General features: G+C 34.0%; 21 protein-coding genes and 3 long non-coding RNA genes across 78 annotated transcripts; 11 read left to right on the top strand and 13 right to left on the bottom strand.

Annotated features, from left to right (window-relative positions):
• Nucleotides 1-648: 648 nt before the first annotated feature.
• LOC111425316 (SERPINE1 mRNA-binding protein 1-like) lies at nt 649-7,357 on the bottom strand. Of its 6 annotated transcripts, none has more exons than XM_023059268.2 (8): nt 6,944-7,357; nt 4,137-4,269; nt 3,912-4,076; nt 3,673-3,759; nt 3,463-3,549; nt 3,210-3,405; nt 2,861-3,121; nt 649-2,805 (listed from the first exon to the last, which is right to left on the bottom strand). In XM_023059268.2, exons 1-8 carry the CDS (start codon nt 7,185-7,187, stop codon nt 2,713-2,715), a joined length of 1,266 nt encoding a protein of 421 aa, XP_022915036.1. In that variant the 5' UTR covers nt 7,188-7,357; the 3' UTR covers nt 649-2,712. The 6 variants fall into 6 exon arrangements, with proteins under 6 accessions (XP_022915036.1, XP_022915038.1, XP_022915037.1 ...); XM_023059270.2 differs by having other exon boundaries at nt 3,463-3,546; XM_023059269.2 differs by having other exon boundaries at nt 3,673-3,756.
• Nucleotides 7,358-7,693: 336 nt separating this feature from the next.
• On the bottom strand, nt 7,694-17,038 carry LOC111425315 (host cell factor 1-like). Of its 2 annotated transcripts, none has more exons than XM_023059267.2 (6): nt 16,622-17,038; nt 16,132-16,280; nt 12,764-14,051; nt 12,100-12,701; nt 11,050-12,031; nt 7,694-9,278 (listed from the first exon to the last, which is right to left on the bottom strand). In XM_023059267.2, the coding sequence occupies exons 1-6, from the start codon at nt 16,779-16,781 to the stop codon at nt 9,175-9,177; spliced, it is 3,285 nt and encodes a 1,094-aa protein (XP_022915035.1). In that variant the 5' UTR covers nt 16,782-17,038; the 3' UTR covers nt 7,694-9,174. The 2 variants fall into 2 exon arrangements, with proteins under 2 accessions (XP_022915035.1, XP_022915034.1); XM_023059266.2 differs by having other exon boundaries at nt 11,050-12,037; nt 16,622-17,037.
• A 2,934-nt stretch (nt 17,039-19,972) lies between these two features.
• On the bottom strand, nt 19,973-25,280 carry LOC111425321 (Exocyst complex component Sec6). The gene is made up of 6 exons (XM_023059279.2): nt 25,170-25,280; nt 24,140-25,116; nt 23,905-24,087; nt 23,555-23,718; nt 20,875-21,139; nt 19,973-20,821 (listed from the first exon to the last, which is right to left on the bottom strand). Exons 1-6 carry the CDS (start codon nt 25,183-25,185, stop codon nt 20,189-20,191), a joined length of 2,238 nt encoding a protein of 745 aa, XP_022915047.1. The 5' UTR covers nt 25,186-25,280; the 3' UTR covers nt 19,973-20,188.
• LOC139430982 (uncharacterized) lies at nt 25,021-25,329 on the top strand. The gene is made up of 2 exons (XR_011641330.1): nt 25,021-25,161; nt 25,214-25,329. It is a non-coding gene; the product is annotated as an uncharacterized lncRNA (long non-coding RNA).
• Nucleotides 25,330-27,784: 2,455 nt separating this feature from the next.
• LOC111425322 (cytidine/uridine monophosphate kinase Dak1) lies at nt 27,785-28,918 on the bottom strand. The gene is made up of 3 exons (XM_023059280.1): nt 28,828-28,918; nt 28,365-28,773; nt 27,785-28,244 (listed from the first exon to the last, which is right to left on the bottom strand). The coding sequence occupies exons 2-3, from the start codon at nt 28,764-28,766 to the stop codon at nt 28,020-28,022; spliced, it is 627 nt and encodes a 208-aa protein (XP_022915048.1). The 5' UTR covers nt 28,767-28,773; nt 28,828-28,918; the 3' UTR covers nt 27,785-28,019.
• Nucleotides 28,919-37,763: 8,845 nt separating this feature from the next.
• Nucleotides 37,764-40,357, top strand: LOC111425418 (transmembrane protein 63). Of its 2 annotated transcripts, none has more exons than XM_023059416.2 (2): nt 37,764-37,936; nt 37,999-40,357. In XM_023059416.2, the coding sequence occupies exon 2, from the start codon at nt 38,021-38,023 to the stop codon at nt 40,214-40,216; it is 2,196 nt and encodes a 731-aa protein (XP_022915184.1). In that variant the 5' UTR covers nt 37,764-37,936; nt 37,999-38,020; the 3' UTR covers nt 40,217-40,357. The 2 variants fall into 2 exon arrangements, with proteins under 2 accessions (XP_022915184.1, XP_022915183.1); XM_023059415.2 differs by having other exon boundaries at nt 37,765-37,936; nt 37,983-40,357.
• Nucleotides 40,358-43,090: 2,733 nt separating this feature from the next.
• Nucleotides 43,091-43,510, top strand: LOC139431013 (uncharacterized). Its single transcript, XM_071198575.1, has one exon. It carries the CDS (start codon nt 43,091-43,093, stop codon nt 43,508-43,510), a length of 420 nt encoding a protein of 139 aa, XP_071054676.1.
• A 1,325-nt stretch (nt 43,511-44,835) lies between these two features.
• On the top strand, nt 44,836-52,200 carry LOC111425228 (adenylyl cyclase-associated protein 1). Of its 4 annotated transcripts, none has more exons than XM_023059134.2 (6): nt 44,836-45,037; nt 46,698-46,794; nt 50,339-50,825; nt 50,939-51,514; nt 51,573-51,716; nt 51,771-52,200. In XM_023059134.2, exons 3-6 carry the CDS (start codon nt 50,364-50,366, stop codon nt 51,858-51,860), a joined length of 1,272 nt encoding a protein of 423 aa, XP_022914902.1. In that variant the 5' UTR covers nt 44,836-45,037; nt 46,698-46,794; nt 50,339-50,363; the 3' UTR covers nt 51,861-52,200. The 4 variants fall into 4 exon arrangements, with proteins under 4 accessions (XP_022914902.1, XP_071054487.1, XP_022914901.1 ...); XM_071198386.1 differs by having other exon boundaries at nt 44,854-44,905; XM_023059133.2 differs by lacking the exon at nt 44,836-45,037 and adding an exon at nt 45,106-45,744.
• Nucleotides 52,201-55,825: 3,625 nt separating this feature from the next.
• LOC111425242 (carnitine/acylcarnitine carrier protein colt, mitochondrial) lies at nt 55,826-67,729 on the bottom strand. The gene is made up of 4 exons (XM_023059157.2): nt 67,556-67,729; nt 67,015-67,444; nt 56,171-56,347; nt 55,826-56,115 (listed from the first exon to the last, which is right to left on the bottom strand). The coding sequence occupies exons 1-4, from the start codon at nt 67,646-67,648 to the stop codon at nt 55,925-55,927; spliced, it is 891 nt and encodes a 296-aa protein (XP_022914925.1). The 5' UTR covers nt 67,649-67,729; the 3' UTR covers nt 55,826-55,924.
• LOC111425240 (toll-like receptor 13) lies at nt 56,467-58,813 on the top strand. The gene is made up of 2 exons (XM_023059155.2): nt 56,467-56,577; nt 56,644-58,813. The coding sequence occupies exons 1-2, from the start codon at nt 56,530-56,532 to the stop codon at nt 58,753-58,755; spliced, it is 2,160 nt and encodes a 719-aa protein (XP_022914923.1). The 5' UTR covers nt 56,467-56,529; the 3' UTR covers nt 58,756-58,813.
• On the top strand, nt 61,923-64,049 carry LOC111425241 (uncharacterized). Its single transcript, XM_071199106.1, has 7 exons — nt 61,923-61,984; nt 62,070-62,148; nt 62,197-62,372; nt 62,419-63,321; nt 63,375-63,584; nt 63,634-63,817; nt 63,871-64,049. Exons 3-7 carry the CDS (start codon nt 62,325-62,327, stop codon nt 64,032-64,034), a joined length of 1,509 nt encoding a protein of 502 aa, XP_071055207.1. The 5' UTR covers nt 61,923-61,984; nt 62,070-62,148; nt 62,197-62,324; the 3' UTR covers nt 64,035-64,049.
• A 1,750-nt stretch (nt 67,730-69,479) lies between the features above and the next one.
• LOC111425325 (hyaluronan mediated motility receptor-like) lies at nt 69,480-70,394 on the bottom strand. Its single transcript, XM_023059284.2, has 4 exons — nt 70,277-70,394; nt 69,994-70,224; nt 69,789-69,938; nt 69,480-69,740 (listed from the first exon to the last, which is right to left on the bottom strand). The coding sequence occupies exons 1-4, from the start codon at nt 70,315-70,317 to the stop codon at nt 69,569-69,571; spliced, it is 594 nt and encodes a 197-aa protein (XP_022915052.1). The 5' UTR covers nt 70,318-70,394; the 3' UTR covers nt 69,480-69,568.
• A 215-nt stretch (nt 70,395-70,609) lies between these two features.
• Nucleotides 70,610-74,146, top strand: LOC111425202 (putative leucine-rich repeat-containing protein DDB_G0290503). Its single transcript, XM_023059070.2, has 4 exons — nt 70,610-73,329; nt 73,396-73,644; nt 73,696-73,845; nt 73,901-74,146. Exons 1-4 carry the CDS (start codon nt 70,763-70,765, stop codon nt 74,073-74,075), a joined length of 3,141 nt encoding a protein of 1,046 aa, XP_022914838.2. The 5' UTR covers nt 70,610-70,762; the 3' UTR covers nt 74,076-74,146.
• Nucleotides 74,147-74,197: 51 nt separating this feature from the next.
• LOC111425201 (Calcium-independent receptor for alpha-latrotoxin) lies at nt 74,198-139,131 on the bottom strand. 13 transcript variants are annotated; one of them, XM_023059057.2, is made up of 17 exons: nt 138,666-139,131; nt 119,526-119,603; nt 105,534-105,627; nt 86,400-86,453; nt 84,030-84,219; nt 83,177-83,280; nt 82,477-82,764; nt 81,764-82,423; nt 79,654-80,246; nt 79,434-79,599; nt 79,172-79,386; nt 79,011-79,114; nt 78,789-78,833; nt 77,640-77,808; nt 77,368-77,580; nt 76,333-76,617; nt 74,198-76,059 (listed from the first exon to the last, which is right to left on the bottom strand). In XM_023059057.2, the coding sequence occupies exons 2-17, from the start codon at nt 119,532-119,534 to the stop codon at nt 75,337-75,339; spliced, it is 3,912 nt and encodes a 1,303-aa protein (XP_022914825.1). In that variant the 5' UTR covers nt 119,535-119,603; nt 138,666-139,131; the 3' UTR covers nt 74,198-75,336. The 13 variants fall into 13 exon arrangements, with proteins under 13 accessions (XP_022914825.1, XP_022914824.1, XP_022914826.1 ...); XM_023059056.2 differs by lacking the exon at nt 83,177-83,280 and adding an exon at nt 82,979-83,085; XM_023059058.2 differs by lacking the exon at nt 83,177-83,280 and adding an exon at nt 82,979-83,085 and having other exon boundaries at nt 74,198-76,044.
• Nucleotides 139,132-139,647: 516 nt separating this feature from the next.
• On the top strand, nt 139,648-140,204 carry LOC139430932 (uncharacterized). The gene is made up of 2 exons (XR_011641290.1): nt 139,648-139,805; nt 139,864-140,204. It is a non-coding gene; the product is annotated as an uncharacterized lncRNA (long non-coding RNA).
• A 338-nt stretch (nt 140,205-140,542) lies between these two features.
• On the bottom strand, nt 140,543-142,614 carry LOC111425426 (M-phase inducer phosphatase-like). The gene is made up of 3 exons (XM_023059426.2): nt 142,450-142,614; nt 141,370-142,299; nt 140,543-141,305 (listed from the first exon to the last, which is right to left on the bottom strand). The coding sequence occupies exons 1-3, from the start codon at nt 142,497-142,499 to the stop codon at nt 141,041-141,043; spliced, it is 1,245 nt and encodes a 414-aa protein (XP_022915194.1). The 5' UTR covers nt 142,500-142,614; the 3' UTR covers nt 140,543-141,040.
• A 17,837-nt stretch (nt 142,615-160,451) lies between these two features.
• On the top strand, nt 160,452-163,454 carry LOC111425192 (alpha-1,6-mannosyl-glycoprotein 2-beta-N-acetylglucosaminyltransferase). 4 transcript variants are annotated; one of them, XM_071198378.1, is made up of 6 exons: nt 160,452-160,728; nt 161,171-161,546; nt 161,599-162,147; nt 162,231-162,332; nt 162,493-162,707; nt 162,757-163,454. In XM_071198378.1, exons 2-6 carry the CDS (start codon nt 161,196-161,198, stop codon nt 162,965-162,967), a joined length of 1,428 nt encoding a protein of 475 aa, XP_071054479.1. In that variant the 5' UTR covers nt 160,452-160,728; nt 161,171-161,195; the 3' UTR covers nt 162,968-163,454. The 4 variants fall into 4 exon arrangements, with proteins under 4 accessions (XP_071054479.1, XP_071054481.1, XP_071054480.1 ...); XM_071198379.1 differs by having other exon boundaries at nt 160,639-160,728; nt 161,166-161,546; XM_023059042.2 differs by having other exon boundaries at nt 160,652-160,728; nt 161,150-161,546.
• Nucleotides 163,455-164,228: 774 nt separating this feature from the next.
• On the bottom strand, nt 164,229-165,170 carry LOC111425193 (phosphatidylethanolamine-binding protein homolog F40A3.3-like). Of its 2 annotated transcripts, none has more exons than XM_023059045.2 (3): nt 165,066-165,170; nt 164,836-164,903; nt 164,229-164,776 (listed from the first exon to the last, which is right to left on the bottom strand). In XM_023059045.2, the coding sequence occupies exons 2-3, from the start codon at nt 164,893-164,895 to the stop codon at nt 164,300-164,302; spliced, it is 537 nt and encodes a 178-aa protein (XP_022914813.2). In that variant the 5' UTR covers nt 164,896-164,903; nt 165,066-165,170; the 3' UTR covers nt 164,229-164,299. The 2 variants fall into 2 exon arrangements, with proteins under 2 accessions (XP_022914813.2, XP_022914812.2); XM_023059044.2 differs by having other exon boundaries at nt 164,836-164,953; nt 165,066-165,155.
• A 2,533-nt stretch (nt 165,171-167,703) lies between these two features.
• On the bottom strand, nt 167,704-169,168 carry LOC111425650 (interferon-induced, double-stranded RNA-activated protein kinase-like). The gene is made up of 3 exons (XM_023059802.2): nt 169,084-169,168; nt 168,983-169,022; nt 167,704-168,931 (listed from the first exon to the last, which is right to left on the bottom strand). The coding sequence occupies exons 2-3, from the start codon at nt 168,983-168,985 to the stop codon at nt 167,939-167,941; spliced, it is 996 nt and encodes a 331-aa protein (XP_022915570.1). The 5' UTR covers nt 168,986-169,022; nt 169,084-169,168; the 3' UTR covers nt 167,704-167,938.
• A 118-nt stretch (nt 169,169-169,286) lies between these two features.
• On the top strand, nt 169,287-172,832 carry LOC111425651 (uncharacterized). 2 transcript variants are annotated; one of them, XR_002707716.2, is made up of 3 exons: nt 169,287-169,379; nt 169,447-169,695; nt 169,751-172,832. It is a non-coding gene; the product is annotated as an uncharacterized lncRNA (long non-coding RNA). The 2 variants fall into 2 exon arrangements; XR_002707715.2 differs by lacking the exon at nt 169,751-172,832 and having other exon boundaries at nt 169,447-169,714.
• On the bottom strand, nt 172,685-177,427 carry LOC111425231 (eukaryotic translation initiation factor 2-alpha kinase-like). Its single transcript, XM_023059137.2, has 4 exons — nt 177,201-177,427; nt 177,027-177,147; nt 175,198-175,526; nt 172,685-175,141 (listed from the first exon to the last, which is right to left on the bottom strand). Exons 1-4 carry the CDS (start codon nt 177,314-177,316, stop codon nt 173,260-173,262), a joined length of 2,448 nt encoding a protein of 815 aa, XP_022914905.2. The 5' UTR covers nt 177,317-177,427; the 3' UTR covers nt 172,685-173,259.
• A 1,428-nt stretch (nt 177,428-178,855) lies between these two features.
• Nucleotides 178,856-194,713, top strand: LOC111425664 (sodium voltage-gated channel paralytic). 25 transcript variants are annotated; one of them, XM_023059837.2, is made up of 23 exons: nt 178,856-179,304; nt 180,399-180,575; nt 181,149-181,181; nt 182,988-183,143; nt 183,212-183,417; nt 183,510-183,638; nt 184,742-184,833; nt 184,886-185,098; nt 185,151-185,353; nt 185,413-185,577; nt 185,628-185,879; nt 186,271-186,526; nt 186,582-186,911; nt 187,346-187,623; nt 187,686-187,859; nt 187,915-188,077; nt 188,146-188,333; nt 188,391-188,625; nt 189,319-189,510; nt 189,571-190,436; nt 190,493-190,933; nt 191,004-191,274; nt 191,325-194,713. In XM_023059837.2, the coding sequence occupies exons 2-23, from the start codon at nt 180,429-180,431 to the stop codon at nt 192,464-192,466; spliced, it is 6,132 nt and encodes a 2,043-aa protein (XP_022915605.1). In that variant the 5' UTR covers nt 178,856-179,304; nt 180,399-180,428; the 3' UTR covers nt 192,467-194,713. The 25 variants fall into 25 exon arrangements, with proteins under 25 accessions (XP_022915605.1, XP_071055213.1, XP_022915607.1 ...); XM_071199115.1 differs by having other exon boundaries at nt 178,857-179,304; nt 185,628-185,825; nt 186,289-186,526; nt 189,319-189,441; nt 189,511-190,436; XM_023059844.2 differs by having other exon boundaries at nt 178,857-179,304; nt 186,289-186,526; nt 188,391-188,595; nt 189,319-189,441; nt 189,511-190,436.
• Nucleotides 194,714-195,120: 407 nt separating this feature from the next.
• Nucleotides 195,121-199,121, bottom strand: LOC111425666 (solute carrier family 41 member 1-like). Of its 4 annotated transcripts, none has more exons than XM_023059854.2 (4): nt 198,797-199,121; nt 196,617-197,572; nt 195,709-195,914; nt 195,121-195,657 (listed from the first exon to the last, which is right to left on the bottom strand). In XM_023059854.2, the coding sequence occupies exons 2-4, from the start codon at nt 197,534-197,536 to the stop codon at nt 195,326-195,328; spliced, it is 1,458 nt and encodes a 485-aa protein (XP_022915622.2). In that variant the 5' UTR covers nt 197,537-197,572; nt 198,797-199,121; the 3' UTR covers nt 195,121-195,325. The 4 variants fall into 4 exon arrangements, with proteins under 4 accessions (XP_022915622.2, XP_022915620.2, XP_022915621.2 ...); XM_023059852.2 differs by lacking the exon at nt 198,797-199,121 and adding an exon at nt 198,563-198,788; XM_023059853.2 differs by lacking the exon at nt 198,797-199,121 and adding an exon at nt 198,006-198,353.
• An 8,497-nt stretch (nt 199,122-207,618) lies between these two features.
• Nucleotides 207,619-215,751, bottom strand: LOC111425635 (uncharacterized). The gene is made up of 2 exons (XM_023059782.2): nt 215,682-215,751; nt 207,619-212,672 (listed from the first exon to the last, which is right to left on the bottom strand). Exon 2 carries the CDS (start codon nt 212,622-212,624, stop codon nt 209,580-209,582), a length of 3,045 nt encoding a protein of 1,014 aa, XP_022915550.2. The 5' UTR covers nt 212,625-212,672; nt 215,682-215,751; the 3' UTR covers nt 207,619-209,579.
• Nucleotides 215,752-217,136: the final 1,385 nt, after the last annotated feature.

The following is a 217,136-nucleotide window of genomic DNA, read 5'->3' as shown; positions in this document are numbered from 1 at the left end:
AATAATCTCTCCATTTTCTCACAAAAAAATTTGTTAATCTAACCTCATTTTCCAAAAATGTTAACATTTATTTATTTTTTTCAATTATATATAAGAAAAGGGGTTCTTGAAGTATTTGTCAGAATTAGGGTATTAAAAATTATTTTGGAAACACGAAAATGCTAATAATTAATTTTATGGAAAATGTTTCTAATAAAAACATTTTTAAGCTATTTTAAACGCGGTTTTAACCCATTTTGTGTTGCGCTGCCTCTTTGGAACCAATATTTAGATATAAAAATCTGAATTATTAATAGATGGCGCTTATCTCATTTGAAGCTGCTGTTATTAGGGTGATCTATATTGAAGGGGCTAATAATGATATATAAGATAAGCTTTGAATCAAAATAATAATAAACTCTTTGAAGATTTATTGTAGTCCATCAAAGTGTAAAACTACGATTTCACCTACTTTTCAGATTTTCGTATTTTTCTCGATATCTATGCATCTGAGAGCAAAAGTGTAAAAGAGCAATATTATTAAGAATAAAATTTGCTACAACTTTTATACAAAAACTTTTTTTATAATACGATTTTAACTATACTATATTTTACAAATTATTGGGTTTGGGGTTAAGATATAAATAAAAACTAATTCAAAAAAGAAAATTATTGTTTCTTCTCTTTATTCCACATAAAATACATAACTGGATGTTAATGATAAAAACTTCATACGCAGAAATGAATTGACTCTCCCCTCGTAAAAACGCGAAATACATCCGTTTTTTATTTATTTATTTATTTACTGACAGTATCAAATATTTCAATTATTTTTTTTGCCTCATTTATCACTGTATGTAGTATGTATACGAACGCACACCAACTTAGGCACAATAAATCTTTTTTAAAATTACAATTACCGTATTTTTCTTTTATAATTTTTATTATAAAATTTTTTTTAAATGAGACGCCTAAAAAGGTACTCTAAGTTGGAAAAGGAAATCAAAAACGAAGCGAAAAACAAAAAGAAATAATGGCATCAGCAGTGAGCTTCTTCCCTATTTGCAAGGGAAATAAATCAAGAACCTATTTATGTATTATGCCATTTATTATAAACGTTAATATTATCGTTATAAATTAATTATTAAAGAGGTTAGGAAGGGTGGAGGGTTTGCGAAAAACAAAAAAATTAATGTCATGATGAAAATTCTAAAAAACCATTAATTATATAGTGACGCGATGCGATACTGCAACTTTTTTTGAAGGAGAGAAAAACAAAAAATAATAAACGAAGTGTTTTAACAGGTAATTCGATCAAAAAAAAAATTAATAAAATAATAGTCGGCACGTTATAGCAACACTCAACATTATTTGGCAATAAAAGGGTATCTATTCTAAAACTTATATCCTATGATGTGTTATACAAAAACACAATTCATTGTTTCTGGAAGTAAACCAAAAAATGTAATGAATAAAAACATCAAAAAAATTCCATTTTTTAAATTAATTCTTTTTAATTAATAATTTTTGCTAAAGCTTTAAAAGTAAGCACCTACCAATGATACTCGTTTTCGGACAAAGCATTCATCGCGCTTCAACCAAAGAAGAAAAAAATAAAATTAAGAGACAAGGATATCGAGCACACAAGATATCACCACGACAAAATAATATTAATACATTAAAAATCGATTATAGTCACGATTACAAGTTGTTATAAACGATTTTTAACATATAAAAGGTTAGATTAAGGTAATCCTTTTTACCGATGATATCGAAAAACGCATAAAATTACGAGTTCTTTATGTACATCTATGTTGGAACGCCAGTGTCAATGAATTAAAATATTAAAATTAATATCAGCCCACAAATAAATTTTCATAGTAGGCTATGATCTATATAGTTTATATTTATTTGACTTGTTATCACTAACAGAGATGTTTATGCTAAACTGGCTAATAATTTTAAGTATGGCACAAAATCATATGCCAATTTAAATTTATTGATCTAAAAAAAATTCTGTTAACTACTTTCTCTGTCACACCTTGTACTATAAATGATATCAAGTACCATGGTATATGTTGCTAACTTATTAATATATTCACAGCCTACTCAAAATGAAAATATATTTGAAGGCGTAATAAAATATTTATGTTATCGATTCAATTAATATTTGATAATTTGAAAAATAAATTGGTGAACAATTACAAAAAATTGAATCAAGCGTAAGAAAATAACATTCTTTTCTCTTTTTTTTTTTGTTTTTTTTTTCGATATAATATTCCCGATAAAAATTTTGATAGTGTTGGTGCCAATAAGTTACCCATATGGTACGAATCTACGTTATGAAATTTTATTATTATTTCTTTTTTATATTCACTCAAAAATGAAACAGTATAAAAACTTATGTAAAAACATAGATTATACCAAGTGAGCATTTTATTTAAAATGTAGTAACAACGCAGTAGTAACACTGACTAGCAACCGAGACCCTCGTCGGGCGACACGCTACAAAATAATTCTCAAAAAACACTATTAATCCTAAGTAACAAATTTTATAGTTTTTTTCAATTTTTTTCCTTGGCTAGTTCAATTTTCCCTTTCCTTTCATATTTTTTATTATTTTTTAAGAGGATTTTTTTGTACCAATTTGACATATTAAACCGGAGAATTTAAGTGAGACCTGAAGTTTTCTGCATCCGTCCGCGCCCCATTTTTTTTTCTTTTTTCTTTTTATTAACCCAGGGATGGGAAGTCACGCTCGTCATCCACCTTAGGCGCACCACGGTTATCAATCCTATCTTCTCCACCAACACCACCACCAGCCTGCTATTAATAAATATCATATAAAAAAATTATTTTTATTTTTTGTTCAATTTCTTACTTGTTCTTCATTTCCCCGGAAACGATCACCACCGCTGCCGCCGCCGCCGCCACGTCCAGTTCCAGTTCCTCCAGTTCCCGTTGGTCTTTCACGTCCTTCCCGATTATTGCGTCCACCCCTTCCACCACCGCGTCCACCACGTCCACGTCCCAATCCCGCTCTCCTGCTATCATTAAAATGTATATTGATGTCCAGTACATGTTTTTGACGTCCAACACGTTGGGGATATTCACTTGCATCATATTCTTCATCCTCAGATTCCTATTTAATTAAACATAATTATTTAGATGTCGTCATTTTTAAAGTATGGTACAGTTGATTAAGGGAAAATATAGTTAAACAGTTTTACCTCTTCTTCTTCCTTTTTCTTGCTCAATTCGTACATTTTCTTCCATTGACTTGGGTCCTCTCCTTCGCCAGCTTTACGTATATTATATTGCGGTCTCAATCGTCCAGCCTTTTGGGTCGCTTTCCATTCGTCCAAAGTGAGCTCTTTCGCTTCCTCTTCCACGGGCGTCGGTGGTTCTCGTTCCTGTTCGGGTTCCCTAATAAAAATTATTTTCCTTACAGAATCCAAAAAATGAATGGGAAAATTTTTTTACTTAATCTCGGTCGGGGGTTCAGTCGTTTCCGGTTTATTTTCTCCTCCAGTAGTCCACGTTTCCTCATTCGTTTTATCTGCTTCACTACTATTTCAAAATGATTAAGGGGTTAATTAAAAAAATTTATACGAGGTGATTCACTTTAACTCTTAATTACCACCCCATATTAAGTGCTTAATAATATATTAAAATAAATTCAAAAAAACTTACTCAATGACATCTTTATGGGAGCCCCAATTATGAGCGCCTGCGCCATCGCGTTTGTCAACGGGCTTGACTCCTCTGTAACCATGCCTGCTTTCAGTATTTTTGTGTTTAAAGAGATAAACAACCGAAAATTAATTAAACAGACAACCACCACGGGGATAGAGAGTTAGAGCGCAATTAAATAAAAACTTGAACAAACCAAAAAAATAAAAAATAAAACGAATCGAAAGCCAATCTCTTACGTTTTGTCCGATCCGCTTTGCCTATCAAAGTCCCTTTTCCCACGTCGGTCATCGAAATTGCGTCTTGGTCCTCCACGTCCTCCTCCTCCTCCACCCATTTTGTTCGCCAAAGGCCTGCCTCGGCGATTTTCAAAATTGTCCCCGTCCCTTCGTGGTCGTTCATCCCTTATTAAAAAAACAATAAAACAAAATAAAAAAATTATTATTAAAAACCATTTTTTTTACTTATTATCCGGTCCATTGTAAGGTCTATCTTCGCGATTCCGCCTGTTATTCCTTTCCTCTCGGTTTTCGTTGTTGAATTTATTGTAGGGGCGTTCTGGTTTGTTATCGTTTGACCTTGGAATGGGTTTACCTTCTAAAATAAAAATTTATATTTTCAATAAAACATTTTTTTTCATTTTTTTGCCAAGAACAAATAAAAACTTAAACAAACATAATGAAGAATTTAAAGCAATCACCAGAATTAAAGAAATATTTAATCGAACGATAAAGATAAAAATGTTTAAGCACTTTTTTTGTTTAAAATAAGCAAAGTACGAAAATATTGCCCCATTGTGTTCGTTTGTAATTCGTGAAAATGAGTCACGAAATTCCAGTGAAATCAATTTAACGCGTTCGATATTAAATCCAGCAGTTTTTTTTATAGTTATTTTGAAATAACCCGAAAATATTTAATATATTCCGCCAGTTTTCGACATAATGGTAGCCTATTAAACCGCGATTTTCTGCGAAACTAAATGGAATATACAAAAAATAAAATATGTCCCTTATTAAGAACACATCAAGCACCACCTGTCCAAAATTTAAATTTTTTTCGTCAAGTAATTTTTGAGAAAAAAAATCATAAAGGGGACAAAAATTAAAAATTTTTATCGCGATAAGAAAATTTTCAAAATCACATATTTTATGTAGAAATATTCGGTGATTACAACAAATGGTTAAGAAGATATTCATGCAAACATCGAAAGACTTGATTTAATCTTAATGAGGATTTTATTAAACTTTATTACGTTATGATGTACTGCTAAACATAGTTTTGCAGGTCTTATAGAAATCTGAAGCAGCCTTTAACTTGATAAATGATTTGATTCACATTTAATGAGCAAATTAAGAGATGTAATACTATCTTAATGCTGACTTGACTCTGTGCAGACTTGATGTAGAGTCAATTGAAACAAATTGACATATCGCAGAACAATATACCTCCTTATCTGGAAGCAAAATGAATCAATTTTTCATTTCAAAACACCTGGAATTCCGAGTTCTTAACAATATCGCTCTTTTTCACGTTTGTTCTCAGATGCATAAATAACGAAAAAAATACAAAAATATGAAACTTTGCTGAATTCGTAGTTTTAGAAGTTGTTAATGGTATCACTCGGGATTCGGAGCGTGAAACCAAGTCTACCCTGCTTGAAGTTTATGGAAGAAACAACTCGGCCGACTTCGAAGACATCGGCAGCCCTAAGTATTGCTCATGATACTTGGGGCGGCCGACGTCTTCGAAGTCGGCCGAGATTATTTCTTCCATAAAGTTATTAATGGGATCACCCAGTATTTAAAGCGTGAAACCAAGTCTACCCTACTTGAAGTTTATGGAAGAAACAACTCGGCCGACTTCGAAGACGTCGGCCGCCCTAAGTATTGCTCATGCTTCATGATACTTGGGGCGGCCGACGTCTTCGAAGTCGGAGGAGATTATTTCTTCCATAAAGTTATTAATGGGATCACCCAGTATTTAAAGCGTGAAACCAAGTCTACCCTGCTTGAAGTTTATGGAAGAAACAATTCGGCCGACTTCGAAGACGTCGGCCGCCCTAAGTATTGCTCATGGTACTTGGGGCGGCCGACGTCTTCGAAGTCGGCCGAGATTATTTCTTCCATAAAGTTATTAATGGGATCACCCAGTATTTAAAGCGTGAAACCAAGTCTACCCTACTTGAAGTTTATGGAAGAAACAACTCGGCCGACTTCGAAGACGTCGGCCGCCCTAAGTATTGCACATGATACTTGGGTTGGGTTGGGTTTCATGATACTTGGGGCGGCCGACGTCTTCGAAGTCGGCCGAGATTAATTCTTATATCACGAAAAAACTTGGGGCGGCCGACGTTTTCGAAGTAGGCCAAGATTATTTCTTCTATAAAGTTGTTAATGGACCACTCAGGATTCAGAACATGAAACCAAGTCTACCCTGGTTGAAGTTTATGGAAGAATTAAGTATTCAGTATTCTTCATGATACTTGGGGCGGGAGATTATTTCTATTTTTTCTTATCCACCAGGGTAGACTTGGGTTCATGTTCAAATTGGGTTGGATCAAGATATCTGCTTTTACTACTAAAATCAAACACACTGTATAGGCTCTTCATTAATAAAGGGTTAAACTTATAAAAATAACAATATTAATAATCATTTTAACTTTCCCAAAAAAGTCGAATTTATCAATTCATTCTTAATAAATGAGTCATTAATAAATTTCTAATCTAAGCTCCAAAAGTAGCAATACCAAATCATTGTTGAAATTAGTTGTGAAAAGTCATTGCATAAAAATGTTTAATAAAGGTTACAAAAAAAGTTAAATTCCAAGAATGAAGTAATTAATAATTTTTTATTCAACTTGATGTTAGATATCATAAATCAAACAAGAAATTTTTGTTGCAAACAAATATTTTTTTAAATCTTAAATAGGATTATTAAGAAAATTGATAAAATTGAGGACTCATAACTTTTAATGAGTTTTTTCATTTAAAAATTTACAATATAGATATAGAGATATGACAAGGTTAGTTTTCCCAAAAAAGGTTAAGTTATAGTTTTAACAAAAAGATATCTAAACAAATCGATTTGAGTAAGCCGGGAAACTTAAATATAAAATCTAGTTTCATCGACGTAAAATAAGATTGATGGAGTATTTACTTGGTAAATAAGTAAAAAAGTGTGGTATAGAAATCACATGTGCCTGAACATGGCCGTCTCAATCGGTTTCAATGAAGGTAGATATATAAATATAAATTAAAGTATATATACTCACCTTCGCGCTTGTTATCTTGTATTTTATGATTTGGTGGATCTTTAACGACCTTCTTCTGGGGCAGTGCGGTCTTGCCTTTAGCCGGGGCTTCGGTCTTAACCTTGTTTTCCTTCTCGGCAACCTTCGTCTTCTTTTTCAGCTCTTTCTCTTGCTCCTTCAATTTAATCGTTTCCAACGGGTCCGATTCGTCATCGAGGAAAAGCGCGTAACGGTTCTCCACACCGATGCCGTAGGAGTTCTCCATCGCTCCGAAACTGAGCTCGCCTCTTCTCAACTTTGCGATGTTGGAAGATTAAAAATTTTCGGCTTCGTTCAAGCCCTCTGTTTTCACGCAATCATTCAGCACAATATGGCCGGCTTTGGGTTATTGGATGCACGAGGAAATCAGCACATGCGCAACGATACAAGAACCTTACTGCGCATGACAAACAAACGATTATAACTATAAAATGCCGGTTATAATTAAGAGGAATATTATGTTAGTTACGCAATTTTTCTTATAACAATCAAATTTAGAAATATATGTAAAATTTATTCTTTTATCTTGATTATTATTGGTTTAAGTCAGATTTTTTTTTTGAGGTTATGATCCGTTTTGAGGTTATTACGCAAGTTACTACTTTGCCGACTTATATTACGTAATACCAACTTTAAGGAAGGAAATGTATCAATGGGGGATAAATTAAAATGATTTGATTAGAAGATTTTGTTATTTATTTCTAATTAAAAGTATAAACAATAAAATAAAACTTTTCTGTTACAATTTTATTTAGATTATGTAATATTTCGAAAAAACGTTTGAACGAATAGTAGAAAAAACATCTTCGGTTGTCAGTTAATTAAGACTTAAGGTCCAATTCGATAGCTTCTCATTACCACTATTTCAAAAAAAAATAATAATAATTACAATATTTACTTATTTACGGTTACATCGTAGTTACATTTGATTCACATTTATAAAGGAAAAAAAGAACGTTTTGCCAAAAAGAAAAAAGAAGAAATTACATTAAGTTACAGTTTATATCGCACATCGAAAACAACCATGACCAAATATTTTTCTAGTACACTTGTATTCCGGATTTGCTGCTGTTTCTTTTTTATTTTTATTTTTCTTTTTAAGGAATACGTGAAGGTAGTAAGCATTATTTTAAAATTAAAATTTACGATATTGCAAATCAACTTGTTTTTTCTAATATATCTATGTAAAAAAACAAAAGTACATACAATGGTCACACTAAATCTACAACATTATCTTGAAAATTTGATGAACATGTTGTTAATAAATAAATATATAATCTTGTAAAAACAAATTTTATGAAAGTATAATAAATCATAATTCTTTCTTTCAGTTTTTTTTTTTACTAAATTCTTTTAACAATACATATTTATACGGTAAGTGTACTGAATTTAATTACATACACGGCCGAAACTAATATAGGTGCAAAAATGGGAGTCATTAAAAAATTCATTCAGTTTTTTATCGTATCCTGATTAAGCACGTCTTCGCGCACCTCCTCAGTAAATACTTGATAGTTTTTTTCATTTTCTTATAATTTTTTTTGTACTAATTCTATTTATTTAACAATTTCTTAAGCACCTAAACTGAAACGTTAATCATCGTAGACGCGAGCGAAACAAAATTAATTGAATAAGTGTCAAAAAAGAAAAGCAACTCATATTACAAAATAGGGAAATATTACATAACACATTCATACCTTATCCAAACTTACATAACGTTCTAAAAGATACATGTAAAGCTATCATACTTTACAAAATAAAATATATATATTTTTTCGTTCTTTTTCTGGATGAAATTCTAAATTGTTAGTTTTTTGTAAAATACAGAAGTCAATGAAGATGTACAAAAAAGTAATTAATACATTTAAATAGTTATCAATATAAAAGAAAAAAACAGCTGTTCAAATTTTTTAACACCAAGTAATAATAGGCATAGTTAATAAATAAAGTTTCAAAAAAGTGAGAACAAGTTAACAATAGGGAAAACCCCTAAATTTTCCATTCTAACTAGTTTTTTCTTTTTTTTTTTCAAAATCTTTTATAATAGCTACGAAAAAAATCGCAATATCTTGTAGAAAATTATTTCTCGTTATTTTTTTTCCTACCCTTTTCTCTTTCTTTCTCTCTCAGCGTCATTCTTTAACGTTTTCTTCCCATTTTTTTCCTCTAAATTTACAACAACCACACTACTAACGCACTCTCATAACATATATCTATATATCCGTAATCATTTGTTTCTTTACAGCTGTCCCTTTGCTTCCGGTTGCGACGTGTTTCGATGATATTAATAATGATGGGTATGTCGGGCATTTACAATCTGTAAATCAATACAAATTTTTTTTATACAACTCAATTTAAATTTACAATAAAAATTTTTGTATAGTAATATAGAATTGAATTTTTTTAGAGGTTTCATAACGGTGTGTCCTTTTCCGATTTTTAGTATTTTGATTATAACAAGAAAACTTCAAGAAAAATAAAATAATACAAAAATGACTTTTAACTGATAACTTGTAAATGTTGTACTCGATTATCAAGATCTATATGTGATATACACAAAGTGTTAATTAAGTATCTTTTTAATAATATTTAATAATAATTTAATTTCCCTGTGAACAGTATAGTACTGAAATTCAAGATTATTTTAATAATTATTGTTTGTATCAAAATATTTTTCAAATAAAACTTGTTAAGAATTAAAAAAGGAACAACTTTTATTGGCACCATTTTTTAAGATCATCAATTTTTTAATTTCCCTCTGAACAGTATAGATATTGAATTCAAGGTTATCTTCCTAAATATTATTTGTATCAAAATATTTTTCAAATAAAACTTGTTAAGAATTAAAAAGAAACAACCTTTGTTGGAAAAATTTTTCAAAATTATCAATTTTTTAATATCCCTGTGAACAGTATAGAGATGGAATTCAGGATTATTTTCCTAAATATTATTTGTATCAAAATATTTTTCAAATAAAACTTGTTAAGAATTAAAAAAGGAACAACTTTTATTGGCACCATTTTTTAAGATCATCAATTTTTTAATTTCCCTCTGAACAGTATAGAAACTAAATTCAAGATTATCTTCCTAAGTATTGTTTGTATCAAAATATTTTTTAAACAAAACTTGTTAAGAATTAAACAAGGAACAACTTTCATTAGCATCATTTTTTAAAATCATCAACATTTTAATTTCCCTGTGAATAGTATAGAAATCAAATTCAAAATTATCTTCCTAATTATTGTTTGTATCAAAATATTTTTCAAATAAAACTTGTTAAGAATTAAGTAAGGAACAACTTTCATTAGCACCATTTTTTAAAATTATCAATTTTTTAATTTCCCTGTTAACAGTATTGAAATTTAATTCAAGATTATTTTCTTAATTATTGTTTGTATCAAAATATTTTTCAAATAAAACTTGTTAAATATTAAGTAAGGAACAACTTTCATTGGCACCATTTTTTAAAATTATTAATTTTTTAATTTCCCTGTGAACAGTATTGAAATTTAATTCAAGATTATTTTCCTAATTATTGTTTGTATCAAAATATTTTTTAAATAAAACTTGTTAAAAATTAAACAAGGAACAACTTTTGTATGCATCATTTTTTAAAATTATCAATTTTTTAATTTCCCTGTGAACAGTATAGAGATGGAATTCAAGATTATTTTCCTAAATATTATTTGTATCAAAATATTTTTCAAATAAAACTTGTTAAGAATTAAAAAAGGAACAACTTTTTTTAGCACCATTTTTTAAAATTGTCAATTTTTTAATTTCCCTGTGAACAGTACAGATATTGAATTCAAGATTATTCTATACTTCGTTCTATACTTAATGAACACCTTGTATATCTATATGTCACATTATAGCATTTGATTTGCCATAGCTTCTTCAACCCAATAGTTTAAAATTAAAATATAAAACGCTAATTATATATTTTGACCATTTTTCGCTTTTTTTATTACACAAACTTACCTAATTTTCATAAAATCTCGGCAAATTTCAACAATTTTCGAGATTTTCAACAATTTTTATTAAAAAATTAACATAAAAACCTGAAAAAATTTATATTTTTTCCTTACCTTTTGTCCACCTAACTTGTACAGCAGGTCCATAACCATAAATATGTTGAATAAGATATTGAAATCTGAGCACATTTTCGTCGAGAATCGATGTATTTCGAACAGTACAATAGGTATTGAAAAAGTCTTCAGTAAAAATTGAAGAAATTTCGTCAAAATAGCTGTTAAAATAAGCAGCTAAAGGAAAAAGCTCCAAGTTAACGAAAGATATAGAGAAAGTAGGTCGTGTCGTCAGCGAATATTCATTGAAGGCAACAAAATCGTCGTTTTTGTTGGTTTTCATTAAAATTCTTTGCTCACCACGATCCACAAAATCTGCATCTATCTTCACATCTTTGTGTACTTTTTTATGTACAATTCGTCCCGTCTTCTCAGTCTTATAGTCTAATGGTTTTTTTGACATTTGGCCAGTGGCCTCATTGGAGGTAATAGTTGTTTCATTAACTCCTCTGAGGCCACCTCTATATAAAAAATAATTTGATCCTTTTAAACTGCACCCTCCTCTTAAACCAGGCTTAATATAACGCGGTGTTCCCCCAAATAAACCTACTGCTGTCGCTGTTGCTCCAACGACATCGCTATCCATCGCAATATCGGATTGACTTTTATCAGACTCCTCCAAAGACACATCAAGCGATTTATCATCTTCAGCTTGTGACGAGTCTAAAGATGATAAATCTTTGTCTGGTTCCGGATCAATCAAACCAGCTTCAGCCGCTAAAGCAGCCAAAGCTGCATCTGTTGTTGCTGGTCCATCAAATGATGTTGAAGCCAATGTTGCGGATGGTTGTTGAACGGGTTTTTGTTTTGGACGAGAAACCACCATTAATTTTGGCTGTTGGTCGTTTCCTGTATTTACATTTGCTGTTAATGCTGATGATGCTGGAATACGTAAAATTTTTCCTTGTGGTGGTTGAACATATAATGCTTTATTTCCAGTTCCTGATACTTGTACCGTTACAGGTTTTCCACCAATCATTACCTGTTTCTATTCAAAAAACAATAAGTTAATTAATAAAAATATATAAATTAAATAACAATGAAAATTACCGTAACTGTTTTTTGTGTACCAACAACACCCATTGGCATAATAATGGGTTTTCCACCAATTTTAACATTTTGTAAATTTGTAACAGTACCTCCTTTAGTAATTGGTTGAACATTAACCGTGGAAGTTTTTGTTTGGGCAACGTTAACAGCTTGCGCATTGGTGACCGTTTGAATGTTTCTTATGGCGGCATTTGAACTTACAACGATGACTTGTTGGTTGCCTATGGTAGGTATTTGACCGGTGGCGCCTTTTGAAAGTACTATTTGATTTCCTGGTTTGTTCACTTTGATCATATTTGATGGAATTGTTTTAACGGCGGTTAAAACTTTATTGGTGTTGGGTTGTACTAATTTAACGATGGTATTATTTCCGGTTGTCGTTTGTAATACAGTGTTTGGTAGCGCTTTAGAACCTTTTGGCAAAGCGGCGACGGTCATTCCCGTGCTGGTTTTAACCAGCGTGACTATTTGCGGTTGGACGCCACCTTTTTGAAGTAACCCAGTTCCTTTTTGAAGGATTACTTGTTTACCTGCTGTTTGTTGTGGTGTTGCTTGACGAATTATTGTTCCACCTGCTTGTTGAATTTTAACACCTGGTGAAGCTATAACAACATAAAAATTAGATTAGAAAATAATGAGATACTAAATAATAATAATAACTTGCCGATTTTAATTTGTCCTGGTCCAGCAGCGACGGTTATTTTTTGTGTGGCAGCGGCGGCTGCTGCCAAAGCTTGAATACCAGACATGCTACTCTGTGCGGTTTTAACCTGTGCAGTTCCATCAGCGGCCGCTGTGGCTACTGGTAATATAACGGAAGCGTTTGTGGTGACCGCTGCTTTTGTGGCAGCTTGTCTTGCCACTCTCGATAAGATATCTAACGACGCTACTTTTGGCGAAGCAACAGCAGCTGCTGCTGGCTGTACGTTGGTAATGTGTGTTTTTGCAACGTTGGCGGTGGTTTGGGTTCGTTGAGCTGTTAATATTGGTCTTGTGGCGGTTTGTACGCCTTGCTTGGCAGAAGCGGTTACGAGCGGTTTTGGAGCTGGTGGCATAAGTGGTTTTGGATTGGGCGGTACCATCGGTTGCGGTGGTAAATCATACTTTTGTATTTGCAAAATGTATACTTGCGTTTGTGGCGCGCCGGTCCAGTTTACCTCTAATGAACTAGTTGCGGCTTTTAATAAAGCAACTTTTCCGGGAGCGGGCGGTTTATCAACTTCTAAATACCACAAATCTTTGCAACAAACTTGATTGTTCCATGTTTTTCGATACCCGTCTCTTCCCGACCAAACGTAAAGACGATTATTAATGCCAACAGCGCAATGCCCAGCTCTCGCGCACGGAAGGTTTACATCAAAAGTACCAATTAAGAGATCATCCCAGTTCATCGTTTCCAGGTTAAGGCAAGCCATGGTACCGGTGCATTTCCATTCTTTCTCATTTTGCGGCGTTTTGGTGTCCTCTGTAGTAACTGGGACCCAACCACCAAACACAAACATTCTGTTTCCAATTAGCGTGGATGTGTGCAGCGATCTAGGTAGAGGGGTATGCCCCGAAACGGTCGGTTTACTCCAAGTGAGCGTATCCGCGTTCAAAAACCATAAATCCCCCAAACGATAACCGCTCATTCCACCGTAAATAACCAAGAAAGATCGAGATCGTTCCTTATCGATGTACGAGACACCGGTGTGCGACTCCCTAGGTGGAGGCGCTGGACCAACCGTCGGGGGCACTTCCCATTGTACAGGATTTGTACGAATATCCAACGCGTATAAATCATTTAAATAACGGGGTATATTATTTTTTGGGTCTTCGCTTTCGTTTGCTAATCCCCCAAACAAGTACACTTTATCATTTACAAGGGTAAAACTGTGACCAAGTCGAGCACACGGTGCTGTACCGAGTTTTGGTGGACGTGGTTTTAATTTTTTCCATTCCCACCTGGAAGCCTATAGCAATTTTATTTTAAGTTATTTTTATAAAATTACAGTAAAACCACGACATATAGCGAGTCTCAACAGAATATACAAGGTGTTTCACTTAAAATTTCCAGGTCAAGTATCTTTGGAATGAGTTGAGATATTGTAGTTTTGTAAGAGAACATGCAAATTTCTGTTACATGTCATCGAATTCAAAAAATAAATAAATTTTTGCCAGGAGAGAATCTCTTAGCTGAATTTTCAGTTTTGGCAACTTTCTCAATAACGTGAAATCAATGTAAATAAGAAAAGTTCATTGTGAACTATTTTTATGGGCGGCCGACGTCTTCGAAGTCGGCCGAGATATTTCTTCCATAAACTATGAGCAGAGTAGGCTTGGTTTCACGCTCAGAATCCGGAGTGATACCATCAGTAACGTAAAACTACGAATTCACCACATTTTTGTATTTTGCTCGATATTTACGCATCTGAGAGCAAAAATGAAAGAGAGTAATATTGTTGAGAATAAAATTTGCTACAACTTTTATTCCAAAAGTTTTTTTATAACATGCTCCGATTCCTGAGTATTGTTCATGATATAAGAAATAATCTCGGCCGACTTCGAAGACGTCGGCCGCCCCGAGCATCATAAACAATATTTGTGGGCGGCCGACGTCTTCGAAGTCGGCCGAGATATTTCTTCCATAAACTATGAGCAGGATAGGCTTGGTTTCACGCTCAGAATCTGGAGTGATACCATTAATAACGTAAAACTACGAATTAACCACATTTTTGTATTTTGCTCGATATTTACGCATCTGAGAGCAAAAATGAAAGAGAGCAATATTGTTGAGAATAAAATTTGCTACAACTTTCGTTCTAAAAGTTTTTTTATAACATGCTCTAATTCCTGAATATTGTTCATGATATAAGAAATAATCTCGGCCGACTTCGAAGACGTCGGCCGCCCATAAAAATAGTTCACAATGCTCGGGGCGGCCGACTTCGAAGACGTCGGCCGCCCCGAGCATCGTGAACTATTTTTATGGGCGGCCGACGTCTTCGAAGTCGGCCGAGATATTTCTTCCATAAACTATGAGCAGAGTAGGCTTGGTTTCACGCTCAGAATCCGGAGTGATACCATTAATAACGTAAAACTACGAATTCACCACATTTTTGTATTTTGCTCGATATTTATGCATTTGAGAGCAAAAATGAAAGAGAGTGATATTGTTGAGAATAAAATTTGCTACAACTTTTATTCCAAAAGTTTTTTTATAACATGCTCCGATTCCCGAATATTGTGCATGATATAAGAAATAATCTCGGCCGACTTCGAAGACGTCGGCCGCCCCGAGCATCGTGAACTATTTTTATGGGCGGCCGACGTCTTCGAAGTCGGCCGAGATATTTCTTCCATAAACTATGAGCAGGGTAGGCTTGGTTTCACGCTCAGATTCCGGAGTGATACCATTAATAACGTAAAACTACGAATTAACCACATTTTTGTATTTTGCTCGATATTTACGCATCTGAGAGCAAAAATGAAAGAGAGGAATATTGTTGAGAATAAAATTTGCTACAACTTTCGTTCTAAAAGTTTTTTTGTTATATGCTCTGATTCCAAAGTGTTACCATTAAGAACTTGTAGAATTTAGTAAATTTTGATATTTTCTTGATATTTATGCATCTGAGAGCAAACGTGAAAGAGAGTAATATTGTTGAGAATAAAATTTGCTACAACTTTCTTAATAACATGAAATCATGTAAATAAGGAAAGTTGTACAGTTTTTGCTCTGTCACAAGCACCTAATAAAAAGTTTATGTGAACTAAAATATCTCAACCCATTCCAGAGATAATAGGTCTGGGAATTTTAAGTGAAACACCCTGTATATACTGCAATTAGAATAAGACTAGAACTACCATTGTTGATTTATACATAGTGTAGATAAGTCAGGGAATACCCCAAGTTTATCTATAAACATGGAATAGAACAAGTTGGGGAATAACCCAAGTTGGATTATATCTATATAGATATATTTTGTCTCATTATATGGAGGTTTTACTGTATTTAGACAGTATTTTGGAACAAAAATAAATTATATTTACCTGTAGTTCATAAAGTTCACTGCTATATTTTCCATACTCAACCATTCCACCAAAGATTAATAAACGTGTGCCGTCGACGACAAATCCGTAAGCTGCACATCCAGGGGGTATATCCCCCTTCATAATCGGAACGAACCATTGATTAGTAGCTGAGAAAAGAAATAAAAATAATAAATTTTTTTTTAATGAAATTGATACTTGGTTTAGTGATTTGAATTGAATAAGAAGAATATATGTTTATATTTAAAATTGTGTTGGTTTAATAGTTTGTATGTGCCGCCATCTTTACACGCGCATAAAATAAACGTTGGTGTAAAAAGTAGTTTTTGGTTAAATGATGAATAGAAAGGCGAATTTAAATGGAAAAGACTTAATGATTTTGTGTAGGAGGAATGTTGGAATTTTGGGGTCGCTATAATCCTTTACAGATAAAAAGTATAAATAATAACATACACGCGCCATATTTAATGGCCGCGATTCACATCAATACCTGTGTTGTAAACGTGAAGTTCTTCGACTATGCCCTCATTACCGCCCCCGAAAACTACCATAAGATCTTTGATAGCAACGGCGCGATGTCCATGTCGAGGTCTCGGCTGCGGACCGGACGGGTCATTCACTGATTTCCACCGTAGTAGCTTACCCGCCATTATGTGATCACATTGCACTCAAAAACTCGGGACGCCAATAGAATCGCATCAATTTGAACTCTGATTTAACCTAACCTCGCTCGCCCTACCTCGACATAGCAACCGCGTCCGCGTCCTTCCACACGCACAAGGGACAATAATACGAAAGCTCACGAAAGCTAAGCCGGCAGCGCGTCTGGCGACCGACGAACAGGTTATTTCAAACAAAAATGCCCGCTTCGAAAATTAATAATTGTAAACGCTACTGCACGGCGCTGCCAAATACTTCGTTTCAATATGGCCGACAGAAACAAAATGGTTTCGAGTGACATCTCTATTTCAACTTCTCAACTAATCCACGACTACCCACTACCCATGCAACAAACATGAATTTCGATAATCATGCAATTTTTTCACTTAATCAGATTTATAGTATGTAATGTAGATGTCTCCTAATTAGAGCAACTCCAGATCGCTGTATTTATAGTCTTCTAGAACTTTTACTCCTATATTTACTAACATTGTTATACATGTGCTCTCCCAAATTTCAAGAGTTTGTACATGAGACCTTTAATAATAAGTCTTTTTATCCTTTTCAAAGAATAGTTAGCATTCCGATCCATTACAAGTGCGGTTTAATGACGTTCTGCAGACTCGCTCCATCCTGTCTGGTGATATCTACAATCTGTCCTGCAGTTGGAACCACGTATCTTGATGGACGTTCAACCTCACAGTATCCAACAACACGTTTAATACTTGTTGTAGAAAGATCAAGTAGATCGGATCGAAGTCGGCCGAAATTATTTCTTCCATAAATTTCAAGCAGGGTAGAGTTGGTTTCACGCTTCGAATCCCGAGTGATACCATTAATAACTTTATGGAAGAAATAATCTCGGCCGACTTCGAAGACGTCGGCCGCATTAAGTATTGTTCATGACACTTGGGGCGGCCGACGTCTTCAAAGTCTGTATAGTCATGTGATTTTTCCATTTTTCCATAACTCCGATTCCTGAGTATTTTTCACGACTACCCACTACCCATGCAACAAACATGAATTTCGATAATCATGCAATTTTTTCACTTAATCAGATTTATAGTATGTAATGTAGATGTCTCATAATTAGAGCAACTCCAGATCGCTGTATTTATAGTCTTCTAGAACTTTTACTCCTATATTTACTAACATTGTTATACATGTGCTCTCCCAAACTTCAAGAGTTTGTACATGAGACCTTTAATAATAAGTCTTTTTATCCTTTTCAAAGAATAGTTAGCATTCCGATCCATTACAAGTGCGGTTTAATGACGTTCTGCAGACTCGCTCCATCCTGTCTGGTGATATCTACAATCTGTCCTGCAGTTGAAACCACGTATCTTGATGGACGTTCAACCTCACAGTATCCAACAACACGTTTAATACTTGGTGTAGAAAGATCAAGTAGATCGGATCGAAGTCGGCCGAGATTATTTCTTTCATAAATTTCAAGCAGGGGAGACTTGGTTTCACGCTTCGAATCCCGAGTGATACCATTAATAACTTTATGGAAGAAATAATCTCGGCCGACTTCGAAGACGTCGGCCGCATTAAGTATTGTTCATGACACTTGGGGCGGCCGACGTCTTCAAAGTCGGTATAGTCATGTGATTTTTCCATTTTTCCATAACTCCGATTCCTGGGTATTTTTCACGACTACCCACTACCCATGCAACAAACATGAATTTCGATAATCATGCAATTTTTTCACTTAATCAGATTTATAGTATGTAATATAGATGTCTCCTAATTAGAGCAACTCCAGATCGCTGTATTTATAGTCTTCTAGAACTTTTACTCCTATATTTACTAACATTGTTATACATGTGCTCTCCCAAACTTCAAGAGTTTGTACATGAGACCTTTAATAATAAGTCTTTTTATCCTTTTCAAAGAATAGTTAGCATTCCGATCCATTACAAGTGCGGTTTAATGAAGTTCTGCAGACTCGCTCCATCCTGTCTGGTGATATCTACAATCTGTCCTGCAGTTGAAACCACGTATCTTGATGGACGTTCAACCTCACAGTATCCAACAACACGTTTAATACTTGTTGTAGAAAGATCAAGTAGATCGGATCGAAGTCGGCCGAGATTATTTCTTCCATAAATTTCAAGCAGGGTAGACGCTTCGAATCCCGAGTGATACCATTAATAACTTTATGGAAGAAATAATCTCGACCGAGTTCGAAGACGTCGGCCGCATTAAGTATTGTTCATGACACTTGGGCCGACGTCTTCAAAGTCTGTATAGTCATGTGATTTTTCCATTTTTCCATAACTCCGATTCCTGAGTATTGTTCATGATATAAGAAATAATCTCCCGCCCCAAGTATCATACACAATACTTATGGGCGGCCGACGTCTTCGAAGTCGGCCGAGATATTTCTTGTATAAACTATAAACAGGGTAGGTTTGGTTTCATCCGCGGAATCCGCAGATATATAGTTTTTTCATAACATGCTCCGATTCCTGAGTTTTGTTCATGATATAAGAAATAATCTCGGCCGACTTCGAAGACGTCGGCCGCCCCGAGCATCACGAAGAATATTTATGGGCGGCCGACGTCTTCGAAGTCGGCCGAGATATTTCTTCCATAAACTATGAGCAGGGTAGGCTTGATTTCACGCTCAGAATCAGGAGTGATACTATTAACAACGTAAAACTACGATTTCAGCATATTTTTGTATTTTACTCGATATTTATGCACCTGAGAGCAAAAGTGAAAGAGACCAATATTGTAGAGAATAAAATTTGCCACAACTTTTGTTCTAAAATTTTTTTTATAACATGTTGCGATTCTTGAGTATTGTTCATAATATAAGAAATAATCTCGGCCGACTTCGAAGACGTCGGCCGCCCCGAGCAAAACGAAGAATATTATTGGGCGGACGACGTCTTCGAAGTCAGCTGAGATATTTCTTCCATAAACTATGAGCAGGGTAGGCTTGGTTTCATGCTCAGAGTCCGGAGTGATACCATTAACAACAAACTCTTCATATGACCCCAAAAGAAAAAATTCAATGAAGTCAAATCAGTATATCGACCGTCCCAAGTATCACGAACAATATTTAAGGCGGCCGACATCTTCGAAGTCGGCCGAGATTATTTCTTCCATAAACTTGAAACCTAAAACATAAGGAAGGCAGATTTGGGAGAAAATATAATGTTATTATAACTAATTATATATTCCTAAATTTTATTTGATTACATATGAAAACAATAATAAATATTTTTACAAAGATTAAACATAGTTATGTATGCGTTACTATATATTACACGTAATTTAGATACAATAAAGCTTTAAAACACATTACACCCAAGTATTATTTTATAATATAATTAATATTAAATTATTTCCTTTTAGTTGACTTATTTTGATGATTAGCTATGTGTTATAAATTCAATTTGCCCAACAATGTGGTAAATTTCAAGTCATCAAAAACGTTTTTTCCATCGCCAATTTTCGGTTTTGCTGATTTCATTGCAAAAACAACTTTCTCCTTTAAATCAGATTTTGGTAAATCACCGCGTAAAAACAATAACCTCAATAAATGATCTTCGGTTATGTTGGGATATTTCTCAACAATGTTGTGCAAATCGAACGAAATCATATCGTCCTGCGCTTTTAACACTTCCGTTAACGTGGTAATCGTTTCCAAGTTCTCATCTTCATCGCGGATCTGATGCGCGATAGCGTCGAAAACGCGTTTAAATTGATCGAGTTCTTTTACAATTTGTGCGGCGGCTTTTTGGCATTCATCAAATGTTTTGAACGCCATCTTTTTCGATAACATAGCCGTTATGTAACGTTTTGCAACTGACATTTTTGCCTCGGATATGACTTCTTCTAAGTTTGTTTCTAAGAGGCGATTATAATCTTGGAAGTAATCGTCGAATGTGGCGCAAATTGTGTCTACTGGGATGTTGTTTCCGATCCATCTCGGCGTGAATAGGTCATCGAAATGTTTTGAAACGTCCATAAATACTTCGTCTAAGAGATATTTTGATGATTCTTTGCGTAATTCCTTTTATTAAAAGATGTGTTATGAAAAATTATTTTTTGTTAATTAATACTTACGTCAAAATAAACTGGGAATGTTTTGATTGCACTTATTTGTTGGTTGTGATTTGGTTTCCAATAAAATTTTTTTAATTGTTCCCCAATATCGATGATTTCTTTGCAATTATTTACGATGGTTATCATGTGATACGTGAAATGCATTACTTGGTTTCTATCTTCAAGGAGTTTATTTCTGTATTCGATGATGGCCTCTTTGTATTGTTCGCCGTATTTTAAAACTTGTTCTATGCTCACAATGAAAGCTTTGTTTGTTATATCTTGACTGAAAAATTAAATTAAATAAATTTGAAAAATTAGAAATTTAGCAAATTTTCGTATTTTTGTACTTTTCTTGATATTCATGCATTTCAGAGCAAAAATGAAAGAGAGCAATGTTGTTGAGAATAAAATTTGCAACAACTTTTGTTCTAAAAGTTTTTTTGTTATATGCTCTGATTCCAAAGTGCTACCATTAAGAACTTGTAGAACCACGAATTTTGCAAATTTTGATATTTTCGTACTTTTCTCAATATTTATGCATCTGAGAGCAAAAATGAAAGAGAGCAATATTGTTGAGAACAAAATTTGCTACAACTTTTGTTCTAAATTCTTTTTTGTTATATGCTCTGATTCCAAAGTGCTACCATTAAGAACTTGTAGAACTACGAATTTTGCAAATTTTGATATTTTCGTACTTTTCTCAATATTTATGCATCTGAGAGCAAAAATGAAAGAGAGCAATATTGTTGAGAACAAAATTTGCTACAACTTTTGTTCTAAATTTTTTTTTGTTATATACTCTGATTCCAAAGTGCTACCATTAAGAACTTGTGGAACCACGAATTTAGCAAATTTTGATATTTTCGTACTTTTCTTGATATTTATGCATTTGAGAGCAAAAATGAAAGAGAGCAATGTTGTTGAGAATAAAATTTGCAACAACTTTTGTTCTAAAAGTTTTTTTGTTATATGCTCTGATTCCAAAGTGCTACCATTAAGAACTTGTAGAACCACGAATTTTGCAAATTTTGATATTTTCGTACTTTTCTCAATATTTATGCATCTGAGAGCAAAAATGAAAGAGAGCAATATTGTTGAGAACAAAATTTGCTACAACTTTTGTTCTAAATTCTTTTTTGTTATATGCTCTGATTCCAAAGTGCTACCATTAAGAACTTGTAGAACTACGAATTTTGCAAATTTTGATATTTTCGTACTTTTCTCAATATTTATGCATCTGAGAGCAAAAATGAAAGAGAGCAATATTGTTGAGAACAAAATTTGCTACAACTTTTGTTCTAAATTTTTTTTTGTTATATACTCTGATTCCAAAGTGCTACCATTAAGAACTTGTGGAACCACGAATTTAGCAAATTTTGATATTTTCGTACTTTTCTTGATATTTATGCATTTGAGAGCAAAAATGAAAGAGAGCAATATTGTTGAGAACAAAATTTGCTACAACTTTTGTTCTAAATTCTTTTTTGTTATATGCTCTGATTCCAAAGTGCTACCATTAAGAACTTGTAGAACCACGAATTTTGCAAATTTTGATATTTTCGTACTTTTCTTGATATTTATGCATTTGAGAGCAAAAATGAAAGAGAGCAATGTTGTTGAGAATAAAATTTGCTACAATTTTCGTTCTAAAAGTTTTTTTATAACGTGCTCCGATTCTTGAGTATTGTTCATGATATAAGAAATAATCTCGGCCGACTTCGAAGATGTCGGCCGCCCCGAGCATCACGAAGATATTTATGGGCGGCCGACGTCTTCGAAGTCGGCCGAGATATTTCTTCCATAAACTATGAGCAGGGTAGGCTTGGTTTCATGCTCAGAATCCGGAGTGATACTATTAACAACGTAAAACTACGATTTCAGCATATTTTTGTATTTTACTCGATATTTATGCATCTGAGAGCAAAAATGAAAGAGAGCAATGTTGTTGAGAATAAAGTTTGCTACAACTTTGGTTCTAAAAGTTTTTTTGTTATATGCTCTGATTCCAAAGTGCTACCATTAAGAACTTGTAGAACCACGAATTTAGCAAATTTTGATATTTTCGTACTTTTCTTGATATTTATGCATTTGAGAGCAAAAATGAAAGAGAGCAATGTTGTTGAGAATAAAATTTGCTACAATTTTCGATCTAAAAGTTTTTTTATAACATGCTCCGATTCCTGAGTTTTGTTCATGATATAAGAAATAATCTCGGCCGACTTCGAAGACGTCGGCCGCCCCGAGCATCACGAAGAATATTTATGGGCGGCCGACGTCTTCGAAGTCGGCCGAGATATTTCTTCCATAAACTATGAGCAGGGTAGGCTTGGTTTCATGCTCAGAATCCGGAGTGATACTATTAACAACGTAAAACTACGATTTCAGCATATTTTTGTATTTTACTCGCTATTTATGCATCTGAGAGCAAAAATGAAAGAGAGCAATGTTGTTGAGAATAAAGTTTGCTACAACTTTGGTTCTAAAAGTTTTTTTGTAATATGCTCCGATTCCCGAGTGTTACCATTAATAAATTGTAGAACCACGAATTTAGCAAATTTTCGCACTTTTCTCAATATTTATGCATTTGAGAGCAAAAGTGAAAGAGAGCAATATTGTTAAGAATAAAATTTGCTACAACTTTCGTTCTAAAATTTTTTTTGTGTCTCTTTTTATAATCAAAATACTAATTTGTTAGTACCTTATTGTTTGAGTTACAGATAAAACTTGATGAATCATTTGATAAATAACAACCGGAACTGTGGCCCTTGTTGTTTCAATTGCAGGATCGTTGGTTGACATCCATTCAAGTTTTTCTTGTGATATAGCATTTCCTAACCACTCTGTATAATCTTTTTCAATGTTCTAAAAATAATAAAAAATTAATAACCTTTACATGTATAGTATGAATTAGAAACTAAATGAATTGGAATGGTTTACTAATGTATAAATTACTTGATAATGAAAAAATGCTTGATAAAAAAGTTCTTGCAGTACTGAGTCATAAAAGGCGATAAATGAAATGAAAACCTAAATTAATTAGTTCTTTACTTTGAGGTATTTTTGTTGTAACGTTTCTAACACGCCGTCGGGTAAGAGTGGTTCTAAATTTTGTGTGGATCTTGCTAAATCAGGGTGACCCATCAATTCTTCAGATTTGTAAGTATTTAGAGTCCAACTTAAGATTGAAACATACTCATTTCCTTCCAAACCGTTTTGAATAATTTCTTGCAACTAAAATGAGGTATTTTAAAAAGTAAATAACGAAAATATTTAGTTTTTTTACATGTCTTCGTAAACAATTATGGTACATTCTAACATAAGCATCAACAATGTTATATTTTTCGGGGAAACAAGGGACACAAAGTGTTTTAACAACTCTTAAATCTTCCAAAATCAATTGCCTCGTTAATTCTAAGTAAGTAACAAGCCACATTTTATTATTTTCTCTCTCATCGACTTGAGTACCCTCAATCCGTGTAGCGACGGCTTTTTCGAATACTTCAAAAGCCATTTTTCTCCATTCCTTAGGCCTCCCGGGTCTTGAGAAGGAGGTTTTTTCTTTATGGAGTTGCGCCTCCTCGTCTAATTTCTCCTCCCGTTCAACGATTCTTAAAGCTGTTACAATGACGGTGGGTTCTTTTCTCACTGTATTTAAAGTACGACTTAAAATTAATTTTAACTGTTTTTCTAATTTAACAGAAAGTACTTCGACGTCTTTAAAACACGCGCTAAGCATGTTTTTATCGAACGTCGATTGATTGGGTAAACGGTGTAACTCATAAAGTAAAGCATCACGGGAGTTTTCTAAATCCCTCAAACACTGGTGAGTATGCAATAATTTCCCTTCGTTTATCCATTTTTCAGTTCTCTCAACGCTTTCGGGTACGGTAAATATGTGTTTTAAGTTTTCTCGGGCTGTTACGTATTGAGAGTGGCGCATATTTTCTTCTCGAAGCTCGTTTAAACCGCCATAAAGGACTTCAACTTTAGGAAAGGTGTTTATTGCGTGTTTTAAGCTTTGCCCAATTTCTTGGGCTTCTTTTAAACATCTTTCGAGGGTCTTTTCGCTTTGTATGCAGGGTTCTGAACCAAAACTTAACCTAAAAAAACCTTCCACTGATGGTTTGTTTCTTATTACTGTTCTTTTGTGGTGTTCAATTTTGTCTAATTGGCCAGGACTTTGAAAGACGTCTTTTAAAAGTTTTAATGACTTTTTTTTCGCTTCGGCATTGGAATCTTTCATGTTGAATTTGTGTTTTTCTGAAGATTTAATGGGAGTTTATCGAAAGTTTATTCATTTAAGGGGTACTTACGATCGTTTGAAGACATTTTTTAAGATTAATTTATTTTTTTTTAGGTTAAGTTGTTTGTTGGCTCTCGAAAATTTGAGGTTAGGATAAATCAATATCTCTGCTTAGGTTGAATTATTTTAATGTTCCTTGATAAATAAATAAATAAAAACCTTCGAGTCAATATTTCCTTTTATTTAATTCCTACCAACGTTATTTATTTCACAAAAAGCTTCATAAATATACAGAAGTATTCTAAGTCCAAGCGAAATTTTGCAAAAAAAATTAGGTATTTACAATAAATTCACAATAATTACAACATATAAAAATTATTACAACAATAAATTAAAGTAAAAATGTTAGTACCTAAGTGATGTAATTGTAGTCTCTAAGAACAAACTACTTTTTGTTGTAAATTATTGAAGATAAAGAGGTATCCAAGAGACGCATGAAGTTCATTTTTTGATAATAATCAAAAATTAATAAAATTTAACAAATTAATATTTATGCATTTGAGAGCAAAAATGAAAGAGAGCAATATTATTGAGAATAAAATTTGCTACAATTTTTGTTCTAAAAGTTTTTTTATAACATGCTCCGATTCCTAAGTATTGTTCATGATATAAGAAATAATCTCGGCCGACTTCGAAGACGTCGGCCGCCCCGAGCATCATGAACATTATTTATGGGCGGCCGACGTCTTCGAAGTCGGCCGAGATATTTCTTCCATAAATTATGAGCAGGGTAGGCTTGGCTTCATGCTCAGAATCCGGGGTGATACCATTAATAACGTAAAACTACGAATTCAGCATATTTTTGTATTTTTCTCGATATTTATGCATCTGAGAGCAAAAATGAAAGAGAGCAATATTGTTGAGAATAAAATTTGCCACAACTTTTGTTCCAAAAGTTTTTTTATAACATGCTCCGATTCCTAAGTATTGTTCATGATATAAGAAATAATCTCGGCCGACTTCGAAGACGTCGGCCGCCCATAAATATCTTCATGATGCTCGGGGCGGCCGACATCTTCGAAGTCGGCCGAGATTATTTCTTATAATATAATCTTATAATAATCTCGGCCGACTTCGAAGACGTCGGCCGCCCCGAGCATCATGAACAATATTTGTGGGCGGCCGACGTCTTCGAAGTCGGCCGAGATATTTCTTCCATAAATTATGAGCAGGGTAGGCTTGGTTTCATGTTCAGAATCCGGAGTGATACCATTAACAACGCAAAACTACGAATTCAGCATATTTTTGTATTTTTCTCGATATTTATGCATCTGAGAGCAAAAATGAAAGAGAGCAATATTGTTGAGAATAAAATTTGCTACAACTTTTGTTCCAAAAGTTTTTTTATAACATGCTCCGATTCCTAAGTATTGTTCATGATATAAGAAATAATCTCGGCCGACTTCGAAGACGTCGGCCGCCCATAAATATCTTCATGATGCTCGGGGCGGCCGACATCTTCGAAGTCGGCCGAGATTATTTCTTATAATATAATCTTATAATAATCTCGGCCGACTTCGAAGACGGCGGCCGCCCCGAGCATCATGAAGATATTTATGGGCGGCCGACTTCGAAGACGTCGGCCGAGATATTTCTTCCATAAATTATGAGCAGGGTAGGCTTGGTTTCATACTCAAAATCCGGAGTGATACCATTAATAACGTAAAACTACGAATTCAGCATATTTTTGTATTTTTCTCGATATTTATCTATCTGCGAGCAAAAATAAAAGAGAGCAATATTGTTGAGAATAAAATTTGCTACAACTTTTGTTCTAAAAGTTTTTTTATAATATGCTCCGATTCCTGAGTATTGTTCATGATATAAGAAATAATCTCGGCCGACTTCGAAGATGTCGGCCGCCCCGAGCATCATGAAGATATTTATGGGCGGCCGACGTCTTCGAAGTCGGCCGAGATATTTCTTCCATAAATTATAAGCAGGGTAGGCTTGGTATCATGCTTAGAATCCGGAGTGATATCATTAACAACGTAAAACTACGAATTCAGCATATTTTTGTATTTTGCTCGATATTTATGCATCTGAAAGAAAAAATGAAAGAGAGCAATATTGTTGAGAATAAAATTTGCTACAACTTTCGTTCTAAAAGTTTTTTTATAATATGCTCTGATTCCTGAGTATTGTTTATGATATAAGAAATAATCTCGGCCGACTTCGAAGACGTCGGCCGCCCCGAGCATCATGAAGATATTTATGGGCGGCCGACGTCTTCGAAGTCGGCCGAGATATTTCTTCCATAAATTATGAGCAGGGTAGGCTTGGTTTCATGCTCAGAATCCGGAGTGATACCATTAACAACGTATAACTACGAATTCAGCATATTTTTGTATTTTGCTCGATATTTATGCATCTGAGAGCAAAAATTAAAGAGAGCAATATTGTCAAGAATAAAATTTGCTACAACTTTTATTCTAAAAGTTTTTTTATAATATGCTCCGATTTCTGAGTATTGTCCATGATATAAGAAATAAGAAACTCGGTGTGATCCAAAACAACCTAAAAAATTTTTTTTAATTAATTTTTTTTTAGGTTAAGTTGTTTGTAGGCTCTCGAAAATTTGAGGTTAGGTTTAAATCAATATCTCTATAAGCAAATAAAAACGTGTCGAGTCAATATTTCCTTTTATTTAATTCCTACCAACGTTATTTATTTCACAAAAAGCTTCATAAATATACAGAAGTATTCCAAGCGAAATTTTGCAAAAAAAATTAGGTATTTACAATAAATTCACAATAATTACAACATATAAAAATTATTACAACAATAAATTAAAGTAGGAATGTTAGTGCCTAAGTGATGTAATTGTAGTCTCTAAGAACAAACTACTTTTTGCTGTAAATTATTGAAGGTTTGATTCGTTAAGTACATTTTTGACTTGATTAAAAACTTCATCGGGCGATAAAGAGGCATCCAAGCGACGCACCAAGTTCATTTTTTGGTAATAATCTATGATGGGTTTAGTTTCCACTTGATAAGTGTTAAATCGTTTCTTTAAACTTTCTAAGTTGTCATCCGATCGTCCACTTCCAGCTGCTCCTCTATTTAAGCACCTTTCCGTACAAATCTAAAAAAAAATTTATCATTGGAAAACAAAACAAGGTCAAGTGCTCATTACAAAATTATTTAATAACTCAATAGCAATTATTTCAAGGATGATTGTATAAAAATAATTGAAATAACTCACCTCTATTGGGCAATCGAAAAATAAAACCATTAATAACTGCACTTTACTTGCAACCCTTCTGTTCCACCCCTCTAAATTATCTTGATTTCTAGGAAAGCCATCAATTAAGAACCGTTCTTTCCCAGATTCTTCCATTGCTCGTTCCAACAAACTGCAAGTAATATCAACGGGAACAATTTTCCCTTCACGTATATAATTTTCAATAAGTTCACCATATTGCGAATTGGGGTTAGCTCTTTCCTCGCGGAGTAAATCTCCCGCCGAGAGATGTACAAAGCCAAAATCGCGCACAATGTTTTGGCATTGGGTTCCCTTGCCAGCACCGGGGCCACCGAGGACAAATACAACCTTTGGTACCATTTTGATAAATTGTTTCAACTTGCTCCTCAAGCCGGTGATCATAAAATATCTAAAAACATAACCCATTATCATACAATTCTTATTAGATTTATCCTCAATCTACCTTTAATTCACTAAAAAAATGGTGGGAAGCGATTCGCTAACGTAGGCTCAGTCAAGAACATCAAACACTTTACAGACATATATTTATATACGGCTACTAGCGCCATCTAACGAGCCAAATTGATTTTTGTTAAAAATTTGTTGGTAATTAATCAACAAATTAATATATATATTAATATTTATATATATTAATTGATTATTAATCATTAATCAATTTAATATATATATAAAACGCACAAAAATGATTATTTCTTTTATATATTGGTATAATCACATGAATATCACATAAATAAATCGATTCAGCACAAAATCATTTAGTGCCAATTCATCACTTTTCATTATTCGAGGCCACAAAATACGTTCTTTGTTATTAATTTTTATTATTTAGCAAAATGTTTCGAATAATATTTGCTTAAGAAGTAATTTAAAATCAATTTTGCAATTTAAATTTTCGAAATTTCCTCCAGGTGGCGCTCTACACTGCTATAAAAATGTTATTTTTTGAGGTTATCTTTATAATTAATGATTATATCGCAAAAATGTTTAAATAAAAGTTGTTTAGAATCAAATTAGGAACAAAGTTCGTTTGAAACATTTTTTAAAATTTTTGCTTGATTATTAATAACAAATTATTTTAATTTCCCTGTGAACAGTACTACATAGAAATTATGGTTAAAACACGAAAAGTGTTTCGAATAATATTTGCTTAAAAAGGCATTTAAAATCAATTTTTCAATTCAAATTTTCGAAATTTCTTCCAGATTGCGCTATACAATGCTATAAAAATGATATTTTTTGAGGTTATCTTCATAATTAATGATTGTATCGCAAAAATGTTTAAATAAAAGTTGTTTAGAATCAAATTAGGAACAAAGTTCGTTTGAAACATTTTTTATAATTTTTGCTTCATTATTAATAACAAATTATTTTAATTTCCCTGTGAACAGTACTACATAGAAATTATGGTTAAAACACGAAAAGTGTTTCGAATAATATTTGCTTAAAAAGTAATTTAAAATCAAATTTTCAATTCAAATTTTCGAAATTTCCTCCAAATTGCGCTCTACACTGCTATAAAAATGTTATTTTTTGAGGTTATCTTCATAATTAATGATTATATCGCAAAAATGTTTAAATAAAAGTTGTTTAGAATCAAATTAGGAACAGAGTTCGTCTGAAACATTTTTTAAAATTTTTGCTTTATTATTAATAACAAATTATTTTAATTTTCCTGTGAACAGTACTACATAGAATTATGGTTAAAACACGAAAAGTGTTTCGAATAATATTTGCTTAAAAAGGCATTTAAAATCAATTTTACAATTCAAATTTTCGAAATTTCCTCCAGATTGCGCTATACAATGCTATAAAAATGATATTTTTTGAGGTTATCTTCATAATTAATGATTGTATCGCAAAAATATTTAAATAAAAGTTGTTTAGAATCAAATTAGGAACAAAGTTCGTTTGAAACATTTTTTATAATTTTTGCTTGATTATTAATAACAAATTATTTTAATTTCCCTGTGAACAGTACTACATAGAAATTATGGTTGAAACACGAAAAGTGTTTCGAATAATATTTACTTAAAAAGGCATTTAAAACCAATTTTTCAATTCAAATTTTCGAAATTTCCTCCAGATTGCGCTATACAATGCTATAAAAATGATATTTTTTGAGGTTATCTTCATAATTAATGATTATATCGCAAAAATGTTTAAATAAAAGTTGTTTAGAATCAAATTAGGAACAAAGTTCGTTTGAAACATTTTTTATAATTTTTGCTTCATTATTAATAACAAATTATTTTAATTTCCCTGTGAACAGTACTACATAGAAATTATGGTTAAAACACGAAAAGTGTTTCGAATAATATTTGCTTAAAAAGTAATTTAAAATCAAATTTTCAATTCAAATTTTCGAAATTTCCTCCAAATTGCGCTCTACACTGCTATAAAAATGTTATTTTTTGAGGTTATCTTCATAATTAATGATTATATCGCAAAAATGTTTAAATAAAAGTTGTTTAGAATCAAATTAGGAACAGAGTTCGTCTGAAACATTTTTTAAAATTTTTGCTTTATTATTAATAACAAATTATTTTAATTTTCCTGTGAACAGTACTACATAGAATTATGGTTAAAACACGAAAAGTGTTTCGAATAATATTTGCTTAAAAAGGCATTTAAAATCAATTTTTCAATTCAAATTTTCGAAATTTCCTCCAGATTGCGCTATACACTGCTATAAAAATGTTATTTTTTGAGGTTATCTTCATAATTAATGATTATATCGCAAAAATGTTTAAATAAAAGTTGTTTGGAATCAAATTAGGAACAAAGTTCGTTTGAAACATTTTTTAAAATTTTTGCTTGATTATTAATAACAAATTATTTTAATTTCCCTGTGAACAGTACTACATAGAAATTATGGTTAAAACACGAAAAGTGTTTCGAATAATATTTGCTTAAAAAGGCATTTAAAATCAATTTTTCAATTCAAATTTTCGAAATTTCCTCCAGATTGCGCTATACAATGCTATAAAAATGTTATTTTTTGAGGTTATCTTCATAATTAATGATTATATCGCAAAAATGTTTAAATAAAAGTTGTTTAGAATCAAATTAGGAACAAAGTTCGTTCCAAACATTTTTTAAAATTTTTGCTTGATTATTAATAACAAATTATTTTAATTTCCCTGTGAACAGTACTACATAGACATTATGGTTAAAACACGAAAAGTGTTTCGAATAATATTTGCTTAAAAAGGCATTTAAAATCAATTTTTCAATTCAAATTTTCGAAATTTCCTCCAGATTGCGCTATACAATGCTATAAAAATGTTATTTTTTGAGGTTATCTTCATAATTAATGATTATATCGCAAAAATGTTTAAATAAAAGTTGTTTGGAATCAAATTAGGAACAAAGTTCGTTTGAAACATTTTTTAAAATTTTTGCTTGATTATTAATAACAAATTATTTTAATTTCCCTGTGAACAGTACTACATAGAAATTATGGTTAAAACACGAAAAGTGTTTCGAATAATATTTGCTTAAAAAGGCATTTAAAATCAATTTTTCAATTCAAATTTTCGAAATTTCCTCCAGATTGCGCTATACAATGCTATAAAAATGTTATTTTTTGAGGTTATCTTCATAATTAATGATTATATCGCAAAAATGTTTAAATAAAAGTTGTTTAGAATCAAATTAGGAACAAAGTTCGTTCCAAACATTTTTTAAAATTTTTGCTTGATTATTAATAACAAATTATTTTAATTTCCCTGTGAACAGTACTACATAGACATTATGGTTAAAACACGAAAAGTGTTTCGAATAATATTTGCTTAAAAAGGCATTTAAAATCAATTTTTCAATTCAAATTTTCGAAATTTCCTCCAGATTGCGCTATACAATGCTATAAAAATGTTATTTTTTGGGGTTATCTTCATAATTAATGATTATATCGCAAAAATGTTTAAATAAAAGTTGTTTAGAATCAAATTAGGAACAAAGTTCGTTTGAAACATTTTTTAAAATTTTTGCTTGAATATTAATAATAAATTATTTTAATTTCCTTGTGAACAGTACTACATAGAAATTATGGTTAAAACACGAAAAGTGTTTCGAATAATATTTGCTTAAAAAGGCATTTAAAATCAATTTTTCAATTCAAATTTTCGAAATTTCCTCCAGATTGCGCTATACAATGCTATAAAAATGATATTTTTTGAGGTTATCTTCATAATTAATGATTGTATCGCAAAAATGTTTAAATAAAAGTTGTTTAGAATCAAATTAGGAACAAAGTTCGTTTGAAACATTTTTTAAAATTTTTACTTGATTATTAATAACAAATTATTTTAATTTCCCTGTGAACAGTACTACATAGAAATTATGGTTAAAACACGAAAAGTGTTTCGAATAATATTTACTTAAAAAGGCATTTAAAACCAATTTTTCAATTCAAATTTTCGAAATTTCCTCCAGATTGCGCTATACAATGCTATAAAAATGATATTTTTTGAGGTTATCTTTATAATTAATGATTATATCGCAAAAATGTTTAAATAAAAGTTGTTTAGAATCAAATTAGGAACAAAGTTCGTTTGAAACATTTTTTAAAATTTTTGCTTGATTATTAATAACAAATTATTTTAATTTCCCTGTGAACAGTACTACATAGAAATTATGGTTAAAACACGAAAAGTGTTTCGAATAATATTTGCTTAAAAAGGCATTTAAAATCAATTTTTCAATTCAAATTTTCTTAATTTCCGCTAGATAGTGCTGTACACTGCTATAAAAATGTAATTTTTGAGGTTATCTTCATAATTAATGATTATATCGCAAAAATGTTTAAATAAAAGTTGTTTAGAATCAAATTAGGAACAAAGTTCGTTTGAAACATTTTTTTAAATTTTTGCTTGATTATTAATAATAAATTATTTTAATTTCCCTGTGAACGGTACTACATATACATTATGGGTAAAACACGAAAAGTGTTTCGAATAATATTTGTTTAAAAAGTAATTTAAAATCAATTTTGCAATCCAAATTTTCTTAATTTCCGCTAGGTAGCGCTGTACACTGCTATAAAAATGTAATTTTTGAGGTTATCTTCGTAATTAATGGTTGTATCGCAAAAATGTTCAAATAAAAGTTGTTTAGAATCAAATTAGGAACAAATTTTGTTTAAAACATTTTTTTAAATTTTTGCTTGATTATTAATAACAAGTTATTTTAATTTCCATGGGAACAGTACTATATAGAAAAACACGAAAAGTGTTTCAAATAATATTTGCTTAAAAACTAATTTAAAATCAATTTTGCAATCCAAATTTTCTTAATTTCCGCTAGGTAGCGCCGTACACTACTATAAAAATGTAATTTTTGAGGTTATCTTCGTAATTAATGGTTGTATCGCAAAAATGTTCAAATAAAAGTTGTTTAGAATCAAATTAGGAACAAATTTTGTTTAAAACATTTTTTTAAATTTTTGCTTGATTATTAATAACAAGTTATTTTAATTTCCATGGGAACAGTACTATATAGAAAAACACGAAAAGTGTTTCAAATAATATTTGCTTAAAAACTAATTTAAAATCAATTTTGCAATCCAAATTTTCTTAATTTCCGCTAGGTAGCGCCGTACACTACTATAAAAATGTAATTTTTGAGGTTATCTTCGTAATTAATGGTTGTATCGCAAAAATGTTCAAATAAAAGTTGTTTAGAATCAAATTAGGAACAAATTTTGTTTGAAACATTTTTTAAAATTTTTGCTTGATTATTAATAACAAATTATTTTAATTTCCCTGTGAACAGTACTATATAGAAAAACACGAAAAGTGTTTCAAATAATATTTGCTTAAAAAGTAATTTAAAATCAATTTTGCAATCCAAATTTTCTTAATTTCCGCTAGGTAGCGCTGTACACTGTTATAAAAATGTAATTTTTGAGGTTATCTTCATAATTAATGATTGTATCGCAAAAATGTTTAAATAAAAGTTATTTAGAATCAAATTAGGAACAAAGTTCGTTTGAAAAATTTAAAAAAATTTTTTTTTTTTTCTAAATTAACCAATTTTCAAAATTAACTTTTTAATTTTAAAAAATCTTTATTTAATTTGGGTATAAACCAATACTAAAAAGCGGGAAAGGCCCCGAACGTGAAGCAACAATGTAAAAGAAAAATATTTTAAATACCAAGAATGAGATAAGGTTCTTTCTTAAGGTTGCTCTTTATCATATACGCTTAGTCATGGATGTTTACACGAAACCACATTGTAGAAATAAAACACAAAATATTTATAAAATAACTTTAAATATTTAAACATAATTTATGGTTATACTTTTTTGAAACGTAAAAAAATCACGTTTTTGTTTACAACTAATGAATCATCGAAAGGAAAATCTTTACTGACGTCAACGTATTTTTCCAAAATCTTTTATTATAAAACCCATCTTTTCTTTTCTAACCTATCTCAACGATATTCTCATTGCAATATTTTCTTTAATTATCAATAATTATTATTTACTTATTAAAATGTGGTTTTCTCTACGGTTATATAAGATATTCATATTTCATTCTCTTATTATTATTTTTCCTTTCTTTAATAAAACCACAAGTTTCTCTGAAATAATATTTGTTGAATTGACGACTTTGAAATGGTTAATTTTAATATTATCTCAACGAAAGTTTCGGTTCATTAACGCGCGAGATAAACAAAACTTAAAAAATTTAATTAATCTTTTTTTATCTTCATGGACCAAGTTTATTTTTTCCAAAATCTGGCACGATTTTTATATACGCTTAATTAGTGTTCATGTGACTTGCATTTTCTTCGTGGTAAAATCACTACAAAAACGATAAAAAAAGAAGAGATGTTGAAGGTCACATAAATAAAACACAATAATAGATTATCGCGTTTTATGTTTTTATGTAAATTTTTTTTTCTTTTCATTTAAACAATTGTAAACGATTATTATTCGACGAAGGTTAATATGAATTGCAAATGGGTGTGAGTCGAAAATTTGTGGTTTTCTAGCATGGATTCGAGTACTATCGCTGGGTTTTTCCTTCGTTTGCGAGATCATCGTCAAGGCGAAATTCCCACTTAATCCTCGGAACCTGTTACACTTTTATATACATATAGCAGACGTCGCTCAGAACGCATCAGAACATATTAACACGGTTTACGTACAACATCTCTTACATTGTTTTTTTGTCAAAATTTTAAATTCCGAAAATGGTATGTTAAATTAAATTAATTTATCTGTATAAGTATATTTATTGATTTTTTGTTTTAGAAACTTCTAATCGTTTTATTACCATTAATAACTATATCATTGGCTCAACGACCATCATACGCAGGAACGAGACCGATTGGAAAACCAGAATTAGCGAGCAGATTCCGCGATCCAAATGAAGAAACTTCCACAATCACTTTAGGAAGTCGTCTTGGAGAAAACAGTGGGACTACATCAAGAATACCGGTTGATGCACGGGGAGACAACGAATTGGTGGATAGACTCAATGAGTGGCCCCGCGAGAATCGCCCATTTTGGTTGTTAAACTTCGAGCAAATTGAAAACCAGAGGAATCAAAGACCAACTGCTCCGCCAGTTCAATCGCGCTTTGCAGAATCCGAAACGATCCCTGTTAGGCCAGAACTTCCCGTTCCATCGTTTTTAAGTAATCAAAGACAAAGGACTTAAGAAGATAGAAAAAAGTAATCAAAGACAAAGGACTTAAGAAGATAGAAAAAAAGTTGTATGTGGACTATTTTAGTGTTATTGTGATAAATTTGTAATGTTTCTTTTGATTTTATAAATTTGTAAGTAAGAATTAATCATTTTTGTTGATATATATAAAATAAACGTTTTTGTCTCTTAATACATAATTTATATTTTAGTTTTATTTTTTTAAACCGGTTTCTACTATTTCTTTACTGATTTTATCGTTGAAACAGAAAGAAGTTTTCGTTTTTTATTTCTTATTTAGAAAATTTTCTGCTCACCTTGAAAATTCCAAGATTTCAATAAATCATGATTTTTCAAAGAAATAGGAATTGCCAAAAGTGATTCTTTTCCGTATTTGACTTCATAAATGATGAGGAATACGATGGAATTCAAATTAAATTGATCAGAAATTCTGCACAACTCGAAATTTCAAAGTACACTGCCATAAAAATGATATTTTTGAGGCTATCTTCATAATTAATGGTTGTATCGCAAAAATGTTTAAATGAAAGTTGTTTAGAATCAAATTATGAACAAAGTTTGTTCGAAACATTTTTTTAAATTTTTGCTTGATTATTAATAACAAGTTATTTTAATTTTCCTGTGAACAGTACTATATAGAAAAACACGAAAAGTGTTTCAAATAATATTTGCTTAAAAAGTAATTTAAAATCAATTTTGCGATCCAAATTTTCTTAATTTCCGCTAGGTAACGCTGTACACTGTTATAAAAATGTAATTTTTGAGGTTATCTTCGTAATTAATGGTTGTATCGCAAAAATGTTCAAATAAATGTTGTTTAGAATCAAATTAGGAACAAATTTTGTTTGAAACATTTTTTTTAATTTTTGCTTGATTATTAATAACAAATTATTTTAATTTCCCTGTGAACAGTACTATATAGAAAAACACGAAAAGTGTTTCAAATAATATTTGCTTAAAAAGTAATTTAAAATCAATTTTGCAATCCAAATTTTCTTAATTTCCTCCAGGTGGCGCTCTACACTGCTATAAAAATGTTATTTTTGAGGTTATCTTCATAATTAATGATTATATCGCAAAAATGTTTAAATAAAAGTTGTTTAGAATCAAATTAGGAACAAAGTTCGTTTGAAACATTTTTTTAAATTTTTGCTTGATTATTAATAATAAATTATTTTAATTTCCCTGTGAACGGTACTACATATACATTATGGGTAAAACACGAAAAGTGTTTCGAATAATATTTGCTTAAAAAGTAATTTAAAATCAATTTTGCAATCCAAATTTTCTTAATTTCCGCTAGATAGTGCTGTACACTGCTATAAAAATGTAATTTTTGAGGTTATCTTCGTAATTAATGGTTGTATCGCAAAAATGTTCAAATAAAAGTTGTTTAGAATCAAATTAGGAACAAAGTTTGTTTGAAACATTTTTTTAAATTTTTGCTAGATTATTAATAAAAAAATTATTTTAATTTCAACTTATTATTTTATGTTTTTAAATTTAAGACCCGCTTGACGTCACATATTCAAGCACATGGCTTTATTTATAGTCAAATAGAGACAAAATAAGGAGTCAAGTTTTTGATAGATCTCGCATTTACCGATAAAGTTGAATACAAACTTTGCCATCTAACGGATTTGTTTTAATTAGAACAAATATCCGTTGGATTAAAGATTCCTATGTTTATAAACCAAATGTCACTTAACGTCGTCATATATGTCAAATTTTTATAACATGACAGCTCATCTACTATCTATTGTAGATATATTTTGATAAACCACTTAAAATTAATTGTTGTTCCATAACATTTTATCCATATGTCAATGGATAAACAGTTTAAAGTGTGTTTGTGAACAATAAGAATATATTATAGACAGTAAGTATATATAAGCATGAATACAATTGTATATTATCTAATCTAGGCCGTAATATTCCTAGATATCTTCAAAACTGTTCTAAAATGTTGGAAAACGACACATGTCGTTCGTTTACCCACGACAATTTAACCCAGATTGGTAATGTTTATGAAGGAATTCCAGAGACTTTTCTTCTTAATTTGGCAACATGGGTCTTGTTATTGTTATTGTTTGCGGTTCTAAGAAACCGCGCGTGGGATTATGGAAGGTTAGCTTTAGTACAAAACGAAAGATGGACGCAATTATTTTATAAGTCATCTTCCACAAGTCAAGCTTGCCAAGAAAGCAGTAGAGAAGCATTATTAGACACTGATGTTGGATGTAGATGGATACCAACAATTTTTATGATTAATAAACAAAAGATTTTTGCTAGATGTGGCCCAGATGCCTTGCACTATTTATCTTTCCAACAACATTTGTTAGGCTTAATGGGAATAATTATGATTATATCAATATGTGTTATCCTCCCAATAAATTTCCAAGGAAATTTACAAGGAAATGTTAACACCTTTGGGCACACAACAATCAGTAATCTAGAGTCAACATCAAATTGGCTTTGGGTACACATTGTAACAGCACTTGTTTTTGTTCCCTTAACAATATTAATAATGCGAAGATGTTCAAGCCATATTCCAAGTTCAACCTTAGTTTCATCTAGAACCATTATGATCACAAACATATCGCATGCACATCGAAATACCGAAGACATAAAAAATTATTTATCATACTGTTTTCCAAATTTGATTGATATAAAAGATATCCAACTTGCTTATCGAATCAAACAATTAATGCATGTTGAAGAACAACGAATGGCGGCCCAAGATTGTTTAATGTATTGCGTAGGCAACAAGGCAGCCAACGTTAAAGTCAGAAAAAACGGATGCATCGTTTGTTGTCGATGTAATTTAGAAGATGCGGAACTGTATTATTCCGAATTAGAAAACGAATTGAACGCGTTAGTACGAGAAGAACGCCACGTGGCAATCGAAAGACCATTAGGAATATGCTTTGTCACTTTTGAAACAGAAGAACAAGCCAAATATGTCGTCGAACAATTTGTTCCTGGAACATTAAGAAAATGGAGTATTTGGCGCGCTCCAAGCCCATCAGATATCAACTGGGAAAATTTGCAAATCTCAATGAGATATTGGTATTCGAAAGCTATAATCATAAATTGTTTGCTTTTTATTGTATTCTTTTTCTTGACAACTCCCGCTGTCGTTGTAAGCACTTTCGATTTTATTTCAACTAAAGATTACATCAACAAAATCACCCCGATTTTCTCCGAATTTCTTCCAACCCTTATCTTATTAACAATGTCGGCTTTGATGCCTGTTATTGTAGCGTATTCAGATCAGTGGATGTCTCACTGGACAAAATCAAAACAAAACTTAGCTACAATGAACAAAACATTTATATTTTTATTATTTATGGTCCTCATTTTGCCGTCGTTGGGGTTAACTAGTGCCCAAGCTTTTGTTGAGTGGTCAATTCAAAACAAGAATAAAACTATGCGTTGGGAATGTATCTTTTTATCGGATAAAGGTGCATTTTTCGTCAATTATGTCATCACTTCCGCTCTTATCGGTACAGGACTTGAATTACTCCGATTCCCAGAGTTAGCAATGTACGTCTGGAGGGTTTTGTGGATGAAATCTAAAGCGGAAGTCATCACTATACGAAAACAAATTCTCGCGGTCTTTCCATTCGGCATACACTATTCCTGGACGTTGCTAATATTTACGATAAGCACCGCTTACAGCTTAATATGCCCTTTAATCACACCGTTTGGATTCCTGTATCTTTGTCTTAAACATTTAGTGGACAAGCACAATATTTACTACGTCTATAAACCTATAACAATGTCTGAAGAAGGTCATCAAATCCATAGTTCCGCCGTTCGATTAGTTCGAGTTGGGGTAATGTTACTTCAAACGACAATGGCAGCTTTTGCAACAATCCGTGGTGGTTTTAGTTTAATGGCGATTATTACCATTTTAGGATTATTCGGTTCATTAGGATTTTTCTTTATGCTAAGTCCATTTCCGTCATGCCGACCGAAACAACGAAGCAATTCCCACGATGTACCCACCGATGCCGACAGTTACATAGCTCCCGTTTTAGTCACTTCCGATCAGATCTCACCCATATCGGTTATTAGCAATCAAAACGGGTATGGATCTTCTACCGTCACCGACGACGAAATCGTTTTATCTCGTCCGGGGTCCAGTATGGCATAAACTATCCCTTTTCCCCGCTTTTAACCTGACCAGGGCTGTGAGACTGTATTAAAAAAATATCGTTGTGAGGTTGTGGATGAGCTTTATCATTTTTTTTTGTTAAACAATTTCTTTTTAAATAAATACCTCGTTTGAGATTTACCTTTTATTTTATTTTTCGTTTTCTTGCCGTTATTAAAAAAAGATGTTTCTATATTTTTGTTATAATGTGTTATTTGTAATCTATGTATTGTATTTTAATATATTTTACTATATACTGATAAAAATAAATTCTGTGCATATTTAGAAAAATTTTTTTTTTTTACATTTTGATAACTATCCCAAAAATAGATGGTTGTTCATGGCAATTAATAAGGAGATAGTGGGGGTATCACAGTTCACCTACTTGGGGAACGTGATTAATGAGGATTGGGACCATTCTCAGGAGATGATGTGCAAAATAGAGATAGCAAGAGCCGCCTTAAATCAGCTGGCTAAACTGTTTAAAAGTCCCAACCTCGATATCGATATCAAAATCAAACTCGTCAGATGCAATGTCTGCTTGGTGCTTTTCTATGGAGTGTACACTAGGACCCAAGGAGGAACCAATGCAGTACATAGAAGACTCTAAGCTTGACTCTAAGTGTAGGAATGTTCTACTGACAGATTTAAAAATCGAATTTTTTCTTTCTGCTTCTTTCGACGGCTTCCCTAAGTATTGTTCATGAAGTCCCTAAATATTGCTCATGACACTTGGGGCGGCCGACGATTATTTCTCATATCACGAACAATATAGAGACAGTTGGGCACCCTGCTTGAAATTTGTGGAAGGAATAATCTCGGCCGACTTCGAAGACGTCGGCCGCCCTAAGTATTGTTCATGATATATGGGGCGAGATTACTTCTTATATCATGAACATATTATTATTATTGCTGCCGGACTGAGAAGGGCGGCCCCTCTCGTTACCGCGACCAATAAGATCTATTGTAACTTTTGCCCTCCAAAGGTTTAGGGCAAATGTAGGTCCTTAATGAACCTTAGTATTGTCCTGAGGTCTTGAACCTTTATGTCGGTAGGTAACAGGGGAGTTTTACCGAAGACGTTGTGCCTTAGACGGCCTCTGGCGACGCAATTGCACAGTATATGTATATACTATAACTTGTATATATCGACAAGTTTGATCCTCAGCTTGTCTAATGTGGAAGAGGTGGTATTTTAGGGGCACATGGCCGGTTAGGTAGCCTGAGAGCGTTCTTAGATCCCCTTTGCTGAGGCATAAAACCTCTTTGGTTTTGTTTTGCGACGGAGTTATCATACTCTTCGCTTGTCTGTGACCTGGAAGTTCTTTCCAGCGTAAGGCTATCTTTGAAGCCTCCCAGTTGTTGATTATTTGTTTTAGGTGGCTTTTTTGTAGTCCACATCCAGGTTGGGGTCCAATGAAGGGCGTGTTTGCTGCCTCTTTGGCCAGCTTGTCGGCCTTCTCATTGCCCCTAGCGAGTTCTCTCAGGTTGTTGGTACACTCTCTGATCAGTGCGGAGCCACACGTGTAGGTCTGAATTGCCTTTAAGGCGGCCCGACTGTCTGTGAAAATGTTTATGGATGCACCTTTTTGTCCCTTCTGTAGGTTCAAAGCGGTTTTTTATAGCAAGAACTTCTGCTTGGAAAATTGTTAAGTCCGAGCTGAGGGGCAATTTGATGTGGCTATTTGGTCCACTATCTCGTCCGGGGTCCAGTATGGCATAAACTACCCTTTTTCCCCGCTTTTAACCTGACCAGGGCTGTGAGACTGTGAGACTGATGCCCATGCCTACTCCAGATCTTACTGTCTTTGAAGCATCGGTGTACCAGGCTAGGGCTCCTCTTTTTAGTTGAGGCCCTCCTTTCGCCCAATCATCCATGCTACTAAATATGACCTTATACGGTTGGTTGAAATTGTATTCCATCGGTATGAGAACGGTATCATGAACATAACTTGGGACGGCCGACGTCTTCGAAGTCGGCCGAGATTATTTCCTATATCATGAACTATACAGTATCATTAACACCCAGTTATTATTACAAATTTAATATAAATAAAGTTTCTTAAAATAGTAACTAAGGAGATAGTTGGGTTGAGTTGGGTTGGATTGGATTGGGTTGAGTTGGGTTGGGTTGGGTTGGGTTCAGTTGAGCTGTATTAGCGGGAACTCTCTGGAATCTGTGCTATGACAGAGTGTTGAGAATGCGCCTTGAAGAGAACGTAAGAGTAGTTGCGTACGCCGACGACCTGGCGGTGATTGTGCGAGGCTCCGATGGAACGCAGATAATAGACAAAGCGCAGTACTGCATATCCCAAATAGAAGAGATCTTAAAGGGACTGGGCCTCCAACTGGCACTACAGAAAACAGAGATGGTTATCCTGGAAGGAAGAAGGAAGCTAACAAACCTACAAGTAAATATAGGCGAACATACCGTCCAAAGCTCTCCGTCGGTAAAATACCTGGGAGTTAACATCGATAAAGACACAAGAATGACAACGCATGTCAAGAAAATAACGGAACGAGCGTCCGGCATCGCGGGCTCCATGTCACGTCTCATGCCCAGGATAGGCGGCCCGAGACAGAGCAGAAGAAGATTGCTAGCCACCGTGGTGAGGTCGGTCGTCCTCTACGCGGCTCCTGCCTGGGAGGATGAAACATAAGAAATACGTCAACATGTTACGAACAATAGAGAGAAAGATGTCTATCAGCGTCACGTCGGCGTATAGAACAACATCTACCGACGCGGCAGGGGCCTTAGCGGGCTGCCCACCATACGACCTTCTTGCCTGGGAACGGGCCGAGAACTGGCGAACCAAGGGCCTATGCAAGGAACAGACACGAGCGAAGATCCTAGACCGATGGCAGGATAGATGGATGGGGTATGGCGGATGGGCGCGCACTTTTATAGCCGACGTGCGAGTCTGGCAGAAGGAAGGGCCAGAGACCGACTATTACGCAACACAAGCAATAGTAGGGCACGGCAGCTTTGGGACTTACCTGAAACAGATCAGGAGGAGGGAAAATGACGAGTGTTGGTTCGGTTGCGAGGTTCCGGACACCCCGGCTCACACCATTTTCGAGTGCCCGAAGTTTGACGAAGTTAGGCGACAGGCAAAGGATAAGGTCGGTAAAGAGGTGACCGAGGGAAATGTGGAGGAAATGTTAGTGAGAAGTGAGGATTCCGGACTTGCGGTGATGGAAATGCTGAGGGAAATCATGAAGATCAAGGAGAGGGATGAATACAAATGGGAGGCAACACGAGAGGGAGGACACAATCCCCCCTCATCCGGGTAGGTACAGAATTAATAGTATTTCAAAAAGTAACATTTTGTATGTACTGGAGAACAACCTGACAAGAAGGAGGAAGGAGGGAAAGCGTCATCCGGGAGATAGACCGGAGAGAGAGAGGAAGGAGGAACAAGAGAGTAGAGAGGAATAGAGAGAGAGGTGTTCCCATTTCCGGGAGGAAGAGGGGGAGCATCCCCCCATCCGAGACGATGAGAGACCAGGGAAGAAGTGGAAGGGAGAAGAAGAGGAAGTTTGAACGGGGGAGTAGTAAATGCAGAAGCGTGCTTCCATTTCCGGGAGGAAGAAGGGGAGCAATCCCCTCCAACCGGGTAAGAGTAAAATTTTTAACTTTTCAAAAAGTAAGACCTCTTATGTGTCCAAACGGGGGGAGAGAAATCGTGGAAGAAGCGGAAGGAAGTATTGACTGATTGACCAGTCGAGGAGATAGAGGAAGAAAAGGGGGGAGATGAAGGGATCTTCAACGAGAGGAAGAATTCTGATGCTTTAAGAAAGGTATGAGGGAGATAAAGAGATAGAGAGGAGAAGGAGTAAAAAGAGAGGAAGGAATCTTATTTCGAACCTGGGAAGAAGAATTCCAATATAAAGCCCGAAGAAATGCCCGAGAGGGCGGTTCCGGGCAGAGGAAAGGGGTTTTTAGTGGGTCGGAGTCTCACAGATGAGCTCCAACCCCACACTATCCGGCCGTTCAAGACCGTTAGGCCGTCTGATAACAGATTTTCCCCGACCTCTAAAAAAAAAAAAGGGTTCAGTTGAGCTGAGTTGAGTTGAGTTGGGTTGGGTTATTCATAGTAATTGGTAAGGAGACAGTTGGGTACCTTGCTTGAAATTTATGTATACTACATGTATCATGTATACTACGGGCCTTGCAAAGTCAAGATGTGAAACGGATCAATCAAGTCGGAATAGTCTATGGAGCGGGCATATAATCTGAACTAGAATTTTATCAAAATTCTCACATTTCTTAAAGTTTCTGTATTGCAGATGAGATTTAAGCTTTATTGTGCTATTTTAATTCCAATATCTATTGACAAATGGTCTTTTACTCCTTCTCTTCTTCTTTATCATTCCCTCAAAATGCCATCACAGCGTTGGGGTTTCGTTGGGATCCATCTTTTAAAACACTTCCTTCTCTACGTCCTTTTATAACGATATTCCTTGTCTACTTTCTAAAATAACACGAAAAGAAAACGTTGTGATACATTATCTTAGAAATTACATTTAAATTTTGTATCACCATCTATGATTGTAAATATAAATACTAAGATTTCTACATTATCGGCTGATTAAACAAAGCTTCTGCTTTATTTTCCACACGTCATATTTGTGCAAGTATCCAAAAATAGGTTACGTTTAGAGGAGAAGCGGTTTGTGATTAACACGGTTAGTAATTTCCGTGCAACAGTTCTGATAGAATAGTCGTAATCTTGAATTTGAAAGGTTCGGTACAAGCTGTGTAATAAGTTTGTGACGGAAGTAAATCGAAAACCCGTCCCAAAAGCGTTGACGCCCCCGGTAAGTTTTCCTCGTAATCCACAAACGTGTATTAAATCATTTTCGCGGAAACCCCGGTTAAATTCACACTTAAACATGGCTTAATTGCGTGGTAATTTTTCGTGAATAAAAAAAGGAAAATAAAAGAGCATCAACCCCCTCAAAGGGGTATGTTTATTGTTTTTATATGAATCTCCACCGATAGATGGCGGTAAAAAAGGTTAAAGGGCGTAGGTTTTCCCTTCCTGGAAACCCGGCACTCAGTATCCCAATCAAAATGATCCGGTAATCACCACATAGAAAAGCCAATTTTATTAGTATGTTTAAAAGTTGTTGTGGGTGCAAAAAGAACGATAACAAAACAGTCTTAACTAAAACCGCCCCAAAATTAAAACGCACAAACTCTCCCCCAAAACGAGTTTCAATCATATCCGACGTAAAAATTGAGATTTCCGACAACGACGACGACGTCTTTTGCGAAGGCGTTGGACCGCCGGTCAAATTGGCTGAAAATCTTGGAACGCCAGATCAAGTCTTAACATTGCCCAGGTGGTTCTCGTCCGATGAGAAAGAATTGGACGGGATACAAGAACCACCCGCTACTCCCGTTGGAAAAGACGAACTTGCCCTTCGAAGACATAGACTCTTTTCTGAACTTCTACAAGCCGCTCAACACGCCAACGAACACAGAGTTCGTTTTGATCCTTTAGGACCAAAAGTTGCCCTTGGTGAGATTCAAGAAAAAACTCACTTTTTTTTTAATCTTATGCACTCTGCAAATTATTTTTATTTTTAAACACAATATTGACACATTGTTTTTATTTTAATCATATCATCCATTGTTTCTGGTTCTAACACTGGATCTAGAACCAGAACTGAATGTTTCTAAGTCAAGTGTTAGTTCTAAATGATTAGATAATCGATTTATTTTGATCCAAATTATTATTTGGTGGGAAAATTTAAGGTACTTAGATATTTTCCATCCGATTCGTATGTATCAAAATAATCTAGGCAATTTTTAGATGGTTCGTTTGCCAAACGACTCCAAAAATACAATCTTGCTCATCCTTCGCGTTAGAATCTTTCCCGTTTTCAAATGGAAAATTTTAGATGCATTTTGAAAACTTGAGAAAAAAAATGATGACGTAATTTTGTGATTTATCTAAAAGACCTTGATTATAAATGGTGTAAATATACATAAATAAAATCGTTTCCTTTTATAGAGAAATTGGGTTAAGCTGAATTAAAAAATTTATTTATTTTGCAATTTGATTTTAAAATACATTTTTCGGAATAATATTAATAAAGGTGAACTTTCTCGTGTGTGACTAATAAACATTTACAAGCTAAACATTTTATTTATGAGTCATTTCGTATTCGTTAATCAGCGAACAGCGGTTCATTTTATATCTTAACTTCCTTATAAGTGGAGGTTGTTTCCACAAACATTTTTACCGATATTGAATATATATTATCGCAATTTATGTTATCAGAACGATAAACCATAAAGATTAAGTTCATAAGTGTGACATTTAGATACCATTTTTGGGAACGTTCACGCTTCACAGCACTTCGAGGTGAGCCAAAATTGATTGAACAAAAAGCCGTTGTAATGATTCACCAAATAATTTTATTTTATATACTTGTTATACAATAAAGTTTAAATTATTTTTATTTTCAGCAACTTGTGAATATCCCGAGCTAGAATCGCTTATATTACGGTTGGAGGACGTCACAGCACGATTAGAATCATTACACGTTACAAATCAACTTATACAGTAAGTTGCAAAAATTAATAAAACATTTTTTTTGTTATAGGTGTATCATGTTCGGGTTTTGACCTGAATTTAGATTAATTAACGCAATCTTGGTTGCCTATATATCGCTTTAATATTTTTTTTTCTGTAATTTATTCTAACTTATAACACTTTTTAGTTGAATGAAATTACTTAACCCTTTGTGTCCCGACGGTACTTTAAAGTACCGGTAATTTTAAACACTCATTTTAAACTGTAGTTATCTATTCGGCGCATTTAGAGCTGTCTGTACTTTCTACTATACAAGTGTATACAAGAAATAATCTGTATAAAAAACGTCGCAATCCGCACTGTAGGATTTTTAAGTACACTTTAAACTTATTCATCCAGATGTGAGGTTAGAAGTTTAGTGAAAAGTGGTGCTGTTGAATTTTGTTGTTCTAGAAGGTATTTCTTTGATAAATGGTTATTAAGTGTGATATTACAGATCATTTTAATAAGAAAACATTGAGCTTAAATTTAAAATAAGTCTCATTCCTTAATTTCAATAAACATTGTTTCTAAGAATTTTTAAATTAGCATCTTTTTTGACTCTTTTAAATGTAAGTGTTGTTTCAACATTTTTGTTCTTAATATTTTTCCAATCCAACCCAACAATTATTATACATCATTTTAAAGAGAAAGCTTTGAGCTTTAATTTAAAATAAGTTTTATTCCTTAATTTCAATAAATACGGCTTACAGGAATTTTTAAATTAGCATCTTTTTAACATTTTTAGGTTATACGAAAATGTAAGTTTTATTTCAACTTTTTTTTTCTCTATATTTTTCCAATCCAACCCAACAATTATTATACATCATTTTACAGAGAAAGCTTTGAGCTTTAATTTAAAATAAGTTTTATTCCTTAATTTCAATAAATACGGCTTACAGGAATTTTTAAATTAGCATCTTTTTAACATTTTTAGGTTATACGAAAATGTAAGTTTTATTTCAACTTTTTTTTTCTCTATATTTTTCCAATCCAACCCAACAATTATTATACATCATTTTAAAGAGAAAGCTTTGAGCTTTAACTTAAAATAAGTTTCATTCCTTAATTTCAATAAATACGGCTTACAGGAATTTTTAAATTAGCATCTTTTTAACATTTTTAGGTTATTCGAAAATGTAAGTTTTGTTTCAAATTTTTTTTTCTCTATATTTTTCCAATCCAACCCAACAATTATTATACATCATTTTAAAGAGAAAGCTTTGAGCTTTAATTTAAAATAAGTTTCATTCCTTAATTTCAATAAATACGGCTTACAGGAATTTTTAAATTAGCATCTTTTTAACATTTTTAGGTTATACGAAAATGTAAGTTTTATTTCAACTTTTTTTTTCTCTATATTTTTCCAATCCAACCCAACAATTATTATACATCATTTTAAAGAGAAAGCTTTGAGCTTTAACTTAAAATAAGTTTCATTCCTTAATTTCAATAAATACGGCTTACAGGAATTTTTAAATTAGCATCTTTTTAACATTTTTAGGTTATTCGAAAATGTAAGTTTTGTTTAAAAATTTTTTTTCTCTATATTTTTCCAATCCAACCCAACAATTATTATACATCATTTTAAAGAGAAAGCTTTGAGCTTTAATTTAAAATAAGTTTCATTCCTTAACTTCAATAAATACGGCTTCCAGGAATTTTTAAAATAGCATCTTTTTTGACACTCTTAGGTTATACGAAAATGTAAGTTTTATTTCAACTTTTTTTTTTTCTATATTTTTCCAATCCAACCCAACAATTATTATACATCATTTTAAAGAGAAAGCTTTGAGCTTTAATTTAAAATAAGTTTCATTCCTTAACTTCAATAAATACGGCTTCCAGGAATTTTTAAAATAGCATCTTTTTTGACACTCTTAGGTTATACGAAAATGTAAGTTTTATTTCAACTTTTTTTTTTTCTCTATATTTTTCCAATCCAACCCAACAATTATTATACATCATTTTAAAGAGAAAGCTTTGAGCTTTAATTTAAAATAAGTTTTATTCCTTAATTTCAATAAATACGGCTTACAGGAATTTTTAAATTAGCATCTTTTTAACATTTTTAGGTTATTCGAAAATGTAAGTTTTGTTTCAAATTTTTTTTTCTCTATATTTTTCCAATCCAACCCAACAATTATTATACATCATTTTAAAGAGAAAGCTTTGAGCTTTAATTTAAAATAAGTTTTATTCCTTAATTTCAATAAATACGGCTTACAGGAATTTTTAAATTAGCATCTTTTTAACATTTTTAGGTTATACGAAAATGTAAGTTTTATTTCAACTTTTTTTTTCTCTATATTTTTCCAATCCAACCCAACAATTATTATACATCATTTTAAAGAGAAAGCTTTGAGCTTTAATTTAGAATAAGTCTCATTCTTTAATTTCAATAAATACGGCTTCCAGGAATTTTTAAATTAGCATCTTTTTTGACACTTTTAGATTATACGAAAATGTTAGTTTTAACTCACTACTCTTTTTCTCAATATTTTTTTAATCCAACCCAACAATTATTATACATCATTTTACAGAGAAAGCTTTGAGCTTTAATTTAAAATAAGTTTTATTCCTTAATTTCAATAAATACGGCTTACAGGAATTTTTAAATTAGCATCTTTTTAACATTTTTAGGTTATACGAAAATGTAAGTTTTATTTCAACTTTTTTTTTCTCTATATTTTTCCAATCCAACCCAACAATTATTATACATCATTTTGAAGAGAAAGCTTTGAGCTTTAATTTAGAATAAGTCTCATTCTTTAATTTCAATAAATACGGCTTCCAGGAATTTTTAAATTAGCATCTTTTTTGACACTTTTAGATTATATGAAAATGTTAGTTTTAACTCAATACTCTTTTTCTCAATATTTTTTTAATTCAACCTATCGATTGTTATACATCGATTTAAACAGAAAACTTCAAGCTTGAATTTAAAATAAGTTTTATTTCTTAATTTCAATATACACGGTTTCCAGGAATTTTTTAATTAGCGTCTTTTTTTACACTTAGACTATGCGAAAATAGGAGGATTGCATATTTTGCTAAAATTTTATTCCAAAGGCCTTTACCAAGTGTATTTTGATAGCGTTTTAATTCTGTCTGATTCTGTCACAAAGTTTCAAAATGTTTGACTTCTTGGGACACAAAGGGTTAACACATATAAGGTGTTTCAAAACAACACTTAAACATTTATAAGGCGTTTCTATGGTCGAAAACAGTGTTAGAGCTAAAAATACCAGAACTAAAAAGTTTGGGTTTAGCCAAACGTCTCTCAAGACGGCTAAACCCAAATCTTTCTAGTTCTGGTTCTAGAGTCTGAACTACAAACGTTTGGATTTTGACGGTTTGAGATCTTATTTTTGGCTTATACCTCAAATTAAAGCTAAAACATTCTATTTTATGAATTTAATATAGAATATATAAGTTTGATAATAAAATTTTTTTTTGCCCTAACTATCCTAGGCGCAAATGATTTGTTTTGCATAAAATGATAAAATATTTGAGTACTATATATTTTTTTCAGTAACAATATACAAGATTGTATCAAGATGAGTGTGGAAGGTTTCACGAGTATTTTGCAAGGGCCATTCGCTCAATATTTAGCCGTATCGAAGCAAATTGGTGGCGACGTGGCGCTCCATAGTGATATCGTTAACGCGGCCTTCCAAGCGCAGCTGAACTACCTGACGGTGGTCAGCCAATCGAAACAGCCTTCTAGTCAAAATGATCAAATCGCCTTATTGAAGCCGACCAGCGAACAAATCACCTCCATTCAGGAGTTTAGGGAGAAACACCGCACGTCTACTTATTTTAATCATCTCTCGGCCGTCAGCGAAAGTATCCCAGCGCTGGGATGGGTCACTGTTAGTCCAGCTCCGGCTCCTTATGTTAAGGAAATGAACGACGCTGGGCAATTTTATACCAATCGAGTATTAAAGGACTGGAAAGAGAAGGATAAAAAGCATGTTGATTGGGTTAAATCGTGGGTTCAAACTTTAACCGACTTACAGGTGATTATTAAGAATTGTTGAAGGAAAATGATTCAACAATAATTAATTTCAACATTCCTACGCGTGCGTTATAACAATATTTCTTAGTTGAGTCATGTTTTTTTCATTTTTAGGCGTTTGTTAAACAATATCATACAACTGGATTAGTTTGGGCTGGAAAAGGAACCGCAGTACCACCAGTAGGTTCGTGTCCTCCGCCGCCACCACCAGGTTGCCCACCACCGCCACCTTCTTTAGCGGATCTTCCTTTATTAGAAGACTCTAACACAGATCGATCAGCCCTTTTCGCTCAGATCAATCAAGGTGAGAACATCACAAGGGGTTTGAAAAAGGTAACCGCGGATATGCAAACTCATAAGAATCCGACGTTGCGACAAGGCCCGGCTCCGTTTAAGACTCCAGTCGGGGCTACCCATCTTCAATCGCAAACAATGGTCGATAAGCCGCCGAGTTTTACTCGCGATGGGAAGAAATGGCTCATTGAGTATCAAAAGGGCAATCAAAACTTGGTGGTAGAAGGTGGCGAAATGAACAACGTCGTTTACGTGTTCAGATGCCAAGATTCGACGATTATGGTTAAAGGGAAATTGAATTCGATCGTTATGGATTCGTGTAAGAAAACTTCGGTTGTTTTCGACTCCTTGGTGTCTTCCATGGAGTTTATTAATTGCCAATCTGTTCAAATGCAGGTACGTAAATTAAATTAAATTAATAAATTTTTTTTTATTTAATTATTTATTATTTTAGGTTTTGGATAAAGTACCAACTATATCCATTGATAAAACTGATGGTTGCCAAATGTATTTAAGTCCACAATCCTTGGAGGTAGAAATAATTAGTTCGAAATCATCCGAGATGAACGTTTTAGTTCCAAAAGGACAAGGAGATTATGTAATAATATAATTAATAATAATTTTATTTTTTTTATGTTTTTGTTTTTTTTAGACTGAATTCGCTGTTCCAGAACAATATAAAACGACCGTAGCGCAATCCGGTAAAGGTCTTAATACAATTATCGTCGAAAATAAAGGTTAGAAGTAAAGCGAAAAAAAATCGTACGTCTTCACTCCCCTGTAATTCTTATAATATCCGAACAAAAAAAAATGCGCAAAGTTTTTCAAATTTTATACCAAATTACGTGTAAGCATTGTGACGTTTACCTAGCCGGTATAATTTTTTTAGATAAATAAAAACTGTACGAACTCTAAAGGAGTTATTAATTATGGCAATATCGCGTATAATTAAGTCCTCTTAATTTGTAGCTTTTATTTTTTTTTATTATGCTCTTATCCGTCGTTTTATTCTAGTAAAATATCGTTTAATGAAACTACTTATTGTATTGATATTTATTTCGATCAATAAATTTTGATCCTTATTTTACTTTGTTTTATTTTACCTTAAGCAACTTTAGTACCATGTATTCAAGATATGTTCGTGTTAAAAAGCAATAATAACGGTGCCATAGAAACAGTTCTAACGACTTTTAATTCACTTAGCTTCCGGGAGAAACGATTAAATGGAAGAGATAGAGTTTTATTGGTTTATTTTTTTTTGGGTCAATACTCCGGCTTCAATAAAGTAGATAATAGATTAATAATAGACTTGGTTTATTTGATTTATAAAACGATCAAAAAATCAATTTCCATTTCATTTGAGCCCGACGGCTTGAAAAGAGAATTAAAAAATGTAGACGCCAAAGAAGGGGGCTGAAGAGGGACAGGTGGACATGCATGAAGGAGACTTGACCACCTTAACAGGTATTGGGTTGGGGGGCCGCTCCCATGTCTGGGAGAGGACCAGAAGTATGCGGGCGTGGGCGGCCGCGTTTTTCCTTATACCCTTCCCCGTGTTGTTCCCCCGCCACGGCCGTAGGAAAGATATTTATAATACGCGTTACGTCTGGATACGTGATAAAACGAACGTAACGGGGGAAGCGGGGCGAGAGACGAGGAGTGAACGAGGAGTGGGAACTAAAAAGAGGCAAAGTGTGGGGCCGCTTCTTCGAAGAGGCGTTTTAGGTTTTAGTGATCAGCCCATTAATGTGGGGAAAGCCACGTACATTTGTGTGACGCGAACTTATTTTTAATCAGGAAAAAAAATTCGAATAGAATAATAACGTAAGAGGGGGTTTCAAAAATTAATTTGAGAACGCGGTGGGGAAGAAAAGGTGGACATTTTTCGGAGGAGATAGAATAGGGGGAAAAGAATATGACGCAGACGCGTTGAAATAGTAGATTCGATTTTTGGGCGTCCTTTTTCAACATCAGTGGAATTTAGCTTTTGAGGGCTTTAAGTAGTCGACGACGAGAGGTGGTGGAGCACGGACGCAAGGCGGTGGAAGGAGAAGGTGGAGAAGATAAGCGCAGGTGCGGTCGTGCGATTGGAGTTGAAGTATGTCGGAGGGTTGCTGTACAAGGTATAAAGGTCGGAAGAGGTTTGAAAATGGAGTTTGTTGGTGAGAAGTCGACACCGAACACATATCCGAATCCTAATACGAAACCAAATTTGAATTCGAATCCTAAACCTATCATGAATGTAGTGGAGTACGACGACGGTGATTTGATGCTGTCACGGCGGGCCGAGCCGGGCAGGAAGGACGTTATGTCTCAGTCATGGTGAAAGTGCTCTTCCTGAGGCTGCTAGTTGCTATGATGTGCGTCCTCGTCAGTGCTATACCCGCGCCGAAGCTAATCGCCAAACGCCCCGACCTCCTCTCGTCGACTTCGCCGTCCTCTCCAGATCCCGAAGACCCCGCGACAAGAAGCGAGCGCAGCACCAACCTCTCCCTGCACGCTAGCCGAAAGATACAATTGTTTATTAAAAACAGGCACCTTCAGCTGTTGCCTGACGGCACCGTTAATGGCACATTGAACTCCCTTAGTAATTACAGTAAGTTAATTCTGTTTCAGTTTTCAACGCAAAAACCTGCCTTTAAGAACGCGTTCTAATTTAAACTATTGCATAATTTTGAACTAAAATAAACGTGACCTATGACTGCTAACCGCGTTTTATTGTTTCCAACTGGGGCATCTTTTTCTTAACTTAGTCGCCCCGATGATATCCATGCAGTTTTTGATGCTATTCTTTCAAATGTATCGTCTCACATTTGATTAGAATATGTATCATAAACTTTTAATTTCAATTTTTTATGCACTATTTGTAGCAAGTCATTTGTCACAAAACTGGGAATGTAAACGTGAGATTTAAAAGGCTGTTGCAATTTCGATTTTTTTGACTCACGTTTACATCCCCTTGATTTTATTCATTTCATTATGAGGATATATCACACTGATGAGACCTAATAAGGTCGAAACTGTTGCAATTTTTTGTTAATTAATTTTTTTAATAATTCAAGTCGAATTTGCAGCAGTCTGTGATTTCCTCAATACAAAAAAATTAATTAAATTTAGATTATCGAACAACAAATTCAACCTTCATCTTGTTTATCTGATTGGAATCCAGTAAGTAAACATATTAATGTTTTCCAATTCCATTTAACCTTGTTTTTTTTTATTTTGGTGAGTAAAAATTTGTATTAAATTCCAATAAAAATATTAAATAAAACGATTTTTTGATTCATCCTTACAAAGAGAACTATAATTATTAATTAGGTTACGTAAACCTTGTTTGTTTCTAAAACAATGAGTATTTTGGCACAGTTCTCGGCAATTTAACATAATTTTCCCTTTCCTTTCTAATTATAAAAAAAAATTTCCACACGACGTTTGTCACGTAAACGATTAAAAAATGGCTCAGTTTTGGTTGTGTGACGAAAGGAAGTTGCGGTTAAACGTGACCCCACTTAAAAGGAACAAGAAAAACCGAACCAAAACCGATTGCTTACACCATAACCATAAATTTGAAGCCCAAAAATAATGTGACGGGACATTCTTGTAACCTAATCCTGTCCCAAACTCAAGGATTTCGATGTTATCGCGACCTCCCAGAAGTCATTCCTCCAAACATCTGGCATTTTAATTTTAGTTTAAAAAAAAATTATTTTTGTTAATCTTCTTTGACTGTTATGTTTTTGTAATATATGTATTTAAATATCAAAATTTCAATTCGCCTCGCGATTTCCTATGAATAAATCAAATTTCGTATTCCATTCGAACTCATTTGTATTCATGGCATTTCTAAACGGGTAAAGAAGTCTCTGGAAGCGCGTTTTAAATTCATCCCACCTCCTCGTGCTTCGAGTTGGATCGATTAGACAAGTTATAATTTCGATCCGAGGATATTTTTAGCGATTCCAGACGTTCTCTTTTTGAAAATAAACTCAAATAAAATCGAGAGCGAGAATGACGTCGTCTGTTGCCTTCAAGAACAAATTGAGTTTATTGCTATACTAATTTTCAACAACGATGAATGACCTCTTAGATACTCTACTCAACTCATAAATATAATTTAATTTTTGAATATTAAATGGATATCTCCTAACATCATTTTTCAAGGAAACTGAGTTCGATTAACAAGAACAAATTTCCCTCCAATATGGCTTTCTTTTTGAGTATATTTTTGTAAAGGTGGGGACATACAATTATATAATTGAAATGGCCTCAAATAAAGGTGTGAACAATATTATTTTGTACGAAACATGACCCTATACAGCGCATTTGATTTTAGTTGCTTTTAGATTTAAAACGATCAAAATTAATCAATTTTTCATTATAAAGCACTCGCGATTCGGAGTATACCACAAAAAAATTTTTAGAACAAAAGTTGTAGCAAATTTTATTCTTAATAATATTGCTCTCTTTCACTTTTGAGCTCAGATGCATCAATTCGAAAAAAATACAACAATACTAAAATCAAACACTCTATATCCAGGATAGAATGGAATTCGAGTTCTACTTATATTTTATTTTACGTCTTGTGAAACTTTAAACCGATTTTATTTATTTGTTTACGAGTTGAGAACGAGTTATTTTAATCCTCTTAAAAAAGAACGTTTGAATTTGAAGTTGTTTTCTACCTAAGCGTTCTTAAAAAAATAAGTCTTTGTTTTTCTTAACGTTAATATATTTCTCTGTATAAAAATATTTAACATATTATTCATGTACCGTCGAAAGAAAAGTTACAAAAAAAAACACTTTTTATCAACTCTCCTGGGGGAATGCATATTGTAAGAGTTTCTTGCACATTTCGAAACCGAGGAAACAAGCGGCGTTCGCGGGGAATGCTCTCATTAAAACAGGAACGATGCCTTTGTAAAGTGCTAAAGGTCCTTCGTTCTTTAATAAATCCCTAGCAACATCCCTTATTCCATTGGGAAATTCGCCCGCTTTGGCTGCAAAAAAATAAATTAAATTAAGTAATAACATTAATAAACGATTTTAAATTACCCGTTTGTAAACGGCTTTTAAGAACATCGAAAGGCATCCCAATTAACCAATTAGCGATTCCCGAACATCCCCCAGCAAACACCGTTCCGCTGATTGTGATATCTTTTTTACCATTATCGGTAAGGTAATCCTTGATCGCTTCGTATGTCAGAAAATATAAGCCACTTGCGGGTACATCTAAAAATATAAGCAAAAAATTCATTTTTGAACCTTATCATAAAACGGTTTGACATAAAAATTGAGAAAAGCAGATAATACAGGAACAGAAGTGGGCGAGAACATCCTGAGTTTTTAGATAGAACATGGGGAGAACTATCATTACTATACTTACGATGTTCGTGTAAAGTAGAAAAACAAAAATGTGTTGCTCATTATTTTATTATTTACTCCTTACAAGTTTTATTCCAGTAAGTACTTTTAAATTAATAAAACAATTTTCCCAATTTTTATATGTATCATTATTCTTCCATTAGATATCTTACACATTATGGGAAAACGAAAAATTATGCCCACTACAATGTACGTGTTATTTACAACATTTAACCGAAACATCAATATATCGTTACACCCAACAAGATAAAGAAGCTGAAAAACACCAATCAGAAGCATTCGGTCACGAGAACAACGAAGTTTTATACGACGACGATTTCATTGCGACGTTTGAAGAGGCAAAATCGATTCTAAGAACGGCTGTATGCATGATACAAACCGAAACGGAACTAAAAGATTTATTAAGAAAAGTGCAAAAAGATGTGAATGCGTTAACGTTAATTCAAGGTTCTGATTCGGGGAATAAAACGTTAAAAGCAAGCGATTTGGTTCAATTTCAAGACCTCCTCGTGTTGGAATTGCAAGGTGTTAAATTGAAGGAGCAACAAAACGCGAGTAATTTTGTTTACGAAGTTGATGCGAGTTTGACATGGTTGGAGTATTTAAATTTGGAAAGGGTTACGTTGAAAAATTCGTTGAGGAGTTTTCGGGTGTTTGATAAAGATGAAGAAGTCACTGTTGAGTATGTAAAAAAATTTTTGCCGAATTCGAAACCGATCGCTTTCGTTAAAAAAGGCCCCCCAACTGAAATATTGCCCTACAAAGAATACGTGGAGCAAATGAAAAATAATTTTGCGTCATTTAAAGGTTTTGAATCGTTAGTTTTATTGCGCATATCCGATTGCGATTTAAACACTTTGTATTGGGAAATATTTGAGGGTTTAAGTAAGCTGGAATATTTAATTTTGGATCGAAATCATTTAAAATTTATTCCCGATTTCGCTTTTTATGGCGCCCCAAAATTAAAATCGTTGTCTTTAGCCCACAATTATTTGTTAAACATTCAATTAACACATTTAGCTGGTTTATTAGAATTGGAATATTTAGATTTGTCTCACAATAATTTCTCGGAATTGTCCGAATTATCTTTGCCACCATTTCCAAAATTAAAATTGGCCAATTTCGGCGATAACCCCGTTACGGTCATTTTCCCAAATACTTTCGAAGTTTTAAATACAACCGATTCAATTATTTTGGGGAGTGAAGAGACGCCTTTATCTTTGTTAACAAACTCTTTTGTCGGGTTAAAATTGTTAAAAAAATTAACAATACGTAATTTAAAAATTAAAGTTTTGCAAAAAGAAATTCTTGTGGGGATGCCAAGCTTAAAAGAGTTCATTTTAACCGGCGATATCCCAAAAATCGATTTTGATGCGTTTATGGAAGTAAATAATTTAGAAAAATTAATAATGAATCAATGTAATATCTCCCGATTATCCGTTGACACTTTCATGGGTTTAAATCGCTTAAAAATTTTAGATTTATCAAAAAATAACATCGATTTCATCCCCCCCGGGTTATTCGACATCTTACCCAACCTCCGCGAATTATATTTAAGCAATAACCACCTCAAAGAAGTTTCAAAAGGCATTTTCCCAAACACTTTAAGATTAATTCGCCTCGATAACAATCCCTGGCAATGTTCTTGCGATATGAGCGATTGGAAACCGATGATTATTAATCGAATTAAACGAAAAATAGCAAAAATTTGTAATCAAGAATTCGATAAAGGCATTTCTTGCGGCAAAGACACCTCATTCACTTACACATACATTTTTGAACCGAAAGTTGCCCCAAAATGTGCGTCACCGCCCGAATATATTAATCACAGCGTGTTCCACGTAATGAGAAAACAATTTAAATGTTCCGCTTATAAACCAAAACTTCGCAAAATTAAAAAGCAAAAAAATACTTCCCTTGAAGTTACCGCGAAAACTATCGATGTTTCTACAGAAAATTCTTATGTTTCCGACGAAGAAAACAATTTTAATAACAAACAATCGATTGAAACTAATCGTCACTCAATCGAGTTAAACAGACAATCAAATGAGCTACATAGACACTCAATTGAGTTAAATAGACAATCTAATGATTTAAACACATTTTTATCGTCTCAAAATAATCGGGATGTTTATAATAAATGGAACGGCGGGTTAAATTTTTCACAAAAAAGTGTTGAACTTAATACTAGAAACGGTATTAGAAAAAAAAAGTTTCGCAAAAATTCTTTTGGTAAAATTAAGAAAGTTTTATAAATAACCATTTTGTAATTATCATTGTATTTTTTATATTTCAATATATTTTAACAGATTTTTTATGTCTTTTTTAACCCTTTAAGTGCAGATTATTGAACTTAATTTACTGGACATAACTGGACATGATTTTGAAACGTAAGGGTATTATCTAATACAATTCTAATACAAATTTTTGCTGCGCAAGTTGAATGTTTACAATAAAAAAAAACCCTGCCTACCGACGAGTCTGAGAGATGTTGAAGCTTTGAATGGGTACTTTTCTTCGATTTCGGGACGATCTGCGGAGGTCGACCCGGACGTGCACAACTTTTATGCTAATAATGTCAGACCTGGTGTGAAAAATTTCTTTTTCCAAAAAGTAAATTAATCTAAGATCAATATTATCTTGACGAAGATGTCGAGTCAAGTGGTGGGGATTGATGGTATAAGCCTTAGGATGTTGGGTTTCTGTTGTCCACACATAACTCCCTACCTCCTGCATGTAATTAACTTTTGTTTAGAGTTTGGTGTCTTTCCTGAGAAATGGAAATCTGCCAAAGTTGTTCCTATACCTAAGTCATCGACTGCTTCTTCCTTCTCGGATGTGAGGCCAATTAGTATCTTAAGTACTTTGTCGGGAATTTTGGAAAGGGTTGTGGCGGAACAAATACGTGAGCACTTGGAACGGTTTCATATTCTGCCCTCCATCCAATCAGGATTTAGGCCTGGGTATAGTTGTGCAACCGCACTTTCGACAATTATTGATGATGTTACGTCTGCAACGGACAATGGCGCGGCTACTGTTTTGGTTTTACTTGACTTCTCTAAAGCGTTTGACACTATTAATCATCAACTTCTCTTAGCAATTCTTCATTATATTGGGTTCAATAATACAGCGTTAAATTTTTTTAATAATTATCTGTGCGGGAGAAGTCAGTATGTGGTTATTGATAATGATGTGTCGGATTCTGCCGTATTGAGGTCTGGTGTGCCGCAGGGCTCTACATTGGGTCCCCTTTTGTTCACTATCTATACGTCTCAAATGTTGATCTTTGACCGCTTTTGCTCAAAATTTCATATCTATGCGGATGACACACAACTTTACCACAGCTTTAGCTCAAATAATGTGCTAGAGTCTGTTGCAGATGTAAACAATGATCTAGATAAATTTTTAAATATTACTAAGAAACATGGTCTTTTGTTAAATGGGAATAAATCGGTCTATATGGTGTTCGGGGGTAGGGAATCCAAAGCGCTTGTCAGCAGTATGGCCCATATCTTTATAGATGGAATTGAATTGGAGAGGAAGGTCTGTGTCAAGGATCTTGGTCTTTGCGAGTCTGTAATTTTATCCAACTTTACATACTGTGACACAATTTACGGCCACTGCCTGTTGACTGATGATGCGCGACGTATTCAGGTAGTTCAGAATTCTTGTATTCGTTTTATATTTGGTATACGTCGACGTCAGAGAGTATCGTATAAGCTGGGGTTCAACTCCCCCAGCTTAGTAGTATGTCAATAATATCGTGGCTGAGTATGTCAAGTCGTCGTCGGTTACATTTTGGTTGTTTTCTTTATAAAGTTGTGTCAAGTAAACTACCACCTTACCTCACCAACAAAATTACTTACAGAACGGACATTCATAATATTAATGTACGGCGTAAGGACCTCATTGACATTCCTCGTCACCGTACCCAATTGTTCAAGAGGTCTTTTAGTTATAACGCGGCATGTATTTTGAATAAGTACAGTCTGCTTTTTGCTCAACCATCGTTTCGCACTTTTAAAGAGTCTCTGCGTCTTAAATTGCTTAATGACTAGCGCGTCGTTCTACCTTCAACTCGAATTAGTGTATATATATATATTTTTTCTTTTTAGTTTGTTAGGGACATTTATTAATTTTTATTTGTTTAGGCTCTTCATTTTTTATATTTTTTTCGTTTTTTACTTGTCGGCCACGATAATTGTTTCAGGTTGAATTTAATTTTGATTTGTTATTACTTTATTTTGTTTTTTTTATATATTTCTTTTTTTTTGTGTATGGGATTTCCAGGAAGACCAGGACGCCATAATTTGGCTTACTGATGGAAATACCCTTTGGCAAACTCTATACTTAGTTATTTTAATGTATTACCTATATTGTATTGTTATGCCAATAAACTATTATTATTATTATTATTAATTCCCAGAAATTTTACGGTTACAGTTTTTCTGTGTATACCTTATTCTGTAATATTGTATTTTAAAAATGATGTGTCATCAGCATATTGTAATGTAATTGCTGTCTATAAATTTATTGGTAAATCGTTGGTGTATATAATATATTGCAAAGGACCAAGCACTAAACCTTGCGAAACACCTGTACGATCTGTTAGATAGGATTCCATTATTTTATTAGCAACGCCTCTTATGCCATAGTAGCTTAACTTTCCCAACAGTATCTTGTGGTCAACTGCGGTCACAAAATAGTGCTTCATCTTTTTATCAAAAGCTTATAATATAGATTCGATAATGCTTGCCCCTGCAGTTATCGTCGATCTTTGTCTGCGGTAGCAGGTGTGATTTTCGTTCCACATACTGCCGCTATCAAAGTATTATAAGTATTCTGCTGTCTGTGTATACTGTGATATCGTCATATCAAATATTGTATAAGACTTCCTTGAATATTTCTTCAGAGTAGTGGTTGAATAAAAGTGGAGAAAGAATGCAGCCTCGAAGAATTTTAATTGCAAATTTCTGTATTGATCTTAATGGTAGTTGACTGGTTCCTGTAGGAGTTTCGTTTGATCCTCCATCTCCATGTACTCCGAAACCTCCACCATCTTTTCATTCTCTGATGGATGATTTTAAGAAATAACTGGAATGTTTCCATTTATTAAATATGTTAGTCAAGAATTTAATAGATTTATCATCAAAAAGCTAGATTCTGAGTACATTTCGTCTAATCCCAGAGCTTTTCCTTCTTTTAAAGTGAGAATGACGACTTTGATTTAATTTGTTATGATATTAAGTCCAGATTAAGATCAATTTAAACTCATTATCTCATAAATGTTGTATGGGAATAAGATCTTGTGGTTGTGGAGGTGTGTAACTGATGAGAAACATAAAATATTGTACAAAGAGAGAGAACTAAAAAGAAAGGAAGAAAGATACTGGTTAAGCACGTTTAAAAAAAAATTGTATATTTGAAGAGTTTAAGGAAATAACACGTGTTTTATACCTTTAATGTGAAATAAAAGTTGTAACTGTAAGTAGAAACATAACTAAAACATAAAAAATCGATTAATAGTTAAATATTAAATGTTGATTAAATAATTACAATTTAATTCTAGCTATGTTAGTAGCGTTTTATCGTGATCTTTTAAATCATTTTATGCATTCTTCTATCCGTATACACACCTTACTATAGAGGTAATATTTCTTTTTGTCTTTTAATAACTTAATTAATATTTTTTTTAGCCAACATAAATTTCTACTACAATTTGTATCTACAGTTCTTGCATACATAACAATCTCGTTTATGTTAATAATTAATATAAAGTGTTAAGCTATTAATTAATATAGCTTTAAGCAGAATTGGAACAAAAATGCTTTTATATAAAAACATTATCAGTTGCACAAATGTCTTTATTAAGGTAACAAAAGTTAATTTAAAAAAAATTACTCTTACATTTTTTTTAGGAAATGTTAACTACTCACACGTTTTTAAAGGATCATAAACTTCCCCTTAAAATATTATCAACAATTCTCGCTTGCTTAACACTATTCTTATTAGCTCCAATTATTTTAATTTGTTTAATTAAAAATAACTTGATCAAATTATTTTTGAATCTTCGTTACGATGGAAAATGTGGAATCGTTTCGGGCGTGGATTCATATTTTGAATGTATAAAGAATCAACCTTCTTATGTGAGCATAATAGAACATTCTGGATCAATCGAAGAATTACAAACTATCATCAAAAAATCTACAAGTCGCTTATTACAATCCCATTATAAATTTTCAAGCACAATTCATAACATTTTTGGAGTATATTATTATTTAAAAAATCAAGTTTTTTTAAATGATGTATTTTCCATAGAAAATATTGATGTTTCGAGTAAAGATCTTCTTAAAAATTATTTGGAAAAGCATTGTTTTTCCGATTTTGGTGATAAATCGTTATGGAAAGTTGTACTGTTTGAAACTTCGATAAAATGGAACGAAATGGATAACTCAAAAACTTATTACGCGATTTTAATCAGATTTAATCATTGTTTGGGTGATGCAATAGCTTTATCGATGTACCTCCAACAATACTTCTACAACAACGTTAAAAGCAAATATTTCGAAAAATTAAGAAACAATTCAAAAAGTAAAGATGTATTTAATAGAAGCAACTTAGGAAGTCTTTTATTTCCTGGCTCTAAATTAAATTACACCGAAATAAATTTATTCCCATCTCACCAAAAATTAGCTATGTTTAACGAAGATGAACCAAGATACATCCATTTAATTAAATACATAAGTAAACAATTAAATTGTTCTTTTACGGATGTTATTACAATTTGTGCTATGTCGAGTATCACTAATTATTTAAAATTGGTAAGTAAAAAAACAAAATGATTTTGAATAATAATTTATAATACTAATTTTAGGAAGGAGTTAAAACCACAAACTTCATAGTTGCGAACACATCAAGACCTCGCCACGGAGATAATATCAATTTTATTTTGGAACAGAAAGAATTATCAAATAATTTCACAATAGAAGCTTTTAATTTGCCACTAAAACAGCAAAATATATTAATCAGATTTAAAGAAATTTTGCCTATTTTAACGGATGGAAGAAATTCTGACACGGCACAAGTACCAAAATTAATTTAATTAATCAACACATTTTAATTTATAATTCTAGATTATTTATTGGATTACAAAGTTATTATCGTTCTTACACCCAAAATTATTGAGGAAAATTACTCGTTTAAACTCAATAGGGACCACATTGGCAATCACAAATATCCCATTTGCCGATTATTGCAAAATCGGGACAAGTGCGGTTAAAACTATATTCGCATTCCCTAACAATTTCGAAAATACAAGTGAGTAACTGTTAAATCGAACGAATTCACATCATTCGAAACTTTTTTTTAAGAATTCCTTTTGGTGGTGTCCACGTTTCAAGATAAATTACAAACCATCCTGATTACAAAAAAAAATCTAAAGGTATCTGGGGAAAAACTACAAGAAATATTAAACAATTGTTTTTTAAATATTAATCGTCTTTATGAGGAAGTGAAATTAAATGAAATTAAATAATTAGTGTTTATCAAAATTTTGGAATTAATTTTATGAAATAAAAATTTTGAAGAAAATGACCTTTGCTTCTGTTATGACGGAATTATTCTTGATAATAATAATAAATCCATTATTGCCTAATTAATTCATACAAGTATTACAAACAAATATTTCAGTAGCAAACATTTCACTTTTTTTTAATGTCTTCTATGTCATTAGTTTCATATTCTCTGGTAATTTATTATACAGAGAGAAACCTGATGTTTAGGTGGCCGATACACTTTTGCATTTTTAGTTTCATAATAATGAACATTAAATCCTTTCTCCCATTGCTCCTCTCTCTCGCTTATGTGCATAATACACACAAATATACAGGGTGTATCTGAATGACATGCCCAAACTTCAGGGTGTGATTCTTTAGGCAATTTTAAGGGTACTTTGATATATAAACCATGATCGACTTGCGCTCCCCTAAGGAGCTACACCCCTCCAAAAATGGCGAAAAATTTTGGTTTAATTTTTTTTTCTCAAAAACCATAAACGCTAGGACAACGAAATTTGGGGAATATGTTTAACTGGTAGTAGGGCACGTTTTCACCCTATTTGTACTTTCAACCTATCCGTCTAAACTACTAAACGTAACCACCCCCTTTACATTTTTGCTAAAATTTTTTAATGCAGAGGGTAAATACATTAAAAAAAAATTACATAGGTAGATGAAAGTATCCTAAAACTTTTTTGTCTCTCTAAAATTTTTCCAAAAACGACTAATTTTTGAGAAAAAAAATAATAAAGCAAACACTGCCCGTTCAACAACGGGGTTGTCGATCAAAAGTTGGAATGAATTTTTCATGAAAAAATCTTAGTAGGCTTTGCAATCTTTGTCAGAAATATTTTTGACGTTTAAATGTCAGTGGTTTTCTTACGATTGTTATTGTTTTTCAAATTAATTTATGAATAAAGTTCTACCGCATTTACGCTCGTTCACTCGACGTTTCAAAATTTTAAATAAAACAATAATAATAGTAAGAAAACCGCTGACATTTAAACGTCAAAAATATTTCTGACAGATTGCTAAGCCTGCTAAGATTTTTCTTTAAAAATTCATTCCAACTTTCGATTAACAACGCTACAGCTTAACAGTTAGTGTTTGCTTAATTAATTTTTTTCTCAGAAACTATTAACTTTTCGAAGAACATCAGAGAGGCAAAAAAGTTTTAGAATATTTTCGTCTATCTAAATAAAATATTTCAAATGTATTTATCATCGTCATAAAAAAGATCTAGACAAAAATTGAACGGGGGTGGTTATGTTTAGTAACTTAGAAGGGAAGATTGAAAGTACAAATAGGCTCGAAACATGCCCTATTATAAGCTAAACATATTTTCCAAATTTCATTTTCTTGGTGTTAATGGTTTTCGGGAAAAATAAAATAAACCAAAATTTTTCGCCATTTTTGAAGGGGCGTAGCTCCGCAGGGGAGTCGAAATCGCCGATAGTTTATATGAGAAAGTACCCTTAAAATTGCCTAAAGAACCACCCCCTGAAGTTTGGGCACGTCATTCAGATACACCCTGTATATTCTGCTGGGATGGTAAGTATATTACTTTTGAATATATTCCTATAGCTTTCCTTAGAATTTATTTTTTAAGGGCTGTTTTTTCTTACTGCTTCTTTTTGTTTTATAAATATTTTCGTGCATGAAGAGATGCATACCATAGAAGGATTTCGTATGTTGCAGCAAATAGTAAAAAATAAGCCTGGCGAGCCAATTCATACGATGTTCACAGATGGATCAAAAACACCGGAAGGGGTCGGAGCAGGAGTATACTGCCAGACACTTAGAATTAAGCAAGCCTGGATACGTACTTTACTGTTTCCAGGCGGAAGTATTTGCTATTGACATGGATGCTAAAATCCTTCTTGAGAGAGGTGAAGAACATGACAGTACGAATTTTCTCAGGCAGTCAAGCCGCTCTCCAGGCGTTGTAAGCCGTGAAAACAGTGTCGGTTCTGGTTAATGATTGTAAGAGAACATTAAACACACTGAGTTTTGATAAGAGAGTTTCTCTGATCTGGGTCCCGGGTCACTCTGGGGTTGAAGGGCAGATAAGCTAGGACGATAGGGCAGCGCTAAAGCGTTTGTGGGGCCGGAACCAGCAGTTGGTGTAGCATTTGCGATGGACAAATATAGACTGTGGGCTGAAGAGAGATTTCGCCTACTGTGGACCAGTTCTCTTGGAATGAGACATGTTAAGATGTTTATTAACATCGCCCTGTCAAACCCGCGAATATTTTAGGACTTGCCTGTAGCAGCATAAAAGTTCTAATGGGTGTCTTTACTTGTTGGATTTAGAGGAAGCAGAGACGATTGAGCATATTTTATGCCACCGCCCTGCCGTTAACTATATCAGATTCTCGATTTTTGGGTCGCAGTTTATCTCCTCAAAGCATCTGAATGACTTTTCACTGAGCAAGGTATTAATGTTCGTTAAGAGCATTGGACTGCACAGTGAATAGATCTTTAGGGTCGCGGTGCAAGGTCGGTTGGTCCGCCTACCTGATATGTAGTCTATGTAATGTAATGTAATCTTTAAAACATTGATTGAATTATTTCTTGAATTCAATGCTTAAATTAGCCAAAAGAACCGAAGCTTTATTTCCTTACTTAATTTTAAACAATTTTTAATTAATTTTTTTAGGTAATTCACGTTATAAGAGATCCAAAACAAGTCTCAGTTTCTTATTATCACCATAACAGACTTTTAATTGCGCTTAATGAAAAAGATTCTTTTAAAATTCTATTTAAAACAATGCCATTTAGCAAATCTTTTAATAAAAAGTCCAAAAAGTATCTCAATGTTTCAAGAAAAACTACTCTGAAGAGGAAATGAGGAAAGGTACTATGGAGAGCTACAAAAAAGAACTTAGAGATGAAGATATTGATAAATTAAATAAGATGATTAATGAAAATATTAAAAGATATATATAATATAATTACCTCTTAATAAAGTAGCTCCAGAACCACGATAAATACTTTTAATACCACCTTCTTTGTAAAGTTTTTTTGCGCAATCAACGGGACCATCGTAAGTTTTAGTCTTGGCATCTTGTTGAATTTGCAAAAGGCACTTAATCCTTTCCCCAGGTGCCATAATACTGGTGGTGAAAATCCCCGAAAAAGCCCCAGCGGTGAAATAATTCATATAAGTGAATTGAGTTGGATCCGTGGGGCCAAAAATTTGTTTTCCCACTCGATAGCCCATAAATGATATGGCAAAAATTGGTGCTACACCGGCTAAGGGTGCTCCCATCCCTTTGTAAAATCCTCGAAACCCTTCATTTGCAACCGTTTTTTTCATACAATCGAATGTGCCACCATATAAAGCTGCTTCACCTGGTTTTGGTATTGGCATAGTTTGTAAACGAACCTGTTAATAAAAAAATTATTAAAAAAAAATTTTTATATGAACTTTGACCCATTTATTCTAATAGATAGTATCAAAGTCTGGGGTTATTTATATTTTTAGGTTAGGTTCTACCTTTATGGTATCGAAGGGGTGCCCCACGAGTACCGTGCAGATTCCTCCAACACCCCCACACAGGAAATACTCAGCTGGTCCCAAATCACCCATTTGTGCTATGTTTTAACAAATTGCTCCAACTATCTAGCAGAATTTCTGGTCGAAATGGCAGTGACAACCTCACTCGGTGCTCTAATACGAATTGAATGAATTGAATTTTATCTTAATGATAACACGATGATTGGCATATTTCTAGTTATTGTTTTGTAATAACAAGAATTACTTACTCAACTACTTTTAGATTAATTTTTAAGAAAAATTCGTTTACAACTTAAATAATTGGGAATCGTTTTAAAAACTTAAATCAATTTTACGTATATCTAATAGATGGCGACACTAAAAGAATGTTACTTTCATTTTATTTAGACAAAACTTTCGATTTTAAACTACTAATTTTGATTTTTATCGACCTAATTGATTACTTTAATTAATAATTGGTGATATTTAAACAAGGATCTTTCAAGAAATTAATTGTATAGCGAATTTTGAAAATTATCGGTGAAAATTGCATCAAAACTTCAAATATTGTTTTCTCAAAAACTAAAACTTATTTTTCAAAACGGGTTGGTTCATTGGAAAGAGGACACTTTTATTAACACTTTGGAAAATTTTCATATTCATTTTCCAAGAAATGGATTTTATAGGAATTTTTAAAACTTATTCGGAGAATTTGAAAAAATTGTCGATTTCAAAAATTTATTTCTCAAGAACTAAAAGTGATTTTTCAAAACGGCTTTTTGCATTAAAAAGAGAATACGTTAATTAATAATCGGTGATATTTCCAGAAGGATCCTTCAAGAAATTAATTGTATAGCGAATTTTGAAAATTATCGGTGAAAATTGCATCAAAACTTCAAATATTGTTTTCTCAAAAACTAAAAGTTATTTTTCAAAACGGGTTAGTTCATTGGAAAGAGGACACTTTTATTAACTCTTTGGGAAATTTTCATACTCATATTCCAAGAAATGGATTTTATACGAATTTTTAAAACTTAATCGGCGTAAATTGCAAAATCGATTATTTCAAACATTTATTTCTCAAGAACTAAAAGTGATTTTTCAAAACGGCTTTTTGCATTAAAAAGAGAATTATTTAATTAATAATCGGTGATATTTCCAGAAGGATCCTTCAAGAAATTAATTGTATAGCGAATTTTGAAAATTATCGGTGAAAATTGCAACATCGAAAATTTTATCAAAACTTCAAATATTGTTTTCTCAAAACCTAAAAGTTATTTTTCAAAACGGGTTGGTTCATTGGAAACAAGACACTTTTATTAACACTTTGGGAAATTTTCATACTCATATTCCAAGAAATGGATTTTATAGGAATTTTTAAAACTTATTCGGAGAATTTGAAAAAATTGTCGATTTCAAAAATTTATTTCTCAAGAACTAAAAGTGATTTTTCAAAACGGCTTTTTGCATTAAAAAGAGAATACTTTAATTAATAATTGGTGATATTGCCAGAAGGATCCTTCAAGAAATTAATTGTATAGCGAATTTTGAAAATTATGATGACGTAATAAATGCTAGAAATAAAAACTTATGTATTATTCTGATACTATTGGATTATAGTAAAGCATCCTGCAGTGTGTGGTTCGGCGATCAATTTGATTTCGAGTTTCTTGTCCAGGCGCAGCCAGGTTGTTAAAGTAGGTAATGTTCTCAATTTAGACTTCCCTTCATGTCTAAAACACTTAAATGTTCACATGTATGCTGATGACACTTAACTGTATGTTTTTTTTCCAAGACATGCTCATGATTCGACCTGCTTGCTTATAAATGAAGATTTCAAATCGCTAAAATAGAAGTTTTTCCAGAAGCAAGGAATCTTAACCAACTATTTATGGTTCTAATTTTAAATTAATTACTATTGATGTTGAATAAGCAACAATTGAAATATTTATTATGAAAAATATAGAAAATTACAACATACTTAATTAAATATAAAATAGTAAATAACTGAGATTATTGTTTTTCCACTGACAATAAGTTCCCTAAATCTTTAATTTCGACAGTGACTTGAGCAATATTTGACTGGAGAGATCTGCTTTTGATTTCAAGGACTTTCATGGATTTCATCAAACCCTTTGTTTTGTTTTCGTAGGATTCTCGATCAGCGATAAAGTCCTTATTGTACCTAAAATAACAAATTAATTTTTAAAAAATAAATAAAAATGATTCTCACTGATTCGCAGTATCCACGTATAATTTCCTGCTATTTTCCACATATTCTTTGGAATTTGCAATCCTTTCGTTTGTTTGTGTTAATTTTCCTTCTAACTTTTTAATGTTTGCTTTATGTTCCTCAATAGTTGACTTTGTGCCATTATATTTCCTGTTAAAAAGTTATATTTAGCACTGTAAAATGTTTTGATTTAATAATTAATTACTGGTGTACATCTGATAAAGCCATCGAAATATTCGAAAGATGTTTCTCAAGTCTTGCATGTTCTTTCTTTAATTTTATAAACTCCCCAACGTTTACTTCCGATTTAAATACTTTGTGGAGTTCCCCAATGTTTATTAGGACATCTTGATCACACTCATATTGAGTTGAAACATCTCTTTTTTCACACTCAATGTAGGAAGTTTCATCCATAGTTTTTGAAGGGCTAAAAAAACTAAATAATAACTATTAAATTATTGAGTTTCATTCAAAAATTTCATACTTACACTGTTTCATCAAGATTTTGGTCCTTATCACCGTTTTCCATCTTTAACTTTTTGATTACAATAACCGCTGATCGTTTGAAAGGACTCGTTAATCACGTTGAATGAACCAACGTGTACGCCATCTATTATTTGGGGGATAAAACATATTTTTTTAATGTTAAATTTGATTTCGTTCAATTTCTTTGTAATGTTCCTTCTTTCTGCCTACTTTGTTAATGTTTTTTGTGGTTTTAAACTTTTCTGCGCATACAATTTGTATGCCCAGAACTCGAAATTACAGAATTCTTTTTAAAAATTGCTGAGAGAAGTAGTAACTTTTATTTTAAGAGGTTGATATGAGTTTCCACTAAAATCAAACAGAAACGGCCAAATTCAAGTCTGCGGAAACGATTTTTTGTATCGGAAAAATTCCATTCAAGCGAATATATCTGTAGTGCACGTGTTTTGTGAATAATAAGAGTGTTGTATGCGTTTTAGTCGAAATAAATGAGCGAAATGGATGAAATAGTTGATAATTCCATAGAAACAAAAGAAAACGTTCATCAATCCTTGAAATTAAACGAAAACAAGGTAAAGAGAAGCAGCATTTTGGTGTCGAAAAATGAATCTTTGCAACAAGAGACGAAATGCAGTCGAAGAAGTGATGAAATGGATCGTCTCAATCATTTATTTGAAACTTTGAGTATCAGATCGTTGAGTGAAGGAAGGGAAATCGAAGAGTTTACTTCAGATTTAATCCAAGATGAATTTGAATTAAGGAAGGATATGAATAATGAGGATTGTAATCTTGACAATCAAAAAATTAAAGAAAATGTAGAGAATCATGAGATGGCCACTAAGAGTGAAGAAACCACCATGAAATTGATTAATTATCCAGAAGAAGGAGAATGTAATCAAAAAATAAAGAATTTAGATGGAACTTTATTTATTAATATGGAAAATAAGCAAGAAGAATCTAATAAGACAATGAATTTGAATCAAACTATAGAAATTGATGGAAAAATGACAAAATTAAATGAAACTTTGGAGATTAATACCAAAAATGTACAAGATGAATCATCCCAGAATCATGACATTACCATGAAATTGATTAATTATCCAGAAGAAGGAGAATGTAATCAAAAAATAAAGATTTTGGATGGAACTCTGGTTATTAATGTGGAGAATAAGCAAGAAGAATCTAATAAGACAATGAATTTGAATCAAACTATAGAAATTGATGGAAAAATGACAAAATTAAATGAAACTTTGGAGATTAATACTGAAAATATACCAGATGAGTTATCTCAGAATCAAGAAATTGTCATTAAGACTAAAGAAGTTGAAGAAATAAATAATTTAGATGAAACTCTGGTGATTAATATGGAGAATAAGCAAGAAGAGTCTAATAAGACAATGAATTTAAATCAAACTATAGAAACTAATGTAAATATGGAAAAATTAAATGAAACTTTGGAGTTTAATACCAAAAATGTACAAGATGAATCATCCCAGAATCATGACATGGCCACTAAGAGTGAAGAAATTGAAGAAACTACCATGAAATTGATTAATCATACAGAAGAAGGAGAATGCAATCAAAAAATAAAGAATTTAGATGGAACTCTGGTTATTAATATGGAAAATAAGCAAAAAGAATCTAATAAGAGCATGAATTTGAATCAAACTATAGAAATTGATGGAAAAATGAAAAAAATAAATGAAACTTTGGAGATTAATACTGAAAATGTACAAGATGAATCATCCCAGAATCATGACATTACCATGAAATTGATTAATTATGCAGAAGAAAGAGAATGTAATCAAAAAATAAAGAATTTAGATGGAACTCTGGTTATTAATACAGAGAATAAGCAAGAAGAATCTAATAAGACAATAAATTTGAATCAAACTATAGAAATGGATGTAAAAATGAAAAAATTAAATGAAACTTTGGAGATTAATACTGAAAATATACCAGATGAGTTATCTCAGAATCAAGAAATTGTCATTAAGACTAAAGAAGTTGAAGAAATAAATAATTTAGATGAAACTCTGGTTATTAATAACCAAGAAATCTTATCCCAAAGTCTTGAATTGGTCACTAAACCCAAAGAAATTGAAGAAAACACCGTGGATTTAATAAAAAATTGTGCTGATGAAGGAAATCTTAATAAATCTAATAAGACAATGAATTTGAGTCAAACTATGGAAATTGATGCAGAAAATATTAAAGAAAACGCCGATGATTTTGAGATTAACACTGAAAATATACCAGGTGAGTTATCCCAGAATCAAGAAATTGTTAAGACTGAAGAAATCTCCATGAAATTAAATGATAATACAGAAGAAGAAGGATGTAATCAAGAAATAAAGAATTTAGATGGAACTTTGGTTATTAATGCAGAGACTATTAAATCTAAAGAAACTGAGGAATCTAATAAATCTAATAAGACAATGAATTTAAATGAAACTATTGATGTTGATGAAAAAAATGTGGAAGAAGAATCATCTCAATGCCATAAGACTAAAGAAATGAATTGTAAAAAGAATTTAGATGAAACTCTGGTTATTAACAACGAAGAAAAATTATCCCAAACTCCTAAAATGGTGAATCCTAATAAATCTGACCAAAAACTTAAAAATTTAAATCAAACTTTAGATATGAATACAGAATGTAGTGAAGAAAAATCATCCCAGAGTCAAGAAAATTTGATTAAACAAGAACAAATTGAAAAGACCACCAAGAATTTGGTGAAATGTCGCCCACCAATTTCAAGAAAAAATCTGATAAAAAATTTAAATCAAACTATAGAAATTAAAACAGGCCAAAGTCATAAAATCGATTCACAAAAAACCAAATTAAACGAAACTTTCAACGCGGAAAATAATAAAGATGTTGATAAAGAGTTAAAAAAATTACCCAAAAAAATTAAAAGGAGCGACACCATAGTGATTAAACCCCGAAATGACGACGCTGGTTCGTCTAAAAATTTCGGCGATTCAGTTAAAAACGTAGAATTAAATGAAACGTTGGTTATTAAAACTGATAAAAGCGAAATGAATGAAACACTGTAAGTATTAAAAAGGAATAAGAAATTCCTTAATTTCTAATTAATTTATTTTTTTGGTTATTTTAGTCCCATTAAAGATATAAAAAAAAAATTATTTAGAATGAAAAAAGTTGAAATGGTTAATTCTTCAACTCAATGTGATCAAGCCGAAGGGGTCGAAATCGAAGGAAGCGTTAAAAATCATTCGAAATCATTGAAAGATTACGAGCAAAACTTGTTTCAGCAAATTTCTGAAGTGGCCACTATAAAGGAAGAATTCACCACAAAACAAGAACTTTTAGTTAATTTAGAAAGTGCCTTTTCAACTGCTCATGAGTAAAAAATCATTTAAAAAAATACCACTTAATTAACACAAAATTATTTTAGAAAATACGAACGTTGTAAATCCGTCGCAAATGTTTACAAAAGTAATGAAGAGGCTTTGAGGAAATCTTTAGCTGAGGCAGAGGAAAAACTGAAAGGGGGTATGAACACCGAACGCAATGTTAAATCGCAAATTGAAAAATGTCTTAATGAGTAAGTTAGCATTAAAATTTTATTATTTTTATGTAATTTTCGGTTATTTGTGTAGGTATTACGGACAATTGATGTCAAAACGTGATGAATACGCAAGAGAATTGAGAAAAACGGCTAAAACTGTGAAAATATTGGAAATAAAAGTGAAATCATTAGAAACCAATTTGGCGCAAAAATGTGAAGAAAGGGATAATTTAATGAGTGTTTTAAACGATTCCGTTAGGCACTAAATAAAATAAGTTAAAATAAATTATTATATTTTTGTTTAATCGTTTGTAATAAAAATTATTATTAATCTGAATCTTAAATGTAATTGATTAAACGTCGAGGTAAATGCAGTAAAAACAAACAGTTCTACGAGAAAATTAAATTTATTGGTCAGACTTTGTGATTCAATATTTAGATTTAATACATTTTCATTATGGTGTGTGCTAATGCCGTTTTATAGCAGTAACAATTTTTATTTCCTGACTAATTATACCATTAATCAACATGTACAAAGCACTATACAATATGTACAATAATTAACGTAATAACAGTTTTCTTTTTTTACTATGTAGCGATGTCTTTAAAGTTCGAACAGTTTTTTTTTTATTTCAGAAAAAGGACGAGATGCGGGAACGTTTTTTTGCGGGCTTTTTGAGGTGAAGTTAACTCTTTATTTTTTATCTTTCCTATTTCTCATTCGATTTATTTATTTTTTGTTTCAACATGTAGACGGTAAACACAATTTTACAATACATTTTTTTGATGCATTTTTCAGAGGAGGGTCGCTTTTTTTAAAGACACGTCGCGGAAACGCGTATTACGGAATGATTTCATCAAAAAAGATTTTTTTCTTTTACTTACGTTTATTTTTAATCTACGACAGAAATGGCGTTTGCCGCAACGGCTCATTACCTTCATTTTTTTTAGACGATTTCATCGTATTTACATTTTATTTCTTGACCGTGCAAACTAGGAAATATGTTTTAAAAAAAATGCAATTAAACGTCCCAGATTTTTTTTTAATTATTTACACTTATCTTTTTTAATCTCTATCCAAAAATAAAATAAAAGTCGTTTTTATTTCAAGTGATAATCCCCAAAACAACGAAATATATATTGTTTTGGATAGAGAATTACATAGTGATTACGTTTTTTTTCTTTAAATAAATAATAGGAGTCGTGAAATAATAAAAAAAAATGCAATAAGAAGCGATTATTTGTCCGTAAATTATTGCGTCTTACATAACAGTGGAGGGATAAAAATACAGATTAAAACAAAAATAAAAAGAGCGAAACGTTTTTACGTTTTAAAAATAAAAAATAGTGCTTTAGCACTTAAAAAAAAATAATCGACACGATAAATAGATAATGATCGAAAGAAAAAAACAGTCTAATAATTTTATAAAATTATCACTTTCTTCGTGAGCCTTAAAATACTATGACCTAAAACAGTTTGATCATTTTTGGATCACAGATATGCACCTGCACGGGGGCAGTCTCCACCTAACTTTCACTATATTGCGGCACGACGAGAGTTCGCGGCGCGTACGGATCGCGACTATACATTTCCGGTGGTTCTAAATGGCACACGACCGTTTCACCATCTAAAACGGCCGCTAACGCTCTTCCAACGGCAGCATCTCCACCGCCAACGCGACGATTGAACCGAAACGGTTCTCCATCATTAGTATACCGATTTAGTTCTTTGGCTTGATGTTTAGGCAACGTTTCAGCAGCGCACGGTTGATAACCTCTCTCCGTTGGGGAATAAGGAATCAGCGGCCTATGATCCCCATAAGATCTAGACGACTGTCGACTCATATCGCTCTGTCGCTTACCATCTTCATCACTCATATCAGACACTTGCACATCATTCCTTTCAATTTCTTCATAAACCGGATCATCCTCTGGCATCAACCCGCGATGAAGACGAGCGTCGTGGATCTCTTGATAAGTATGATTCCAAGGGCTGGTAGTACGGAGCAAGCTGCCGTTCTTTTTACGAACGCCGTGTTGTAACGGTAAATGTTTCGGATGAGATAACGCGAAATCTTGAACTTCGTGAGGTTGCAAGTTGTTGCTAATCGATTGGTTGTATTCGATCGGAACGAACGGTTGCCGACGCGCGTCTTTCGCGTTGTTTAATAAAGCTTGGGAACGTGGCGATTCTTCTTGTTCGGATCCGCCGTGGCCGGAATCACGGCTGTATGACTTAAAAGAAATGTTCTATGAGGAAAAAAGTAATGTTATAATTAGATAATTAAAAAAAATAATTCATTTTGAGACAAACAAATTTTTTTCAGTCAACTACCACCAAAAGCAACTAATTCTGAAACATCTTATTTTATTTTCTTTTTAATTGATTAGTAATAATAAAAAAAATAAGATGTTTCTTAATAAAATATTTTTATGATAGATTGCATAAAAATAGATGTAAAGATAGAGAAAAAAAGACCTCTACAATGGCAACCAACCAAAATCACACACCCAGTTACGCACCTTCCAATGTAGAGGTTTATGAAGAGGGCCCCACGTAGATACAGATTTAGATATGTTGGAATTGACAGTGGAGTTTTTATAGAAATTACGAATATAGGGCAGGGTGGACGTGTTCGGGGTGGTGGTTTCGAGGGTGGCGGGCGATGACGCGTCAGGGCCGCGACCCGTGGGGCGCAACGGGTGAGGCGACACACTGGCGTCCGCCGCCGAACCGGATGTCGGCGCGAATATTTTGCCCTTTCGACTCATGCTTGTGCAGCTGCGAGAACTCCAGTTCCGTTGCAACTGCAAAACAATTTTTTTCTATTTTTTTCTTCATCACCCTCCCGCAAATACGTCACATATATTTTTTTAGTTTCAAGATTTTATTTTGGAATTAAGTGCAAGGCTACAAGGAAAGCAAGTCTAACTTGGATAAAACAGTTAATGCTCTCCAGTTGTTAGTTAGCTTACGATGCATGCCGGCGATAGCGGAGAATATTTTTTTATATATAGGAAGGACAGCAATGAATGCACCACCACGGTACCACAGATCCGCGTCGGTTTCCGGTTCCTTCTGATCTAGTTAGTAAGCAGCTCAACTTTTTATTAATTTGTGTATTTACAACTACAGGAGTAAGTATTTATAAGTTTTAGACTTATTCTTGGATTGTTAGTATATCAAATAAAAAATAAATACTTATTCCCACATTTATACAGAATGTTCCATAATTACAACTACTCTAATTACGGGATATCCTGCGTAATTAAAAGCTAAAAAGGTAAAATTTTAATTTAAACCGGGAAGAATTAAGATTTAAGAAGATATATGAAGGCGAGAGAAGTTTGTGTAAAAACTGCTGCGTAACCAAAGCACTTTTCTTGATTTTTTTAGGCTGTACCTTGTTGAGAGGACATATTGAGCAGTCGGTTGTGGTTGTGGTTGGTCGTGGTGGTACTAGCATTGTTCAGATCGGTTCTCGAAAGAACCTGGAGAAGTGCAGTCGGTCGCACGTTATTTAGGTTATTGGGCGTTACGAGATTGTTGATACCCACGCTAGTTCCGTGAGGCGACAGCACCGAGTTGTCCGTCGAGTGTGAGTTCGGCCCGGATTGGTTTCCATTAGAACCATCGTAAAGACTCGTCCTGCGCTCTTTATTCATCCCCGTACTATCGCTGCTACTACTCGATCCATTTGGCTTAGAACAACGTAGACATTTTGGCAACCAAGAATGTTGCATTATGAATTTTCGATATTCCTTTCGAACCTTCCAAAAAAAGTAAACACTTTTAGTCTCAAAATCGAATCAAAATTAATACTCATTACCTTTTCATTTTGAACACAGTGGAATAAAAATATAAAGCATCCTTGTAATGAATTGAACACGGTGAATAAATAAGCCATTACGACGGTTTCTTGGTTCAGATATAACAGGCCGAAAGTCCAAGTTAATCCTAGCAAAACCACCAAACACACGGCTCCCTTTAACCACGTTCTGAAATAAAAATTAATCTTTATTACTAATTTATATAATTGCATTAAAAATAAATATATACAATTAAAAATATTTAGAAACTAACAAAGAGGAAATTATCTCGACATATAATAAGATCAAAATGAGTTGTAACCAATGTAGCAAAAAAATTATGCTCTAGACGTCTTAATTATTACAGTGTGTTTGATTTTAGTTATCACAACAGATATCTCGACTACTGTTGGAGATATGACAAAATGTTGATCCATACTTAATATTGTATCTTTTCGAATATAATATTCTATCTCGGCCGATGATACACGAACTAAAATTAATTAACTTTTTATGGTAAAACACTCGGGATTCGGAGCTTACTACAAAAAAACTTGGGGCGGCCGACTTCGAAGACGTCGGCAGTCCTAAATATTGTTCGCGATACTTGGGTTGGATTGAGTTCAGTTGGTTTGGGTTGCAAATAGGAGAAGATCATGCTCTTAGAACAGAACCCAACACAAGTATCACGAACAATCCTTAGGGCGGCCGACGTCTTCGAAGTCGGCCGAGATTATTTCTTATATCATGAACAATACTTGTTCGGCCGCCATAAGTATTGTTCGTGATGGAGCATGATCTTCGCCTGCAACCCAACCTAAGTATCAAGAACAACACTTAGTGCGGCCGACGTCTTCGAAGTCGGCCGAGGTTATTTCTTCCATAAATTGCAAGCTGATTAAGATAATTAATAATCTCGGCCGACTTCGAAGACGTCGGCCGCCCCAAGCATCATGAACAATTCATAGTGCGGATTTATTGAAGTGGAGTAACTTTCCTTCTATAACATTTTGTCAAATCTCCAACAATAATCAATAGAAGCAAATATGACATAACAAATGCAATATAAATAATAACAAATTTTATAGTACGGAGAAAAGCATAGAATGTGCTTAACAGAGACAAAATGAGTGATCTACGGGTAAGAAACGTTAAATATAATATCTTACAACGGGTTTTGAAATTTGGATTGTAGTGCATTTTCTTCCTTTCCGCTACCATAGGGTAGGACGGCCATGCAATAAGAGAAGAAACGTTATTAGAACGGGTACCGACACCAAAAAAATTTAGATTCGTTTCATTATTGTAAATTATTTCGTTTAAAAACAAGTCGAGCAACCAACACTCATGCTAAAGAAACACTCATAACAATATTAAAACATCGCCCTTACCTTGTACTGGCCAACTTAGAATGCTCTTTATTTTTAATCGATACATTTGAGGTTGAGTGGCGACACATCATTACAATTGCCATCCCTAAGAATAAAACATTTGCCTAAAAAATAAAAAAAAATTTAATTACAATTTACAAAACAAAAATTAATTAATTTACCAATAAAATTAAAATCACAGGACCTACAAAACTATAAATAAAATAGTTTTCCGGTTTCAGCCAACAATATTGATCCGTCCCATATCCTTGCGGAAAAATAATGGCAGATACTATTACGATTATTAAAGGTATAACGTAGGACGTGATGTAGTAAAATCGAATCCTAGATTTTTCTACTTCAAACACTTCTATTAACATCACGTAGATTTGGAAGCCTAAAATCGACTTTTTAATAAAACAAAATTACCTTCAAAATTCTTACCTTCGAAAAACATCCAAAAGAACGCGCACAAAAAGAAATAGTGCAAAAATCCAGCAATTATTGAACACGCCGTGTGATAATCAGTGCGATTTATGCCAAATAAAAATATTATTTCTGCCACCAATAAGCAGAAGCATAAATTGGAATGTATAGTGGTTCGATCACTCTAAAAAAAATTTTTCTTCAACTAAAAAACATTATTAAACTATCTTTAACAAACCTTTAATCCTCTAAATAATTGGAAAGTAACTATAACTAATATTAAGCAAATAATCGAGATAATACACCCGATATAAGTTATAATTTGCAAGGCAACTTGATGCCCATCCGGTAAGTACACAGCATGAACGTCCATGAGTATGGCAAAATTGGTTAAATGATTACACAGACACACAGTGTGCGTTGAATTCGTCGAATCAACATCACAACCCTCTTCCGACCACGTGCTTGTTGTATAATCCCAAAAAACACAAGAAGGCTTGCTAACATTCGCAGTTTGAAGGTGCTTGAACGTCAATCGAACCGGCTCCCGCAACTGAATATGGCGCCCTTTACCCAGACTCGCCGAGATGATTTTGCTGTTCAATATTCGAGTCTTATTCGCGTTCATTTCCGAAGAATCCGGGTGCCATTGTAGAATTTCTTCTAAATGATCGAACGCCACGAATACCAATCTTACCAAACCTCCATCACTATTTTCTAAAAGTGCTCCTTGAGGAAGTTCGATCGAGTCGTTACTTGCCATCCATTTTTGATCGGTTGGAAATTTTTCTGTTGTTACTGATTTTGTTTCTAATACACGAACAGATAACACTATAAAAGAAAATATTATTAGATATATTATTTATTTACTTTTTTAACAATTATAATACTATTTCTGTGATTTTTAGATTTAACGCAACATATATATTTTTAAAGAAATATAAAGGAGCATGAAAATTTCCTAAAGTGTCCTCTTTCCAATGAACCAACCCGTTTTGAAAAATAACCTTTAGTTTTTGAGAAAACAATATTTGAAGTTTTGATAAAATTTTCATCGATAATTTTCAAAATTCGCTATAAAATTAATTTCATGAAGAACCCTTGTGGAAATATCACCAATTAATAATTAAAGTATCCTCTTTTTAATGCAAAAAGCCGTTTTGAAAAATCACGTTTAGTTTTTGAATTAATAAATTGTTATAAAATATTTTATGAATTAGTGTTATAAGGGTTAAATAATATATAAATAAAATTCGTATAAAATCCATTTCTTGGAATATGAGTATAAAAATTTCCCAAAGTGTTAATAAAAGTGTCCTCTTTCCAACGCACCAACAGGTTTGGAAAAGTAACTTTTAGTTTTTGAGAAATCAATATTTGAAGTTTTGATAAAATTTTCGATGTTGAAATTTTCATCGATAACTTTCAAAATTCGCTATAAAATTAATTTTTTGAAGGATCCTAGTGGAAATATCACTAATTATTAATTACAGTATCCTTTTTTTAATGCAACAAGCCGTTTTGAAAAATCGCTTTTAGTTTTTGAGAAATAAATTTTTGAAATGATCGATAATTTTTTCGAATTTTGCAATTTTTGCCGATTAAGTTTTAAAAATTCGTATAAAATCAATTTCTTGGAATATGAGTATGAAAATTTCCCAAAGTGTTAATAAAAGTGTCTTTTTTCCAATGAACCAACACGTTTTGAAAAATAATTTTTAGTTTTTGATAAAACAATATCTGAAATTTTGATAAAATTCTCGATGTTGCAATTTTCATCGATAACTTTCAAAATTCGCTATAAAATTAATTTCATGAAGGATCCTCGTGGAAATATCACCAATTATTAATCAAAGTATCCTCTTTTTAATGCAACAAGCCGTTTTGAAAAATCGCTTTTTGTTTTTGAGAAATAAATTTTTCGACAATTTTTTCGAATTTTTCAATTTTCGCCGATTAAGTTTTAAAAATTCTTGTAAAATCCATTTCTTGAAACATGAGTATAAAAATTTCCCAAAGTGTTAATAAAACTGTCCTCTTCCCAATGAACTAGCCCGTTTTGAAAAATAACTTTTAGTTTTTGAGGAAACAATATTTGAAATTTTGATAAAATTTTCGATGTTGTAATTTTCATCGATAATTTTCAAAATTCGCTATAAAATTAATTTCATGAAGGACCCTTGTGGAAATATCACTAATTAATAATTAAAGTATCCTCTTTTTAATGAAAAATCACGTTTAGTTTTTGAATTAATAAATTGTTATAAAATATTTTATGAATTAGTGTTATAAGGGTTAAATAATATATACATATTAATTAATTAAAGTAAATTTCAAAATGATCTTACTAATATTTTTAACAACTTGATTAACAGTTTTTTCTCTCATAACTGTATCAGCTAAAAGAAAAGCATTCTCTTCGAGTCCAATAAGTAATGAAGTAGCAACCCGCATCTGTTCTTTATGGCTTAAATCTTTCCACGATGGGTGTTGCGAAACATCGAGAAGATTACTTCCGGTCCGAACGACGGCGTTTAACATATCAGTGACTATAGCCTCTCGTTGTCTAGGATCGGGAATGGTTTGGATGTCTCGTGCCATTTTGGCGGTCATTTTTTGTATGATTTTCGTGGTGATCATCATGTCACCGCCGTATAAAGTTTTGCTGCTGGTGACTTGTGCGAGGTCGTTTGTGATTAATAAGAGGGAGTCTTTCATTACTTGCACTCTTTGTTCGAGGCTGGTTAGCCATAATGAGCGACATTCGCTTAAATCTGGCGATTCGGGAACCCATTTTGATTCGCCGTCTATTTTTGAACATTTCCATTTAGCAAAACCCGTCGTGCCTCCTGGACATGGTTGTAAATTTTGTTCGCCACTCAATGTCCAATTCCAATAAATACTTCTCATCGTCACCGGGCCGCAATAATTTGTGATGTCTACTTCGCCGTTTGTGTAAAACGGCGTGTTGCTTGATGATGGCAGGTATAAACGTGTTATGGTATCGTCTAAAATTATTAATACATTTTAATTTGTAAAGAAAATTTGAAATTTTTTTTACCTGTGATTTTCTTAGGAATATTAGTGCTGGTGGTAACAACTGAGGTGAGGTCTTCAATACTCTTATCGTCACCCTCCGCTGGTGGGACCTCTCGCGGTGGTTCCTCGGTGGATGTGGATGACATTTGAGTTGTAGACGTCGTGGTAGGTCTTGAAGGCGGTGTAATGGAGACCTTAGGTGGTGGAGGAGGCGGCCTGATCGAGGTTTTGGGAGTGCTCCAAATTGGTGAATCTGTCGTAAGCAGCCACGGAGGACTTGGCCTGGTCGTGGTCGTCGTTGTGGCAGCTGCTACGATGGGAAACGAAGCGGAGTCGTTATGGTTAGTTTAGAGAAAAAGCCGAAAATCAATTTGCCTATGACGTCATCTTAATTGGACGCCGCGGCGAAGAGTGGTGCAGCTGGTGGAACTCCAATTAAGTTGTATAAATTAAAGTATAAATACAAAGTAAATATATATATAGGCTGCGCCACTCTTTCGTCGGTATCAATTTGATTGTCTTACCAGGAAGGCATTGGTAATGTGCTTCTAAGTATTTCAAAGTGCCCGGGCACGGATCCCCGAACATGTTTGTGCTCGCAGGAATGCTGCAGTTCTGAAATTGGCTGCACCTGAACGAACAAACGATCGCGAATTAGACAACACATTATCAAGGCTTCCCGTTTCGATCGAATTGTATGTCTTCGAATTTGCGAAACTAACCGACACAGTTATAGTGAACCTCAAGGTATTTTCCCGTATCGGGACAAGGATCATCGAACAACTCGTTATCGGCTATAAATTGACAACTTTCCCTATTATTACATCTGAAAAATCAAAATACAAAAAATCATAACTCCTTATCTCATTTATAATTGATGCTCCCAAAATGATGATGTTAATTAATGAAATGAATAACACAAAAAATGTATTATTAAAAACGACCCAAAAGCGACATACAATTTGACGAAAACAAGAAGCTTCAAGATCTTATATATATATAGACATATTTTGATATTTAAGACTTACTACGACTCATATGCATAAATTAAACCCAATTAAAATCAATTTTTTTTCATTACGTTTAATTAGAAAAAATAACATGAGTAGTAGTAAATCGTTAAAACAAACAATTATCGCCCGTAATGTTCATTGGGCGAACCATAGAGTAGCACTTAAACCTAAATGGACACAACGAAATGTTAGTCACAAACAAGGAGCACATAAACAAGAAAGCTAAAAGCCGAATATCGATCGCGCTTTAATTACACCGGACGCATTTAACGCAAACGCCTGAAAATTGCTTATCCTGCATTTTTGATTTAAAATCATTAAATAAAAATAATGATTTAAGTGAATTAATCTAATTTGTACGTGCACTTCGTGTAACGTATATCCATGGGGAGGCAAAATTATATTTTGGGCGTAAGTAAATTTGGGCGCGCGATGTAAGTTACAAATTTCATCGCGCCGCAGCGTGAAAGCACGTAAATTTAACGTAATACCCCGTGAAAGTGGTGAGGAAATGCAATTTTCCGATATTAGTAAAGCGCGCCGCCGGTGATATTTCACTTACTTGTTGTGGAGGACTCGGAGGCTCTTTGGTGACATACAGTTTACGCTCCAATCGGTGTTGCCGTGGTCGTTGCATATCGTTATTGAGAACCTGCCGTAGTTGGCCCTTATCAATTTTATCAATTCGCCCTCCTTGCATTCGATCTTCAACGTTTTTCCCTCGCAAGCGTATGCCGTTTCATAACGATACTCTGCAATACAAATAAATCGAAAGGGAAGATGTTAGAAAAGGCTTTACCTTCGTTTGATAATTAATTGGAATTTCATAACTCTCTCTCTCTAAAGTTCAACAGGTTTCTAAACGCCGAATTTATTACCCGTCAAAAATAAAAGAATAAGAAGTGAAAAAAAGACAAATAAGCAACAAAGATTGCTACATTCGCTTGCCAATCATCATCGCCGTACAAAAAAAAAACTATAATGCGCGAAGCTTTCTAATGCGAACTTTCACTAGGTATTGATTTTTTTTTGAGGACTTATGCAAAAGTCGCGGCGTTCTGTAGTTGACAGCGTTAACTCTCGGGACTTCCTTTGTATCGCCATTAATAACGGCTTATCCGGACGTTTGCGAGCCCCGCCGCTTTGCGAATTGACAATTATTCGCTTCCGAACTTGGAAATTAAAACTCATCCCAAACTGTTTGGATTTTCGCGAACAACTAAAATCAAAATACCCGTAAAAATAGACAACCCTCCCTTTGAATGACAACAAAACACGCAATCCATTCCATGATTCCATATCACCGGATTTATTTTGTTTGAATACATCAATTTAAACATTTTTTCTGATAATATATCAAGAAGATATATTGCGTATAAAGTGGAAATTCATGACATTGAGATGAAAAATTTACATGCCAATAAAATATGTTCTTTATCTTTAGTTATTTTGATAGTTATAAATACACTTTGTTTATTAATTATCGTAATCCACGTGATCTGTGTAATATTGGCTGCATATCTCAATACGTAGTGGTAGCTTGAATAATTTTAAATTAATAACCAGATATTGACAACTGATCGAACCTTTAGCTTTGTGAGTTTCCGTATTTTCTTTGTTCTTTAACCGTTTTTTACTGCTTTTATATTTTTCGAAACAGTTCTTTTAGAACTATCGTTGTTTATGTAAATCAAAATAACAACATTAATTTCAATCTATGGGTACACTAAAAATTATGTTAAATAAAAGGATCTTTTTTTATATTTTAAACGGCTTTTAAAGGTAATGAATTGTCGCCATCGTTTTTAGGAACTTTCGTCGCGTTGCAATACCTTGTGATATTCTGTGATATTGGTTGCATACTTTGTAAGATAATTATTCTTGTAGCCAAGTAACACAAGATCTGTTCATAATATTCTAAATAATTTGTTGTATTTGTAAGAAGTCGGAAGAAAAGAATTGTTTTGATTTAAAGTGTTTGTAAAATAAGTGCTGATACATAGGTAATTAAAAGGAAGCCGCGTGATTCTAAGAAAATGTGGACGGTGCCGTCCATTAAAGGCAATTATAATAATTAATATCAATTAAATTTAGAACGTCGGAGCGAAAGAACTCCCCTCACGAGATGTTTGAAATATGGCCCGTCCGAGATTTATTTGAAGTGGCGTGGCGAGTTCGCTTGGGGAACGGGAACGATTTCTCCCCCTTGTTCTCGGTTTAAAGACACATCTCGCGGAGCAATTAAGACGGCTACAGTCGTCAGGAATGCTGTTAGAGGCAGGTAATTACGGAAAGTAGGTACCCCGTGCATTATAAGTATTATAATAGTGGAATTGCCTTTATTAAAAGACAGTATAACAAAAAGACGGACCGCGTCCGCGTCTAATAGACGCAATAAATAATCCGACAAAGGATGTTACATTAAAAATTCATTAACTACCGTCCGAAAAAAAGACCAACCCCATGGTTCGGGCCAAGTCTATTGTTTCACATCCCTTTTTGTTGGAACTACACCTATTAATTCTGTTATCTGAGAGAACGCTCGGGTCCGGGTCTTTCTATCCTTTTTTTACCCTTGGACTGATCGCGCACGAATACCTCTAGTTCTTCTATCGTTGTCCATTTCGGATTCATCAGTGTTTCACATCGTACCCAACTGATCTAATTTCGACATCTTTAGGTTGATTTTCAAAACAATAAACCCCAACAAACAAGAATTTTTTCCCATTCACCGTTCTCAACGTAGAGAATTTCAGATTGAATATTGGAAGCCCTCGAAAACAGGATAACGATCCTAATCGCTGCTACGCATCCTCTACTTGATCCTCGGAATTACGATCCACTTAAAAAACAAGCGGCAATTTTTCTCCGTTCGTGAGTACGGCTCGTGCTGCGGGATAAATAATTATTATCGAGGGATGAAAGTGCTTACTTAAATTTTCGAGGTGTCCTGCGGGCGGTCCTCCTCCCTCGGGCAAGTACATTCCTGAAACAAGCGGAAAATTACTTTATCGTTCCATTTTCGCATCGTTCTTTTTTGAGGAAACCTTTCATTCAATCGATAGATACATCTCTTTTTTTTTTAGAAAGTTTACCGCACGCTGTGCACCGTTATCACAATCTATTACGCTTGCGTGATCGCTCTAATAATCTGGAAGCATCACCCAAGCATGATAGTAAATTTTTTTTCATATAACACGCCAATAAATTTTGGTATCTACCAAAAATATATAGCACACTAAAATGTGCTTGTTTTATATTTCAAAATATTTGGGACATAACTTTCTCTTAATGTAAGGGTATCAATTTCAAAACAAAATCAAATGTTTTGAAAATGACCTTTTTTAAATATCAAGGTTATAACCATTAATTTTTCGAAATGTTAAAGTAGAAAAAATTGTTTATGAACATAACTTATATATATGTAGTGCCATCTATTAGTAAAATAATGAACTAAAAAAAACAATAGTAGCGATAAGGGTTATGTTATGAGAGGTTATGTCGAGTTGTAGTTAAAACTTATTTTAGGAGAACCGGGTAAAAAGAGAAAAAAAGCCTAACACACATATTTATATATATGAAGTATATTCTTTGTTATTAATTGAAGGTCGATGTGAATAAAGATGTACTCAATTAGTAGTATAAGAGGAAAGAAAGGCAGTGGTAATTAGACGGTTACGAGAACTATTATACGACGAAATAATAGGATTTTAATATAGAACAGGATGTACCAAAGTAGATGCAAATGATAATGATTCTCATTGTGGCGTCGACGTAAAATAGAATAGGCCCATTATGGAGAAGTACGTGGCCGCATAATTCGAACCGTCTATCTTAATATAAAGGTATTCCATACGAACCACACCTTTTCATACAATTACTCTTTCATCTATTTAAATTGTCCGGCGCGCGGCTTATTGTTATTAATGGCGGCCATATACAAACACCGTTTAATTGGTGGACTACATTAAACGCTTGCATACAGACAATACACCAATTTTCCATCACCTACTTGGGCAATCGTTCAGGACCCGTTTTTTTTATCGGCGAAACGAAAAAAAAAATTAAACATAAAGAAGACAAGACAACGGCTCTATAATAATAATTCCGTGCGGCCGTATGGGACGCGCGTACATAATGTAAAAGTTATTGTAATTCTACGGCGCGCGTTTGCGCAACACAAATGGGTAAGGCCACGTTACGTTATTGCGCTAGTCACTGTGAATTACTGAAATACTTGAATCGATTAATAAATCTTTCGATATTAGCCGCGATTGGTTCCTTGGGGGCTTGAGAGATAACATCTGCGCCTTAAAACGCTTACAAATCTCATTTTACACCGACACCACCGTCACTCCTTACTATTACAACAGTAATATTACGTGCAACTTTTTTGAACATAAATGATTGCCGAAATATATATTATAATACGCATGCGTTATGACCTTGGTGTATATATATGACGTCGTTGGCAGCGTTTGTGGTGGATATGACAAAATAATTTTATTGCCTTTATTATGGTAGTATCGGCGAGTGTCATCATACCTCAAGTTTCCCGTATTGTCTTTTGAAAGTAAAATTATAGGACCGTACAAGTCTTGGCGTGGTCGTCGAAGCCGTCAGAAGGACGTATAATTGAATATAGATTGCCGAGCGGGGCGGCAAATGCCGTCGCGAAAGGCTCACCAATACCTATAGAAAAGACATTGTTGCGAACACAATATGGGTGAGCAAAATTTTTGAGTGACGGCAACTTCGCACAAATTTGCGGTTTCGAGAAACAGACCATTGTGAACACGCTTCGAGGATGACGTCAGTTGCCGTTTTCTTTTACGGTCGTTTTATCTCGCAGGATTCCATCGCGAGGTGGCGACCTCTGAGGCAGCTTCCACAGTATACTCTTGGCGGTCATTAGGCGAGAAAAACATACGAGATAGGGAGGAGAAACGGTTTTGTTTTCGGAGTTTAAACTGGACCTAATCTTAATATCGGCGACGCCGGGTACTTTCCCTGTACCGCTGTGAACAACAGTTTCCTAAGAAATTGCAGAGAATGGTGACCTACATAGGAAGAAATTTAAAGCCTTTTACTATTATGGAAGATATTTCGAACCGTTAGTCCCGCGGTGTATATACATATTTTATAATAAAGCCCCGGGGTGTTCTCATAAATTTACGTTCGCCGGCAATAACTATTTTTAATATAAATCCCCAACCGTTCGCAGAGAAATTAATAAATTAATATCGATACACACAAAACATCCACAGTAATTTATTACCAGTTAATACCAAATTCCCATATAATTTTTAATAAACATTTATTAAACACAAAATAAAATGTTTAAAAACAAAAATCTTCAAAAACTTTAAATAAATGAGCCTTACGACGATAAATCTAAACTTAATCCCAAATTCGGGCAACCCAGAGAGTTGAGAGGACGCGATGCCCGAGGCTGGGTAATAGATGAAGCTTTAATTAATAATTTCTAATTCTCGAATCGAGGACTTTGGGGCTTTAGAGCTGTAGGGCTTCCCGCATTAATTATGATATCGGGCGAGCATCTGCGAATACGAGAATAACCGTAAACCGATAAAAATACCAACATCGACACACAAACCACCCTAAAAGCTCAACCCTCGAAGGTCCACCGATATAATTAGCCCTTCCGAGAACACAAAGCGTAAAAATACCACGTTCTATTAAAATATTTTAAATGGAACCCGTTACCGGCGAATTATGCCGAAAAAGGGCGGCGCACGCGGTCAACTAAGACAATATAAAGCAATTAGTACAGTAGAAATGTTAATGAACACATAAACGCCCGAGAGGATATGAGTCCGGTAGAGGTAATTGACACAACCCGATCACAATGACTGACTAAAAAGCCAAAGAGTTCTGTGAAATCGTATTTCTCAAAATTTATTTATTCAATTAATATCATTTCAATTCTTTTCTTCAAAACGGTTTGGAATTAAGAAATGAATTTTAAGTAAATATTAGATAAGAAAATGGTTTATTTCATTGTATAGGTTTCATCTGAGTAATTGAATTGAGTGAATAGTTCATTTCGCACTTTAATAGTTGCTGGTATTTAAGAAGTTTCACCTTAGTAGAAAGCCAAGTTGACATCAACGTTTAATATAATTTTTAACTGTGTGTATTTGAAAGTGTACGTTGACTTTTGACCCGACACGCATAAACTATACATAAACTTGTGCGCAAATTTGATTATTAAAGTTGTCGATGGGAAAAAACTTATTGTTGATTATATATATATGTATATAGTGATATGCAGGGATAGTTTAAATTGTTAGTATGCTGTATGGTATCGTTACGGAATAGAAAGCTATGTCATCAAATCCTAATTAAATTCCAGAGTGTTGAAAAATGTTGTCCGCGCGACCGCAAAATGTTCTGATCGGTATAGAATGGAATTGGAATGGGACAAATCGCGAGCATAGCTGGCAAGTCGGACATTATACACATAACACGTATTAATAATTCCCGCTATTTCATCGTTGGTTAATTGTAAATAATTCGGAATATTCGCAGGATTGATTTGAAAGTAGATAAAGGAACATTTGAAATGCCCCAAACGGTAGCTCCGTTTATCATTTGCGTGTCAGTGACAAGTCTTTGGGTCACGAAAAAGCGCGGCCCCCGAAGGGGTGCTGGCGACAGCGTTGCATCGCAAATTCTAAATGCGTTGAAAAAAAAGGATCGTTCAAAACAAAAAATAAATAAATAACCGAGGAGAAGTATCGGAGATAGAGCAAACGCAACCAGAACGACTAGACCAGGCTTCTCAGCTAACCGGTTTAGCAGCTCAGCCATTGCCTTAATAAAATGAAAACATAACGATATACCTCGCACAGAATTCCTGATCCGGCGACGAAGACGACCGATCTCTCTCGTATACCGTCTTTCTCGTCGCAGATGGGAACTTCCACGACCCAACTCTGAGGAAAGGTTTTTACCTTTCCTCTACATCTCTCCAATCTTCTCTGCGTTTACCACCCCAAAACGCAACGACTTTAATACTATTAGTTCTGTTTTTAATTATCCCTTCATCTCGAATAATCTTTCATTAATCCTTCCTATTTTACATCATTTCACGATTCACTACACATTCCACTAAACATACTATATAAACATAAAATTGTGTAATAAATGTAGTAAATATTCGTTGGAGGGTTGGATATTGATTTTATAATCACGGTTAAACCGTATAAAGCAATTATGTTAATATATCACTCTTTCTCGTTGACGGTTTGGGATGAAAGAAGATTAAAAAAAAAAACAAAAGTAATTTTTGAAGGTGATTAATTGAGGTGGTCGAGGGACGAAAATGAAATTTTTACCGGGACGCACTTAAGATATTAAAATCGTAAACGGTTCCTTCTGATTCATCGCGGCGCTTAAATTTCGCGCCGAGACCGTTTTTTGTTTAACGATCCAGCCCTTTTATTGTTATCCCAGTTTTATGGGCGCGTATGGTTTACGATGGGAACTAAAGCGGTTCATAAACTTACGCGGACGTGCCAATTCCGACGGCCAAGGAAACTCAAACATATAGCTCTCCCTCAACGTTCGAGAGGGTATCGATTTCACTTTATGCACCAAATTAACCCGCTCGATTTACAATCTAATTATAGCGATTTATTCGATTATAATTAAACGAAGCCACAAGCGATTTTCAATGCGAACAATCAACTCGAAAAATGCCCATTTCTAATTAAGGCGGATAACCTCGACTGTCTTAGGATACACAATTGAATGGTGTCGTTGTTATTTTCTCAACGTCGACGGTTCATTGGAAACTATAAATTCTATTTAATTTATTAAAATCCGAAATAAAAGTATCATGTCCAAATAATCATGTTTATGGAGTTTCACAACCGAATCTATTAAGGGATGACTTAGATTTATGGTTGGATTGATGGGATTTATGGTAGTATTAGCAAATTTCAGGTCAGATGTCCACAAGTTAGGATAATTTGACAGATAAAGTTAGGACAACGCCACGAATTTCTGCCGCAAAATCATTGATCCAGATAATAATATAAAATTTCAAATTGCGTAAACGGAAGTGTGTGATATCTCTGGTATTTGCTAATATAACGTTTTTTATAAAAAAATTGTTTAACATTGCATTATACCAAGTTCTAGGTTTTCTACATAAACAGATTTTTTTATAACAAAAAAACATTTTTTTCTTCGAAACGAATTGTAACATGAAACATGTTTGAAGTTATAAAGGATTGCTTGTGATGAGGTTGTGCCAAATTTTAAGTTTCTGGAATGAACGATTTTTTTATTTATTTTTTATTTTATTTTACGATTTAGAATTGAAAAATGAAACTTGTTTGAACTTAAATTATACCAAATTTAAAGATTCTTGCATGAACAGTTTATTTTATATATATTTTTTAAATCATTCGTTTTAATTTGACGATTTTTGATGAAAGAAAAATATTTTATTCTCCAAAATCGATTGAAATTGAAACATGCAATTATTTTAGGTAATAAAAGAACGTTTGAGGTTATGTTGTACCAAATTTTAAGTTCCTAGGTTGAAAGATTTTTTTATTAAAAAAAAAAATAAAAAATCATGTTTTTTTAATTAAGTTAAAAAAACTTCTCCAAAATCGATTGAAATTGAAACATGCAATTATTTTAGGTAATAAAAGAACGTTTGAGGTTAGGTTGTACCAAATTTTAAGTTCCTAGGTTGAAAGATTTTTTTATTAAAAAAAAAAATAAAAATTCATGTTTTTTTAATTAAGTTAAAAAAAATTATTTTCGCGAAAACGATTTTGAATTGAGAAATGAAACTTTTTTACTTCGTAGAAGACAGTTTGAACTTAAATTTTACCAAATTTAAAGATTCTTGCATGAACAGTTTATTTTATATATATTTTTTAAATCATTCGTTTTAATTTGACGATTTTTAATGAAATAAAAACATTCCATTCTCCAAAATCGATTGAAATTGAAACATGCAATTATTTTAGGTAATTAACGAACGCTTGAGGTTATGTTGTACCAAATTTTAAGTTCCTAGGTTGAAAGATTTTTTTATTAAAAAAAAAATAAAAATTCATGTTTTTTTAATTAAGTTAAAAAAAATTATTTTCGCGAAAACGATTTTGAATTGAGAAATGAAACTTTTTTACTTCGTAGAAGACAGTTTGAACTTAAATTTTACCAAATTTAAAGATTCTTGCATGAACAGTTTATTTTATATATTTTTTTTAAATCATTCGTTTTAATTTGACGATTTTTAATGAAATAAAAACAATCCATTCTCCAAAATCGATTGAAATTGAAACATGCAATTATTTTAGGTAATTAACGAACGTTTGAGGTTATGTTGTACCAAATTTTAAGTTCCTAGGTTGAACGATTTTTTTATTAAAAAAAAATAAAAATTCATGTTTTTTTAATTAAGTTAAAAAAAATTATTTTCGCTAAAACGATTTTGAATTGAGCAATGAAACTTTTTTACTTCGTAGAAGACACTTTGAACTTAAATTTTACCAAATTTAAAGATTCTTGCATGAACAGTTTATTTTATATATTTTTTTTAAATCATTCGTTTTAATTTGACGATTTTTAATGAAATAAAAACATTCCATTCTCCAAAATCGATTGAAATTGAAACATGCAATTATTTTAGGTAATTAACGAACGTTTGAGGTTAGGTTGTACCAAATTTTAAGTTCCTAGATTGAAAGATTTTTTTATTAAAAAAAAATAAAAATTCATGTTTTTTTAATTAAGTTAAAAAAAATTATTTTCGCGAAAACGATTTTGAATTGAGAAATGAAACTTTTTTACTTCGTAGAAGACAGTTTGAACTTAAATTATACCAAATTTAAAGATTCTTGAATGAACAGTTTATTTTATATATTTTTTTTAAATCATTCGTTTTAATTTGACGATTTTTAATGAAATAAAAACATTCCATTCTCCAAAATCGATTGAAATTGAAACATGCAATTATTTTAGGTAATAAAAGAACGTTTGAGGTTAGGTTGTACCAAATTTTAAGTTCTTAGGTTGAAAGATTTTTTTATTAAAAAAAAAAATAAAAATTCATGTTTTTTTAATTAAGTTAAAAAAAATTATTTTCGCGAAAACGATTTTGAATTGAGAAATGAAACTTTTTTACTTCGTAGAAGACACTTTGAACTTAAATTTTAACAAATTTAAAGATTTTTGCATGAACAGTTTATTTTATATATTTTTTTAAAATCATTCGTTTTAATTTGACGATTTTTAATGAAATAAAAACATTCCATTCTCCAAAATCGATTGAAATTGAAACATGCAATTATTTTAGGTAATAAAAGAACGTTTGAGGTTATGTTGTACCAAATTTTAAGTTCCTAGATTGAACGATTTTTTTATTAAAAAAAAATTAATATTTCATGCTTTTTTTATTAAGTAAAAAAAAAATTTTTTCGTTAAAACGATCTTGAATTGAGAAATGAAACTTTTTTGTTTCGTAGAAGACAGTTTGAACTTAAATTATACCAAATTTAAAGATTCTTGAATGAACAGTTTATTTTATATATTTTTTTTAAATCATTCGTTTTAATTTGACGATTTTTAATGAAATAAAAACAATCCATTCTCCAAAATCGATTGAAATTGAAACATGCAATTATTTTAGGTAATTAACGAACGTTTGAGGTTATGTTGTACCAAATTTTAAGTTCCTAGGTTGAAAGATTTTTTTATTAAAAAAAAAATAAAAATTCATGTTTTTTTAATTAAGTTAAAAAAAATTATTTTCGCGAAGACGATTTTGAATTGAGAAATGAAACTTTTTTACTTCGTAGAAGACACTTTGAACTTAAATTTTACCAAATTTAAAGATTTTTGCATGAACAGTTTATTTTATATATTTTTTTTAAATTATTCGTTTTAATTTGACGATTTTTGATGAATGAAAAATATTTTATTCTCCAAAATCGATTGAAATTGAAACATGCAATTATTTTAGGTAATTAACGAACGTTTGAGGTTATGTTGTACCAAATTTTAAGTTCCTAGGTTGAACGATTTTTTTATTAAAAAAAATTAAAAATTTCACTTTTTTTATTAAGTCAAAAAAAATTTTTTCGCCAAAACGATTTTGAATTGAGAAATGAAACTTTTTTGCTTCGTAGAAGATAGTTTGAGGTTAGGTTGTACTAAATTTTAAGTTCCCAGGGTTGAACGATTTTTATAATAAAAAAAATTAAAATTTCGTTTTTTTATTAACTTAAAAAAATTTTTTTTGCCAAAACGATTTTGAATTGTTTAATGAAACTTTTTTGCTTTATAGAAGACAGTTTGAGGTTAGGTTGTACCAAATTGCTAATTTCTAGGTTAAAAAAATTTTAAATTCCAGAATAATTAGGTTATGTCAAAAATTTTGGATTTTTCGCAATAAAATATAAATTTAATTAATATAAATATTATAAATTGGTGTTCAAGAATACAAATGGAGATGTTAGTTACTATTTTAGTAGAATTAATAAAAAATTTTTCATTATTTCTTGGTTAACAAAGTTTTTAAATCAATTTTTTTTATGTAAGGGTAATTTTTTTGATAAAATGTGAAACGGCCATTTTAAAGAGGGTTCTTTTAGCTTTATTTTGATACCAAACAAACCCTATTCGCTTATAAAGTTCGAGAGTTATGCCGGGGAGAGACACGGGAGCACGACGACGTCACGTAGCGAGGGTCGTTTAATTCGGATTTTTTCATTTTTTTTTAATCCAGGGGTCTCGCATAGTTGAAAACTTTTTCGTAAAAGCGCGTTCTTTAGGGCTTTATTTCGTTACGGAATCGTAGGCGCGATTTCCGGAGAAACGTGTTCACGTGTAGGTGCAATTTCGATGAACGCGACGTTCCGAGAACCGCGTAAGGGTCCCAAAACGACGTTTTGCGCAATTCCGTCGCCTGAATTCTTTATTTTCTACGGCGACGGCGCGATCCCTGGCGATTCCGAAGTACACAAACTGGTTACAGTATAAATTAGAAACGAACGTTCGCAATCGATTCGAGCAAATCTTGTTACTAATTAACGAAGGAGATATCTAACGAGGTTAGCCCACGAATTGTACCTGGAAGTGCGACCGGCGATAAGGAAACGTTGGAAGTTGTCCAAGTGGATTTTGGCTTCGCCGACCCGAATTTCGAACGAAAATGAAATTTCACGTCTATCTCCGTTCGTTCCAACAATTTTTGAGGACATCCGTATTCAGAGGAAGACGCAAAAAGGTGCCAGACAAAAAAACACTGTTACAACTCGAGTGGAAGCACTCAAAGCGGTCTCGTAAATATTCGAAGGGTAACCGGAAGTCGTCTTTATATAATGAGGTAGGGGTGCAACGTTATGCATTTAACATTATATGTGCCAAAAGTAAGGGAGCACTAGGCATAACGCATATTTTACCGAAACATATGGTCCAACAAGCACAACGACCGTCGGAGTAACATAGCTTTCGCTGTTTATTCCACGGTATCCCCAACTCGAAACGGCAGTTTTCGGTCTTGCGTGTTTATTTTCTTGCAATTTTGATGCCACCCGGTTCTCCGCAGGGTGCTTCTACAATTATTTATCTAAACTACTTAGTACAGAATCGTTCCTACTTAAATTAAACGAATTATTACACCATAAAATTATACGTATATATATATATATATATATATACTCAATTAAAGAGAACTGAAACTGAAGTAAGAAACACTTTACTCAAATGAAACTTTCTCTTAAAATCCGGCACTTGAGGATATTTCGAAACCGAATTGGACCTTAATGCGCTCCTTTCGACACTTTGAAAGGGCGCTTTGTCGATACATCTGCGGATTCGGAGGAGATTCAAGATTCGTTTTATCCTTTTTTCGGGGAAACTGGGAACGTGGAGAGTTTAGATGAGGGAGTTTCCTTCTGCTTAGTCGATCAAATTCAATTAATTTTGCGAACCGTTTTGTCACTCTACACAATGTATAGATAACACAATAAAGGATGGGTGAGAGAATAATGGGCGTGATATTCAATGGGCCATAGTTTAAGCATAACATTAACGGGGTAGAATGGAAAGTGAAAATGGGGTGATCTAAATTAATTTGTAATTAAATAAAAATCGTTTTTAGATGAATTTTTTCATTATAACTTAAATGTTAGTGTGTATAGTTTCGCTTGAATGGTTGGTGTGTGCGGTTTGCAATTGCAATTGCGAAAGGTACGATTTATTGTAAGAGCGGGATAGATTTATGTACCTTTTGTGCAATAGATTCGAAAGTGTTTAGGTTTAATTGCAATAATTAACGCTTCTAAGAGACACACTTAGGCGTATGATGTCAAACGAACCCGAACATACCTGCGCAAGTGTGGCAGGTGTGTGTGTATGTGCGCGCATACTTAGCCTAAGACCGATTAAAGCCGTTCGAGACCGGCGAAGAAATATCTTAACGCGCCCGCTTATTTATAGCGTAAATTTGCCAATATTTCTTGCGGATATCACGACGTCGTCCGACGCCTTCCTTCTTCTTACTTGTTCTTTTTTTTTAATTTATGCGCCCGAGAGCGAAAAAGAATGCCTACAATTGTCAGCACATAACAGAAACACGATAATTTACACGTCTTCTCCGGTCACTGCGTTCCACGGCAAACAGTCCCCAAAAATTTTTGCCAACATAACTGCGCGACTATAATTTTTATCTTCTGGAAACCGAAAAACAAGACGCCCTGCGCGCTGACACCTTATATTTTCGAAACCTTGTAGGCTTTAAAACAGGAAACACCGCCCCTTCTCAATTACTTCAAAAACCGCACATTGTATACCATTACAGCGCACTTTAAAGACAAACACAATCGAAAAAATAAAATAAATAGGAATCGAAGAAAAGTAAGGTAATCCTCGCAACCTCGCATTTTATAATTCAATGTGACTCTTGTAAAACTTTCTTTCAATAGAATTTTCCGGAGAAAAGAACCTTAACTTAGAAGATTATTCGAAGGGAAAGGACCGTTAAGTACGGTTTTGCAACGGTCCGCCAGTTCAGAACGAAACGGGCGATTTTTTTCAGAGCTAATTAAAAATTTTAAAGAAACGATTCCCAATTATTTTTACTTATATTCCTCTAATAAAATCATTTCGAATTCACGTAAAGGAAAGGAAGAGACGATTAATAATATACAAATATATACTATTCAATACCCTTGCTGATTTAATTCCGGAACATAGTCAGTTTCAATTTGCGGTGAGAGTCTAAATGTCTCTACATCAACTATTTATAATGTGGAATCTGGATAGTTTTCAACAATGTACCGGATACATGAATATTCAATGGCGTTAAATATTTCCTACAATTCTCCATCTAAATTTGTTCCCTATACGTACGAAAGGGGTCTTTTGTTACACGAGAAGGGAGGGATTTGAAATGTCCTTGTGAACGAACAAGGGGAAATATATGCTAAATCGGAAAAATCGTTTTTGCGCAGACGCATCATCTATTTCAAACCTAAAAATTTTAATACGCTTGCGCAAAACAATTTTTTTATTTCTCTATGAAGACTATAGAAAGAGAATTGTTTGTATCAAAATATTTTTCAAATAAAACTTGTTAAGAATTAAAAAAGGAATAACTTTTGTTGGTACCATTTTTTAAAATTATTAATTTTTTAATTTCCCTGTGAATAGTATAGAAATTTAATTCAAGATTATTTTTCTAATTATTGTTTGTATTAAAATATTTTTCAAATAAAACTTGTTAAGAATTAAACAAGGAAGAATCTTTGTTGGTACCATTTTCTAAATTATCAATTTTTTAATTTCCCTATGAATAGTATAGAAATTTAATTCAAGGTTATCTTCCTAATTATTGTTTGTATCAAAATATTTTTCAAATAAAACTTGTTAAGGATTAAACAAGGAACAACCTTTGTTGGCACCATTTTTTAAAATTATTAATTTTTTAATTTCCCTGTGAATAGTATAGAAATTTAATTCAAGATTATTTTCTTAATTATTGTTTGTATCAAAATATTTTTCAAATAAAACTTGTTAAGAATTAAGTAAGGAACAACTTTTGTTGGCACCATTTTTTAAAATTATCAATTTTTTAATTTCCCTATGAATAGTATAGAAATTTAATTCAAGATTATTTTCTTAATTATTGTTTGTATCAAAATATTTTTCAAATAAAACTTGTTAAGAATTAAACAAGGAACAACTTTCATTAGCACCATTTTTCAAAATTATCAATTTTTTAATTTTCCTGTGAACAGTATTGAAATTTAATTCAGGATTAGTTTCCTAATTATTGTTTGTATCAAAATATTTTTCAAATCAAACTTGTTAAGAATTAAACAAGGAACAACCTTTGTTGGTACCATTTTTTAAAATTATTAATTTTTTAATTTCCCTATGAATAGTATAGAAATTTAATTCAAGATTATTTTCCTAATTATTGTTTGTATCAAAATATTTTTCAAATAAAACTTGTTAAGAATTAAACAAGGAACAACCTTTGTTGGCACCATTTTTTAAAATTATCAATTTTTTAATTTCCCTATGAATAGTATAGAAATTTAATTTAAGATTATTTTCCTAATTATTGTTTGTATCAAAATATTTTTCAAATAAAACTTGTTAAGAATTAAACAAGGAACAACTTTCATTAGCACCATTTTTCAAAATTATCAATTTTTTAATTTTCCTGTGAACAGTATTGAAATTTAATTCAGGATTAGTTTCCTAATTATTGTTTGTATCAAAATATTTTTCAAATCAAACTTGTTAAGAATTAAACAAGGAACAACCTTTGTTGGTACCATTTTTTAAAATTATTAATTTTTTAATTTCCCTATGAATAGTATAGAAATTTAATTCAAGATTATTTTCCTAATTATTGTTTGTATCAAAATATTTTTCAAATAAAACTTGTTAAGAATTAAAAAAGGAACAACTTTCATTGGCACCATTTTTTAAAATTATCAACTTTTTAATTTCCCTGCGAATAGTATAGAAATTTAATTCAAAGTTATCTTCCTAATTATTGTTTGTATCAACATATTTTTCAAATCAAACTTGTTAAGAATTAAACAAGGAACAACCTTTGTTGGTACCATTTTTTAAAATTATTAATTTTTTAATTTCCCTATGAATAGTATAGAAATTTAATTCAAGATTATTTTCCTAATTATTGTTTGTATCAAAATATTTTTCAAATAAAACTTGTTAAGAATTAAGTAAGGAACAACTTTTGTTGGCACCATTTTTCAAAATTATCAATTTTTTAATTTTCCTGTGAACAGTATTGAAATTTAATTCAGGATTAGTTTCCTAATTATTGTTTGTATCAAAATATTTTTCAAATAAAACTTGTTAAGAATTAGACAAGGAACAACTTTCATTGGCACCATTTTTTAAAATTATCTACTTTTTAATTTCCTTGCGAATGGTATAGAAATTTAATTCAAGATTATTTTCCTAATTATTGTTTGTATCAAAATATTTTTCAAATAAAACTTGTTAAGAATTAAGTAAGGAACAACTTTTGTTGGCACCATTTTTTAAAATTATTAATTTTTTAATTTCCCTGTGAATAGTATAAAAATTAAATTCAAGGTTATCTTCCTAATTAATGTTTGTATCAAAATATTTTTCAAATAAAACTTGTTAAGAATTAAACAAGGAACAACTTTCATTAGCACCATTTTTTAAAATTATCAATTTTTTAATTTTCCTGCGAACAGTATTGAAATTTAATTCAGGATTAGTTTCCTAATTATTGTTTGTATCAAAATATTTTTCAAATAAAACTTGTTAAGAATTAGACAAGGAACAACTTTCATTGGCACCATTTTTTAAAATTATCTACTTTTTAATTTCCTTGCGAATGGTATAGAAATTTAATTCAAGGTTATCTTCCTAATTATTGTTTGTATCAAAATATTTTTCAAATCAAACTTGTTAAGAATTAAACAAGGAACAACCTTTGTTGGCACCATTTTTTAAAATTATTAATTTTTTAATTTCCCTATGAATAGTATAGAAATTTAATTCAAGTTTATTTTCCTAATTATTGTTTGTATCAAAATATTTTTCAAATAAAACTTGTTAAGAATTAAAAAAGGAACAACTTTTCATGACACCATTTTTTAAAATTATTAATTTAATAATTTCCTTAATTTCCTACTGTTTTCACGCAGACGCATAATCTGTTTGAGAGTAAAAAATGTGAATACGCTTGCGCAAAACAATTTTTTATGAATTCCTAATATCGAATATATCTTCCCTTTGTTACACGTGGAGGCTATTTGAATTGTGCTTGTGAAGGGACATAGGGTAGGAAATATAAGAAAAATCGTAAAAGGCAATATCACAAGTTATATAGATTCATAAATGTCACACGAAATGAAAATTCAGACAATTATAGGTTCCGAGATTCCCGTTGAAATATATTTCGGAATCTTTTATGGCGGAAAAGCCAATTTCAATCGCTTCTGTTAAGCGCCGGGCTTCATTTTCCTGCGCCAGATAACAAATAAAGGTCCCGGGGTCATAATTATAGACCGCGCCGTTCGACGTTCGACGAAATGAAAAATTGTACCTTTCAAAAGTTTCTATTTACTGTTGACTTTTTCCTTAACGACTATATTCATTCATCATTTTGACGAGTGAAAACCCGGATTTTTAAAAGTAAAGCGGAAATTAACAAGGAATTACTTTAAAATAAAAAAAATAACACTTCCGAGTAGAGGTATCGATTCCATCCCCTTTTCAATCGAGGGATGAATATTTCAATATCTCCCTGAATATCAAACAGGCTACGAAGTATCTACTACCCGTCCAACGATTCCGGTATTTGCAATTTTTGGAGAAACATATCCTATGCATTTTCTAGCGACAATCCAAAATTGTTTTTCCAAATCCTCATTTATATACATACATTTTTTTTAACGAACTATTTATTAAGAGGCTATAGTTAAGTGGGAGTAAATCGTGGAATTAACTCTTAATGTTACCGGATCGAAACGTGCGAAAGCGAAAAGTCGATTCGAGCAAGTTTGTTTTGGCCCCGAAGCACGTTCCGGTAGAAGCATTGTATCTCGGCGGAAGTTGGTCCGGGAACTAATGCGATAAATGTCCGGGGCGCGAAAACTTTCTGGTCGTTTTAAATTTCGGCCACGTCTTCGGCCGCTTTTCGTATTTAAATGTCTACGCGGCCGTAATTTCGATCCCGCCCGAGGTTGAAAGAATACAAAGGAAAAAAAATTCGGAGGAAACGTTAATAAATAACGCGTAGATTTTTCGGGAGGTTGTTTCGGTGAATTTTAAACTTCCCCCCCACGAAAACCCAAACGGTGGAGGTTCATACAATATACCGACGGTGGTGTGTGCACCGCTAGAACCCCCTCTATTGATTTTCTAGCGATAACTTGCCAAGGGTTTCTCCTAGTTTCACTACAAGGACTCGAGTTACGTTCAGGGGGGACGACTCCTTCGACGACGCCCCAACAAGATTTCCATTCGTTAAACCTTCAAATTCGATTGTCTCTTAAATTTTTTTCTAAAACCTAAAAGAAGAGTTTTACAATTCCCTTTGATCGTCACTCCAACCTAAAAATTTTTATTACTAAAACAATTAATCAAATTCATTCAAGCAGATCTTAATGGAAATTTGATCCATGGAAAGTTATTGCATGTTCAAGTCATGAGGAATAATGGACACTTCATATAGACTAGGCATAATCTCAAAAATGAAATATTCGATGCAAGATATCTTGATGACTTTGATCTTAATTCAAGACTTTATATAAAAATGATGTAGATTTTATGCGGGGTTGTCTCAATGAAGACTTGATTGCAACCTTTTGCAAACATAATAAAGAGATTGATCGAAGCATAATGAATCTATAAATAAAATGAAGGGCATCAAAAAGATTTGAGTTGTTAACTCAATTGACTTCAAAATGCAACCTTAAGCAGACTTGATAAAAACTTTATTTTGTACTGACTTAACTTGCTAGAAACATGGCGAGAACTCGATACAAAGATGGTATAAACTTCATAATGAGTCATCTTGATGCAGACTTTTTGAAGACTTGCTCCAGGAATAATAAAGATTTAAAGTTGATTTAATGCATACATCAAGTCAGGAAGCAAAGACATAAGGAGATTTTATGCAATCTTTTATTAATCTTAAAATATATAAATATTAAGGATTCCAATCCGCTTTCAAATTCCTACATAGCTGTGATTACATAAATGATGAAATCCCCTTTCGAATCACTTAATATCTCTGTTAATAACCCTGTTCTGTACTACAGTGGTCAATGCATGAATATGCTTTTGCTCTTGGATCAGTATTTAATGGGCAGCTTCCAAAGGGGTGTAATTGGTAGCCTATTGAGTCGGTTATTATATAATACACATATTCAGTCACATTGATGACATCAACGTGCACCTTTAATTTTTTCTTTTTGATAAATATAGTGTATTGAGGGTCATAAATAATCTATTATTTATACTTAAGTGCTTTTAAAGAGGTTATTATTTATGCTAATCAAGCCATTTTAACATAACCTCATAGAAGATCATTGTAATTAATTAAGTTTTTTAAAAAATATTTATCTTTAACAGGCGTTTCTTGGTGATTCACCAAAAAAGAATAAAAAATTTCGTTTAGGTAACGTAAGAAGGATGTTTGTTGAAAAGAAATTCTAAAAGAATTTTTACCTGATTCTATTGTAGTTAAAAATTTGTAAGAGGGGTCATTAGTTAATTTTTGGTTTTACCTGAGCCACGACGTCGAAGGTAAAATACGCTTATCGTAAAGTCGGGGTGTTATATATTGCGTTTGGAAACACGGATATCGACCGGATCTACGCAATAATTACGGTTCTTTTCGTTTAAAATATGGCGACGAAGCAGGCGATGGATCGAGGCGTTTTTGCGGGAAACAAATAATTTAGTTATTAAGTGTGCGAAATAATCGTACGAATTCCGCGGCTTTGTTATTAAAATGTTGGAGGGATCGTTTTGAGGATTTTCCGAAAATTTCGCGCATTTGCATTTAGATGGGGACCTCGACGCCCGTCGATATTGATTGAACGCGCTTAATGGCTGAATTAGGCCGTCTCGGCGTCTCCAACCCAACTCCATTATTCAAAACGATTTATTCAAACAAAAAAAATATTTTCGAGTTTAAAATCTAAAGTTGCAGACGTTGATAGAAAGGAGTGGAAATTAAACAATGTTAAACCCCACAAGAGGACAAACAAAACAAGAAAAAGCACGACATTTAAATCAGATAAATAAAGAGGTAGAACTATCAGCACGGAAGAATTTCTATTTTAGTTTTAGGTTGGAGGGAATCACGCAAACACCACGCCAAACTAAATACTAAACGTTTGTTTTAAGATCAATTTCCCAACAGGTAATTTCATTTTTGCTTTCTTTTAAATCAATTTAAATTTTATCTATAATATTACATGATTAGGTTTGTGTAAGTAACGTTTTTAATTAAGCGACAAAAACATTTGGTGTTTACAAAAGAAAAACAAATGGGGTCGTTTTAAACCATTGATTGTGAACTGTTTATTTATAGAGAGTTTTAGAAGTAAACGAAGAATCATGTGCGCGCCATGTGCCGTTGAACGTTTAATTGTCGGGAAAGCAGGGCCGGATCGAACTTGTCCCTTTATCGTACCATTTATTTAGAGGTTGGTGGTTATTTTTAGTTTGCGAGCAGCAAGTGATTTCTAGTTTCCCGGTGACAGTAACTAATCGTCGACGCGTGCGAATTACGAAAGAGATTTTAGATAACTCTACGTTTCGGAGTTGTAGTTCATCTTCAGGATGAATTTTAATAATACTCGATATTAAATAAAAACTTGCAACGTTTTTTCTTTCTTTTTTGAGTTAGTGGGTTGGAAAATCCTTCGGACCCCTTAATTGATGGCGCAAACAAGTGTAAACCGTGAAACGTAACGGGCGGCGATTTACTTGGGCGGCAAAATCCGCGGCCGCCGTGAATTATAAGTTCAATCGCGCTCGTGTTTGACCGACGAGGGACAATCCGACCGTTATTGTACCATCACCCATAAAGTGATGCCGGGGCTGTCGGTCGTATTGATTTATCTCGCGCGTGGGGTGCCTCGCCCCTGCTTTTCCTCATTTCTCGTTCCCCCCTTTAGCGAAGGTGTAACCGCAAGGGTACACGAGCACCTACTCCACCACGCTTTCCAAAATCCCTCTCTCAAACCAAAATAATTTTTAAAATAAAAAATCCTATTTCAAAATATTTCTTATTATAGTATGCAACCAATATCACAGTATTTTTATTGCAATACGCGATTTGCGTATGATGCGTATTGCACTGTGATATTGGTTGCATACCGGATACGATAATTAATTAACACACTATGTGTTAATAAGATTTTGGGTATAACACGAAAATTTTGAGTTGTTTGGTGGTTAAACAAGTAACAGCGAAAAGGGTAACCCGAGCCTAAATTAAGTTGTTTATGACGTTGCTATATATGCGAAAATGTTACGAGGGAGTTAGCAAAATTTAAAAGCGGACGCCGAGGGCGGTTTTTTGGTGAGTTTATGTGGCCGCGAGGAGTTCGCCCTCGCCGTAAACGAATGGGGATATAAACTTCTCCGTGTCACGAGGCTACATTATTTAAGGGACACCGTCATAAACGGGTCCCGGAAATATGGCACCTGCATAATTAACGTACTAATTACAACAAGATTTTAATACTTTTTCATTCTCGAATTGTAGTATTAAAATCATATTTCATGGTAAAACATTACACAATGCGCGAATGGGAATCGCGCACAAACTTTATCGGGCTCTGTGTGCTATTTTATCCAATTTAACCGGCGGTGTCAGCGTTCCGTTTTCCTAATGAACCTCATGTACACGTCCCTTAAGGTTCCGTTTACGCGACTCTGACACCTAACGGGTTAATAAAGGTGCGCTATTCCCAGGGAAAACGCCGCTGTTAATACACAACGGAAACAACAAAATAAAAGCTTGAGTACTCACCGGGACTTTTCGCCATCGTTTCCGATAAAAACAGCGTCGAGAATAGCAAAAGGCCGTGAAGGGCCACTCCATATCTGGCCATGACACACTTCCCCTAAAACAAAAAAAATTATTAAATTATATAATGTTCAATACTATTCAGAGGGAAATTAAAATTACGTTATTTTGAAAAATTTTATTAATCAAAGTTGTTTGGAATTTAATTCTGCACAACGTTTGTTTATAAAAAAATTTGATATAATCAATAATTATTTATATATTATACAGGGTGAGTTATTAGTATCCCGGCGAAAGAAAAAAATATTTAACGGTAACAAATTTTAATGCGACTTGGTACTTTATGAGATTTAAAAATGTGTAAGTAATAAAATATGCAATTGTTCTAACATATAATTTATAACTTTAGAGAAAATAAGATGCACATGTTAAGAGATACCTCAAAGTCTTTTATACAACGCATTAATACTTATAGAAGAGAAAACGGGCGACATTTTGAACAACTTCTAACTTATTATTCTTACTTATTTTCAAATGACAATAAAAAAAAAAGTGTCAGAAAAAGGATAGAATATATTACATTATGTCACCTTTTTAAGTACAATAATGACATTTTATTATACATTTTATTTTAAATTCTAAATATCACGAAAACTATTAAAGTTAGACATATGACATACTTATTATTAATTAAAGGGAACTTTATGGGCAATTCAACTAGCATACAATATATATAGGGTGTTCACCCTGTATATATAGTGTGTTAATTAATTATCGTGGCCGACGTCATCAATGCAAGTATGCAACACAATACGCGATTTACGTATTGTAATACCAATACTGTGATATTATATATATATATATATATAAGATGGAACTTAACCATCTGTTCAAGGAAGCTATTTCAGTATTCGTAAGGCTTCAAAGACTGCAATAAGTTGGTTAAAAAATGAGAATTTCAAAAAAGTTATTAAGCAGCAGAATGGGAGAATCTGGAATAGAGTAGTTTTCGATCAGCAATGTTGGAGCTAAAAGATGAAGGTTTAATTTGAGCGCTATTGGAAAGATATATGATGCTTTAGATACGCAACTCTAATAACATATTGATGTAATAAGAAATTTTAAATCCGCATAATATTACTAAGAAGTCAAAGACCTCTCGGTTACAGGAATTGCAACGCAATCTTCTGAAGTAAATACATTTGAATTATAGCTGCCACTTTTCACAGTCTTTTCCAAGTTGATTCGCTTTCCAAATTATCTTTTTGCAACATTGATACATTAAACAAACAATAATCATTCGGACGTTTAGAGTTTATTGCTTCGTGCTTGGCTCCGTCAATGCCAAATACCTTAACACATTACATGGTTTAACATCCTTCTTCAATGTGTATACATTGAGTGGTGCAAGTATTTCGCCCGTATATTGTATGTAAAATGAATCACTCTTCTAATTAGTAAAGCTATGAATAATGTGGTTATATAGATTTTCCAGATAATTGAAAAAAAATTACCTTGAAAATATGACTCATCTATGATGTTAGATATAATATTTGATTACAAAGTCACGAGGTGTATCTATGTAAGAGGGAGTAGTAAGACATGTAAATGTAGTAGATTGAAAGTTTCTTAAATAATATTGAAAATGAATAGCTTAAATAGTATTAGTGTAGGAGTAGTTGAGATAAGCTGTCGTCCAAGGAACCGTGGCGACACCTCCATTATAGAAATGACAAATGAGATTCCGAGTAGTCAGGTTGGTAAAACTAACGTAAATTCCGATAAAATTTAATGGATGGCAGCGGAGGACAAAGCTCGGTATAGATTAAGCACTCGCGAGTGGGCGAAACTTATAGATATAATTTGACGGAAGACATACTCGTAGGGTTCGGGTGTTAGGTGTCGCTGCTTATCGCCTCACATCCTCGTAGTCAGCGGGGCCGCCGCGTACGTGACGGCACTTCAATTAAAAGTCGCGCGAACGAAAAAGGCCCACGTATAAAGCTCGCATCGGAGACAATGGCGTTCGGAATTTCTCCTCTCGCCCGACAACTTTATCATTTACGAAATCCCCCTAAAGTATAGTCGAACCCGGGGGCATCGCGTAATGAACTTTATGCTCGCGATCCATATGATCTACTTTACGCACCGCTGACACACGAAATAATTAACGTTGGAAATTAATATCTCCCTTGTTTAATCATAGTAAACCGATGGTAGTTAATAGGGCAGCGTTTTTTGGGAGCTTTTAGAGAAGAGATGCGGTCGATTGTCCTGTTGGAGAATTGAGAGGACTCAAAAGAGACGGTAGGGTGAGTATCGGCCGCTTTCAAGTGCCGAAATTGAACTGAGGGGACTTAAAATTGTTTCTACACTGCCAAGGGGGTGGCCAATCAAGCGTCGGGAGGGTGTTTGGGGCCGCGTCGGAGAGGCGAGGGACGCCGGCGGTCGTGATTAATACACTAGTGGCATGCGAACGCGTTCTGTGGATTTGGCAACGCCGACGACGACCATCGCACGTTCTCTACCTGCGACAAGGGGTTTTTAGCTTTATCTTATCAATTCTTGAAACTGAAAACAAATGTTTACACTTTACAAAAGCTTTTGGGGGCAGGTAAAGGCAGGTCCCGGGAGCGGCCTCCCCGACTCAATTATGCGCAGATTATTTGGTAAATGGCAGTGGCGTGTCGTTTCGCTATTACGCCGGCCATTGATGTGTCTAGCAATTTCACACAATCGCCGTCGGGGGCGGTCGTAATATATCAATACTAATATATCAGCATATTTTATTCGGTCGCCATTTTTCGACTAGCGCTTATCCAAATCGTTTTATTATGAAAATACCCTCCAACCTAACCGCCATCTACATTAACCCGTGTAACTACGTTTCCTACTAATTATTTTTGCGATCGTACTTTATGTATATACGTGTTCTATCTTTGCGTGTTCTCTTTTTACACGACCACTTTCTTGTAATCATTTTCTTTTTTCTCTTCCACTACTTGAAAAATTTTATACATATAATCATATGTTGGAACTACTTGACGGCTCATTTTTCATATAAAATATATATTTTCTTTATTTATTTATTTTTTGTTTTGTTTAGTCAAGGTCATTTAAAACCGAGTCGCTACATCCAAGACCGTCAAATATAATGAAAAATGGAAAATAATTTTTATGTGTTTTAATATCCTTAAAAATGTGATTGAACCGAAAAGCGAAATTCCTGAGACGATTATGAACGGGGTTTATGTGCTATTTACGTGGTTTAGTCAAGGTCATTTAAAACCGAGTCGCTACATCCAAGACCGTCAAATATAATGAAAAATGGAAAATAATTTTTATGTGTTTTAATATCCTTAAAAATGTGATTGAACCGAAAAGCGAAATTCCTGAGACGATTATGAGCGGGGTTTATGTGCTATTTACGTGGTACTTTCTCGGTTTTAGCGCTTTTAAACGGGGCGCCTCCGAGTCCCGCGGCCCATTCAAGCGTCGCGGCGCCGCATTGGACCACGTCCAGATTGGTATACGCGACGTTTTCGTCGCCTCCGCGTTCTATTTTCGCGTTCTTTCATAAGTGACCCGCCATCGATCGTCCGGTAATGAGTGGTAAACCTGCGACGTTTTGCGCAGACTCCAAACGTAGACGCGACACCTTATAACCTTACATTTAAAAACCGTACTATATATAAGTAATTCCGCTTAAGCGGAATCGAACTCATTTTGTAATAATATGAAATATATTTTTGTTTGCTTGATAAGAATAGTAAATAGCAAATAATAAATAATAAAAGGATGAATTGTTATTGATTGAGGATATTTGTGTTATCTTTATGATTAAACATCCTGGATGTTGATATCGTCTTCGAGAATTATTCACTTATTGTAATATAGGCTACGATTTGCGGTTATATTTGTAAGTTAGCTACTGAACGGAGTAATGTCACGTAAAAATGCACATAAATCAACCATTTCGAGCGTTCGTGAATATGTATTTATTCGGCGACGTAATCGGGAATTGCATCTGCACATAGCGTAATTATGTTCCTTTTATGTAGGAAGAATTTAAATTTTTTCGAAAAATTTCATTTTCGAATTATGTACATTTAAGTTATTTATGTAACGAGGGAGTAAATTGATACTTTTTAATACTAGTGTGATATTTTAATTTCAAATAACAGCATATTAAACAAAAAAACCTTTCAATACATATTTTTGTTATTTATATACAATTTATTTATATAAAAAATATTAAAAAAAAGTGTTGGAAGTAAATTTTTCCGACGGCAAGTGATGAAAACAAGGAAAAGTGTATTGAAAGGGAACAGCTGTAAAACGGAGGTAAAACATATTGTTAAAAGCGTTTAAAATATTAAAATAGCTAAATAATAAATTTGGGAGTAAATGAAAAATAGCCGCGGGCGCAGCGGCGCGAGGTGAGCTGTCGGATTAGCAAGCGCGGCTTTGTTGTTCATCGGGAAACGTATAAAAACGCAATATTATTAATAAAAAACGTTGGGGTAATGAAGTGTCCGCGAAATTCGGAATTTCGGAAAATGATATTCCCATTCGGGGAAATCGCGCTCGTTTGATTTATGCGCCGCGCATAAATTATAAATCCAACCGGTTCAATTAAAAACGAACACCAAAGAACTCACACATACGCAAGGAAACTTTTTCATTTTACATTCAATACGTACTTTACCAGTAGGGTAACGTATTTTCTTCTTCTTCTCCTTCTTCTGGAACTTTGTGACTTTCGATGAGGAGAGCAAGTTCCTGCTCGGGCATAGTGTGTTAATCCGGGAAAAAAGAAAGAAATAGAACCCGGCTCTATTTTTAACTATTCGCCACCGATTCGGTTTTACACATATCGATGGGGATTCTTATTGTTACTAGTGGAGTAGTAACACATTGCATCTCTCACATACACATTATCTCGAGATACCGTTTTCGTAACCGCACACACAGCACGAAACGAAACGATGCCGCGCAATGTACTGGCGAAGTGTCCGCCGCCGACGAGGAGGAATCACAAGGCTGCCGGAGCCAGAGTGTATCGCTCCGGGTCATGCGCACTACGTTCGAACGTTCAATTTTGAGGGATTCTCGCCCGGTCGCCAGGTAGTCATCCGCGATCCCTTTGTTTGCCGCGCGGGGCCGCTATTTATTTAAATTAAAAACCACCCGATTCGGCGGCCACCCCGTTTACGATTTTATTTACTATAATTACCGTCATTTTATGGGTCAATTCTCGCCGCGCGGCCGCCAGAAATTTTCATAATAACCGCGTTAAGCTTGTCCGGCATCAAAACGCCATGGTCTCGCCTTTTTCTTCTCCTCTCTTTTCTTTTCTTTTCTTTATCCATCTCTTTTTTTTTGCTTTAGCTTTAATCCTCGACTTTAACTTCTCTCGACTACTCACGTCTACTCACGTCGCCACATTCTTTTCAAACTTCTTGGCCCTCTAATGTCTTGTACGCCTTTCTACACCTGTTTTTTTTGCGTCCATGTCATGGTTCTATTACTCTTTATAACTCCCATGAAACAATATCTTAAAAATTCTTTTTCATCTTCTTATATAAAAAAAACATCCAGATTTGAAACAAAATTTTATAACCATCATCAAAGATATATCATATCAAAAGTTTTTCACAACATTCTTTAATACTTATAATACCATAGGATCATTTGGAACCCCAAGAGATAATTAAATTTTCTGCCATTTCTAAAACTATATTTAACAACCAGACCCAGAAACTTAGAAGAAAAATGCAAAAAGATCAAAAGACCTATTCTGTTCTGGCCAGAAATAATTAGAAAAACTTTTATTAAAACAACTACTTATTTGCAGTTGGATAATTTTAAAGATAATATATTAATAAATAATTACCATAAAACTTGAAAAAGTAGAAGATGAAATTTAATCATAATTAAACGTAAAAATTAAAAGTATAGGTCACATATTGTTTCTTCGGTTTAGTGTAGATTGTAGAGCTTCGGCCTCAAACGATCTCTGCTTAGTGCAAATTGTGGAGCCTCGGCCTCAAGCAAACTCGGCTTAGTGTAAATTGTGCTGCCTCGGCCGCAAGCGACCTCGGCTTAGTATATATTGTAGGATCTCGGCTTAGTGCAGATTGTAGAGCCTCGGCCGCAAGCGACCTCGGCTTAGTATATTTAATTATTACATCTAATGCCATTTTTGAACATGTCACCTACCATTTAATATTTAGACAAAACTATATTTAACAACCAGACCCAGAAACTTAGAAGAAAAATGCAAAAAGATCGCAAAAAGCAAGAAGATCAAAAGACCTATTCTATTCTGGCCAGAAACAATAAGAGAAACTTTTGGTATAAGTGTCAAAATTGAACAGAACTACAGAACAACTACTGATTTGTAGTTTGATAATTTTAAAGATAATATATTAATAAATAATTACCATAAAACTTGAAAAAGTAGAATATGAAATTTAATGATAATTAAACGTAAAAATTAAAAGTATAGGTCACATATTATTTCTTCGGTTTAGTGTAGATTGTAGAGCCTCGGCCTCAAACGATCTCTGCTTAGTACAAATTGTGGAGCCTCGGCCTCAAGCAACCTCGGCTTAGTGTAAATTGTGCTGCCTCGGCCGCAAGCGACCTCGGCTTAGTATATATTGTAGGATCTCGGCTTAGTGCAGATTGTAGAGCCTCGGTCGCAAGCGACCTCGGCTTAGTATATTTAATTATTACATCTAATGCCATTTCTGAACATGTCCCCTACCGTTTAATATTTAGACAAAACTATATTTAACAACCAGACCCAGAAACTTAGAAGAAAAATGCAAAAAGATCGCAAAAAGCAAGAAGATCAAAAGACCTATTCTATTCTGGTCAGAAACAATAAGAGAAACTTTTGGTGTGTCAAAATTGAACAGAACTACAGAACAACTACTGATTTGCAGTTTGATAATTTTAAATTAATAAATAATTACCATAAAACTTGAAAAAGTAGAAGATGAAATTTAATGATAATTAAACGTAAAAATTAAAAGTATAGGTCACGATATCATAATGCATTTTTTAGGTAAATTTTATGTGCCATAATGATTAAAGAAAAAAAAAAAATAAAGAGAGAATACTGTCCTCTCACCTCGTTTTATGAGTATTAAACCGAGTACACGTAAAAAAACTGATTACGTTTGCGAGGTGAATTTTATGTGCTCCTCGTATAAATAGAAAAGCAGCGTATTAACGTCGTTTGAAACGCTATTATAACTTTTTTTAACTTAACCCGCAGGCAAAAGGATTGAAAGGATTTATTTGGCTAATTTAGTATTTCAGAGTTAATTTTTTTTAATTTTATCTGTCCTTTCTGCGCTCCGCTAAAACAATGTCCGTGTTTTCAGCGTTTAAATTAACTCGCTTTTTTTTGTGTTTGTTTCTTTTTCTCGTTACCCCGATTTTGGTTTCAGAATTATCTGGAAACGTAAATATTTGCGAAATGTTAACAAATTAAGTTACCGGGTGCATTTCGAGAATTCGTGGATTAATTTCGTTTTAAATGCAATTATAACTTTTCTACTCGGCACGGAGACGCACACAAAAAAAAATTGAAAGGATTCATTTCGCTAATTTAGTTTTTGGCGCTCGGTCGCGCGGGATCCAGATAGGAGGGGTTTTGAATAGGGCCATTCGGTGATGTTTTAGAATAGTTTCGCGAACGAAGGGGAACCTCGAGGCGCGTTCAATTTTCGCCAGCAGTTTATCAATGAGTGCCAGACGTGCGGGGTTCGACACAAAAAATAATCCATCTCTCTCTCTTTATCACACTTTTTCCCACTCAATTTTTCCCTCATCAAATTTTGTGTAAAAATTGTTTACACCCTTTTCAATTATCATTACGCATCCTTTTTGGACCCTCATGGCACAGGTGTTTTATTTAATTAATAACCAATAGAATTAGTAGGATTCAGAAAATGAGTAAAAGTGGGACTTGGAATGATATGGGTAGGAAAAATTTAATATGTAAATTATTATACAAGTTTGGAGTTTTTTTTGTTAGCACAGAATTCTGTATCAATTCCTTGTAAAACTGATCAATACTGAACAATGGTTTTACTTGAATTGTTTTTGACGAATAAAACAATGCTATCATTATCGATTTTTGATTATTTAATATTTTATGACTTCTTTCTACTTTCCAAGTTTTTTTATAAACGCTATAATATTTTTTGCCGACGATTTCAAGAGGTGCATCTTTATTATTATTATTATCACTTAACCGCAATCCAAATTCGCCTAGCTATATTATTTTTGCGATTTAGTGTGGATTGTAGAGCAACCTCGGCTTAGTGTAAATTGTAGGATCTCGGCTTACAATTAGTATAGATGATGGTGCCTCAGCCTAATATGTTTAATTCTTACATCTAAGGTGTACAAAACATTTTTATGGTAATCATACAGGTGGAATAATAATAAAATATTTAGATTTTTAAAGAGAAGGCATTTTCTCCCCATTTTGTGTAGACGAAATCCCTCTCCACTTATCATGGCATATCTGTTAGTCATCCGTTAATCCGAGAAAATATGACGTGTTTATTCCGACGTCCTTCCGTCGTCGTTTCGCATAATGTGGACCATATGGGTCCCTTAAATCGATTGTTACCCTCGCTTACTCATCGGCTTTTAGCAACCCCAAAGCGGCATAGGAAATAAAAAAGGAAAAAGAACAGTCGAGTAATTAAAACATTTAGAAGTAAAGGGAAAGGGGAGGTGAATCGTAAATCAAGTCCTTTGAGTAAAAAATGCAAATTTAAAGCGGCGTGTGTTAAGCGAGCAGCGACCAAAGTTAATGAATATGCACCCTTTTCCGGGAGGAATCGTCCAGAAATCGTAGTCGGTGGAGGATTGTGACGTCACGGAATTCACTTCGCCATCTTGACGCGTTCGAGATGGTTCAAAGTGTTCGACTCGCCCCCTCCGTTGAGTTGATCGGAAAAGAGCGAAATCACGTTCTCGCCGAAGTGAACGTTTCAATGCCGGTTAGGCCTCGGCACAGTGTGTGGAACACGGTAACTAGGTGCATTCGAGGGCATAAATAATAATTCTCGACATTCTTCGCTTCGCGAACATTAAAAAATAATTATGTTTACAGTGTCGGTCGGTATTTGTAATAAATTACAAGTACGACGTTTGGATATAGAGAGAGCACTATGGCTCGCAATCCTGCCCATGTAGGTGTTGCCAACAGTCGAAGAGATCTTTCGCAACGTCGCATTTATCAAATAGTTCTGAATTGAATTACTCCACCGGATCGTGTTGCATATTCCGTTCGTATTTTTATATCGGAAGGCCGTCGTCTGTGCACTTAGTTAGAAATTGCGTTTATCGCTTTCAAATGTATTCGATTGGGTTAAACCCGTTTTAAAAACAGCAATTATTACTTTATTAAATCGTATATGAGTCAATTGTTTCACGTTATTTCTTGATGACGCTTATCAAGAAGTGTTCATTTTTATTTTTAACGGGTGACGACATCGCGGAGTCATTCAATTAATATACATCCCGTTAAAAATGTTACGCATTCCTTTAAAATTAAAAAGTCGATTTTTTAGAATTTTCAACAAAATTTTGATGATATTTGAAATGAACTTGTGGTGTATTTGATTGGTATTATCCATCCTAGTTGATGACAGGAAGCTAAAATCGTCCATCCCTAAAACTGAAATTATCCCCGAATATAAAAGACTTGTTCTACGTGACGTAAAAATCAATAATGTACAAAATCCGACCGCAAACAAAGCGTGAACTATAGTTATAATTAAAACTTGACAAGCAAACTTGCAAGAGTTTGTTTTAATTAATGTTGCCGAGATAGATTAGATTTTGATTCTCCCTCGATATTTAACGTTATCCGAAATGGAAAAAGATTGGGGAGGGGAAAACTATTAATCTGATTATCGGTAACATTGCGGATATGTCACTGTTAATATCTACCGCTCCAGCAGCAGCTTTTCCGCAAAAACCGGGTCAACGCACGGATAACAATTCGAGTGACCCCTTCGTATGAAAAACAAAAAATAACATCCACCTGTGTCAGTTTATATCAGGATATATTTCCGTATTAATACCAAGGCTTGGTATTCGGGCGAAGCCGGTTGTTTTCAGAGTGGTTCAATGGGATTATCGACCCAATGGCGTCGAATAATAAGGATGGTGGAACATCGCACGCGCGGTAGACCATTTGAAACGAATTTGATCGTTATGCCGCTGCGAATAAGGACTAAAGGTGGTTATTTGCGTTCGCGCGCGAGGTAAACAGGGTTTTCAAAGTTCCTTTTGTCGAGCCGGCATCAGTACGTCATACCATTTTGATGAGCGTTCAGTATTGAACGAGTTTGCATTACATGGTGAATTTCGGGCGACAAAAGCTGCGGTTGGGACCCGATACAAAATATGCCGAGGGATAAACACCATTGTTCGTTCAAACGCTTTAAAAGGATTACCAAAAATAATTAGTTTCATCTCGACAATCATCTTATTATTACTACTTTTACCACTACAATCCTTTATTTATTTCCCACAAAACTATTACTTCATTATAATAATAATAATAATAATAATTCACTTTATTGCCCAACAAAGATCAATTACAGGACAATATTACAAGAAAAAGAAAATAAGAAATAACACATGCCATAAAACAAATATAATTCACATAAACACTCTTACACTATTATTGATTGTTAGTTAGTTTACACATCCTCTGCACCGGGGAGTTGGCTAAAACATTGGATCTGCAATTCCTCAAATAAAACTGATTTGTACTACGTGTTATTGTTAACCACAATCCAATTCACCTTGCACTAACTTCTGCAAAAACTTAATGCACTGGTCATCTCTTCTTACGTCTAGTGCAGAAAAATTGTGACGTCGCAGCAGGGATGCGTAATCCATTCCACGATCCGGGTATGATCCGTCCAGGCGTAGAGACAAATATTTGAGAAATCTCCTCTGAATTCTCTCCAATATAAGTCTATGACACACATAATGTGGCGACCAAATTACAGAGCCATATTCCAATTTGGACAATACAAAGGTCTTGTACACACCGATATCAGAAAAAGCACGCGAGGTGCGCAAAACGAAACCAAGCATCCTCGCTGCAGAAGATGCAATATTTTTGATGTGAGGTACAAAAGTTACAGATCCTTGATTGTAGATAATTTCTCAAGAAGAACACCTTCTATATAATAAGAAGATGGAAGAGGAGACAGCTTGCGTGTAAAACTAACTGCACCGCACTTATTGGCATTAATCTTTAGCTGATAACGGTTACACCATTCCACCAAGACATCCAAATCCGACTGAAGATTGACAACATCACGGTCCGCAAAAATAGGTCGGAATAGTTTCAGATCATCCTCATAAGCTAGTACGCTTGATGAAAATTTGTCTAGAAGGTCAGTCAAGAAGATAACAAATAGTAGATTTGAGCCCTGAGGAACACCAGACCTAGCCGTAAACTCCATAGACGCATAACCGTTGTAGTACACATAGTTTATACGACCTGATAGGTAAGAGGCAAATAGTTTCATAAACTTAGGAGATAAGCCAAAAGCACTAAGTTTATACAAGAGGACGTCATGATTAATCATGTCAAATGTTTTAGAAAAATCAGTCATCATCATCTACCTAACCGCCCCTATCCAAAGATTCACAAATTACCTCAGTAACCACCGCGAGGTTGGTAATGGTCGAACGACGCTTGATAAACCCATGCTGATATGGTGACACAAATGACTGAACCTGTGGATAAATCATTTTGTAAATAATCTGTTCAAATACCTTAGCGAAATTGGACAATAACGATAATCAGTAATGTTGGTACGTTCGCCATGCTTGAATACAGGAACAATGCGTGAGCGCTTCCAAAGTTTAGGAAACGAGCAAGTGCTTAAGGATAGGTTAATTATTAAATGAAGCGGAACTGCAAAAACTGCACAGCAATCACGCATGAAAAATGCAGGAAGATCATCATCACCAGCAGTAAATTTATTAGGTAACCTTTTTAGGAAATGAAGAACCTCTTCTTCGGTGACATCTGCAACAAATACGTAGAGTGTACATCAACCATGTTATAAGCAGAGACACCAGAATATACTCCAGAGAATTGATCTGCAAAAGCATTAACTATTTTTTCAGGATCAGTGTAGGTGGACTTATCACGCATCATTTTTCCAGGAAGTCGAGAGGTCGTTGTTTTCTGTCTTATATAATTCCAAAAGTTATAGGATTTATTAAAAAATTATAACATTTTTAAGTTGATCAGGTGATGTCATTAATTCTAAGTTTTTTAGCCGAGATCCCTTGCAATGTGCTGATCCGATCAGATGTGTTATGAGTTTCGCATTTTTCTTGATATTTATGAGAGCAAAAGTAATTTGAGAGAAAAAAAATTGCTATAACTTTTAATCTGATTTCAATCTATATGTTTGGGATTCACGTTGCAAGATTTAAATTTAAACTATATAAAAAACTTCTTACTTGCTTAATATCAATTTATTCGGAACCGGTTTCGAGCTTAGCTCATCATCAGCCGAATCTACGTAAAAAATTATATTATGAACAAATAAACATAATTAAAAATATAATGATGTTCCCTTCCATAAATAATTAAGATATCTGCTGTGACAGTTAAAATCAAACAAACTGTATATATTATTGCAAACATTACTTTAAAATAACATTATATTAAAAAAAAAAAAAGTATGAAGTGAGATAATTTTTTGTTCGGAAATGCGTCATCTGAATTCGATTATATATAGAGCAAAGCGATAAAGATAGACAAATATCACATTGAACTGTGAACGTATAGTTGATACAATTCGATCGTGACGAGTGTTCCATTAACATATGGTCCCCCAATGCCGTTACCGTCCATAAAATAGATGTTACCTAAATCACATATCAAAATGCAACTGTCCCACCCTAATGCGAACTGAAATCGCACCCCACCCAATAGAGTTCCCCTCTAATCTATTGAATTAATCGGGTTGAATATATAGTTAATCGATAATTTTTACATTTCTCTCCCTTATCTAGCCCTGGAGGGCGAAGAAGACTTTTCGAGGACTACTCGTTTTAAAAAATTAGCCGGAACGTTTTCGAGATGCTAATAAATTATTAATTACTTCGATAAATCATTGCTCAAAGTTTAAAACGGGCCCATTCCCGAACTCCTAATGGGTCGCTTTCAAAATAATCCCGCTGAGAAGGCTAAATATTTGCGGTCTCGGAGATCAATAGTGCTGTTTGTAGAGGATGCGTTATCTTCTGTAAACTAAAGCGATATGCACGGGGAAAACGTCGAGGGACATTTCGAACACGTATCTTCATTTTCGAATATTTTTAGACAACTATTTTTATATTCTCACAACCGGTTTCTTTCTCTCTATATCGTTCTTTTCTAATTATAAACCTTGTTAAATCTCTATAAAATTTTCTACATTTAAACCTGACTTAACCACTTGTAATTATTGGCGATAAACCAAAAACATTAACTATTTATAGTAATGACATAATAACTAAATAATAATATTTTTTAAATCCTTAATATACATTTGTTATTATTTATATCAATTTCTATTGAACAAACAAACTGATTCGGAAATTAAATTGGTGGGCGCTGATGGATTGCCAAATACGGTTCTGTCCATTTAAAGTAAATGCGTTAGAATAAAGTGGCTTTATCGAAAATTGTCGGAAACTTATCTTAACATAAGGTTGCGTTAGTTGGAATTTTAATCTTTAAACGATACATTATCTCTTTACACAAACTTGGGATGACCTACAATAAGTAGACGTCATCATTACAAATATGCAACCAATATTACAGTATTGGTATTGCAATACTGCAATACAACATCCTGATATTGGTTGCATACGGGGACGATAATTAATTAACACATTGTACTCGACAATAATAAATTGAAAATTCCTTACCTTTGGCATTCAGTGTTCGACGGACTTCTTACAAAAAAATTTCATATTTTCTCCGTTGATTTCGGACAGCGAGATTACCTGTAAAGACAAAAAAAATGTGATGATGATTACAGAACAGTTTTCGTTGAGGATTTAATTAAAAGTCGTGGTAAAAAAAGATAAATGAAACGAAAGAACCGCAATCGTTTGTTCACGAGTTCATCCAACAATAAGAGTAATAAACCACGAAAGAAAATCGATAATCTTAATCAATGAAATCGCTAAATTATAACAATAATATTCCCTTGAAAGCTTTTCACTATGTAATTTCCTTTTTTCCTACATACAATATTTCAAGGGCGCATGCTTTTTTCATTACGTGGATTGGTCCCTGCCTTTGTTTCAATTGTACCACCCTCCTTTTTGTCCTCAAAGGGCTGCATTTTCTGTACATCTTGAGTCTCAGAAAAAAAATCCCTTTTTTTCCACATTAATCAATACATCAACCCTGAATACTATGGCTGGATTATTGATTGACCAGTTCGTAAATGTGACGTCACGATCATTTTTTCATCGACAGCGATATTATGTACGTATAAGGTCGTGCTAAACAAGTTAATAAAAGCATAGAACGCCCGAGACGTTAACGGAACATTAAGTAACCTTACGAAGCCGTACATAAGAAGCAATTTTGATATACCCAAGAAGTTTGTTGTTGTTTCATTGCGATAGATCATAATTAGTGGACGTTTCTATAGCATCATTTGATAACGCGACCACCAGAGGTGGTGTCGATGGCACCATAATTTAAATCAATTAACAAAATATTTTTTTATTGATAACGTTGCCCTTTCAATTCAATTTTAATTTATTCGATTATGTTGCGACTTCTTAAAGAACTGAGAAATACAATTTTACGGCAAGGTATGATTCCCGTACGATTTATCGGTTTTTGATTAGAGACGGAAAAATTGGTTGGTAAATTGTTTGGTTTATTCTCGAATGTCTTTCATGCACAAAAGAATGAAAGTAACTGAAACGTGGGAGCCAGCATTAAGAGAATTTTTTTTTCTTGCGATACCAACATTAAGAATTGTTAGAAAAAGCTATTTCGGTGCGAGTTTTAATTGCCTTTTTGCTCAGAATCTCTCGAAAGTGGCCGACGGAGCTATTAACGTCAAAGACAATATCAAGGCTAAAGCCTTTGAATTGAAAGTGAAAATGTTGCGCCGTAGATAATAATAATCTATTAAACCTTTGCCTTCTGAATTTAGTCATAAAAGGTAAATCTTGGGTTAACTTTAAACAGAAAATCAGATGTAATATTAATTTGCGATTAAAACATGCATGTCATGTTCAACATTTTACAGATATATTATCAACTGATCATGAATAATATGTTTTGGTTAAGCCGAGGTCGCTTGCGACCGAGGCCCTGGAGCATGTGTTGTCCAACATTGCAAACATATCTTATCAATTGTACTGCCTCGGCCGCAAGTGACTTCGCATTAATTTAGAACGCAGAATAAGTGATCTCCCACTTAAGCCGAGGTCGCTTGCGGCCGAGGCTCTGTGGCATGTGATGTCCAACATTTTACAGATATATTTATTATCAACTGATCATGAATAATATGTTTTGGTTAAGCCGAGGTCGCTTGCGACCGAGGCCCTGGAGCATGTATTGTCCAACATTGCAAACATACCTTATCAATTGTACTGCCTCGGCCGCAAGTGACTTCGCATTAATTTAGAACGCAGAATAAGTGATCTCCCACTTAAGCCGAGGTCGCTTGCGGCCGAGGCTCTGTGGCATGTGATGTCCAACATTTTACAGATATATTTATTATCAACTGATCATGAATAATATGTTTTGGTTAAGCCGAGGTCGCTTGCGACCGAGGTCCTGGAGCATGTATTGTCCAACATTGCAAACATACCTTATCAATTGTACTGCCTCGGCCGCAAGTGACTTCGCATTAATTTAGAACGCAGAATAAGTGATCTCCCACTTAAGCCGAGGTCGCTTGCGGCCGAGGCTCTGGGGCATGTGATGTCCAACATTTTACAGATATATTTATTATCAACTGATCATGAATAATATGTTTTGGTTAAGCCGAGGTCGCTTGCGACCGAGGCCCTGGAGCATCTATTGTCCAACATTGCAAACATACCTTATCAATTGTACTGCCTCGGCCGCAAGTGACTTCGCATTAATTTAGAACGCAGAATAAGTGATCTCCCACTTAAGCCGAGGTCGCTTGCGGCCGAGGCTCTGTGGCATGTGATGTCCAACATTTTACAGATATATTTATTATCAACTGATCATGAATAATATTTTTGGTTAAGCCGAGGTCGCTTGCGACCGAGGCCCTGGAGCATCTATTGTCCAACATTGCAAACATACCTTATCAATTGTACTGCCTCGGCCGCAAGTGACTTCGCATTAATTTAGAACGCAAAATAAGTGATCTCCCACTTAAGCCGAGGTCGCTTGCGGCCGAGGCTCTGTGGCATGTGATGTCCAACATTTTACAGATATATTTATTATCAACTGATCATGAATAATATGTTTTGGTTAAGCCGAGGTCGCTTGCGACCGAGGCCCTGGAGCATCTATTGTCCAACATTGCAAACATACCTTATCAATTGTACTGCCTCGGCCGCAAGTGACTTCGCATTAATTTAGAACGCAGAATAAGTGATCTCCCACTTAAGCCGAGGTCGCTTGCGGCCGAGGCTCTGTGGCATGTGATGTCCAACATTTTACAGATATATTTATTATCAACTGATCATGAATAATATTTTTGGTTAAGCCGAGGTCGCTTGCGACCGAGGCCCTGGAGCATCTATTGTCCAACATTGCAAACATACCTTATCAATTGTACTGCCTCGGCCGCAAGTGACTTCGCATTAATTTAGAACGCAAAATAAGTGATCTCCCACTTAAGCCGAGGTCGCTTGCGGCCGAGGCTCTGTGGCATGTGATGTCCAACATTTTACAGATATATTTATTATCAACTGATCATGAATAATATGTTTTGGTTAAGCCGAGGCCGCTTGCGACCGAGGTCCTGGAGCATGTATTGTCCAACATTGCAAACATATCTTATCAATTGTAGTGCCTCGGCCGCAAACGACCTCGGATTAACTTCGAATTGAGAATAAATGATATCTTCCGCTTAAGCCGAGGTCGCTTGCGGCCGAGGCCCTGGAGCATGTGTCCAACATTGCAAACATATCCTATCAATAGTACTGCCTCGGCCGAGGTACGAGACTTCACATTAACTTAGAACACAGATTAAATGATATCTTCCGCTTAAGCCGAGGTCGCTTGCGGCCGAGGCTCTGGAGCAAGACGTCGAAAATTCGTAATTTTCCATGTTGTTAATAGTAACGCTCGGGATTCTGAGCATATTACAAATAATGTGATATATCATTCAACTTTCTTTCTATAACATTTTATCATATCTCCACCAATAATCGTCATATCTGTTGTGATACAAGGCCAAAATTATATAAATCTAGATCTGGTCAGCATTTGCAGCCCCTCGGGCGCAAGCGACCTCGGATTAACTTAGACCAGAGAATAAACAATTTTTTAATACATAATGACCTTATTCGAAGTTCATAAATGACATTTTGTGGGTAACGATATGAGCAAATTAGACTACACCAAGTCGGTGTAGTACACATTGAGAGAGTTTGACGTGTTTGACAATACTTGTTGGTGTTGTGGTAGCTTTGGAAACTATATACCGATGCAATATAAAGCACAACCTGTTCTAAATAATGATTTATTCGATGACACGTAGAGTTAAGTTTTAATTTAAAAATTGATTTTGATATAAAAATAGTTTTGACCTTAATAGAAATTTGACAATAGAAGTTTATTTATGGATCTATGCGTCAGTAAAATAGGATGCGTCGACGTGAATTTAAAGTCGATAATTACCGCCGTCGTCTTATTGAATATTTATATAGCGAGGGGAACAACGTGACGGAAATGAAGTTGGATGAATTAAAAAATCTATGGTCGATAAATTAAGAAAAATCCGAGGACAGGTGAAGAATCGTTTAGGAAGTTTTTTCGAATCTGAAGAGTTGAAAGAAAGTGATACCAGTTTTTTAAAATTTATTCAAATGGGGACGTTTTGACGTTTTATTGAATTCCACGGACGTACGTACCGTAAGCGTAACGTCGTCTCTTTACGGCCTTAAATCAAATACCACTTAGTGACAGCGGGGACAAGTGGTTATCTAGAATTTTTGTTCCTTTTAATGGATATTTTAAGGTACTCGGTTATCTCAGTGTGGATTCCTTGTTAATGGACGGGTCCGGGACTTTACACACGGTAAGTTATACGCCCGAAAGCCAGCCAGTATTATAGATGTCGAACTCGGCCGGCAAATACGGATAACTACGTCAAATGTTTGCTTTTATTTTTAGATATTAATTTTTGTCGCGTAAAGTCAATATTGGTTTGAGGAAGGGGGCCCGGGCAAACTAGTTAATAAAATGAACGTCGGAGCTGCGCGGAAACTTCAAGGTAATTGCTTTAGCAAGTCTGGCAGGCAAATAGAAACTGATCGAATTTTAATCTCATTACGAATTACCATGGATACCTGCGAATCCCCCGCTCGTCGGCGGGGGCGAAAGATTCTTACGATGCGATTGGGAAACGTATGTTAATGGCCTCGGCGAGGCATCGATTTTTTATTTTAACCACTCTCGGACGACGAAACAACCGCCACCTCATCGTCCGCGGCCTCTCCGTGCGTAGTATAAATTAAATTTTAAATTTATCATGCCTCTAAATTAACTCACCCTGCTTCTGTCCAAAAGTTTTTAAACTAATTTTACATACGTGACCTTTCCCTGCATTTCAAAAGCACTTCACCTGAAAAGTTCACATTGTAAATAATCCCATTAAAAACCACAAACCATTTTTTTATTTATTTTTTTGTTTTTAAAACAATTCGCAAAAATACGAATATTACACACAAAATTCATCCCTTAAAAAATTTTTTTGAATTCAATACTTTTAAGTACACATAAGAAATTTTAATTTTGAAATGCAGTGAAGTTAATCGGTGTGGAAAACGGAGACCGAAGACGTTGGTAGCGTCGACGTGTTCAATTTTTCAGTTTCCTTCCAAGGAAACGTCGTCGTCGTCGTCGATGTCGTCGGAGAGCCAGGAAGCAGTGTAGAGATCGATAGATGCAATTTGGAGATGATATTGTCGCAGACACGAGCTCGCGCTTGGAGGCAAAAACGGCGTCGGCAAATGTTTGCAGTTAAAATGAAAACGGTTCCGCATTTAGGGGTTGGAGCGCGCCGTGTGTTTTATTTGCTTTTATCCGGAATGCAAATACTACAGGATGAATATATAATTAGTAATTTGCGGTTGGACGTTGAGCACGTTGCAAATGTCAAACAATGGACAAAAGCGAATGGTCAAACATTGAGTTGGGGGTGGTAGTTTTTGAAAGCAACGAGTGCGATTTTTCCCTTCGGGCGATTCCCGTTGGTGTAGGGGTGGGTGGCAATAAAATCGAGTAGATGGCTCCCTGAAACTCCTTGTTCAAGTCAGATAAAGGGAATTTATATTTTGTTTACTACCGCTCGACTATATCCAAGTGACTGCGACTAATTCAAACTTTTGGATGTTTATCTAGAAACTTTTCTGCATTCGCATGGCCAATTAGGCTGACACAGAAATGTCATTCCCTCCACTACCACGCTTCTATTCCATCGTTCCGAAAATGAAATATTCAAAAGTCAGGGGGAAAAAATCCTCTTTGAGATTTCGAGCAGCTCCCGTTGTCCGCGCGGTTTAGTTCGCTTTGCCACCATCAAAATGGAAATGAGTTTATTACGGACCGGACAAGTTTACACTCGCTCCCTGTTTAAAATGAACAACGTCAAGGTCCCGCCCTGGATGATATGCAAATTCTCTTCACCCTTTATCCTGACCAACTTCACGGCTCGCGCGAATTTTTTTTTTTACATCCTCCTGGCGAATCTATACAGCACCCTCGTCCGAACCCCCGACCAAGTTTCGCCCAATTTGCGAACTTGCAAACTTCTGGGTATCATGCTGAGCGAAATCTAGCGGTCAGCCATCTTGTTTAACCAAATCGAGTCATGATCCCACAAATCTTACAACTTTGAAATTTTAACAAAAAGAAACTAACTACTAAATTAGTTTTTAATTCTTCAAAAAAATTAGTAAATCTTATAATTTGGTATAACCTAACCTCAAAAAATTTCATTTCTTCATTTCTAATCGTTTTGCAAAAAAACAATTTTTTTAATTAATCTCACTTTCAACAAAAGCGAAATTAAAAGTTGGAAAACTTGGAAGCCTATAACTTGGTACAACCTAACCTCAAAAAGTATCATTAATTAAGTATCATAAATTCAAGCAATTTCACTTTGGGTGTATAAAATGAAGTTTGGCTTATTCTTCTTAAAAAATTAATGAAATTAATGTTTTTAGATGAAAATTAAACAAATTCCTTATTTTTGGGTAGCAATTAAATAGGAAAAAGGGTGATGTTGGTTGGGCCGAAATAGTTGCGCTCTATTAATTAAGGACGGTACGACGAAGTGGCCCCTTTCGCGCGGATGAATAAGGGTTAGATGGGAGGCGAACGAACGTTCCCGCGATTAATTAAACGTTAATTGACCAATCTCCGTAGTTCTTCCGTTCGAAAAACGAATAAATAACGAGAAGAGCAAATTTTCACGATTTCTGCGCGAAAGGTAAGGTATAAAATATCGATCGTCGGAGGTAGTTTAATATTTCGCAACCCCCGATGTGGGCAAATTGAAACAGGGGGGCTCCCGAGTGTTCGGAAAAACGGGGGCGGTTTTAATATATCCAGAGGAATAGTCATTTAGCGCCGGATCCTCCTCTAACCGAGGTGGCCGCAAGGTCGAAAATGGCCTTTTACCCAGACGTCCGTTTGTCGCTGCTCTTATTTCCTCGAAATTAAAATAATTATTCTTGTTGCGCGGTGTCTATGTTGCTCGCAAACCTGTAATTATATTAAAACTGGTTTAAAATTACGACGCTCTGGCCACCTATTCACGTCGCCTATAAACGGCCTCTCTTTTTGCACCATTTTACCCTTGCATTCCTTATTAACCTATACGACCGATTTTTGCCGTTATTACGTCTTCATTACTTCTTTTACTCATACTTTCCCGAACCATTTGTGCATTACAATCTAAAATTACCATAAAATTATGCTCGAACGTATTTTTAATAATGACCTTTAAGTAATACTGCGTAAGGGTTAATAAAGGCAATTTTAAAATTGACTAGAAACTCTTTGCATTACATCATTAATATTCAAAATGATTAATTACGACGTGACTAATATCATTTATTAAATTATTCGTAAAAGTTAAATAAAGTCAATACCAAAATTAATTCGTAAACGCTATCTAATCATTAACTGCCACTGGAAATTCTTTGAATTAAATGATTCATATTCAAATGATCAAACCCCTTTACCCTATCGATATTGTTGATTTCAAAACGCAATTACATACAATCACGTTCAAGCTGTCAGGGAAAGGTGGGGGCGAGGGGCAAATTGTTATTAGTAATAATTGAATTCCATCGGATGTAGGTTATAGCGGCGTCATCTTCATCAAATTTGTAACTGCACCTGTGGTTTTTCTCACGAACGATGGCAAAACTAAGTTATTAATAGCGGATAACTACTGTGACATGCGTCGCAAATAGCTGGGCTTTTATAGTTTAACAAACAACCCAGGTCACCATTACTTTGAATACTCTAAAGGAAAAATTAAAAATGTATTCTATTATGTCGAGTGTTCTCTCTAGAGGACTCTCAAACGTGTATAATTGATGATGGAGGCGAAAATGTTTAAGAACAGTTTGACACAGTTTTGTAGAAACACGAGATAGTTTTGTTGCATGCGGGAGAAACAGTTTTTAACAACGACATAGTGCACAAACTTGCGTTCAACTGATTATGACACGCGCATTGTCACGCCGGAGACCGGTCAGATGTGAAAACCATTTATATTCATAATTTCGAACGACGACCGTAATCAGTAGCAAACTCTGAAAGCATAGTTTGGGAATTAGTTGGTAACGCTTTTAGCTTACGCGCGAATCGACGTGGGATGCTAAAACTTTCCACAGAACTATACCATAATAGCACCACAATTAAAAAAAACTCTAACATAAGTTACTCATTGCACTCGTTTTCTTTTTAATTAAAATTTTAACCGATTTCGACCCACTTAATCATCGCCAGGAAATAACCACAACCATATAAATAAGAATTTTATTCTTATTTAATAAAATACCACAAAATACAAATAAAATAACACAACAAATAACAAAAGATATTTGCGGTCTCTTTATAATGTGTTAACGCATATATTAGAAACTTTAATTCAAAAATTTCATCGCCAATTTTAATCTACCACGGACAAAAATGCGATAAAGTTGAGTGTTACTTATCTTTAATCTCATCTTTAATGAATGTTCGTTTCTTAAGCCTTAATCGTCTTGGAAAAAACAATTTTTTTAATCTTACTCAAAAATCAAATTAAATCAATTTTTAAAAATACGCACAAAATTTATTAATCAACTCCGAAATTTTGTATAACATATTCATTTATAACCTCAAAAAGATTTAAATAAAATTTTTTTATTAATTTAATTTTTAAAATTTATTATTAAAAAAACTGTTTATCCGGGAAACTTAAAATTCGGTACAAACATTCCTTTATAACCTCAAGAAATTTCATTTCTAAATTCCTAACTGTTTTGAAGAAAAAAATTTTTTTCTTTAACCACATTTTCAATTGTCAATTTTTTCAAAGAGACAATTTTTAAAAGTTTAAAATCTCAAATGCTCTTTTATGGTCTCAAAAAGTTTCAAAGCAATAAAGGTAAGAATCGAGCTGAATCCCAGCTCGATAAAATAAAATGTTTTCATTTTCGAAAATAATTTGTTATTTTTTAAGAAAGGATAATTTGGTTTATGGTGCCTTACGTTTTTGTCGTGTATAATTGTGTATATAGTATTTATCGTTTTATAAGATTGTCTTTCCCGTTAGTCGTGTGTATATTACCTTTTGTTCATACATCTGGTGTTTCTATTGTTCAGTTTAAATCATGATATTTTATTTTTATTTTGTATAAAGGGACCACAGTTTTTATTTATTGTATTTATTTCGTTTGTTATATAATTAATTTTTTTTTTAATAGGTTCGTTTTGCTGGAATTTCTAAGTTGGCATTGCGATATTTGGCAGATTTTTATTTATTAAGTTGTCTCATTTTTCGAAGATTTGTAGCGGTAGGAATTGTTGCCAAGTTTAAGGATTAGATTGGAAATAGGTTAATATATAGAATTGTTCGTACATGTGCGATTTTAATGTTGCAAAATGAAAGAAGAATAATGAAAAATTTCTGAAGCCCCGAAAACGTTCGGGACCAAGTTTTTATTTTTCTTCGAAGGAGAGATGTTGCCTCGACTACCTTGCAACTTAGTAATAGCAGTCAGTGCCAGTCAGCGGGCTTAAATAAGAGTTGAACGACCTTCGCTGACCTAACATTTTATTTCTCGAATAACGTATAAACAATATTTTTTTTGTTCCCCAATTATTGGCGCGCGGACGCTTTACCGCTCTCGTTGGAGCGTTATTATTAATAACGCAACGCAATATAACCGGATGATTTCTGTGGCGCCACACTTTTGAGCGGACCCTGTACATTATGCAAAACGAACTCATCTAAAATTAATTACGGATATTACAGCGCGAATAACGAACCGTACGGCATTCGGCACGAAATTTTAATCCATTGTTAGCGAACCAGTCACGTTCAAACAGTTTGTTCGCTATCAGTAGACGACGAAATAAACTACTTTACAACCATTGATTTCCAGAAAGTGTTTAATATTAATATCACTTGAGATTGTACTTTGAACAATATACTCATAACATTTCTACAATGTTTATATTATTCGACTTCATCTGACTCATACTTATTTTTAATGTTAGACTTTTATAAAAGTTTGCAACGAACTAAATAGGTTAACATCTTGGTGGGTTGCATCGAGTTCTTTCAATTACTATGGATTCCGAAACCTATTTTGACGGCTTCTCACTACGGAAGAAACTTTCATTATTATTATACAACATTATTATTATATAAAAGACTTTCTTAATTAATTAAATAAGTTATCTAAAAATGAAAAACAAATTATACTTAATGAGTATGAGTTTTATTTAATTTCCATTTCCTCTAAGAGGTTGTTCCTGTTAATGGACAGTATTTAATAACCGTTACTTGATTGCAATAAAAAAGCAGGATGAAAACAAGACTTTCATTAAGTAGAGATAATTCTTCATTAATTTTGTTATAAAATACTAATCATTTAATATATTTGCAATTTAACATAATACAAGAAAATGTGAGTTTAAAGAGAGATGGTTGATCCAATTTGAAAAGAAGTCGAGCGGAATTTCGAAAGGTATCGAGAGACGAAGATGGTTTTCGGAAAAGGGGAAAGGGAGGATGGAGATCAGGTCGAGGAGCTTAAATACAGAACCCGAATGTTTTAATCTTCCAGATATGATTGTGTATGATTCGAACATACAAACAGCATTATGCTATCGCGCGATCCATTAAGCGGGGTTCCAAAGAGGGGCTCCGAAGAGAGACCCGAATTGGAACGACGAACCCGGGTCTTGTTAACACCTATCCGATTTGACAGGAGGACAAGTGGACATGTGTCGCAGCCTCGGGACGGCAACCGAAATTTTTCACCGAATAGCGCAACTGCAGAAACAAAGGACGTCGCCGTTGTCGTCGTCGAGGGGCCGGTTATCGGCCTCAGGCCCGGTGGAAACTCCGCGCCTCATTACGTATACACAGAACTGGATAAGCCACTCTAGCTACTCAACTTATTGATATTGAATTGATGAATAGTGCCCCTCGTCTTTTATCTTTATACCTCCTTCGACTTATTAAGACTTAATTACGCTATTTCTTATCAACAAATGAGACGCGCGAGGTCAACTTCTATATCTATTTAGCCAATCACTTAAATTTTACTCACACATTCTATTATATTTCTTATTTTATATTCTATTATCTTCAAAATGGCGTCGAATTAAGAAACGAAATTTTTTGAGGTTATGAAGGAGAGTTTGAGGTTATAAACACATACAGAGTGTTTTATTTTAATTGACACAGCAGATATCTTAATTTTTAGAAGAAAGTTCTTTTTCACTTTTGCTCTCAGATGCATAAATATTAAAAAAAATATAAAAATTTGCTGAAATCGCCGTTTTACAAATTGATAATGGTATCACTTGGGATTCAGAGCATATTATAAACAATCTTTTGAAAGTAAAGTTGTAGCAAATTTTATTCGTAACAATATTGCTCTCATTCGCTTTTGCTGTCGGATGCATAAATATTAAGAAAAATATAAAACTTTGCTGAATTCGCTTTGATAATATATACAGGGTGTCCCGTTAAGCGTACGGAGCGGCTGTATCTCTAGAACGGTAATTCCAAGAGGTTTGGGAAAAAAATCCTTATAAGCAAAGTGACCAAGAGAAATAGCTAGAAATTATTTTGAAGTTCGTAATTCGACCGCTAGGGGGCGTAACTGCCATTGAGAAACATAAAGTTGCCGCTATCTCAGAAACTTAGACGATGCGCTATAACTTTGACAACATCATTTAATAGCTTGGATAATACCGCATCGCTTTTGTTTTGCGATATTTCTCATATCTGTCATAATAAGGGAGGGGGAGGCCAATGCGTTTTCATATGTTTACATTTTAATATCTCCTAGACCATTCAACCGATTTGAATGTTTTCGGTGTTGTTTGAAAGAGCATTTTATGCTCTTTTTAAAGATATTTTCAGTAAGACCGTCTGCTTTAAAACAAATGAGCTAGAGGACGTTATCTGCAGCGATTACATATTTTTGTGATTTTTGAAGAAAAGTTAAATGGAACGATACTATTTACTTCACAGACCCTTAGTCACCTTAAAATTTGCTAAATTTTAGTGAAAACCGCATCTCGATATCGCCACCCGTTCTCGAGTTATAGAAGAAAATGTTAAAAACTGTGCCATGTTTGCCATCTGAGTGCCATCAATGGCATCGCTGAGTGCCATCAATCGGATTCAGTTGCCTCATCGAGAAAAGCAAATCATATTACCATGGTAACTGTAAACATGTCATTTACTAACGTGAAGCGTATGATAGAGCGATGCAACTGCATGGCAAAAATGTGCAATGCAATTACGACAAAGAAAGACATTTTTCTCTAGAAGTGTTTTTAAGATTGACTTAGCGATTACGGAAAACTGGCAACGTGTAGCCCATTCAGACATCTCTATGAATTCGTAAATCATATTGGTGCGCAATGTGATCCCACACAATCTGGGAACTCCGAAAACAATTGTCCACAAGAGTTCTCAAGAGAATAATATCTCCACCACGTTGTTTTACATCAGGCCGTAACAGATACCGATTATGATAACAGACTGAACTATTACCATTGACTTTTAAATATGATTTGGGCAAATCCAAACCTTTTATCACAAATTCTATGGATGCATGAAGCATCTGTCCACAAGCTGATGTAAACTTGCATAATATGCATTCTTGATTCGAGAAAAATCCACATTGCTTTCACCCCTTTATCTATTGGGTAGACTAAACGACCTGACTTTTCAAGAAAAACCAATAACCAGGGAAAATATGACATAACACTAAATACCAGTAGAAACGTATCTAGGGTCGAGACTTAAGCAGCGCTTTTTTTTTCGTCGAAACTAGATTAAATAAATGCATCGAGGTTTATGAAAGGCATTTAGCACATTAGTGAGTTATTTTTGCCAAAAATTTAAGTTATTCTAAGTGTTTTGGTTTATTTTGTTTTATTATCATTGTTGATGTTTCATTGATCCGTTGGCTTTTCAACACGCATTAAAAGTAGTTTTGAAGCAGTTCTAAGCTTGGATAAAGAGTTCTAGAAGGTTCTAGATAATAAAATTATTGTTCTCTCTTATTTGTTTCTTAAGGTAACTTGATCCGATTAAGATATACGAATTTTTAACATTTTCTTTTATAATTCGAGAATGGATGGAGATATCGAGATGCTGTTTTCACTAATATTTAGCAAATTTTATGGTGATTAACGGTCTGTGAAGTAAATAGTACCGTTCCATTTAATTTTTTTTCAAAAATCACAAAAATATGTAACCGCTGCAGATAACGCCCTCTAGCTTATTTGTTTTAAACCAAGCGGTCTTTCTGAAAATATCTTTTAAAAGAGCATGAAATGCTCTTTCAAACAAGACCAAAAATATTCAAATCGGTTGAATGGTCCAGGAGATATTAAAATGTAAACATTTGAAAACGCATTGGCCTCCCCTTCCCTTATTATGACAGATATGAAAAATATTGCAAAACAAAAGCGATGCGCTATTATCCAAGCTACTAAATGATGTTGTCAAAGTTATAGCTCATCGTCTAACTTTCTGAGATAGCGGGAATTTTATGTTTCTCTATGGCAGTTACGCCCCCTAGCGGTCGAATTACGAACTTCAAAATAATTTCCAGCTATTTCTCTTGCCCACTTTGCTTAGGCCAAGCGCGCACTCGCGACTTTATTGTTGACCAACTTAAAAATCGCTCGATTAAAAAGTTGCCATTAGATTTCCGCTCAGCGCACTATCGACTAGATAGTTGCTGCAGTCTTAAATTTCAACATGGACGCTACTGATGTAGCATGTGTCTGTGCGTTGATTGTCAAAAGAAGAAAAAGGAAGAACAGACGTTTCTGGGTTCATCTCCTCATTAGTCAGCGACTGTTTAATGGTCAATTTTATAAACTGTTTGAAACATTGAAGGACCACCCCATGAAATTCTTCAGTTACTATAGAATGAGTTATACGAGTTTTAACATCTTACTGACTGCAGTTCAAGATCAAGTTTACCATAATAACATTGTTTCTTACAGATATTTGGCAACAGGCAACAGCTTCGCCTCTTTGCATTTTGAATATTTACTTGGCCAAACAACAATAAGAGAAATTGTGAGAGATACATGTATCGCTATTTGGGAATGTTTAGTGTCTATATATATGCCACCAAAAAATACTGATGATTGGTTACATATAGCAAACAATTTTTACAAGCGAACAAATTTTCCTAACTGCATTGGAGCCATCGACGGCAAACATATTAGAATAAAAAAACCTGCTTCCAGTGGATCTGAATTCTTCAACTATAAGTGTTTCTTTTCAACTGTGTTGCTTGGAGTAGCAGATTCCGACTACTGTTTTACTTCAATAGAAGTTGGAGCCTATGGTTCTGCAGGTGATTCCAATATTTTCAAGAAATCAAAATTTGGCAGTTTACTTGAAAAAGGACAGTTAAATATACCAGGCCCAACACTGCTACCAAATGAGGAAACCGGAACTGTCATGCCGTTTATAATTTTAGGCGATGAAGCATTTGCTACTTCAGAACATATTCTACGTCCATATCCTAGCAAAAATTTGTCAGTTACGAAACGTGTCTTTAACTATAGGCGATCAAGAGCCCGTAGAATGGTGGAGTGCTCGTTTGGCATATTAGCTGGCAAATGGACGATACTGAATAAGTCTTGAATTATCCGATATCATTATAAAAGCATGCTGCATTCTCCACAATTTTGTTAGGAAGCACGATGGAGTTTGTTTCGAAGATAGTTTGTACGAATGTCATTTAGATAACATGAATCCCGTTGGAACAAGAGGTACCGTTAGGGAACTGTTCATTGGCAATATGACAAAATTTAAATAAAAATGCCAATACAATATACAGGCTGATTCAAAAGTATTTGGCTAAAATGAAACCCCATGTGGAATAACCAATTTTAAGTCGAAATGAAAGAAAGCAACTGGTAGCAACTGACCGAATAATCGCCAGTGCGCGCGTACAGGTTAAAACGTGTACGTTGCATTATTCCCGGCAACAGTTGAGTCGCCTTGAAAATAGGGCAAGATGTAATTTTTTAGTTGCCGTGATTAAAGAGTTGCTAGTGCGCGCCGCTTCATATAACTCAGTGTATTTCATTTTAGTGATTTTTAAGTTGCCGCAACTAAATCGCTAGTGCGCGCCTGGCCTTATAAGGATTTTTTTCCCAAACCTCTAGGCCTTACCGTTATTGAGATACAGCCGCTCCGTCCGCTTAACGGGACACCCTGTATAGTTCGGAATTAATAATCTATTTGTATAAAGGTTTGAGAAACAATGAGAATTTGAATGTTGGGATATATAGTGAACATATATGCATATTAGCCAATTTAGCTTTGATAGGAATAAAGACTTTGGCGGTTTACGTCAAGGGATAACCGTAGAATCGTGTTCGTGGTGGCCGGGCAAACACATAACTAGGGAAAGACAAACAGTGGGTATTTAGGCTTGCATATATGATATAACGAGAGTAGGGGTGCCGGTCGAGAACGTCGTAGTATTTGTCGGAACGAATCCGCGAAGTTATGTTAATCCGGAACGCAATCATCCCCGCGGTGCGATTACAAACGCATTAGTTTCGCGCCTGAAAGTACCAACAGCAAGTGAAAAAAGTGTAATGACGGTCCCGATTAAAATTCAATTACGGTCTAGGAAAATAATAATAACGGCAAAAGTGACCGGCTAATTAAACCGTCGGGGATTTAAGAGAAATTCGACAACTAATTTAATTAAGCGTTTTTTTTTGTATTATTATATCGAGAAGGCCGCGTGGGCTAATCATTAAAAAAAATCTTCGCGCGAAGTTCGTTAGCCTTGCCAGTTATTGTGGCTCCGTAATTAAACCACTCCGGGGAAAAACAAAAAACGAAACCGTACCGATTGTATTTTATTTTTTCTTGACGGCGGCCAGGATCGGGCGCGTTTGATACAGTTGTCAAAAGTGTCACTCCGCTTCGGTACAAAAACGTGATCTTTGTTGACATTCCGCCGTCGCCTTATCTGCTTTGCGCTCCAATGGGTCACATCTTTCATTAATCCATTTTCACTGGAAACGTCCATACGCAATCGAGTGGGAAACCGAGTCGCGTTACCGGAAATTCCACTAAATCTCGTTTGTTGCGTTCCTTTTTTTGCCGAGGATTTTGTGGAACCGCTGGAATGAGGCTTTATTAGGAAGGAATCTGCATCGCGCAGCGTTATAAATCCCGGCAAATTCCAAATAAATTACAAAAACTAAGTCGGTAATCAGCGCTCCTAATTTCACACAGTTTAACAAATCCCGAAACTATGTTCATAAACTATTTATAACCATTGATACAGACCACAAATAATGCTACAGCACAATAGCCAGTTAAGAAGTTAACCGAGGGATTAAGTAGAAACACCACAAGCAAGATATATAAAACATTAATTAGACCAATCATAACATAACTATTGGATTCAATGCGGTTTACATACAGAAGTAGAAGTAATCAATTAAAAAAACACGCAAGAATATGAACTCACAATAAAAAAACTTAATAAAAGAAGTACAGTATCTGCACGTTAACTACGGGCAATTATATAATCACCATGATATATATAAAAGCTATAACGGCACAGAACAGAAAAACGTATTGTAACAAAGAATAATTCGTGACCAATTGTAGATATGGTATGAAGAATGGTACTCAGATGAATAACCTACCACTAACACATTCGGATGAATAACTTCGTCGAAAGGGCTTTTACGAAACGGTTCAAATTTCACGACATACATTCCTCATCTTACATACGTAAAATACGACCTCACACCATACACCTTGTACATTCTAATAATTTACATCAACTTCAAATCATTTCAATATATCATATTTTTATTTTGATTCAACACCTGTTGAAGTTTTCTAAATAACACTTTCGCCTACATATATAAATTTAATAAAACATAATTTGGTAAACATATATAGCTGGAATAAACATAGAAAACTATTTTAAGTAGATAATAAATAACAGGAATAGATAAATAAATATATCAATAGATAAACATATCGAGATGATAAGAAATACCCAGAAGAGTCTTAAAAGCAAATAAACTCCTAAGACCTGTTTATTTATCTGTTATTGACATTCCACAATTGGAGGGTAATATTATTAATAAATTTGCAACTGGTTCAAAAATTACATATTATGAAAACAACTCCATAAAAGGATGAAAAATAATCTTGCAAATAAATACCTTATTAAGTAACTCTAAATATGTTAGAAATATAAATAAACATTATAAAATATTTATTTTGCAGAATATCCAATATTTATTCAATGTTATCAAGTGAATTTCGGAACATTCAAAATATCTAACCTGCCTTAGAGCAAAGAAGTTTTTTATATATGTATACGAAAATATGAAAATTTGCATGAAACCAAGTCTACCTAAAAAACAATCCCGGCTAACGTCTTTGAAGTCGGCCAAGATTATTTCTGCCATAAAGTTGTTAATGGCATCACTCGTGATTCAGAGCGTGAAACCAAGTCTACCCTGCTTGAAATTTATGGAAGAAATAATCTCGGCCGACTTCGAAGACGTCGGCCGCCCTAAGTATTGTTCATGATACTTGGGGCGGCCGACGTCTTCGAAGTCGGCCGAGATTATTTCTGCCATAAAGTTGTTAATGGTGTCACTCTGGAATTTGGAGAGTGAAACCAAGTCTGCCCTGCTATGTTTATGGAAGAAATAACCTCGGCCGACTTCGAAGACGTCGGCCGCCCTAAGTATTGTTCATAATCCCTAAGTTGTTAATGGCATCACTCATGATTCAGAGCGTAAAACCAAGTCTACCCTGCTATGTTTATGGAAGAAATACTGTCGGCCGACTTCGAAGACGTCGGCCGCCCTAAGTATTGTTCATGATACTTGGAGCGGCCGACATTATTTCTGCCATAAAGTTGTTAATGGCATCACTCGTGATTCAGAGCGTGAAAGCAAGTCTACCCTGCTTGAAATTTATGTAAGCAACAATCTCGGCCGACTTCGAAGACGTCGGCCGTCCTAAGTATTGTTCATGATACTTGGGGCGGCCGACGTCTTCGAAGTCGGCCGAGATTATTTCTGCCATAAAGTTGTTAATGGTATCACTCTGGAAATTGGAGAGTGAAACCAAGTCTGTCCTGCTATGTTTATGTAAGAAATAACCTCGGCCGACTTCGAAGACGTCGGCCGCCCTAAGTATTGTTCATAATCCCTAAGTTGTTAATGGCATCGTAAAACAAAATCTACCCTGCTATGTTTATGGAAGAAATAATGTCGGCCGATTTCGAAGACATCGGCCGCCCTAAGTATTGTTCATGATACTTGGAGCGGCCGACATCTTCGAAGTCGGCCGAGATTATTTTTTATATCTACGAAGCAAACAAAGGTAAGAAATTAAGATTCTGATATAACTCATTTAAAACGATCAAATCATTCACTTTTGCTCTAAGAAGCATATTATTTTTGCTTTTAAATACATTTACTAAAATTTTAGTTCAAACAAAACCTACAATAATAAAACACTTCTGAACATAGCTGAACATAACGCCATCTATGAGCAGCAAGCGATAATATTTTTTAATAAAACGATAAATTGTGAGTGGTAAATTTAATTCGAAATGAGAATAGTGGAATAAACCTTGTTAGTGTGGAGTACATGAAAAAGTAATTTGGGTTTTGTACTCATTAAAAATCAATTCAAAAAACTTTTAGAATAACGTTTTTGATGATTTTTGCAAATCGAATTACAATTAATAATTAACTGTAAGGCGAGATAATGCGTAGAAGTCAAAGGGTTTCGAAATGAAAAGAAGTGGCGTTGTTCTACAAGATGTAAAACACCTGTAAACATATTTACACGGGCGGCGGTGAGAATTCTTAACATTTCGAGCGGGGAGCCGCGCCGAGAGATAATTATAAGGTGCATGTGGCAAAGTGTACGGAGCGCACCTTCGCCGTTCTTCCCCCTTTTCGCCCGTCTCAGAACCGGCCGAAAAGAAGAAGCAAAACGTCCTCGAGCGGCCACATCAAATGCGGAGGAGACGGAACGCTAAACGCCTGTGGAAGACAAGAAAAAAATAAACGCTAAGAAAACGGGGTCATACCTCGCTCGATTCTTCTCATACAGGTAACAACCCACGAAGCACATTTGAAATCACAAGTGGTTAAAAAGCACTAATTCTTACAATAATAATTGTTTACAAAGTGATTCAAAAATTCGTGTCTTGTATTCTTAACTTTCTCGGTTAAGTGTCCTTCTGGTGTCCTTTTGCACCCGAGGCTGGTCTGGCATTTGCTGGTGATTGCCACTGCAGAAGAGGTTTACGTACAAAACACACGAAAGTCTTGCCTTTTTTTTCGGATGACTACGGAATGGATTTGGCCGGTAATCGAACAATATCTTTCTAGGAATGTTGTTTCTCAAGTCTTTGTCCTTTTGGACACTGAAACGTATCAGTTTTTAGTCACGTTTCAGTCACTGATTACACTTTACCATAATAATACTAGCAATAATAATAAAAGTCATGTCTCTTTACAACAGTATACAGTTGCCTGCCTAGCATCACAAAACCAAACTGACTACATTCTAAGAAAATTAAGAGAAGGGACCGAACAATCTCGGACGAACACGACTCCAACACGATCCGATCCCCGCCAAATTTAAACCTCACCAATCCAACAACAACAACGGGGTGTTATTATTATTGTTACTTTATCCCTAATTACCGGGTTATTAAATATATTCCAAAGAGTGTCAGGAACTTTCTCTAATCTACTATTACCCCTAACAACTTGATACATTACGATAATTGCTGCTTCATATTCATACATGGAAATATAACACAAGAATAAATTATTATAATTAATCTTTTATAACGTTTTGCATATCATTAATTTCCCGATGCTAGTTAATCGATGGAAATTAATCAAAAATAATACGACACACTTTTTTAAAAACGAACACTTTTTATGTTATCACCTTTCAATCATAGATGGAAGCATGTGACTATAGTGGTATTATTATATACAGTGTGTATAATTTTAGTTTACTTTCGAAGTCGGCCGAGGTTATTTCTTCCATAAAGTTGTTTGTTAATGATATCACTCGGCATTCTAAGCTTGAAATTTATGGATGATAAAATCAAACACGCTGTATAAATGAAGGAGTATTCACAAAGTATATATAATTGCCTACAAAAATGAGTTAAAAAAGTAAGACTCAGCCCAGGATATGGACAGTACCGGTAATTATTTTAAACGACCTCACTCATCATGCGATCCAATTCTACGAATTCCTTTCAGAGCACTAAAACGACAGCGACAATTTGATTTGCCGCATCTTTTTGGGGAAAACGCCAAATTCCCTTTGATATTTCTTCCATTGTTGCTTCAACAACTACAACTACAAATCAAATTATAATTTTTTTAATATCTTTAACATCTTTTCTTGTTGTAGGGGTGGTAAGTGCGACATCTATACTTTAAAAGTTGTAATACTCTCAATTAAGAATGACGTTTTGAACAGGAAACGACAAATTTTGGTCAATTATGTATAAAGTTGAGCGAGTGAGGTTACGATGGCCTCAAAATCGTTATTTGACTCAAAAATACTTCAATAAAAACTTTATCATAATGTAACTAAATCCAATCTTCTTTGATTTATTATTCTAACATATAATTTTAGAATTAAAAAGTTAATTTTTCGTTTTTTGTTGATAGATGTCGTAAAAGTGTGAATTAAAAGATGAAATTCGAAGGAAAAAATGTTTTTATTCTATTATAAATTATCGAATATATAAACTTTATGTTTCTACAGACTAATTAAGTTATCACTCTTCGTAGACTTCAAACGATGCACGCGCTATTATGGGGGAAAAGAACTTGCTCAGTCTGCTAAAAATCAGTCAAATTAAAAAAAAAATGTACAACTATTTTCTTTTCAAGTTCCCCGTCCCACACAATTAAGAAAAAACAAACGACAAAACCACGGAAATACTTATAAAAATTAATAATTACATAAGATACGACGACATAGGAAACAATCGTTTAAAATATAGAATCTATAAAAAGAACTCCGTGTATAATAGAGACTCACAGAAATATTAAGAAAAATAAACAGAATTAAAACAACAAAAAAAGGAGGACAGAGACGAACATTGCGATTTCAAAAAAATCCTTTCCAAAAAAAATTGCACTGAGCAGACCTACGAAAGCGGTCTAAAAACGATAGCTTTGGTGTAAAGGTCGAAGTATCGGATAAAAGTTGAAAAAATTACGCGACAATACTAAAATTATAAAAACTTACGTCTATGATCTTACATAAAGAAACTTTTTACAATAAAAAAAAAATAATAAACTTTGTGATAATATTAATAACACGTTACGCAACTATATATAAATTATCCTAAACAAATCTTTGTACTCAGAAATGGTTCTTTTTGGGGTGAATTTAAGTTATAAAAAATATTTTCGAACAATATTAGAGTCGCTTAAAAGACAGAGACTTCAACCCTGATTTCGATCGATTGTCTTTGTTAAACGTTTTCGATTTTGACCGGAAAAATCTCAAATCTTTTTCGTGGTTAGGATGAAGCATTGGCAAGTACGAGTTTGGATCACATAAATCTGGATGCTCTTCATAAAAATTCTTGTATCCGCCGTGAAGAAGGTAAATTTCCGGGAAGTGGAGGTAAGGATAAAATTTCATGTTGTGGTTTCTATCGACTTTACGAAGAAATCTTAATCTGAAATAAAAATAAAAATAATTAAATTAAAAATTAAAAAGATAATAATTGGATTAAAACTTACAAATTTGGTCCCCTTTCACTTGAAAATTCACAATGGAAAACAAGAATGTGTCTTCGGTGATCTTCGTGAGCACCAACAGGTGAGTTTTCTTCAATTTTGCTATGTAATAATTCATCCATAATTTGTTCTTTAGTATAAAGGTTAATGGCGCCTGAAATATGTCCACCTTCGTATTCGTAAGGAAATCTACAATCGACGACTTTAAACGAAGCAACGCGGTTTTGAAATTCTCCTTTCATAAGTCCAACGAGCGTCGATGGGTTGATCGATTTTAAATCGGAGTGTTTTCCGCTTACTAAAGGTAAACAAAATTGTTTACTGAAGTCGCCGATTAAATCCGGATCAGAATGAGATCGTTGAAGGGCTGTTTTGATGGTATCTTCATTCGCCGACAAAGAAAAATCGTTGAATTTAACGGACGTTTCTTCAACGGTGGTTTTGTACCTCTTGATGCTTCTTGGACTTGGTGTAGGAGGTTCGGGCCTTTTAAAACAGCGTATATCGTCGGATTTTTTGAACAAACAAGACCGTGCTTTAGGAGAATAAGAAGGCAAAGAAATTGATCTGCGATATTTAGGAAGTGTGTCAGGCGAAATTTCGTTAGCCACCAAACTACCCGAGATTAAATTCGAAAATTCGCCGGGTAATTGGGCGTTTTCGTCCGTGTCATCAAGACCGCAAATATCAAGAAAATCATCCATAGAAGATGTTGAAGAAAATGACCTCTTTGGTGAAATGACACTGCAACTAGCTCCGTATCCAGAATCCCTGGAGTTGCTGTCGACATCCTCCAAGGGGCGACGACGCTTATTTTGGTGCGTACACCTGGAGGAGGTGACGCCCGTGGGGTCGGGGCTCTCGTACAAGGACAAATCGCCGTCCTGCTTCATTGGACTACCCAAGAAACTCTTACAACAGCAGCACTTACCACTAAAAGAAAAAAGAAAAATATCGAAATTGCTCTTCGAGAAATAAAAAATTGGTTTTCATCGTGGATGGCAAAGGGGTCGAATCTCATCATCCAAGAAACCACGTGCTCAAAAATTGCAAAATGGACGGGGTTAATAATATTCAACGTACCTGGTGCAGTGGCAAGGGTCCACGTTCTCCGCGGAATTATCCCAAAGCATTTTGTATTTTTTACACTGAAATCCTTTGAACGAACAAACACATTCACCGGCAACTTTCGCGAGAGCGTATCGATAAGACGTCCGTTCGTAACAACTGCGTACACTGTTATGCTGGTTGTCCTCGGGCGCGAGCCACTTTTATGGCGAAGGCCCCCACCCAAAAAAAGGTGCTCCGCGCAGAGGGATGAGCAACCCCACTGAACCGCACCGACAACTCTTCAACTTTTAGAGAACTATTCGATGCCCCCTCAACGAATTCAACCCAATTTTATTACTTACAATTATTAAAAAAATTCATTTTTTTTATCAAAAACCACAAAAAATCTTAATCTACTAATTATAACATCAGGAACACCAAAATAGATTAACTCTGCATGTGGTACTTACACGTGTTAAATAACTATATATAAGTAATATAAAATTAACAACGTTGAGCAAACATCCATAATAGATCAATAAAAGTTCAGAACAGAAAGACCACCAGCTCGAAGGCATTACAATGGATGTAACTATCATTGTGACAACCATTCCACACCGATCATAGAAATATTAATAATTATCACACTTCTTAATTGATAAAAACCAGTCTCCAGTAAGTATCTCATTTGTGCTCTTAACGCAATGGGAATAAATTTATGAGTAGGAATATACCCTTTGGAGTTATGGTGAACTATGTGAGATGAGAAAAAACTTCAAGTTTATCAAAACGATCCTAAAGTCACAACTTTCATAATGACCTTGATTGCGAAGCGAAATGAGATGAATACAACGAATCTCCCCTACGAGTCTGAAACAGAACGTTGCGGGTGCAAAACCCCCTCCCACCAAGCCGTGTATCCATAAATACTGACTCTTTTTTATGGATTTAGATTAATCGATATTGCTAGGCCGAAATAATGTTAATGATGTTAGGAAAAAATGTTGTGAATGATAATTAATATTAATTCAGGTTTTTCGATAAAATTTTTTATTTTATCTCGAAAACTAAAAACGTTGGGAAAAAATGTTGTGGATGAAAATTGTTAATAATAAACCAACAAACAGTATTACCAACACAACGAATTTAAAATCTGGAAAATTACAATTTTGACTCATTTAATAACAACGTATTTATCTTAAAAATTAAAAAGTTATTTTGAAAATGACATTAACAAAAATTATTCATAATTCATCATAAAATCAAAATCCATAAACGGTTTATTTCCAACTTCTTTGAGATTTCAGTCATAAACAATAAAATTAACAAATCTTGAAATTGAGGTTTTTCGATAAAATTTTTTATTTTATCTCGAAAAGTAAAAACGTTGGGAAAAAATGTTGTGGATGAAAATTGTTAATAATAAACCAACAAACAGTATTACCAACGCAACGAATTTAAAATCTGAAAAATTACAATTTTGACTTATTCAATAACAACGTATTTATCTTAAAAATTAAAAAGTTATTTTGAAAATGACATTAACAAAAATTATGCATAATTCATCATAAAATCAAAATCCATAAACGATTTATTTCCAACATCTTTGACATTTTAGTTATAAACAATAAAATCAGCTAATCTCAAAATTGAGGTTTTTCAATAAATTTTTTATTTTATCTCGAAAACTAAAAATGTTGGGAAAAAATGTTGTGGATGAAAATTGTTAATAATAAACCAACAAACAGTATTACCAACGCAACGAATTTAAAATCTGAAAAATTACAATTTTGACTCATTCAATAACAACGTATTTATCTTAAAAATTAAAAAGTTATTTTGAAAATGACATGAACAAAAATTATGCATAATTCATCATAAAATCAAAATCCATAAACGATTTATTTCCAACATCTTTGACATTTTAGTTATAAACAATAAAATCAACAAATCTCGAAATTGAGGTTTTTCAATAAATTTTTTATTTTATCTTGAAAACTAAAAATGTTGTGGATAAAAATTGTTAATAATAAACCAACAAACAGTATTACCAACACAATGAATTTAAAATCTGAAAAATTACAATTTTGACTCATTTAATAACAACGTATTTATCTTAAAAATTAAAAAGTTATTTTGAAAATGACATTAACAAAAATTATGCATAATTCATCATAAAATCAAAATCCATAAACGGTTTATTTCCAACTTCTTTGAGATTTCAGTCATAAACAATAAAATTAACAAATCTTGAAATTGAGGTTTTTCGATAAAATTTTTTATTTTATCTCGAAAACTAAAAACGTTGGGAAAAAATGTTGTGGATGAAAATTGTTAATAATAAACCAACAAACAGTATTACCAACGCAACGAATTTAAAATCCGAAAAATTACAATTTTGACTCATTTAATAACAACGTATTTATCTTAAAAATTAAAAAGTTATTTTGAAAATGACATTAACAAAAATTATGCATAATTCATCATAAAATCAAAATCCATAAACGATTTATTTCCAACTTCTTTGAGATTTCAGTCATAAACAATAAAATTAACAAATCTTGAAATTGAGGTTTTTCGATAAAATTTTTTATTTTATCTCGAAAACTAAAAATGTTGGGACAAAATGTTGTGGATGAAAATTGTTAGTAATGAACCAACAAACAGTATTACCAACGCAACGAATTTAAAATCTAAAAAATTACAATTTTGACTCATTCAATAACAACGTATTTATCTTAAAAATTAAAAAGTTATTTTGAAAATGACATTAACAAAAATTATTCATAACTCATCATAAAATCAAAATCCATAAACGGTTTATTTCCAACATCTTTGAGATTTTAGTTATAAACAATAAAATCAGCTAATCTCAAAATTGAGGTTTTTCAATAAATTTTTTATTTTATCTCGAAAACTAAAAATGTTGGGAAAAAATGTTGTGGATGAAAATTGTTAATAATAAACCAACAAACAGTATTACCAACGCAACGAATTTAAAATCTGAAAAATTACAATTTTGACTCATTTAATAACAACGTATTTATCTTAAAAATTAAAAAGTTATTTTGAAAATAACATTAACAAAAATTATTCATAATTCATCATAAAATCAAAATCCATAAACGATTTATTTCCAACATCTTTGAGATTTTAGTTATAAACGATAAAATCAACAAATCTCGAAATTGAGGTTTTTCAATAAATTTTTTATTTTATCTCGAAAACTAAAAATGTTGGGAAAAAATGTTGTGGATGAAAATTGTTAATAATAAACCAACAAACAGTATTACCAACGAAACGAATTTAAAATCTGAAAAATTACAATTTTGACTTATTTAATAACAACGTATTTATCTTAAAAATTAAAAAGTTATTTTGAAAATGACATTATCAAAAATTATTCATAAATCATCATAAAATCAAAATCCATAAACGGTTTATTTCCAACTTCTTTGAGATTTTAGTCATAAACAATAAAATCAACAAATCTTGAAATTGAGGTTTTTCGATAAAATTTTTTATTTTATCTCGAAAACTAAAAATGTTGGGAAAAAATGTTGTGGATGAAAATTGTTAATAATAAACCAACAACCAGTATTACCAACGCAACGAATTTAAAATCTGAAAAATTACAATTTTGACTCATTTAATAACAACGTATTTATCTTAAAAATTAAAAAGTTATTTTGAAAATGACATTAACAAAAATTATGCATAATTCATCATAAAATCAAAATCCATAAACGGTTTATTTCCAACTTCTTTGAAATTTTAGTCATAAACAATAAAATCAACAAATCTTGAAATTGAGGTTTTTCAATAAATTTTTTATTTTATCTCGAAAACTGAAAATGTTGGGAAAAAATGTTGTGGATGAAAATTGTTAATAATAAACCAACAAACAGTATTACCAACGCAACGAATTTAAAATCCGAAAAATTACAATTTTGACTCATTTAATAACAACGTATTTATCTTAAAAATTAAAAAGTTATTTTGAAAATGACATTAACAAAAATTTTGCATAATTCATCATAAAATCAAAATCCATAAACGATTTATTTCCAACATCTTTGAGATTTTAGTCATAAACAATAAAATCAACAAATCTCGAAATTGAGGTTTCTCAATAAATTTTTTATTTTATCTCGAAAACTAAAAATGTTGGGAAAAAATGTTGTGGATGAAAATTGTTAATAATAAACCAACAAACAGTATTACCAACGCAACGAATTTAAAATCCGAAAAATTACAATTTTGACTCATTTAATAACAACGTATTTATCTTAAAAATTAAAAAGTTATTTTGAAAATAACATTAACAAAAATTATTCATAATTCATCATAAAATCAAAATCCATAAACGATTTATTTCCAACATCTTTGAGATTTTAGTTATAAACGATAAAATCAACAAATCTCGAAATTGAGGTTTTTGGATAAAATTTTTTATTTTATCTCGAAAAGTAAAAATGTTGTAGATGAAGATTGTTAATAATGAACTATCAAACAGTATTACCAACATAGCGAATTTAAAATTTGTAAGATTACAATTTTGACTGATTTAGTGAGAATTAATTAGTTATAAATAAGAATTATATAGATTATATATATTTAGTTAGACAATACGTAATTTAAATGTAAATAAAAGTAATCTTTCGCCCTAATTTAATAAAAGGTCACAAACACAGGTAGCTGGAATCGGAAATCTCTTCCGTTTCCTGATTGCTCCCATGCAATGAACCCCAAAAAATGGGGACCCGTGAGAAACGTCGCAGCCTCCGTTGGTCGTTCCTCTCATGGGAAGAAACGGGACGAAGCCGGGGGTAATTGTTTATGCCAGAAAAAAGAGGGAACCAGGAAGCAAATTCGTTTATAGGTCATGTGTGAAAAAAGATCACAGTCCAGTACATGCAAATCCGGTCGCGAAATTGCTGGACATTATTTTGCAAACGTGTGAAAGGAATACGAAGAAAAGGTAAAGGGTGGATTTGTAATGTTAACGACCAAAAAGTTCAACGAAAAATACCTGAATATGGATGAAATCCTTTTTAAGAAAATCTGCGGTTGTTTGGACTTGGCCAATTGTTTTGTTGCTTTCTTTGGAAGTCGTTAGGTAAACATATATAGTAGTTTTCTACCTGTGAGGAGACGTCAAAGTTATTATTGACTTCCATTTAGTGTATTTTTAACTCAACAAATTAATTGTCTTTATGTATTAAGTATGACGTAAAAGATTTATACGAAGTCAGTTTAACGTCCGTAGAATGTCTACTTGATTCTTGGATAGGAAGTGGAGAATTTCCTTCAGTTAAGACAATTAAACCGTGCAGGAAAAGGTCTTTCGACATGTGTAACAGCGATATTCGTATATATAGAATACTCGTGGGGTGACTCGGTCGAAAGGGCCGCCATCCGACCATAGCGCAACCGCATCTGTCCGCGCACATGACGATGTTTGACCCCTGATGGCCGTTTTTTACCACTTTAATTACAATTAATTGACTTTAATTATTCCTCGCACTCTTTGCTAAACAAAAAAAAAGCAAAAACAATAGTGATATCACGACGGAAACAGTTTTTTTTCTTGATAACACTCGTCCTCTTATGACATTCGTTTTTAACCAGGCTATATTTGTTTAATAAAAACGCTCCGATGGATGTTGATCCAATTATTTGCAAATTGGCCCGATAATAAAAGTGAAAGTTCGCATCATTTTTTTTACAATTAACGAAAATTACTTCTTTTGTTAAAGTATAATATATTAAGTTGACTTGTCCAACTTGTCGAAGTGCAAAATTTCCCATTAAACTTCTTAGAACTCAAAGATAATAGCCGGATGTTAATAGACAATAAAACCGCACCGAAAAATGCGGAAGATGCAGCGGTCGTTAAAAGACTTGGACAAACGCCAACGCTATATGATGATATAAGAATCTTGCTTCCTTGAATACATATCTTTTAATTTAATTAAATTTCTTATAAATACATTATGCAATCACTATCACATCTCGAGCATTTCCGGAACTTTGCTTATTAAGAAAATGCATCGTAAAATTTCTAACTAAGTTGCATTCGAATGTGAAAAATTTATCTCAAAGGTGATAATAAAAGTAACGTGGCATTTTGCATACAACACTCATATATATGGAAAAACGTCGGTATTTTGTGAACACAACGACGGTCAACAAGCTCATTAACGCGACTCTAATTTGTTTGAAGATCGCTTGCCAGTGCGAAACGCGCTTAGGCAATGTTAAATAAACGAAGTATTATAGACGGTTTCCGAGAAGGAAGAAAACGCGAAAGGGAAGATGTAAGCGGCAGATAGCGATTATTAGACCAACGGCTTTATTTTATAATCTACCCGTGTTTAATTTACCTGATAGTCCACCCAGGAGGTTCGTTATATATTAAGTAACAACGCGGAGGGGTGAATGGCCTAGATTTTATTTTTAAAATTGGTAGAAAAAAAATAAATATTTATAAAAATTATATATATTACGATTAAATGGTATAAATATTTAACCAACGGTCTTAAGGTGAAGAGAACAGGTCGAGATTCAGTTAATCGTATAAAAAAAGGACTCATACCGAAAACAAGACGATAGTGACAGTTATCTAGTTCGTCTTTTTTCTCCCCTAACTAGTCTAGGGGCCGCAATTTAAACAGCTGCAAGGCCGCCGTCGAGGCGCTCTTGCTCGCTCCTCGTCTTGATTTCTTCTAGCAGCTGAAATATACCCCTACTAACACCTATTGTGTACCTTATGCGACACGTATCTAACAAATTTTATATAACATAAGACGTTACCCCTCTCGGCGTCTTCAACGAATTTTGTTTGCGCCAAAAAATTCAAATCACTGTTAACCAAAATATGACGTATTACGTTACTCGCACGTTTTCCTTATGTCGCGTAACATAATCTTTATATGGTCCGATTTATTAAGGTTTCCTCCGGCAAAAATCGACCAAAACAAAAACGGCAACCGTTGGACGAAAGGAAACAACTTAAATAAGGGCGTTTGTTTCGGCTACGTTCGAGGCTTATCTTATAAGTTTCGCTCGGTTTCCTGCGATGAAAAAGCCATCCTGCTACGGCCATTCATACAGCCTCTAGTGAAATATCCTTGGGAGATTGGAAAAGAGAAGAAATAAAATGGGGCAACTCTGACGAGCGGCTGCGCAGGAAATAGTGTGATTGCTGCTGTGGTCACTGAACCATACTTGCGCATCTGTTGATAATATAAATCTTCAACTACTCTCCAACATATTCGCAAAATAAATTACAACATTTTATTTCACCACCTTATTTGTTTTATGACAATTTTTAATCATTAAATCAAATAAACAACTTAAAATTACATACAGTGCCTCGCAAAAGTATTCGGAAATCAGTTTATGGGACAGGAGAGTAACAACAACTTTCTTTAGTTTTCATTTAAAACAAAAACTTAATCAATATTATTTCATAGTGGTATAAACTTTTATTGAAACGTAAAAACTAAACTTTTTCTCAACATAAATACAAAAAAAACAGCACTTTAACTAAATAATGAGGTTGAATCACGTCACAAAAGTATTCGTAAAAAAAATAAACTAGTTCAGTAAAACTTTTTTTTTAATTAATTAATATCGAGTAGCATATCCTTTCATTTTAATAACGTCTCTTAATCTGTTCTGCATCGCAAACACTAGTTTTCGTGTTCTCTCGGCTGATATTTTTTCCCATTCTTTGACTATTGCTGTTTTAAGTCTATCTTTTGATGTAATTCCATGTTTTCGGATGGCACGCTCCAAATCTGCCCACAAGTGCTCAATCGGATTAAGGTCCGAGGACTGAGGCGGTGTTCCTAAAACACTTGGGGTGTTGTACAAAATCCAAAGTTTTGTATTGTGGGCTGTATGTTTCGGGTCGTTGTCTTGTTGAAAGATGTAACGACCCGAAAGTCCGAGTTTATTGGCGCTAGCATTCAAATTGTCTTTTAATATTTGGATGTAGAGCCGGTGATCCATTTTATCAGTAATGAATTGCATGTTTCCGACGCCATTTGCACTCATACAGCCCCACAACATTACATTACCACCCCTTTTTATGGTGCATTTCGGTATTCATTTTCGCCAAACTTTATTACCACAATCTGGCCCAAAAATGTTAAATTTGGTTTCATCGCTAAAGATTACTTTTGACCAAAACTCGGTGCCATAGTTTACGTATTTTCTTGCAAACTCCAAACGCTTCCTCCGATTTTTCTCACTTATAAGCGGCTTTATACGTGGAGTACGTCCAATGTAACCAGCAGCTCTAAGAGTTCGTCGCACAGTTTCATCACTGACATGGATTCCACTATACTCGGCGAGACTTCGATTAATTTCTGGCGCAGACGTACGTGGCTGTTCCGTAATTTTTCTAATAATAACAGCTTTATCACGAGCCTTAAGTTTTGCAGGCCTTCCCGATCGCTGTCCCAACTGAAGCGAATTCCTTTGCAAAATGCTATGGATAGTTGGCACTCTTCTATTTGTTGCGTTTGATATCTCTTGCAACGTTTTACCTTCCCTTCGCAGATTGAATATTATTTTTCTTTCCTCAAACGTGGTCTCTTTTGATTTTCTTCCCATTTTTTATACCATTCCCCGTATTTAATTAAATCAAAAATGATTCACCAAAACTTTACATTCAGATTGAATAGGTAACCTATAGCAATGCGTGTTTTTCTGCTAATGTAGTGTAATGTAGTAGAATTTTAGAAAAAAACCTACATAGCCTACTGTGTTTTAAATTTCCGAATACTTTTGTGACTATATTCATAACAGTTTAATGTATAAGTTAGGTTAATATCATATTTTTGTTCTGTCTCAAAATCGAAATAATAAACACCGTATTTTGCATTTTTTGGGTGAAAACAAGACTTTCCGAATACTTTTGTGAGGCACTGTATAAAATAAAGTGATCACCCAAGAAACTTGTTACATATTTGGTATAACATAACCTCACATATTCATTTATAACCTCAAAAAGTTTCGTTTCTTAAATCACACTCAATAAAGATCAAATCGTTTACGAAGGTAACGTACTACTCGTTCTGTGATGTGAGAGTCCCTTGAAAATAATAATAAGGAAATAGAAAAAGTGAATGTGGGGATGAAGAAGCGGTTCAATTTATGGATATTAGAAAAGATGTAGGAACGTTGGTTGGCAACAATAGGTCTTGTAGCTCGTGCCGTATTATTGCAAACCCCTTGCGGATCTCGAACGTTAAAGGCAGATGTCTTCGTCGGGTACGAAGTCGTTATTAAGCGGCGTATTCACACGTAGAAGGCGCCCCCAGCTTCCCGGTCCAGGTAAAAAGTTCCGGTATTCTACGGGAAGAATCAAGAAACCGAAAGTACCATCCGGTCAATAACGTTCGTACGTTAACAGGTGTATCGCAAAGACGTCCCGGGAGCGTCGTCGATAATATAGACGACGACGACGACGACGCTACAGGAACCATGTGAAATAAGCGAGTTGAGAGGGACGCCGAACCCCAACAGGTTCTACTCGTTCGCCGTATGGTCGCGGTTTTTCTTTTTTCACAACGATCGCGACCTTATTAAGTTCAATTATAGATAGTGATTTTATAAATTAGACGCGAGCTGGCTTCGCGTTTTCCTTCTACGGACATGCGGTTTTTCTAATAACCTACGGTCGGGGTTCGTTGACTCTACGTTCGCTTGTACTTATACGCACTTCGTGTACTATCAACGACTTCGATTTCATCGGTCCTTGACCGTTTTGCAACACATCTTACTGTTTTTAGATAATATTCGAACATTATCAAAGTTAAAAAAAAATTTGGGTTATTTTTTATTTTTAATATAAATTATAATTGCGAAGAAATGATGTTTGTATTTAATAAATTTGAAGTTGCGATGATATTGTAAGTAATAAGTAGCGTATAGAGTACATTACGTGTATAGTGTTAGTTGGTGCATTTGAAGAGAAAGAGTAGTAGGATGGAGAGTGCGCCGGAGGCCTCAACAGCCCAGGTCAGGTCCGCGAAGGACGGCTGCAGGACGAGGACAAGGAGGAGGAGGACGATGTCGGAACGATTTAAGACCAAGAGCGCGATCTGGTTTTCCTCCAAATGAAAAGCAGCCTCGCTGTGCGATCGCGGCTTTGTTCCGAGGGAAACCGCCGAAGAACGCTACGACGTTGCGCGTCCTGCTCTTTCCTGCTTGCTCCTGCACTAAGAGTCACAGTGCGAAGAGGAGAGGATCTTAGAGCACCTGGAATGCGGTCGGGCGAGCGGTCGACGTCGTGTCTCCTGCTGCACCCCCGTTCTAATTCGTTCGCATCCGTAGCCGGTGGACGACCACAGAGTTTCTCATCTATTTCTATTCTTAACTGATAACAAAAAGTCGTTTTAAACTAACTTCCATTTCGATGGATTTCTATTCACCTTGATGATCGTTAAAAAAGTTATACTCCGTTGGTCTTTCTCAAAAAGCTCCGATGATCTTGGGTGCCCTTGAGGGATGCCACCCGCGCAGGCAGACATTTTTAAATGCCTTTTAGAGAGCGGTCAGCTGATTGATACAGGCAGAATTCCCGCCGTCTGGGACTCTCCTCCCGGTACCTGTTGGGATTATTTCTAACACGCAGGTGAACAGGCCGCCACTGACAATGAATCCATTGTGGGCGCTCTCCGCCACTTCCTGCCGAGAGAAGTTTTGGCGCCTATTTTACCCGCCTGACCTTGAACCGCGACTTCTCCGAAAACCCAAACCATCTTAACAATTACTGATACGGCTACCGTCTTTTTATAAACATTATTATTTAGATTTTTTATAATAAGATAACGAATAAGCAAATTTATTTTGATATTTAGCCGTTATAGTTGCGTGAGAAACGAGGCAAAACGGAAAGATCGAACCGTGTCGAGGGCGGGAAATGGAGATGCACTTGCTTGGAACCTGTTCGAAGATCACAATGGCCTTTTTTCATTTTGGAAGTGAACAGGTACCCGGGCGGTTCTCCCGCTACGTGAAGGAAAGATTTGAGGAGAAACAGCGCACGTCACGTATGACGGAGATAAATCAACCTCGAAGGAGGTCGACGATAATCCAGAATTGGCGGGAAAGAAGAAATCCGTCGGGAATCCTTTGTAAGTGGCCGAAAACTACCTGCAGCTCAACATCTTCGAAAGGGCGTAAACACAAATCAGCTGTTAAATCAGCTGGTTTTAAAGGTCTCTTCTCGGAACGCCCCCGAGAAGGCCCAGAAATGCCTTTTTCCCATTCAAACACCCGAATTCTTCGTTCGTTCTTCTCCTAAACCAAGACGAAACAATACCCAACTCACGGATTCAACCATGAGAAACTCGTGAGGTCAGCCGGACGTGGTATATGCCTGGATCGATGTGGGAGACAACCAACCTGTTCTTTAGCCCACACCAAGTCTCTACAAGCACCAACGGTCGCTTTTCAAAACGAAAACAAAAATTAATAAGCTAAGAAAAATATCTAAGAATAATACGTTCAACGAGTGATACGATAAGATGAATTGAAGGACGTAGCAGGAAGTTCTTATCGACTATTTCACAAATATTTGTGGCTCCGCAAAACTACTGTATTTATTTATATTGAAAAATAAAAATCGATTTTTTGATTGAAATTATTTTTGAATCCGGTGTGAATCGAGACACCCCACCGGAACAAAAATGGAGCCGTTTCATTGAACGGGTGTGAGGGGCCAACTTTTCGATATTTATTTTTATAGGAGGGTGAACGGCGACAATGCCGTTTCCGTTAAAGCTAAAAAAAGAGCAACTTCTTCGAATCGGAAACGACGATGGTTTTCGAATGAGTCTTCAAGGCGAGACGACTATTACCCGCTATTACATCCTTTTTGTTTTCGCTTCCTGCTCGGCTAATTACGAAGCTTCACGCGAGACATTTAGCAGTTTTTATAGAGACCAAGTTTTTTCGAGATTTTATTTGAAATTAAAAAACATTTATAGATAAGAAGTTAAGACGGAGTCTTACAAAAAGATTTGAGTTGTACCCTATTTGTGTACATCAGCTGTTGCTCTCCGCGAACGGTTGGTTCTTAACAAGAGACCGTTGCGCCAAAATTCGATTAGGGCCATTGTTGCTGCAATCCCCGCGCCGACTTAAGATGTGTTACATTGACCTACCCTAAGACGTGGGGTGAGTCCTCCCTGTAAGAGAAAATGGCACGTGGCAAGAAGCAGCTGCTTATAGCAGACGTCCTGGTACTTTTTGCTCCCGGGAAGGCGTTATTAATAACATTGCCGGGAGAGAAACCGCGACCCGATGACATTGGGATCCTTTCCCTGAGGAAACAAACGATTTTTTACTTTTTACCCGTCTCATCGCGCCGAGATAGCGGTCCGTAAACACGCCAGTGCTCTTAAAATATACAACTATGTTCCCATGGTGGATATATATACACACACACACACTCAAAAGTGGGCGTACACTTACAACGTTGTAACATAAACTACTAACAATAAAAAAAGTTACTTTATACTTTATACCAACTATATACAAGTGATCTAGCTGGTATGAAGTAGTTTCTTATACTTCCTGTATACGAGTGGATCCACCAAATGAATAAAATTCTTAAAGAAATAGAAAAAAAAAGAGATAAGAATACAAAGTAATTCAAATTTGAGGTTGGTGGCTTAGCAAAATGCGATTCAGTGAAGGAAGTTATCACGGATTTATCTCGGAGAGTAAATAGGCGCGAGCGATTTTGGCGGGATCAAAACCTGGAGGAGATGAAGGTGACAGGAAAAAGGTACGTTGTTTCCGTGGACGGGCCGATATCAATGAAGCGTCCGAAGTGTTTGATTTTACCGGTTTCTGTTTGCTTTTACTCGTCCCCGGGCTGGTGGGGCAAATACATTTTCTATAACCGACAAATCTTAAACCGGGTCATTACCCCGTGTGAAGTTACTGGTTTTCACACTATAACGTACGTTTGAAAGTTATTTAGCCAATGGTACAGTGAAGAAGTTAACTTCGATGCCGAAGCTAATGCATTAATCCTTTCGTCATCTCTCAGGCATACCAATGACCTTATAAAAATTCCCGACCCGTCAAGGAATGTCCTACAGTTTTGGCGCGAATCGGTCTCCTCCTTTCGCTTTTACCTCTCCGGGGTCCTTCTCAATTTCATAAGATGCCTCGGCAATAACAACCTAACCGAATTTTAAATACGTTTAAGCCATTCGTTTCTATTATCGCGACCTTGGACGTTTTATGAATAAGCATTACATGCTTCATTCATAACGAAGCGATTCATAAATTTCGCTCTTGTCAAATAAACTTTATTTGTTTTCATTGCGAAAAACCATTTATACACAACTTTAGTGTATAACGGATTTCTTATCTTTGTTTCTCATTAACCATTAAAACGTTATCGAATCTGTTGCATTATCGGCTAAAACCGCAATCTCTATTTCCGCAACAAAACTCAAACGACCGTTTGCAGATAACTCTTTCTATTTCGATCTCTATAAAATAAACAATAGTTATTTTATCGAAACATATTTGTATAATGAAATAAAATTAATTTAAACGACCCTGATCAAAGTCGATTTTATTAATAGTAAAAATTTGATCGGAGACGAAATGTGAAGACATCAAAGAAGAACCAAAAAATTAGAAAGTTCTCAAGTCATTCAGATGGCCCGTTGAATGGCGAGCGTGGGCGGAGCGGAAACGGAGGAAAGTGCTGAGCAGAACGCGTACAAATAATAAAACGTAACGGAAAACGGCCGTTTATCAGATAGATTAGCTGGAATGGGGATACTTGCGGGGTTAAAACCGGGCCGGTTGCAAAGCCAACGTACTTGATAAACATGCAGGCGCATATGGCACCCGGCCATAGGGGAACTCCACCGTACGGGCAATGCCCCAGACTGAATATTGATTACATGAGGGGGTGCACACCCGTTTTTGCGCGCTTTTGTCACCGCTATGGTGGTGGTGGTACAATACACCCATGCGAGCACGTGCCCGACATAGTGTTCACCTTTCCGATCCTGTTGGTTTACCTGCTTTATCCGTTCTCGCGACATGTGAACCTCCCGCTTCCTTTAACACTTTATTATTCTCTCTTTATATATATTAATACATAAATAATCAATATATATATACGTTATGAACAACATGTGTTGTATTAAAAATACAATGTTAAGTAAATTGATCCCAAACTGTGAACCATATGTGTGTTGTAATTTCGACCTAATTACTAAATTCTTAATACTCTTGGTAACGTTTAACGTTACATGAACGATAGGGAACTCTCGCGTCGTCGTCTGTTATCGATTAGAAAAACGGTACACCTGGTACAATAGGGTGGTTACGCAGCGAGGCATTGCGGAGGGGCCGTAACGGCGTCGGGTTTTTCAACGTACGTTAATCGTAACGGCGACGCCTAGAACTAGAGAATGCTTAGACGACGGATCAGCATATGAATGCGCTCGAGCGAGATACCGCACGTGTACAAGTCGCCCCCGTTCACGACGAAACACGTGGAGTAAAAAAGTAAAAAGAGGCGCATCCTCCTCCGGAGAGGAAGTAACCACCTCCTTGGGATTATTTTTATTCCGAGACGGCGGCGAGACCGCCGCGAAGTCGTTCGGATTCGAACGTCTCGAAGTCGCCGGCCCACGTCGGTTATGTAACAGTTAAATAACTGACGCGAATAACTAAGTACTCGGTTTATTTTGAATCGAAACGACATTAAAAACCTCGTGGCTCCATCTATACATTAGACATCTAATGCGATGTTTAAAACTGTTTTATCGATATAATAAACATTATTATACCAATTTTAGTATTTATGTTTTTTAGAGTTAAATAATTTTTTTTATTTCCGTGATTTTTTTAACTTCCCGGGATGCATATGTTTAAGATCAACTTCCTGTACAAATCCTCCCCCATCGTTACCCACGGAAAGGGGAGAAATCTTAAATTCCGTATAAAACACTAACGCGTTGTGTACACCTGGAATCATTTTTTTAGTGCTATTTTTAGTACAACTTTAGTTTTACCAATTAAAGCCTCGTTTGCTAGTATACAGATTGCAGGAGAGTATTGTTGGCAGTTTCTATTAACAGTATCTGCTAACACGAGACTTGCAGAAAGATCATAAGTTGTGTATAGCAAATATTTAGAAAGCTAAATAATGCCAGATACTGCTTTGCTAATGCTGCTAAAAGAGTAGATATCGCTTGTGGACGACTATATACTGCTGGAAGACTAAATATTGCTGGCAGAAGACTAAATAATACTTACAGAAAACTACTTACTGTTGGCAGAAGATCATATATCGCGTGTGGAAGACCTGAGACACTTATTAGAGGATTAGATGCTGCTGGAAGACTAAATATTGCTGGCAGAAATCTAAATACTGCTGCCAGAAAAAAATTGATAATTTTCAAAAATGGTGCCTACAAAAGTTGTTCCTTTTTTAATTCTTAACAAGTTTCATTTGAAAAATATTTTGATGCAAACAATAATTAATGAGATAATCTTGAATACCAGTTCTATACTATTCACAGGGAAATTAAAAAATTGATAATTTTCAAAAATGGTGCCTACAAAAGTTGTTCCTTTTTTAATTCTTAACAACTTTTATTTGAAAAATATTTTGATATAAACAATAATTAATGAGATAATCTTGAATACCAGTTCTATACTATTCACAGGGAAATTAAAAAATTGATAATTTTCAAAAATGGTGCCTACAAACGTTGTTCCTTTTTTAATTCTTAACAACTTTTATTTGAAAAATATTTTGATACAAACAATAATTAATGAGATAATCTTGAATACCAGTTCTATACTATTCACAGGGAAATTAAAAAATTGATAATTTTTAAAAATGGTGCCTACAAAAGTTGTTCCTTTTTTAATTCTTAACAACTTTTATTTGAAAAATATTTTGATACAAACAATAATTAATGAGATAATCTTGAATACCAGTTCTATACTATTCACAGGGAAATTAAAAAATTGATAATTTTCAAAAATGGTGCCTACAAAAGTTGTTCCTTTTTTAATTCTTAACAAGTTTCGTTTGAAAAATATTTTGATACAAACAATAATTAAGGAGATAATCTTGAATACCAGTTCTATACTATTCACAGGGAAATTAAAAACTTGATAATTTTCAAAAATTGTGCCTACAAAAGTTGTTCCTTTTTTAATTCTTAACAACTTTTATTTGAAAAATATTTTGATACAAACAATAATTAATGAGATAATCTTGAATACCAGTTCTATACTATTCACAGGGAAATTAAAAAATTGATAATTTTCAAAAATGGTGCCTACAAAAGTTGTTCCTTTTTTAATTCTTAACAAGTTTAATTTGAAAAATATTTTGATACAAACAATAATTAAGGAGATAATCGTGAATACCAGTTCTATAGTATTCACAGGGAAATTAAAAAATTGATAATTTTCAAAAATGGTACCTACAAAAGTTGTTCCTTTTTTAATTCTTAACAACTTTTATTTGAAAAATATTTTGATACAAACAATAATTAATGAGATAATCTTGAATACCAGTTCTATACTATTCACAGGGAAATTAAAAAATTGATAATTTTTAAAAATGGTGCCTACAAAAGTTGTTCCTTTTTTAATTCTTAACAACTTTTATTTGAAAAATATTTTGATACAAACAATAATTAATGAGATAATCTTGAATACCAGTTCTATACTATTCATAGGGAAATTAAAAAATTGATAATTTTCAAAAATGGTGCCTACAAAAGTTGTTCCTTTTTTAATTCTTAACAAGTTTCATTTGAAAAATATTTTGATACAAACAATAATTAACGAGATAATCTTGAATACCAGTTCTATACTATTCACAGGGAAATTAAAAAATTGATAATTTTTAAAAATGGTGCCTACAAAAGTTGTTCCTTTTTTAATTCTTAACAACTTTTATTTGAAAAATATTTTGATACAAACAATAATTAATGAGATAATCTTGAATACCAGTTCTATACTATTCACAGGGAAATTAAAAAATTGATAATTTTCAAAAATGGTGCCTACAAAAGTTGTTCCTTTTTTAATTCTTAACAAGTTTCGTTTGAAAAATATTTTGATACAAACAATAATTAAGGAGATAATCTTGAATACCAGTTCTATACTATTCACAGGGAAATTAAAAACTTGATAATTTTCAAAAATTGTGCCTACAAAAGTTGTTCCTTTTTTAATTCTTAACAACTTTTATTTGAAAAATATTTTGATACAAACAATAATTAATGAGATAATCTTGAATACCAGTTCTATACTATTCACAGGGAAATTAAAAACTTGATAATTTTCAAAAATGGTGCCTACAAAAGTTGTTCCTTTTTTAATTCTTAACAACTTTTATTTGAAAAATATTTTGATACAAACAATAATTAATGAGATAATCTTGAATACCAGTTCTATACTATTCACAGGGAAATTAAAAAATTGATAATTTTCAAAAATGGTGCCTACAAAAGTTGTTCCTTTTTTAATTCTTAACAAGTTTCGTTTGAAAAATATTTTGATACAAACAATAATTAAGGAGATAATCTTGAATACCAGTTCTATACTATTCACAGGGAAATTAAAAACTTGATAATTTTCAAAAATTGTGCCTACAAAAGTTGTTCCTTTTTTAATTCTTGACAAGTTTTATTTGAAAAATATTTTGATACAAACAATAATTAGGAAATCTCAATTTATCAATTTTTTGATAATTTTCAAAAATGTTTTGATAAAAGTCGAATACATAATAAAATAATCTTTGGAATGATGTCAATTTTGACTATTTAAAAAAAATCGAGTTGACAAATCAAAAAAGCTTAATTATTAATAAAGATATCTAACTTTGCATAAAGCTAACCTAACTTAACGATGATGTTACGCTCTTTTGATTTTCTTTAATAGAGAGCGCAACAATCGTATTTCGGTATAATGTGTATCTGCAAGTAATGAGGAAAAAAATCTGTCATACAAGATCGTAATGTATCGTTTGGTGTGTATGTCTTATTATAAAGGTTAAAGAAAAAAGGGTTCCACCTGATTTATCCAGGTGTGCGTGAGGAAATCATTAAGGGAACGGTTGCGAGTTAAAATGCGTCCCTCGGGACGAAGCGTCATTGGTGGGGGGCGGCGCGACACATAATGTTTAACAAATTGGTATACAATTTGCGTTCGGACGGTGAGCCAATCGTCTAATTGATCGCAGAATGTGCTGGCCGAGGCTGCTCTTCGATAATTTCAGTTAAGGTACGTTACTTTTCATTAAGTAGGTTACTTAATATTATGTTCATAAATATTTATTAATGGTGTTTTAAATTTTTAAAGGAGAAAGTTATGTTCCTAGAATTGCTATTTTATTTTTTACCTTACCTTTATTAACGCAGCCTACTTATATGTATTTAAATTTTTTTTAAATTTTTATCATTTTTACTCTTTTATTTAAAAGTAAACCGTGTTATCATTAACACTTTCGATTTATTTAAAAATTATATTTAAAAAATCTATTTTTAAATAACTCTAATTTTCCAATTATTTTATTATACATATTATTAAAAAAATGATAAAGCTTTCATCAAAAATAAAAATCTTATCTTAGCTATCGTTTTTGATAAGGTTACTTAACTTATCAGTACACTGATTTTGTGATTAAATTTAACACATATATTAGCACTTTTTTTTTTAAGCGCAGTCAGAGTCCACGGCTATGGTGTACCATGCGACGCAAGAGCAACATGTGGATAAGGTCGGGGGTGGCGGTATTCGTCGTCTTCTTCGTCTGGCTGCAGCTCAATTTCTTGAGTTACAGCGGGTCCGCGGACACAGCCGATCTAAACGAGTCTGCGACCATCTTCAGCATGGTGCCATCCGTTTTGCACAAGTTTCTCACCCCGAGGCCTCGCAACGTTTCAAATATAAATGGCAGCGCCACCAACGCCACGTATCGAACGTCGCTCAACATCACCGAAATCAAGAAGTTCATCGCACAATGCAACTTGCAGCAAACCATTTACAACGAAGATCTATTCGGACCATTACAAAATGATTCTGTTATTATTATTGTTCAGGTAAATCTTTTTAAGTCCCAAATCTTTTTTGTATGATTAAAATTTTTTTTAGGTACATGATCGAATAACGTATTTAAGACACCTAATTGTTAGTTTAGCACAAGCTCAAGACATTTCGCAAGCCTTATTGATATTCTCCCACGACATTTTTGATGAAGAAATTAATAGTTTGGTCCAAAGCATCGATTTTTGCAAGGTGATGCAGGTGTTTTATCCGTTTTCGATACAGACGCACCCCAACGAATTTCCCGGGGAGGATCCTAACGATTGTTCACGAAATTTAAAACGAGACGAGGCGTTGGTTCAGAAATGCAATAACGCTCCTTATCCCGATCTTTATGGACATTATCGAGAAGCGAAATTCACGCAGACGAAACACCATTGGTGGTGGAAAGCCAACAGGGTGTTTAATCAGCTTGAAGTTACCAGGAACCATACTGGGTTGGTCGTTTTTTTAGAAGAGGATCATTTTGTCGCACAGGATTTTATACATGTTCTTAAATTAATGGATAACACTTGCAAGACTTCGTGTCCACAATGTAACATACTTTCTTTGGGAACTTACTTGAAGACGTTTTCTTATTACGCTGACTCAAAGAAGGTGAGTCGAACGAAAATGAGGTGGTTGTAAATATATGTATATAAGCAAACGCATTGGCCTTTTTTGTGTACATATAATTTCAGAAGGAACTGTTGCGCGCGATTAAGCAACAAGCAACGGTAAACGTGATGCAACCGTCGTGGACTTTTCAAGTGTTACCTTCGCTTTACCAGCACACTCAGAAGGTACTGCGAGGCCTTCCCCTTACGTTGAGAGCCCCCTTTTTAGCATGCCGCTTTTAATCCGCATGATTTACAATAAATTCCTCTAGCAATGTTTTCATTTACGTAGAATCGGTTAATTCGTTAAGCGATTTCGTTGAATTGACGTGATTTTTTTAATTAGGTTGAAATCACGCCGTGGATAAGCAGTAAACACAACATGGGGATGGCGTTTAATAGAACGACGTGGAATCTCATCAGAAATTGCTCCGAGTTCTTTTGCAAGTACGATGATTATAATTGGGATTGGTCTCTACAACACGTTTCGCAGTATTGCTTAAAACAACGGTTGCATGCTATGGTGATTAGAGGACCTAGAGTTTTTCACATTGGGGAATGGTAAATTGCGATGTAATTTTATAATTTAATTTTAATAAAATTTTTTTAGTGGCGTTCATCACAAAAAAAATAATTGCGAGTCAACAGGAGTTATATCGAAGGTGCAAAAGGTGCTGAAATCGGCGAAAAATCACCTCTTCCCAAGTTATCTTACTTTGACTTATGTGACGCCATTAAAAAAGACGAAAATACGTAAAGGGAACGGTGGTTGGGGAGACCGTCGTGATCATATGTTGTGTATAGGGATGACAGCGAGATAGTCAACTTTTAACTCACCCAACGTTACCCGTCTAGTCGAATCGAAGCGAAATTTCGCCGATAGTGTCATATTTTTCTACGTACTACGCATCGCCTGGGACCTGATAAAACATGATAAAACATTGTAACCCCCGTACTTACCAAAACATCACTTCAGTTTAGGTCTGTTCTTCGGAAGGCGTAACAAAACTAGCGTACGACTATTTGAAATCTAGTCAATTGTTTTTATATCGATTTTTAGTTTTCTTTTCTGTTTTGTTATAGGTTTATTTTTCAGTTAAAGTTTGAGAGATATGTGATCGTCATATCATGTACTGAGCGTTTTTTTTTTAATTCCAGTTATTGACCGTAAAGCCTAATTACTGTAAAGAAGAAAACTAATAAGCTAAGTACATAATGTCCAAAATCATACCAGAGAATTGTTACCTTAAACCTAATATTACTAAAGATGAAAATATAAAAACTAGTATGTACATAATTTTTTACATACTTTCATATAATCGTATTAAGTAAAAGATCAAGAAAGCTTGGATTGTGATATATACGTAGTTATAGTATTTTTGTGTTGTTACTTTTTTTCATTACGATTTTGTTCGAATATACATCGAGGGATTACTCAATAAAATGTTGAATCCTGTAAAGATAACATCGATAAGACATTATTTGTAAATTACGGCCGATGGACGTTTTATTGAGGCACTAATTAATTATACTTAATGACTCAAAGAATTAATTACTAATTATTTTATTAAATCGCCAAAAACAATCTTTGGGTCATTCTGTATATAGCTTTAAGTCATATAATATATGTAACATAAATCTATATGATGATAAATTAGTTATATTTGTAGAAGCTAATTAAAGGAATTTATTCACAAACAAAAGTAGTGTTTCGGCCTAAAGAATTTTGTTTTGTACTTAAGGGGAGCTTTTTGCGGCTCTCCTTAGTCACATGCATGTTACGAACGTATACATTAGATTTGTATAAAGCTCGATATAGATATTAGTGGGGATATATTGTATATTTTTCGAAATGGTTTCGCTTTTTTACATTGGTAGCAGTTCTGCACAACGCGTCTCGTTCGGACGTTTGGGACGTACTTAAAATTTAGCATATCTTCGTAAACTGATTACGACATTTTTTACGTGTACGATAATTCCAGTCTATGTAATATAAAAAAGTTTCAAAAGTAAAAATTTATTATAAGGATAAAATAAATTTGGTTTTATTTTCTTTCTCGTTTTAAACAGATAACAACAAGATAAGATTACTTAACAAAAATGTATTTCAGTAATATCATGCTATAATATTACAAAGTTTTATTTTTTAATATTTATCCGCCCAATTGTTTGTACAAAATAGGAACGTAATCGTCCCATTCGGCTTGATAAAAATTACCAGCGACAGGTTGACCCAATTGATATTTTTCGGCAAATTTTTTGATTGAAAAGCATCCTCTATTATCCCCTGAAGTGTTTGTAAGTCTCTGTTCATCAAAATTTAATTTTCCATTTTGTTTGTAAATCAAAAAAACGTAACGGTGTAATCCGGTTCCTTGAGGCGGTCCAGATCCGACGTATTGAGATAAAGTCTCTCCTTTAGAAATGTTAGCTCCGGGAACGTTTCCCACTAACCAATGATGCCATTCGCGAAATTTCGGTTCTTTGCGACTTGGAGCATCCGGATCCGTCATGCAAACGGTGTATAAAGCGCTATCATCGGCTGTCCATTCCACGTTTGGAATGTCTTTAACTTGAGTCGGCGTCAAAACGTTCCCAAGATCAACCTTGACACCACTTGGATAGCTAACCTTGAAACCAAATAGACATACTTAATTCAGAAATTAAATTCGATTCGTGTTAATTATACCTTGCAGACTTCCTTGGGAACTTGATCGATAACATCGGGGACAACTTCCAACTTTTCCATGTTTTTAACTAGTGCAGAAAAATGTCTTACAAATGCCGGTCGTCTAAGTGCAAACATGCTAAAAGTACGATATAGAAACGATGATTTTTACGAACACTTACCGTTTAAGTTACCGTGTGGATTGTTAGTTAACACGAATAACTCAAAATAATTAGTTATAAATAGCTTACCTAGAATATCTTTCCGGTTATCGCTGTTACTGGTTGCCTTTGCTATCGCCACACTGCTCGAATAATACAAAGTACGCCGGTGTGTTATCACGCATGCGTATTTACAACAATCACGCGTTTTCTCAACTTGACCCATTCTTTATCGTCATTTTAAATTCAAAATTACCTAATTAAATAAATATGTATACTATTCTAGCTTCTATATTAACATATAGAGTGTTTGATTTTAATTGTCACAACAGATATCTCGAATACTGACTGGAGATATGATAAAATGATGCTCCACACTTAATATTACTTAAAAAAGCTCACTTTTGTTGAAAAATATAAAAATTTGCTGAATTCGTAGTCTTATAAGTTGTTAATGATGTTATTTGGAATTCTGAGTGTGATCCTGCTTGAAATTTATGGAAGACGTCTTCGAAGTCGGCCGAGATTATTTTTTATATCAACAGAAATAATCTCGCCTATGATCTTTGCCTATATGTAATCTAATCCAACCCAACTCAACCCAACCTAAGTATCGCGAACAATACTTAGGGCGGCAGACGTCTTCCAAGTCGGCCGAGATTATTTCTGTTGATATAGGTAATAATCTCGAAGACGTCGGCCGCCATAAGTATTGTTTATGATGAAGCATGGTCTTCACATGCAACCCAACCCAAGTATAAAGAACAATACTTAGTGCGGCCGACGTCTTCGAAGTCGGCCGAGATTATTTCTTATATCATGAACAATACTTGTTCGGCCGCCATAAATATTGTTCGTGATGGAGCATGATCTTCGCCTGTAAGTCTAAAGAACAATATTTAGTGCGGTTGACGTCTTCGAAGTCGACCGAGATTATTTCTGTTGATATAGGTAATAATCTCGGCCGACTTCGAAGACGTCGGCAGCCATAAGTATTGTTTATGATGAAGCATGGTCTTCACCTGCAACCCAACCTAAGTATCGCGAACAATACTTAGTGCGGCCGACGTCTTCGAAGTCGGCCGAGATTATTTCTTATATCATGAACAATACTTGTTCGGCCGCCATAAGTATTGTTCGTGATGGAGCATGATCTTCGCCTGCAACCCAACCTAAGTATCAAGTACAAAACGTAGGTTGGGTTGGGTTGAGAAATAATCTCAGCCAAACAGAACCCAACCCAAGTATCGCAAACAATACTTAGGGCGGCCGACGTCTTCGAAGTCGGCCGAGATTATTTCTGTTGATATAGGTAATAATCTCGGCCGACTTCGAAGACGTCGGCCGCCATAAGTATTGTTCGTGATGGAGCATGATCTTCGCCTGCAACCCAACCTAAGTATCAAGTACAAAACGTAGGTTGGGTTGGGTTGAGAAATAATCTCAGCCAAACAGAACAGAACCCAAGTATCGCAAACAATACTTAGGGCGGCCGACGTCTTCGAAGTCGGCCGAGATTATTTCTGTTGATATAGGTAATAATCTCGGCCGACTTCGCAGACGTCGGCCGCCATAAGTATTGTTCGTGATGGAGCATGATCTTCGCCTGCAACCCAACCTAAGTATCAAGTACAAAACGTAGGTTGGGTTGGGTTGAGAAATAATCTCAACCAAACAGAACAGAACCCAAGTATCGCAAACAATACTTAGGGCGGCCGACGTCTTCGAAGTCGGCCGAGATTATTTCTGTTGATATAGGTAATAATCTCGGCCGACTTCGCAGACGTCGGCCGCCATAAGTATTGTTCGTGATGGAGCATGATCTTCGCCTGCAACCCAACCTAAGTATCAAGTACAAAACGTAGGTTGGGTTGGGTTGAGAAATAATCTCAGCCAAACAGAACCCAACCCAAGTATCGCAAACAATACTTAGGGCGGCCGACGTCTTCAAAGTCGGCCGAGATTATTTCTGTTGATATAGGTAATAATCTCGGCCGACTTCGCAGACGTCGGCCGCCATAAGTATTGTTCGTGATGGAGCATGATCTTCGCCTGCAACCCAACCTAAGTATCAAGTACAAAACGTAGGTTGGGTTGGGTTGAGAAATAATCTCAGCCAAACAGAACCCAACCCAAGTATCGCAAACAATACTTAGGGCGGCCGACGTCTTCGAAGTCGGCCGAGATTATTTCTTCAATAAAGTTTTTAATGTTGATATTCACTATGTTTGGCGTCTTTTGAGTGCACAGCAATGTAATTTTCGGACTTCATTTTCTGACTCTTCTTATGTATTGGACATATCTTAATTTTTTCCCGTCGTTAGATATCGTTTCTTCTGCCTATATATGGTTTATTAAGTTGTATAGGTGCTCCTGCAGAGTATCTCCGCTATCTTTATACAATTCGGCTGGGATGCAACCCATTCTGGCGTCACCCACTTCTTCTATCGTTGGTAAGGGTACCGCTATGTCTGGTGTTCCGATTCCAATTAATTTTGGGGGAAAAGTTACTTTGAAGAATTATATTAAATATAAACTTTATTTATCAAAACTTAGTGAACAATTTTTATTACAAAATACATTATCAAAAACGTTTGCTTAATATTAACATATCACAACAATAAGACTATTTTAATTCGCTATATATTAACGTTCAAAAAGGCAGAACAATTAATATTTATAACTTAGTAAACTATATTTGAAAATACATTATCACAGAGGTAAATCAAAAACGATTGCTTAATAATAATGTATCACAGGAATGCGACTAATTTTTTAAATAACATTTAATAACACAGAATAATTTTAATTTATCAAAACTTAGTGAAACAAATAAATAATTTTTAAGAAAACATTGCTTAATAATAATGTATCACAGGAATGCGACTAATTTTTTTAAATAACATTTAATAACACAGAATAATTTTAATTTATCAAAACTTAGTGAAACAAATAAATAATTTTTAAGAAAACATTTCTCTAACTTCGAAAATTGTTGGACGATCATCCGGATTTATACACATCATATTTACAACTGAGTGAAACTCGTGTATATCATTCAATACGAAGACTACGTTATATATTGCTCGTCGTAAATCTATCAATCCTCTAGTTCTATCCTCTTCGTTTGAATATGGGACCATTAATTCGTACAATATCATCCCTAACGCAAAAATATCAGCTTTATTGTCGTACGTTTTCGTATAATATACTTCTGGGCTCATATAGAGCTGTGTTCCAGCACCTCGCGTGTGACTTTGCTCTATTGAGTTGTCTAACTCTTCGTTGTTACCATGGTTATCCATACTAGTGACTAAGCCAAAATCTCCAATTTTCACGACTCCATTCAATGAGAAAAAAATGTTGCACGGTTTTAAATCTCGGTGTATTAAATTTTTAGAATGAATATAAGCAACTCCATCAACAATTTGTCTAAAAACGTCTAAAGAATCCGCTTTAACGCGATTAGGCGCGGTGAAAAACAGCCAATCTTTTAAACTTCCTGTTAGACACAACTCCATTTGAATAAAAAAGAAAATTTTCATGTCATTTGAGTGAGGATTCACAGGGCAGCAGTTACAACGGGATGCCACAGCTTTCGTTAAGTTACAAGATGACTTGTTACAATTATAGTAATAATAATGATCGTAACAAAAATCAGAGGGTGTTCGTTCCAGCCATGAGTCAAAATATCGAACAATATTCGGATGATTCAACGCTTTTAACACCAACATTTCACGGATAGCATAATCCACGCCTTTATTTCGTTCTATTTTAACTCTTTTAATAGCATAACTACGTTCAGTATTCCTATGTTTTACTTCAAAAACACTTCCGAACCCTCCGGAACCCAAATTACTAAGTACATTGAAGGTGGTTTCCATATATGAGGCAAAAGTTGATTGGCGTGGTGGCTGCCCATAATTCTTAATTACGTCTAAATATGATTCGTGTTCCTGTGAAAATGAGATGTTTTAAAGTGATCATAGAAATGTGTGATGTCTTACCATAGTTATTTAGCTTGGATTGGTAATATCGTTGGAATACCTAAGATTGAGACAAATTAAACATTTTGTTGTAATAAATAAATTATTAAAAGTAAAAATACCTCGAATGCGGAGAATTTAATTTAAATCAAATACGAATCGTGAAGCGCCAACCTCAAAACGAAAAATATTCGAACTATAAGCGAACTTAACCTACAAATTATGATAAGTAAAGTTATTAAACAAAAAATATCTATCTTTTTATAAAAATTACCAATTAATAAAGTTAATTTTCTCGTTTTAACTTTATTTGCACTCAGAGATACATTATGGACGTTTTAAATTGTTTTAAATTAATAATCCAAAGGAACAAGTTTTAGCAAGCGCAAGTACAGTTGGAACCAAAAGAATACTGCAGGTTCGATTGATCAAATTTTGTCTAAAATATTTTGTTTAAATCATATATAAATCCAATTTCATTTCAGAAGTGACTTATTATTAGCAAAATGTGGTAATAAAGGCAGGAAAAAATTTATTTTGAAAACAACACATGGAAAAGTTGAATGGTATATATCGAAGAAATAGAACGGATTATTAATAATGGAAGAATTAACAGTATAAGAAACTATTGATTTAATCAAATCACAAGAAAAAATGGACTGAATAATTCTAATCCTATTATTAATACTTAAATATAGAATCAGACTTTGTTTATACCTCCCGGTGTTGAAATAGTAATTCAATTCGTTCAAACCTGTTTCACTCATACCCCCTATCACATTCTTCCAGATCTCTGGAAGTGACCAAGTACCAGTAACACTGCAAGAAGTTATCAAAGAAAGTGGGGATTCAACTATTATGAATTCATTGGATATGTGTTCCCAAGTGTGGGAAAATCATTCAACGAGGTGTCTTAATAGGCTATTATGCGTGTTACCCTCTAAAATTGTTATTATTTTCAATAGGGGGCTCCATCAATGTCTCAACCTCCTAAAGGACTACAGAAAAATATAGCATTCTGATTTTTAAATCGTTGTTTATGCTCAATACAAAAATATGAAAGTTTGTTGAATTCTTAGTTTTACAAGTTGTTAATGGTGTCACTCGAGATTCGGAACACACTACAAAAAAACTTTTGAAACAAAAGTTATAGCAAATTTTGTTCTTAATAATATTGCTCTCTTTCACTTTTACACTCAGATGCATAAATATCGAGAAAAATATGAAATTTGCTAAATTCATAGTTTTAAAAGTTATATGCTGTTTATGGAAGAAATAATCTCGGCCGACTTCGAAGACGTCGGCCGTCCTAAGTATTGTTCAGGATACTTGTGGCGGCCGACGTCTTCGAAGTCGGCCGAGATTATTCCTTATATCAAAACACTTGGGGTTCGGAGCATATTACAAAAAAACTTTTAGAACAAAAGTTGTAGGAAATTTTATTCTTAACAATATCGCTCTCTAGCACTTTTGCTCTCAGATGCATAAATATCGAGAAAAATACGAAAATATGCTGAATTCGTTGTTTTACAAGTTGTTAATGGTATCACTCAAGATTCGGAGCACACTACAAAAAACTTTTGAAGCAAAAGTTGTAGCAAATTTTATTCTTAACAATATTGGTTTCTTTCAGTTTTGCTCTGAGATGCATAGATATCGAGAAAAATACGAAAATATGAAAATTTGATGAATTTCGTTGTTTTAAGTAGGTAATGGTAACATTTCAGAATCGGAGCATGCTATAAAAAAACTTTTAGAATAAAAGTTGTAGCAAATTCTATTCTTAACAATATTGCTCTCTTTCATTTTTGCTTTCAGATGCATAAATATCGAGAAAAATACAAAAATATGAAAGTTTGTTGAATTCTTAGTTTTACAAGTTGTTAATGGTGTCACTCGAGATTCGGAGCACACTACAAAAAAACTTTTGAAACAAAAGTTATAGCAAATTTTGTTCTTAACAATATTGCTCTCTTGCACTTTTACACTCAGATGCATAAATATCGAGAAAAATATGAAATTTGCTAAATTCATAGTTTTAAAAGTTATATGCTGTTTATGGAAGAAATAATCTCGGCCGACTTCGAAGACGTCGGCCGTCCTAAGTATTGTTCAGGATACTTGTGGCGGCCGACGTCTTCGAAGTCGGCCGAGATTATTCCTTATATCAAAACACTTGGGGTTCGGAGCATATTACAAAAAAACTTTTAGAACAAAAGTTGTAGGAAATTTTATTCTTAACAATATCGCTCTCTAGCACTTTTGCTCTCAGATGCATAAATATCGAGAAAAATACGAAAATATGCTGAATTCGTTGTTTTACAAGTTGTTAATGGTATCACTCAAGATTCGGAGCACACTACAAAAAACTTTTGAAGCAAAAGTTGTAGCAAATTTTATTCTTAACAATATTGGTCTCTTTCAGTTTTGCTCTGAGATGCATAGATATCGAGAAAAATACGAAAATATGAAAATTTGATGAATTTCGTTGTTTTAAGTAGGTAATGGTAACATTTCAGAATCGGAGCATGCTATAAAAAAACTTTTAGAATAAAAGTTGTAGCAAATTCTATTCTTAACAATATTGCTCTCTTTCATTTTTGCTTTCAGATGCATAAATATCGAGAAAAATACAAAAATATGAAAGTTTGTTGAATTCTTAGTTTTACAAGTTGTTAATGGTGTCACTCGAGATTCGGAGCACACTACAAAAAAACTTTTGAAACAAAAGTTATAGCAAATTTTGTTCTTAACAATATTGCTCTCTTGCACTTTTACACTCAGATGCATAAATATCGAGAAAAATATGAAATTTGCTAAATTCATAGTTTTAAAAGTTATATGCTGTTTATGGAAGAAATAATCTCGGCCGACTTCGAAGACGTCGGCCGTCCTAAGTATTGTTCAGGATACTTGTGGCGGCCGACGTCTTCGAAGTCGGCCGAGATTATTCCTTATATCAAAACACTTGGGGTTCGGAGCATATTACAAAAAAACTTTTAGAACAAAAGTTGTAGGAAATTTTATTCTTAACAATATCGCTCTCTAGCACTTTTGCTCTCAGATGTATAAATATCGAGAAAAATACGAAAATATGCTAAATTCGTAGTTTTACAAGTTGTTAATGGCATCACTCGAGATTCGGAGCACATTACAAAAAAACTTTTGAAACAAAAGTTGTAGCAAATTTTATTCTTAACAATATTGCTCCCTTTCACTTTTGCTCTGAGATGCATAGATATCGAGAAAAATACGAAAATATGAAAATTTTATGAATTTCGTTGTTTTAAGTAGGTAATGGTAACATTTCAGAATCGGAGCATGCTATAAAAAAACTTTTAGAATAAAAGTTGTAGCAAATTTTATTCTTAACAATATTGCTCTCTTTCACTTTTACGCTCAGATGCATAAATATCGAGAAAAATATGAAAATTTGCTAAATTCATAGTTTTAAAAGTTGTATATGTTGTTTATGGAAGAAATAATCTTGGCCGCCCTAAGTGTTGTTAAGAATACTTGGGGCGACCGACGTCTTCGAAGTCGGCCGAGATTATTTCTTATATCACTAACAATACTTGAGGATCACTTTCAACATTCGCGGTTTTGTTTCATCGTGACTCTTGTCACCTCTCCAGCTGTTTCGTAATCTCTTTTAGTTTTTTGTGTAAGTTAAATAAGTTGTTTTACTCGTTTTTATACTTTTATGAAATAAAAGAAATCAACTTATTTATAAAAATTTATTTAATTAATATATATATTAAAATACGCAGTCGAATAAAGGGAATATAAACTCAATATTAATTCTAATAAGTTCTTAAACTTAAGGAAACAAGAAATAAGAATAAAACTATCGCATTGTTACATCCCAGGAGTCCGCTATTTTATTTTATTTAACAACAATAACACTATCTTATATTATAACAACAAAAATCAAATCGAAGATGTTAAATGAGCATCCACACAACCTAATCGTTATAGCAATGACTTATATAATCCAATATTGCATACACGTTATAAACAATCCGATAAATTTAAGCATAATTACCGGCGATTATGTTGAAAGATTTCACACTTTATTAAGACAAAATTTTAATGTAATTAAATATAATATCTGGTAAATATGCATAATTATCGAATCACTAAAGAACTCCAAAGTTGTAATAATATCTCGAAAAATAAACGTAATAATACTTTTACAAAGTAAAAAATTTAAAATTAATTCGAGCTAATCTAATGATACCTTAATACTAACCGCTAGGAATCACAGGTCCCTAAATATTAATCACAGCGATGTGTTTTTAAGAAAACAACGACGTTTGAATTTGAGCCGTTGTCGGACGATCATCCGGATTGTGCGCCAGCATATTTTGGAGCACCCGAAATTCGTAATCGTGATCGTTTACGAATTCCTCAACGTAATTGCCTTTGCGTAAATCAGTCAATGTTCTAATCCTTTCCGATTCGGTGGAAAACGGAACCATTAATTCGTACAATATCACCCCCAAAGAATAAATATCGACTTTGTAATTGTACTTTTTCTTTTCAATTTGCTCGGGACTCATGTAAAGTTGAGTTCCAACACCTTTAGTATGGCTTTGCAAAATTGACTCGTTAAATGCCACGCTGTTATCGGAAATATTATCCATCGTAGTAACTAAACCAAAATCGCCAACTTTAATTATTCCTTCCATGGAGAAAAAGATATTACTGGGTTTTAAATCTCTATGTATCAAATTTTTTGAGTGAACATAAGCGACTGCTTCAACTATTTGCTTAAATATATTTAACGAAAACGTTTTATCCCGATTATCCGAGTTATCGAGCAACCATTCTTTTAAACTTTCCGCTTGACACAATTGCATTTGAATATAAAGATAAATTGGGGTTCGTTCAACAAATGTTTCTCTTGTATCGTTTGAGTGAGATTTTGTTTTGTAAGAAATACTTTGTGATGGCGTGGATATCTGATGATTTTTATTATTAGTAATGCCACTCTTTTTATCCGTCTTAGTTTCATCTAAAAATACAATCCCACCAGAAGATTCCATTTCGCTCATATCAATAATAGTGGAATTGTTCCTTTTATGCGTATTTTTGTGTGTTTTCACTGGGGTAGTTTCATCGTACGTCGATTCAATCAGATCTTTATCATGTTCATAACAAAAACCTAGCGGTGGTCTTTCAAACCACGAATTAAAATATCGAACAATATTCTTATGATCCAAATTGGCTAATGCTCTAACTTCACGCAGAACCAATTCGGTGTATTCTTCTTTATCCAACGTGATTCTTTTAATGGCATAACCACATTGATCAATTTTTTGTTTGGCTTCAAAGACCACCCCGAAACCTCCTTTACCCAAACAACCAATCGTTTCGAAGCTACATTCGTAATGTGATGTAAAAGTTGATGTTTCCGGTTCTGTTGCGTTGGATACGGAAGGGACTCGTTTTGTATCAATTTGAACTATGCAATCGGGTTGAGTTTTAACTTCAAAATTACATAGGAAATAAGCTACGCAAATTGCGGTAATAATTGTTAGATGGATCGTCCAATGCCATTGTAGTGGCCAAAGAAATAACATTCCATTTTCGAAAGTTCCCGCGTCGGTTAAATTATCCGGGCAAGAGTAGGCATCTTCGTCTTTCTTTTCTTCATCATATAAATAAAATCCATTTCCGTTCACGTATTCTGACCCATACAAAACGGAAATAGCGGTGGATTGGTCAAGATCTTTCGTGTTTACATCCGAAGATGATGCCACAACCGGTTTCCATGGAATAGTTAAAACACCTTTACTTTCAATTACTTCATACTCGCTATACCGGCTGTGTTGCAACTTTTTTAACATCTCCTTCGATTCGTGGATATACAATTGTTTGTTATGCATCGCTAAGTAAATTAGAGGATTATTCTTAACATCATTTTCTACAATCGCGGCCGATTCAAAAGTATCGACGCTTTGCAAATCTTTTCCATCCCATATCCAAACGTCCACGATAGGAGATTCAAATTTTTTCTCCCAAATAAATTTATTTTCCTTATCTTCTATTTTTGATGCTTGTATAAGCCCCTCTGGAGGTATTGCTGTGATGTTAAAATCCATCTTTGTCGTGATTAAATTTGCGCAATCGTGATGTGGTATTTTTACGTTGTGATGTCCCACACTGAAGTTCCATCTATAAAGATAAGACATTTATTAAATAGCAACATAAGTTTTAACACTTTAAAATACCTTTCACTTCCAGTTCGTGGCTCATGAGCATGAACAGTGAGAGTGTTCCTCTCGATAATAATGACGTCGTCAATCTCCCCATCGTTTTGTGTCTTATTATGACACCCATTCACTGAACAAGTATATAAAATATGTCCAGTATGGAGTCCAACTCCGTATGTTTTTACTTCTTTCCCCCCAGCAATGACTATGTCATTGGCATAAACAAAGGAGGATTTAAGAAGGCTTTCAGCTGTTATTGGAATGGCATCTATAGTTTTTCCATTAAATTTATACAAACTTCCTGTTAATGAAGGAATTATTTGTATCCATTCCCCATTATTAGTTAACTATAAAAAAGAGAAATATTTAGTGCTTTTAGTTTTTGAGTTATTTTAATTAGAAACTTTTTTAGCAATTAACACTGTGTTCTTTAAATCTTAATTTGCTGCTTGGATATCCTTAAATAGATAAATATTCACTGGCTATGTCGGTCTATCTTATACAGAGTGTTCAAAAATATAACTGCTGTTTAGCCATATTTAATTACAACCCATATTTGATTCGCTTATCAGATAGAGAATTTAATTCTCTACAAATTTTCAGTATATGTCCCTATACCTATCTGTTGCAGTTGTTGAGATATAGCAGAATTAATCAAAATCGGCTACATTGATGTATCTTATACAGAGTGTTCAAAAATATAACTACTGTTTTGCCATATTCAATTACAACCCATATTTGTTTCGCTTATCAGATAGAGAATTTAATTCTCTACAAATCTTCAGTATATGTCCCTATACCTATCTGTTGCAGTTGTTGAGATATAGCAGAATTAATCAAAATCGGCTACATTGATCTATCTTATACAGTGTTCAAAAATGTAACTGCTGTTTTGCCATATTTAATTACAACCCATATTTGATTCGCTTATCAGATAGAGAATTTAATTCTCTACAAATCTTCACTACATGTCCCTATACCTATCTGTTGCAGTTGTTGAGATATAGCAGAATTAATCAAAATCGGCTACATTGATCTATCTTATACAGTGTTCAAAAATATAACTGCTGTTTTGCCATATTTAATTACAACCCATATTTGATTCGCTTATCAGATAGAGAATTTAATTCTCTACAAATCTTCAGTACATGTCCCTATACCTATCTGTTGCAGTTGTTGAGATATGGCAAAATTAATCAAAATCGGCTACATTGATCTATCTTATACAGTGTTCAAAAATATAACTGCTGTTTTGCCATATTCAATTGCAACCCATATTTGATTCGCTTATCAGATAGAGAATTTAATTCTCTACAAATTTTCAGTATATGTCCCTATACCTATCTGTTGCAGTTGTTGAGATATAGCAGAATTAATCAAAATCGGCACCATTGATCTATCTTATACAGTGTTCAAAAATATAACTGCTGTTTAGCCATATTTAATTACAACCCATATTTGATTCGCTTATCAGATAGAGAATTTAATTCTCTACAAATTTTCAGTATATGTCCCTATACCTATCTGTTGCAGTTGTTGAGATATAGCAGAATTAATCAAAATCGGCTACATTGATCTATCTTATACAGTGTTCAAAAATATAACTGCTGTTTTGCCATATTTAATTACAACCCATATTTGATTCGCTTATCAGTTAGAGAATTTAATTCTCTACAAATCTTCACTACATGTCCCTATACCTATCTGTTGCAGTTATTGAGATATAGCAAAATTAATCAAAATAATACAAACAATCGCAATTTCATTTATTTTTTTATTAGTAGATCATAAAATATATGCGTTTAACAGCTCTTACATGGGACACCTGTATATAACTTCATACTTACTTGTAGATTATGAATGTTTGATTTAAGAAGCGAACCTGGATCAGTTGAAATTTGCCATGACAGCACTCCGGAAGTATTTAAAGCGCTTAATTTGCCATCTAAAGTGCTTACTAAAATAAGCCTAAAAAGAATGATTAAATGATTGATAAACACTGTTTGATTTTTGAAGCTTACCCTTGATTGGAATTTTCGATGCAATGAGGAAGTTGTCTCACGGTGGCGGCAACGCCAACGAATAAATAAACTCCCAAGAGAAAACCACAACCAATTTCTAACAATTTTAATTTCATTTTTACGTTAACTCAACGTTTTCACATAGTAATATAACCGCATACCTCGACGGTGTTGACATCACTTGGAAACTGTCAAACTACTTTATCTACAACATCAGCCGATATCAGTGCGTACCAATATAAAAAAAAATATGAATTCCAAAAATGAATGACGTGGAATTCTATTTCGTAGTGTTGGTATATTTTAGATTATTACTATTTTTTAATAATACACCAATTTTGATTGTTGGATTTTATAAATTAATTTGTTTGTGGATGATGAATAAAAATTGTTTTAAAACGGAATCTGTTTTACCGATTTTTATTTCGGGGTCGTTTAAATTGTTTTCGAAGTTGAGAGTTAACTATTTTATGACATATCTACTTATTGATACATAAAATGTATATGGGTATTGTTAATAAATATAGTTGGTCAAATGAATTGTGTTGTGTGGTTCGTACTTATGACTATTAGATGTCGCTGTATATATTTTAATCGTTTTTATTTTCTTGTACATTCAAAGCATTGATGTGTTCGTGATATAAGAAATAATCTCGGTCGACTTCGAAGATGTCGGCTGCCCAAAGTATCATGAATAACACTTAGGGCTAAGTATTGTTCGTGATATAAGAAATAATCTCGGCCGACTTCGAAGATGTCGGCCGCCCAATGTAACATGAACAATACTAGAAGATTATTTCTTCCATAAATTTTAGTTTTATGCAATGTTTAGTTTTAGGGCAAAGTATTGTTCGTGGTATAAGAAATAATCTCTAATATATAGGGAAATTACTCCCACAAATTTGACAGATGCATCAAGTTTCATCAAAGCAGGAAATTTTCATCAAGACATTGATGTTGGTGACTCATTATGGAAAATGCTGTATTAAGAGCTTCCAGTAAGAGGAAAAATGATTAAATGCATTAAATTTTTTGTTGTGAACAATAAAAAAAATGAGGAAAAGAGTTAAATAGCCACGTGAAAATGTGAGGTTAAGCGCTGCATCTACAGAATGAAAGCGAGCGCCATCTGTTAAGGTTGACGTGAACTACGGCATGTTCATTGATGGGGATTTTTGGTGGATGCGCCGGCTTAATCCGTTTTCATGAATGAATACACCCCTTATCACAGGGGATTACTGAATTTCCAGGAAAGTTTTGATATAGGTCAATCTCAGTTGGCACATTTAGAATTATCGCATATATACTATATATTATTATATATATATAAACTTATTGAAATATTATTTTTTAATGATGTGATTATTTTTGATAATTATAGTGATGACATTAAAGTGAAATATTTGTTATATAAGTATATATATGTATATATATAAAACAAGTTAATTCATTTATATATTGATTGTTAGTATACATATATAAAGTCTTTATTGTTGCAGCAATGGTGTTGTTGTCATAGTGACGGTTTTACGTAACGTGTATCAGTGGCGCCCCCGCTGATGGAACTAAGTAGGGGGTTGAAACTAAGTCTTGAGGGGTAGTTTTTGAGAAGGCCTAGCCAGTCCACCGCTAGAGCGCGCGACTGTAGATAAGTAGTTCAAATCGTGCAGAAGGCGAAACGTCGCAGAAACGATGTGAATATCCGCGCCGACTGCGGCAAGAGCGGCAAAAGCGGCGCCCCGGAAAAACGCGCACGGTCTCGTCGTTCCCGACCGGAAATGGTACTTTCGCCGGCAGGACCCTGCAGGACCCGCCATCCCCCCCTGACATTCGCTCTGCGTCAAAATGGACGGTGCAGTGTGAGGAAAATGGCGTACGCTGAGGAGTGCTCCGGAACGGGGGCGCAAGTCGTCGCGCGGAAATCGTAATGCCCCCGAAAACGGAAACGCGACCCGACGACCGAGAAAAACGCGGGTGCCCCGAATAAAGTGAGTGCGCGAAGCCTGCTGCTGCGACGAGATTGCCATAAGCCACCAGCAATAAATGAAGACTAATACCTCACATGATTTTTCAAGGACATACACACGTAACAAAGAAAGTTGATGTAAGTAAAATATATTGTGCGAGCCCCCCAAAAAGAAAATGCAACAACGAGACCAAGAGTTTATTTTAATTTAACCTTTTTTATTTGAGGCCGTCGGTTTATGGGTCAATCCTGCGTATCGATTATTCTGTCGCATAGGCTCGCTTCCTAAGCAGCTCTCGGGAACGTTTAGAAACCTTCCGTATTACGAAAACTTCCCCAACGATTCCGTGAATTCGATGTTATGCATCGTTCATGAATTCTCCCGGAACTAAGGCTACATATTTAATGATCGGGAATCGTAAAACCTGAGATATATTGTCTTGGGCAGGTTTCTTTTTGACTAACCAAATATTTTTTTTTTGTCACAAAAGAAAATGTTAACACAAAAACATCTCTCTTTAATTAATATCTTTTTTTTACATCAGTAATCACTTAACTGATTCATTTTTAATTAACCCCTAATCTATCTAGAATCTACATTTTACTAATTAACCCCTACCATGACCGTAATCCCATCATATTTTTGATCAAACAACCAAGCATTTTTCTGTAATTCAATTTAATTTAATTTTTTTTTTTAATTTTTTTCTGAATTAATTTCGATTATTATTAAAATTTGTTTTAATTTTTGTTCGAAATGATCTATTTTGATGGGAATTATCCGATAATCATCAAAACTGAAAAACTATCCAATGCTACATTGATTTTTATTTGACTGCGCACTGGCGAGGGCGCAAGCGCGTTTGTCGGCACGAAGTCTGGAAAATATATGACGTCACGTAGTCCCATCCAAAATATCTCGTGGGTGTTTTTCCACTTAAGGAATTGGACATCGTCGGTTCAAGACGAAAAACTTTCTTCTTTATTTTCCGTAGAAAAAGTTTATTAAATTTAAAATCCAAAAAAATTAGTACACTTAGCTTTTTAAAACGTAATGAAGTCACAAAAGTATTTAGTAACTATTTGAATTCTATTTATATTCAAATGTTAATGTTTAAGTATTTTTGTACGTCAATTTGTGCCTTCGTTCCAACAATTCGCCCATCAGGTAAAGTTAGGCTCATTCTTTGATATAAATAAAAAATTTTTTTTGGATTAAAATTTCTTTTTAGGGTATCGTGGGGGCCTAGGTGTAAGGAGAAATGTCCGAAGCTTCTGAGACACTGTCCGAAGAGGAACGTAGCTTATTCCGTCCATTTACCCGTGAATCGTTCGCTGCTATCGAGACGAGGATTGCCGAGGAATATGCAAAGCAGAAGGAGCTCGAAAAGAAAAGAGCGGAGGGAGAGGTAAGTGATTGCAATAAAACGAATTTAAATCGGATTAAATTTCATCTAAAACCCAACCGATTTGGAATCGAAATTTATTACAATGAATTCAGTGTATATATAGTATATACTGCCTACATTCACGTCTATCTGAATCTAACCCATTTTAGATGAATGCGTGTCGTTTGTAAATCTGTGCTTATGATGTGCATGATTATTTTTATTTTTGATTATCACGATGTCAAATAAGATCTATAATAATCTGATCAATCCAAAAATCTTTAAGATGAGCTTTCATGTACTATATCTGGCTGTAGATCCATCGCATGTATGTTGTATAAGAATATCTCTATATATATCTCTTTCTCTACAAGTAACAGATAACCACATGGAACATCTAAAAAAGTTAATTTGCCGAAAAATATTTTTTCGCCGAATAAACTTTTTAATATTTAACAATCAAATTCATACATGTTTTAATCATTTATGTCCCAATTTAGTAGTCGACGAGTAATTCTAGAAAAAAAATTAACGAAGCGATGCAGACAATGCCCTTGCTATTCATGTGCTAAATCTTCTTAAACTTTATTACAGCCTGGTTTTGGACGACGGAAAAAGAAAAAAGAAGTAAGAACTCCCCCTAAAAACATAAGCAAAACACTTGCTTTTACATTAGCTATTTACTAGTCCATGCTCCTGACGATACAAATCAATTAACTAAAAAACTATATATATATATATAATAACTATGATGTAACACAATTAATCATAATCCTCTGTGTTGTTTATACTCTTCCTGTCGTCAGTTGCATTATGCTTTTTACAAAATGACAAAAATTTTTGCTTGACACTGTATACACTTTCTACACTGGCTGTCATAATACGTAGAACAGGATTTCTTTTATATAGTGTAAATTGAATGCGTAATTATAGGTCCACATAATAGACATACAGTCTCCTCCACCTTTCTTTTGCTTAAAATCTTTGTAATTAATAAAAATTAATTAACACTTAAACTGTATGTATATTAGAAGCAATCAATACTTATTTAGAACACTTGTATGGTACTATTTTAATTTGCATGCACCACACCGTTAAATAAATTAAAAAAATTTTTCTTCGTATTTTAAAGAAACGACGATCGATAACAAAAGCAAACAGTTCCAGTTTATTATCTTTCAATGAACCGCGCTATCAGAATAATATTTGTGAGGTCAACCGAAAAGATTCTAATTGATCGTGTCAGAAATAACATGGCCACAGCGATTATTGAATAAAATATACGAACGGAACGCGGCGTCTATTTGAACTCTAGTTAAAAATACTAGCGCTATTCTTTGCGCTTTGGCCCCTAACGGACGGTCGATATTCTACGTAATTCTCTCACTTCGTACGGCAACAATCCATCAATCGACATTTTTTTTCACTTTTGAAAGATAATATTTTCGAGGAATTTTTTATATTTATTTAAAAAAAAATATTTTAATTGATAACAAATCCTCCCAATCTATTTTAACAATATTTAAATCGATTACAAAAATAGTCACCAATTTTCTGCGAAATTATTCTTCAAATTGGTATTTAATTATATCATATTATAAAATCAATAAGTACAAGTTTTATTGAAGTGGAACGTTAAATTAGGGTTTATTAACTCTTCGAGGACTCTTATTAATTATTCCATTTTAATCAACTTTTTGGCCAAAATTAATTTTTCAACACAATTCAATTGTTGATATTGGAGCGATTTTACTACTATTATGATACCTCGTGGCGTTTTCAAGGTTTAAAGGCCACGTACATACTTCATAACGTTCATTGATTGTGAAAGTGAAAAGACAAAAAAATTGAAAAATTGTAAATAAAAAATTTCGTGTTTTAAGCTTTGTAAGATGGCGCCTCTTGGCACTTATCAATATCCTCAATACAAATTATCCTGGCTAAATGAACATTTTAGAGTATGGCAGATAATAGAATATTAAGCGTGGAGCAAAATTTTGTCAAATCTCCAACAATAAATAATCAAGATATAATCAAACACACTATATATATACTATACATATATGCTTTGAATTTATATAGAAAGTGTCCTCGCAGGGTTAAAGACCAACTTGATATCATAAAACAAATTAATTAATGGAGGATTTGTTATCGTGTCCGAATTAATAAAAAAAAAATAGTTATTTGTATATCAACGCCGTGAAATTTATTTTTAACAAATTTAAAAGATAAAACGCGGCCGAGGTATACACGAGATTTTTTGGGCAACCGAAAGTTGCCCAGAAAAAATTTTTTTAGCTTTTTGCTTGTTAGTCTGTTGTGAATATTGAGTTTATTGTTTTGTTTTTAAAAGGGCTACACAAAAAAGATGAGTTCGGTTATGGTTGGCTTGATTGGTTGTGGGTGCGGTGTATTAACATAGTGTTTTTGCAGATTCGGTATGAAGACGAGGACGAAGATGAAGGCCCCCAACCAGATCAGACGCTCGAGCAGGGCTTACCGATTCCGGTGCGGTTACAGAGCAGTTTTCCACCGGAGCTCGCCAGCACTCCACTCGAAGACATCGACCCGTTTTATAGCAACCAAAGAGTAAATAATAATTAGCGTCCACGTGTTGGGATTGTCTCGATGTCAATGTCATTTCTTTTCCATTTTAGACGTTTGTAGTGATCAGTAAAGGCAAGGATATATTTAGATTTAGCGCAACAAATGCTCTTTGGATACTCGATCCTTTTAATCCGATTCGCAGGGTAGCTATCTATATTCTTGTACATCCGCTATTCTCTCTGTTCATTATCACGACTATCCTGGTTAATTGCATTCTTATGATAATGCCTACAACACCCACCGTAGAGTCAACTGAGTAAGTGGATACTCGTCGAATTGACGCTCTTTTTTATTTTGAATACTCGAGAACGACACATATTCTTGGTAATTTGTTCCTAATTTTTCTAGAGTGATATTTACTGGTATCTACACGTTTGAGTCTGCTGTCAAAGTTATGGCCAGAGGTTTTATTCTTCAACCATTCACCTATCTTAGAGATGCATGGAATTGGCTGGACTTCGTAGTCATAGCTTTAGCGTGAGTAGTACTAGAAGAAATAGCATTAGACCACAAACGTTTTGTTCATTTTCCATTTTATTTTTTCACGTGCGGCACTTAAAAACGTATCGTCCAGCTCGCTCTCACTCTCTGCTCAAATATTTTTTCGAAAAAAAAATAAAAACACGTCAGTTTTTACCTGCCGCACTTTACATTACCTAAATAGGATTCAATTTACATAACGAGCAGAGCTTATGAGATGTATGACTTTCAATTCCAGTTTTTTGAGAGCACGGGGTTTCAAGAAATCTCGGCACAGAAACAGACTTACCTAGAGAGAGAGAGCGAGAGCGAGAGATCGCGCGCTCGACGCGACATTCCTTGACACCCTGTACACACTGATACCTGTCACTTTTAACGTAGGTTTTACTGTTTCTGTTTGAATTGAGAGGTGGACTAACCGTTCTAATTCCACAGCTACTGTATTATTTTCCAAATACTATTATTTTACATATAAATATGTATGTTACAAGTGAGTTTATTGTGCTACGACACGTTCTTTTGAGATCTGTAGATTTATCGTAGCAGTGGCGTAACATTCATTTATTTACCTATCCTTTCTAAATCTTAAAGCTCCTTCATTTTTAATTCCCTACTTAAATTCTTCGTAAAATATCTTTTTATACATTTCATTTAATTTCTTCTTCTATGTACTATCTTAATAATATTAAATAACAAAAAATATGTATTAATTATTTGAAAAGAAACCTATTATATTATTACGCCACTGACCCGTAGCGTTGTTAGTACCGAAAATTTAGGTAAAAATCCGATATAGTTCATAGAACCTTAGCGTTGATAACTTTGTTATTAAGAATAGACACCTTTAAACGTGGGACCTGTGTAGAGAGATTAGCAGTACACATCCTTTTCGTTGTTGAGACGTGAAAGATATTCAGTTTTGATTAAACGTTGCCATAGACGATAGCGTAATCACTCGTTTTTTTGGAGATGTTCCTTTTTTACGGACTTATTGTTAGTTATAAAAATACTGTGCTTCGATTAGCGTTGGTACTTAGAGGTCTTTTTTCTTTACTTTGCCAAACTGGTGCAGCGCCTGCACTTACTTGCGACTGTTTCAGATACGTTACTATGGGTATAGACCTCGGGAATCTCGCTGCTTTGAGGACGTTCAGGGTCCTGAGGGCTCTCAAAACCGTTGCCATCGTTCCAGGTACATAACGATTAAATCGAATTAAATGAAACTAGGATTTATTTTTGCGTAGGTTTAAAAACCATCGTCGGCGCCGTTATCGAATCAGTGAAGAACCTGCGAGATGTGATAATTTTGACCATGTTTTCGTTATCCGTATTTGCTTTGATGGGTTTGCAAATTTACATGGGTGTGTTGACACAAAAGTGCATTAGAATTTTTCCCACTGACGGTTCTTGGGGTAATTGTACACATGAAAACTGGTTTAGATTCAACAGTAACGAATGTAAGGTTTGTGAAATTTTGTTGTTTTGTGATGTGGATTTTGATGATTTTAGCGAATTGGTATGAGGCGAATGGGGATTACCCGCTATGCGGAAATTCCTCAGGCGCTGGACAATGTCAGGAAGGTTATATGTGCTTGCAAGGTTTTGGGGATAACCCCAATTACGGCTACACGAGTTTTGATACGTTTGGGTGGGCTTTTCTGTCGGCGTTTAGGTTGATGACTCAGGATTATTGGGAGAATTTGTATCAATTGGTAAAGTTTAAAAGTAAAATTAAATGAAATTTTCGTTCTAACCTTACTTGTTTTCGTAGGTTTTACGCTCAGCAGGTCCATGGCACATGTTGTTTTTCATAGTGATAATTTTTCTAGGATCGTTCTATTTGGTTAACTTGATTTTAGCTATAGTTGCAATGTCCTACGACGAGTTGCAGAAGAAGGCCGAAGAAGAAGAAGCAGCCGAGGAGCAGGCGATCAAAGTATGGTTAGTGATTATCGTAGGTGGATAGATTTCGATCGTTTCTTTTAGGACGCCCAAGATGCCCAACTGGCTAAACAACAGAGGGCGGAGGCGCGGGCTGCTCAACACGCTTTGGCCGCTCAGCAGATGACCAAGTCTTCTTCCGGGTCGTCATGCGAGAGCTACGAGCTGTTCCTGGCGCAAGAAAAGGGCAACGACGACAACAACAAGGAGAAGATTAGCCTGCGTTCGGAAGGATTAGATTCAGTGAGTGAGCAGAGAAGGGTGCCTAATCCTACGAACATTCGGAAGGTCAGCACTGTAAGTGTCCTGAAATTTGTACGTACTGTTTTTATTCCGATTAGATCAGAGAGATTAGAGCCAGTATTCTTTGCGAAAACGGTACTACCTGAGGAGCTCTTGCGTATACATTCAATATCATGACACTTATAGTGTCCAGACAGCATTTTTCTGTATCCACTTAGAGTTGATTTTCTAGAAATAGTCGTAGCTGCATGGTTTTGGGACCGTTTTTTTGCACTTGACACTCGTTCTTGACCACATTATCTCTGAATGTTATTAGTTAGTAGTTCGTACCTCACTCAATTTCCAAACACCACCCGGTAAGACCCCGAAAGGACGGCGCAGTCGTTCTGAATCTTCCGTTCTTTGCATGTGGACGAATGCCCACAAACCCATCACGCATAAACAGACGGTGTCCCATGTCCAGGCGAGCTTGAGTCTACCCGGTTCTCCCTTCAATCCACGCCGAGGTTCTCGCGGCAGCCACCAGCTGGCGATGCGCAACTCCCGCCGAATGGTCGTTCCGCCGAACGATAGAAAGCCTCTCGTACTGTCTACGTACCTGGACGCTCAGGAACACCTTCCATACGCGGATGACTCAAACGCCGTTACACCAATGAGCGAAGAGAACGGCGCCATGGTCGTCCCTGTTTACAATTATTTAGGTAACACTATAACAAGCATTTTTAAACCCTTTTAGAAGTCGGTTTTTTTATACAGGTTCCAGACATTCTTCCTATACTTCGCACCACTCCCGCATGTCATACACGTCCCACGGAGATCTCCTCAGCGGTATAGGTGGAAACAGCAAGATTATGACAAAGGAGGAAATGTTGAGGCGAAATGGTCCCTCGGGAGCCATGAAACCCAACAGTTGCACGGAAAGGCCTAAGCACAAAGGCGATTACGACGGCCCCACAACTGTTTGCGAGGAAAAGCTAAAACCGTATGACAATCCCTACACGGACCAGAGGCAAATGGTTGAGCTGAAAGACGTGATGGTTCTCAATGACATCATAGAACAAGCTGCCGGTGAACCGGATCATGGAGGTAAGTGTCACCCACTACTCACAATACTCATACTCATGAGTCCCTACACTAACACCATCGCAAACTGCTGCTAGTATAGCTTATAGATGAGCATGGTGATGGAAATTGATGGAAGAGAGCTTTAAATTAGTACTATTTTAACGCAACTTACAATTAGCTACATAATTATTCTTTAAAATTATCTAATCATATCCTTTTGTCACTGACGTATGTTAACGTACTGAAGTGTCTTGCATTTTCCGATGGTGTCTCACAAGAACACACAAAATACAATAAGCTTAACGAAACGATTAACTTAAAACAGTAGCGCTAGGGAAACGTGGTGGAGTTATGGATGTATTAGCAACACATTTTGTAGCACCACCGCTATTGCACAAAACCTCTTTCCCCAAAAAAGAGTGTGTCAACTTCACGCTTACTAATGCCACGTACAGGGTCTGTTTATTATTTCTCAGCCAATGATGACGACGAAGAGGAACCAACGATGAAGGAGCGTTTACTGGCGAACGCTATTAAAATAATTGATATTCTTTGTGTGTGGGATTGTTGTTGGTGCTGGGTACAGCTGCAGAAGTTTGTATCTTTCATCGTCTTTGACCCGTTCGTCGAGCTTTTCATCACGTTATGTATCGTCGTAAACACGCTTTTTATGGCGCTCGATCATCACGACATGAATAAGGATCTAGAGAAGGCTTTGAAGAGTGGAAACTATGTAATTAATCAATTACTACATGTGTATAAATGATATTAATTTTCTTTTATTCATGTTAATAGTTTTTCACCGCAACATTTATGATCGAAGCCACCATGAAATTGATAGCTATGTCGCCCAAATACTATTTTCAGGAAGGATGGAACATTTTTGATTTTATTATCGTAGCCTTATCGTTGTTAGAGTTGGGGTTGGAAGGTGTACAGGGATTGTCCGTTTTGAGATCATTTCGATTGGTATGACTTGATCGAAAAGAATTTGAATATTTTAAGTAATAATTTTTTATCGTAGCTTCGTGTCTTCAAATTAGCAAAATCATGGCCAACGTTGAACTTGCTAATATCTATTATGGGTAAAACGATGGGTGCTTTAGGAAATTTAACCTTCGTGTTGTGTATTATCATCTTCATATTCGCCGTGATGGGCATGCAATTGTTTGGAAAGAATTACGTTGGTGAGTTACATGAATATTTTTAAATGTTTTAGATCGAAATAATTATTTTTATTATTTTTTTTTTTCAGATAACGTTGATAGATTCCCAGATCATGAACTTCCGAGATGGAATTTCACAGATTTCATGCATTCTTTTATGATTGTGTTCCGTGTGTTGTGTGGGGAATGGATTGAGTCGATGTGGGATTGTATGTTAGTGGGAGACGTGTCGTGTATTCCATTCTTTTTAGCAACTGTGGTAATTGGTAACCTTGTGGTATGTATCTTTGGGGTAATATGCTTTTGTTTGAACTATATGATGTTTAATTTTTAGGTTCTGAACCTCTTCTTGGCCTTGCTTTTGAGTAATTTCGGTTCGAACAGCTTGTCAGCGCCAACGGCAGATAACGACACCAACAAAATTGCCGAAGCCTTCGATAGAATCGGTCGGTTCATTGGGTGGATCAAATCGACTATACGGAATGTGTTCAAACTGGTCAGGTTCAAGCTCACCAACCAAATTTCCGACCAGCCGTCAGGTGAGGGACCGTCCAACAGTTGGAACCAAGGTTTTTATCTAATCTGATAGCTTGCTGGTTTTTGCTTGATGATCACTTGTTTTACTTTGCTTAATATATTATTATATTTTGCATGTTATGTGCAGTAAGTAAGGAGGATTCCTCATCAATATGAGCGATAGATCTTTTTTGGTTTCTACTTACCGGAAATATTTTTTACTAGTGCATTGCTAAGCAGGTTATTTATACATTTATTGTAATTTTGAAGGTTAGTATTTTTTTGTTTTTGAGGGTGCGCTTCGAGGTTCCTCGATGAGAACAACCGTTGATGAACCGCGTGCACTTATTGTACATATTCAATTACTTGCATGATCCACAAGAATTCGCAAGCAACCGAACTACACCTTCAAAACCAAAACGGCACTAACATCGAACCGCGATTGTACTCCTTCCGAAAATCAATATCATAGCATGATTAATATATCCCTTAATCACCGTGAATCCGGTCGAATAAAGAGTCAAAGAATCCAAAACGCGGAAACTTCATCCTAACCATGTACAAAGTTGTTGTGAGGGTGCAGTTTCCGATGACACTCAAAAATATCATCATCGCTTGCTTGATCGTGTTCAATATTCCGGGGCGACTTCCCGGAATTGAAAGCTACAGTGTATTCCAACTGTTTAAACATTTATACTTTCCAACGGCGACCACTTTGGATGTCGTAAAATACACGTTCATTGTAGATGCGAGAGATGGAGGACTCGAGTTGACTGGTGACGATCTGATGGCCGATGGCATCATCAAAAAGAGTCCCAAAGATAAATTGGAAGTGACTATTGGTGACGGCATGGAGTTTATAATTCATGGTAATTTAGATGCTTCTAAAAACGATGCTGTTGTGAAAGAGTCTTTGTTAAACTGGTTGCTATTTCTAGGTGATAAGAGAAGTAAGAATACTATAAATAAAAGTAAGACTATAGGAAATTCGATTATAGAGCATGGGAACTACATGGGCCATACGGACGATCAGATAAGCAATAAGTCATACGGTAGTCACAAACACCGGTTCAAGGATGAAAGCCATAAAGGGAGCACGAAATCGCTTGATCAGGATGATCAAGAAGAAAAACGGGACGCCAGTAAGGAAGAGTTGGGTTATGGAACGGAAGATGAGGATCAATGCGAATGCGATAGAAAACCTACATCGAATTTGATTGATGAAGCGGCCATCGAAGCGGCAGATACCGAAGATATTATCGAATATTCCGCCGATTGCTTCCCAGAAGGTTGTTACAAGAAGTTCCCATTCCTAGCGGGCGACGAAGATTCACCCTTTTGGCAAGGTTGGGGCAACCTTAGATTCAAAACGTTTCAATTGATCGAGAACAAATACTTTGAAACGGCCGTCATTACGATGATTTTGACGAGTAGTTTAGCCTTAGCGCTGGAAGACGTCCATTTGTCCCAAAGGCCGATTTTGCAAGATATTTTATATTATATGGATAGAATATTCACCGTTATTTTCTTCTTTGAAATGTTGATCAAATGGTTAGCGCTGGGATTCCAGAAATATTTTACGAACGCTTGGTGTTGGTTGGATTTTATCATCGTCGGTGTATCGTTGATCAATTTTATAGCCTCACTGTGTGGTGCTGGAGGGATTCAAGCCTTCAAAACCATGCGAACCCTCAGAGCCTTACGTCCATTGCGTGCTATGTCTAGAATGCAAGGGATGAGAGTCGTTGTCAACGCCTTAGTCCAAGCCATCCCATCTATCTTCAACGTGCTCTTAGTGTGTTTGATATTCTGGTTGATATTTGCTATTATGGGTGTCCAACTTTTCGCCGGAAAATACTTCAAAGTAAGTCATCAACAATTTAATATTTATTACATTTTCTTTTCATTAAACGTTTTTAGTGCGTTGATGCAAACAAAACGACGTTGAGTTACGAGATTATCCCCGATTACAACGCTTGCAAAGCCGAGAATTACACGTGGGAAAATTCGCGGATGAATTTTGATCACGTGGGAAAGGCGTATCTTTGTCTTTTTCAAGTCGCAACCTTCAAAGGTTGGATTCAGATTATGAACGACGCTATTGACTCCAGAGAATTGTTAAAACAGCCGATTAGAGAGACTAATATCTACATGTATCTCTACTTTGTCTTCTTTATTATTTTCGGCTCATTCTTCACTCTGAACCTGTTTATCGGAGTAATTATCGATAATTTCAATGAGCAGAAGAAGAAAGCCGGAGGATCGCTGGAGATGTTTATGACGGAGGATCAGAAAAAGTATTACAATGCCATGAAAAAAATGGGCTCCAAAAAGCCTATGAAAGCTATTCCTAGACCGCGGGTATGTAATAGTATAATATAAAAAAATTTGTTATTGTTTTCTTGATTTTGCGAATTTGGGTTTGTTTTAGTGGAGACCGCAAGGGATTGTCTTCGAAATAGTAACGAATAAAAAGTTCGATATGATTATTATGTTATTTATCGGTCTCAACATGTTGACAATGACCATGGATCACTACCAACAGAAGCAAACTTTCACGCAAATTTTAGATAACCTAAACATGATTTTTATAGTGATTTTTAGTACCGAGTGTCTCATGAAAATGTTTGCCTTACGCTATCACTATTTCACGGAGCCTTGGAACTTGTTTGATCTCGTCGTTGTAATACTGTCTATACTGGGTATGATCTGGTTAACAATGTACGTCTTTCCTCAAATTGTTTCTTTGTAGGTTTGGTGCTCAGCGATATTATTGAAAAGTATTTCGTATCGCCCACGTTACTCCGTGTGGTGAGAGTAGCCAAAGTGGGCAGAGTATTACGTTTGGTGAAGGGAGCGAAAGGAATTCGAACGCTTCTGTTCGCCTTGGCCATGTCGCTGCCGGCGCTCTTCAACATCTGCTTGCTGCTGTTTTTGGTGATGTTCATCTTTGCCATTTTCGGGATGTCATTTTTCATGCACGTGAAGGATCGGAGCGGGCTCGACGACGTCTACAACTTCAAGACGTTCGGGCAATCGATGATTTTGCTCTTTCAGATGTCGACGTCTGCCGGATGGGACGGCGTCCTCGACGGTATTATCAACGAGGAGGAGTGCAAACAACCCGACAACGAGATCGGTGAAACGGGTAACTGCGGAAACTCGACGATAGGGATAGCATTCTTGCTAAGTTATCTGGTGATATCGTTCCTGATTGTAATCAACATGTACATCGCCGTCATTTTAGAGAATTATTCTCAAGCGACGGAAGACGTGCAAGAAGGCCTTACAGATGACGACTACGACATGTACTACGAGATCTGGCAGCAGTTCGATCCGGACGGGACGCAGTACATCCGGTACGACCAGCTGTCGGAATTCCTGGATGTGCTCGAGCCGCCGCTGCAGATCCACAAACCCAACAAGTACAAGATAGTGTCGATGGACATTCCAATATGTAAAGGCGACTTGATGTTCTGCGTGGACATTTTGGACGCTCTCACGAAAGACTTCTTCGCGCGTAAGGGCAACGCGATCGAGGAAGCGGTCGAACTGGGTGAAGTGCAACCGAAGCCGAACATTCCGGGCTACGATCAAGTCAGTTCGACCTTGTGGCGACAAAGGGAGGAGTACTGTGCGCGCCTAATACAAAACGCCTGGAGAAAGCACAAGAGGCAAAGGGGCGGCGTCCCCGATCAATCCGACGAAGGCGAAGCCGACGCGGAGGGTGACGCCGACGGGGACGGCGAAGGAGACGGTGACGGTGACGGCGAGCTCGGCGCTCGACAAACTGCCGTCCTCGTCGAAAGCGACGGTTTCGTCACCAAGAATGGGCACAAAGTGGTGCTCCACAGTCGTACGCCCAGCCTTAGTTCGCGGTCCGCAGACGTTTGAGATTGGCAACGCCCCTCCCCGACCAAGTCCTAGCGCGACTTGACCTATTAACGCGTCATCTTTATATCGGTTCGGTTCCCTGCGTATCCTTTTGTTCTTATACATCGAAGTCAAGTATTAATGTTCCCTACGGCCCGACGTAAAGATGAGTATAGACCCGCTTTTCGAACCTGCACAGCCACATCCCAGCGTGACCGTGCAAGTTCGCGCAGCTGCTCCCGATTTTCGACGTTCCCAATCGGAAATCTGGACCCGCTTAGATCACCAGGTCTCCGCTAACCACGATTCGCCTTCATTATCGACCCCTCGCGAACGACGGCGCTTTCCTCGGCCGCCGTCGACGCGATTTTCCGCAAGGGGAGGGGCGTACGTTGCCGCATCAATCGAGGGATTTAAAAAAATATATTAGAAAAAAATAAAATTAAAATTAAAAAACGTCGCAAAATTGTACACAAACTTTTTGTATGCCTCGTACAATAATATCTACTGTAAGTTCGTATGTGTGGCAGTTTTCGGCGTACGGGAAACTACCAAAGGAAATTAGCACGTATGTCTATTTTAATATCAAATGCTTTAACGAGAGTTACGTTCGTCGCGGACGCGCTCTGGCAATGCATTTAAAAATTTGATGACACGGTTCACCCTAGCTTCGTTCGTTGTTACTTTCCATGGCTGAAGCATCAAATATTTCTAATGCATTACATAGAGATAGGCTCGTTTCATCGTTAATCACACACGGCACATACTAAATACGTATAATTCATTTTTAACCCATTTTTTTATCCACCCCTAAAGAATGCTTCGTTTATTTTTATTCTCATTTCATCACTTATTAAGTTTTATGAGTTTGTACCGTTTGTGAAAACTAACGATTCTAAACACACATACACACAAAAACACACAACACACGCCTGTGTAACCATTTCGTTGACGTTTTTCTGTAGATAGTACGTATTGATTGTTGAATTTTTTATAATAAATGTTGTACATCTGACGGTGTTTGTGAAGTAAGGCGGATTCGACGAAAATGGGTACGTTTCTACTCGAGCGTATTGTTGTTCCCAAGACAATTAGCTGGTTAGAAAATGACCCAGTTGATTCCGAGAATGCGACTTGGTTGCTTTTTTCTATGCGAAAGAAGCAGCGCAAGGGCGAAACGATTGTTGAGAAGTAGACGAAATTGGTGTAAATAACTTGTTATGATAATTACGGAAAAATTGGACGGCTTGTAAAATAGTCAAACTTAAATTTCAAACCAGGGTTTTTCTTGGTTTACCGTTTTACTTCTGAACGGAGAGGACTGATGTTATTATTTATTTCTGTAAACCAGAAAGAATCTTTTTTGAAAAAAAAATATGTGTAAATAATTGTCCATTGAAGAGATTATATTAAAAAAAAGCATACATAACTTACCTACCATTGCGTTCTTTCCGGGTGGCTTTCGGGAAAAAAAGTGAGATCGTATAGTTTATTTTTTTCTACGATATCGAAATAAACCCACTCAGGTTGTAACGAAGGTTTTCCTCGAAAAAAAGGGTGTCTCTTAAGTTTTCGGTTTTCACATAATGCGCACAGATACAAAAAAAACAAACACTCAGACATCCGACGTAAAATACTTTAAAGAGTTATCCTTTCGTCCGCCGTTGGAAGCCAGGATAACTAACGCGCAGCGATTTACCAGTAACGCAAAAAGCGAACACGACGTGTAATATAACGTAAATAATAACAAAAAATACGGCCACAACTGACACTACTTCATAATGTTCACACACCTTTTTACTTGACTTCTGTGGCACTCGCTGATAAAAACGTGAAATAATAAATAATAACGCACTGGCAGCCCTTCGTACCCGCCCTCAAAACATTTTTGACTCGCTCCGGTAATCACGCAATAACGTTCAAAAGCAAAAGAGAAACCCGAAACGCGGTATACATAATAATTATTACATTTAAAATAAAGAGAATGAAACAAACACAAGGGCGTAATAAGAGCAAGCGATTAATACGGTGAAATCAAGATCAGTTTTTTTGCACCTATTACGATTCTACGAGCTTTTATATATTTTCCATCTAATTTGTATGGATAATGACAAAAAAAAACAAGTGCATGATCATTCTTGTAAAATAATATTATTACATATATACATATAGTTTTTCTAAGCAATTGTTGTTTTTAGAATAGCTATTGGAATATTAATATTTAGTTTGTAAGCTTGGCGAAAGAATAAAGCGGTCTCGGTATAAAAATCTTTTAATTCTACCTTTTATCTTTTATTAATATACTAAATATAGGAAATTAAAAAATTGATAATTTTAAAAAATGGTGCCAATAAAAGTTGTTCCTTGTTTAATTCGTAACAAGTTTTATTTGAAAAATATTTTGATACAACCAAAAAAAAAAACCAACATAATTAAATAGGAAATTAAAAATGTCATAATTTTAAAAAATGGTGCTAATAAAAATTGTTCCTTGTTTAATTCTTAACAAATTTTATTTGAAAAATATTTTGATACAACCAACATAATTAAATAGGAAATTAAAAATTTCATAATTTTAAAAAATGGTGCCAATAAACATTGTTCCTTGTTTAATTCTTAACAAGTTTTATTTGAAAATGATTTTGATATTTAAAAAAAAAAAATAACCAACATAATTAAATGGAAGAATGTATATTTATTTATTTTGCAATAAATATCACAATAGTATATATAAATTAATTAACGACTAGGTAACTATATAATCTTTTTTAATTTATTTTGAGCTGCTTTTATCACATTAAAAATATATACATATGTATAAAAATATATTTATCGTTTGAATATTCTTCAAAGAATCCTAAAATGTTGAATTAAATTAAATTAAATAGGAGTATATGGATGGCCGATTTCTTTCAAAAATATGAATCCTGCGAATAACAAGCAGGTTCCTAAAAGATCCCCCAAAGCAGTTAAAAACGGGATGGCGGAGTTATCCGGGTCAATTTTAAACCTCCACATGGTATGGATTAATAAATGGCAGACGTAGAGAAGAATACTCAGTTGAAATATAAATACTGTCAGGTAAGTTAGAACAAAGTAAACAGTCGAGGCTAATTCGCCGTTGTTATAAATTACATCGGCAACCAGAACGAATACAACTTGACCCGGAATTGATAATATTACTAATAATCTCGCAGTTCTCGCCGATAACACTAAAAAAAATAAGCGTTAATTTGAAAATTTTAATTTTATTTTGAACTTACTTTTACTAAAAAACGTTGCCCACGGCATTATCCATTGCTTGGTGTAAGGCGGGATGATACCCGGCAAAGAAGTTTGATGCAACATCGTTGATATCCGACTTGATTGTATTGAAACTAAGTTTCCACCGATTCCGTTGATTATCGGTTGGAAGACTACGAATCCTGTGAAATCTTCCACGGCACTATCCAAAACTAAACCACCCATTCTATAATATTCAAAAAAAAATAATTAAAAATTACAAAGATTTATTTTTTTGACCTGTTTTGAAACAATTTTACTCCATTAAAATTTCTTGCCACGAATCAGCCACCCCTAAAATTTTAAACCGAAAGGGGGCCGAACGCATCAGGTGGATGATCTTTCAATGTTCTTTTCAAATATAACGACCCTAAACAACCTCTCTCTCTATACACTTTGCGCATGAATAATTTTGTATTAATCGATGTCTAAGTATTGCAAAAACATAAATTCTGCTAACAATATTAAATATTACTGCAGAAATATACTGCTAAAATAGAACAAGATACTGCATGCAGAAAACTAGATGACTTAATCTGCTTGGAAACACTAAATATTACTTGCATAAGAGATGATGATAGGAAGAAGTAAACTAATAAGAAATTGGATCAAGCCAGTTACTTAAAAATAATATTTCCTAAAATAATATTTGTAAAATTTCCTGGAAAACATTCCAGATAATGTTTCAATTTTTTAAACGTCACGGTCATTACATTTGAATTGATGAAGTATTTTTGTATGCGTCACCTGAATTCCGTAAATATTGTTAGCTTATTTTTGAAATGAGAGAGATTAAATTATGTTTTTTAATGAAGTAATGTTTTCGCAGGCCATTAAATTAACATATCTGCCTAAAATATACTTGAAGGATATTATAAAAAAGTCTTACCCGCTAATAAATAAAGCTGAAATAACAGGAACCCATCCTTCTTTTAAAACAGTCTTGGTATATTTATTCTTTCTTACAATCATAACCCAAGTAGGTAACAAAAATAAGACGTAAATTCCAACGATGATGAACATGATATAAAAGTATTTATCGTGTATTTCGTATAAAAGAGAAGCAACTGTTGAAAGGACGATCAAAGAAACGACGTCTCCAATACTAGCCGCTAAAGGAGTGGCCAAATTATCGGGGTTCATTTTTAATTTTCTTGTTAAAAGTATAACGGCTATTAATACAAAGTCCAAAATAAAACAAGATGTTGTTGCGGTTATTGTGCTAGAAGCTACCAATAACATGGCATCGTGAAAATTAAAATCGCCGGTAAGAACTGCCGATGCCGAAACAGCAAACAGCGATACCACGCAAGATGCAACGATAGCTTGGACTTGTACTAAAAAAATGTTTCCTATAATCATCGAGATGAGCTCAGCGCGAATATCCAATGTTCCTAAATTGGCTTGGGTACACATCCTCGATGCCAAACACATATCCAAATTTCCTTTTAATCCAATTATGGCTGGTACCAAAATATAGAGCGCCTTTATGTTTTTGAAAACTTCGTAATCTTCAACTCGACCCAAAACCAAACCGGCTCCTATAGTTCCTATACCAGCAATCAAAAAGGGCACAAAAATTTGGAGCGCCATGTAGAAAAGATTTTCCACAACCGGTTCTTTACAATTGTGACCCGATTTTTCATTTTCTTGAGATTCAACTTTATTAATATCGTTTGTTGGTAGCTTTTTTTCGTTCTCCATTAAACCAAGCACTGTGCTTACCGTCATTTGGTTTAGATCACAGGATAATGTTTCTGTGCTAACATCTATAGGATTTGAAAATCCTTCGTATTTTTTTGACGTCATTTTGTATGTTTTTTGAGTTATTTACATCCGTACAGGCTGGAATTAAAAATTAATAACGTAATTTTATTGTTTAAAAATATATATAAACGATAATATGTTGATTACTAAACAAATTAACAATTACCTCATTATCTATCACCATAAAATTGTGTCAAAATTAATTTATAATATTTTCATTGATTGATTTAAATTTATTTAAAGATTTTAAATCAGATTTTGTTTTATCAATAAAGTTGTTGGTAACTTAATCTCGTAGGTGAAAACAATATATTAATTAAACGGTGTAGTATTGTTTTGCAAACGTGTGGGTATTTTATCGTTTGAGCAAAAAATTTGAATGATTTAAAGCGAAATGCTGTTATCTTGAGGCGTACAATAAACATTTTTTGAAAGTGATTTGTAATTGAAACATTTCTTCTCGACGTGTTCAATAAAAATTTTTATAATAATTAGAAAATACAAAACTCACATTTTTCTTTTATATAAGTGATAACTTTCCTTTCCTTTTTTTACCGCACATTTCACGGTGGAATTACATTTCAACTTACTTATGACAAAGGTATTTTTGTTGTCGATATTTACCGATAACGCGTCTTACGCAAAACTACCATAACCACATTGTAGAAATTTTGTTGGCGTCAAACTCGCGTTTAATGAAAAAAAAATCGCTAATCATATAACTTTTAATAGACTACCTCTAGTAATATGTCACGATATGTTTATTCGCGTATTACGGTTAAAATAATGTCGCGTATAGCGTTTTATTCGATATTGTCCAAGGACAAACTTAATGTTCAAAAAATACCTAATAAAAAAATAAATATAAATTTTATTAAGAATTTTTTTTTAAGAAATTATATAAAAAATTTAATATATAAATAACATATTTATTATATTAAATAATAATTTTATATAAATATATTAATTTTTATATTTTTTATATTTTTTTGAGGGAGATTAATTTTTATATTTTTTATTAAAATTAATAAATAAAATAATTTAATAAATTAAAAATAATTAACTTACCAAATAATTGCATACAAGTACAATAAAGCAGTATTAATCGCAGAAATCAACAACACCTTTTTATACTTTTCAAAATACCTATTGAATTGACGGTGGTAAACCCTCCACTAATTCGCAGCACACAAATAACACAACGGCGCGACCGTTTTATAAACTTAGTTTAGTCATCACGATTTTACTTAGAATCGCGCAAAACCGATTCGTCGATATTTGAGGTGGGATTTCACGACTTACCTGAAGACGACTGCTACCGTGCTTAGCCGAAAACGAAGCTGTAGGTGCCCTTAAATAAAAAAAAGTTCGGTCACACAATGCCGAACTCCATTCATGGAACAGGTACGTTTCTTGCTCGGAAATGAGAGCCGACGTCGGGTACTTCTAATCACCAAAGGCTTCGCAACTAACTAATATATATATATTTGTACATATCTCAAACACGTGGACTCATGATCCAATTAGAGAACGACGATTGAATTTTATTACTATATATTAATACTGCAAAGTGGTTTAAGAATAGTAACATTTCTTAATAGATATTGAAAACAAATTGTATTGTTTTCTTTTTTATCTATTAAACTACGTAATCAATATTTACAAATACAAAAATTTTATGTTAAAGTAACATTTATGCTATCAATACAAATTGCGTTACATTTGAATGCTTAAGACTTCACAACCATTTGTTAGCCCATTAAAATTTATTCAATTAATAGGAAAACTGTTGTTATTCAACCAACCAAAGATAGTTGCAGCGTAGATAATCATTTATTATTATCAATCTGTATCCTTATCTACTCAAAACTGATAATGGATAGAGTATAATGACACGTACAAAAATTGGCAGTATTAAACTAAATAAGGTTGACTCATAAGCAGTTCTCGTGATACTTTGCAGAAATTAAGGGGTGATTGCCAAAATACAACAACCAGTTTTAGTTTAGTTGTCAGAATTTTTATCTCCAAAATATATGATTTCTATTAAATAATCTCCAAAACAATAACTAACACAGCAACATGTTACTTACAAAAATTACTTTTAATGATCCAAGTAAACATGATCCATAACCAGTTCCATCCTAGCTATCATAATTTTTGAGGGAGAAAATATACAGGGTGGTTCAGTTTTTAATCGGGAAACTTTACTAGGACGTAGTACTTGCCAAAATAACACAAGTTTTTTATATAAACATAGGGTCGCAACTCTTTTGTTTTCGAGCTATGAGCGATCAAAGTTGAGCTAAAAATTTACATTTTATTATTTATTTCGGCTATAAGTAAACCGAAGAATTTGAAATTTGGTATGTATTTACTACTGGTTAACATCTTGTTTTCTAGCATACCTTAAGCTTCCCTAGCGCCCTCTAAGGGGATGAAATTCACCACCCCCTTGGTTCTTTTTAGAAGAACTTTTTAACGCAATGCAATATTGACATAGAAAAATATGGGTTGTACAGCTCATTCTTTTTTGTCTCTTTAGTTTTTCTCTTAAAATTGATAGTTTTTGCGTAAAAAAATAAAATATGTTACATTGCGCGGCAAAGCGCTACCTACTAATAAAAAACAAAATTTTAAGTTGGCTATGGAAGATGTAAACTTACCAGGATTTTGGGCTAACACAATAACACAAATTATTTACGATTTCGTCTCTTGACTTGTTTTCTCATTAAAGTAATAAAAAATTTAATTAAATTTAAGTTAAAATAATCATTCAAAAGATAAGTAACATTTAATAATAAATTAAATAGTATACTAAAAAAATGGAAATTACAAGAGAAAAATGTTAAAAAACAAACAGAAAACTAATTAAGAATCAAAATGAAACAAATTTATCAAAAAAACTCATTACAAAAATAAACACAATTAATTTAAAAATTGTTCAAAATGCATGCCATTGTTATCAATGCATTTTTGGCATCTTGTAACAACAGAATTAACTGCTGCTAATATTTGAAACGGATTGTTCCTTAAAGTGTTAGCAGCGTCTTTTATTTTTCCCAACAGTTCTTCCCGAGTGTTTATTGGAGCGGCGTAAACTAGATTTTTCATATAGCCCCACACAAAAAAATCTAAAACGTTAAGATCAGGAGACGTTGGTGGCCAGGCAACGGGACCTCGGTTTGCCTCTTGATAATTGACAGGACCTAGTCGTCCTATCCGTCTATGTCCATAACGTGCGTTACACCATGCACGTATCCATCTGAAGCCAATGTTGCTCCAGATCACCTAGAGGAACGTCCGATAAACATTCCGCCAAATCGTTTTGCAAAAAATTTAAAAACATCGTTGCGTTCAAACGAGGTGGCAAAAAATAAGGCCCACAGAGGTTATTATTAATGACACCCATCCACACATTAAAACTAAACTCTGTTTGGTAGGTTTTTGGACGTATTGCATGGGGATTTTCATGCTCCCAACTATATAAGTTATGGTAATTTACGACACCCCTTCTTGTAAACGTGGCTTCATCTGTCCACAAAATCTTCTTACAAAAATTTTGGTCACGTTCAACAGACTGTACAAACCACCTACAGAAAGTTACTCTTTTAGGACCATCTTCAGGTCTTAAATTTTGTACAGGTTGAAAACGATAGGGTTTCCTGTGGTCCTTCTTCAGAGTTCGTAAAATTGTACTTCTTGAGACTCGTAAATTTTGAGCTTGAAGTAGTCTAGCAGCTATGCGACTGCTTAATGTGCTGTCATTATCAAAAAGGTTTAAAATTGCTCTTTGGTTTCTGTTATTTTGATTATTTCGTACTTGCTGGGTATTTAAACCATATTGTCGAAAACGTTGATGTGTATTGATAAATACCTGAGGATCAGGACATCTTCTATTAGGAAACCTTCTAGCGTATTCTCTAGATGCCGCTTCCGCATTTCCATCACAAAAACCATAAATAAAATGGATTCTTCTGTCGAAAATAATCGTGGCATGATCAATTTTTCGTAGTTTTTTAAACAATGATCAACAATAAAAAAATAATGATACTTTTACTTAATAACAATCAAGAAATATTTTCAATAATTGTCAACAATTAAGAGGATTTAACGTAACTAACAGCTCGTCTCAATACAAACATAAATTGTTTTTTGAAAATCAAAGCCAACTTTTAGAGTAATTTTAGCTAAGCATGGCGGTACATGGCACGACATTCCATTTTTTTACACAAAAACTATCAATTTTAGGAAAAAAACTAAAGAGACAAAAAAGTACCATTAAAGAATGAGCTTTATAACCAATATTTTTTTATGTTAATACTCCATGGCGTTAAAAAGTTCTTCTAAAAAGAACCAAGGGGGTGGTGAATTTCATCCCCTTAGAGGGCGCTAGGGAAGCTTAAGGTATGCTAGAAAACAAGATGTTAACCAGTAGTAAATACATACCAAATTTCAAATTCTTCGGTTTACTTATAGCCGAAATAAATAATAAAATGTAAATTTTTAGCTCAACTTTGATCGCTCATAGCTCGAAAACAAAAGAGTTGCGACCCTATGTTTATATAAAAAACTTGTGTTATTTTGGCAAGTACTACGTCCTAGTAAAGTTTCCCGATTAAAAACTGAACCACCCTGTATATGTATGATAATTATTCGTTTTGGTCCAAGAAAGATCCAACTTTGGTTCCATTTTGAATCAGTGCCATGTTTTTAATATTACATGTATTAAAAAAAAATAAAGTACCAATAAAAAGTTGATACTAAACAATAGATAATTAATAACAATTAACAATTAAGATTTAGATTAAATTAAGATTATATTAATTTAAAGTTTATTTTGTTTAACTAACGGTTAAATATTAAGGAAAAACGCGTAAATAACCTTTAAAATTGAAAAAGTTTTTCCCCTTGATTTATGATGTACTAAAAAAAGAAAAATGTTTTGCTAAGACATTAATAATCGTGAACAATACCATTTAAGCCGAACCATTTAAAACAAATACAATGGACGTCCTTAGGAATGAAAAAAGTACAGACATTTTGCATGATTGAAAATGTCGGTTAATTTGTGTCTATTCTTTTAACCAAAAGTAATTATTATAAAAAAAAATTTGTTTTGTAATATTTGTTTAAAAAATGAAGCAAGATAAAAATAAAACGTACAATAAAATGTTTGACCACAAATGTTCCCAGATTCGCAATAAATCGCTAAGTACTTGAGAAAAAAGTATACGTAACACTGTGGAAAATTTTGTTTAACTCGGAAACATTTTTTTATATAACTCTTTTCTTAAAATGTTTATTGAAACCCTTCCTCACTACGTACGATAGTACACAGATACTTTCTGTTTCCTTTATTAAATTAAAACACAATAATAGATGGGACCTAGTCTTGACACGTTTGTATATCTAATTCAAAGTGCTTGAGTTTGTTTACACAATGTAATCTCGTCTGTACATATTTTTTTTTTTTTTGAGAAAATAGAGACAGATTTGTGTAAGATCATTATCTTTAGTAGTAAATAATATAAAGTATTTATAAATGGTGATATCATCAATTGTTTAACAAATATAGAATTTCGATTCATTAATGATTAATAATAATAAAAATAAATAAATAAAACAAATATAAGAATAGAAGAAGAAATTAATTCATTTCTCATCAAGTTTTATTTCAGTTATGTCTATCAATAATACATCATTATTTGCCCTACGCTTAACAAATACAATACAATTTGTTTTTTTTTATAATACTCATTTCTGAATATGAAAATGTAAAAATGGTTTACCTTTTTTTTTCTTTAAGACAATAAAGTACAATACGAACGACTAAAATATTCAATCGAGAAACCGGGGACTCATGTTATTGTTGTTTCATCGATAATTCGCAGTATCCATAACGTTTTATCACCTTTTGTCTATTAAAATTAAAATAATTACCAATACATTAGAAAATCAATAAGTTTTTGTCCCATCTCAACTTGAAAATTATCCTCTAAGAATGAATATTTTAGATCGTTTTGCGGTATTTACAACTGTTTTTGTTATTAATAATATTTTTAAGGGTATTACGCTCTATCTCAATATTTTTGTATTAATATTATTGTTTTTTAAGATGACAATAACAAATTACGGATGTGATTAATACAAAACTAATAAATACAAACAGTTATTTATAGCGCGTAACACCGATTAAAAAAAAATAAAAATAATTAATTAAAAATTAATATATATTTTTTTTGTAAAATACATTTTGCATTACAGATTTTTTTACAGTAATTATTTTGAGTTGAGGTAAAATCGTCGTATAACATCATTATAAAATATCTTCAACAATGTATAAACCGATTCTGCACTATCTTGTACACCTTAAAAATTATTTTCCTTTTATTATGTATAAATGAGAAGATCTACTGGCAGTTTGTGTGTTTTTTTTGTGGAATATTTATTAATTTATTATTTTGTTGATATCTTCGTTATATTTTTTTGTTATTTAGGTTCATCTTTTGATACTACGTACACATATAACACATATACATAACGCAAGCACACATATACTATTTAAATTATGATCAAACAATACATCCTTCTTGTACCATCTTTGTTTTCGTTTCGCCATAATCGCAGAATAATATGAAAATAGTTTATACTTTTATATTTCAATATACTTCTTGAGTCTCCAATGTAAATAGATAAATCTTAATAATGTGACGTACTCTACAAAAACGGAGAAAAAAAGACGATTTCTATAATAGTTAACTTAGTGTTCGTAGCCTAAACATCCTTAAAATCTAATTTTGATTTTGTGCCTCCGATACTTATATATTATTTTTATAACAATACGCCTTTTTGTTTATTTGAATTTTTTTCAAAATTTTGTAATTTTCCAAAATTTTTATTCTAGTTCCAAATTTTTTACGAAAATTTATTAGATTCTTTATTTCGATTTATCCTCACCTCGTGTTGATTCAAAATGTTCCGATACGACGGGGCTCGACAATAAAAAGAAAATCCCCCGATTAAATCCCCGCACAAAAGATTCTTTCAATTTTACCCCTTTTTAGAAAAAAATAAAAACGAGATAAACCGAGATTACCAAAGTTTAATTGTACGTGGAAAAAATTAATCAATGACAAAAAAAGGGAAAAAAACATGTTTGAAGTGAGGGTTCGGATTTACCCCTTTTTCGCAAAAAATTTTTTTGGGAGGGTAAATAAAATCCGCTACCCTCATTTTACAATAATTACACATTTTTATGGCAATCGGGGAAACACCAGATGTCCACGGAATGGCAACAATGGCACACGATCAAAGTTATTTTGGAGAATAACACTTATTTGTACCCAAAATTCACCCCAACTTTAATCCGTTCGTTTGAACATCTGCCATTTATTTCTATTGAAATATATTATTTTTTTTTAATAAAATTGTATTTTTGGGCAACCAATTTCTTAGGTGTTAATTTAAATACATCCCTATGTTCTTAATGGAATTAAAATTGATGATAAATACCGTGTTTGTTTAGTTGGGATGGGTTGGGTTAAGAAATAAAGTACTTTTCGCGACTCATATCTCACTGTGATAATTTAGAAGAAAGAATTCTACCCGATTAAGTCAAGGTCGTTTGCGGGCGAGGAGCTACGATTGAAACCACATCAATACAGCAGAGATTATATATATTACTTAATGTATATCGAAAATATTTTCAGATATATCATAAATTACGGTTGCCCAAAAAAAAAAAATATTTTTTTTTCAATTGTTGTTAAAGACATCGGTTATATTTTTATTCTTTTCAAGATGCGGAGTAGATAAAGGAATATGATGTGAAAATCAATAGACTGATAATTAAGGATGGCGAGGGGGTGGGGGAACATTCCGGGGGTAAAAGGGATATTGTCGAGCCCGCGATCGATCGTCAAACGGCCGAAATGAAATAATTAAAAGTAAACAGCCCCACGTCAACTGTGAATATACGGATATTATTACGAGTTTAGTCGAATTTTAGTTTTTTCAAAAAAGCACCTTTTTTATATTATTTTATTTACACGAATAAACCCCGCATATTCGAAAAAAACGCGTTCCGTCGCGGAAAGAAAAAAGGTAACACCATCATCCCCTTTTATTATAGTATAGACTAGAGATAAAACCAATATATATATATAATTTTTTTTAATATATATATAGAAAAACCCGTATTTCATAACACCTAATTATATAATTCTCGGAAAGCTCACGGCCCATTCGCAACAAGAACTATACACTACGAACAACTTATAATCTTCAACAAATTTTTATCGCAAATCCGCCGCCGCCTTCCTCGCATTTTTTGATTTTATGCTCATTTATACTACAAAGAACACCTCAAATCCGGAAACGACACGAAGCGAACCCGTATCTTTCCATTCAAAACATTTCAAACGAAAATTACGTAAGATTTTTTTAAACGAGACCTTTCGCATTCAAATAATTTTACAAATTTTGTGTAATTTAGAAAGGAGATATATGTTAAATAATGAATTCGTTTTCGTATAAATAATTCGTCAAGAACAGATGCATAAATTTGGGCGCACGACATCGAGAAGAAAAAAAATTTTTTTTTTGTAAACTTTTTGGGGTGTCGGGCTCGTGCCGGGCAGCTGTTTACCCGAATATTGGAAACTCGGACCGACCCCTTACGCCACGACAATAGACCCCGAAAAAGAGTCTCCCCGGGCAAGCATAATAAGTAGAAAAAAAATTATATTAAACGAAACTGCAATCGTTCTCTTTATGCGCCGCGCCTAATTTGAATGCGACGGCCGAAATAAATTTTCGCGAGGGACCGAACAAAAGCCAACCGAACCGCTCCATTTTCGCCACATAAGAACGAAACTCAAAACCAACAGATTTATTTTATTTCAGTTTTTTGTTCTTCTTCTTCTTTCGTTTTGCTCATTCAACACTTCATTCTCTCTCTTTCTCTCTCTCTCTCGTGTTATTATTCCACTTAAAACGATTTTTCGATCACAAAATTAATTGTGATCGAAAGATCACTTCGGTTGGTAGAGTCAATTTTTGCAATTACAGAAGGCACACAGCTTAAGTATTACAACTAGTAATTAGCAAGGTAGTCAGGTTTGTACTATACAATTTATCGAATATGTTCGTTTTTTTTTTGTTTTTCTGTCGCGATTATTATTTTATTTAAATTTATTTAATTAATTTAATTGGTGAATGAGGGACTAGATTCGAGAGTTCTGACTAGAAATGACTAGATTTAAAACAAACATTTTTTTTTATTGTACCGCTTTGAGATTGTGGTATTGTCGACTTTTCAAACCTGAGATACGTAATTTTTCATCGTTTTATTTATTTCAATAAATTATTTATTTTATTATGTTGCGTACGCCTTTAACGTTCGGTTGTACTTGTGCTGGTGCGTTGAAAAAGGGATTTGTAATATTAATCCTTTAACACATTTCATATATATATATATATATATATATATATATAGATATATATATACAGTGAGTTTCACTTGAAATGCAATATTATACTACTTTGGTACTTTGTCCCACATAAAATGCAACATGTCTCAATGTTTCTAGTTCTAATGTTAGTTCTAGTGACAGTGATAGATAGTGCTAGTTAACATAGATGCTACATATTTTTATTGAACTAAAACTAGACTCTGCAGACGCACGGCTAAACCCGAATCTTTCTAGTTCTAGGTCTAGTGTTAGTTCTAGTTTTACACTATCACTAGAACTAACACAAGACCTAGAACTAGAATCATTCGGGTTTAGCCGTCTTGACAGACGTGCGGCTAAATCCGAATGTTTCTAGTTCTCGGTCTAGTGTTAGTTTAAGTATTGCACTAGCAATATCACTAGAACTAACACTAGACCTAGAACTAGAATCATTCGGGTTTAGCCGTCTTGACAGACGTGCGGCTAAATCCGAATGTTTCTAGTTCTCGGTCTAGTGCTAGTTCTAGTATTGCACTAGCAATATCACTAGAACTAACACTAGACCTAGAACTAGAATCATTCGGGTTTAGCCGTCTTGACAGACGTGCGGCTAAACCCGAATGTTTCTAGTTTTCGGTCTAGTGTTAGTTCTTGTTTAGCAGTAAAACTAACACAAGACCTAGAACTAGAATCATTCCGGTTTAGCCGCCTTGACAGACGTGCGGCTAAATCCGAATGTTCCTAGTTCTGGTCTAGTGCTAGTTCTAGTATTGCACTAGCAATATCACTAGAACTAACACTAGACCTAGAACTAGAATCATTCGGGTTTAGCCGTCTTGACAGACGTGCGGCTAAATCCGAATGTTTCTAGTTCTCGGTCTAGTATTAGTTCTAGTATTGCACTATCACTAAAACTAACACAAGACCTAGTACTAGAATCATTCGGGTTTAGCCGTCTTGAGAGACGTGCGGCTAAATCCGAATGTTTCTAGTTCTCGGTCTAGTGTTAGTTCTAGTATTGCACTAGAAATATCACTAGCCGTAATACCTGCACTATTAAGCTATACTGCATTTTATGTGGGACAGTGCAAGTGCATAGTAGTTTCGTAACTATGGTTACTGCATTAATATATTACGACTTATATGAAATTTCCACGCTTATAGGTAAACATAATTTTGCAAAAACAACGAAACAAGTCTATTTTGGGTTTTTCAAAACACACATTTTGAACCCAAATTCACTCCCCGATAGTCATTTGTTTTTAAATTATGACGTCATCAACAAAAGTTGAACGAGTTATATGAAATTCCCACGCTTATAAACATAATTTTGCAAAAACGGCGAAACAAGTCTATTTTGTTTTTTCAAAACACACATTTTGAACCCATATTCACTTCCCGATAGTCATTTGTTTTTAAATTATGACGTCATCAACAAAAAATACACTTTTATATTCCGTAATAAAAAAATTATTGATGATACTTTATATATATAAATATATTATATATTGTGTTAAAAGATTAATTTGAATTTAATAAAATTTTATTTATTGGAAGACGTAATGAAACGAAAAAAAAAAAAATATTGAACGGAAATTACGGTCTCTCTTATTTTCCCTTTTCTATAAACCCTAAATTGTCCCTGAACTGTTTATTTTTTTTTAATATATATTTTTTTTAAAGCGTGTGTTACGAGAAGGCCACCCGATTTTTTAAGTAATTAAACCCGCAACATACGCAACGCATTGACTGAGGTATATTTTTTTATTTTTATTAACTTTTTTAAAATTTTTTTTGATATATCTTATTTCTAATCAGGAACTGAGAAAGGAATGCGCCGATCCGGGATGATTTGCACCACGGGAGCGGCCGCGACTTGTGTGATTGTATTCGTTACTTTTCGAAAAACCCTGAGTAGTTATCTTATGGACTTTTTTGTTGGGTGCCGGGATTCTTCAACATGTCTCTTTAATATTACTTTTTGTTCTGACTTCTCGACTCACTCTCACTTTCTCTCAACTCGGACTCTTGAGCAAGCTACTACTAACAACTCAATACGGATAGCTATATCGAAAAAGATAAAAATAGGAACTTCGTGAATCACCTAAAGCTTCTTCGTTTTTTTTTTTGTTTTTTGTTACATCGCCTTTCGTTTCAATTCGTACAAAAAACGTCATATAGTGTCCGGACGCAAAACTCCGTCGCGCCCACTCATTTTTATATTATTATTATTTTTTTTTTAATATTTTTTTATTTCTCTTCAGTCTTCTCCGGTATTTGCTTTTAAAAATATTACGACTTTTCGATTTTTTTGCAAATATAGGAATGACTCCCCTTTTTTTACTTAATATTTTCTTTAAGTTTAAATAAAAATTTTATAATCACAGGTGTAGCTGTCGCCGTTATTTTTTTAAATATATATTATAAATAAATGTAACTTTGTAAACGTTAAAAAAAAATTTTTAATTAAAAATGTGTTGGTTAAAATGACTAGATAAACGACTAGATTATGTTAAAAAAATTAATTAAAAAATAATAAAATTAAATAAATATTTTTTGTTGATTAAAAATTTTTCTCAATTTACAAAGTTACAAAATAACTACGCTCAACATAATTCTGACTTGAATCCTTATGCTGGCGTGAGTGTAAATGTTATCGTAATAGGTGCTGACTGTTTTTGTAAAACCGGCAAGAACACTAAAGATGGTAAAAGCCTTCGTTCGGGGCTCGCCTCTTCAAGTGTGAATGGTTGCATGACGTAATTTGACGCATCATCCGTTTGAGGTAACGCATAAGTAGCCGGAAGTTGACTTCTCTTAGCCATATCTTTTAAAGACGAGCCAACATCGGGATCACTCTTTGATGTTTTACGACGCGACTTTTTCGTTTTCGTTTTTGCATCGTCGGTGTCTGGTTCTGAGAACCCTTCAACGAGTTCCGCGGGATCTTTCGGATCCCCGTCGCCGTTTGCATTAAAAAATGGCGGAAGCGGGAAAAAGGGGTGTTGGGTGAAAACGTGGTGTTGGAGTAGTTCGGATTGATGGAAGGTTTGTCCACAAACGGGACATTTGAAGTCAGCCTCCGTGTTTTGCATGTGCGATCTTTCATGGACGAACAAAAACGGCAAAATCGGAGTTGTGAAGGGGCAATAAGAACAATGGTATGTTTTGAGGTTTGATTCGTCGTCGCCGAAGATGCTTGAAAGGACGTTTTGGATTCCGATTGGGTTTGGGTTTAGATTTTCTTGGCCACTTGAAGGAATTTTTATTGTTGGACTTGCTCGTTCAACCGGTTGAGGCGTTCTGGGTTTTTGGTTCAAACTGTGTTGGAGCTGTTGTTCTAGTTCCGTCCATTTATCTACCCCAGCTTGTCCGTGATCGCTTAATAAGTGAGCTTTTAACCATTTTGTGCTGCGAAAACGCCGACTACAAATGCCGCAAACTTCGGTGAAATGCGTAAAGTATCTATGGCTTAAATCGGCTAAATCAGTCGGTTTTAATGAGGTATCATCGATGGGTGGTGGGGGCGGCTGGTCTTCTCCTTTTCTTGGTTGTAACAGGCTTGATCCGTATTCAACAATACCATGCGTGTTGTGTTTGTGAACTCTTAAAAAATATTTACTACAAAGTTCTTTGTTGCAAATGTCGCAAATGACTCCGCCAATTTGAGCACCGTTTTCGATTTCTATTCCATGCATTCTTTGCATGTGGGTTTTCATAAAATATTTATTACATAATTCTTTATTACAAATTTCACAATAACTACTCGTGGGTGTCATATTCATTGGAGGTCTTCGTTCTGGATTTACTTGAGGTACTCTCGGGGCTAATTTTTCGGGTGTTGTAAATCCGTTGAAATCTTCTTTGACTTCGTTGGAAGATTCCATTAATTGTTTTTTCATTTCTTGAACACTCTCACACATAGTATTATTGTTGGTGTTTTCACCGAGTTCGTTGGGTTTCTCGACGTCTTGTTGAATATCATCGAGAAGTAGACCGTGTTCGGTCATCATATGAGCGTGTAAAAAGTAACGATTTTCAAATTCTTTGCCACACACGGTACAACTACAATTAGTTTTATTGTTAACGTCTAAATCATTTAATTGCAAAATCATCGTTTGAAGTTTTTGTAAATCTTCGCTAATTGTGTCGTTAGGTTTGATGGAATCGTCGATTTGTTTATTTTCTTCTTCGGAGCCGTTCGAGGATGATTCTTGGTTAGTGCTTAATTTCGACAAATTCGGATTGGCGTGCACGCTGACGTTGTGTAGTTGCAACAGCGAAGCGTTTTGGAATTTTATACCGCATAATTCGCAAGAAATATCCGTCGGCGATGAGGTTTTTCTATCACCTTGAAGCATGCTTGAATTTGCTTGTTCGGCCATAATTAAATTTAGCGGACTCGTTTGCGCGTTTTGATGCCACAACATGTTTGAATTATCCATTTTGCTATCTTTGCCGTCATCCGGTATATAAATCCCGTGTCTTTTCATTTTATGTGTTCTAAGAAAATATTTGTTACAATACTCCTTACAGCAAATCTCGCAAAAAGCTTTTGGGTTCATAACTCCGATTCTTCTTAATCGGTTCGACAAATCAAGTTCTCTTCCTTGTTGTTGTCCCGGCGACATTTTACATGGTGGGGTGGAGTAGTAGAGATTATTATCAGTATCTATGATCTCATTTTTGATCATATTCGTGTTTGGACTTGATGATGGTTCATCATTTCTTTCGTATTCTTTATTCTCCGGTTCGTGATGTGTTGGTAAGGTTGGTAATGTTGATATAGTTGCTAAGGTTGATGTGGATATTCCGTTAGTGTCGTTTTCAATATCTTTTGGAACATCTCGTTTGGGTGGGAGATTCGGTTTGGAAATTTTGTTCGCAAAAGGGTTTGCAAATAAATCGGAAAACATGTTTAGAACTGGTTTGGGCTCGGTTTTTATATCTATTGGCACATTGCTTGGTAATTTAACGCTCCCACCAACAAAACTAGGAACGGTAACCGGCGTTGAAACTCCTTCGGTATTCGGCGGATCTGTATAGATTCCATGTTTATTCGCTTTATGGGTTTTCAAAAAGTATTTGTTACAAAATTCTTTATTGCAAAGCTCACAGTAAGCGTCCGGATTAAAAATTCTTATTGGTTGTCGCGGTGGAACAGCATCCGGTTGAGGAAATTGTGTTAAGGACATAAACATATGATTGGCTGCGGGAAACGTTAAAAGGTTAGGATTTAACCATTCTTTATTAGGCATCTCGTTCATCCACGGCAACTGTTCTTGTCGAGGTGTAATCGACCTTTCAGGAATTAAAGACGTCACCTCTTCAACCTCTTTCTTACACTCCAGCGAGTGCTCAAGCCTAACATGATTCTCAAGCTTTTCCGTCGTCTCACACGGCAAGTGACAAATCGGACAGCGCAAATCGTGCTCTTGAACTACCCTTTCCAATGGCTTACCTTCGGTGGCGACTTCAGTATCTAAAGCTGAAATCCTCACCGGAGTCGATTGTTTACGTCTTTTTTTACAGGATTCCGCCGGCGATGGTGGCAGGCATCGTTTTGTTGGTTTCGTGGGTTCGAAGTCCTGATGCTCGTTGGACTCTTCTTGTACGGCAGGATAAACGCCGTGGAGTGGTGCGGAGTTTGAAGGCAACGTGACTGAGGTCGTCATTGTTTTGTTGTTTAGGCGACATACAATTTTTTTTTTCAATTGAGGTCTCTGAAAAAAAAAATTAAATTATAGATAACTATTTATTTAAAATTAAAAATCTTAATATAATCATTTATATCTAAAAATAAACAAATTCGTCGACTTGGTATCAACCTTGATGTACGAGTAATGTAACTCTTCTGTTATGGCATGATTATTTCTGGAACTTAAGTGTGTATTCCAAAATGTTTGAAGTACCATTTAATTGATTCACTAATTAATTAATAAATTTAATTAATTGATTAGTATTTGAACTTATTTGTGTGATTGAAAAATTTTAGAACTGTGCAGTATTTTTCCAGTCTCCCTACTTTATGCCAAATCTCATTTTCTTCGTTCTAGTCACTTTCAGTCTTCTGCCTCCATTCTGGCCAGTTCCTACTTCTCTTACCAGTATCTTTCCAGCCTCCTTACGTTCTGCCATGTCTCTTTCCTTTTTTTCCAATCTCTGTTTAGTACTTTATGAACTCCCTACTTTATGCCAGGTCTCTCTTCCTTCTATTATCAATCTCTTCCCAGTCTCTTTTTTCTTTTTGGCATTTTCTTGCCTTCGGAGTCTTTTTCACACTTCGTTTTCTGCCCAGTCTTCGTTTAACTAATGTCTGTGTCATAGAATACTGGCAATAAACATTTTTGACATCGCAATTTTTGATTTTTTTTCGAACAACCTCGACAACAACAAACCTAAACGGATTTATTGAAAAATAAGAGGCAGCTAAAGCTGTATTTTTCTCGATATTTATGCATCTGAGAGGAAAAGTGAAATTTGCTACAACTTTTGTTCTAAAAGTTTTTTTGTAGTATGCTCCGAATCTCGAGTGTTGAGAAGTGAAGATTGAAGATTTAGGTTGAGTGAAGATTTGGGGCGGCCGACGTCTTCGAAGTCGGCCGAGATTATTTCTTATATCAAGAGCACTCGTGATTCGGAGCATGTTATAAAAAAACCTTTGAAATATATTGTAGTAAATTTTATTGTTAACAATATTGCTCTCTTTCACTTTTGCTCGCAGATGCATAAATATCGATAAAACCAAAAATATAACACATATGATGCTCAATTGTTTTTTAGAGTATGGCATATGATAGAATATTAAACATGGAGCAACATTTCTTCTATAACATTTTATCATATCTCTAAAAATAATATATAAAATATATCCTAATATATAAAATTTTCTTAGATGAAAGTATTAAATTAATTTTTGAGAACAATCGAACACCAAAAACAACAAGAAATAAAAAAATTTGAGAAAAATATTTTTTTAATTTTGAGAATTAAGACATATTTTTTATATATATTTGAGGATTTCAATTTTAAAGTACCTTAAAACCCGTAGAGGTCCTAATTAGATGATATCCTCTACGAATTAATTATAAAATAAAAAATATATATAAAAATTAAATTTTGGTTTTAAATACACTAAAAGTTAATTTGATAAATCAATTAATTTTAAAAATTTAATCAATAATTTTGGAGGAATTAAATAAATAAAGGAAAAATAATGGAATATAAATTACCGTAATTTAAAAAAGGCACTGTCACTGTTTATAACAAGTAGGTAAACACATTCACTATTAAAGTTTGTCACACGAACAAAAAATAAAAGGGGGTACCATGAACATGTATCCGTGACGGGCACTAGGGCCGAAGTGCCATATAAAAGGTAAACCAATTCGAAATATTAGTCCCCACCCTAACTTCAGTTAGTTTATAGAATCAACCCCCTACGTAAAGTCGAATGACATTAATTTATGTAAAGAAACCTCTCGCGACATACATATTTTATAACTCTTATTCGATTTTCGTTTCAGGAAAAATTTTTTCTTCTGTTTATCGGTGGCAATAATCGTGGTACATTTTTCATTGGCCGCCTAAATATTATCGATCGGAGCTTTCAAGTTATTTTTCTCTCCTTCCTGCGCGCCGTATACTTTACTTTTTGGGGGGAGAGTTCGGAAAAAGGATGACGACCAAGGAAAGCTTTTACAAATAAAAGCTCTGTAATAAACGCTTGTGTAATGATTATTGTTGTGGGTGGAATCAAAAAGACGGCTGCACTAACGTTATCGAAAAAAAAATAAATAAAAATTAGGCGATAAAAAGTGCTTTTATAAAGAGTTGTCTGTATTTAAATAGAGGCATAACGAAAGCACCGGTTAATGTCAACAAAGATAATCGAAGCGAAAATTAAAAATAAAGTTCTGAACTTATCGATTTCGATTCCATGTGGTGATATTTTTATTAAAATATAATAAAACAGAATGTTACAAAAATGATTAAAATATAAAAATAAAAAATATAAAAATAATAAAGTAAGGAATCTAATATATATCACGCAATGCTAAAATAAAAATATATAAGTGCGTGAGGGGAGCTTTAGGAATTTCTAAGAAATATGGAATTATCGATTTATAATGTTCAAAAAAAAGACACATTTGTCCCATAACTAAATGCCGAGTGAAACTGTAGCTGGGGGTGAGAGAGAAAGTGAACGTAGCTTTCAGTGTGTGCGTGTGTGTAAAATCGTGCTTGTTTCGATCAATAGTGCCCTTCCACTTTTCCACACAGCCCTGAGACCACTGGTCAGCTTTATACTAACACACTTTTAAAACATAATTTCGAAACGTGACACGCCTAAAATTCAATTCACCCTTAACGTTATTATTTTTTTAGAAAATTAAATTTTAATTAAAAAAAATTCCGATAATAAAAATTTTCATTAAAAATAATATTTAATTAACTTAATATAAAAAAAATGTTCGTCATTAAACCTTCGCCCTAAAAAAAGAATAATAATAATAAAAGAAAATATCGATTGGCCATTAAAAAAAAGATAGAAAAATATGATTAAATTATTAAGACCAATAAAAACTCAATTTCATATTAATAACCACACATCAATTTGAAATAATTACCTTTTAGTGTTTAAAACCACCACCGCTTCAACAAAACGCAACAAACAAAAGTCGTCACAAATAACTCAAAAATAATGAAAATATCGTAAAAAAAATACTCACACAGACCACAATTCTTCAGACGTACCCCATTGTGAGCACCTAACAACACTAGTGGACCCTAAGCTACTGATAATTTAGTACGCTAGGTCCGATTTCGTCATGTGCGCAACTCGCATCAAATTTTGATGATGGCAATAGCCACCATTCGCGAAAAGCCGGAATTTCTTCCGTGCAACCGCTGGGCACTGCTTATTTACAAATTTCTCTATTTACATAATCGATATTATTATCTCTTCGTGACAATATCTAACCGGTTAGCCGCGAGATAAAAAAGTCACCCGTCCGCAACGACTGCGACGCCCCCGAAAACAAAATTTTTTTTCAATTTATTACTATTAAGCATTATTACAATCTTATATACCATTCTAACAACTTCGAAGAAACCAACATAATTGCATACAAAAAGTTAGATAAAAAAAATTTTTCTTATTAGACAACATCCAAAAAATCCCCAATTTGAATTTGAAATTAAGTTAAAAGATTCCTGTAATTTCTAGTTATCTGTAAATTGAAATTTTTTATAAAAAAAACTCTTTAACTTGGAAATTTTAAATTTGGTGCAATTTAAATTCAAATTTTGTTTGAAGTGAAAATTTAATTTTTTTTAATTCATTGATTTTAAAAAAAATAAAATTTAAACTAAATTCTTTTTTCATAAAAAAACCGTTTAACCTAGAATCTTAAAATTTGGTACAACCTAACCTCAAACATTCTTTTATATTCCCAAAAAGTTTTATTATTTAATTCCAAGTCATTGAGGAGAAAAAATGTTTTTCCTTGATTTCATTTAAAAAAAAACGCGAAATTCAAACCATAAAATTTGTTATAAAAAAAGCTGTTGAACCTAGAACCTTAAAATTTGGTACAACCTAACCTCAAACATTCTTTTATATTCCCAAAAAATTTTATTATTTAATTCCAAGTCATTGAGGAGAAAAAATGTTTTTCCTTGATTTCATTTAAAAAAAAACGCGAAATTCAAACCATAAAATTTGTTATAAAAAAAGCTGTTGAACCTAGAACCTTAAAATTTGGTACAACCTAACCTCAAACATTCTTTTATATTCCCAAAAAGTTTTATTATTTAATTCCAAGTCATTGAGGAGAAAAAATGTTTTTCCTTGATTTCATTTAAAAAAAAACGCGAAATTCTAACCATAAAATTTGTTATAAAAAAAGCTGTTGAACCTAGAACCTTAAAATTTGGTACAACCTAACCTCAAACATTCTTTTATATTCCCAAAAAGTTTTATTATTTAATTCCAAGTCATTGAGGAGAAAAAATGTTTTTCCTTGATTTCATTTAAAAAAAAACGCGAAATTCAAACCATAAAATTTGTTATAAAAAAAGCTGTTGAACCTAGAACCTTAAAATTTGGTACAACCTAACCTCAAACATTCTTTTATATTCCCAAAAAATTTTATTATTTAATTCCAAGTCATTGAGGAGAAAAA

Source organism: Onthophagus taurus, chromosome 8 (assembly GCF_036711975.1).
Source record: "Onthophagus taurus isolate NC chromosome 8, IU_Otau_3.0, whole genome shotgun sequence".
In the NCBI taxonomy this organism is placed as follows: Eukaryota; Metazoa; Arthropoda; class Insecta; order Coleoptera; family Scarabaeidae; genus Onthophagus; species Onthophagus taurus.
The sequence above is the reverse complement of the archived record's forward strand: the minus strand, read 5'-3'. Positions and strand labels throughout refer to the sequence as shown.

Excerpts from the sequence above, each read along its gene's own strand:
- LOC111425316 (XM_023059268.2), bottom strand. The coding sequence starts at position 7,187 with ATGGAGAACTCCTACGGCATCGGTGTGGAGAACCGTTACGCGCTTTTC. Across the intron at positions 4,270-6,943 it reads ACAAGATAACAAGCGCGAAG|AAGGTAAACCCATTCCAAGG; the intron begins GTGAGTATATAT and ends TTTTTATTTTAG. Across the intron at positions 3,406-3,462 it reads GAACCCCCGACCGAGATTAA|GGAACCCGAACAGGAACGAG; the intron begins GTAAAAAAATTT and ends AATTTTTATTAG.
- LOC111425315 (XM_023059266.2), bottom strand. The coding sequence starts at position 16,781 with ATGGCGGGTAAGCTACTACGGTGGAAATCAGTGAATGACCCGTCCGGT. Across the intron at positions 16,281-16,621 it reads ACTTCACGTTTACAACACAG|CTACTAATCAATGGTTCGTT; the intron begins GTATTGATGTGA and ends TTCTTTTCTCAG. Across the intron at positions 12,038-12,099 it reads GTACACAAAAAACAGTTACG|AAACAGGTAATGATTGGTGG; the intron begins GTAATTTTCATT and ends TTTTTTGAATAG.
- LOC111425321 (XM_023059279.2), bottom strand. Across the intron at positions 23,719-23,904 it reads TACAACAAAAATACCTCAAA|AACATTGAAAAAGATTATAC; the intron begins GTAAAGAACTAA and ends TATTATTTTTAG. Across the intron at positions 21,140-23,554 it reads TCTGTAACTCAAACAATAAG|TCAAGATATAACAAACAAAG; the intron begins GTACTAACAAAT and ends TTAATTTTTCAG.
- LOC111425322 (XM_023059280.1), bottom strand. The coding sequence starts at position 28,766 with ATGATCACCGGCTTGAGGAGCAAGTTGAAACAATTTATCAAAATGGTA. Across the intron at positions 28,245-28,364 it reads TTTTCGATTGCCCAATAGAG|ATTTGTACGGAAAGGTGCTT; the intron begins GTGAGTTATTTC and ends ATTTTTTTTTAG.
- LOC111425418 (XM_023059416.2), top strand. The coding sequence starts at position 38,021 with ATGTTGGAAAACGACACATGTCGTTCGTTTACCCACGACAATTTAACC.
- LOC139431013 (XM_071198575.1), top strand. The coding sequence starts at position 43,091 with ATGGGGTATGGCGGATGGGCGCGCACTTTTATAGCCGACGTGCGAGTC.
- LOC111425228 (XM_023059133.2), top strand. The coding sequence starts at position 45,336 with ATGTTTAAAAGTTGTTGTGGGTGCAAAAAGAACGATAACAAAACAGTC. Across the intron at positions 45,745-46,697 it reads AGGACCAAAAGTTGCCCTTG|CAACTTGTGAATATCCCGAG; the intron begins GTGAGATTCAAG and ends TTTTATTTTCAG. Across the intron at positions 46,795-50,338 it reads GTTACAAATCAACTTATACA|TAACAATATACAAGATTGTA; the intron begins GTAAGTTGCAAA and ends TATTTTTTTCAG.
- LOC111425240 (XM_023059155.2), top strand. The coding sequence starts at position 56,530 with ATGTGTTGCTCATTATTTTATTATTTACTCCTTACAAGTTTTATTCCA. Across the intron at positions 56,578-56,643 it reads TCCTTACAAGTTTTATTCCA|ATATCTTACACATTATGGGA; the intron begins GTAAGTACTTTT and ends TTCTTCCATTAG.
- LOC111425241 (XM_071199106.1), top strand. The coding sequence starts at position 62,325 with ATGCTTTTATATAAAAACATTATCAGTTGCACAAATGTCTTTATTAAG. Across the intron at positions 62,373-62,418 it reads GCACAAATGTCTTTATTAAG|GAAATGTTAACTACTCACAC; the intron begins GTAACAAAAGTT and ends CATTTTTTTTAG. Across the intron at positions 63,818-63,870 it reads TAACAATTTCGAAAATACAA|AATTCCTTTTGGTGGTGTCC; the intron begins GTGAGTAACTGT and ends CTTTTTTTTAAG.
- LOC111425242 (XM_023059157.2), bottom strand. The coding sequence starts at position 67,648 with ATGGGTGATTTGGGACCAGCTGAGTATTTCCTGTGTGGGGGTGTTGGA. Across the intron at positions 67,445-67,555 it reads ACCCCTTCGATACCATAAAG|GTTCGTTTACAAACTATGCC; the intron begins GTAGAACCTAAC and ends TTTTATTAACAG. Across the intron at positions 56,348-67,014 it reads TGGAGCTACTTTATTAAGAG|ATGTACCCGCAAGTGGCTTA; the intron begins GTAATTATATTA and ends TTATATTTTTAG.
- LOC111425325 (XM_023059284.2), bottom strand. The coding sequence starts at position 70,317 with ATGGAAAACGGTGATAAGGACCAAAATCTTGATGAAACAGT. Across the intron at positions 70,225-70,276 it reads CAAAATCTTGATGAAACAGT|TTTTTTTAGCCCTTCAAAAA; the intron begins GTAAGTATGAAA and ends GTTATTATTTAG. Across the intron at positions 69,741-69,788 it reads TACGTGGATACTGCGAATCA|GTACAATAAGGACTTTATCG; the intron begins GTGAGAATCATT and ends TTGTTATTTTAG.
- LOC111425202 (XM_023059070.2), top strand. The coding sequence starts at position 70,763 with ATGAGCGAAATGGATGAAATAGTTGATAATTCCATAGAAACAAAAGAA. Across the intron at positions 73,330-73,395 it reads AGCGAAATGAATGAAACACT|TCCCATTAAAGATATAAAAA; the intron begins GTAAGTATTAAA and ends TGGTTATTTTAG. Across the intron at positions 73,645-73,695 it reads GCCTTTTCAACTGCTCATGA|AAAATACGAACGTTGTAAAT; the intron begins GTAAAAAATCAT and ends AAATTATTTTAG.
- LOC111425201 (XM_023059056.2), bottom strand. Across the intron at positions 83,086-84,029 it reads CTCCGAGTCCTCCACAACAA|GTGCAGCCAATTTCAGAACT; the intron begins GTAAGTGAAATA and ends TTGTTCGTTCAG. Across the intron at positions 76,060-76,332 it reads ATAAACCTCTACATTGGAAG|AACATTTCTTTTAAGTCATA; the intron begins GTGCGTAACTGG and ends TTTTCCTCATAG.
- LOC111425426 (XM_023059426.2), bottom strand. The coding sequence starts at position 142,499 with ATGCTTTGGGATAATTCCGCGGAGAACGTGGACCCTTGCCACTGCACC. Across the intron at positions 142,300-142,449 it reads GACCCTTGCCACTGCACCAG|TGGTAAGTGCTGCTGTTGTA; the intron begins GTACGTTGAATA and ends TTTTTCTTTTAG. Across the intron at positions 141,306-141,369 it reads AGTGAAAGGGGACCAAATTT|ATTAAGATTTCTTCGTAAAG; the intron begins GTAAGTTTTAAT and ends TTTTTATTTCAG.
- LOC111425192 (XM_071198378.1), top strand. The coding sequence starts at position 161,196 with ATGCGACGCAAGAGCAACATGTGGATAAGGTCGGGGGTGGCGGTATTC. Across the intron at positions 162,148-162,230 it reads ATTACGCTGACTCAAAGAAG|AAGGAACTGTTGCGCGCGAT; the intron begins GTGAGTCGAACG and ends ATATAATTTCAG. Across the intron at positions 162,708-162,756 it reads GTTTTTCACATTGGGGAATG|TGGCGTTCATCACAAAAAAA; the intron begins GTAAATTGCGAT and ends AAATTTTTTTAG.
- LOC111425193 (XM_023059044.2), bottom strand. The coding sequence starts at position 164,952 with ATGTTTGCACTTAGACGACCGGCATTTGTAAGACATTTTTCTGCACTA. Across the intron at positions 164,777-164,835 it reads TTCCCAAGGAAGTCTGCAAG|GTTAGCTATCCAAGTGGTGT; the intron begins GTATAATTAACA and ends TTTGGTTTCAAG.
- LOC111425231 (XM_023059137.2), bottom strand. The coding sequence starts at position 177,316 with ATGAAATTAAAATTGTTAGAAATTGGTTGTGGTTTTCTCTTGGGAGTT. Across the intron at positions 175,527-177,026 it reads CAAACATTCATAATCTACAA|TTAACTAATAATGGGGAATG; the intron begins GTAAGTATGAAG and ends TCTTTTTTATAG. Across the intron at positions 175,142-175,197 it reads CCACGAACTGGAAGTGAAAG|ATGGAACTTCAGTGTGGGAC; the intron begins GTATTTTAAAGT and ends TTATCTTTATAG.
- LOC111425664 (XM_023059830.2), top strand. The coding sequence starts at position 180,429 with ATGTCCGAAGCTTCTGAGACACTGTCCGAAGAGGAACGTAGCTTATTC. Across the intron at positions 183,418-183,509 it reads CCCACCGTAGAGTCAACTGA|AGTGATATTTACTGGTATCT; the intron begins GTAAGTGGATAC and ends TAATTTTTCTAG. Across the intron at positions 188,334-188,390 it reads TGGTAATTGGTAACCTTGTG|GTTCTGAACCTCTTCTTGGC; the intron begins GTATGTATCTTT and ends TTTAATTTTTAG.
- LOC111425666 (XM_023059854.2), bottom strand. The coding sequence starts at position 197,536 with ATGACGTCAAAAAAATACGAAGGATTTTCAAATCCTATAGATGTTAGC. Across the intron at positions 195,915-196,616 it reads TCAGCTTTATTTATTAGCGG|AATGGGTGGTTTAGTTTTGG; the intron begins GTAAGACTTTTT and ends TGAATATTATAG. Across the intron at positions 195,658-195,708 it reads GGCAACGTTTTTTAGTAAAA|TGTTATCGGCGAGAACTGCG; the intron begins GTAAGTTCAAAA and ends TATTTTTTTTAG.
- LOC111425635 (XM_023059782.2), bottom strand. The coding sequence starts at position 212,624 with ATGACGACCTCAGTCACGTTGCCTTCAAACTCCGCACCACTCCACGGC.